The 252,927-nt window shown below is 38.0% G+C and overlaps 25 protein-coding genes, 1 long non-coding RNA gene and 2 pseudogenes across 27 annotated transcripts; 20 read left to right on the top strand and 8 right to left on the bottom strand.

Moving 5' to 3' along the window:
• Nucleotides 1-6,130: 6,130 nt before the first annotated feature.
• On the bottom strand, nt 6,131-17,411 carry LOC131778194 (cytosolic endo-beta-N-acetylglucosaminidase-like). The gene is made up of 12 exons (XM_059094579.2): nt 16,819-17,411; nt 15,765-16,068; nt 15,117-15,265; nt 14,568-14,736; nt 13,658-13,761; nt 12,713-12,824; nt 12,232-12,437; nt 11,248-11,402; nt 10,358-10,577; nt 9,985-10,061; nt 8,781-8,827; nt 6,131-7,098 (listed from the first exon to the last, which is right to left on the bottom strand). Exons 1-12 carry the CDS (start codon nt 17,391-17,393, stop codon nt 6,751-6,753), a joined length of 2,466 nt encoding a protein of 821 aa, XP_058950562.2. The 5' UTR covers nt 17,394-17,411; the 3' UTR covers nt 6,131-6,750.
• A 7,647-nt stretch (nt 17,412-25,058) lies between these two features.
• On the top strand, nt 25,059-31,479 carry LOC131778205 (uncharacterized). Its single transcript, XM_059094590.2, has 3 exons — nt 25,059-25,459; nt 28,523-28,631; nt 29,421-31,479. The coding sequence occupies exons 1-3, from the start codon at nt 25,266-25,268 to the stop codon at nt 30,678-30,680; spliced, it is 1,563 nt and encodes a 520-aa protein (XP_058950573.2). The 5' UTR covers nt 25,059-25,265; the 3' UTR covers nt 30,681-31,479.
• Nucleotides 31,480-32,407: 928 nt separating this feature from the next.
• Nucleotides 32,408-33,169, bottom strand: LOC131778096 (uncharacterized). Its single transcript, XM_059094481.2, has one exon. The coding sequence runs from the start codon at nt 33,167-33,169 to the stop codon at nt 32,408-32,410; it is 762 nt and encodes a 253-aa protein (XP_058950464.2).
• A 1,657-nt stretch (nt 33,170-34,826) lies between these two features.
• LOC131778143 (BTB/POZ domain-containing protein KCTD5-like) lies at nt 34,827-41,776 on the bottom strand. The gene is made up of 6 exons (XM_059094528.2): nt 41,434-41,776; nt 41,250-41,358; nt 39,424-39,518; nt 38,620-38,718; nt 37,282-37,413; nt 34,827-36,956 (listed from the first exon to the last, which is right to left on the bottom strand). The coding sequence occupies exons 1-6, from the start codon at nt 41,572-41,574 to the stop codon at nt 36,927-36,929; spliced, it is 606 nt and encodes a 201-aa protein (XP_058950511.1). The 5' UTR covers nt 41,575-41,776; the 3' UTR covers nt 34,827-36,926.
• Nucleotides 41,777-43,656: 1,880 nt separating this feature from the next.
• On the top strand, nt 43,657-50,144 carry LOC131778105 (SUN domain-containing protein 2-like). The gene is made up of 12 exons (XM_066171427.1): nt 43,657-43,797; nt 44,241-44,501; nt 45,184-45,260; nt 45,480-45,575; nt 46,051-46,141; nt 46,720-46,763; nt 47,060-47,165; nt 47,253-47,371; nt 47,879-47,941; nt 48,538-48,648; nt 49,315-49,407; nt 49,505-50,144. Exons 1-12 carry the CDS (start codon nt 43,743-43,745, stop codon nt 49,625-49,627), a joined length of 1,239 nt encoding a protein of 412 aa, XP_066027524.1. The 5' UTR covers nt 43,657-43,742; the 3' UTR covers nt 49,628-50,144.
• Nucleotides 50,145-51,343: 1,199 nt separating this feature from the next.
• Nucleotides 51,344-52,442, top strand: LOC131778222 (melatonin receptor type 1A-like). Its single transcript, XM_059094615.2, has one exon. It carries the CDS (start codon nt 51,344-51,346, stop codon nt 52,397-52,399), a length of 1,056 nt encoding a protein of 351 aa, XP_058950598.2. The 3' UTR covers nt 52,400-52,442.
• A 1,638-nt stretch (nt 52,443-54,080) lies between these two features.
• LOC131777918 (uncharacterized) lies at nt 54,081-55,989 on the top strand. The gene has a single exon (XM_059094291.2). It carries the CDS (start codon nt 54,390-54,392, stop codon nt 55,254-55,256), a length of 867 nt encoding a protein of 288 aa, XP_058950274.2. The 5' UTR covers nt 54,081-54,389; the 3' UTR covers nt 55,257-55,989.
• A 3,188-nt stretch (nt 55,990-59,177) lies between these two features.
• LOC131777721 (cholesterol transporter ABCA5) lies at nt 59,178-79,723 on the top strand. The gene is made up of 28 exons (XM_059094047.2): nt 59,178-59,779; nt 60,416-60,531; nt 61,118-61,672; nt 61,874-62,190; nt 62,315-62,370; nt 63,107-63,286; nt 63,627-63,733; nt 64,192-64,311; nt 65,115-65,253; nt 65,518-65,608; nt 66,027-66,166; nt 66,920-67,089; nt 67,332-67,520; nt 67,625-68,005; nt 68,537-68,809; nt 69,335-69,619; nt 70,810-70,947; nt 71,459-71,584; nt 72,251-72,342; nt 72,801-72,963; nt 73,816-73,983; nt 74,373-74,545; nt 75,074-75,149; nt 75,448-75,542; nt 76,564-76,680; nt 76,996-77,240; nt 78,121-78,176; nt 78,921-79,723. The coding sequence occupies exons 1-28, from the start codon at nt 59,299-59,301 to the stop codon at nt 79,026-79,028; spliced, it is 5,157 nt and encodes a 1,718-aa protein (XP_058950030.2). The 5' UTR covers nt 59,178-59,298; the 3' UTR covers nt 79,029-79,723.
• Nucleotides 79,724-83,632: 3,909 nt separating this feature from the next.
• Nucleotides 83,633-86,153, bottom strand: LOC131778114 (uncharacterized; annotated as a pseudogene).
• Nucleotides 86,154-86,436: 283 nt separating this feature from the next.
• Nucleotides 86,437-114,604, top strand: LOC131777741 (cholesterol transporter ABCA5). Of its 2 annotated transcripts, XM_066170938.1 has the most exons (28): nt 86,437-87,762; nt 91,906-92,021; nt 92,591-93,142; nt 93,344-93,660; nt 93,785-93,840; nt 94,343-94,522; nt 95,012-95,118; nt 95,578-95,697; nt 96,227-96,365; nt 96,638-96,728; nt 97,150-97,289; nt 98,124-98,293; nt 98,540-98,728; nt 98,859-99,230; nt 103,112-103,384; nt 103,909-104,193; nt 105,601-105,738; nt 106,271-106,396; nt 107,115-107,206; nt 107,456-107,618; nt 108,234-108,401; nt 108,647-108,819; nt 109,982-110,057; nt 110,344-110,438; nt 111,156-111,272; nt 111,588-111,832; nt 112,927-112,982; nt 113,747-114,604. In XM_066170938.1, exons 1-28 carry the CDS (start codon nt 87,279-87,281, stop codon nt 113,846-113,848), a joined length of 5,142 nt encoding a protein of 1,713 aa, XP_066027035.1. In that variant the 5' UTR covers nt 86,437-87,278; the 3' UTR covers nt 113,849-114,604. The 2 variants fall into 2 exon arrangements, with proteins under 2 accessions (XP_066027035.1, XP_066027036.1); XM_066170939.1 differs by lacking the exons at nt 109,982-110,057; nt 110,344-110,438; nt 111,156-111,272; ... (1 more) ...; nt 112,927-112,982; nt 113,747-114,604 and having other exon boundaries at nt 108,234-108,406; nt 108,647-108,791.
• On the bottom strand, nt 98,556-100,944 carry LOC136282911 (uncharacterized). The gene is made up of 4 exons (XR_010718501.1): nt 100,683-100,944; nt 100,077-100,195; nt 99,099-99,250; nt 98,556-98,691 (listed from the first exon to the last, which is right to left on the bottom strand). It is a non-coding gene; the product is annotated as an uncharacterized lncRNA (long non-coding RNA).
• Nucleotides 114,605-116,263: 1,659 nt separating the features above from the next.
• Nucleotides 116,264-117,452, top strand: LOC131782550 (uncharacterized). The gene has a single exon (XM_059099296.2). The coding sequence runs from the start codon at nt 116,265-116,267 to the stop codon at nt 117,417-117,419; it is 1,155 nt and encodes a 384-aa protein (XP_058955279.2). The 5' UTR covers nt 116,264; the 3' UTR covers nt 117,420-117,452.
• Nucleotides 117,453-118,151: 699 nt separating this feature from the next.
• Nucleotides 118,152-121,067, top strand: LOC131782863 (decapping and exoribonuclease protein). Its single transcript, XM_059099604.2, has 3 exons — nt 118,152-118,611; nt 119,323-119,695; nt 120,609-121,067. Exons 1-3 carry the CDS (start codon nt 118,220-118,222, stop codon nt 121,050-121,052), a joined length of 1,209 nt encoding a protein of 402 aa, XP_058955587.2. The 5' UTR covers nt 118,152-118,219; the 3' UTR covers nt 121,053-121,067.
• On the bottom strand, nt 121,054-123,685 carry LOC131782871 (G patch domain and ankyrin repeat-containing protein 1 homolog). The gene is made up of 2 exons (XM_059099616.2): nt 122,732-123,685; nt 121,054-121,948 (listed from the first exon to the last, which is right to left on the bottom strand). The coding sequence occupies exons 1-2, from the start codon at nt 123,594-123,596 to the stop codon at nt 121,677-121,679; spliced, it is 1,137 nt and encodes a 378-aa protein (XP_058955599.2). The 5' UTR covers nt 123,597-123,685; the 3' UTR covers nt 121,054-121,676.
• A 63-nt stretch (nt 123,686-123,748) lies between these two features.
• Nucleotides 123,749-128,791, top strand: LOC131782882 (uncharacterized protein C16orf52 homolog A). The gene is made up of 3 exons (XM_059099626.2): nt 123,749-124,154; nt 125,657-125,869; nt 126,341-128,791. The coding sequence occupies exons 1-3, from the start codon at nt 124,052-124,054 to the stop codon at nt 126,529-126,531; spliced, it is 507 nt and encodes a 168-aa protein (XP_058955609.1). The 5' UTR covers nt 123,749-124,051; the 3' UTR covers nt 126,532-128,791.
• Nucleotides 128,792-131,966: 3,175 nt separating this feature from the next.
• On the top strand, nt 131,967-135,090 carry LOC131782678 (ribonuclease P protein subunit p20-like). Its single transcript, XM_059099423.2, has 5 exons — nt 131,967-132,098; nt 132,184-132,301; nt 133,394-133,490; nt 134,037-134,093; nt 134,469-135,090. The coding sequence occupies exons 1-5, from the start codon at nt 132,080-132,082 to the stop codon at nt 134,571-134,573; spliced, it is 396 nt and encodes a 131-aa protein (XP_058955406.1). The 5' UTR covers nt 131,967-132,079; the 3' UTR covers nt 134,574-135,090.
• Nucleotides 134,888-137,252, bottom strand: LOC131782667 (histone-arginine methyltransferase METTL23-like). The gene is made up of 5 exons (XM_059099412.2): nt 137,142-137,252; nt 136,924-137,028; nt 135,874-136,111; nt 135,688-135,772; nt 134,888-135,090 (listed from the first exon to the last, which is right to left on the bottom strand). The coding sequence occupies exons 1-5, from the start codon at nt 137,211-137,213 to the stop codon at nt 134,937-134,939; spliced, it is 654 nt and encodes a 217-aa protein (XP_058955395.2). The 5' UTR covers nt 137,214-137,252; the 3' UTR covers nt 134,888-134,936.
• Nucleotides 137,253-139,133: 1,881 nt separating this feature from the next.
• Nucleotides 139,134-140,063, top strand: LOC131782912 (allatostatin-A receptor-like; annotated as a pseudogene).
• A 3,588-nt stretch (nt 140,064-143,651) lies between these two features.
• On the bottom strand, nt 143,652-156,765 carry LOC131782637 (F-box and WD repeat domain containing protein 10B). The gene is made up of 13 exons (XM_059099384.2): nt 156,689-156,765; nt 153,148-153,714; nt 151,795-152,465; nt 151,446-151,684; nt 150,916-151,116; nt 150,108-150,152; nt 149,107-149,183; nt 148,742-148,809; nt 148,007-148,087; nt 147,161-147,303; nt 146,203-146,263; nt 145,995-146,092; nt 143,652-145,248 (listed from the first exon to the last, which is right to left on the bottom strand). The coding sequence occupies exons 1-13, from the start codon at nt 156,714-156,716 to the stop codon at nt 144,336-144,338; spliced, it is 3,192 nt and encodes a 1,063-aa protein (XP_058955367.2). The 5' UTR covers nt 156,717-156,765; the 3' UTR covers nt 143,652-144,335.
• Nucleotides 156,766-157,634: 869 nt separating this feature from the next.
• On the top strand, nt 157,635-208,289 carry LOC131782627 (dynein axonemal heavy chain 3). Its single transcript, XM_059099372.2, has 87 exons — nt 157,635-157,881; nt 157,979-158,077; nt 159,561-159,771; nt 160,035-160,113; nt 160,301-160,409; nt 160,646-160,838; nt 160,994-161,069; nt 161,644-161,763; nt 161,888-162,013; nt 162,828-163,023; nt 163,544-163,597; nt 163,729-163,854; nt 164,251-164,387; nt 165,197-165,302; nt 165,942-166,120; nt 166,760-166,944; nt 167,189-167,312; nt 168,310-168,376; nt 168,563-168,649; nt 169,203-169,347; nt 169,974-170,185; nt 170,716-170,807; nt 171,940-172,054; nt 172,859-172,975; nt 173,570-173,623; nt 174,335-174,460; nt 174,930-175,066; nt 175,206-175,407; nt 176,181-176,312; nt 176,624-176,698; nt 176,897-177,011; nt 177,490-177,688; nt 177,859-177,967; nt 178,058-178,177; nt 178,719-178,889; nt 179,335-179,426; nt 180,187-180,388; nt 180,524-180,676; nt 180,807-180,884; nt 181,026-181,079; nt 181,248-181,466; nt 182,048-182,179; nt 182,857-182,971; nt 183,334-183,479; nt 183,953-184,114; nt 184,500-184,625; nt 185,550-185,707; nt 186,080-186,160; nt 186,420-186,540; nt 187,158-187,220; nt 187,391-187,576; nt 188,039-188,382; nt 188,759-188,854; nt 189,031-189,158; nt 189,672-189,796; nt 190,020-190,205; nt 191,036-191,203; nt 192,015-192,148; nt 192,446-192,731; nt 193,435-193,602; nt 194,215-194,432; nt 194,821-194,932; nt 195,231-195,326; nt 195,796-196,056; nt 196,393-196,594; nt 196,723-196,826; nt 197,411-197,509; nt 197,872-198,114; nt 198,438-198,485; nt 198,777-198,857; nt 199,341-199,502; nt 199,650-199,810; nt 200,341-200,498; nt 200,805-200,901; nt 201,212-201,263; nt 201,792-201,998; nt 202,176-202,383; nt 202,791-202,897; nt 203,340-203,483; nt 204,038-204,201; nt 204,786-204,939; nt 205,258-205,515; nt 205,623-205,759; nt 206,160-206,248; nt 206,481-206,602; nt 206,989-207,078; nt 207,536-208,289. Exons 1-87 carry the CDS (start codon nt 157,867-157,869, stop codon nt 207,740-207,742), a joined length of 12,114 nt encoding a protein of 4,037 aa, XP_058955355.2. The 5' UTR covers nt 157,635-157,866; the 3' UTR covers nt 207,743-208,289.
• A 949-nt stretch (nt 208,290-209,238) lies between these two features.
• Nucleotides 209,239-218,255, top strand: LOC136282909 (melanocyte-stimulating hormone receptor-like). Its single transcript, XM_066170950.1, has 3 exons — nt 209,239-209,377; nt 213,644-213,855; nt 216,824-218,255. Exon 3 carries the CDS (start codon nt 216,965-216,967, stop codon nt 217,940-217,942), a length of 978 nt encoding a protein of 325 aa, XP_066027047.1. The 5' UTR covers nt 209,239-209,377; nt 213,644-213,855; nt 216,824-216,964; the 3' UTR covers nt 217,943-218,255.
• LOC131782922 (adenosine receptor A2b-like) lies at nt 211,172-212,092 on the top strand. The gene has a single exon (XM_059099659.2). The coding sequence runs from the start codon at nt 211,172-211,174 to the stop codon at nt 212,090-212,092; it is 921 nt and encodes a 306-aa protein (XP_058955642.2).
• A 3,373-nt stretch (nt 218,256-221,628) lies between the features above and the next one.
• On the top strand, nt 221,629-222,582 carry LOC131782930 (histamine H2 receptor-like). The gene has a single exon (XM_059099666.2). The coding sequence runs from the start codon at nt 221,629-221,631 to the stop codon at nt 222,580-222,582; it is 954 nt and encodes a 317-aa protein (XP_058955649.2).
• Nucleotides 222,583-225,735: 3,153 nt separating this feature from the next.
• LOC131782942 (adenosine receptor A2b-like) lies at nt 225,736-226,665 on the top strand. The gene has a single exon (XM_059099674.2). The coding sequence runs from the start codon at nt 225,736-225,738 to the stop codon at nt 226,663-226,665; it is 930 nt and encodes a 309-aa protein (XP_058955657.2).
• Nucleotides 226,666-230,563: 3,898 nt separating this feature from the next.
• Nucleotides 230,564-231,493, top strand: LOC131782954 (adenosine receptor A2b-like). The gene has a single exon (XM_059099682.2). It carries the CDS (start codon nt 230,564-230,566, stop codon nt 231,491-231,493), a length of 930 nt encoding a protein of 309 aa, XP_058955665.2.
• Nucleotides 231,494-238,231: 6,738 nt separating this feature from the next.
• LOC131782963 (melanocortin receptor 5-like) lies at nt 238,232-239,281 on the top strand. The gene has a single exon (XM_059099695.2). The coding sequence runs from the start codon at nt 238,352-238,354 to the stop codon at nt 239,279-239,281; it is 930 nt and encodes a 309-aa protein (XP_058955678.1). The 5' UTR covers nt 238,232-238,351.
• A 2,825-nt stretch (nt 239,282-242,106) lies between these two features.
• Nucleotides 242,107-243,024, top strand: LOC131782968 (adenosine receptor A3-like). Its single transcript, XM_059099704.2, has one exon. The coding sequence runs from the start codon at nt 242,107-242,109 to the stop codon at nt 243,022-243,024; it is 918 nt and encodes a 305-aa protein (XP_058955687.2).
• Nucleotides 243,025-246,688: 3,664 nt separating this feature from the next.
• Nucleotides 246,689-247,621, top strand: LOC131782978 (histamine H2 receptor-like). Its single transcript, XM_059099716.2, has one exon. The coding sequence runs from the start codon at nt 246,689-246,691 to the stop codon at nt 247,619-247,621; it is 933 nt and encodes a 310-aa protein (XP_058955699.2).
• Nucleotides 247,622-252,927: the final 5,306 nt, after the last annotated feature.

Raw genomic sequence — 252,927 nt, 5'->3', positions numbered from 1 at the left:
TTAACAATGGTAGTACACCAAAGAAATCTAATTTTAAAATATGTTCACTGGGAAAGAGATTATGATAGCTTCTTTTTATAGCTTTTGCTAAAGCTTTTTTTTCAGAGAGTAATTTTAAAATTACATTTTTGTCGAAGGAAAATTTGCAGCTTTCCATTCTTGAAAGAACGCCGCTCAGCCCTTTCTATTTGTTATCGTTATTCGCACATTCACCGCCCCTCACGAAGTTTCACGCAGTCTCACGCAGTCTCACGCACCAGCGTTTACATTCAGTAATGTCCCTAATTCCATTCGTGGTTATTTCAGGATTTGGTGCGAGCAGGAGCTTGTAATAAAATTATATATGATTTTACTCTTTTGACTTTCTCGTCTAAAATTTGAACAAGAGAACCGTATTTCATTTCAAATGGCACTCTGCAAGTAATCAAAGATATACTTTAGACAAGCCAAAACTAAATTCAGTTGGTACATGTGAATACTTTCGTGATCTCAGTGCAGTTTCTTGCGAGCATTTAGATCACCTGCTCGTTGTTGTTTGACTGAAATTATACACTCTCCACCGGCTTAAAATCAATTGGTTTAATTCCTGAAATTAAGCAGGTGAAAAGCTAAAATTTAACTTGAAGCAAGAGATTGTAATTCCTTTCTTGAAGTCATTGTTTACGTGAACAGCTTCAACCAAATTCTTCGAATTTATCAGAATATTCACCAATGATGCAAATTCTTGTTACATCCAGGTTACGCTCACGTTGATTTGTGTAGTCACAAACCAACTTCAGATTATTATCGCCTGAAAAAATAAACTCAATAATATTTTTTCCCAGATGTCAATTTATGGTTTATAATTTTTCATTTACATTAATTTTTTTTTTGCAGACTGACAGGTGAATATCTCTGATGTCTCAAGCACGATTCAGACAGGAAATACTACGATCCTAGTAAAGTACACGATTCATTAAGAGGTATAAAACGGATGTACCGCTTTTCGAATCAGAGCTACAAACGGCTAAATCGCGATCGAGGAGTGGGAAGTTATTATTTCAAGGACTTTTTCGAGTCAAAATTTTTCACGCCAAAAAACTTAGACAAATATGAGCAGTTAAAGGACGTATGCGTCATTCTGTAAGTAACATCTGTTCAAATGTGGTGAATTTTCCCGCCAAAAAACTTAGAAAAAATACGGTGCTCAAAATACGCATGCGCCGATTTTTTTTTTTTTTAAAGTATATATATTGTCAATAAACAGAAAATTTAGTTATTCGTTTACTTCTTGTATTATCATCTACTATTAGTAAACAAGTCAATAAAGTTAAGTATTCAGTTTCTGTCTCAACTTTTATTGTCCTTCAATATACACTCAATAAGTCACATACTCAACAAATCATTTTATTTGTCTTAAGGTGTTAAGAAAAATGTTTCGTATATATACTAAGACTTTTGGCGGGAAAATTTGGAGCAGTTTGCACAGAGTTTTCCCTGGCAACATTTTCGGCCAGAATTTAAAAAAGGCTACCTTTTAAAATAACCGCCAAAAATAATGAAACAGCATCTCCTGCAAAAAAGTGTACTCGTAAACGCCAATTTCTGCTTCGTTTCTTTCAAAAGATGGTCTGACTCGACAATGTTTATCTCTTAGCCAAGGTTTTTTTAGACTACAATTATTTGCACGAGATGTGTGGAAGTTTCTAACGCAAAAGTATCGTGGCATGCTTATTTTTTTTTTCGGAGTGAAAGATCTTTTAAGCTACCAGATTTCGAATGTAACACAGGACGCAGCTTTGAAAAGCACCGAAAATAATCATCACAGAACTGAAGCAAATTCCCCATTCAAAAATTCCTATTTTTTATTCTTTGAGTTTTATTGTAGCTACAAGAGCTAGGACATTTTACAATGAGGCTCTAAATTTTCTTATGCCAACTACTTAGCGGAGCATTTTTTGATTGTATCAATTGTTGGAACAAAACTTAGCTGATTCATGCTGCAATAGTCAATTAGGCTCCAAATTTCTTAAATAAAATTTGTGATCAAAATTTAGCAAAATAATAAAAAGTTTTCCAAGTCTGTGCGAACTCTTTGAATTTGGTTTTAGCCTCTAAGGCTAAGACATTCAACAATTAGGCTTCAAGGTTCTGAAATGAGGTTCGTAAAGTTATTTGAGAAATGAAATAGTATCAATTGTTGAAACAGACTCTTTGAGTTCTATTTTCGCCAGAAAGAAGCTATGACATTTAAAAGTTAGACTCCAAGTTATTCACGATAAATCCCTGCAGCGAGTTGTTCTAGGAGATTTTGTCGTTATTTAATCCGTTCTATTTTTATTGTGAACAAAATTTCATAGTTAAGTTGATGATTTTTCTTTTATGTATTCCTGTGTTACACAGAGCGACTGCAAAAAAGATCTTCCTTCCACTAACAATAAGAAGTAAATAAACTAACTATGATATATTTTAAAACTAAATGCCTGGTCCAAAGGGTAACAAGTGTTCCTTTTATCGAATGCGACCTAATTTAAAAATTTTGTGGCCTGCTAGAAAGTTTGTATCACAGAAGCAATTTTATATAAACCTGCAAAATGACAACCATCGCGGTAAAGGAATAAAAAGCACCAGCGTTTCAAGGCGAGAGCACAAAACTCTTTTATTTTCCACAAATTGAATACCACTAATTTGTATTCTTGGTTCGCACTTTGGTTTCGTAAAATCAACGTGCTCTGATTACAGATTTTAATTCTGAAATCGGTGGATATGTTCATAATTCCTTAACCCATAGAACTCGTCATCAATATGTGAAAGCATGACAGTTGTTTTTATTTCGTAAACTATCAAATAATTCCTAAATTTGTTTGTTTACTTTTCTGATCTCAACGTTCGTCTGAAAAATCAACGTTTTTTATCAAAAATTTGTAAATCATGTTCGTGCGAGACAAGATGATGATCTTTTATTTCAACAATATTTTATTAGTCAAAAGATTGACTGGCTTATTCACGTTGATCTTCGTCCAGTCTATATACTATTTTCCAACGATTTTCAAAACAATACAACATCTCAATTCTATCGAATGAAATCTTCTCTTAATATGAAAACCTACATTTCTTTGTTGTAAAAGATGTACATTTAGACTGGTTTATATAATGGTAAATGTCAACTTGATCATTTTCTCGAAAGGGCTCGTGACCAGGCATCAGAGTTTTAAAACATATATTACTTCTAAACGGAAACCGAACTCAGTTGACACAAAAATAACGGAGATAATCTAAGATGGCACTTTACTAAATTCTTAATTCTTGTATGAATAACAAAAACTTCCTTTCTGGAATTAAAGTTTCTGATGAATTTTCAATTTAATCAATATACTTTTAGCCAACTTTTTGTCTTGGTCTCTCTCAGCTGTCAATCGTGAAGTAAGATCGTCCAGGTGAGAATAGTCCTGAAGATGTTTGTTGTCGAAACTACAGACTGGCCTAAGTAGAAGTCATCAGATTCGAGTAAACAATTTTTTATAAGTGGAACGTTACAACTTTGGCCTTTAAAACTGTTGGTCAGTTTTCCACTAAAGTGGCTGTCAGACTTAAATGGCGTTCGTCCGGTGATTAGTCAGTTTCCGATCAGTTGGTAAGGTTTGTTTGTTCTGTATGGTCCGATGGTGACCGCGTTGGCTTTTTTCTAAGTAGTTCGTAAGGCGCCGATAGTTAGTGTATCTAATACACAACTTTCATAATGGCGGACGTAGCGCGCGGCCTAGTGAGAACAGCATGATAGCGAGGTCACAAAGGCTTCTAGGGTCCATTTCGCAGCTGATAAACTAGCTTTTCAAGGTCAGTCTTTGAAAGTAGCGTAAGTCGACAGCGTTCATCAATGTGAGTTTTAACGTATAGAAAATATTCAAAATCGATCAAACTCATCGAAAGATCTCAATTTGGAATTTCATTTGACCGAAGTATTTTGGTAAAGTGCCACCTTAATATTACCTTTGTGTCACATCAACTGCAATAGAACTGGTATACCGACTGTTAAACAAACCAAAACAATGAACGATCAAACGGCTCTAAAGTTAGTAATTTAAGTGTCAGTATTCCGTAGTCAGGATTTTGACAGTTTCAAGTTGTTCTATCTTTAACTCGATGCAATAAAATTATCTGAGATAAATTATTCCAAATTATAGCTAGCAATTCACATAAATCAAATGATCGCTCAGGGTTTGCATAACAATCTGTAACACAACAAACTACTCCAAAAATGGTGGCTAATTGAGAACTATTCACTTACCATGTGAATCAGTTTTATCCATTCCAAGACAATTGGTTCCGAAAAGAACGAAAACTTTGTATAGTTATATGATATTTAATTAAAAGGCCACCATTTTTGCTAGTATTACTGGAAAAAAAAACTTCTTAGCTTTGTAGTATCCACTAAAAATTCAGTTATTCCAGTGTCTTCTCATGACCAAATTCTTTGTTTTTCCATCCTTCTGACAACATTGCTCTTCCTGATAGTAAAAAAATATATATTATCAGGGAATGCTTATTTTCCACGAGGACAAAAACTAAGAATTAAAATTCTGGATAATTTTTTTGCTCTTTGACACTATTATAAAAAAAAGGGAGAGCATCACACACTTTTAAAATGTTATTTACAATGAAGCAAAGGCACTGAGTAGACGAGTCATCAGACCTCCACGTGGCTGCATTAATTCATATACAAAATGAATTTCCCAACAGGTTTTACGATTGAAACATTTCCTTATAGTTTTTCACCTAAAATATTCCATCTACAATCATAGCTTTCCTTATCTCGAAGCCAACACCCTAATTTAGTCTAATTTCGAGTTGACGTGCCGCTCAGACCGAGAAACTGATTCGTACTACATCGTTGATCCGAGATAATACTACTTGTTTAGACCTCTCAGGAAACTTAAGGCGATATTCTTCCAAGGCAATGCTCACCTGCTGTTATAATGACATAAGAATGCTATCTTTGCCCTTCTTCATAGGTCCAGTGTCTTCTTCCATCTAGAACACAACGTTATGTTAGCACAACAGATCGACAGCACGTCTTCACTCGAAGACGGACAGCGTGGTTTGCTGAATGTTCTGCAACTCCTGATGAATATGGATTAACGACTGCAGCCAATAATCGGCTGCCACGTCGCAAATTTGGCGCAGAGTTCCGTTTGCACGCTCAGCCAGCTAATTAAGAACAAAGCTAAATGAAAGGTATTGCATTGTGAGTGACGGATTGGCACGCGAGATTAGGGAAAAATTTACATCAACTGAAATTTAAGAACTGCTATGCGGCCAGGAAATTAATCGGAGAGAGCTAATTTTAAAGACTGATTTTATCAAAATAGTAGATCTCAGTAAGGAATGAGGAACTATTCAAGGCCTCCTTTTGATTGTGCGTGAATAAGTGGATAATTGTTCGTTATCCTCTTACGAAGGGAACGCACGCATTGTAATTTACCACTGAAAGTAAAAATGACATGAAGAAATTAGAATTAACGCATTGTTACTCTCTCAGGAATGAAAAACAAGATAAAAAGTACGTAAATGAACTAAAATCGCTGTCATGCTATCACACAAAGAGAGAGTAACATGAGCACTGAGTTACATTCCTTATTGACAAAATGACAAGCCGTACAGCGCATCGAGCGACAGTAAACCTATCAGTTAGGACTGATACAAAGTTATACGTAAACAAATTAAAAAATAAAAGGTGAAATGAATTTGAAAGGAGGGAGATGTGGAGGAAGATGTTCACTCGTCTTGTCTAGAGCGTTGGACAAAGAAAAGAAATATCACTTCCCCTAAAGAATCATCCGCTCATCTAAACAGCTGAAAAAACTTAATTGATGCTGTTCCACTGGATAGTGCTACGTCGAACTCAGGGAGCCACGTCCAGTATTGAGACATTACGTTACAAATAGAAAATTCTCGAGTGTGCTCTGTTCTGTTGTAAAGTACGTAGGAGGCGGTTAGAACAGGAAAGAAGTGTAGGGGGGAAAAAAGAGACGTGGTGTTTTACCTTCTTCGTAAGTGCTCTAGCCGCTTCCTGAGAGGTTTACAAAAAAAGGGCACAGTCGAGGCTTCGTTATTTGTTTCATAATAAATAATAAATTAATTTCCACACGTATTTATAATTTTCAAAACAAACTTTATTTTCCACTTGGGATGTTGGGAGAACACTTGGAAAATGAGTAAATAATTCGCCTTCGACTCCTGATTTAAATGAAATATTACGGCAGTAAACCGATAGAAAGTGCGGTCTATCTCTTAAATTTATGCGTCTGTCCTCCAAAAGCTAAGATAATAAGCGAGAGCCAATCAAAATACGTGGATAATTGACCTTATAATAGAATGCATGATAGAGCCAGGAGTTTCCATTTGGCCGCATAAGCCACAAAATACAGTAAGTGAAACGCTCCTACCACTTTTTCTTCAGCCATATCTTCAATCAGCTTAGTTTTGGCAACCGCCATTACAGATTAATTCATGTATCAACTTAAAGATTAATGACTAGTAAAAGCTATATTTTTTCCTTTTAAATTTAAGCTTGGTAATAGCAGCTTTTTTCATAACTTATGACCATCTTGTGGCTTTATATCATTCGTTCTGATATTTTTTCTTGCTCCTTGGCAAATTGGCTAATTTTATTAGCCAAGGGTATGACAGTTCCAAGTATATATATTACATTTAAACGTAATACGAATTTATTTCACACAGGGCGATTTTCAAAGGAGTGTAGAAATCGCTTTACCATTTCAACCTAAAGTAGCTACAATCGCTAACAGGCCTCTTTCGTCCAGATCTGGTCACAACCTGAACAGCAAATTCTATAGAGGAACACGTTTTCGACACAGCTATCTGACCAATTCGATACGCTTCCACAAAAGCTCGACCCAAAAAAATATTGGATCCTTCCGCCACTCTAAAGATGTTGTAGTGCGCAGGCTCGTCGACCTGGCCATCGTTGATTGGACAATGCCACATGAGAGTGAGGCTCAAGTGGTACCCCTTCTCTGTGGACTTCCACTCGATGTCCTGGCACCTTAGATCCTTTGCTAACGCAATCGGTTGATTGATAACTCTTGGATCAATAATCTGGAGCAAAGTAGAGCAGTAGAGTAAAAAGTCAAACGCGGATTCTTTACCTTCGCCCGCATAGAGATTTATACACGTAGGTTTGAAGAATTTGAATATCAAAGCCATTTTCAATTGAGTGTCGAAAGTAATCCAAGATTTCCCTGGATTTTGCCTTAATTTGCTCTATAATTGGTCCAAAAAACTCGCGTCACTCTCCGGCTAAACCAATCAGATGCAAAAGAAAAACCAATCACGACTTGGTCACCCGCGTTTTCCCGCGTTTTCCCGCGCTTCAAAAGTTTGCTTTTTGGTAAAAAATCACATTGGTTCTTCAGGGAATTTTCTCTTCCTCTGATAGGCCGTTATGACAACTTTGGTTTTGGTTTTGGTTTTACAACACTCAATCGAAAAGTGCTCCATTGGAGATCAGTTCGCCATAATCACAACCTACACGCTTGACGTCAGACCCATAATTAAACGAGAAATTAGATGCAGACTATCTTAACCCTTTCCACCCTAACATCAGTATGCATATTCTCCACACTGTTCTATATACATTTCCTAAGGTGCTGACAAGGAGAATTTGTTTAACAATCAAAAGCTTCTCAAGTTGGTGATCATTTCTTGTATTCTTGTGACCTTAATGTTTGAACCAGGGGTGATATTGTAAGGAGAAATTAGATGCTGGTCAGTCTTAGGGGTCAAAGGGTTAGTGGAGCAAAACTAAATAACGTCTCAAACTTACGAAAACTATCGACCTCTTCGTTAAAAGCGATTATATTAACCCTTTACACTCTAACATCAGTATGCATATTCTCCATACTGTTCTCTATACATTTCCTAGGGTTCTGACAAGGAGAATTAGCTTAACGATCCAGAGCTTCTGCTGTTGTTGATCATTTCCATTATTCTCCCGACCTTAGTGTATGATTCAGGGGTGATATTGTAAGGAGAAATTAGATGCTAGTCACTGTTAGGGGGTTAAAGAGTTAACAACACATTCTGAGCCTTGACTTAAAAAGATATCAAAACTCGTCCATTCTTTGAGATTTTTAAGAACGAAAACCTATGGAATGATTCATAACAATCTTAAAAAAGCCACGAGGCGTTTCTACGTTATATAATGACAATGAACAAGCATTTGAAGCAACTACTCGTCAAAACATTGCCAACAGGAGTGATTAGCAAATTATTGATACAGACAAGAGGGCCTATTCCCACATACATCCTCCTCAATCCTGTTAGCTTACTATGGTCATGGCATTTCAAACATGGTGTATATGCCACAAGTTTTCCATTTCCCTGACTAATTACTTTGTAATAGTGTTTATTTGTTGAGGAAATGGTTGGGTTGAAAAGACTTGCCAGTTGATAGTTTTATTACAGAGACTTGCCAGTAGATAGACAGTTTTTATTCAGTAGGGCTGGAAAATAAACTAATAGGAGCTCCGCTTTTAGGCTTGGCTAAATCTATATATTATTTCGATAATATCTTTAAAAAAATCCTCTTGAACAAAGAATGACAGCAAAAAAGGTTAATATGTGCTTTCTAATAGAACAGATGGTTAAAACGACAAAAACTTGAGATACGCGTAGAACGAACGCCTCCAAATTTCCCTCCAAAACACATTTTTGTGCTCTCCCTTGCGTTAAAACTTTTTAAAAAGATAATCTGCTACAGAAAAATGGAAATCAGTCACCTTAATTTCTCCAACGTGAAGTTTGAAGGCTCCTGTAGTTTGTGCACCTAAAATAAATGATATTACAAATGTTCAGATTGCTGTCTGGCAAATTACAGTACTAACTCTCTTGTCTTTTTTTTTTGTGTTGTTTTGTATCATTGTTGTTATTGTTTCTCAACATGAAAAAAAACAAGGATGATGCACTGTGATACCACCACCCACTTTTTTACTAACACTTTTATTCATTTTCTTACATATATATACAAGATATTCCTTTGATAGCAGATGCTAATCAAGGCGGGTAAATTTTTTTCTTAACCAAATTAAATTTAACTTTGTTAAATTACACTGGAACTAATACAAAAATGAAGAAATAACACGTAAAAAGACAATTAAGATACTCAAGAAAAGAAAAAGGGGAAAATGAAAGACGTTCACTGTAACGGAGAAAAAGTCCTTGAATCTCTAAGTGTACGAAAAAATATTGTAGAACTGGGTCAATTTGTTTTAATTTTGCCGTGTTTGAATTTTTAGCATTATTTTTTGAGCATTAGAATTATTTGGCAACATTTTAAAGAAGTTGCATCTTATCGCTATGCTCCCTAACATCGATGTGCATATTCTCCATACTGTTCTCTATACATAACATAGACAACTGAAAAGGAAAATCGTTGAACGATCAAGAGATTCTGGATCAATATCAGTATCTGGGCAACTGCCCACCTACCCCTCCCCTAACCCAACAACAGTCTATTGATAACAAGTTAGGGTTAATGTTGGGTTAGGGGAGGGGTAGGTGGGCAGTTGCCCAGATACTGATATTGATCAGAGATTCTTTAGTTGGTGATTATTTCCTTAATTCTCGTGACCCTTAGTGTTTGATTCAGGGGTGATATTGTAAGGAGAATTTAGACGCACCCCAAGGCTTCAAAGGGTTGAACTCTCATGAGTGATCTACGGTTCAGTATAAAATTTCTCCTCATAATATGCGCACATTATTGCTGGTAAAGGTGAAGGAACCAGTTAGCAAAGAAAAATGGTACTAATCTTTAAAAACTTCCAGTTGCTATTATATGATAATGCCTGCCAATCAAGGGGGGAATCTACTCGTTGAATTTGCGTCAAGGGAATGTTTATCATTAATGTTAATTTGAATAAACATGAATATGAAACAGAGCTTTCAGTCAACAAGCGCAGCTCGGATGAAATTTCGTCATCTTACCAGGACATACAGCACAAATCACTCGGATTTCCTGAACTTTGAGACCCACTAACTCTTTTTCAGCAAGCAGGTAGTACCTACAGGGACACGGGTTGTAAAATACTTTATTAACATAGCGCATATTGATGAACAGTCGACTAGGAGAGGCGTGTGAATGTTTGTGACCTCAAAATACAGTTTTAAATATAACTTGAATGGATGGTTTGCAAATTAAATTAAATTTTAAAAAAAGGGGCAGATAGCGGTGAATTAGTCAAATAACAGGAACGTCCATCAATAGGATATGCAACTTTTCCGAACCGTTCACAATTGACTTTCAAGATTCGGGCCCCAGGTTTCCATCATAAACCCCTCCGTCACTCTCAGTACAAACCTTGTGTGCCAATCTGAACCGCAGTCATCTCTGCTTTCTTTTAATCCGTGAGCCTGCTGCACTGAGTCATGGAAAGAACCGGTCAGAGGTTGAAACAATCGATAATGCTCCTGACTTATAGGAGACATGAACACTGATGACGTTAACGGCCGGGACTTTGGCACTCCATATCGACGAATCAGCTTGTTATTTTGTTCAGTCTCCTCTGAGTTACCAGGATCTGAAAGAAAGAAAAAAGAGTATACTCTTTAAAACGAAAATCAAATGTGCTCTAGATATTTTTAAACCTTTCTGATTACATTAACTCCTCCCCGCAGCTTTCGTCTGGCTTCTTAAAGCGAACAATGACTGTAAAACCCAACAAAATATATTTTGATGAAATTGTTTGGTATATCTTCTTAAAAAATGGAATAAAACACCACTTTCGATTGAGTGTCGTAAAAAAAAAATACCAGACTAAAAGACATCTCAACGACCAATCGAAAAACAAGGTACACAACATGACAAACTGGTGAGAATTCAAATTCGATAAAATCATAGCCTGCGAGCACGCGCGAGCAGGGCAGAGAAAGGTTGGGAACCTCTCTCCGTCATGGGCACGAGCGTTTCCTCACCAGCAGGAAAGTGAGAGGAATGCAAGACCTGGGGAAAGAACCAGACCCCCCTTGTTTCAAATCTTCCCTCGTTCGAAGACACACACGTCCTACAGCGCTAATAAGGGGGCCTACTTACGGGGTAATGCAACGATCTAACGAGTCTTAGGCGCGGGAAAACGTGTGTGACCAACTCGCGATTGCTTGATACAGTGACACAAGTTTTTTAAGACCAATCACACATCAACACTTATTTGAAAATTACTATAATGTGAAGATGACTATTTGTCACAACACCTTGGTCATCTGATGAGGCAGGACAGAGAAGAATGTAAGTAGGCATTGTGTCGAGATGAAGCTGAAGCGCCACTAACACGGGAACACTTGGACACGACTTGAAAGAGAATGACACCAGAAAAGGACCTGTCATGAGCATGTCCGTTTTAAACAGCCTAACGAACAAACACAAAAAAAGACATTAAACAAGTTGTATGGAAAGAAACCACAACTGGCCTGACAACTAAACTTCACACTCAAAATTCTCTCATGGCTCTTGTGGCACAAGTTCCCTCCCCCCCTCGCATATCCGAGGCAGTGCAACGTCCAGATAAGGAATTGTGCAACTGGATTTTGGACGGGGTTGGGGGCCATGGCCACTGTCCAGGGGGGCACGTCAAGTTCATTAGAGAAACCTGGACACCATAGCAAGCTTGACAAAGTTGTAAACTGTGATTACCTTGCATTCCTTCCTTGGGGTGGGGGGGGGGGGGGGGGAGAGGAGATAATTACCCCTAACACCAGTTGTGCAAAGGGCATATGACCCTATCCAAAAGAGTAGTCACTATCGAGAAGATAAGTTTTAAAAAAACATGCTGTGCTATTCACTGATTACAGATTTATCCAGTGGATAGCGATATCCACCATTCAAACCACTGAAGCAAGATAACTAAGTGTAATAGGGACCCAACCCAAGAGAGCTGCTCAAATTGAGTCTATAAGCTCTATACCAGGAATACCTAACTGGGATGATAAACTAACAAGATATGAGACTCACACTCAGGTAAATTAAAGCTATGATAGCATCTATAAGAGCATCTGACATCCACAGTAACAAAAAAATTTAAAGTTTGATTTGGAGGACCAAAATTCAAGTGTAGGAAGCTCTTTATATGTTCAATAACAGGCCCCATTTCAACCAGCTGTAAAGCTGAACCGTGCCAGCCTGTCTAAACATCACAAATAAATAAATGAATTAAAGACAATAACTCATAAAAGCCTCACCTCACCACACCCCTGGATATGGCTTGTGAGGAGTTGACACAACCACTGATCACCTGACAACCTCCACCATTGTATGCCTCATCAGTGGTGAACTCTACAGAGCTGATTATCAAGCCATCCTTGTCACCCAGACTGAAGAATGTATCGTTGAATGAGGGCTGGTATTGCTGTGCACTAAGGTTTGTCCAAGGTGTTGATAGGACAGCCTTAATCAAATACAGACATCAACAGTGAAACCAATAAGCAAATTACTATTCAAATGAATGTTATGATGCACTATGCATATAATGCTGCCATACATTACTAAGATTTTTCATCTCACTTCCGAGGTGCACAGGTAACTATTGTACAACCTCAGGGTGACAGAAAATTTGTCATTTCACCAGACACGCCATGTAACTTGTTCAGAACACCCTTGGCTAATTGCATGGCAACAGCATAGGTTCAGCTTTCTGACTAATAAACAACTTGTAATCATCACCTTTCCATCAATGCTAGCAGTCTTTCCATAGCCACGGCACATGGATGTCACAAAGGGCATCTTTTTTATAGAGGTGTGTACAGTACAAAAGGGATCCAAAAGATTCCAAAACCTGCCATTTAATGGTACAAACAATGAACACATGCTACTGATCAGTAGGAGACTTTGAACTGCAAACAGATCCAAAGTTATGAGGGATTAAAATGAGAAACAACTTCAGTCTTTAAGGCCCATAAAATTGCTGCTGAGGGGTTATTTTATTTAAAAGTTTTAAACAGCCTGCAGTAAGCTTGCTCATGTAAATCATCAGATGTAGTTAACAGGTGTTGGTAAATTAAGTTGAATTCACCTGCTCAACAAAGATTTCCTTCAAATCTCAAGATGCTTTCCTTCGATAAAGGAAAGTACTATTCAAGTGTTGCAATTTAGCTCTACTGCAGTAGGATTATCAACCACATGCTAACAAGGTACATTATCTTAAACACAAAAAAATGCTCAAATATGTGCAAAAAATAGTTTTTGTCGCAGAGAAGAGACTTATCAGTGATCTTTAACTTTTGGAACTTTCCAGCAGAGGAATTGAGCATCTCACCTATGCTTTCATTATTTTGACCATCTTTTGTAGTTAAAACTTCTGGAGAATATAATATACTTCTGGAGAACTTGATTGGGGACAATTACCAAGTAAAGTAAAGCAAGTTTAACCCTTTAATCCCTAAGAGTGACAAGCATCTAATTTCTCCTTAAAGTATCTCCCCAAAATCACAGGTTAAGGTCACAAGAATAAAGGAAATGATCACCAACTAGAGAAGCTCTTGATTGTGAAACAAATTCTCCTTTTCAGAACATTAGGAAATATCTAGAGGACAGTAAGGAGAATATGCATACTGATGTTAGGGTGTAAAGGGTTTATTTGAACTCACTCTTAAAGTGTCAAACCCTTACTTGTCATTATTGACAGTGAAATGTTCACTTCCATGTTCCTCCATAACCCATCCTGGAGCAAACAGTGCTGCAGATAGCTTCTCATCTCTAATCACCTTAAATGCCTAAAACAAATTAAAAAATAGTTTATTTATTTCAAAGAATTTGGCTATATCCTCGTATCTGTCTTGATATGAGAGAGTCAGTTAAGGGTTTTAGCACTTATATATTTAGCACTTAGTCAAGGGTTTTAGCACTTATCCAATCACTTTTTTCAGACCTTATTGTCTGGGCCTGCTTATTACCTTCAAAATCTTTTCAGCTATGCCCAACATTTGTACCACAGAAGTTATATAAATGTTTATACAAACCTAAATCTGCCTCAAAATGCAAGCAAAAGCCTTATCTGGTGAACATGACTTTTCAAATTTGTATTAAATTGTTCACAACATTTCCAAAAACATAAGGTATATAAAACTTTGGTTGAATGTTAGCGGGGATTAAACAAGCATTAATACATTTTTTTTTAACTTGGCATGTACACATTCTTGGCTTGTGGAGAAGAGTTACATACACCTGACAGTTATAGCGTTGAACGGTGTGATTGTTGCACTGGACTCTGAATCACAAGTTCAGATTCAACCCCAGGCCAGGTACCTGTATCACATTATTTGGCAATTTAAGATAATTATATTTCACAGTGCCTCTTGTCACCCAAGAGTACAAATGGGTCCAAGCAAAGTGAGAGGAAACCTGATAAAATGCTGGGAGGTTAATTGTGATGGACAAGAATGAAAGCCAGGAGAATAGCAAAACTAGAAACACGGTGTATGCACTGACATGTATTAGACATTCAAGCCCAAGACTTAAGTTTTACAGTACCAAGGCAAGTACATATTAGGAGTCTTTTTTAGTCCAATACTGAACATACCACTTTTGAGTTATAACCACCACCTCCATAGCAGCCACGCCCAAAAACATCCACCCCAACATAGACATCAGTTTGACGTTGCCGTCCTGCAGCAGCAGCTGATCTCATCAGATGAGCCTCCTTCCAACCATAGTTCAAAAATATACCATCAGAGACATCAAAAAAAATTCTGCAGGGAGAGTAAAACAACAGAAAATTGATCACCTAATTCAAACTAATAAATTGACTTAAAAAAATTAAAACAAATCAGTAATTAATATGAAATCTCTCTGATATCTTTAACCCTTTAACTCCCATAAGTGACCAAGACAGAATTTCTCCTTTTGATATCAATACAATATCAAGCAGACAAGTGATGAGAATAAAGAAAAATATCAATTAGGGGATTATTAGTTGATCAACAATACCAAATTCTTAAAACTAGCATCACAAGAACTGTATGGCAGACAGTAAGGAGAATTACTAATGAAATCTTGAGAGTTAAAGGGTTAATATAGTAAATAACAAGCTATTTTTATCCAAAACAAAGTGAACAATAGTATTTGTTACCGGTTGTTTGCATTCAGCTCATTCTGCCAAGCAAGGTCTCCTTTGTAAGTTACACTGTCATACCAGATAACAAGTGAATTAGGGATGCGTTCATGCATCTCAGTCGTCAAGCTCTTCACAAATTCCTCAAGATTGTTGATCTGAACTGGCTGCAAAAAAAAGGAACACAGTTACACATTTCTATGATCATTATCTCAATAGAACTCCAAATCAATTTAAAATTTTGAGTCATCTTGATTAGTTAGCTGAGACAATTCAGAACAACAATTACTGTAAACAATAGAGTATACACCACGCATTTTTTCCCACAGTTTTCGTAGAGAACATTGCCAGAACATCTAGAAAATGTGCCACAAATTTGTATAAATCAACACTATTCATCTGAATTTTATAGGTGGGTAGAGCAAATGAACATGAACTTCATAAAAAGGGATAGAAATTGATAGAAATTGATCATTGCTTTTGCAAGTTTGGTGGCTCCTAAAAGAATAGTTTTCCACATTTCTTGCTGTTGATTGGCATACAATACCAATATGAAACAACAAAACAAGAGTAACTGTCTTAAGACTCTACTTTCTTTCAATTTGTTTTCTAAAACTTTTTTCCACAATTTGAGTCAGTGGCAGCTTGGAGCACTGAGTTAATTACCTGAATAGGATTTTCAATGTTTAAAAGCCATCCATCGAATCCATAATACTCAGCTATATTGACAAGCTGATTCACAAGAGCCTCTACTGATGATGTATCCTTTAAAAAGTTACTGCACCTAACTATGCCATCTTCGTTTTCTGTGATTAAAGTTCCTAACACTGGTACCCCATGGGTGTGGGCAGCATTGGTCCAACACGGGGGTGGTATTGTAACAAAGTGATGACTGAAGTACACAAATAAGTCAATAAGCTGCCAGTGGTATATCCGATAACAATCACATGAGCTGTAGCCTTGTACAAACCTATGAGAATGAATTTGCATGAATTTTGTGAAACAACATTCATCATATCCTCTTCAAGGTTTGTTGCTGTGGAGAACAACCCAAAGATTGAAAACCCCCCTTTAAACCTTGGTAATATCTATATTTTCCATTATTTATTCACACAATCCAAAAACAGTATTATGAAGAAAAAATTTTTTCCCAGGATGGGATGCTAGTCCATCACAAGGCTATCCCCCCCCCCCCCCCCCCCCCCCCCCCAGCATTGCATCAGGCTTCCCTGACAATTTGCCACTACCCATGTAAACTGCTGGATGTAGAAAGGTACTGCCAAAGAACACAACACAATATCACTGCTAGATCTCAGACCTGGACCTCTCTACCCAGAGTCCAGTGCACCAAACATTAGGCCACCATGTCTCCCACAGATATATTATAACTGCTTAGTAAATTATCCACCATTTGATCATTTCCAATATTTTGTAGACTATCACTGCTTTTTAAAGTGACAACTGCTAATACTTTGATTTGATTGACAGGTCAGTCATGAACTAACCAATTACGATGAAGTCCAGCACACAAGTGTAAACCTCAAACCCACAAACTATGAACCTCTACTGTTTGCTGTACAATCTTCTGATACTTAATTGGCTTTTCTTTGAGACTCAAAGACCTCCAGAAATATTTTTGGTATCCAGGGTTTCCCGAGTCTCACAGCAATATCTCCAGGTCATATTTACGCTGGAGAACTGGTGCAAAATATCCACAAACCTGTCAAAAATATACCCTCCCATCATGTCATGACACACTAAAGTCCGAGGTCTCTTCTCCATCTTCCTGCCCTGTTCACTCAATGGAACTGAGGCTACGTTAAAAAAGTCAAATCCCTGTCTCCAAGACAAGGCCTCATCTAATGTTTTAAGTGGTCGAGTAATCGGCATACCCGTTTCTGGATCGAAACTGTTGTCTGCGACTTTGCCGACTCCGTTCATCTTACTAGGTCCGTCAATGAACTTGGTGTACTGCAAAGAAGGCTGGCGAGCTACAGAATCTAGTTTAGCGTCAGTTATGTCTGGTTCTCTTTCCTCTTCTCTCGTTTCTTCCGAGGAAATAATCTCATATTTTGCACCAGAATTAGTGGACATGTCACGAGTTTCGCTTGTGACTACTTCCTGGTTACCAATAAAATATTTCAAACGCGCCTCTTTTACAGTTTCAGGGGCTTGAACAGTTAAATTTTTCTGTGATTTGGTATTCCCAGATCTAAGATACTTCCAGAGCGCATATATTCCAAATACAACTGCTAAAACTGTCCAAAACAGAATCAACAATGAATCGCCCGCCATGTTTCGTTTCGTTAGACTCCAGGCTTAACCGGTGCCACGTATTTGCAGCATTATGCGAAGCTCGTCCCCAGGAGTTTATCGGTCAATTTTTAAGATGACGCCTGATCGAGAAAGTTGATGCAAGTTGATGCTTGTTTGCGCGTCACAAGCGGGTGCTATTGCCGTGTATTTCCCTGAGTTGTTTTCCATAAGAAAACTTATAACCGATGACTCGTTTATTTCTCAATTTTTCACTGTTTTGATGAATTGGTAACAAGACATCTTGTCGTCCAATTATGTCTGTAATCAAACTCTAAGTAACAAAATGGACTCACGCTTCGCGGTCGTCCAATTTTGTTAATCACTCGTGTGATTACAAAATGAACTGGACTCCATTCATTCCTGTTATCAGTTCCAAAATTCAAAGATTGCCAATGACGCACATAAGACAAAATGACTACACAATAAGGGTTTTTGTGTTCAAACAAAGACGAACATACTTTGGTTCACAGGGGAGATTTTTTCGTTATTTTTAGCAGCGTGAAAATACCGTTTCTTATTATAGCCATATTCTTTACGGAACAAAGTAGGCATAAGACTTGAATATTCCACAGTTGAACCTCTGAACGTTGTCTTGACAGGTCACACACACTTAAAGGTTCGTGGTTTAAACGTTGTCAGTAACCAATAAGAGATATTCATTTAATTCCGCGATGCAAAGGAGAAATAGTTATTCTAGGAGTATATATGCTCCAACAACAGCATCTCGAATCGCTGATGCAAAAAACAAGCGTGAAACTCGGCTGCTTGTGCAAACCAGCAGAGGATTGTCGTGCGAAAAAGACTGGACACTGAAAAACTTTTTCAGAGAGAAGGCCAAAACTAATGCCTTTTTGAAAAAGATCCACCGAAGTAGCCCTGGAATGCTGCATTTTCAGCGTAGGGAAAACGGAAGGCTTGCTCTAGACTGGAGGAATGGTTTCGTAGCTGGAAATGACACAAAAATTCCAGTGAAAACTCATGGTGGAAGACAACTTAGTCGGGTCCTTAATCACAGAGAAGAAGCGCAAGAACCAATACAAGAGTCTTTAGTACGAGATTTCCCAAGCAGGGCGTCCAAAAATTTAGAAGATAGCTCTGAGTTGAATGGACAGAATTTCGAAGATGGATTTGAAAAAGAAAATTTAAGTTCCGACGTACAACCATTTCAAGCAACCACTTTAAGACACTCTGAAGACGAAAGTGCTAAAGATGTGGAGAAAACGAATGTTTCTGTTAAAAATCCTTTTAAAGTTCGCTCAAGAACATCAGGGATATGCTTTTGTCATTCTCAGGAACTAAATTTACCCCCCATAAACCTGCCTGAAATTGGAAGAAGATTTTCAGAAACTGGATTTGGTATGAAGTTTCCATGCAACTTTGAAAAAAGCTCTAACCGAAAGCTCAGCATGCCTCTTATTGCAAGGCATGGTAGGCTGTTGTGATAAATGAGGCGTGAAAGACTATTGACGTCAATTCTCATCATCCCGCTGCGAGGAATGACGTAAAACATTAATGCCATCGTGGTGAGAACTACTGAGTCTGTGAGTCCAAAAAGTTGTTCAAAGTGTCGATCAATCCTTTCGCCCTTTTTTAACCAATCACTGAATTTTCTTATAAGTTTTGGTAGTTCATATATCATCTGGTCGTAATTTTGAACGGCCTAGGAAAAAGAGTGCATTTAAGGACAAAAAAGCATTGATGAACGCACTGTACTTTGTTTTGTTAAAGAAAATTCTGGATGAATTGCTATTTTAAGATTTGCAGTTTTTAGTCAGTTATAAACACTATTTTAAATAGAAACTACTCAATCAAACTGTGGGACAGTAGTTATTAGACCATATCGTATTTCGTGATACTTATCTAATTTGTGGGTGATAAAAAAGTTTTAAAAAGTTGATTTAGCACGGTGTGATTACTCTACATGCGTTTTTAACAAATTAGATTTTTGCTAACCACAACTGGGTGTAATTCCGGCTTAACAAATTAAACTCAGCTACCTTAAGTTAAATTGCAAATTTCAAGTTCAGACATGTTGTGACCCTTGACCTTTTCCCTTATTAATGACGTCAATTCCAGCTGTTAATTTTATTGTAAAATGATTAAGAATCGATTGAACCATGAGAGCAGTTTACATCATATATCGGATAGGCCCGCTATGAAATGCCACGACGTGATGAAGCAACTCCGAAATGTTTGAATTCGGAAACTCCAGAAGAGGTATTTAGAATAAATTGAAACAGCAGGCTTTTCAGAAGTATTCAAAGAGCTGGCGAGGCGCCAATACGATTACACCAGTAATTAAAGACCACTGACAGCCAAAGAATGACAAATGAAGCTGCAGGAAGATTCTCGAAGATCACAGATGCTAATACCATTTGGTTACTAAACGCTGAAAAAAATTAAAGTGCATGTTAAATTTTAACTTAAACTTTGTCAAACGCGAAAGCATCACTGACGAAAATGAAACAATGATCTATTTTATTCATAATTGAGAGATGACAGGCTAAAACATTCTTCAATTTAGATTTGTGCTCGCTGGGAATCTTCGAGTTTAAACTCAAGACAAATTCACAACTCTAACAATGATACAAGAACAGCCATGTGGTCACATGAAATATTTAACTGTTCTAGTCTTTTAATAATGAAAAAATTGCCGCAGAAACAGATTTCGAGGAGAATTTCCAAGTAGGAGCCATCAGTTGATTTAAAAAACTCTCACCATCCGTTTAGCTAATAAAATGCAAAGACACGATCAATCTCAACCCGGTCACTCGCGTTTTCCCGCGCTTGATGCAATTTCTGTTTATTTGTATTATGTTCTCGTCGCCTGTTTTTGTCGCTACTGCCACCTACAGGTGTTGGCGAAGCCAATTACGCCGTTGAGATGAGTGAGCCGTAAGTGATAGTGACTTTAGAATTCCGTTCTTGACCCAATTGAAGTTTCCCGGTGCTACTTATTGTTTGTTTCGGAGTACTGCAAAAGACGATAAACACCCCACAATAATTTCAGGGTGGCGCGCAAAAAAACCAAAGCTTTTCCTTGCAGAAATATCATAAAAGGTGTGATTGGCGCATAATGAAAACTTAAACGAAATTTTTTTTCTTCGAAGAGACGACACGGAATGCCTTGTTGTATAAAACAAAAGTCTCACAAAAATTTAATTGCAACGAAATAAGAAAATAATTTATAAATAACAAGCAAAATTAAAAGGATAGTTTAATTATTATTGGAGACTAGAGTATAGAGGAACAGTGAGTGGCCACATACAGTTTTAAACTGCCTATTCGTTATATTGATTTATGTAAGACTGGCTCTCGAGATTTGAAACTCAGTTGAAAAAGGTCGAAAAACGCTCTGATGGTTGTAATGAAATATTTGATGCCAAAATTGTCATTGAAAACATTACTGCCAATTTATGCAGTGGCCTTAACTTGCGCTTTCAAAGTGGAAACGGAGCGATAGTCTCAAGCTTTTGTTTATGACTCGAGTGTATTGGCCATGAGACAGTTTAATAGCTGGCCATATTTGTGCCTCTCTCAAAAGTCTTTCCACAACTGCTTCGACCATCGAGAAAGAATATAATATTGCGCTTTTTTTGCTTCAGAGGTCCGTAAATGACTTATTCTCTTCCCCAGTCCCTAGAGACCACGAAGTTAAGCCAGAAAACTTAAAACCAGCCTAGAAAAGATATACGACGACCGCTGTCTGAGTCTCTCCACAGGAAGCCCAAATACTTATTTTCCGTACAAAACATGTCCAAGTATGCCTGACAGAATTTTCTAGTACCAGAGTCAAATCAAAAACTATGCTTTTCTGTCGGCATTGGAGTAAGGCACCTTCTCTTCACCACAATTTTGTCTGTGGATGTTTTTTCTCTCGCCGTTAAGGGTCGATGAGAGTTCGTGACATTATCAAGTTTGGTAAGTCTCTGTGATATCTGACTAACTACAAGCGGAGAGCTAAGATTTCGATGCGGGCTCTCCCTAAGGATACAAGGAGATCTCACTGGAAATAAAGGTTCTGAAAATTTCCTTTGCATTTTTGCCATGTTGTTTGCAGAAGGCAAATGAGAGTGACAATGTGAGAGGCATATACCAGAGACTCGCGAACGAACCCGGAAAGGAGCTTTAGAAGTAACTTTCTCTTTTCCGTGACTTTCAGAGCCTTTCGTATCAAAAAGAGCGTCTAAATTAAATCCTTCCTCTCCAAAGACATTTCCGGCGTTTTCTACTTTCGATTTTTCTCTTTGGGTGTCTTTAGACTGTCCACTTTGTCCCGGTAATTCTCGTGTTAAAAATTCTTGAATTCTTTTCTTCGTTTCGTCTGTCTTATTGACATCCAGGCTTACTCGTCGTACTCTTGGAGCTTTCACCTCACCTTTCTCTTCGCTCCTCGACTGAAAACTGTTCGTTTCCGCGTTACTTTGGATTTTAAAGCCATCGCTCTTCGCGTTCAACAAACCATACCTTCGTTCGTAAAGTTGTTGCAGATACGCGATAGCCTTGGCTCTCTCTCTGAAAATATTTTTAAGCGTTATGTCCGTTTCAGTGGCAAACCCTTGGCTGGCTTTTGCCAGTAGCAGACTTTCCCGCATGTTTCTTACTTCAGCTACACGGGAAGCTGTTGTAGGTCTAAGAAAAGGCCTGGAATAGCTATTTCTTCTTTCCATTCTGGATCTACAGTAAAATAATTCTTCTCAGTTAAAATAGAGAAGATTCGAATCGGGTCGCGTCCGGATAACCGGTCTATAAGATTCAATCTGACCGAACGATAACTGGTAATACTTAGTAAAAGTCAGGGCGGCTCTCTAAGATAATAAAACGCGTTCACACGTCACCCATGTTTCTTGATAAAAAGTCTCAAAGCAGTAAAATAAGCCAAAATTACGACTAATCATATTTCATGCTGAGTGAGGCTATAGATTTTAAAACAAATACCCGCACTTAGTGGATATATTTGTACTAATAAACAAAGAAACATTTTCCTTCTTTGTTACTGAGGTCCTGACCTACTGATATGTTTTATGTTTTAGTCGCCTAGCTGTAGCTTTGCCATTGTAGTTATTACATTGGGAGGTTCAATTTTTTTACCGAAGGCATTCAAGCAGACGTTCAAAGCAGGGGAAATTAGGAAGAATCTGGAGCAAGACGTGGCAATTCCAAGCAACAGATGTAGATAAAACACATCTGAATGAATTAAACAATAAAGGCGCTGTATTTTAAAAGTACCACCATATACTTATGAACACGGTCATATGTACAAAAAAATGCATAAGCCTTAATCCCCAAAAGCGAGACTAGTTGGAAATTATTACAAAATGTAAAAAACATTAAGAGATCAAAATTCTGTCGTCTCTGATAACCAGAGAAGAAAGAAAGAGCCGTATTTGACGCTTTGAATTGATGCAGGCTGGTTTGATAGAATAAAATGAGTTATGTAAAGCAGTTCCAATCTCCAAGCTCCCCAGGTGTTTAATGAATACAATGCCAAAGGAGCGTTAAATCTAAGTTGCCAGTAACTTCTATGATACAGTTATCGAAACAATTCGTTCTATAGAATCGGGAATATGTATTTTAGACATAGTCATAGAGTTTTCTCGAAATTTATGTCTTGCTTCGAAAACTTTTAAACAGATGTTCTTTCCCATAGTTTTGCAGACTTGCACAACCAATTTTTTTTTTTTTTCTCACGGGTCTATTCATAGCTTTTAATTTAAATCAATAATTAAATGGTATTTCAAGTTCCGACACCTATTGTTAAGGTTGTGGTAAGCAAAATTTCTACTGACCACAAACAACGAGAAAAATTTTGTTAAAAAATTTCCACATTTGAATAACAAGAAGCAATACTGTCAGGAAACAGTAAACATCCCTGCTCCTAATTAAAATGCATCCAGCAAATTAACTTCGCAATTTATGACGCAATTTTTCATGCTTCGCTAAATTTCTTTTTAGGTCTTTAGTTTGAATACCAGACACAAATTAAAGTAAACTGTTTCACCATTGTTTATAAGTGTTTATGTGGAGGGAGAGCTGTCCGTTCATGTAAGTTCAACTCTATTACGCCTTCAGCTGAGAGATCAACCAGTAAAGAACGGTTTGGCTTTTCCTTGCAAATCTGCGCACGAGTAGCTCGTCCCCAAGTTTTTTAGTGGAAGAAAAGAGGAGAGACCCTGGGACCGATCGTAGGCTCTCTAGAAGTGGTTCCTTTTTTTAATTTCTCTACAGGAGCTCTTTGATTATTTCTCCAGAAAAAAGGGGAAGAACAGACGCAAACAGACACTTCAATATACATATATTTTATATCATAAATTTCATGACATTTTATTATTTTATGTTGTCCGTTACATATGTCATTTATATAACAGACTTCCTAAGTTTTTCCAGATCCGGAAAACGGGTGTGGTAATTAAAAAATGAAATTATTTCAGTAAATCTGATTTGTATGCGCTAAGATACTACCCATTGTACACAGCAAAATTTTTTTAAGATCCGGAAAAATATCTTTTTTGTATCTGCTCATAATCTTTTTCGGCCACTTTAAATAAGGAGTAATATTCTGTGCTAGACTCATAAATTACTATCAATTAATTTTACATACAAACCCCTGGTGGGCACGATTTATGAAACTCTCTTGTGCCATATGCATAAGTGTAAGCGCGAGCAAGTTTTCATGCAGGATCTTGCGCCTAAATTCAACAACTAATTCCCGTTGTCAAGGAACGGAAAATGTGATAAAAGATCCAATTTTTCCAAGAGAATTCAGGTGAAAAGTTCGAGAATATATTGATTACCGGTAGATTTCTAAAAGCGATAGGCACAAGCTGTATAAATATTCAAGAAAGATCTACGACAAGTAGCGTATCCGAAGTAAGAATTTATTTACACTTCATCAGCGGAAGTGGAGCCGATTGTTTGCTTTTTCGCTCAAGTCTCGACAAAAAATCTTGAATTGATTGCTCTTGCCTCTTTGATTTCTCGAGGACTGTACACAAAAACAGCCTTGAGTCTCTGACAGCCAATCGGGGCGCGCTTCTCCTATGTTCAAGACAATCTTTTACAATGAGCTTCTCTATAGATCTTTGTCAAAAACGCCAGTACATTTGCAAATAACATTTATCTTTTACTGCACACCTCGGCAACAAACGTAATAAATTAAAATGAGAGATAATGACCCGGTTATCGGGCAGGATCTTTCAGGTTCTGTCTAAATGCATTCTAAATATCGCAAATCTACATTCGTTACAATAATTAAAAAAATGAATTAAAGATTTCCATGCCACAGAGATGATCTCTAGCTGTCATGGATCGGACCGCGCATCTGACGTTTGACCGTTTCGTTTAATGTAACAATGGAAACATCGTAGTCATTTACTTTATTAAAATCCCAAATGCGTTATATCTTTCCGAAAGACGACCCTGATCAGACACTTCGTCCAGTGATAATGCCAAGGCTTTATCAATCTGACACTGTGAAGGATAATGACCCATTCTATTCTTTGACTTACAACCAATTCTGATTTGAAGTGGAAATGTCACATAACGAAGTTTACATACGTCTTCGAGGACAGTGTCACTTAGAATGAGAGACGTACGCGGGTGAGTCACAATACACAACTTTCCTCAAGGCCGAAAACACCTCTTTAAAACTAAGCTGGCTTTCAAACACGGCGTTTTTTTTCTCCACGTTTTGGTGACTTTCAGATCGAACCGACCAAAAATGTGCTTTGAGGACGAACCTGAAAACTAGAAGAAGCAATATTTGCAGTTTCAATAGCGGAAAGCGAGCGTTTACTTTGGTTTGAAACGTTTAAAACTCAACCAAGAATTTATAAACATCAAGCAAATTCGATGTCGTCTGCCTCCTTCATCGTGAAAGCTCTGCTCACTCGATCTATTTTTGCCGGCCATATTATCGTGTCTGTTTGGTGGGTCGTGCAACTGACACGCAATACAAAATTATGGAATCTGGCATTTTTCGAAGGATTGCTATTTCTGGAAACGCTGTTCTCTGTGTTCTACCGAGGGGGACAAGAATTCAAATGGTAAGAAGAACATTGATTTGTCTTTATCATTATCATTATTTGGTCGCTAGTGGTCGCTAATAACGGACTCGGGACTTTAACTAAAGCTCTGGTTTATAACTGAAACGTTACCTTGGGAAAAAGTTGTTTTGGTCAGGAAAAACTTAAACAAGTCGATGTATTTGGCGCACGAGAGACTAGTAATAATTTAGAACGAACTTGAATTTGAACACTGCTCGGCATAGGAAGAAAAATTGTTGGAGAATTTAGGCCAGCGAACCTCTTCAGTCCCTTAACTTCATAACATGGTGAATCCTCAGGCGCCATATGTTTTGTTTATTTCAAATTACGTTCTTCTTGGTTTGTTTTGACAAAATGATATAAGATTCTGCAGCATATGTTCACAAATCTAACGTAAGATGGCAAGAGAAACGAAAACAATTAGAAATACCACGTTATTTCATATGGCAAACTTCCCAGCTATACACCTTTCTCACAATTTTCCATTCGACAGAAGGAACAATTTTGAATGCTTAGGAAAACTTCATGATTACTAGCATAATTTATGCAATATTCACAGATATATTTATTTTCAATTTGATTTCTTGAAACAGTTTTATCCAAATTCAAGACAGATGTGGCATTTCCAGCCAACAGTCTTCGAAATCTTTTGTCTTTAAATTAGCTATGTACGTTGCGTTAATTGCCGGCTGAAGAATTCTGTACCATAAAAGTTAAATTACGCTATTGTCTTTCAAATTCTAGCGCACTGATAATTAACAACCTTCAGAACAAAGTAGGCGTGAAATCGTTGTTATGAAATATTACAAATAAGGGTTCTTGCGCCAAAGCGATAACAATTTACGATACAAAAAACTGCTCAATTTTGAAAAAACGAAGAGAGTCATTTCAAGTCTGGATATTTTGCAATGACAACCTTATCATTATTATGCTATAGCGGACAGATTTTTCACAATTTCAGTTTCATTTGGAATCTTACCTTTATCCTAACTAGGATATAGAACGTTTTCGTCCACAAATCCGGCCATTGCAGGTGTTTTAAATCGAAGTGCAGTGTACAGGAAATCCCAGAATATCATTTAATTTTCAGTAAGCTTTCACTCAGGCTTAAGTGAGTCTTTTGTGTGTTGTTTGAGGGCAACTAAATTAAAAAGGTCCTATACTGGAAAGCACTCGATAACGTGTTAAAAAGAAAGTTTCTCAGCTAAAAAATGGCTCTTTTTCAACTCCTTGACAGCTGATATTTGCGCTTAATTGTGATCCAGCTTCGAAAAGAAAAAAACCCCTATTTAAGAACTTTCCATTGACAACGATTCACTCGTTTTTCAAAAAGGAAAAACGGAGAATTAAGAAATATCCCATTTTATTTTATTAGCAGCCGACAAACTGTTGCAAGCTGAGGCGTAATTAAAGAAACTCGTTGAAAATGGTTGTCTTCACCTTCCTTAATTAACATGACATAGCTCGTTCTCAAAAAATCTCTTAAAATGAAGGTATGATTTTTTGTTTACCTGGAAAGAAATTATGTAAGGAACGCATGATCCAGCAAATATCAAAACGGGGCTGAAATCAACTCTTTTTCAGTATTTTAATTAAGGCAATATTCTGGATACTTTCATCATTTTTTTTTAAATATTCAAAACTGTTTGTAACAATCACATATTTAGGTTTAGCATGAAAAATATGAAGGTTCCAAAAATTTTGCAAGTTAATTAAGATCAGGTTTTAAATATTTCTCATTAAAATCACTTGTAAAAAGTGCAATTTGTTTTACTACTTAGACGCTTAACTCCAATTTGAAACTTCGAAAAAAGCTGCATGAACATTAACACGTATGTATGATGCTGGCCTTGACAAGAAGAAAATGAAAAAATCGTCTCCGCCTCTTCATCTTCCCCGCATTTTATAACGGATTATTGATGTTTACTATACCGAAATAATGAGAAAATCTGCAGACAAAAGAAATTACTCTTGAGAAGCCGAGAATCTCTGATTCATCTTGCCTATCTATCTAGGGTCTACCCGACTGCAATAAAACCTTTCAGTATCAATTATGAGAGAAAACAAACAATGAAAATATACAAGAAATGACTTCCTAAATTTGACTATCAACACTTTCACAGGTTCCCAGCGGGAGGTTGCTTTCGGAATCTTTTCCATTTCCAGCTTTGAAATCACTTATCTAAATTTCCGCGCGCATCAACATTTTTTTTCACCTTTCATTTCTTTCAGAGTAAATATTACTGTAAGCAAGAGCAAGTGTGGAAAATGGCGATTGGCAGCGTGTGACTTGGCCTTAATTCAATTCATCGATTTTAAGCAGATTCGGGGATTTTATAAATCCCGCTTATCGGCAAATTGTAGTGTAGAATTCCGAAATTTCTCGGTTTAATTTATAGAGGACTGATTTCAATATATCGGGGATCCGCGGTAAATGCACTTTGGATAAACCAAGAAAAAGTTCACATGACTTGCTTTTACTAAGAAAAACTACACAGTTTCACGTATTTTTTCCTGATCATCCACAAGATGTTGCCTCGGGTTAAACATAAAGTCTTACTTCCTTTGATAATCGAAATCAATCTAAACTTTACTCGATAACTTAATTATTTTTACTTGAAAAGAAAAATATTTATTTTTGTAGCGACTGATTTCCTATCCATGATTCACTCGAACAGTGGATTCGGCGACAATGTTAAGTAGTATGCTAGACATGTTTTAGTGTTTTCCTCCCAATTTGTATTATCATACAAGTGAATTTCCACTTGAAAAAAGATCAGATTACAACAACTAAAATTTGACTCGATTTTCTCATGCTGGATATAAGAGATAATGAAAGAATTGAGAGAGATAATTATCGATTGACTTCTGGTATTAATTTGCATTTGTCATTTCTCGTTGTTCTCATTTTTACTAATTTGATAAACGCAAAATGAGTTCGAGGTCGAAGAATCTTATACCCATGTTGGCTAAATGAGATAATCCCTCTTCTGGGCTTTTCATTATTTGAAATCGTACCGTACCATTTACTAAATGTCGCTTATATTGTGTATCATCTCTTAGGTTTTCTCCTTCAATTTTTTGTCACCTGATTGGAATCATCCCCTGTGCATGGATCTTGGAATTTCATCTTCTGGAGGCGAGAAAAAATGGCAATTTGACCAGTGACAAGGTAGAAGATTCTATGATATCACTCCCGGTTGTAGAACGAATGAGAATAATAATGATAATAATAATAACAATAATAATAATAATAATAATAATGATAATAATCATTATTATCATAACCTTTGTTCAGTGAGGGTAGCACAAAATATCACTACACGTGGCCCTCGTAAAAAAAAGCAAAACAAAAAAAAACAAAAAAACAAAAAACAAAAAAAAAAAAGAAACCAAAAAAATTAGAAACTAACAAAATTGCCATGTAAATAATAATAGAATTGCAGTGGATACAAAGCTAATGTAGCACAGTAAGATCGTTTTCCTAGTTTTGTCGATGAATGACCTCAGGGAGGAGCAGTCCTTTATTTCATCAGGAAGAGACTGAAAAACATAAGGAAATCCTGGGGGGACCAGCCATTTTTTCTCGCCTAAGGAGGAGGGGGGGGGTGTGGAATTCCGGGGAGGATCACTTGGTTTTTGAGAAGGAACCGAGAGGGGATCACTCGTCGCCGATAGAGTATAAAGGGAGGAGTATACAAAATGTACTGCCAATTGACTGCCCATGAGTAGGAGGGGGGGAGGGGGGGTCAGAAATATTACAGAACCTTATGGAGGGATCTTGTAAATTTTTTGGTGATAAAACCGAAACCCTCCAACCCACTCCTCCCCCCAGTTGATAAATGATGACCGGCTCGTAAAGAGGCGGTTTGGTTCAAGTGACCCACTAGAACAAAGACAGAAACTGACCACACCACACCCAACTGCTAATCAACAAATGATTATTTCTGTTCTTTTGCAGCTTGATTCGAACGTGCTGATAGTTTCAGCAGAGAGGTGGACAGATCTTATAGAACAGACAACCATGTTGATGATGATTCTAGGCCGCTGGCTGCTCCCTACAGCACGAGGCATGACAAAGGACTCCCTCTCACAGCTCCTCCTTGTCAACCTAGCCATGTGCGCAGATATCATCGAGTTCTTCGACATTCTTAAACTGAGCTTCGTGAAATCTTCTCAGACGCTCATAGTGACAATTCTTTGCCTATGGACTTGGAGTTTGATGCAGTTTCCATTCAACACCATGTTAAAACTTGACATCGAAGATGAAGGGTCGGACGAGAAAAAGACAGCAAAAAATATCGGTAAAACTTTGCGGGGGAAAAGAGCAATTGCGCCGTATGAAGAGGAGATGGATATGCCAAACAGAGCTTCAATGACGTCAATAGACTTTAGGCAAGCCATTGCTGCCAAGAGAATGTCACGTGACATTCTACTGATGTCACATAACTATTCACGTGGATTACCAGCTGGTTATCTGCCAGATTTTCGGCGAAATTCATATCAGCCTCATGTAAGGGGCAATGATTATCCCGGGCCTAACACGAACCACGCCCAAGAAGGCATTTTAAATGGGCAATCGAGAGGACCCGGGCGCTTTTCCTTAGATGTGGGACAAATGAGACCGAAAGGCCCGACGGGAAATATGACGACATCAATTACGTCACCGAATCTCAGGCTTGACTTGAAAGGGCTCCAGGAGGACACGATTCGCTCCAAGGAAAAATCTGCACGAGCCAGTTCAGATGCACTGGAGACAAATGTCGATATAGAGGCTGATTCCTCAGAGGAGGAAGAAACAAAAAAGTCACGCATTACAATAGAACTGTTAGGGATTCTTATGTCTCTATTCATGCAAGACGGACCATTCCTTACCTTTCGTTTATTCATAATCGCCCAATATGACGCATACGAGTACATGGTGATTTTCTTGACCGCAAAAAATGCGCTAGTCCTGGCGTTACAAGTATACCGGCTTTGTGTTCTTCATTGCGCGTGTTATGACCATAAGGAGAACGATTTCTCGCCCGAGAACGAGATCGATGCTAATTCTCGGCTCAAAAACGTCCAGGTAGCCATAACACACGGGGGTAATGAAGAATCCGAGGACGAGTCTATTCATGCAATGGGCTGGAATTTCTCGAGGAAATGGCGGAGGAGCTTTAAAAATCCATTTTCTTCCTCGCACTTATCCGATTCGCAAGCACATTTAGCGCCATAATACGCTAAACATGCTTAGCCATTACGGTGGAAAGAAGGGGCGGGGAAGAGACACTGTGCTCTCTGATGAGACAATTCACCCCTCCCCACCCCCCTGACGAGCTCCGGCCTTCTTGATTTCACTCCGAAAATTTGGTTTGTGTTCTAAGTTACTGAGTACTCCCTAATTTACTTGGTAAATAAAGATAAGAGCCACATATTTATACTATCATGATTGAGACTTACAGATCATGAATTCGAAATTTTTCTCTCTCTTGTTCACTGAGTTGATCAAGCTGATAAATCAAGTGACTTTTATCAACATTTTAAAATTTTATTAAGGTATTCACTGGCACTTTTACACAACTAAAGACGGCGGGCTTTTGTGACAGAAGTTTTACATGAAAATATCGAGATAGCTAATTACTTTACGAAATGGTTTCTGCATCGAATATTTGAGACTTTATTAAGAGATTACTGTAATTAAGAGCTTTAACGTAAGTTTGCTGACCGTAGTTCACTTGAAAATACAAATGGGCCATAACGCTCTGGGGAATGAAAATACGAAAAACCAAGTTTTGTGGAATTGCTTCATATTTTGGAGTTAGCCAAAGATAAGATTATACCGTGAAATTAAAAGCTTTATGATAACAGAATTCTGTCTAAATATTTTAAGAACAAGTGATAATCGATGAGGACAATATTGAAATTAAGCCAGTTTCCATTACCGGATTAAGATTTTTTCAGAAGCAAATTTAACGCGTTATTATTAACTAATTGGTGTCTTATAGAAGCATCACATCAAGCGCTGATAAACGAATTGAAAAATAAAATCTTCATTTTTCACAACTACTTCTACCATATCTTTATAGAAAACAAAATCTGCAGTCTAAAACTTGTACTAAAACCGCGACCTACAAACAAAGGTTTGAAAATTTTTCACATTTGTACAATTTTGTACAGTCATGCAGTCAAACAATTAAGAAGAACGTATGCAAGTCATGCAGTTTTACTTAACTTGGGCAGAGGGTAAATGATATGGTTGCCGTCATTACGGAAGATTCAAAATACTACTTTCTTTACGCCAAAAATAACACCTTTGTTATCTTACTTACTAGCTTTTGGTGTTTCTAGCCGTACCGTACATTTTCGACGCTAAGACTTTTCGCTTTCCAACGTGGCTTTTTATATTCTAGTGAAAAATTGACTTGTAGTTCCTGAGTTTCTGGAGCAAAACTTTTAAAAATACCTTTCATGAACTGGACGTTATATTCTTCTCTTTACAGACGGACAAAGTTTTTTCTTTTGTGTTTTTCTTGCTTGCTGCGAAATTTTCTTTTTCTCTCAACCTTATCATGCATGCAACAACATTCTCCTCCTCGCTTATGAAAAGGATTCGTAATATTTCAAGTCCTCTATCAGGAGGTTTTACATAAAAAAAAACAGTTGTAGGAGGTTTAGCACTGCCTATAAGTCCTTTAACCATCGTCTATTTAGCCAGCTGCGAGCTTGTTCTTGTGCACTTGTCTGGGTTTAGCTTTACGGTCCCTTCTCGGGCACAACCGCCTGTTACATCTTAGGTAGCCGCGTATGAAAAAAAAGTTATTAAAACCGCTTCCTCCACCCTCTCAATACCCTGAGGTTGACAAAATACTTTATAAACGGCACTTTCTTATCTCTTTTTCTAAGAGGCGGTTAAGGTTTATTGCTTATCACTTTCAGCGAAATCTCATTGCTCACTTAGTCTTGTTATGCAATACTCTTCCTTCTGGTGTTTCTAAGATATCGACAGTATTTCAAGTCTTCTAAGCCATCTGAACCGGATCTTGTCCCTCTCTCGTATTCAAAATCCTTTTCAAAATTTCTAGTAGATAGTTTCGTTGGTCGTATCTGGTAAATCGGGGGTAAGCGAACCGTCGGCGGGAGTCGGATGGGTTCGTCGTCGCCCTCGTTGTTTTCGAAAACCGACCCTCGCCTCCTTGCAGGCTCTTCCTCCAAAGGGTTTAGAAAAGGCTTTGATTTATCTTCCAAACGAGATTTTCCTGCCAAACCTTCGTTCAGCTTCCGAAGATCTAACAGTGATAAACTTGCTCGTCTTCGAAAAACTCGCTTTTGCTCAGAACTAACAGTGCTAGTTTGAGCTGACGATTCGCTTGCAATGGATGAACGCCGTTGGCGTGTTCTTACCAGATTTTCTTGTTTCATGGCTTCCCCTTGACCCATAGTGAAACTCGTTGCTCGGATTCTTGGTGTTGTTATTACCTTGGATGCTTCCTCGTAAAATTGGTACGTTCCACTGCTTCCCCTGAGTTTCTCTTGATATTTCAGCATTTCGTTTTTGTCCTTTTCCATTTTACTCTCGGAAAAGAGTCGAATCTTCTCCAGTGACTTTTTCACTCTTTCCCAGTTACTGTTCAGCTGGTTGTTTTGTACTGAAACTCTTCGGCCCAGATTTTTCGCTCGCAAAAGTGGCTCCTGTTGCAGCTGACTTCCTATCGGCGATAGATTCATGTCGGCGTGACAAAGTAACCAAGAAAGTACGAATTCAAGAGTTTAATATTCCAGTCCTTTAATTTTTACCACACACGAGCCTTTTACTCGCGACGCCGGTTTGTAAACTGAAAGACCCGCTCAATAACAGACGTATTTACATTGGAATGGCCTTCTTCTGGTTTATTTCCCATAGAAAGTCATTATGAAAGCGATATTTTCATGCAAATTCACCCTAACAATTGCTTTATTTCAAGTAATAAGGTATTTAAGTCCAATGTGTTAATGAAATAAAGGAAGGTGGGATGGAATCGAATGCTATTCATATCAAGAGAAAAACCCTGGTTGATAAACAAAGGCAGGTGCATACTTTAAGAGCTATTTTTGTCTTTTACACATGGTACAATAACTAAAGTGTTAAGCTCTTTTTCCTGTTGTCACTTTAGCCAGAACTTAGTATGCTTAGCACAACGTTTGCAGAAAAATTCATAACAGACATCACTCTGCTCCGAAACCCTGTTGTAAGGTAATACTGATCGAATGTGCGCCGGCGTTTTTCGCCTAATTACACATTTTCAGTTAAGTTTTTGTTCCCGTCACCAAGTCTCTTGATTTAATTCACAAAAGGTTGTTGAGAATTACTGTAATTTGAATTTCATTGGCTTCTTGCTGATTAGAACTAAACTTACAAAAGTTTAATGCCACTTGTTTCCCTAACAGGTCTAAATAACCGTTATACCTTTTACCATTATAATTGTTGATATCACCCGAACCAGATGTGTTTGTTAACCTGGTGCATTCATACATGTCGTGGGTCCAAAATCACAATTAATACTATCATTGTTGCAATTACAGAACCGCTCAATAAAGTTGACAGTCTCGACTCTAAACTCGAGGATCGAGGCTTGGGTGTAGAGTCGATACTTTCTACTTACTATTTAGCGGTTCTCTTTAAAACTTCCTTTATTATTTCGATCTGATGTTAAATTATTCTTTTTTTCCCTTCTCAAGCCCAGTTTTAAAGTGGTATTTGTTATTGCTATAGGGATCGTGGTGATGGTTGTGGTTAAGCTGTCACGTGACGAGCATGAATCATGAAGCAATCAATTCTTCCCTGCGTCACCTGATCAAGGCCCAGGTTCCGACTCGCTAAGATGAGAAATGGTAAGAGTGAAAAAAGCCCATATAAACTAACTGGCGATCTACAAACGTGAGTTCAGAATGAATCTCTGATACTTCTGTTTGAAAGCGAAATATAAGCTTTTAAAAGTTAATATCCACAATAAATATGTTAAATAAAAACTGATGATCACTTTATAATCTACTCACTGCGATGCTAACCGCAACTAGTGTTGACATAGTCTAGAAGTGTTTCTGTCACCGTCCGCTTTGAGTCAACAAAACAGTTAAGAAAAGGCGCCGCCTAGCTGATCAAGGGAAATATGGTTGGCAGTTTTTGAATGATGTCAAAAAAACATTGATGAGAGAGAAACAAGATCCGTAAAAGTAGGATTATTATGGACGGAAGCCGGTAATTTGTCAAGGGGCCAATAGGTATAGGAAGGAAATTAGCTAGGCCAAACCACGTATGTCACAGGACACCCACTTTCCACTGTCCATCGCAGCAAAAAGGGGACCAAAAACGCAGCTGAAAAGAACGAATTTTTCAATAGCAGCTAAAATCGAATTTATTGCCAATCAATTACAAGGGCAATTTATACAGCTTTACAAGGGAAATATACAAATATACAAAAAGATCACTATAAGGCTAGTTCAATATTTTCATTTCAGAATTGCTGGCTTGTATAAACATAAATCTATTTCATCTATCATCTGTCAACTCTAATCAATCAATCAATCAATTAATCATTTAAAGTTAGACAAGCGTTTTGACTTCTGCAACAGAAAGGCAGGGCAAATAAGAATGTATTCATAATTCAAAGCAATAATATGAAATTAACTCTTAAAAAGTCTTTAAAAAAACAAAAATTTTGTGTTGACTGCATTTTAGTTGAAGTTAAACTTACTTGATTATCTTCTTGTCTTCTTGACTGATAATCTACACTCCTAAACATAATCATACCCATCACAAATTCCTCAAATGTTATTGGTGGATTACTACTTTATTTTTAACTCCTTTTTCTGTCAATTGTAATCAAAGTATAATTGGATGGTTGGCTGTACTCAGACACCTGTGATCGGACAGTAAAGGCAGCCAATTATATCAAGTCCACTTTGCTAAATCCACCAATCACAGGATTGATTGCAATAACAATAGCAACAACCACTTGCCCAACAAAACTAGGTAATTCACATAATGGAGAAATAAACGGTTAAGAATATATGAAAGTCATATATCTGGAGAAATGTTTTGCAATGTCTCTACCAGACATATTTTCTCAAATAAATGTACATTTTTTTGGAAATTGTAATGGTTATGAATTATTGGTAACATGGATTCTTTTTGTCCAGTTCGGTCTGCAATCATACTTATGATTTACAAATCAGACTTCCACCTAATGCTCTTCCAAGTTTGTAATCACTTGTATGATGACAGACAGAATTAGACTCCATTCTGTCCTATTACCATTATTTATTTGTTGGGACACTTCTCTGTAATAATATCTATGATAGTCACCCCTCCCCCTGCCCAATGTTGTTAATTGCAAATTGATGTTTCTACACCATTCACTACCTATGTTTCCATGCCACAGCCTTCCAATGCTTCTATACCATTAACTGCCAATGTTTCAATTACATCTTGTGGACCAACACTGAGGGTGGCTGGGGGAAGCAGTAGGTGTGCCAACAATTGTGTTTGGGAGTATAGTTCCCAAGGAATAAGATTAAATAACAAGAGGAATTTAAAACTTGATTACATCAATACCATGCCAATAGCTGGAGAGACACTGAGCATTGCCCACTGAAGACTATCAATTTGAAGCTCCATAAGCTAAAAGTTGGTAAAATGCTTGTACCAAATTTCAGTTAAACTTCCTAGTGGGGAGAATTAACAATCAAGTCTTAGGAGTTGAAGGGTTAAGTTAAGTAGGGTAAGCAACCTTTTCACTTTCAGAAGAGATCAGCAGTGAATTTCTCCTTACCTAAGCGTGCTCTCAAGCAGAAACACAATGAGAAGCAAGAAATCGTCATCAAGGGATATTACTTGACTCAATAATTAATTTGAAGAGCCTAGCTTGTAGATAATGCATGAAAGACACTGGGGAGAACTGATAATGATATCTAAGGAGTAAAGTGACATGAAACCGAAAAGAGAAACAAGAATGGAGAAATATTGGGAAAGATAGAGATGAGGAAAGATGAAAAGATCGGATGAAACCAAACCCTGACAATCCCAAGCCTTTCAGTTAATACAGGGGGCTTTTTGATTAATTTACTTCAAATGTCTACTTGATGTCCTCATGTGTTATGCACTTCACAAGAAATGGTGCAATCTTATAGAATTATCAAAACACAATTTTTTTTGCTGTCAAAAACAAAAAGCAATATTACAATTTTAAGAAATAGTCCTATTTTCTGTAAAACAACAAAGTCTTAGAATTACTTTAAAATTCTATTTGTCACAAGCACAGACAATGAATGTTGCTAATAAATTTTGATATCCCCCCTCCCACTCCACCAAATAATATATGACTCATGGCCTCTTTTTACTCACCCCTCTACTCACTGTCCTTGATTAGGTAACTGTTAGTAGGGTGGGAGCAATAATTATACTTTGGGAAGGGGGGGTAAGTAAACTATCCTATTAAACTTGATGCTACATTCTTAGTCCTTGCAGTCGTAAAGTCTGAAAGAAAGTTCAAAACAGCAGTTTAGTAAAACCCATGAAACAAATTTCTTCTAAAAATCAATCAACCAAGAGTTTATGATTATAATCTTTTTTTATAATAGTTTTTCTGATAAGAGTTTGGATGATAAAATGAAGGTTATTAAAAGTTCATTCAATCTGTAATGAATTTGTGGAAATGCATTCACACATGACACACAAAAATTGTACATCATATATCAATGACCTCCTCCAATCAACCATTGAAAATCAGTTATTTCATGCAGCACAAAAAATTTTGAATGATATTTAATTTCATTCAGAGTATCATTACTTCTCTCATTACCTTTGCCTTATCACTTTGTTCAGTCCCTCCTGCCCCTTGTTCTTGTGAATCAGACACATCTCTTGACACAACACATAAAAATTCTGCTTGATCTTCACTACCATAGTTGTAATTACTGCCAACACTTATTAGCTGGAAATGAAGATATATATCACAAATTTGATGAATTAAGGAAAAAAAATCTATACTGTTTTCCTTCTATAGGTATGCGCTTAACTTTAAAATCCCACCTTGTGTTAGAACCAGTTTAAATTTTTCTTTTACACCAACAAAAAAATTCACTTATTCTTGTTTCTTATAGTCACTGTGAAGATATCCCTCATGGCTGGTTTTTAATAAGTGAGAGATTTGGAACTAGAATCAAAGCTGGAGTGGTAAGAATGCTTGTGACCTTGTGAACACCTTAAAACCAGAGATAATGTATAACTGATGGCTAAATAACAACAGCGCGTGGACATGATGGTTACTGTTCGATTACACCATCCAATTACAAGCATCACGCATACACTGTCCTATTAGTGCTCAAATTGGGTTGATGATAACCAATCATATTCAAGAGTTTTGCAGTAATTTTTATTAAGATACTTGTATCCATGCAGGTAACTGTTTGTTTCTCTTCTTTGTCATAGTTTTGATTAATTATGGGATTTGAACCCATGACCACTGCAATACCAGTGCAGTGCTCTACCTACTGAGCTGGTCATTCTGCTGGTTCTTAATAAACCCGTGAAGTGATGAACCAACAAATGAAAATCATAGATGTTAACTGCGGTTTTTAACCCTTTAAGTCCCATTAGTGACTTAGACAGAATTTCTCCTCACACAATCAGTACAATATCAAGCAGACAAGTAATAAGAATAAAGAAAAATATCAATTAGGGGATTATTGGTTGTTCCAATTCCAAATTCCCCAAACTAACATCATATGAATTGTTTGGTAGACAGTAAGGAGAATTACTTATGAGATCTTGGGAGTTAAAGGGTTAAGAAATGAAAATGAAAGTGATCTTTGCAGTAATGAACACCAGTTAAGCAGTGATGGGAGGTCATGGGTTCAAATCCTGGACAGGACACAATTTTTTTGGGCCTTGTTTTCACTACTGCTAAAATATTGTTCACATCAAAGATGGACTTCACCCATTCCTATTTCCATGCATCACAAATCTCTGTGGTAAGCACATGTATTTTCTTACACATGCTAGAAATACTCTTGTACATCAAGTAACCAACAAGCAGTAATTAATATTGCCTAGCTTTTATCAAAACCAAAACTATTCCTTATTTTACAACTAAAATCAGCTCAGCCAGGGAAAGATTTATTTAGCAAACTAAACAAACCTGTTCAAATCTCCAACCATCTGACATTGTAGAAACCATTTGAGTGAGTTCGTCTTCATGGCACTGCAGTACTCTGTATACATGTTTCTTTGATTGAAGCTGATGAGGAAACGACACCAAATTATTCATGAGGGTAAAATATCATGTAACCTTGTATCAATAAAATATTCATAGTTGAGTGTTTGTCTCACAATGTGATCACTTCCAAGTCATGTCCTTTAAGAACAGTTTCCCATTCAGTGTTGGAAAAAGCAAAACCAAAGGAATTCTGCTGGCCAATCAGAACAATGGTTTAAATTATATTTAGCCAAAAAGAGCTCAAAGTGAGAACAAGGAAACTTCTTAACCCTTTAACTCCCATGAGTGACCAAGACCGAATTTCTCCTTACAATATCAATACAATATCAGCCAGATAAGTGATGAGAATAAAGAAAATATCCATTTGGAGATAATTAGTTGATCCAACCCTAAATTCTTTGAACTTACATTATGAGAATTGTAGGGTTGACAATAAGGAGAATTACAATTTTTATCTGGGAGTTAAAGGGTTAAAGCACAGGAAATGCGAGTGAACAGAATTGTTTTTAGTTTGGCATCTGATTGGTTGCGAAAATGGTGAGAATTTTCTGGACCAATAACAGACTATATGAAGCCTTGTATGTTGCTTTGATTAGTCACCCTCAAAACCACAAAAGGAGCAGTAGAATGGAAAATTTGGAAAATCCCAGAAGTATAATGCCCATAACAAGAAGCACAACTTGTTTCAATGATTCACCATAAAAGAGGAAAAAGGTCAGTACTTACTGGGATCTTTTGACGTGCCTCTCTTGACTGTATTCTTTCCTTTATTATTTTAACAAGAGGGTCAATATTATAAAATTCTGCTTCTTCTAATACACCTAAGAAGAATGAATAACATTTAAATATATTGGAACCCTTCTCTAAGTAATAGACTAATGATTACAAAACTAGTTTAACTTTTTAAGGGGAACAGGTTTTTATTAAATTTCTCATTACAAAACTACCCTTAAAGCATTAATGTAAAGATCATGAGAATTATGGAAATGATTGGCAATTCAAGAAGTTACTAGATGGTCAAACAAATTCTCCTTGTCGTTACCACTAGAAATGTAGAAGTCACAGGTTTCCCTTTTCCATACATATCTGTATGTTGCTGTTAACAGATTTACAAGAATATCTTTGTATTTCATTGCAAAGCCTGAATTAAAGTAGTTGTTCTTATGTTTTCCTACAAAGTTAAGAGTGGGAAATGGTGTGTAGCTGGCTTAACTTGATGGACACACGCAAATAACCCAAAAACTCCCATGAGAGACCAAGAAATAATTCTCCTTACAATAACAATACAATATCAAACAGACAAGTGATGAAAATAAAAAGAACTACTAACTAGGTGATTAATATTTGTTCAAATACCAAATTCTCTACACTAACATCAAATGAATTCAATGAAAGACCGTAAAGAGGATTACTGATGAGATCTTGGGAATGAAATGGTTACTTTTGTTGTGAGGCTTCCTAAGCAACTCCTGTCAGCATGAAGGTAAGCTGCTGTTCACATAGCACTACAGGCTCACTAAATTAATTTCCCAACTTTTTTTTTTTTGGGTATTTTTGACTCTTTTTCTTATTGTTCATGTCACAAATCAGTTTTGGAAGCAAAACACTTCTAATGAATAAAACAGTACTGTCTATGTATGTCACAATCAGAGAGAGCAGCCATCATTCACAACTCATGTAAATTAGTTGAGTGTCATGTAGCCATCTGTTTGGATTGAAATTATGTGTGTTAAAATGGATTGCTCTTTTTATTTGTGAAACCTAAACAGAATATTCATTTAATTTCTTTACTTCGCAGAAAATTACTAGTTAGAAAGTTGAGGGTTCCTTTCTGTGAATAAATCCTTGTAACAGACAACAGAGCTGTACATAACGTGTTCAGAGCTCACCGACTATTATAAAATGTTCCAGCAGTGCTTGCCAGAATTTCATGCTTAAAATTACCCAAGATGCAACGAAACTTTTTACTTTGGCAGATTTCCCCATTTCAAAAATGCCTAGTACGTTAAAAAAGCGATCACTTTTCGAGTTTTCTTCTAAATCCGCCGAGATCTCGTAAATACAAGTTGAAGTTTCTGCGAGTACAGAAACAGAATTGACATGGCGGAATCATACATGAATTCGTAGTTCTGCCACGACAATTGGTATAAGCATGTTTACTCTAAGAAATATTTAGTATGTATTTTGGCGTAAATTTTTACTAACCAGTGAGCCGACACTTGAGCCCCCCAATGCGTCAAGAGAGATTTTGAGAAAGGATAAAACAGCCGAAATCAACAATACTCGTTCTCCGCTGCATATAAGACTTGAATGAGTTCTGCATACGTTAAATAGACTGAATTCTTTCGAACGAAAATTAATTTAGAAGTAGCATGTTCTTTCCACGGCTCAAATGAAGACTTTTTGAAACCAGAGCACACATTAATAAGGCATTTACCAAGAGAACGTCCAAGCCCATACGCTTCAAGCCAAATGTTTACTTAGCAAAATGCCAAAAGCGAAGTGAACTTCGAACCAAGAATCTAAAATACGTTAACTTTCAATGCTCTCACCTTCTTCAAGGAGGTCTTTATCGATTATAAGTTTGCCATGTCGTAGATAGTTTAAAACAGGTCCAAAATAGCGAGGATCTCGATCTATCATATAAGCACCGCTGTCGTCCTGAAATGTCAAAATGCCTACTTGTTTAGCTGGGTAGAACATTTCACAAATTTTGACTGAAATGCGTATTCTTACCTTGTCCGAGGGTAAATCAGGATCTTCTGCACAAAGTCTATGTAAAAAGGAGTTAGGGTGTCTACAAAGCGTTTGTTTTGTCGTTAAGAAGTACGTTCCACCGACATTTAACTTCACCCAGTTGTTACTTGGAGTAGCCATCTTGTACTCATCATGTTATGAAGATGAATTCGCCGAAAGATAATAATTCGGTAAATCGTATTGATTGGTCGGCAGCTGTGCTAAAAATAGCTTGCTAAATTTAGCTTCTGTTAATTTGGACAAATTCACCTGGCTTCCTTGATCTAAATCTGTAAATTCCCAGCACAGAAAAAGCGTTTTGAAAAGAAAACTTTGCTTACGAGGGCTTCCGATGATTTCCGAAGGGTTCCGACAAAGAAGCACAATTTTCAGAACGCCCACGCAAAAAATGTAAAGCATGGTCTTTGAATTGGTGTACAGCTGCAATGGAAAATAAGTTTAAATACTCGGTGATTTCTTCGTCGGGTCCAATTTTCTCCTACACTGTCAAAACGAAGCGTCCAAAGTTATTAAAACTATCCATTAATTGACAGTGCTAGGCCATTTTGATCGGTTTTTGGTCAAAAAAGTTTGTTCTACTAAAAACTTGGTCTTCCTCTAAATGCTAATAGCCAGTTGGCTGAAAGAAAGAAAAAAAAAATTAATTAACCGAGCTTTCTCTCAAAAGTTTCTCTCACTGGTGAAGGAAAAAAGTTATAACTTTCTTTGTTTAAGACTTGTTTGATCATCGATTATTTATTTGTGGAATCTATAAAAGATAATTTTGTATTCATAAAGCAGTAAAAAGAATTTTAAAATTTTGTGAATCGTGGAGTCATGCTAAAGTTCCTTCCACAGACCAAAAGATGAATTTAAAAGTTCCAATTTAAAAATGATGGCTATATTTCCTCTCACTATAAACAAAAAGGAGATGATGCTTTATTGAACTGCCTGAAATGGCTTTTTAAAAAGGGGGGAGGGGAGGGGGGGTTCCTGGTTCCTGCACACGTTTCACGCACATTAAAAAGTAACAATAAGGCATCACGAAAAATCGGATAAACGGCTTTGAGGTTCACATATCGCAAAAGGCAACACAAAAGTACAGCTCATGGGGTTTTAATTTCGTATTTCCGCTGTTCACGAAAATTAAGAACTCTCAATCCCTTATCGCGCGATATTCCTCTCCCCCCCTTTAAAAAGTATACCAGCTCAGATGAGGTTGCAGGTGAACGTCAAATGTGTGGGCATCTCTTACAGACATATTCTAATAAAAGTTTTCTCCTTCGTGCTCTGATCTATTTTTTCTCCTTCAATTCCCTCCCACTCATCCTCTCACTTAGATTGAATGTCTCTATTTTTAAGCACGTGGGAGTTTAAATCATATTTCAATTTCCCTCTTGTGTAGGTGATATTTTAACTAATATTAAACTAACGCAGCTGCTCTCATGCGACAAACAATTTTTCTAATTGAAACCCGTCGTTCGACTGTAAAATTACACGTGTGATTTCAGACGAAATAGAAACCTCCCACTTCAAATACCATTATGGAAACAATGAGAATTTTCAAGAAGATAATGAGCGAAGGGTACAATTTCTTATACCTTAAGATCTCTTCCAGCTTTTCATTAGGAATATATAGTATGCATATTTTTTTTACGTCAAGAAATAAAGGGGTTAAGTCTAAAGAAACCTTGTGCTGCGTCGGTGGGAGAGCATAACAAGGTAATTTAGTATTATCAACGGAGTTGATGATGTAAATTGGCCGCCGTAAAGAGTTCAAAAGCTGACGTTTCGAGCTTTAGCCCTTCGTCAGAGCGATTGGGAATTACCCTGAATGATCTGGAGTTTTTCTCCTTCATACAACTTCACAAAAGACTGAAAAATTCTGGATTAGATACTGCATCCTTGGAATCCAAAACTAACAGAGTGACCTGAGGTAATCATTTACGCTGCATTCAAATCGTCCTTAGAAATCTGATACTTACATACTGCAGATTTTATGAGATAAATTTGCATGATATTTAAAATTATGTGGGAATGACGTAAGAAAATGCGACTAATTACGTGAAATTGCATTTACTTCAGCACGTATAACCTGGACTTCCACGTGCCCCACCTTCAGCGTGCATACCTGCCCCACCCGTGGGAAAACTTTTTAACTTGGAAACGAGGTTTACGTTTGGCGCGTTAAATAAACTCACGAAGTGTATCTGTCGTTACTTTCAAAAAGGGAAAATACATATAGATTTGAATAGCATTTGATTTTGAAAGGAATTCACTTTTAAAACAGTCTTCAAACTTCGACAGATATGACTGCACGTCAAAAATCGCGTTCAGATCGCAGTTTCAATCTTTTATCGTTAGGTAAGATTTACCCGAGGATTTCACACTTGACTGTTACTTTTGAGTTTCATATCACTGCGAAATTGAAAGCAATGTACACTTTACAAGTTGTACCAATATGTATTAAGCTTCCTGACATGCTTTGTATAGCGATTTTTCGTTGCAATTTTTTGATTAAGACTTAAGTTATCGCGATCATTATCAGTCGATGAAAATCCTAGGCGTTACTTCAAAACGAATTGTTAAGCTTTACCTAACAGAAATAACGTTTGTTAGTTTGTCAATTTTGCTTCTCTGTATTTCTGTCCAATCCTGTTCAGCTTGTTTGTTTCGGTAGTTCAAACTTTGAACTATTTTTGTGTTTCAGTTTAGTTAAAAAGTAGCTTTGAATTTTTGCACTCTGCGAAATTAAAATTTGTGATGATGCATTCTTGAAAACCTGTGACTTTCTTTTCTATTAACAGATGATACTCCTAAGAGACGCAGCACAAGAAGTCGAATTTTGACAAGCACACCTAGTGCAGTTGACAAAAGGGTTTCGGAAGTAAAAGAGAAACAATCAGGTTCTACTCGGGTAGTCAAGCGGCCAAGTACAAGTCAACAGAAAGATACATTGTTCAGCGATGATGAGGTGGATCACAGTGAGCCGTTAGTCCATTCTGATAAAAATCATAATATCGCCAACAACACCTCAAAGTTTGACGATAGACCAGAACACTTGTACGGTAAGAACAGCTACAGCTGCTTTTATTATTAATTGCATTAATTACCAATAGGTGGAGTTGTCTAAGAGGAAGGGTTGTACCGGTACTCGATAAAGTTGTCTGCAAGTATACAGGGGTTCTACGCTAATATGGAAGACTTTTCCTTTTCTGGAGAATGCCCCTTTGTAAAACCGGGAGTCTACTACTTTCATCGAATGACAGTGTCCACAAAAAATTTTGCAGAGTAAAGACAAAAGGGGGGTTTGGTTTGAGTAATTTGCCTCTCACCCAATTTTCTTTAGAACAAACCATCCCAGTTTATGATTATGTAAATCTATACCTCAACATGTGCCACCCCATCCCTTTTAAAGACCACGATCTTATAAAAGGAATCTCTTTTGGACAGGGTATCTCTTTGAGGTTTCAATCCCCCCACCCCAATGTGTGGTAGATGCTGTGACCCAGCCATCAGTGGACTGGAAGGATCAGGCCCATGATTTGGGCCCATCCCTTAATCAGGTCCTGATTATTCCATTGGGTGGCAGAACATCAGTGCCTCTCTTCACCAAGGAGTGTAATGTTATAGTGGGGAATTGTCTAGGGAGCCTAACAAAATGCTGACTGAGCACAAAATTAATGAGTTTTATATTATTAAATGTCCACCATTGCTACATGAGGAAATCACATGAATTTTACTTTTCAGGTTTAGACAATCCAACAAAAATTTTGTCAGGGGGCAAAGATGAAAGTGAGAGTGTTCAAGCTAAACCAAGATCTAAGGTAAAAAAAATTATTTTATAAGTTCTCTCAGACTTAACCCAGGAAAAATTTTGTTTCTCTAACCATTTGGCCGTGCTGCCCCACTTGTTGCAAGAAATTATGTTGAGTAGGGATTGATCCTCCTGGACTGAGGATAGATCTTAAGTTAAGTAGTACTTCAGTTGCCTTAAAAAATTTTCAGATGATCATAATTGATTATTTATTTATTCAAATACACAGCATCTCATGAAATGTTTGGTAGTTGTTATTGCTTGCCTCTGCTTCATTTTTCTGATGGCTTTGATGGGATTACTCTCAGACCATCTTAAGCAAAAGGTAACTTAAGACTCTTCTTGTTTTACCCTACCAACAGCAACTTAAGAACAACTCACAGTATGTTGCAAAGAAAATGTAAAAAACTCCTTTCAACATTCTGCATTCTTACTTCATAATGCATATTCTCCATATATTTTCTAAGGTGTTGACAGGGAGAATTGTTTAACAATGAAGGGCTTCCTTGGTTGGTGATCATTTATTTTATCCTTTTGACCTTAAGGATGTGATTTAGGGGTGAAATTATGGGAAGAAACTAAATTCTATCTTATAGTCATGCGGGTTGAAGGGTTGGGTGAAATTAATTTGGGCAATGAAAAAGAAACTTGTCCTCCAAGCTATTTATAGCTAAATGAAATTATAACCTTTTGAAATTCTCATAGAGATACGATAGATTAGGACAATGAAAAGGAACTTTTTATTAAACAATTCATATTGCTTTTAACATGCTACCTTATGATCATTAATTACTGAACAGCAACACCACGGAGATGATACAGCAGAAATCAAACTGTTGAAAAATCGTATTAGGAAACTGGAACAAGTACAATCCCGCCAGAGCATAAAAAGTAAGTAATTACAGCACAAGAGTAATTGTGAAGAAATGCCAGCTCCACTTGTCCTGTAAAGCACTTTTCCAAGGGAGGAATGGAGAGGGGTGAAGATACAGAACCAGCTGTATCTATTTCTCATATCCCTTTGAAAGGCAGGGGGGAAGGTTGGGTTAGGATACAGACAACACCTATGAAGATTTCTGTGCTTTGAAAATAAGAGTTGAAATTGGATAATTAAATTTTAAAGTGTTAATAGACCAATATCAGTAGCAACTTATGTACCATTATAAAAATGATAAACTTACATGATCAAAGCATCAATTTGATTATAAGGAAAAGTGTAATTGTTTTTCGAGAAGGGGAGGTGGGGTGTGAAAGATATTGTGGCAGACTTCAATATAACCAGAGACATTGGAGAACTTGAGATTTCAGGCTTAGAACTTTTTGGAAACAGTACCGGTTTTGACTTCTGTGAATGTATAAATATATTACAATCAATTTCATTCAACAGAGGTTTTAGTCACTACATTTCTGAGGTCATCTCTGGCTTCCTTTGATTTTATAACTACTAAAAAATGTGGTTCCTTTAACAGCAAACAGAGAACATGCTTACCAGAAAGTCTTACTAAAAGGCCAGGTATGTAGAATATTATCACGTATGCAGATTTAGTTGAGGGAACCCTCTTCCAACTCTGGTGTGTTGTATATTATATTAATTTTTATTAAGCTTGATTAGATGGCACCATATATGTGCATAAGGTATTTTCTGGGTGGAGGGAACTTATACAGCCAAAATCTTGTGAGGAAAAAGATCTCTGAGGTTAATTCTCCTAATCCTCTCTGTCTCAGCCCAGAGTAACTTAAAAGGAATTTGTATTTTTGTTATTGTGAATTAAGCTAGGGTTAAACACTCGGTTTTATATTTGTCTCCAGTCAAAAACCTGGGAAGGAGAACCTGTGGAAAATAAAATTGAAGAAGCACTTCGTCGTTGGGATGCGGACAAGATTGGTATCCCTGATTACGCCTTGGAATCAGCAGGTTGGTACTTGATTTAGTGCTGAAATTTAACACCAACCTTTCTGTCTAATTCATCATGTTCTTTATTTGGTTGGAATCACTTGAAAGGTGGTCAGATACACGGTTCAAATCATTCTCCTACCTTTGCTAATGGAGCCATTCCTCAAGTGTTAGTGTTTGGTATCCCTGTGTGGTATGAAGTCAAGCTACCAAGGGTGATCATTCAGGTCAGTAGTGGAGCAGATAGCGAAGTACTCTATGATCTGTTCTTCGGAAGCCTTAGTGTTTCTGAGTTGGCGTGTATTTACATGGATTTCTCATGATTTTTAAGTAAAGTCACAATTTCAGGTTGCTTAGTAGAGTAATTTACAAATGAATCTTGAAAATTATTTTAAATTTTCTTGGTTAGCTTTACTTCGCCCTGTGATTGGTCCAGAAAACTCGCGTCATTCTCTCAACCAATCAGATGCAAAAGTAAAACCAATTACGCCTTGCTCACTCACAGCTAGTTCGTTTTTACTTAGCCCTCCCATTGGTTCCTTGTGCTATTTTCCCTTGCTCTGATTGGCTGTGGTGATAATTTGGTTTTGTTTCACGAAAAGCTCCAAGTTTTGGCAGTCACGCTGTGTACGTCTTAATACATCATCAGTCAGCTTGCACCGCACGAGCATACAAATATTTGTATTTCATTTCCAAGATTTGTTTTGACTTTGTTTTTCTTCGTTTAATTTTAGCCTGGAAGCACCCCTGGAGAATGTTGGGCTTTTCATGGGAGCTCTGGTTTTGTCGTGATCAAGGTTGATATCAATCGATGTTTAATTATACATTTTGACATCTCCATTTGTTATTCTTTTTTTTGCTAGTTTGTTGTGGTGAACGTCACTGTTTGCAGCTCGGTGGAACATGCAACCAATCACAAACAATGCAACAACTACAATACTACAGCTACTTACAATACTACAATGCTGCATCAACGCTACAATTACGTACAATTAATGACGGCATGATGGTCTTGCAAGTTAGCTTGCAACCAGGCCCTCTTAATTAGTACTGTAGGACGCGCTTTTTTCCGCCTGCGGGAGGAGTTGAGACGAGCTGGGGAGAGATTTGTTTGCCGGGGGTCTGAAATTTCAGTGCTAGACCTTCTTGTTTTAGGCTTCATACTTTCTCGCGGGTGAAGAAACACTCGTGCCGAAATAGGGCCCGCTCGCAGGCCATGGCCAATTCAGGCAATTAAAAATAAACATTACTTACAATTCAATCGTTTACTCACAATACGTACACAGCATTCCGACTATTTATATGAAAGTTGGAACAAATAAATAACTGATAGAGAACAAAAAAATTACTTGTAGTCGATGAAATAATACTTTATATTGTTTTTTTTTACCAGCTTTCCCGTTTGATCAAACCCACTTCTTTCACATTGGAACACATGGCCACAGCTTTGTCCCAGTTTGAAGATCACAGTATTCCAAGTGCGCCTAAAGAATTCTCCGTCTGGGTGAGTAAGGAACACAATCACTTAAGCAAAGCTCGTTTCAATTCGCGGTGTCACAGATTTTCACAGAAATTATTTATCCCACATGAAGCGAATTTTCGGTGCGACTTGTCGTGTGTAAGATGGTCTGGAAACGCGCTCTACCCTCTCAACCAATCAAATGCCATACTAAGCCCAACCACGACCTGGTCATCCGCGTTTTCCCGCGCGTTTGTCGGCTTGTTTTTACGATGAGTTTTCGTTGGCTCTTTACGGTATTTTGCTCTCTTCTGATTGGCGGTCATGATTACTTTGATATTCCTTTAAGGATACTGAGTCGAAAAGCGTGCTAACATCGACAAAACCTAATCTACGTCAATCCCTCGATTGCACTTTCCGGGTCCTTAAACTATGCTGCGGTGATGTTTACAAAGCTTTTTTGAGTATGATCAGTACAGACTGACACGAATTCTCAATTAGTTTGGTTGGTTATCAACAATAAACTGTTAAAGGCACCTTAGCCCACCGCAACAAATTTTCCACGGCTGACATTTGGAGAGTGAGCTCTTCCTCAAACAGTCAGCTCTTCGAACATTCGCTACGGCGGCAACTGTTTGTTTCACTTGTCCATCACCGCTTCCCAACGGTTTCTTCATAAACTCATAACCGCGTTCATTTGCCTTTCCACAGGGCTGGGCTGATGCCCGTGGTAGTGAAAAGGTACTATTGGGCGAGTATTTGTATAGTGATAGAGGACACGCTCTTCAAAATTTTCCTGTACAGGTGAGGATAAAATAGTGCTTCCAAGTTGATCCCACTGATGATCGTTACAGCTGTTACTAAGTACTTGAGTGACGTTTTTTTTCACTTTTGGGTTTAGGCGACCACCGTACCAGAATTTCGATATATTGAGCTCAAAGTGCTTTCCAACTATGGGAATCCTGCCTTTACCTGCCTGTACAGATTTAGAGTGCACGGACTGCCGTACAAAACAGATAACTAACACACACGATTACTCAATTTTGCAAAGTAGGAACAATTTTGTAATGTAAATATAATTCAAAGTGAAAGTAAAGACTGTAAATGGGAGCGTATATTTTTGATATTGGTTTATATGTTGTTGCGTATAGGATAACCTTGATTATACTTTGTTTCTGCCAAGTTCATTAAGCTCTGTGATTGGTCTTAAATACTCACACCGCTCCCTCGACCAATCAGGTACGAAATTAAACCATGCAGATAAGGTCACGTCACGTGCCTTTCTAGATCTCATAAGCTCCTAGTAATATATTTCTCTGTTGAAGTTCGACATCGTGCGCAGATTGATTTTGCAACACTCAATCGAAAAGCGCTTTATCGAAGTAAGGTAACCAGCTTCGTACGAAAAAAAAGTATGTTATCATATTGGTATTAAAGTCTAATTAATGAGAATTTTCCTAGAATATCAACAGGAAAGCATAAAAAAAGATTGACTTGCACTTTTTGATGTAACAAAGCTAAGGCATCAGTTTTAACTGATGTTTGGCGACGTTTAGTCACTCCTTAACTGAATTTGCCTGTGAGTAAAATGTTCGAGTCAGCTTTGCATTTCCATCTACATTCACAGGCCATTTGGCTGACCGGATTAAAATGACAATTTTTTCTTCCTTTTCCAGCGATTTCAACTATCATTTGAACTGAAAATGATAACACTTAGTTGTTGTGCCGTCAATCAAGACTTAAATAACTAATTTTTATCTTGAAATGCTTTTTGAATACTTTGTGTCAATTGTTCTCTACTAACATTATCAGTTATACCGAACGAAATTAGTAGTTGCGTGGTTGGCTCCAAATTAAGTGGGCCCAGTTTGTAAACCAGTAGATATCATGATGACTTTTCAATATTTTTTGTTTTATTCTCGTTGCTAATAATCAAGTGATAGCGACATAAAAATCTGCCAAAACCCCGCGTCTCACTGTATGTAGAGTTTTAATTTAAAGCGTCCACTAAGCTTAGGTTGAATTCCTGTTTCCAGTATGGCACCTTTACTTTATAGGCTATGAGTGAAAAATCGTTAAAAGAAAAGTTGACCGCGATCCTTGAAAAGAAGCGAAACACCCATGTAGAAAGAGCTAAATACTTGTTTTATTACTGGGTTAAGGCTATACATTTCCTATAATCAAAGAGCTCTTGTTATTTGGGGTAAACAAAATCTCCTGCTGGACCCAGTTGTATGAAATGCGGATAACGCTATCCAACAGATAAATCGCTATCCGGATAGCAAAACGTATAGCGTTATCGACCGGATAGAGTTTTATCCAGTGGATAGCGTTATCCAACCTTCGAACAATCGGGGCCTGATGTTTGAGGATCGCAGTATTCCAAGTGCTCTCATAGAATTCTCGGTCTGGGTTAGTAAGGGACTTGGTCATTCATTTCAACAAGTTTTTATTCGTCAAATTTGTCGTAGCATCAAATTTGGGGTTTAACAAAATCTCCTGCTGATGTTTTCATCCTTCTGCCCTCAACATTGCAAGCAGAAATTACTTATTGGTCACCCCTGATAATAAAAGAGTTAAGCAGGTGCTCGTTATAATGCGGAGTTGACAGTTTAATGGATGGCAATTTTTATGGCTTTACAATTCATCCCCAAATGTAATTTCTCGCTGGATTTGGATTATTTGACTTCATGCTCTCATACGCACACTACCACAGAGAAAAGAAAGTTGAAAGGACGCAATGAATGCGACGCTTACAACTACAGAATTGTTCTCCCGACAATTACAAAATCGAACATCGGCAATCCGATTCGTAGAATCTTTTATGATGCTTCTTATCAATCTAACGTCTTTTGCCGGCAATCTTCTGCTTGGAATCGCCGCCATAAAAAATCCATCTCTTGGGAGATCTGTTACCAATTTGTACATCATAACTCTGGCGATCTCCGACTTTCTTATCTCTTTGTTGGGAATTCCATTTTCAGTAGCCACTCTCATTGTTGGGCGATGGCCGTTCAATAATTTTCTTTGTCAGCTTCAGGGTTTTTGGATTCTCCTTATGTGTGCAATTTCCCTCGAAACTCTCGCCGTTACTGCTGTAAACAGGTATTTTCGAGTTGTGCATTCTCGTGCGCTCTATCAAAAAATTTTCAACGCAAAGAAAATCAGAGCAACAATTGCGATTCTGTGGATCATCGCTTTCCTCGCGCCCCTTCCTTACGTCGTTGCCGGACACGAATTTTCTTTCCATCCTGCAAAGGCTATGTGCGCACACAACTCAGAAAGCCTGCTTAAAGGCTACGGAGCCTTCTTGGTCCTCGTGTACGTAGCCGTTCCATTAATTTTAATCATAGCGTGCTATACCAGGGTGTTCATGAAGGTGCGGAAACACAATTTGAATTTCATCTTTCGGCTTCAAAGTAGTTGCAGATCTGAGCCATCGACAAACCGGTGCCTATCAGTGGACGAAGTTAACGTGACTTACACTCTTCTAGTCGTCGTGACAGGTTTTCTAGTTTGCTGGACGCCTGTTGTAGTAATCGACTTGATCGACTTTCTTAATTCAGATTGGAAACTTAAACGACAAGTGTACGTGAGTTACACTTGTTTCGCCTTCACGAGCGCTTCTCTCAACCCAATCATTTATGGCGTCATGAATCGTTCCTTTCGAGTAGAGTACTTGCGCATCTTGGCGGCCTTCAAGTTCTGGTCTTACCGCCGCAGAGGTATTCAAGTTGAAAATCGTATCATAAAAGTAAAAGAGGATGTAACTCTTGAGATGAGACAGATAAAGTAAAGGAAAAAAGAGGAGAGAAAGCAACAACACAGACACTTTCAAAACTTGCAGTTTTAATCATTATAAATGAGGAGTTTGGTTAGTCAACGAAACACTCTCTTGGGTAGATTTACATTTTAGAATTTGTCTTTGAGCTGGCTGTTGAATACTATACAATGTTTAGAATTTTTCCGTGGAGTTTCTGTCATTGTGGCTTTTTTTAGTTTATTTGGGATCATCGCTGTTAAATTATTAATAGTCTATGTTAGTAAGATAGGTTTTTTGGCTGTTGTGACATCTGGCGCCTATCCTCAATCTTTTTAGCACCGTTGGCGTCAATGTTTTTCTGACTGTGTGATGCTGGGAATCGATTAAAATGAAATATCACATAAACGTTATAAAGTATGCCTAATAGTTTTTTTTAAGTATTTTAACATTTTAAAATGCAGGATAAGGCGCACAGAATACAGGAAAGAAGCTTCAGTTTGCGTCATTGAGGCCCTCGTACTTATGGACGTGGTAATTTCGGCGTTTTTGTGGGGTCTTTTAGCGTGATCAATTTTAATTCAGGTGACATTTTAATTTAACCCAGGTAGAATAAATTAAGCCATCTGACACTCAGTAACTATGAAATACGCATATTACAATTGTTTTTTCTTTCGGCATCAAACGTCACCAGAAAAAAAGTTTAGTTTAAGATCGGTTCGAGTTGAAGTAAAGATATCTTACTGGCAAGCTTTTATTTCAATTTTCTTTCTTATTGACACAATGTCTTCGTTCTCTTTCTCTGATATATTATCTTAATACTAAGATCAGCTCTTTTTTAGGATAAATGTATAAATGGCATACTCTTAAAAACATCACAAGGAAATAGTTAGCTCTTTTTTGGGATACGAAGTCTGAAGATCGATGGCTATTTGTGTTTCGTGATATGATTTGGGATGAAGATAAATTGAGTGCAAGCTTTAACGTCAAATTTAAAATTTTAGGGAGCATGGCAATATGAAAAGGAATGGAAAAATTACCAAGAGCATCACACTCTTACATTTCTGAATGCACTAGACACAAATCACAAAGTGCAGTGAAACAAACGTAATTCCCATGTAATGTCTTACAAAGCCATGAAGTGCATGGCATTTCATTTTGCTGCGAGGTTGTTTAGTTATGGACCACGGATGATGTAAAAATAAGGAAGGAACATAAAAAGGTGGCAGCTGCAACCTCACTCTTTGGGTCCTCTCTCTTCCTGACTCAATGACGTAAGAGAAAGGACTCTAAAAGACGTGGTTTGCCGGCTAGCTCCCAGGCCGTTACCTCACTCTTCGGAAGAAGGCAGCCTGGACCCGGCCAAGAACTAGGCTACGTCACAGTTCTTAGAACAGAAATATTCCGAGAAAGTTTCGCTCTCTTTAAGCTTTTTTGCCACGGACGACTTAACAGACAATCGTAAATTAACAATTTTAATCAAATTCGTCATTAAAAGGATTACAACTGACAACGAAGCTGGTAATTAACTTGTTGGAGAGGAGAAAAATTTAAAAAGTAGCGTCATGTTTCGAAACTGTCATTTGACGAAATGAAATAAAAGGAAGAGAAAGCCTTTATTGCCCTTTTGTTTTGACGAGATCAGTGGCTTTCAACAAAGCACCTTATTTACATGCACGGATAACAAAGCAACCTTTACGTAAGGTGTGAAACGATTTAACGTAATTAATTTAGCTCTATAAGGTCATTGTATAGTCGGGCTTTGTGAAAAATGCACGCAAGAAAGAAGTAGAACAAAAAGTGAGCCACTTGAGTTAACAAGTTTCTCCCCCACGAAGCTTGGCGACGTGTTTTGATAGAAACGACGGACTAACGCAACAACAATCTATCGTAGAGATCGGTGGAAAGGGTAATATAAGCAATCAACAGGTTTATTTGCACAAAGACTTATTAAGTCGATCCTGAGTGTCGAGTAGAATCCAGACGTAAATACAGACGTTTGCATTCGTTCTGTTCTTGACAAGTTATGGCTAGCGCGCCTCGAGAGAGCTTACATGTGGAGCCTGCAGTGAAAGCTAGAGGAGCAAACCATGATTTGCGGCAGAAAAACAACCGCGCCTCGCACAACTGGCAAAAAGTCAGGCTTGCGCTGGAGACGGAAAGGAAAAATTGGGTGAAAGGAGCTCAAGATGATCGCAATAAACTTTTGAAGCAACGCGACGTGCTGCGGAACACATCATTGAATCTATCAAGTTCCGATTCGGTTCAAACAGAGGAAGGAGCCTCCGCGCAACTTAAGCCACGTCCGCTGTCTTTGAAAGATGTATACGATGTGTTGTTAAAGTCTTCTAAACAACAGCCAAACAACAACGGATCCGAAGTGAAAAGCGTAAAATCCGAACCAGCGCCAGCTTTAGACAGACGCCAATCGACTGTAAGCTTTGAACAGAAGCGTGTGGGCAGAAAACCAATCACTTTCTCTTTGCACGGACTACAGAAAGCAAACAGCAATCTGCAGAGTAAAAAACAAGCTATGGAGAAAGCTCAACAGCGGGTTCTCACAGCTGAGGATTCAAATCAAATCGAGCGACCTCAATCTGGACCACCGCCAAGCCATTTCGACTTGAACGATGAGGAACTCAGCTTAGGACCGACGCTAAAACTTCCACCAACCCATCTACCACCCATAACGAAGGGCATCTCTTTTAAACCTCATGTTCGGAGTTTTAAAAAGGACGAAGAGTTTAAGAAGCGAACAAAAGGCGGCGAACATTCATTTGATGATATTCGCTACTGCCGATATCTACGAAAGAGAGGGCGTTCAAGGTCTGATACAACTGAACCAATGAAACTGCATCAACAGCGCCGATCTGCTAGATCTTTACCCTCATAAAGACGAGGTAACGACAAGAAATAAATTGTAATGGAAAAAGAACAAGTGGTTTGATATTGCGTCGATCGAAAGTACTTTTGTTACGAAAGGAGGCTGTTCATTTGCATTCAGGTCTTGCGCCTTCTCATTTCACGCTCGACACAAGCCGTTGCAGTTTTCTTTAATCGACGCCAGGTTTTTGGAAGTTCACAACACGAAATAACGAGAAAGAAACAAAAGAGATAATGCGCCGTCTGGCAAAATAAACAACGGTGAGGAAGATCAGGACAAAGGAAACAGGAAAACGATGTTATGAATTTTTATTATGTGGGTTATAAATAATAACTTTGCTTTATTGAAAAAAAGAGAGCAACTTGTTCAAAAAATTGAACTCGTAACAACTCAATGTAAATTTAAAAACAAAAAGTGAATCTAAATGAAACGAGGTAGAAATAAAATCTGAGGAAGTTGTAAATGATTGCTATTCAAGAATCAAGATAATAACACGAGGATAATGGAATAATAACATCAACTCTAGACATAGATGTTTCTGGATACTTCGTGCGATAATTTCAATACATTTTAGAATCGGCTGTCGAGAAAATTCTACCAACGTGCAAGAAATGACTGGAATGTGTTTTTCAATTCAGAATTAAATAACTCATCCAAAGTAAACGTTTATTCAAATGAATGAAATGTTTTTTTTGTAATAACTATTCATAACCTTATCAGTTTCATAAGTCAAAAGAATACGGCTAATATAAAAGGTCTGCGCGAAAATTCTGAATATCTTTTAAAAAACTCTAATCAAGAGTTGGTTAGTATCTACGGAACAAGGGAATTGCAAAAATCTGCTTGGATACGGTAATAGGCAGGGCTTTATTGCGTGTTTTGTCGACAAATACATGCTTTATTTAAATTTCAAACGAAGCACTTAAGTATATTTGCATTACAACAGTTTGTCGCGCTCACGAAATGACGTTCATTGCAGAGGTCACGGAAAGATGGTCACGTGATCATGCACTGTCAAATGTAAAGCGGAAAGTCGAATTGAAAACTAATTGTACTTTAGGTGACACTCAGAACAAGGCTAGGTCAAGGTATGACAGGTATTAGTCATCTATTCTGACTAGATCATCAAGTTTCTCTGCTTCTTAGACTACCCCAACACCAGCCATTCTTGTTCCCAGGGCCTATCTTCTTATTGCCTTTAGGAGCGACAGAACCAATGAGCTCTAACGAGTGCTTAAGGAAGAGAGATCCTGGGAACGAGTTTAGACTCGAGCTCAATTAGCTCCTCAATCAGGCCGCCCTTCAGTCTTTTTTACGAACAGATCGCTTTGAATGGACAACAATCCTTTGCAGTCGTAATCAATTTTGTCCAGTTATACTACTTTGTGCATTCTTCACTGTTTTCCATCCAATTGCCTGCCCCTTTATACTCCTGTTTCTTTACATTTCTGAAATTTAATTGTTTGAAGAAGGGTGGCTATCATTGCAGGAAAAAGATGAAAAGCATGTTTTAGGAGGGAACACATCGGGCATTGTATTCGTGGGTCTTCACTAGTTCGGATCAGATTATGCTGGCATTATTTTGCGCATAATGCTATAGTCAGAGCATCGAGCATAAATGCCGGCAAATTGATGATGGGCTTCTGATTAAACTTCTTAAAAATTCTCTTGATGTTAAAGTTCAACAAGAGATAAATTCTATACCCTGAATACTGTCAATAGTTAGCCTGCTTTTCCTGCTTGCACTTTAAGAATAAAGAATTGCTCCATGCTTAGCGTACGTATATCGAGTTATGAATTCACGCGAGAAGTTTGGAGAGCACGGGAGAAGCGTAAGAGTTGTACGGGGCTGGGCCCCGGGCAACTCTAGTTTCTTGCGTGCTCTCAAAACCTCCCCATGTGCATCCATAACTTGATATACGGACAGTTAAAGCATGAACCTATTATTTTATAACATAACATGCAGACACAAGTTGTGCTTGAAAAAAAAAAGGTTTATTACACCTTTGTCGGGTTGATCAAGTGATAGTGTTCTACCCGAAAACCATGAATAAATGACAGAGCAAAAACGACCAAGAAATATTTCGAGACCAAATCTTTATTCAAAGAATTGTAAATTTTCTGTTTAGAAGCGAAAAACGAACGAGTTTGTTGCATGTACGAAACTGCGTAGTAGTGTCATACATGTTGTATTGGGTTTATATTTTACGTTTTAAAGGGCCAAACTGAAACGCCTTACCCCCATCAGACCAAATCTCTGGTTCACGGGCTGCTCTCTAGTAGCCTTCGTGTCGTCGTACCCTCTCCCTCCACCCCTATGGTGAAACGGAGGCGAGACAACCTTCCGTTTCACTTTGGGGGGAGGGTACGGCTACACGTAGATAGCTCTCGAGCAAGACGGTGGCAAAGGTGGGGGGGGGGGGGGGTCCAATCACACATCACGCTGAATTTTTCTATTAAGTCACGGATAATTTTTTTTAACCAATCACACGTTACGAAAAAAAGGAGTAAGTAAGCTAAGCTAATAATGTAAGTTTTCAACCCAACGGATGTATTATTAAAAATTATATTGCATCCAACGTTTTTGTTATCCTGGAATGAATTGCGTTTCACTTTTTTTAAAATTTTAATTGTAATTGATGTATTTTAACAGGGAAAAGCCACCTGGTGGATCTGTTTATAAACCATTATTATTATTATTATTATTGTCATATTGCTTTTTGCCGGTCAAATAAAGTCGACTTGTCGAAACTAAACGCTCCGAGTGCGTTTACTCGGGCTTCGTATCGCAATATCAAATCGTACTTTACAAGTATCGAACTTAGAAAAAGTCAAATTAAAGAATCAGGATATTTAACACAAGAGTCAAGCTTACGTATTTACTATTCAAGTTGGTTCGTTGAGTATCCTCTTCATCCAATAGCTTGTTGTTTTCCTCACCTTCGATGTTCACGAAGATTTTTTATTTTTCCAATTCAACATCTGAGGTGTTCGTCTAGGCATCATAGTCATCATTTAACAATTGGTTCATATGTCAGCGTGCGTTCATCGAGATATGAAGCACGCGAGAAGTTTGGAGAGCACGAAAGATGCGTAAGAGTTACTCGAGGCGTAGCCGAGAGCAACTCTAGCTTCTTGAGTGCTCTCCAAACTTCCCAAGTGCTTCATATCTCGATGAACGCACAGCTGACGTATGAACCAATTGTTTTATAACATTTTCAACTCGAAGGAAAACTTTTTTCTTGAGGGATTTGTTTGCTGACGTCATGAGCGTGCACAATAGGAATATGAAGCACGCTCGCGCAATTGAATTTGATTACACAAATTTACTAGCTATGTTATAAAGGTTGTTGTGTAATAAGTCAGTAGTCGTAGTTTTGACAATGTTTTCGTAGTTTGAACTCATACATGACCCCTTAGTTATCTCGTGAGAACTGTTAAGAACTTTGCTAATTTGGCTATCTTTCAATATTTGCGGCCACTCGTGGCTCCAAGAGGCTTGCGTACGAATTGAATAGACGTCTACGTCACCTTAACTATTTTTGATACACACGCAGTATTTGTGTCACGCGCTTGTAGTTGAGTAGACGTCTACGTCATCTTAACTATTTTTTGAGATACGGGCAATATTTATGTCAAAGCTTTGCCCAATCTCCTTCTGTACGGCAACTATCTTTATGTCAGGAAAGGATATAACGTGGTTTTTGAATTCGTTTAGGTCTTTGTTTACGTCTAATTTGGCTATCTTTCAATTTGCGGCCACTCGTGGCTCCAAGAGGCTTGCGTACGAATTGAATAGACGTCTACGTCACCTTAACTATTTTTGATACACATGCAGTATTTGTGTCACGCGCTTGTAAAATAGCAAACACGTATCACGTACGTTGTGAGGACACCGATAATTTGGGTTCGATCACGCGTCACCCTGCGAGTTGTGTGGCCGTCACGCGTGTGCCATCAGTAGTTGTTGACAGTTGGTAGTTGTTCGGATAGAAGACACGCTCGATTACTGTTAGAAGCACTTGTGTGATTCCTAAATGACAAATGAATAATGGGAATTATACAACAAACTAAATACCTCGTTCTGAAAAATGTCCACATCAAAAAACGGAACAAGCGGGAAACTTTGCAAGAGATACTCATCCCAATTTGGTGGATTGTGCTGTTGGTGATCATAAGAAGAACCATCCCGACGGAGCTAAAACCAGCTGTAGGAGAAAATGAAATACCCACAGCGAACATTTCCAGCATGGGACTGGCTGGATCGCAGGGAAATGCGGGCTCCAAGCCAAATATCGGCTACGTTACCAACAATCTCGCAAGTGCCGGTCCGGTTATGGAGATAGTTAGGAACGCCTCGAAGGACGGTGCGAATTATCTTGAGTTTAACAGTACAGACAGTTTGCTAGCCTTTTACAAGGAGCACACCAACCTTCTTGTGGGGATCGAATTCGAAAAAGGTAAAGAGAAAGGACTTGCTTACACACTTCGCGTCCCGGGAGGACTTCCTTCACCAAAGAACAAACTTGTCGGTGAGTGCAGCTACATACATGTATATGCTCGAATGCATTATTTTCATTGATTAACTACGAGATCAACCGCTTATATTTGGAGCGGAATATTTTAAGAGGTGTGGTTCTAAAACCAGTATGACAGGGTGACATTTGTATTCAAATCTAAACTCCATGACCTGAAACATTGACCCACCACCTGAAATGTGAACTAGTCAGCTCAGCAGGTGGAACTATCAGGCAGAATGTTGCTTTCTTGTTCGTTCGAAATTAACCTGTATTGTTACATAAGCAATTTTACATCGATATTTTGATTTCAAATTTCCCTTTTCTCCAAACCTCTTAAATAAAGAATCAAGGACGTGAAAATTTCACATTGTATACCCTCTTTAGAGGCCATGGCCCTGAAAACGATTGGTTGTTTGGTATCTCATACCCATCCAGACTAGGAAAAGATAGTATCCTCCCCCCATGAAATGTTCCTACTTCAAGCATACATCTCATGAGATTATTTTGACATGATTGGGTGAAAAATTGTGTCAGCCTAAATTAATATGTGGGGTGGGTGGGGTAGGATATCATTCTTGTGTCGAGCGTTGTGACTTGAAAATGTATTAACACAAATATTCAATTTTTTTACTATTTTCCTTCTTTTAGGTCTAGGTGAATGTCATGATGTCGACAGTTTGTTTTCGGGCGGCTGCCCTGCCAATTCTTATATTGTAATGAAAATAGCAACCCTGCAAACAATAATTGATGCTGCTATTACAAAGGTAATTGTTGGTGATATATAATTTTTCCTTGGACGGACCCAGGAATTAGTGAGGGGAGGAGGGGTTTCCAAAAAAGGAGGCATACCTCTGCCAAGGTCAGGAGGCATGCCCCTGCCAAGAATGTTGAATGAAAGGTCTTGAAAAAAGTTATTTCCAGTGTTTTAAGGGATAATTGTAAAAAAAAAAACAAATAAACAAACAATGAATTGCACGTTTTATATGATTTTCAGTTCAGTGTCAGGGGTTCAACCAAACTACCTGGATCACCTCTGGATCTGCCTTAGTGTTTTTTTTTTATACATAGCTTGTATTTCAGTTTACTTAAAGTTGTCAATAATCTTTCAACATTGTGTGGGAAAATGGGATGGTAAGCAGACTGATTATAGAATATAAAAATCACTTGTGTTTTTTTTCACAATGCAATACTTGTCTAATTTAAGTATCAGCTATACATAGTGAGTAAAGAGAAGAGCTTCTGGAAGGTATACAAGGTTATTTTCAGACAAATTTTAATTTTAATCCTCTGACTTGTGATTTGCTTTAAGTATTGGAAGTGATTTGATTGATGATATTTTTCTTGTCAAAGGTTGAGGTGAATTTATCTCACTACAATGTCCCAGACATCCAGGCAAAGATGATGCCAAAGGGATCTTACAAGCAACCTGTAGGAGGGTTTGCTATCACTATTTTGATATACATGGTCATGGCCTTTGCACCTTACATCACTGTGCTGCTTGTCAATTTAGTGCAAGAGAAGGAACTTAAACTGAAGGAGTTGTTGAGGATCATGGGTACTTCTGATATCGCATACTGGTTGTCATGGATTATTACATATGCAATAATCATGCTAGTAGCCGTGCTCATTTTGAATGCAATCACAATACTGGGAAACATATTTTCCAATAGCAACTATATTGTTATAGTCATCATCTGCTACCTGTATGGCTTAAGCATCATCACAATGTCTTTCATGTTTACACCATTCTTCAAAAGTGCCAAGAGTGCTGGCCTTTTTGCATCTCTGGTGACAACAATTCTTTCTACCATTGCCATACCCTTGGTCCTTGTTGAAGTGTCTAATGTGGTGAAGTGGTTATTATCACTCTTTTCACCAACAGCATTTGCTCTTGCCTTGTATGAGGTAGGTTGATGTTATTTTCTTTCTCATTCATCACACCTTCATTATTTGCAAATTGAATGCATTTAAAGAACTATTAGGCTGTTAAAACTCATATGTAGAATAGACATTCACTTGTCTCAAATTGAAGAAGTAAGTATAGATGAATGAAGATATTGGTTTGTCCACAGTTCCTTGAAAAATTGTTCCATATTGAAATTTTAGGCTGTTGAAGGGGAAGGTCTGAACTTCGACAACTGGTCCACCAAAGGGAGTTTTCCATCCATGTATCCCACTCTGATGCTGCTGGTGGACACTGTTTTGTATCTTTTGTTGGCTCTGTACTTTGATGCAGTGATTCCTGGTGAGTATGGTCAGCATAGGCCCCCCTACTTCATTTTTACACCATCCTTTTGGAAAAGTATCTGTAGCAAGAAGGAGCAACAGAAAGCACCTTCCAGACAGCTTTCTGCAAGAGTGGAGGAGGCATCTGAAGATATTGAGGCCATGCCAGCAGACTTACAGGGGAGTGAGGTTATAAGGTATTACAAACAAGTGTAATTATTGTAACAGTGCTTGAATGAGATAGAGAAAAACTGTCACTTGTGTTTATGTGCCAAATGAATTTTACTTTGTGACTGTATTGTTTCTGTATTTTTCTTCCAGCATTCACAAATTGAGGAAAGTTTACCATGGGAAAGAAGAGGTTGTTGCAGTTGATGGTAAGAGCTCTTAAACTAATCATCAGTCAGTTAGTCAGTGAGTTGTCAGTCTGTCAGTCAGTGAGTCAGTCAGTCAGTCAGTGAGGCATCAGTCAGTCAGTTACCAGTCAGTCAGCAGTCAGTCAGTCAGTCAGCAGTCAGTAAGTCACCAGTCACCAGTCAGTCAGTTAGTTAATAACCAGCCAATCACCAGTCAGTCACCAGTCAGTCAGTTAGTTAATAACCAGCCAATCACCAGTCAGTCATCAGTCAGTCAGTTAGTCAGTCACCAGTCAGCCAGTCAGTCAGTCACCAGTCAGTAAGTCAGTCAGTCAGTTAGTCAGTCAGTCGATCCATCAGTCAGTCAGTCATGAGATGGTCAGTCAGCTAAGGAGGATATAGGAAGTAGTCATGTAGATAGACAGTTATCAGTCGATCATTCAAGAATCAGATTGTTATTTAACACAGTCAGTCAGTCAGTCCATCTGTCAGTAAGGCAAGTGAACATGAGATGTGCCAAATGTCAGTCATATAAATACATAAATAGACCATAAATAGACAAGCATTAGGTCAGTCACTTTTTGGTCAGCCAGTCAGCTGTTCACTCAGTTATAGTCAGTCAGTTTTGAAAGCATGTAAACTTCTAACAAATGCAGTTCTCCCTTTTAAATAGAACAGACAGAACTTTCTTCTATCTTTGAAGATTAACTCCTCAGGTTGAGACTCCTTAATGAAAACTTTTGTGTCTCACCTAAAGGGGTCAGCATGGATATATATGAAGGTCATGTGACTGCGCTGTTGGGTCACAATGGAGCAGGTAAAACAACTCTGATAGCCATGATGACAGGAATGGTTCCTGCTACTGAGGGTTATGCCACTGTCTACGGAAAGGACATCACGGACCCCAATCAGATGCAGGAAATAAGAAAAGGCATTGGTGAGAATGCAAATTATGTGTATTTTTCCCTCTCTGACAACCAGTTCTCATTGATAACCCAGATCAGTATCAATATCTGACCAACTGCCCACCTACCCCTCCCCTAACCAAACATCAATGAACTACATGATAACAACTAAGGGTTAATGTGGAATTAGGGGAAGGGTAGATGAAGAGGTTCTTAGATACCGACATCAATGCAATCACCCTACCTAGTGTGAAATTTACTACATTTTTCTTTGTCAGTAATCTTGGTTTTGACCATGTCTTATCAGTGTCGTGTTTGATGATCCTTTAGATATAACTAATTTTCATCTTGTTTGCTTTTGTTTTATGCAAGGTGTATGTCAGCAGCAGAATGTACTCTTTGACTTTGTGACAGTGAAAGAACATTTAGAGTTCTACTCTGGCCTGAAAGAAGTGCCAGTGGAGCAGAGAGGTGACATGGTAAAGTTGCTACTTGCATATAACAAATCTCTGTTGCATGTGAAAATCTTTGCCACTTGTATAAATTAGTGACAAGTCAATACATGATCTATGATGTTACCTCAGGCCTTTTCTTTAGAATGGAACCTGCAACTGCCACAGGCCAGTTTTGGAGTAATGACGCTTTTCAGATACCCTTACACATGTTATTCTTCATGATACTGCCAAAATAGTGGTTCATCTATTCTACAGAGAAATTAAATTGCTTCCTTTGAAAAGGATAAAGAGAGAAATGATAGGACTCCCTAATTTTTCATGAGAAAATGATGATTTGCCTTATTTGAATCACCTCTGGCTGTAGATGAAAAGCCACGATTTCTTTCAATCTGTGTACCTGCAAATCATGTGAAGTGATGAATTTTAAAGATGCAGAGTGCAATGCAGGGAAATGATATCAAGTAACTTGCACTTTTTTCAAGGTGAGTTCATTGTTGAAGGAAATTGACTTGGCAGACCAAAGGGACACTTTGTCAAAAGATTTGAGTGGAGGCCAGAAGAGGAAATTAAGTGTTGGCATAGCACTCATTGGAGATCCAAAGGTACATACCTGTACGTATTTGTTAACTTGTAAGTGTTATGAGAAACCCAATGTCATTTCTATAACCCAACCCCTGTTGACCTTTCTAGAAGACAAATATCAAAATTTCAATTCTCTTTACAGTCTGCCTTATATTCCTGATCATTCTAGTCCTGTGTTTTTAGTGTTAAATCAAACCATATGCCTACAGTAGCTGATATTTTTCTGTCTTCTCATCACCCTTCTGCTCGGAAATGTAGTGATGTGGTTTCAAGAAATTTTGTTTCCATCTCTCCTTGGAGTGAATTAAAGGTCAACCCTTTGATCCATGAAATATTGCCTTTCTATCAGGCAGGATGTTAGTCCAGGGGCCCATTTCTCATAGGTAATTAAAAGCTGTTCTGGTTTTCTTTAAGATGGGGGTTTCAAAAGTTTTTAAAGTTATACAATAAAACTATCAGCCAAAGAAACAAACTGGACTGGTTGGGATGCCAGAACCTGCTTCTCTAACCTTAAAATTTTGATTTCAAGTATGGCTTCTGGCCCCGTTTAGTTACAGGGACTTTTGAGAAACGGGCCTCAGAACAGAGAATCCTTCCTTTTAAGTATTCTGCCAAGTGACTGTGGGACAGTGTTTAACCCCCACATAGAGAAAGGCGATTTTAGAGTTACCAATAGTGTCATATCCAATAGGCTTCAACTCGGTGACCCTTGTGGGTCCAGGCTTGGAATCAGAATTCTTGACCAGGACTCAAGTGTACTTGTGTAATCAAGTTTGTCAACTCAAATATCATATTTGATATTTATTGTGTACACAATTGAAAGGTGGTCATCTTAGATGAACCCACAAGTGGAATGGATCCATATTCAAGACGACTCATGTGGTCCTTGTTGAAAGAGAAGTGTAAGAACCGAGTGGTTCTCCTTACAACACATTTTATGGATGAGGCTGACATTTTAGCTGGTAAATAAATTATTTAATTATTAACTGATATCTGACTGTAACAAGTAACTGTTCCTTGTGGTTTGTATCTCTGCTTTGACTGGCTCTTAATTTGTCATTTTTTTCGCAGAACACTCTTTCATAAAGCCCTCCCTCTTTTCCATATGGTTCTCTGATCAAAAATTGTTTAAAATATGGGGAAAAAAATTCAGCAGGAATTATTATATCAGGATCGAATAATTATTCAAATGCTGAATAAATGATTATGTGTTTCTATACTCCCAGATTACAAGGCTATTTTATCTAAAGGAAAACTGCGCTGTGCAGGAAGCTCGCTTTTTCTCAAGAATCGCTTTGGAATCGGATATCATTTGAAGTAAGTATTGACCAGAAGGTTAAATGTTACCATATAGTTTCTTTCGGTCTGGAGTTTCTTAACCCTTTTCCTCCCAAGATCTCATTTTTAGTACTAATTCTCCTTACTGTCGGCAATGTTTGTTTTGGAAAATTTGGTAAATCCTTCCCTTATTATTGGGGATATTTTTCTTTATTCTCATCACTTGTTTGCTTGAATTGTATTGATATTGGGAGTTAAAGGGTTGAGTCAAGTTGGACTTGGTCTTTCATATTTTCCTGCACTTAAAGTGGTTTGCAAGTTTTTGTTTTGAGTTCTCTTTGACTCCTGATATATTTTTCCAATTGGCTGTTGTGATTACTTTTACTCACTGGTTTTAATTTTTATGACAAGTGCAGAGCACTCTCTTTCTTTGAGTAACAATATTTTTTCCCTTCAGTATGGCTCTAGCTGAGAATTGTAATACTCAGCCATTAATTGAGCTTGTTCAAAGCAAAGTAGAAGGTGCAGAAGCTATCCGTCACCATGGCAAAGAAATGTCATTTGCTCTTCCTATGGAACAAGTATCATGTTTTCCAGGTAAAATTAATGAATTACTGCCTGTTACAAATGGCCGATTTCAAGTTACTTTCAATTGGTGGTATTTTTCTTGTAATATAAAAATAATGACTAAGCCTAACTCGGCTGTGAATTAATTTCTTCCCATATTTACCCTGAGATGAACCCATTGTTTTAGCCTTTTACACCCTAACATCAATATGCATATTCTCCACACTGTTTTCCATACTTTTTCTAAGGTGCTTATAAGGAGTATTTGTTTAACAGTCAAGACCTTCTTTAGTTTATGATCATTTCCTTTGTTCTCAAAACTTTCATGTGTTTTTGGTGTTGATATTACAAGGAGAAATTAGATGCTAGTCACTCTTTGCGGTGAAAGGGTTTACAGACACTTCTATTAGGCAATTATCGACATCAAAATTTATCACTGCCAGTAATTGTTATTAGAAACCTGTCTGTCTGATTGCATAATCTGGGCATCTGAGTGAAGGTAGCTTAGACAAGAATTGTTGTGGATATATTGGTGAATAACATTTTGACAACCTTAGCAGAAGTCATCATCAGAATCAAGTAAAAAAGTGTTTCAGTAGAGTGTTTTAGGTGCGGTCTGTGTAGACTGATTGGTTGGTTTAGCTGTGATGTTATTGGCTGTAATACTCAAGTGGTGTAAACTTGTCATGAACACCCTAAGGGGTGTCTGCATATGAAAGATGTTTCCCTGATGACACCTTTTCCTATTGATATGTTATTACTCAATTTTCACATGCATTCCAGATCTACTCAAGGCACTTGAGGACAACAATGACAGTTCGGAAGGCTGTGCTGCCCCTTTGTTAGGTGTGACAAGTTATGGTGTTTCCATGACAACTCTAGAAGAAGTATTTCTTCAATTAGAAGACACCTCTGAAGAGAGTGAAAAATCAACAGATGATACACAAGAAACAGTAAGAAATCCTTGCATTTAAAATTGGAAACTAATACTGTAACAGTGGGGCAGGGCATGCTTGAATGGTTGACTAGCTTTCCAGAGTCTTTATCCTTTTATGTCTTCCCCATGGTAATGTGCTTTAAAAACTGAATTTCACTGAATGTTTGACCTTTTTGCGCTACTGTGACTGAAAATTGCCTTCCTTTACCTTAGAGTAACCCATTTTAATGTCCTTTCTATTCTGTCTTTTTATGAAAGTTCGATCAAAGTAGAGCAAATCTGTTGGCGCCTTCAGATGCGGTCAACATTGAAGATGGAGGCAGTAGGATTTCTGGATCCTTCAATGCTCTACATAACACAGGAGTGGAACTGAATAATACAGAACTGATGGCTGATTCACAGAAATTAGTCTGGAAGGCAAAACAACAAGTCTTAGGATTACTGTGGGTATGTTACTTGTCAACACAAACTAGAGCAGATTTTCTTTTTTCTGGATTTGCATTTATACTATGGCTGAACTTAAAGAGCTTTACTTTTCTGTTTCTTTCCAGATTCGCTGGTTAATGTCAATCCGTACACCAGCCAAGATATTTTTCCAAATTATTATTCCACCAATTCTCATGATATCTGGTCTTTTAATTTTGCGTGGAGCCAAGAATGACAGCCAATCAGCAACTGGTTTGGAGCCTCTCAAACTGACACCTGAGATGTATCTGAAACCTGGAAGTAAAGAGAGTTACGCCTCCTTTGCTCTTCTCCAGAACTCAACCAAAGAAACTATGGATCATGTTATGAAGTACCTGAGTGATTATAATGTTGGCACCATGTTGGTGTCTTCTATAAGTAGCATATTGAGCAAGTCATCACATGATCTGTACAATTTGGGATTTAACATTCTCAAGTTTCCTGCAGACAATTTGTCACCATCCAGCGTAAGTAAATTAATTGCATTTCGGTGAGAGCATTTGACCCACATTTTCAAAATAGTAGGCCATATCCAAGTTCCAAGGGCACTATTCATTTGTAAAATTTAATTTTATCTGCATGAGAATGTAAATTGATTCCTACATCATACACTGTGCCTCATTTTGAAACAGAGGTTTGGGGCATCTCGGAAATGGCCCATTCATTAGAAAAATTAAGGCTCTGGAATTTATATCTGAATAAAAAGAACCTAATTAGTATGCATTAATTCCTATTACTTAACCTTTTCACCCTAGATTGATATTCATACTCTCCTACTTTTCTCTTTAAATTTGCTATGATACTGACAATGAGGTTTTGTTTGACAATGAGAAACTTCTTAAATTGGTGATTATTTCCTTTAGTCCCATGACCTTTGCATTTGATTCAAGGGCAATATTGTAGAGAGAAATTAGAAGCCAGTCATTCTTTGAGGTTAAAGGGTCATCAAGAAAGTTTTCGTCAGTGTGTCACTCACATTGCCTAGCACTGCCTTTCAGGATATTTCATCAAGCTTTGAGATGCGTTACAACGACACAGCTGTACATAGTGTACCTGTTGGCATCAACATTTTGGGATCTCTCCTGCACATGAATGCTCTAAAAAGTCAAAACAAAACGCCTTATCCACTGGAGTCAACCATTCTTGCCTTCCCTGACCTAGAACCTCAGTGGACTTATGACAACACAGCATTTGTGTCAATCCTTCTCATTGGGATGGCTCTCGCTATTATTCCAGGTAGCTTTGGAATTTTGGTTGTAGCAGAACGGCAGGTGAGATCGAAGGAATGGATAACTAAAATGTTTCTGTGTTTGTTTTGGTCTTCGTGATAAAACTGTTTTTGGATGATTGTTGCCACACAAAACTGAGGTTATTTCATCAGCCAATCAGAAAAAGGATAGATATCACAAGGATTCATTAGATTTTAAAGTAAATCCTTCAACACCAGTGTGAATCATAGGAAAATTGAGCAAACAGTTGGAAAGTTAGTATTACAAGTTATTTTTTTGATTTTCTCAAAAGGCAACAACAATATTCTTGACTGGTCATAGAAAATAGTAAACTGCAAAACCAATGTCATTCCAAGTTGCTTTTATTTGCTTTCTGTGGTAAATTCTGGTAATCATCTGTGGTGTAGTTAATAGTTAATACACTAAAGGTTAAACAAATTTGAGGAAAAAAGAAAATTTAACAACACAGAGAGTTTGAAAAGATTTCAATTCAATAATAGGCCTATTGTCACCTTTTAATTATGACACCTACAGTGTTTATAAATAAATGTTATTTCTGTCTTGCAGATGAAGATGCGCCATTTACTGAGGGTGTCTGGAGTATCATCCTTTGTGTATTGGCTGGAGCTTCTTATCTCTGATGGCATTGTAGTTTTAATTCCAGTGATACTGATGTTGATACTTATACCAGCCTTTCAGCTGCCTTCACTGTCTCCTCCCCCTGCTATGGGCTGCTTAGTGATTGCAGCCCTCCTGTACATACCTGCTGGGATACTGTTCTCGTATCTCATGTCATTTATGTTCAATGCATGGGATGTCTCCCAGCAAGTTTTGCCAAATGTGTTCACCTTTGTAAGTATGATGATAATCAATGGTTGTTTATTGTTAAGCCCCATTCAAAAATGGCTACAATAGTCGATCATGGTCGATCATGGTTTCAACTTTTTTTCACTATCATTGACTGTCATGTTTGCATTCCAAATGGTGCATTATAGTTGATAGTGGTTGACAAAATCATGCAATGAGATTGCAAACAAGATTAATAGCAATCAGGTCAGCAATTTTGGTGGCATTTGAAATTTGGTCCAGAGGTAGTAAGTTGAAGATACTTATAAAGCCTACCAGGTGATGAATAGAATGAGTTACGAGACACAAAATTTTGATGGCTACTTCAGTCATTTTACCATTTACCATTTTGGTTTGAACTGGCTTTTGGCAAAACTGTCAACCAAAAAACTATTATTTACTATCATCAGCAGGTTCAAACAGCTAAAACTATCAGCAACTATCATGTCGAATTTGAACATGTCCAAACTAAATGGAAGTTAATGATAGCTGATGATAGTGCATAATAGTGTATGTTCAAAAATGCACAATAGTTTATTTTAAACTATCATCAACTATCATGACTGTTTCATCGGGGCTAATAAAGGTGGCTTTGCAAGGTGGCACAATGGAACAAATCATGTGTTCAGTTTATCTACACAAGCTTATTTTGGCAATAGGGTATGTACTCCCTCATTTGCTGTTTTGTTAGCTCAGGTTGTAGAATGCCCAACTGCCATGTTCCAGCCCCAGGTTACCGAGTAGGTTACATACCTCCCACCTCCTAATGTTGTGGTCTGGCTTTGATTCTGAAATCAGGGGTTTCTGCAAAAATTTTCTTCACACATTGTAAACCAACTGATCAATGCAGTTTGGCCAAAGTACCCTGCAAAATGTGGCTATATATAGAAATCCTTCATTACTACTAAATATTATTATTCTTATTACATACACTTAATGAAAGCAGTAGCAAAAGAAGTCTAGGGAGGCTTCATTGTTTTCATGCATGTCTGAAATTGTTGCAGTTTTTAGTATGAAATACCAAAAAGTTTTGTCATATAAGAACACAGGTGTGACACATAAGAAAGTGCACACCATATTTAGAGGCACTCTATCCACTGAGTGTGGCTGCTCCTCTGAATTTGGTGGTGGCTTTTTTTTTCTCGTTGTTGTTCCATAGTAATGTTTCTTTTTATTTATTTATTTTTTCTCTCTAGACTGCAATAATTCCATTCTTGACTGTATCACTTGTGGATATGACAGCAAGCCGAGATACTGCTATTGTTCTTCATTACGTGTTTGTATTCCTGTTGCCTCCATATCCAGTATTTGGGGCTTTGTATTACATTGATAGTGTGAGTATAAATACAAATCTTTCACAAATGTACAAAGAGATTTTCAGCCACAATTTTATCTGATCTCTAGTAAGCTTGATGAAATTTGGGTATGATGTTTGCTTTTCCTGTATTCCCTCAATGAATGATGTAGAGGCCTTTGGTCAGTGCACTGGACTCCTGCTCAACAGGTCTAGGTTTGAGACCTGAATGGGTCATTGTGTTGTGTTTGTGTTTCATAGTATCTCTCTCCACCCAGAAGTATAAATGGGTATCGGCAAATTGTCAGGGAAGGGCTAATGAGATGCTGGTGGTGGGGGGTAACCTTGTGATGGACTGGCCTCTCATCCAGAGGGGAGTAGTAATACTCCTAGTAGCTTCATTATAAGGAAACCCAGATAAGCTTGGGCTGCATGAGCTGCTTGGCTCACATGCAGACTCATCATTCTCTCTGTTATTCTACCTTTGAAATGAAGACTCACTTGGTAAAATATGTCCTTTACATTTCTCTTTTAATCACTATGTTTTTCAGGTGTACAGGTTTGAGTCAATTTTAGCAGCATTTAGAGCTGGTGGTCAATCTGTTGATGTAGAAGTCACTGCAAGCAACTACTTTAAGTGGACCAAATACAATGGTATCCCGGCTGCATTGATTGCTGTACGTGTTCACTTTAGTGGTTCACCACTGAACCATGTTATTCCTACACTCTGAGTATCATAATTACCAGATATGCTTCAGTGTACTTAAGCACTGTGCTGTGGCCATTGCTCAACTGCATTACTGCTACAGTATTGTGTTTTTATGTTAGGGGGGTTCCTGTTTATGTTTAATATTAAAAAGATGCACTGAGGAGGGAAGGGTGGGGGCATATTTGTTTCCTGGGCATTCTGATCAGTTGCTGTTTTGTGTAGAAGTAGGGGGGGGGGTTATGGGGATTGTTAGAAAATCATAGAAAATAAAAATGGGATTCAATGTCTCTCTTCTAAATTCCCACCCAGCTGTAATGAATATACTGCATTTACAGAATGCATTTCTTTGGTTTAAAAAACTACAACCTTCAAAATGGAAAATGAGACAAGCCCTCAATTACAGCCTAAATGTTTGATAATAATTTACTTACAATTAAAACAATTTCCAGTCAGCTGCATGGGGGGGGGGAGATAATTTCAATTTGGAGTATTTGTGTGGAGGGACTCAAAGCTCTAAACAGGGGCCAAGTCAAAGAGGGATGGCATAATATTGGAATTCAGTTGTATGCATCTGACATGAAGTTTTGATCATCATGTCTTGCATTGATATCTCTTCTATTTTGTCATTTCTCAGCCTGTTTGTCATACTATCCTGTTTTCTGGGCTGATCTATCTCTTGGACCAACATAAAACTGGTGGTGTTGTGAGTTGCAAGTGTTCCAAAAGGTAATGAAGTGTACTAATTAATTTATGATAGTAGATAGCAGTAAAAGTGTGTAATTTTAGCCCTTTACACCCTAACATCAGTATGCATATTCTCCATACTGTCCTCCATACTTTTCTAAAGAGGCTGACAAGGAGAATTTTTTTTTGCAATCAAGAGTTGCTTTAGTTGGTGATCGTCTCCTCTATTCTCATGACTTTCATGTTTGATTCAGGGGTAACATAGTGAGGAGAAATTAGATGCTAGTCATTCTTAGGGGCTAAAGGATTAGTAAGAGGTATGCTCCTTAACAAAAGAATCCAGCTTGGACCAAAACTCAGAATCCAGTTATTGGATACCTCTAGGTTCCTTTATGAATGCATTTTATTGACCTTTGCCAAGTTAATGCTCTCTTGTCCCCTCCCTTTCCTTTTCTTGTTTGTTGTGGAGTGCTTTAGTCAGAGTCCTATTGCTTCTTTAGCATGACTGACAAGAACAATGTGCACGTAGACCAAAGTTTCAGCTTCATGCAACAGGGAAGTAAGCAATCATTGGATGAAACTGATGAGGATGTTAGGAGGGAAAAAGAAAAAGTCTCAAACATGGTTTCCATAGAAGATTCTACCTTTTCTGCAATAGTAAAGGTGAGAAAGAGGAAGTTTTTTTTAGGGAATGTTGTGTACTTTGTAAAGTTCATCCTTTTATGTATGACTGTAATAGCAAATCAGCCAGTCAGAGTTATCCTGCTTACCATAAAGCTGCATTTTTAGACTGGTGAGGTATTTTTACAGCCTATTCGGCAATTTTACCCTTTAACTCCCAGAGGTGAATAACAGTGATGTAACTTCTCCATAAATTATCCAGCCAGCAGGTAATGAGAATACTCATACTTATCAGGTAGAACTTGTTATCTTGATCTAACACCAAATTCTCATTACTAATTTATGAGGAAATGTACATGTTACAGCAAGAGAGGAGAATCAACAATCAGTTCTTGAGCGTTAGAGCATTTAACGATTGTAATCTTTCATTAATGTTATTGGCTTAATGTGAGACTCCAAGACAATCAGTCAGGTGTGATCTGTCATTTAAGATTGCTGAGAGCTTCTTTTCAAGGCCTCCCCCTTATCTGAACAATATTACACAGCTAAGAATTGATAAGAGTAATTTAGTATTATTAACTGAATTGATAACATAAATTGGCCACTGTAAAGAGTTTGAAATATGACATTTTGAGCATATAAGCCCTTTGTCAGAGCAAATGAAGAAGGCAAACACTCAAAAGGTCAGGTTTCAAAGTATTTATGGTGGCCAATTGACATTGTCAACTCAGTTGATAATACTAAATTACCCTGTTATACTCTTCCACCAAAGCACCACCACAGTTTCTTTAGAAACTTACCCCCTTCAAGAATTGATAGATTTGCACTCAGTTATTGATAGTATTACTTTTATTGACATAGTTAAAGCTTTTAGTATTATTTGCATTTGCTTAGGGACTATGGAAGAGATTTGGCTCAGGAAAGAAGGCTAAAACAGTTGTCAAAGACCTGTACTTTGGTGTTGAGCAAGGAGAGGTTTTCGGACTTCTTGGTCCAAATGGAGCTGGCAAGACAACCTCCCTTAACATGGTCACAGCAGACATTCCACCAACAAGAGGAAAGGTAAATAAATATAAGCTACTCAATCTGTGATATTCTGATGCAAATCTTAACCCTTTACTCCCTAACATCAGTTTTTGTATTCTGCATACTACTCTCTATACATTTCCTAAGGTTCTGACAAGGAGAATTTGTTCAACAATCAAGAGCTTCTTTAGTTGGTGATCATCTCCTTTATTCTCATGACCTTAGTGTTTGATTCAAGGGTGATATTGTAAGGAGAAATTAGATGCTAGGTTTTACTTTGACCTCTTCTTGACTCTTTGTACTAACCCTCACAACTTACTGTGTGATTACTGGTTTTACAATATGTTGTGGTCCCTGTAAGTGTTTAAAAATTTTGCTCCTTCATATTAAACACTCAGATTCTGTTTTGTCCTTCTTTGTCCCAGGTCTATGTAGCAGGTTATGATGTCAGAAAACAGTCCCATGAGGCATTTCAACACATGGGATTTTGCCCACAGGAAGATGCACTCTGGCCAATGATAACATTGCAAGAGCACCTTGAGGCTTTTGCCAGGATACGTGGTGTGCCTTGGGGAGAGGTCAAACGGGTCGTTGAGCAGTGAGTTTGTTTTTCTGACAGATGATAAGCTCTAGCAAACCTTAATTCATGCCTTATAAGAGTGCAACATTTCTCTTTCCTAAGCTATTGGTTAATTTTAAGGTAACCACCTTTCTTCCAATCAGGGCCATAATAGCAAGAATAATTTTTTTGCATATTCAATAGGAGTGCTTTCTCATGAATGACTGAATCATTGTGTCTGTCTCATGCCTGGCGTCTGGCATGTTTGCTTTTAGCCAGTTTGCAATTGAGTGAAAGTTGTTGCATTGTTTGGAAAGAACCAAAACCAGAGCTAGATTTTTGCAATTTTTGCATTTTTGCGGTAAACTTGGTTATAAATCTATCTGATAACTGAACTGGCCTCAGGCAAACAAGAATTTTATGTGTGTGTGTGTTGGGAGGATGGTGGATAAAGATATCTGAGTTTTTCAGGCTTATTCATTCCTTAGCTAATTCAGAAAGTGCTTTTTGTATCTTCACTAGGTTCTTTGCCTCTATTGACCTAAAAAATATTTCCTTCTATTTTAGCTATTTGTCTGCTTTAAGGATTACTGAGCATGCTAAAAAGAGGACTCAAGATCTTTCAGGAGGAACAAAACGAAAGGTCACTGTTTTTTATAAAATAATGTATGTCAGACCAATTTTTGTTCAGGTGCATCCTTAATTAAGTGGTAGTTTTTCAGTTATTCCTCTAATGTGGTGTAGTGTACTGTTGCTCTAAGGAGACTATGTATTGGGTACTTCTTCTTGTTATAATGGTGGTTGACTGCAAGTGAGAAAGATGAAGTAAATCCTCTCTTCTCTGCTCAATGGATAGCAAGAAACAAAGCCTATTAGATCACAGCATTTTTGTAGAATGGTAGTCAATTTATACCAATGCTTTATATCTCTTGTTCTCAAAGGTCAGTTTTGCCATGGCAATGCTGGGGGATCCACAGCTGTTGCTGCTTGATGAACCTTCCACAGGCATGGACCCTTCTGCCAGACGTTTCTTATGGTAAGAAGTTGACTGAACTGTATTATATCCTTCGTGTTTAATCCTTTAATCCCTAGGAGTGACCAGCATCTAATTTCTCCTGACAATATCACCCCTGAGTCAAACATTAGGGTCACGAGAAAAAAGGAAATGATCATCAACTAATATACAAATTCTCCTTGTCAACACTGTAAGAAATATGTAGAGAAAAGTGTGGAGAATATGCCTACTGATGTCAGTGGGTAAAGGGTTAATCCTTTACAACATAACATCAATATGGATATTCTTCATACAGTACAGTACATTTCTTAATGTACTGACATGAAACTTTGTTTAAAAATTATAGCAAGAACTTCTTTAGCTGGTGATCATTTCTTTTCTTCTTGTGACCTTTACCCTTTAACTCCCAGGATTTGATTGTTAATTCTTCCATCTAGCTGCTACACATTTCCTTGTAAATTAGTTGCAAGAATTTGGTGTTAGATCAAGATAACAACTCATTACCTGTTTGCTGGACAGTGGGTGGATATTGTAGGGAGAAGTTACATGTGAATCACTTCTGGGAGTTAAAGGGTTAATGTGTGATGCAGGAGTGATATTAAATGAGAAATTATTTGGTAGTCATGTGGGATCAATATCAGTATCTGGGCAACTGCCCACCTACCCCTCCCCTAACTCAACAACAGTCAATTGACAACAAGTTAAGGTTGATGTTGGGTTAGGGGAGGGGTAGGTGGGCAGTTGCCCAGATACTGATATTGATCTGTCATGTGTTTATTTTCTTACGACAAACCATTTGCTGCTCTTGCTATAACTTCTGATGTTTTAATTGTGACACACCACTTTCTGGCAACATCTAATTTTTGCCCTCATCTCACAGAAATTGTTATAACTCTTAGTGCAAGCGTTAACTTGTCTTTCACGGCTTTGGACATCTCTGTGTGACCTTATCACGACTATTAAACAAACTCACATATAAATGTTCAAAGTTAGGCAGTTTGCTGTATCAAAGTTGCTGCTTGTTTTCCTGTCCCATTATCAGGAACACCATTAGCAGGAATGTCCATGGAAACAGAGGAGCTGTTCTAACAACACATTCCATGGAGGAGGCTGATGCTTTGTGTTCACGAATTGGAATCATGGTTAAAGGCCAACTCAAGTAAGTTATATTTCAAACAAATGTCTTTTCTTTTATAAAGAAGAGTTATTGTCCCCTTAACCTTTTTCTTGAATAATAGGTCATTTACAGTTGTGTACTTAGTTGCCAAGCCTTTGATCTAGAGTGAGGCTGAAGGCAACCTTGTTGTGATAGAGACCAGTATCTAGTTAGCATAATAACAAAGTAATTTACATTTGAAAAGCAGCAAGGTTTGTATCATAACAAGGTCAACCTTAACCTCACTCCTGGTTAAAGGCTTAGGAACCAAACATGCAACTGTAGAATAGACAATAACTCAACTTCTTGTGTTTTCAGGTGTCTTGGTTCAACACAACATTTAAAGAGTATTTATGGTAGTGGTTACACCTTGGAATTAAAACTGAAGCAAAGCCACACCTCAGGTCCATGCCCAGAAGGTTCAATGGAGCAGTTACACAACTATGTCATTGAGCTGCTTCCAGGTGCAACCCAGTCTGAAGTGTTTGGTGGAAGAGTGATATACAAGGTTCCAAAGGAAGGTGTTGGGGCACTATCAGTCATCTTTACTAAGCTTGAAAAAGGTATGGTGTATATCTTTGAGGATTGATTGGGCCTGATAGCATTCATCAACTTTGCTAAAATGGAAGGTGGGTGCCTGGAATATCAAGAGCCTTCCACTGTGGCAAGACAGCCCCAGATTAAATATGGCTGCAAAATTCCCTCAACCCAGCAATAAGCCCCTTTCCCAGGCCCCTTTCAATATTAATTAGATCTGAGTGGAAGAAAAATCAAGGAAGGGGGAGATTGTGGCAGGTGGGGGAGGGGAAGACTCTCGAAAACAACCGTTACAAATGTGCTTACAACTGCTGAGGAACAAACGCTACAAAACTGCTTAACCTGTAGAGACTAAAATCTAATTTCTCCCTGAAATATTACCTCTGAATCTTACATTAAGGTCAGAGGAAACAGAAATATCACCAACTAAAGGAACTCTTGATTAGTTAACAAATTCTCTTTGTTAGCATCTTAAAAAATGAATAGAGAACAGTATTGAGAATATGTGTACTAGTGTTCAGTTGTAAAGAGCCAAGAACTCAAACACACCAGCTGTGACAGAGTTGCAACATTCCTTTTGAGCCTGCACCAAAAACACTGACTGACTACAAGTCTTTTTGTTCAGTAAAATGAGCAGTATTGTTCAAAAATCCTGAATCAAATTGGACAGGATTTGGTAGCATTCTTTTTCCATGACATTTTAAGCTGTGCTACAGAAGGGTTCCAGTCAAGAAGCTTTTGCTAGATTAGTAGAACCTCATGATTATGCCAGCACGGTTGTAACTTAATGCGTTTGTTCCAAAGCGCTTGACAGGGTTAAGGAGAACAACAATATTAAAGCAGTGTTTTAAGTACAACTTGATAGCATATTCATTCACTGATTCAGCTGTACTTTTTTTTTTTTAGGTAAGGAAGAAATTGGGATAGAGGAGTACAGTTTCAGTCAGTCTACACTGGAACAGGTATGAAATTTTTCTTGCTCCTTTGTGGTCAACAAATTGCAGCAAATTTTTGTTGATGGTTGAAAGCAATCAGGGATTGGTTTTGTTTTCCTTTACTCTGCCCTCAGCCTCTATACATGGCCTGGGAAACTTGCAGTACCTTCTCAACCAATCAGTTGCAACCACTCAGTTGCAACCAATCAGTTGCATTAATAGTGCCAGACCCCCAGCTAACCTCCTTCCAACTTCTCCCAAATCTTCCTGTGGGCAGAGAATCCCGGATGAGGGCATACTTGTAAGCCAACCACAACTGAACTGATAGACTTTTGCCAGCTACTCTTTAAATCTTAGTGAAATCAGTATTTTACTTACTTATTTTGATTTTCTGTTTGCTTTCATTTGAAAAAATGGTATCACCACTTTCCTCTTTCCTTCTTCATTCAAAATAAAAACAATGCATCACTTTTCAACCCTGCTTCATATTGTATTATACAACACTTGTTTCAAGAGGCCGTTTTACAGTGGTTTACTTATTTGCCAAGCCTTTGATTTGGAGTGAGGCTGAAGGTGACCTTGATGTGTTAGAGACCAGTATCCAGGTAGCAGGATAACAAAATAATTTGCATTTGAAAAGCAGCAAGGTTTGTATCATTTGTCACCCCTAGCCTCACTCCTGTTCAAAGACTTGACAACCAAGCACACAACTGTAAAATGGGCTTTTGATAACTGACCAATCAAACTGCTCAACTACAATGATATCCTCAGGTTTTTCTGGAGTTCGCAAAAGAACAAGATGATGACAGGACTGGAGCCAAAGATAACAAAGAAGAGATCGTATACGTACGTAATGGTGGATCTCACCCAGCAGTGTAATTAGAGTTTCATGTATAGGACCTGCATCTCAAGGAGAGCCTTTTCCAGAGCTGTCCTTGGTATTCCAAGTTTGCAACTTTTAATTTGTTTATCTTTTCAATAGTATTGTTATAAATTCAACACTCATTTTTCTAATTAAGATATTTATTGACAAATGGGAACGAAAAGAAAAGAGACTTAAATTCAATTACACTTGTCAAAAAAGAATATTTTATAGTACTACAAAACCAGTAAATCAATTAAAAATCAATGACATCTTCTACAAAAAATATATATTAACCCAAAACCAAATAATTCCCAATGTGACTGTTAGTGAAATAAGCTTAATGCACCAATCAATTCAAAGCTTCAGCGTATTGCTTATATGCGACAAAGTGGTATACTCATGACATGAAAGGATAATTTTATTGCATTCTGCCTTGCATCCTGTCATTGCATAAGTCTTGCTGTCAGATAAGTAGTAAAAATATACCCACAGCTCTTAGTGGAGGGGGATCAGAGCTCCCTGAACTGCTCCCCCTTGATCTGTCATTGATTACAAAAGGAAATTTAAATGTAATCCCATCAATAGGAAACAATTACACATATTAAAACAGGATTCTTTTAATGTATGGTCATTTATCATTGTACTTGTGTGCCATCTTATTTAAAAAAATAATCAAGTAATATTTGAATAAAATGTTTTTATCCACAGACAGACCTGTTATAATTGTGTCTTAATAAATCATATTACTGCTGACAATACAGAGTTCTAAGGTGGTTTTTCTACTACTTTGTATTATTTTTGGGCAGGTTGGCATTCCCCCCTTTCCCTCTTTGTGGGCCAGTTAAATTACTTATCCTAATTTCTGCATCTTGTTGAACACCCTATTACTTCCTTAAATATTGTGCCATATTGATTACTGCTACAAAAGTTGAGGCAAAGTTTGAATACAACATTTCACGACACACGTGTAATATTTTTTTAACAAGACCTTTTTTCAAATAATTTTGTCTGTCTTATTTAAAGTTCACAAGAGGTACTCTATCACTTCATTTCTAAGAATGATTGCCTTATACGGACATGCAAATAAGAAATTTTTCAACAATTAAACCAAATTATTGTAGATACCAATCTAGGCAACATTCAGTCTGTGGTGAGGAGTGAGAGGTCAAATTTTAAGGATGTTTTTAGAAACTGAGCTGCTTATTTCAAAAACAAGTTCTACAGCAACTTGGACAGGGATTTTCCACGTCAAGCCAAGTTAGACTCATCAAACACAACTATGATGTGATTCCAACTTCATATTGATTAATACCAACCCTGCATGCAAGTGTATCCATGAGCACCTTCACTTATCTTTTTTGCACGGACGTGGGGCATTGTTTTGAAGTTCAGTGTCCTTAGTAATTCTCAGACGGAATGTTCCGTTGTCTGTTTGTATGCCCTGCACAATATTACATCTCGGGACCTTCTCTGCACCCTCTACCATTTGAATAAGTTCTGCAATTTTTGCCTGATCTGTCTCGATTTTGTGCTTGAGGAATTCAGTTCTTATATTCTGTTTTCCAACCTCCAAAGCAAAACTGTCATCTCTAAAAACTTTAAGCCGCGTCATGTGAAGTGACCGGTAGCAAGACAACACCTGGTGTAATAGTGCCAAGAAAAACATTATACTGATGAGAGGCATTGCAAAGACATTTTGCAGCATGATTTCCCAATCCAGGAGATCCCTTGATCCAATCCGTATCTATGATGTTACTATGACCTTTAACCCTTCAAAGAGACTAATAAGATCGTTCGAAAGTTGGGTTGTTAATTATCTCGCGGTCCGTTCGCAGCAACTGCTTCGCCGTTCGGTCACCGTTCTCGTACTGAATCCACAGGCTAAACATCTTTGCTTGCAGCTGCCGGTACGTTCGTCGCGGGAGTCTGCACAGTTTATGCTTCGAAACCATTCGGATTTGGAGGGTCGTCAGGCGGCTCTCTTCGTGAAGCAGCTGGTCAGCATGTACAAGGGAAGCTAACTTTTTCCCTGAGGTGAAAAGGAGAATATATATATATATATATGTAAATAAAACACGAACTCGAAGGAGAAAATGTGCAACAAAACCGAGAAACTACTAACTCGCACTGAGGCAATAACCGAACGAAACCTTAAATTAAAACTGCTAATGCATTCCGGCGGCCATTGCGTCTGCCGAATTACAGCGGGTGGAGAATTAACGGAAGCCATTTTAGTGACACAGACTCGCTGATGAAAGGCGATACCATAGCGTAATGACAAGCAAATAACCTACCTGCGCTCGTCTGTTGAGCCCGTTGTGCCATCCTTCTACGTCCTTGTTTGTCCGGATGGCTCTTAGGTAAACACTCCAACAGGACAGCGGCCAGGTGTTGATGACGATCCAATTCTGTTCTACGTAGTTGGCGGAGGCTTTCAGCTGGTCTGTGTTGGCCTTTCTTTTCAGCTTGAAGAACGCTTCTAGAATGGCGCCGGCTGGAAGGAATGGTAGGGCCATGAACTTGCGAAGCAATTGGTAAGTACCTCGGTCGTGATGGTATGACGATTGTAGGCCAGGTTCTTGAACCTGAAACAAAACAAAAATCAGGTATTTAATAAAGAGACTTACGACTTGTAAAATTAATCGTCAGAGACGAGAATTCCTTCGTTTGTAACAAGGTTATAGTTCAGTTCTTTTTTTTTTTTTTTAGATTTTGAGCTTTAATTGTAGTAAACAGAGTTAACACTTCTATATCTAGAGCTATGTAAATGGCCAAATGTACTTTCGTCCACTTTCTGACTCCTGACAGACTTAACATTGATTACATCGAACATTTAATTTGACATACCTTTCTCCATAGGCCGGCTTGTTTCCTATGAAAACAACAGCTCTGGATCGTCACTGCCGGCATGAGTTTTCGAAGGACACTCTAAACTGCTCTTCGGTAATGAAGTGTCGTTCGCTTCACGGATGGTGTTCTTAGCAGCAACTCGAATACAGCTTTCATCAGGGCTTTGTAGTCGCTTTTCTTTCTCCATGACATGATCGTAAACAAGAGCGGCACCTGCTTCGCACAGGAATCACTTCGCACGAACGCTTTGATGGTTAGTAGCTGGCTAAAGGGGTTTCGGCAAAGTTTGAAAGTACCGTCGATATACCAAGCCTTGGCGCTACATAACACCTCTAGCTGTTGCTGCATGGGTGGCGAAGATAAGGTGACGACGGCCACATACTTGTAAAATTAAACAAAAACAACAACAAAACGTTATTCTAGCTGCTTAAGATATACTTTTCATGTTATCTTGGTAATTCAGCCTATCTATCTATCTTAAAACCTATATAAAATACAACTTAATAACTTCCCTAATAATACAATAAATAGTACAATAAACGCGTGCAACTATAACATTTGATAGTGAAAATATAAATAAAGTAGTTGCAAGAACTTTTTAACTTCGCTTGCAAGTGCCTTTCACATTGACTGTAGAATACTTACTTTAATATCTCCACGGAGAAAGTTCTCAGGGATGTTTTCGGGCTGGAATTCAAACTCGAAACCTACAGAATCTGCTAGTCTCAATCGCTGCCGAAGATGGTTAGCTGCTTTGGCGAGGTTTACCGGCTTTGGCAAACTGGGACAGGGATCATCTGTCTGCTCCTCCATTAGCACCTCGTTAACGACTGCAGATAGCGGCTTAAACAAATTCGCGACAGCCTCCTTTTTCTGTCCTTTTAGTAATCCGGGCTGCTGAGCCTGCGCCCACCTGCTTCGGGTGATTGTGCGGCGTGGGAGCCAAGACAAGTTCACCTGACGCCCTCTCAACTACAGAAACTCTACGGACATTACCCTATGGAGAACTTAAAATACAACAACCAGATTATGAGGCCAACTATAGCGAGAGGACGCATAATCTAATTTTTAGATAAAAATTTTTCAGTTACTTTACATCAACAAATATTCAATAGCATTACATCAACAATTTTTCGATTGCCTCACATCAACAGATTTCAGTTACATTAGATCAAGCGCTACGATCTTCTGCTTGAAAAACTGAAAGAAATGAATGTAAAACTGTACCTTCGGTCTAACGGTGCACTGCCAATCAGTGTTTCTGCCTTGACGTCTTTTAACGTTGTAAGTGTAACCACGTCTGTCCACCAACTTATTTCTGCCCCGCTTTGTGGAATCTTCCACTATCTCAAACTCGATCTCGAAGTTGAAGCGCATTCTCTTATTAAGTCTTAAATAATCAAAAGTGTGATCAAATCGTGGTTTCGTAAATTCTTCAGTCTTATTTTCATAAATAAAGCTAAACGAGGTAAGTATCATTAAAACTATTACACATTTATTACAAGTCTAACAACAATGCAATGCTGTCGCGACGATAGCGTGGCCGGTTTGCATCTTCTCAAGTCTGGTTGCTGTGTTCACATTTCGTGTGATCACTACAACACATTTCGTGTTTGTTAGATTAACCGAGGTTGTTTCGCATCTTTTCCATTCCGAATAATAAATAAAGCAATGTTGTTTTGATTTAAGTGTGTTTCACGGTCCCTCACAGAGTATTTAGATGATTCCGCCAACCCAGATTCCACGCAAATTTGGACAAAACTTTCAAAAACTTTACTGGTAATTTTACAGTTGCAAATAAAGTATAGACACAAGTTGCACAAGCTAGTCGTAAAATGTGTTGTAAATACAACACTTCCCAGTTAAGCGTGACACCCCGCAAGTTTTCCATACATTGTAAAATTACCTCTGTGAATTACACCCTTGTACTCACTGTCTGGGAAATCCCACGAAAAGAACCTTAAGTGTTTGAGATATTTCTTTCCATGTTTATCTCTTCTTGAATTGTGGACATATCTCATTGAAGAGTTAACGTTTCTTGTTCTAAAAATTGGTTTCCTTCTCATTTTTTGTGCAAACCTGACTCTTGTGTACTTTTCTTTCGTGTTGCATTATTTTTGATAAGATCATGGACTTCCGATGACTTTGGTTCGTTTTTACTGAAACGGCCCTGTACATAATTCTGTAGTTTTCTACTTTTCTCAGAGGGACGTTTTAACATCTTCATTGGTACTCTGCTTGGTTCACGGTCACGTTTATAGCCATGCCGGCATTCACACAAAACACGAGTACAATTATAATGTACATACTTTGCATGACGAGATCTGAATTGTTGTACTTTTATTGACACTGTAACATCATTATGTTCATGTACATTAGTCATATTAACAACTTTTTCTAGTATATCACAGTCATCAAGAATATTCATCATGTCTTCTATTACGCACATACAACTCCATGCGAAGAGCAAACCAACATCCTTGTACAATAATAATGATTATTTACAAAATGCCAAGTCGTACTTTACAAGTATTGAACCCAATAAAAACCAATAACGGAAACAGGAAGAGCTAAACTTAGATATTTAACCTTACAATTCAAGTTGCTTGTGTCACGGCATCCTTATTCAATTCGCTGTTGTTAGTGCCACTTCCGAAGTTGTGTTCGCGAACATTCTTTATTTTTTCAGCAAGTGAGGTGTTCGTCTCTGCATCATAGTTTGTTGTAAAATCGGTTGTCACAGTTTTGCCAGTATTTTCGTAGTTTGAACATAAGGCTCACTATTTGTTATCTCGTGAGAACTAGTATGAACTTTGCACATTTGGCTAGCTTTCAAGCTATAGAGTTCGTTGACCAGCCCATTCCGAAAACGCTCGACATAATTTAGTGTGGGCCCCCCACGAACGGCGTGTGTGTTTGTACGTGAGATGAGCGTATAAGTCAGGGGTCTTTGCAAGGCAGCCTTCGCGATATACAGCATTCTGCAAACTATGTTGTGTGCGAGGTGCAAACATAACATAAGTTGTCGCTCTCTCATCGCCAGTTTCCGCGGTTTACGCAAGGAACGCCTGTGACCATGACCCCTCCTTTGCACCCGATTCGCTCGTAATTTAACCGCTTACATGCGGATTTAATTAGCACCGAATTAACGTATATAATCAGTCAAAGTAGGGCCTATTTACCTATCGTGAGCCTGTGACGTATGGGATTTTAATCCCATAATATTTAAAAATATTAACGCTCTGTACAGCACCCTTGGCTAACCCTTTGCTTCCTCACTCTGTATCCCCGCATAGTGTGTATTATAAGGTTAATGTGCGTCTGACCTTTTTACTTTACAATGGAAAGGCAGTCCCGATTAGTTTATTCCGAAGAACAAAAGGAAGAGCCAACCACGTTTTTCAACGAGGGAGTGACTTCCAACAAGAAAGCGATGTGCGACAAAATTCGTGCCTGTGCCGCAAGGGTCGGCATTTGGGAAGACCAAGTGAAGGTATTTTAAGCACCCACGGCCTTAAAGTGATTAAAATTCATTTTATCCTTGGCACCAGGATAATTAATTTCCTGCACTAAATTTCATGTATGTATGTTGTTAAGAGTTTCATGCTATTTAATGTTAGTGTAATTTCATTTTCCCGATCTTTTGACCTTTTCAATAAGCGCTTAATTACGAGCGAATCGGGTGCCTTTTGGCGACCAAGAACGGCTTGCATTCTTAGGATTCGGGCTTTCCGGAAGCTCGAGTAATTAGACAAATTCCCACCAAAACACAGCAAAAGAGTAAGATAAAACCGGAGATGATTGAGGCAAGACTATAACCGTTGTTAAGACACATTTGACTTTTCCGTCTTAGTTAGAGAGGGAAAAATGTCAAGAAAGTTTCTCTTAAATACTCGACCCATTGTTGTTTTCCAACGTATTTTCTTGCATCTCTTCGTTAACGATTCCTCAGCGGGAAACCGACGCAGAAGCATACCAGTTGTTTGTCGTGTTGTTTGCCTACGGCCTCGGGCAGTATTTTCAAGACCTCGGTCACAGTTTTTCACCATACGGACCTCCCAGCCGGCAAATAACATATTTATTGTTTTTAAACTTGACGAAATTCTTTCCGAAAGAACCCGAATGATTTATGGACGTAAATACGGCAAGATCTTCCATAAACTGAACAATTTTTGAGTGGGTAAATGGTAGTTAAAATAGAGGTGATGCAAATTTAAGAGAGATGCCTCAGCGAAACATTTTCATTTCCGTAACGATAAAGGTGATTTAAAAGGCTTCCAAACAAACTTTGAAACATTATTTTTACAAGTATCTGTCACAATCTGACACCTGTCAATTAGAGAGCGCGCAAGAAAAAAAAAAGCGTGGGAACATTTGAAAACAAACAGAACTAGTTTGGCAAGGACTGTCACGACAATGTTTTCTTCAAAATCAGTTAATGATCTAACGGAAAGTATTATTCACTCTCATCGACCATTCATTCATGTACGAAGATTTACCTCTGTTCATTAAGTAAACGGCGAGGAAAGTAGTTGTGAGTAAATTCAATTTTTTTATTTTGAAGTTGTGAGAGTTTGCTCGTTTGTTTGCTGTAATGGCGTGTTTAACTCTGATCTTTCCTTCACAAAAACTAAATTCGAACGGCACACTCCAACGAGACACAAGGGAATGTAATGCGGCCTTTTCTCAAAAAATTCCTTCAATTTCTGTTGTGCAATTTAAGGTACAAATGTCCAAATTGAACGGAATTGGAAAGACTCACCAGGAGCGTATATTTGTTGTAGAACTTAAATTAAAACTTCGCTCGCTCTTTCACTACGAACAAATTGCTCGAGAAAATTCAGATATTAAATGAATGAAAGTTCCATCGTTCAGTTTAACTGTAACCAAATACCTCACGTCTCAACTTTCTGGGTACTTTTTGTGAACGATTAAAATTAATTGCAGACGGTTTTTAGGCCGCTTGTCAACCAACGTAATGACACTATTGTTTATACAAATTCATTCTGAAACCAATATTTTTCTGTCAACCAAAGTGATTTGATAGAGAGAAAAGAGAGGATTCATAAGTTATTTATCGGCTTGAGGTAGTGACCGACGTGTTTGCTTAAAAATACTGCCCAGCCGGAAAACGAGGTATATATATGAAAAATGACAACGAAAGTTGGGATGTACTCGGCAACTCACGAAAGCGTTACCTTGGCCCGTGGTTAGAGATAGGAAAATACTGACCGGGTAAAGAACCAATTAGATTGCAAGATTCGTTACCGTGCCCTCTAAAAAAACAATAAAAAAATTTACAGAATATGCGCAGACAAAGCTCAGCGATTTAAAACAACAATCCCTTTATACTTTAAGAGTATTCGATGTCGATTACTGATCGAAGTACTTATGTGATTCCTAAATGACGAATAATGGGAATTGTACAACAAACTAAATACCTCGTTCTGAAAAACTTCCACATCAAAAAGCGGAATAAGTGGGAAACTTTGCAAGAGATACTCATCCCAATTTGGTTCATTGTGACGTTAGCGATCATAAAAAGAAGGTTAATAACGGAGCTGAAACCAGCTGTAAGAGAAAATGAAATACCGACAGCGAAAATTTCCAGCATGGGACTGGCTGGATTACCGGGAATTGCGAGCTCCAAGCCAAATATCGGCTATGTCACCAACAATCTCGCAAATGCTGGTTCGGTTATGGAGATAGTTAGGAACACCTCAAAGGACAGTGCAAAATATGTTGAGTTTAACACTACAGACAGTTTGATAGCCTTTTACAAGGAGCACACCAACCTTCTTGTGGGAATCGAATTTTGGAATGGCAAAGAGAAAGGACTTGCTTACACACTTCGCGTCCCGAGAGGTCGACTCCCCTTACCAAAGAAGAGACTTGTCGGTGAGTACAGCTACACATACGTGCATTATGGAATCGCACCCATTGAAAAATGTCCCACGGGAAAATGCAAATAGGCTAGAAAAGAGAAAGAGAGCATGCGTAACTTCACGCAGGCCTGTCAATCCGACTGTCAATCATGTAATCCCCCGTGTATGCCGTATTCACAAGTACTGTTTCTTGCTCAGACAACCGAAACGTAGCGCCATTCATCAAAGAAGAATAGACATAATTAGTAGCATTATCTTGATTAGGCTATGTAGTTTAAATTACCTTTTAATGTCGGGTTTTTAATTGGAATGCAGCAGATTTACGAGGTTTGACCATCAATTTCACCATGAAAGCAAAATAACATTACATAAATATTCCTTTTTAGCCCGTTATTGTGTTCATTTTCCGGTAACACGTCGGTAAAGTCTATTTACTTTTTTCATCACTTTCAAACAATATTAATTGTTCCAATTGTATCTCCATTGTCTCTAAATGGATGCAAAGTGAAATTTTACAACTCCTGTTTGGGAATTCGTTAATTCAGATCTTAAGAGACCAAAGCTGGCAACCTCCTTCCTAGGTCACTGTGCCTGCAAAGCATCATGGGTACCCCACTTTTCCTGGGTGATGCTTTTTAATGGGCATGATTCCATAATGGTATATGATCGAATGCATTGTTTACATTGATTATTTATGACATCAACGCCTTAGATGCAGAATATTCATGAGGTGTGTTTTTGAAACCAGTATGACAGGGTGTGACAATATTCAAAGCTGAAACCCAAGACCTGGAACATTGATCCTCCTAAAATGTGAAGTGGCCAGACGGAATTATCAGACAGAATGTTGCCTTCTTTTTTTGCTCCAAATTTACCTGTATTGTAAAAAAAGCCTTCTTACATCAAATTTTCCCTGTCCCCAAACCTCTCAGGTAAAGAAGCAAGGATGTGAAAATTGTACCTTGTATATCCTCTTTAGGGTCCAAGACCCCAAAAACAGTAGGATGTTTGGTAACACATCCCCATCCAGACTAAGGAAAGAAATGCTCCTACTTTAAGCATACATCTCTTGAGATTATTTTGAAAGGTTGTTTGGTAGCACATCCCCATCCATAGTAGGGAAAGGTTGTACCCTCCTTCCCCTGAAATGTATCTAGACAAGCATACATCTCATGAGATTATTTTGACAAGATTTAAAAATGCATAGTCTAAGACTGCATATAGCTGCACATTTTGCAGTGATCTTTACATTAAGTTGGTATTCAACCCGTTTAAAATTAAGAGTTGGTTTAGGGTCAAGGATTCTATCCCTGGGGGTTTACGATTGCAAATTATATATAACTTTTCATGTGCAAGCTGTAGTGCCTGTTATGTTGGTGAAACCAACAAACACATTGCCACCGGCATCTGCAAACATTTCTCCTTTGACAAACATTCCCACATCTTTCAGCACCCAAGAGGTTCTAAAAATTGTTGCTCCCATTGTTCAGAAGATTGTTTTAAAATTCTGGACTCTGCTTCCACAAGCTTCCAATTGAAAATTGAGGAAGCCATGCACATCCTTTGGGAGCAGCCATCTTTAAATTCCCAAGTCAAACATCTTATTTATCCCTTTCATACTAATTAGTCTCCCTTCTTAGCTTAAATAGTTTCACTTTTTTTTAAAATTATTCTTGTTAACGTCTCACTTTGTTATACTGTTTATTGCATAATTTCATTTTGCTTCTCATTAAACAACTGATGATGGATGATGTTTCATCTGAAACATGTTTTGTTTTCATCGAAAAATGTAAGAAAAATGAACTTCAAAAGCATCGTGTGGTTCATGAAAGCAACATGTATTAATAATAATAATAATAATAATAATAATGAATATTTTCATATTTCATCAACATGTCATCTTTTTGCTATAGCATATTGACATGACAAACTGTTTACCTTACTTGTAGTCAAATTTACATATACATCCAAAAACAGTTGGTTAATGCGCAAACACCCCAGTGGTCAGAAAAATGTGTTTCTAAAATAAGGAAGCTGATTTGTGTTTCTGGTAGATTTGTGAATATAAGGTCAATACATGTTTTACTGTTAGTAGTAGCACTTGAAACTTTTTTGTTTATAATTATTCCTTGTAAATTTATCTTAAAGAGATACTCTTTTGAAGTCACCCATAAACAGACAAGCACTAGAGTGCGAAGATTGCTGTTCAAAAGTTCTAAAAGTTTTAGGCACAAATGCTCTTGTGGTACTATAAGGGAGCAACATAATACAACGAGTGTAATACGAGGAAGGTTCAAGAACCTCATTACAATCAACTCAATACCATTTGTATTGTAGCAATAAGGATAACTTATCAATTCATAATGTGCATTGTCAACATGGATTTTTTGTGTGTTAATAATGTATTCTGTGGTTAAGAATATATGAAAGTCATATATTTGAACTGCGGATAAAGACGTGAATGAAAGTGATCCTCGCAGTAATTTGCACTACTTAGGCAGTAGTGAAAATTAGGCCTGAAAAAAAAAAAATTCAGGCCTGTACGGGATTTGAACCCATGACCTCTGCGATACCAGTGCACCGGTATCGCAGAGGTCATGGGTTCAAATCCCGTACAGGCCTGAATTTTTTTCAGGCCTTATTTTCACTACTGCCTAAGTAGTGCAAATTACTGTGAGGATCACTTTCATTCACAATGTATTCTGTGTTTGAATTGTTCTCAAATTCATTGAAATCATTAGTGCTATTGCTAACACCATTTAAACTCCTTCCAGAAATAACCGGACATGTTAATACACTATGCGGTTGACCTTTATGTCCTATATATTCTAACCTTCAATTTGCTCTAGCATTTGCTGGTTCAACCGATGTAATTTCCATAAAATTCTCATCTGATTCTCCAATGTAAAACTTTAAATTCAAAGTATCAGCTACTACTTGTGTTATCATGTTACCAGCCCATGTACCTTGCATAGACATATAAGATAAATATTGATATTGAATAGCTCAGAATCAATTTCATCAATACATAACAATGTAATATAATTAAGTCTAGAATATTGAGTCATAATGTTACATTCAGAATCAAGCTGATCAATCACATACAAATCATCATGGCTGTTCAAATTCACACATGGAAGGATCGACAGCCATGACTGAACAAGCATTTTGGTTGCAAGGTATAAAATCACCACAAAGTGTCAAAAAACCTGAAAAACTTTTGATAAACTAACACTTTACAAACACTTAGAAAACTGTGCCTGGATACTGATAAGGAATAAGGAAAAATCATTATAAAATAGAGACAAAAAAACCCTCAAATCCACTGAGTATCTCATAGTCACATGGAGAGAACACACATGGAATGTCTCAATCGATAGGAAGCTGTGCTTGGGTCACATTTTGAAGTGTTGGTTTTACATATTAAATCCTGTTGGTATATGATTGAGTTCTTGTTGAGATCTACCAATCAGTGAGGGAGTACAGATTGTGTGCCATTATAGTATGTAAACTTATGACAAGTCATTACATAGTGACCAACAACAGGCAAGCACAATTTTAGAGTGACAGCTGCACATGTGCGATTTTCTTCCAGCCAACCACAAAGTACTCCACATTTGTCAGTGAATTGTATTTGTAACTGGTGTGCTAAACGAGTGTAATTTTGTTTGACACCAATCATACTGCTATTAATGCTATAAACATGGTATTTTAGAATGATTGCATGGTTACATAGGAATCCCAACTAGGAAACAGCAATAACCTCACAAACTTGAGGCAAGTAGTCAGCTGGGCTTCCTGTGGAAAGTTAACAACTTAGACAAGCACTTACCAGGCAATGACATGATGGCTATGCATTCCCAGAATGCAGTAGCCACAAAAATTATATAAGCCTAATTTAATTTGTAGGGTTGGGTTGGGTTGGGTTGGGTTGGGTTGGGTTGGGTTGGGTTGGGTTGGGTTGGGTTGGGTTGGGTTGGGTTGGGTTGGGTTGGGTTGGGTTGGGTTGGGTGGAGTTGGGTTGAGTTGAGTTGGGTGGAGTTGGGTTGGGTTGGGTTGGGTTGGGTTGGGAAGGATATCATTCCTGTGTAGAGCAATGTTACTTCAAAACATATTTACACAACTATTCAATTTTTAATTATTTTCCTCCTTTCAGGTCTAGGTGAATGTCATGATGTCAACAGTTTGTTTTCAGGGGGCTGCCCTGCCAATTCTTATATTACAACCAAAATAGCAACCCTGCAAACAATAATTGATGCTGCTATTACAAAGGTAATTGCTGGTGAAATGTAATTTTTCTCAGGCAGACCCAGGATTTAGTGAGGGGAGTTGGGGGGGGGGGGGTTTCAATAACTATCTACTGAAAAGAGGACAATCCTGAGGGAGGTCAGATGGTATGCTTTTGCCAAGAATGTTGAATGAAATGTCTTGAAAAAAGTTATTTCCAGTGTTTTAAGGGAAAATTGTAGAAAAAAAAAGAAATAACAAATTTGCACATGGTAGATGATTTTCATTTTGACCAAACTGCCTGAATCACCTCTGGATCTGCCCCAGTTTTTTTTAGCTGGTATTTCAGTTCCTTAACAGTCAATAATCTTTCAACATGAGTGGGAAAATGGGATGATAAGTAGATTGATTTTAGACTGTAAAAATCTCTTGGTCTTTTATTTTTCTTAATTTGTTACTTGTCTAAGTATTAGCCATGCACAGTGATTAAAGAAAATAAATTCTGGAAGGTATACAGGGTTCTTTTCAGACAAATTTTAATTTTAGTCCTCTGACTTGTAATTTGCTTTAAGTAATAGAGGTGATTTGATCTATGAAATTTTTTGTTGTTAAAGGTTGAAGGGAATTTACCTCACTACAATGTCCCAGACATCAAGGCAAAGATGATGCCAAAGGCATCTTACAGGCAACCTGAAGAAGATTTTGCCTCCCTTATTTTGATTTTTATGGTCTTTGCCTTTGTACCTTACTTCCCTGTAGTCCTTGTCAATCTGAAGGAGAAGGAACTTAAACTGAAGGAATTGTTGAGGATTGTGGGTACTTCTGATATCGCATACTTATTGTCGTGGATTATTACATATGCAGTGATCATGCTAGTAGCCGTCCTCATTTTGAATGTGATCACAATATTGGGAAACATATTTTCCAATAGCAACTACATTGTGATGGTCATCATCTGCTACCTGTATGGCTTAAGCATCATCACAATGTCTTTAATGCTGACACCATTCTTCAAAAGTGTCACGATTGCTGGCCTCTTTGCATCTCTGGTGACAGCAATTCTTGCCACAATTGCCAATCTCCTTGTCCTTTTTGAAGTGTCTAATGTGGTGAAGTGGTTATTGTCACTCTTTTCACCAACAGCATTTGTTTTTGCCTTGCATGAGGTAGGTTGATGTTATTTTCTTTCTCATTCATCACACCTTCATTATTTGCAAATTGAATGCATTTAAAGAACTATAAGGCTGTTAAAACTCACACATAGAATAGACATTCATTCGTCTGAAATTGAAGAAGTAAGTATAGATAAATGAAGACATTGGTTTGTCCACAGTTCCTTGAAAAATTGTTCCATATTAAAATTTTAGGCTGTTGAAGGGGAAGGTCTGAACTTTGACAACTGGTCCACCAAAGGGAGTTTTCCATCCATTTATCCCACTCTGATGCTGCTGGTGGACACTGTTTTGTATCTTTTGCTGGCTCTGTGCTTTGATGCAGTGATTCCTGGTAAGTGTGGTCAGTGTAGGCCCCCCTACTTCATCTTTACACCATCCTTTTGGAAAAGTATCTGTAGCAAGAAGGAACAAGGGACAGCACCTTCTGAACAGCTTTCCGCAAGAGTGGAGGAGGTATCTGAAGATATTGAGGCCATGCCAGCAGATTTACAGGGGAATGAAGTAATAAGGTATTACAAACTAGTGTAATTTTAAGAGTGCTTGAATGAGAGAGAAAAACTGTCAGTTGTGTTGATGTGCCAAATGAATTTTACTATGTGGCTGTATTTTTGTTTCTGTTTTTTTTTTCTTCAGCATTCACAAATTAAGGAAAGTTTACCATGGGAAAGAAGAGGTTGTTGCAGTTGATGGTAAGAGCTATTAAACTTATCATCAGTCAGTTAGTCAGTGGGTGGTCAGTTGGTCAGTCAGTCAGTCAGTCACCAGTCAGTTAGTCAGTTAGTCACCAGTCAGTCAGTTGGTCAGTCATTCAATTAGTCAGTCATAAGATGGTCAGTCAGCTAAGCAGCATGGGAAGCAGTCATGTAGATAGACAGTTAATCAATTAATCAGTCAAGAGTCAGCTTGTTATTCAACACAGTCAGTCAGTCAGTCAGTCTATCTGTCAGTAAGGCAAGTGAACATGAGGTAGTCAGTTCATCAGTCACATAAAGAGACAAGCATTAGGTCAGTCAGCTAGTCAGCTGTTCACTCATATAGTTATAGTCAGTCATTTTAAAGCATGTAAACTTCTGACTAATGCACCAGTTCTCTCTTTTAAATTGAGCAGACAGAACTTTCTTCTATCTTTGAAGATTAAGTCCTTGTGTAGAGATCCTGGCCTTGATGATAACTTTTGTGTCACACCTTTAGGGGTCAGCATGGATATATATGAAGGTCATGTGACAGCGCTGTTGGGTCACAATGGAGCAGGTAAAACAACTCTAATAGCCATGATGACTGGAATGGTTCCTGCTACTGAGGGTTATGCCACTGTCTATGGAAAGGACATCACCGACCCCAGTCAGATGCAGGAAATAAGAAAAGGCATTGGTGAGAATGCAAATTAAGTGTATTTTTCCCTTTCTGCCAATCAGTCCTCATTGATAACCCAGCTCAATGTGCAACTTCCCACCAACCCATCCCCTAACCTAAATTAAAGGAGGGGTAAACCCTACCTATTAGTGTGATATACTCCACAAATTTACTACAATTTCCTTTGTTAGTAATCTTGGTTATGACCATGTCTTATGGATGGATGGATGGATGCCTCTATTTAAAAATAAAAATAAACCTCAGGGTAGCCCCATCAGAAGCCCTAAAGAGCCACCTGCTATCAATGGGAGCTCTGAGTATAAACTAAATAGAATATGTTACAATTTCATGCGAAATACAAACACGAAGATATAAAACACATTTATAAGGCTTTAGATTTCTAAATTTAAAATTATGTATATAAAAATTACTATTTATCAGTGTGGTGGTTTACAATCCTTTATATATAACTAATTTTTCATGTTATTTGCTTTTGTTTTATGCAAGGTGTATGTCAGCAGCAGAATGTACTCTATGACTTTTTGACAGTGAAAGAACATTTAGAGCTCTACTCTGGCTTGAAAGAAGTGCCAGTGGAGCAGAGAGGTGTCATGGTAAACTTGCTAATTGCTTGTAACAAATCTCTATTGCATGTTAACATCTTTGCCACTTGCATAGGTTAATGACAAGCCAGTACATGGTCTACAATGTTACCTCAGGCCTTTTCTTTAGAATGGAACCTGCACCTGCTATAGGCCAATTTTGGAGTAATGACACCTTTTGAATACCCATGTGATTCTTCATGATACTGCCAAAATAGTGGTTCATCTAACTTGCAGAGAGAATGAATTAAAATTGCTTCCTTTGAAAAGGAAAAAGAAAGAAATCATAAGACACCCTAATTTTCTCTGAGAAAAAGATGATTTGCTTTATTTGAATCAGCTTTGGCTGTAGATGAAAAGCCATGATTTTTCTTATAACCTGTGTGCCTGCAAATCATGTGAAATGGTGCATTTTAAGGATGCAGAGTGGAATTCAGGGAAAAGAAATGAGGTAACACACTTTTTTTCAAGGTGAGTTCATTGTTGATGGGAATTGACTTGGCAGACCAAAGGGACACTTTGTCAAAAGATTTGAGTGGAGGCCAGAAGAGGAAATTAAGTGTTGGCATAGCACTCATTGGGGATCCAAAGGTATATACCTGTATTTGTTAACTTGTAATTGTTATGAGAAAATTAAAACCAAATATCATTTAATTTCTACAACCCAACCCCTGTTGACTTTTTCATTAGATGAAAATCACAATTTCAACTTTCTTTCCTAGCTGTCTGCCTTATATTTCTGATCATTTTAGTCCCATGTATTTAGTGTTTAACTTAAATTCAAACGACATGTTGACAGTAGCTGTTATTTTTCTTCCTTGTCCTTACCTTCTGCTTGGAAATATAGTGATGTTGTTTCAAGAAATTTTGTCTCCATCTCTCCTGAGAGTGAAAGGTGAACCCCTTTGTGCAAGAAATTTTAACCCCCAAAGGGAGAAAGGCAACTTCAGAGTTACTGGTGGTGGTAACCTGAAGAGCCTTCAACTCAGTAACCCTTGTGGGTCCAGGCTTGGAATTAGAGTTCTTGGCCAAGAGTCAAGTGCACCAGTGTTAGCAACTTGTTCAACTTAGTTTCCCAGTTAATGATCAAAAGGATTTAATAATTGTGTTCAAATTAAAGGTGATCATTTTAGATGAACCAACAAGTGGAATGGATCCATATGCACGACGACTCATATGGTCCTTGTTGAAAGAGAAGTGTAAAAACCGAGTGGTTCTCCTTACAACACATTTTATGGACGAGGCTGACATTTTAGCAGGTAAATAAATGATATGATTATCAACTGATTTCTGACTGTAACTAGTAACTAATTTGTGTTTCATATCTCTGCTCTGATTGGCTGTTAATTGGTTACTTTGGGCTTTTTTCGCTGAACACTCTTCAGCTTTCACAAAGCCCTCCCTCTTTTTCATATCATAATGGTTCCCTACAGGATCACAAATTGTTTAAAATGTGGGGAAGAAAATTTCTTGTGAATTTTTAAATCAGGATGGTATTGTCTATTGAATGGTTATGTTTCTATACTCCCAGATTACAAGGTTATTTTATCCAAAGGAAGAGTGCGCTGTTCAGGAAGCTCGCTTTTTCTCAAGAATCGCTTCGGAATTGGATATCATTTGAAGTAAGTATTGGCCAGAAGTTTATATCATAATTTCTTTCAGCCTGTAGTTTTTTAACCATTTTACTCCCAAGATCTCATTTTCAGTAATTCTCCTTACTGTCTACAGTGTTTGTTTTGGAGTATTTGGTAAATTCTTCCTTAATTTATACATCTCTTTATTCTTGTCACTTGTTTTCTTGATATTGTTAGGGGCAATTCTGTCTCAGTCACTCTTGGGAGTTATAGGTTTAAGTCAATTTGGACTTGATCTTTCATATTTTCCTGCACTTTATGTGGTTTGCTAGTTTTTACTTTGAGTTCTTTTTGACCCTTGATATATTCTTTTTTTCTGATTGACTGTCATGGTTACTTTTACTCGACTGGTTTTTTTTTTATGGCAATTGCAAGGCACTCTTCAATTAACAATATTTTTTCCCTTCAGTATGGCTCTAGCAGAGAATTGTGACACTCAGCCATTAATTGAGCTTGTTCAAAGCAAAGTGGAAGGTGCAGAAGCTATCCGTCACCATGGCAAAGAAATGGCATTTTCCCTTCCTGTGGAAAAAGTATCATGTTTTCCAGGTAAATTTAATGAACAATTAACTGCCTTGTAAAATGGCCAACTACAAGTTACCTTGGTGGTATTTTTCTTGTAATAAACATTATGACTTGGCTCAACTCAGCTGTGAATTAATTTTCCTCCCATGTTTACTTTGAGATGAACCAGTTGTTAACCCTTAACACCCTAACATCAGTATGCATAATCTCCACACTGTTTTCCATACTTTTCCTAAGGTGCTGACAAGGAGCATTTGTTTAACAATTAAGACGTTCTTTAGTTGGTGATCATTTCCTTTGTTCTCATGACCTTTATGCATTTTTGGTGTTGATATTATAAGGAGAAATTAGCTGCTAGTCACTCCAAGGGGTCAAAAGGTTAACAGACACTTCTATCAGGCAATTACCAACACCAAAATTAATCACTATCAATAATTGTAACCAGAAAGCTGTCTGTCTGATCACGTAATCTGATCATCTAGGTGATGGTAGCTCGGACCTAATTTCTCCTCCTGATATCACCCATGAATCAAACATTCAGGTCATGAGAATATAGAAAATAATAATCAAATGAAGAAGCTTTTGATTGTTAAACAAATTCTCCTTGCCAGCACATCAGGGAATGTATGGAGAACAGTATGGAGAATATGCATACTGATGTTTTGGTGTAAAGGGTTAACTGCAGTTTTTTTAAACTAATTGGTCAGTTTGCCTGCGATGTTGTTGACTGTAATACTCATTCAAGTGGTGTATATTTGTCATGATCATCCTTAGGGATGTCTGCCTATGAAAAATTTTTCTCTAAGGACATCTCCTATTAATATATAATCACTCAATTTTCAAGTACATACATTTCAGATCTACTCAAGGCACTTGAGGACAACAATGACAGTTCAGAAGGCTGTGCCGCCCCCTTATTAGGCGTGACAAGTTATGGTGTTTCCATGACAACTCTAGAAGAAGTATTTCTTCAACTAGAGGGCACCTCTGAAGAGAGTAAAATATCAACAGATGATGCACGAGAAACAGTACGAAATCCTTGAGTTTAAAATTGGAAATTAATACTCTAACAATGGGGTGGGGCATGCTGATATGATTAGCTAGTAATTTAGGATTATCAACTAAATTGATAATGGTGCCACAGCAATATGCTTTAGAAAATGGAATTTAATTGAGTGTACCACCATATTTGTGCTATTGTAACTGAAAATTATCTGCCTTTACCTTAAAGTAACCCCATTTGATGTCCTTTCTTCTCTATCTCTTTATGCAAGTTTGAACAAAGTGATGCAAATCTGTTGGCACCTTCAGATGCCATGAACATTGAAGACAGAGGCTGTAGAATTTCTGGGTTTGTTGATGCCCCAAATAACACAGGGGTGGAACTGAATAATCCAGAACTGATGGCTGATTCACAGAAACCAGTCTGGAAGGCAAAACAACAAGTCTTAGGATTAATGCGGGTATGTTACTTCTCAAGACAAACTAGAGCAGATTTCCATTGGATGTTGTAAAAGTAAAACTTTTTTTGTCTGGGTTTGCATTTATACCATGGCTGAAATTAATGAGCTTTACTTTTCTGTTTCTTTTCAGATTCACTGGTTAATGTTAATCCGTTCACCAGCCACATCACTTTTCAAAATTATTATTCTGCTATTTTTGATATTTGTTGGTCTTTCACTTTTACGTGTAGCCAAGAATGACAGCCAATCAGCAATTGGTTTGAAACTGACACCTAAGATGTATCTGAAACCTGGAAGTAAAAAGGGTTATGCCTCCTTTGCTCTTCTCCAGAACTCAACCAAAGAGGCCATGGACCATGTTATGAAATACCTGAGTGATTATAGTGTTGGCACCTTGTTGGTGTCCTCTATGAGTAGCATATTGAGCAACTCATCAAGTGATCTGTACAATCTGGGATTTGACATTCTCAAGTTTCCTACAGACAATTTGTCGTCGTCCAGCGTAAGTAATAGTATTTTTGCCTGAATTAAAATACAACAAGAGCATTAGTTGTTTATTTCCCCCACTTTTCTCTTTATGTTTGCTATCAATGGTACTGCCCTTGCGAAATGGCTTTTGGAATTCCTAGGAATTCCTAGGAATAAAGGTGTGAATTTTCATGGTAAATTTGGACTGGGAATTCCTAGGAATTCCCAACCATAACAACTCTGGTTCTAAAAACCTAGAAATTCCTAGAAATTCCCAGAAATTCCAAGTTTATAGCCAACAGGACTTGGAATTCCTAGGAATTCCAACTCAGAGAACCAATGACTTTCCTTGAAAAGCTGTAAATCTAAAAAATTCCTAGGAATTTCTGGGAATTTTTGGGAATTTTTAGGAATGTTTAAGAATTACTGGGAATTTTAAGCAAAAATATGAGGCTAATGATATAAAATAGATACTATAAATTAAAAAAACCCAGCTAAAATTCAAGTATTCAATGAAATTTATTTAGAAGCTTAATTAAGGCTTACATGTAAAATATTTTTGATTAATTATTAACATCAATGTGTAGTAATATTAGGATGGAATTTGATTTATTTTTCTTTTCTTGAAAACTTCATATGGATTAATCCTCAATTACAGCTATTCATATAAAATAGTTCTAATCAATCATTAAATTTGGTTTGACACAAATTGTGAATAAAATCTGTTGATTCTTTTCCATAAAATACAATATCTTAAGTTATATTTGAAAACCAAGCACTCTTGGGAGTGAAGGGGCTAATTACAGACAAATAAAATTGATTTTTTGATTAAAATCTTGTTGTAACTGTAACAATAAATTAGAATGAAGTTATCCTGAACTGCAAACTTAGCTGCTGTTTGTACTGTTTGTATTTTTTTTCCTGGGCTCACAATGAGTTGGCCTTGAATGAGGTTGTCAACAAGAACCTTGACCATTTTGTATCTGGATTCCTTGACATCTGAATTTGAAAAAAAAAAAAAAATTAAAATATGTATATTTAAAGCTCAGACCAGGCTTTTAAGATGGCTGTGAGGAAAAGGGCATTCATTGGATTCTCAAATTGAGAAATCTCTGTTATATTGAGTGACTTTTATATTGGAGTTAGTACATCTCTCTCATGGATTTTACTAAAAAAGGGCTGAATACATTATTTTGTTTTTACCAAGGAGGGCTTCTTTATGTACTAAGGTTTGTTTAATAACAGTTCCTATTATGAATCTTGAATGTTCCCAAACGTGACTAGAGGAATCTTGAAACCTTACTGATAGGTTTATTTCATTGTAAAGCATAAGCTTAAGAAACTGAGGCATGCAAGTGACCGATTCGATTCTCAGAATTAGTCTAGTTTCAGTTGCGCCGAGCGTTATGTAAGCTTAATTCAACCCGCTACATCTATTCTTTTATAAGATTTTGATCACGTAACGAATATCGCAATTTTTACTCACCACAAACTTTCAAAATCGTTGCAAACAGATGGCCACTCGACCCTTGTTTGTACCAGTCAATATGTCAACTGTTGTCCCTTCTTTTAACTCCACGGCGCCAACGACTTTCTTTTCTTTAACAACACTCACGCTGTTCTCGTTTTCCCATTGAACCACAATAAAAGCTATCTTTAGAAATGTTATATTAAGCAAAACAGTTGAGAAAAGCGATCAACCGATGAAAAGTACATTCAAAGATGAGCGCCAAATGGAGTCTTCTTTGTTTCCGATCACGTGGATCTTTTAGGACTTGTCATTGGCTAGCAAAGTGAATCCGCTGGCTTGCCGATTGCAGTGTTAAGAGAAGCGCCCAACTTTATTCTGACTTCTCCGACCGGTTAACTGCCCTTAGAAGATGGATAGCTTGGTGATATAAATAAAGATGTGAGCTCACTCTATGTAGAAATAATCGACAAGAACCGATCGTATTACAAATGCACGATTTGTGGCCGAAAGTTGTCGAGGAAACAAAGACTCGAAACTCACTTGAGTTGTGTTAATGGCAAAGGTGAGAAATAACACAAGCCAATCACAGTTTTGAATGCGACTACAAATCGTCTTTTACCCTCATGTTTATAAAAGAAGGATACCACATTCGGAAGTATAAGAGATACATAGATGATCCCAGTGTACCAGTACCTAAATCTACAAAGCTTGACCGTAGCAAGCGTTCAGCAACACGTTCCAACACCGCCATCTCGATTCCTCTGAGTCAGTCGTTTCCACTGAACTTAAAGCAGTATTGACAACAGAGTAGAGTGCGTCTTACAAAGGAGAAACATTTGTACAAGAGACAGAAGTAGCTATATGCGATTACAGAGGTGTGTTGGAACCCTGATCCACAAATAGTTATGCACTGCCCGAAGTACAAAACAATTTTGTTGATAGCTGACAGACAGAGAAGAACAACAAGTAAACTTAAGAGCTGTTATTATTGAAGTGTGACTAGTACTTTTCATTTTTATATAAAGAAGGACTTGTAATTTGCACCAAAAATAAAAAGATGTAATATTTTTTGGGAGATCCAGTGATTGGGACATTTAAGAAATTAAGTTATGAAAGGAAACTTGGTTGGTACTTCTCACTACTAACAAGTCTTATTGACAAATATTTTCAGATCAGAGTTTCAAATAAAGTAAATTGAAGATGTCATATAAAAGGTGTTTTCCTCAAAGGGAACATTGACTACCTCTGTCTTGTCTGCATGCCAAATGTTTGCAAAGTGTGTGGATGATCCATTGGAATCGATTGGAATTCTTACAAAAATGTTTTGTAAGAATAAAAACAGCAAAACAAATTACAGCAATTAGTCATGAAAATAGAGCAAAAAACTGAAAAAAAAAGCAGCAACAACAATCATGAAAAAAGAAAGATTAATTAGGTGTTGAATTTGTTTGTCTAAGGCATAAAATTTCTACTAAAAGTATTGTCAACAAAAAGTCTCTGACAGCGTTTGAGGCAACTGAGCTTGACTGTTCCAAGGTTTTCTAACAAAGGCAACCAGTAATGTAGGTTAGGGAAGTAAGATAACAATGTAATTATTGTTAATTATTGTGGAAGTTGGCAATTTCCATTTAACATAACTGACAGCTGGTTCATGAGAAAATCCATATTAATGTAAAGATTTACTAAAACTTAGTTTGAGTAATAAATTTCATGATCTTTAAGTTATAAACATGTACATGTATTTATATCTCTTGGTAAGTTTTGCATAGCATACCCTTTATTGAGCCCAAGTTTTAAGCCTCTGAAATTACTCTTTTTCTTAAAACCTTCACATTCAAGGTATTGAGAATTTCTTAGAATTTATGTGGACCTCAGGGTATTAAAATTGCCTCAAATTCAATTCCCAGAAATTCCCAAGAGTTCCACACTTCTTAAATTATAGGTAGTTTGTAAAGCTGAGAATTCCTAGGAATTCCTAGGGATTCCAAGTCCTCACAAAACTGGAGTCTTCCTTTCCCAGAAATTCCCAGTAATTCCAAGCTTTTTAAATCAGATTTTTATCTGTTAATTTGCATAGTTGGGAATTTTTGAGAATTCCTAGGAATTCCCAGAAATTCCCAGAAAACTGGGAGTTCAGTTTGCAAGGGTCATTTGCATAATTGGGAATTTTTGAGAATTCCTAGGAATTCCCAGAAAACTGGGAATTCAGTTTGCAAGGGTCAGACAAGGAGATTTTGTTTGACAATTGGAAACATCTTAAATTGGTGATTATTTCCTTTAGCCTCATGACCTTTGCATTTGATTCAAGGGTAATACTGTAGAGAGAAATTAGAAGCCTTTCATTCTTAAGAGGTTGAAATTAAGAGAAAGTTTCTGTCAGGCTCTTTTCAGTGTGTCACTCAACACAAATGTACACTGTGAGACAAGTTAGCATTGCCTTTTAGGATCTTTCATCAAGCTTTGAGATGCGATACAACGACACAGCTGTACATAGTGTACCTGTTGGCATCAACATATTGGGATCTATCTTGCACATGAGTGCTCTAAAAAAACAAAAAAAAGCACCTTATCCACTGGAGTCAACCATTCTTGCCTTCCCTGACGTAAAACCTCAGTGGACTTTCAACATTGTAGTACTTTCGTCATTCCTTCTCATTGGAAAAGCTTTCGGCACTATTCTAGGTGACCTTGGAGTTCTGATTGTAGCAGAACGGCAGGTGAGAATAAAGAAATGGATGAAGGTTTCGGTGTGTTTGGCTCTTTGTGATAAAGCTGTTTTTGAATGATTGTCGCCAGACAAAACCAAGGCTATTTTATCAGCCAATCAAAACAAGGATAAATATCACAAGTATTCATTAGATTTTAAAGTAAAAACCTTAAATGCCAGTGTGAATCATAAGAAAATTCAGCAAACAATTGGAAAGTTAGTATTACAAGTTATTTTGGTTTTGCATTTGATTTCTGAAAAGGTGACAACAGTATTCTAGACCAGTCATAGAAGATAGTAAACTAAAAAACCAATGTCATTCCAAGTTGCTTTTGTTTGCTCTCTGTGGAAAATTCTGGTACTCATCTGTGGTGTGATTAATAGTTATTCTAAAGGTTGAATAAATTTGAGGAAAAAGAAAATTTCACCACACAGAGAGTTTGAAAAGATTCCAATTTAAAGATAGGCCTATTGTCACCTTTTTAATCACAACACTTACAGTGTGGTAAAAACTCAATGTTACTTCTATCACAGATGAAGATGCGCCATTTACTGAGGGTGTCTGGAGTATCATCCTTTGTGTATTGGCTGGAGCGTCTTATCTCTGATGGCATTGTAGCATCGATTCCAGTGATACTGTTGTTGACACTTATACCAGTCTTACAGCCGCCCTCACTGTCTCCTCTCCCTGCTATGGGCTGTGTAATGATTGCAACCCTTCTGTACATACCTGCTGGGATATTGTTTTCGTATCTCATGTCCTTTATGTGCAATTCAAGGGATTCCTCCAAGCAAGTTTTGCCAAGTGTGTTCGACCTTGTAAGTATGATGATAATTAATGGTCATTCATTGTAAAGCCCCATTCAAATATGGCCATGATAGTTAATGATAGTTGATGATGGTTTCAACATTTGTTCACTATCATTGTCTGTCATGTTTGTATTTCAAATGGTTCATTGTTAAAGTTGATAATGGTTAAAAAATCATGTAATGAGATTGCACAATTGTAAATAAGTATAGCATGCACTTAAAGGTCAGCAATTTTGGCAGCATATGAAAATTTAGTCAAGAAGTAGCAAGTTGAAGATACTAATTAAAGCCTATCAGGAGATGAATAGAATGAGTAGCAAGATATTCTGCAAAATTTTGATGGCACTTTAGTCATTTTACCATTTGCCATTTTGGTTTGAGCTGGCTTTTGGCAAAACTATGGACCAAAAAGCTATCGTTCACTATCATCTGCTGGTTCAAACAGCTAAAACTATCATCAGTTATCATGTTGAATTTGAAAATTTCCAAACTAAATAATAGTTGATGATAGCTGATAATAGTGCATGATAGTTGAAACTATCATCAACTATCAGGACTGTTTCATTTGGGCTTATAAGGGTGGCTTTGCAAGCAGGCACAATGGAGCAAATCATATGTGCAGGTTATCTACACAAGCTTATTTTGGAAATGGGGGTATGTGCTCCCTTGCTTGCTGTCTTGTTGGTTCAGGTTGTAGAGTGCCCAACTGCCATGCTGGAGGTTGAAGGTTCAAGCCTCAGGTTTCAGAGTAGGCTTCTTACCTTGATCCTGACTTCCAATGTTGTGGTCTGGCTTTGATTCTGAAATCAGGGGTTTCTGCAAAAATATTCTTCACACATTAATTGTTGACCAGCTCAATGCAGTTTGGCCAAAGTACCCTGCAAAATATGGCTATAGAAATCCCTCGTTACTCTTAACCCTTTAACCCCCAAGATCTGATTGTTAATTCTTCCCTCAAGCTGCTATACATTTCCTTGTAAATAAGTCAAAAGAATTTGGTGTTAGATCAAGACTACTAGCTCCTACCTGATAAGTTTGAGTATTCTCATTAAATGTTGGCTGGATAATGTGTGGATGTTATAGGGAGAAGTTACATGTTAATCACTTATGGAGTTAATGGGTTAAACATTATTATTCTTTAATTACCTACACCTTATGAAAGCAGTAGCAAAAGAAGTCCAGGGAGGCTTAGTTCTTTTCATGCATGTCTGTGAAATTGTTGCACTTTTTAGTATGAAATACAAGTAGGTTAGTTTTGTCATATAAGAACATGGGTGTGACACATAAGAAAGTGCACACCATATCAAGAGGCATCTATCCACTGAGTGTAATTGCCCCTCTGAATTTGGCAGTGGCTTTTTTGTTGTTGTTGTTCCATAGTAATGTTTCTCTTTATTTATTTAATTTTTTCTTTAGACCGGAATAATTCCATACTTGACTGTATCTTTGGTGGATACGCTTGTAAGCCGAGATACTGCCATTGTTCTTCATTACGTGTTTGTATTCCTGTTGCCTCCATATCAAGTATTTGGAGCTTTGTATTACATTGACAGTGTGAGTATAAATACAAATCTTCCTCAAATGTACTAAGAGATTTTCAGCCACAATTTTATCTGATCTCTGGTAAGCTTGATGAAATTTTCGGTATGAAGTTCAGTTCTTTACCTCTATTCTCTCAGTGGATGATGCAAAGGCCTTATTATTGGTCATTGCACTGGACTCCTGCTCAACAGGTCTGGGTTTGAGACCTAAATGGGTCATTGTGTTGTATTCTTATGAAAAACACTTTAGTTAGTCACTAACTTTCATAGGGCCTCTCCACCCAGGAGTACAAATGGGAACCAGCAAATTGTCTGGGAAGCGTGATGAAATGCTGGCGGGTAACCTAGTGATGGACTGGCATCTCATCTAGAGGGGAGTAGTAATACTCCTAGTTGTTTCATGATAAGGAAACCCAGATAAGCTTGGGCTGCATGGGCTACTTGGCTCACTTGCTAACTTTTCACTCTCTCTGTTATATGCTACCTTTGAAGTAAAGACTTACTTGGTAAAGGGCTTCCTTTATATGTCTCACTATGTTTTACAGGTGTACAGGTATGAGTCCATTATAGCAGCATTTAGAGCTGGTGGTCAATCTGTTGATGTAGAAGTCACTGCAAGCGACTACTTCAAGTGGACCAAATACAATGGCATCCCAGCCACATTGATTGCTGTATGTTCTTGCTCAATTCATTCATTACTCAGCCATGTTATTCAAGACATGCACTCTGAGAATCATAATTACCAGACATGCTTTAGAAGGGCCTATTAGCACTGTGCTGTGGCCATTGCTCAACTGCATTACCACTACAGCATTGTGCTTTATGTTGAATACTAAAAAGATGCCTTGAGGAGGGATGGGTGTGGTCATATTTATTTCCTGGGCATTCAGATCAGTTGCTGATTTGTGAGGAGGGAGGGGGGTTGAGGGAATTGTTTAAAAAATCATAGAAAATCAAAATATGACTCAATGTCTTTCTTCTGATTTCCAGCCCAGCTGTAATGAATACTTCATAATTTATACAGAATGCATTTTATTACCATCTTAAAAATGGAAACTGAGACTAGCGCTAAGGTGGTACATGTTAAGTACGATTTGAACTGAAACACAACTCAGCCTAAATGTTGATAATACTTAATTTATTTACAATAAGAAAATTTCCACAGCTGCATTTTTATTCTCCCCCCCCCTTTTTTTTTGGCCAGGCAGGCCTCTCATTTTCAATTTGGAGCTTTTGGCTGAGGGACTCAAAGTTTTACATAGGGGCCAGGTGAAAGAAAGAGGGATGGCTTAACATTTGAATTTCGGTTACATGCATTTGACATGAAGTTTTGATCATTATGTCTTGCATTGTAATAACTGATGTCTCTTCTATTTTGTCATTTCTCAGCCTGTTTTTCATACCATTCTGTTTTCTGTGCTGATCTATTTCTTGGAACAACATAAAACTGGTGGTGCTGTGAGTTGCAAGTGTTCCAAAAGGTAATGAAGTGTAACAATTAATATGATAGTTGTTGGCTGTAAAAATGTGTACTTTTGGTAAGAGGTAATATACTCCTTGACAAAAGAGCCCAGCTTGGAGCAAAACTCAGAATTCAATTATTGGATACCTCTAGGTTCATTAAGAATGCATTTTATTGACCTTTTCCAAGTTGATGCTCTCTTGCCCCCCCCTTTCCTTTTCTTGTTTGTTGTGGAGTGCTTTAGTCAGAGTTCTGCTTGCCTCTTTAGCATGAATGACAAGAACAACGCACATGTAGACAGAAGTTTCAGTTACATGCGACTGGAAAGTGAGGAATCAATGGATCCAACCGATGAGGATGTTAGGAGGGAAAAAGAAAAAGTCTCAAACATGGTTTCCATAGAAGACTCCACCTTTTCTGCAATAGTAAAGGTGAGAAAGAGGAAGTTTTCTTTGGAAATTGTAGTGTACCTTATACTCTGATCTTTTCAAAAAGTCCATCCTTTTAAATTTGACCATAAGAGCAAAACAACCAGTCAGAGTTATCCTGCTTTAACCATAAAGCTGCATTTAGACTGGCGAGGTTTTTATACAGCCTATTTGGCAATTTTACTCTGTAACTCCCAGGGGTAAATAACAATGATGCAACTTCTCCATAAAGTATCCGGCCAACAGGTAACGAGAATTTTCACACTTATCAAGTAGAACTTGTTATCTTGATCTAACACCAAATTCTCATAACTATAGTTTACAAGGAAATGCACATGTTACAGCTAAAGAGGAGAATTAACAATCAGATCTTGGAGTGAAAATGTTAACTGATTATAATATTTTGTCAATGTTTTTGGATTAATGTAAGACTCAAGACACTCAGTCAGTTTTGATCTATTATAAAAGTCAGCCGAGAGGTTCTTTTTGAGGCTTCCCCTTATCAGAACAATTACACTACAGAACTAAGAATTGATAGACTTATACTCATTATTATTGATAGTATAATTACTTTTACTGAAAAAGTTAAACCTTTTGGTATTATTTATGTTTGCTTAGGGACTATGGAAGAGATTTGGCTCAGGAAAGAAGGCTAAAACAGTTGTCAAAGATCTGTACTTTGGTGTTGAGCAAGGAGAAGTTTTTGGACTTCTTGGTCCAAATGGAGCCGGCAAGACAACCTCCCTTAACATGGTCACAGGAGACATTCCACCAACAAGAGGAAAGGTGATGTAAGCTACTTGATCTGTGATGTTCTGATGCAAATCTTAAAAGCAAATGTGGTTTGTTTGTTTTACTTTGACCTTTTTTTGGCTCTTTGTTCCAACCCTCTTGACTAACTGCTTTGATTACTTTTGCTCTGGTTTTACAACACATTGTGGTCCCTGTAAGTGTTTGTAAAGTTTGCTTTCAAATCAGCCCCTTCATATATATTAAACACTCAGATCCTGTTTTGTCCTTCTTTGTCCCAGGTCTATGTAGCAGGTTATGATGTCAGAAAACAGTCCCATGAGGCATTTCAACACATGGGATTTTGCCCTCAGGAAGATGTACTCTGGCCAAAAATAACATTGCAAGAGCACCTTGAGGCTTTTGCCAGGATGCGTGGCAAGCCAAGGGGGGAGGTCAAACGGGTAGTTAAGCAGTGAGTTCATCTTTCTGAGAGACTAAAAGCTCAGGAAAACCTTCATGCCTTATAAGAGTACAACATTTCCCTTCCCTAAGCTATTGGCAAATTTAAGTTAGCCCCCTTTCTTTGAATCAGGGCCAGAAGAGCAAGAATAAATTGTTTGCATCAGTAGGAGTGCTTTCTCATGAATGGGTATCCAGTTACCTTGCCACCAAGCAGACTCGCCACCAGTTACCTCGCCACCAAGCAGACTCACCACCAGTGAACTCGCCACCAAGGAACGATCTCGCCACCAACGTACTCGCCACCAAGCGAAGTCTTCTCGCCACCAACCACCAATAAAGAGATTAGTCGAGGAGAGTAGGATGTTCGGCTGATATGTTTGTTCGCTTGTCTGTACTCAAACTTTATAAACGTATGTGGTCGAAAGCACGTTCGAAACCGATAAGTTTGTTCGCTTGTCTGTACTCAAACTTTATAAATGTATGTTGTCGATAGCACGTTCGAAAACCGAAGTAAGTTTTTATTCCTCGCATAGAGTTTTGCAATTTCTCCTCGCTTACGTGCAAAAGACAAACGCGATACATTTTGATGTCAATGAGTTAGGAACGGAACACATCTAACACGTTGCTGAAGGTCATAATTTAAATACAGACAAGCGCACAAACGTATCGGCCGATTTTAATTGTGCTCGTTCGAACATCCTACTCTCCTCGACTACTTTATTCTAGTTTATCTCTTTATTGGTGGTTGGTGGCGAGAAGACTTCGCTTGGTGGCGAGTATGTTGGTGGTGAGATCGTTCCTTGGTGGCAAGTCTCCCTGGTGGTGAGGTAACCGGTAACCCATGAATGACTGGCTCATTGTGTCTGTCTCATGCCCAGTACCTGGCATGTCTGCTTTTAGCCATTTTGCAATTGAGTAACAGTTGTTGTATTGTTTAGAAAGAACCAAAACCAGAGCTAGATTTTTGCTATTTGTGCATTCTTGCAGTAAGCATGGTTTTAAATCTATCTGATAACTGAACTGGCCTCAGGCAAACAGGAAATTGAATGGGGGAAGGATGGTGGATAAAAATATTTGAGTCTAAAATCAAAAGTTTGTCAGGCTTATTCATTCCTTAGCTAATTCAGGTTCTTTTCCTCTAATGACCTAATAAATATTTCCATCTATTTTAGCTATTTGTCTGCTTTAGGGATTACTGAACATGCTAAGAAGAGAACTCAATATCTTTCAGGAGCAACAAAACGAAAGGTCATTGTTTTTTATAAATGTATGTTAGACTAATTTTTGTTCAGGTATATCCTTAATTAAGTGATAGTTTTTTAGTTATTCTAATTTCTGGTAATATAATGTACTGTTGCTCAAAGGAGAAAATGTGTTTGGTACTTCTTGTTGTTATAATGCTGGTTCTGCAAGTGAGAAAGATGAAGCAAATCCCTTCTTCTCTGCTCAATGGATATCAAGAAACAAAGATCGCAGCATTTTTATAGAATGGTAGTAAATTTATACTAATTCTCTCTATCCCTTTTTCTCAAAGGCCAGTTTTGCCATGGCAATGCTGGGGGATCCACAGCTGTTGCTGCTTGATGAGCCTTCCAAAGGCGTGGACCCTTCTGCCAGACGTTGCTTATGGTGAGAAGTTGACTGAACTCTACTAGATCCTTCATGTTTAATCCTTTAACCCCTAAGAGTGACCAGCATCTAATTTCTCCTGACAATATCACCCCTGAGTCAGAAAAAAGAAAATGATCATTAACTTAATAAGTTCTGGAATGATATACAAATTCTCCTTGTCAACACCTTAAGAAATATGTAGAGAAAAGTATGGAGAATATGCCTACTGATGTCAGTGGGTAAAGGGTTAATCCTTTACAACCTAACATTAATATGGATATTCTCCATATTGTACATTTCTTAATATACTGACAAGAAAAATTTGTTTAAAAATTATATCAAGAGCTTCTTTAGCTGGTAATCATGTCTTTTCTTCTTGTGACCTTAACATGTATTTTTTCAGGGGTGGTGTTGAAAGGAAAAATTTAGATAGAAGTCATTCTTAGAGGTCAGAGGGTTGATTGCATGTGTTTAGTTTCTTAAGACAAACCATTTGCTGCACCTGCTTTAGCTACTGATGTTTTGTAATGTACAACTTTCTGGCAACAACTAGTTTTAGCCCTCAATTCTCACAAAAAATTGTTATATCTAAGTCCAAGTGTTAGTGTCTTTCACTGCTTTGGACGTTTCTGTGAGGCCATATCACCATTGTTAAATACACTCACATAAATGTACAAAGTTATGCAGATGTTTGCTACATCAAAGTTACTGCTTGTATTCCTGTCCCATTATCAGGAACACCATCAGCAGTAATGTCCACGGAAAGAGAGGGGCTGTTCTAACAACACATTCCATGGAGGAGGCTGATGCTTTGTGTTCACGAGTTGGAATCATGGTGAAAGGCCAACTCAAGTAAGTTATATTTCAAACAAATGCCTTTTCTTTTATAAGGAAGAGTTGTTGTCTCCTTAACCTTTTTCTTGAATAATAGGTCATTTACAGTTGTGTACGTAGTTGCTAAGCCTTTGATCTGGAGTGAGGCTGAAAGTAACCTTGTTATGATTGAGACCAGTATCTAGTTAGCATAATAACAAAGTAATTTACATTTGAAATGCAGCAAGGTTTGTATCATAACAAGGTCAACCTTAGCCTCACTCCTGCTCAAAGGCTTAGGAACCAAACATGCAACTGTAGAATAGACAATAACTCAACTTCTTGTGTTTTCAGGTGTCTTGGTTCAACACAACATTTAAAGAGTACTTATGGCAGTGGTTACACCTTAGAATTAAAACTGAAGAAAACCCACACCTCAGGTCCATGCCCAGAAGGTTCAATGGAGCAGTTACACAACTATGTCATTGAGCTGCTTCCAAGTGCAACCCAGTCTGAAGTGTTTGGTGGAAGACTGATATACAAGGTCCCAAAGGAAGGTGTTGGGGCACTATCAGTCATCTTTACTAAGCTTGAAAAAGGTATGGTGTCTATCTTTTAGGATTGATTGGGCCTGATAGCATTCATTAACTTTGTGAAATGGAAGGTGGGTGCCTGGAGTATCAAGAGCCTTCCACTGTGGCAAGACAGTCCCAGATAAAATATGGCTGCAAAATTTCCCTCAACCTAGCAATAAGTGGCTTTTCCAAGAACTTGCCAATATTAATTGTATCTGAGTGGAGTGAAAAATCAAGGAAGGGGCAGATTGGGGTGGGGGGACATTTGGAAACAACCATTACAAATGTGCTTACAACTGCCAAGGACCAAATGCTATGAAACTGCTTAACCTGTAGAGACTAACATCTAATTTCTCCTTACAATCTTACACAAAGGTCACAAGAAAACAGAAATATCAACAACTAAAACATTTCTTGATTGGTTTAAAAATTATCTTTGTTTGCATCTTACAAAATGAGTAGAGAACAGTATGGAGAATATATGTACTGATGTTAGGGTGTAAAGGGTTGAGAACTCAAACAGGCCGGCTGTGATAGAGTTGCAACATTCCTTTTGAGCCTGCACCAAAACCATTGACTGACTACAGTTCGTTTTGTTCAGTACAATGAACAGTGTTGTGCAAAAACCCTGAATCAAATTGGACAGGATTAGTTAATCTGCTTTTTTCTTAACATTTTGAGCTGTGCTACAGAAGGGGTTCCAGTCATGTAGCTCTTGGTAGATAGGTTGAACCTCATTATTATGCCACTATAGCTGTGACTTAATGTGTTTGTTCTAAAGCATTTGACAGGGTTAAGGAGAATAACAACAATCTCTCTTATTTCCATCTACAAACATTACACTATCGATATTGCTGATCCCAGCAGTATGCAGGATGCATGTTGTAGGAACTTTGTAATAGACCTCGCTCACTGTGGAGTCTCTATGGCTCAGTGGTAGAGCATTGGTGTGTGGAGTCTGAAGGTCTGAGGTTCGATTCCTCATGGGGACTCTGAATTTTTCTGTGTCCCACACTCGTGACAAGACAAAAAATATCTTTCTCAACATTATAGCAGTGTTTTAAGTGCAATTTGATGGCATATTCATTCACTAAATTCAGCTGTGTTTATTTTTTTAGCTAAGGAAGAAATTGGGATAGAGGAGTACAGTTTCAGTCAGTCTACACTGGAACAGGTATAAAATGTTTTTTACTCTTTTATGGTCAGCAAATTGCAGCAAATCTTTGTGGAGAGTTGAATACAACCAGGGATTGGTTTTATTTTCCTTTACTCTGCCCTCAGCCTCTATGCATGGTGTGGGAAACTTGCAGTACCTTCTCAACCAATCAGTTGCAAGCAATCAGTTGCAATCAATCAGTTGCAATCAATCAGTTGCGCTAATAGTGCCAGACCCCCAGCTAACCTCTCCCCAACTTATCTCAAATCTTCCTATGGGCAGAGAACCCTGAACAAGGGCCTATTTGTAGGCCAACCACAACTGTACTGACAGACCTTTACAAGCTGCGCTGTAAATCTCATTGAAATCAGTATTTTACTCATTTATTTTGATTTCTATTTGCTTTAATTTGAAACAATGGTATCACCACTTGCCTCTGAAATTCATTCAAAATAAAAACAATGCATCACTTTTCACCCCTACTTCATATTGTATTATATGACACTTGTTTCAAGAGGCCATTTTACAGTTGTGTACTTAGTTGCCAAGCCTTTTATTTGGAGTGAGGCTGAAGGTGACCTTGATGTGATAGAGACCAGTATCCAGTTAGCATGATAACAAAGTAATTACCATTTGAAAAGCAGCAAGCTTTGTATCATAACAAGGTTACCCTTAGCCTCACTCCTGTTCAAAGGCTTGGCAACCAAGCACACTATTGTGAAATGGTCTATTTATAACTGACCAATCAAACTGCTCACTTTTAACTACAATGATATCCTCAGGTTTTTCTGGAGTTCACAAAAGAACAAGATGATGACAGGACTGGAGCTGAACATAACAGAGAAGAGAATGTACAAAATGGTGGATCTCACCCAGCAGTGTAACCTGAGTGTCATGCATAGGACCTGGGTCACAAGTAGAGCCTTTTTACAGAGCTTCCCTTGGTATTCCAAGTTTGCAGTTTTTAATTCAAGTATATCTTTTCAATGGTATTGTTATAAACTCAACACTCATTTTTCCAATTAAAGACATTAATTGACTGATGGAAACCAAAATAAAAGAGACCTAAACTTAATTACACTTGTCAAAAAATTATATTTTATAATAATAATCCAAAAAATTAATTTAAAATCAATGATGTCCCATACAAACAAATAATGACTTAAAATCAAATAATTTCCAATGTGACAATTTGTGAAACGACCCTAATGCACCAATTAATTCAAAGCCTCAACATAAATTGCTTAGTATATACAACAAAATGGTATACTCATGACATGAAAGGATAATTTCATTGCATTCTGCTTTGCATTCTGTCATTTTATAAGTCTTGGTATTGGACAAGAAGTAAAAGAATACCCACAGCTCTTATTGGAGGGGGGATCAGAGCTCCCTGCACTGCCCCCCTGGATCTGCCATTGATTACTAAAGGAAATTTAAATGTAATCCCATCAGAAGGAAACAATTACACATGTTAAAACAGGATTTTTTTAATGTATAGATATTTTATAGTTGTACTTGTGTGCTATCTTATTTCAAAAAACAATCAAGTAATATTTGAATAAAATGTTTTTATCCACATGTATAAAGACAGACCTGTTACGATTGTGTCTAAATAAATCATATTACTGCTGACAAGACAGAGTTCTAAGGTGGTTTTTACTATTTTTTCATTTTTTTGAGCAGGTCGGAATTCCTTCCTTTCCCTCTTTGTGGGCCAGTTAAATTACTTTTTCTAATTTCTGAGTCTCATTGAACACCCAATTACTTACAAAAGTTGAGGCAAAGTTTGAATACAACATTTCACTACACACGTGTAATATTTTTCAAATAATTTTGTCTGTCTTATTTAAAGTTCAAGAGAGGTACTCTATCACTTCATTTCTAAGAATGGTTGCCTTGTACAGACATGCAAATAAGAAGTTTTTCAACAGTTAAACCAAATTATTGTAAATACCAATCTAGGCAACATTCAGTCTGTGGTGAGGAGTGAGAGGTCAAATTTTAAGGATGTTTTAAAAAAAAATGAGTTGCTTATTTCAAAAACAAGTTCTACAACAACTTGGATAGAGATCTTCCACATCAAGCCAAGTTAGACTCATCAAACACAACTATGATGTGATTCCAACTTCATATTGATTAATACCAACCCTACATACGAGTGTATCCATGAGCACCTTCACTTATCTTTTTTGCATGGACGTGGGGCATTGTTTTCAAGTTCAGTGTCCTCAGTAATTCTCAGACGGAATGTTCCGTTGTCAGTTTGTATGCCTTGCACAATATTACACCTCAGGACCTTCTCTGCACCCTCTGCCATTTGAATAAGTTCAGCAATTTTTGCTGGATCTGTCTCATTTTTGTGCTTTAGAAATTCAGTTCTTATCCTCTGTTTCCCAGCCTCTAAAGCAAAACTGTCATCTCTGAAAACTTTAAGCCGAGTCCTGTGAAGTGACCGGTAGCAAGACAACACCTGTTGTAATGGTGCCAAGAAAAACATACTGATGAGAGGCATTGCAAAGACAATTTACAGCATGATTTCCCAATCCAGGAGATCCCTTGATCCAATCCATATCTATGATGTTAATTTGATCCTTTGACCCATTAGAGTGACTAGCATCTAATTGTTTTTTCTCTTGACAATATCACCCTTAAATCAAACACTAAGGTCGTGAGAGTAAAGGAAATGATCACCAACTAAAGAAGCTCTTGATTGTTAAACATATTCTCCTTGTCAGCAACTTAGGAACTGTATAGAGAATAGTATGGAAAGCATGCATAATGATGTTAGGGTGTAAGGGGTTAAGAAGGGAATCTGAAGTTCAGGAAACGGTGCAAGTCTGCGTTGTTCTGGTTTAGTACAGGGTTTCAATTGCACACCTTTTGGAGATTCCAATATTCTACCATCCTCTCCCCCACCCCTCACTCCTTGTAAAAAAAATTGTCTGCAAACGATGTGGTTGCAATTCTTTGTCCCATTTTTAGTTCACTTGTCACCATCAAGTTAGAAACGTTCTTTTTTGAATTTAAACAAGAAACACCCTTATCTTTCAAAACCCAGAAAAAGACAGTTCTATTGCTCATTGGATCAAAACTGTCTTAACTATGCCAAATTTGGATTACTGTTCCTACCTTTGATCTTAAACTGCTCATGAGGTTTTCTCAAGTGTTCTCTTTTCGAGTTTTCTCAGAATTTCCTTCCCTCGACCTCACAACATGTTCAAATCGGCCATTTTGAAAAAAATGCGAAAGAGGTCTGGTACGAGATTCAGTCCCAGTCCTTTCCCGGATGGAATCAAGATGGCGGCGGCCGCAAATTCACAAGCAAGTGGGCGAAATGCAAGGAGGCAAATTTCTCAGCCGGTTGGTCCTCAGAGATCTGAAAATTTTCCCGGAAAGACATACAACATTTGGTATAATAAGAATGTAGGAGAAAGAGGTCATTTTCGCGAGAAGATTCCAGCTACCACTCGATGCAGTATCACAGAGGACAGTGGAACCACAAAAGGCAGTTCAAGACAGTGGGATGGGACGTATATTTGCTTGAAATTTTCGAGAGGATGTTGTCCGTTAGGATATGAGTGTTCCTGGATCCATAATTTACCGTCGGATGAGTTTGAATCAACTTTGGACACCACAAAAGACTGCTTCGGTAGAGAAAGACACGAACATGTACGAGACGACCAGAGTGGTGTTGGTTCGTTTTCTGCGGATGAACAAACTGCTAAAACCCTTTATGTCGGTGGAATATCGGTAACTTCCGACCTCCAATCGATTGTTTATAGACACTTCAAAGAGTGGGGAGAGATCGATAACGTTAGGGTGTTACAGTCAAAAGGTGTCGCGTTTGTTCGCTACAAAAACCGCTCCAACGCTGAATTTGCCAAAGAGGCCATGCAAAGTCAAGCTCTCGATAATAAAGAGATTCTGAATATACGGTGGGCCACAGAAGACCCAAACCCGTGGGTTAAGAAGCGTAAAATAGAGAACAGCAAAGAGAGACTTGCTTCGGCGATATTGCAAGACTATGATGGACCGCTCAGACTTCCACATCATGATAATGTTAAGGATAACTCTTTCCCACAGAAACGCCGTAACATTGATCATGACCTTAAAGAGAGTGGAGAGGCAATTGGTTACTATCCAGATACAGATTATCAGTACTATGAGCCAAACACTGGCACAGATATGAAGTATGATGTACATGCAGCTCAGTTGACTGAGACTAATCAAGGATCAGGATACAATACAGTGAGTAAATCACCACCAAAGACACTTTCAGATCTTATTCAGTGGTCAAAACAGCAGGTGTCACTTAACAGAGCAAATGAACTGTCACATTCAAAACATCCAGGGAATGAGACAATTATGGAAAAGAAGGATGAACTGGGAAGCATCTCACTTATTTCTGCATACGATTCTTCTTCAGATGATGACATTGAAGGGAACAGTTAAAAAATTTGAAAAAAAAATTACTGTTATATTCTACACAATAAAAAATTCCCTATTAAGGTCAACTACCAAAGTTCTTGTCCTTTGATTTTTAAAAGTGCTACTTAAAAATGAAAAATAGGACCTTTCAATCCTTTAACCCCTAAGAGTGACTGACATCTAGTTCTCCTTACAATGTCACCCCTGAATCAAACATTAAGATCGTGTGGATGAAGAAACTGATCACCAACTAGAGAAGTAAACAAATTCTCCTTTCCATCCGGCCCCACAAAATGAAGAGAGAACAGTATGGAGTCAGTGCTTTCATGATCCAATGATCACTTACTTGAGGTCAGTACCATCACCATTCCCAACCTAATTTTGATGAGTCTTTTAAGTTCTGAAATTTTTCCTGAATGTGCATGTCAGTAGAACTTGAATTGAGGGAGCTGTTTCTTGCCACAGCCAGGAGCCTGTTAATAGGCTCCTTTCGAAGTGCAGTACAGCCTTTGCTAAATCTGCCGGCTGGGGCCTGGGTGGGCCTTTGCACAATCAAACTGCTTTTTTTCTTTTAATGCTATGTTATTTGAAGGAATATTTGAGCTAAAGTCGTGAACCATTCCATACGAACTATTGGAATATAATCTGAGAAGTATCAGTTACGGACAGAAATCGGGGACATTCAATAAAGGCTTACACAACGGAACAGTCAAACTATCTTGATAGACCAGAATTCTATTCACACCGTGTTCCAACATGGTGGACGAATGAAACCGAAAGACGCTTTAAAGGCGCTTTCAATTTACTCTAAATAACAGTCCAACATGAAACGTCGTTCGGATGTATCTGAGGCTGCAGCATCAAAGAAAACTCGAAAAGATAGCTCTGTAACACAGAAAAGCTTTGCAGTCCAACCTGTGGAAGCTTTTCGAGGAAGACTTCCTTTTTATCGACAACCAATCGAAGTGGGGCATTTCTCTTTAGACGATCATAGAAGGTTTCACGATGATAAGAGACAATTGAGGTATTTTAGTCCTCCGCGTGATATAAACTTCGACCTCAGGGCTGGGTATAAAGACTTTGTGAAACGGAACGAAGATGTAAAAGAAGGGTTGGAAAACTTGTTGCAGTGGGTACAATGTCACCACGAGAAGTTTGAAATCGTTCAAAGTCCCACGAGCGAGACTCCTCCAGAAGGTAAAACTCAACTCTCCAGGTGAGATTATTTATATTTTAAAAAACAAGTGTCTTCCTAGGAAATCTGCAAAGAAGATGTTTTTCTTTCCCGTCTGAACCTCCAAGTAGGCTAAGATTCCTACACAGCCTTGTGCTATTGTAAACCGAATAGGTATTCCCAGAGGTAACTTATTGTTTTCGCCATTTGTCCAAGAACTTTATGTGTAATGAAATTTGGAGATATGCGGAAATCGCACCACTCCAAGTAGATAGGTGCGACGGTTTTTTTTTTTTTTTTTGCAAGGGGGTCTACACTTTTTCCACAAGAGGATTTTATTTTCTTACTGGTGCCAAAAGAAAACTGACCTTTAGGATTCCTCAGGGGGGTGGGTGTAGATAAAAAGCGGAGTATTTAATGTCACCAAGAAGCCAAACGTTACTACTGACTTGGCTTTGGGTGTTAATTTACCAAATATTGTAATTACAAAGAATTTGTCAAAAGCAAATTGACCTAGCTTGCTTCATTAACCCTCAAATTATATGATAAATTATCATAGTGTAAGGCAATTTTTTTCTGATCACTGGATGATTTGTGAATCAAATTTCTTTTGGAACACAACAATTTTGCATTTTCAGACCTCAGACTTTCATTCAAGGAACTTGTTTTGGTCGTAATTCAAAATATATTTTTTCCAGTGAAAAGTTTGGTATCTAGGGCATCAGATAAAAACACATCTTCCTATTTTTTCAGCTTACACACAGATTTCATAACATGGAGGGGGCTCTTGACAAAGATAATGTGCACACCCTATGAAACAAGAGAATCTTGGCAAATGGCAGCTGTGCTACACAATGGAACAATCTACATTATGGAGATAGAAACTGAGGAAAACAAGGACAAGAGGGAGAATATGGAAGAAAGACATAAAGAGATGTGCTACTGGGGTCATAACTTTGAAAGCTATGTTACATCCCTGGTAGACAAAAGTCATCATAATAAAAATGAGGAAAAAGCCAAGGAAAGCCATGCTATTAATGATAGTGAGGAATTTGTCACTGTAATCAGGGCTAGGCTTAATAAACACTCATTGGTTTTTGGTGCTGAAGTGGACTGCTGCACCAAGGTATATTTTATTTTAGTGCAGGGTTTTTGTGAAAATGTTAGTACTAAATGCATGATCTGAACTCAGTGTGCTTTCTCAGTAAGCATGTTTGTAACACACCCTCCTGGAGGGGTTGGGGAGGCTTACTCTGCTGGAAAAAATTGAAACCCTCTAAAACATGAATTTCAGCATTCTGGGGCATATTTGAGTGATTCTGTTTAGCCAGACTTTTATGTTGAAATCAGTTCAAAAAAACTTAATTTCTGTCTTTGCTCACAATTCACCAAGTAGCTCAGGGACCAAATGGTCTGACAGCCAGCAGGTTTCCACTGCCTACTGGATTCTAATAACAACCTTGTCGATGATATCTTAGTTGTGTAACATACAACCAAGTAAAGAAATAGAGAAAGATGTTTTTTCTGTCTTTTTACAAGCATGGGACAAAGAAAAAAATCTGAGTACCCATGAGGAACCGAACCTCAGACTTTCAGATTCTGTAAAGAAATGATCTTTGCGAGTAAGCTCCAATTTGAAAAATTACAGAGAGGAAGCCTGAAAAAAAATTAAGGCTTTGACAGAAAGGGAATCTGTGCCTCCCAGATACCCGTTGGGTGCCATTACTAACTTAACTATGAAGCCACATGTTAGGAGGGAGGCAAATTTTAGTGGGTTCTTCATTCTTGCAAAGGAATCTGATCAACCCTTTACACCCTAACATAGCTATTCATATTCTCCATACTGCTCTCTACACATTTCCCAAGGTGCTGACAAGGAGAATTTGTTTAACAATCGAGAGCTTCTTTAGTTGGTGATCATTTCCTTTATTCCTCGGGGATGATATTGTAAGGAGAAATTAGCTACTAATCATTCTTAGAGGTTAAAGGGTTAATAATTACATCACAGCTTAAAATTTAAATTCCATGTTTTCTCGTAGGATAATGGAGAAGCCCCAGCAAATTATATTGAATTGAAAACCTCCTTGAAACCTCACAACCACCACCACCATTACACCTTCAAACGCTTCAAACTGCTGAAGTGGTGGGCACAGTCTTATTTGGCTGGTGTGCCAAAAATCATTTGCGGCTACAGGGATCACAGTGGCCATGTGAAAGAATTGCAAACATACAACACTCTGGCCATACCTAGACTTGCACGAGATGAGGAGGATCTCTGGGATTCTTCCATTTGTTTGAACTTTCTTGACAGATTTCTTGACTGGGTGAAGACAGTGGTTATAAAAAGTGGACCAAGGGTGATGTACATGTTCTCCTGGAGAGAGCCATTTGAAGAAGTGACAGTTACAGAGAAGTCTGATGAACTGCACTGTGTCCTCCCAGGCTGGTATTTGAAAACTTTCACAAATACTGCCTCTCCATAGCTACAGTTGAAATTTTCCCATTTTATTACAGAGCTTCTTTATTCTTCTTTTTAGATCATTATCATGTGCAGCATACATTTTGTAGTCGCTGATACACTGGATAGAGATTTATTTGTTGGATAGCATTATCTGCCCTTTATGCAACTGGGCCCTAAATTTCAAAACAGGGGGAGGGGAAGGGGCCTTATCAAAAACTTGAACTTCAAAACAGGGGAGGGGGGGCTTATGAGAAACCTGAATTTCAAAACAGGGGGAGAGGTAGACTTATTAAAAACCTGAATTTCTTAAAGGGAGATTGGGCTTTACAATAAAAGGGGGGGCATACAAGGTGTTTGTAGTTCACAAAGTAAAAAAAAGTTATCAATCACAAACAAAGGAGTGTACTCAGAACAAATGAAATTGTTTTTAACCATCCAGTTATTCTGTTTAGTTTTAAATAAGGTAACCATTATTTAAATATGAAAAAACTAGTCATTGTAACATAGTAAAGTTGAGTTAGATTATTTATATTCTTATCGTAGTTATATGGTATTGATCTTCTCAGTATTTTATATAAAGAATAGCTGTTAACATTGCCAATTTGTTCCATATCATTACCACAATAAAAGCTTTAGATGATAAATTTTATTCAGTGTTCATGTATATCCTCATATTTCTTTCCCAATTCTTTTCCTTCTTCTCTTTAGCCACCCTTTCCCTCCTACAAGTCTTTTTCATTGTTCCTCTGTTCTTTTCCTTCTCGGTGATTGATTTTCTCCTCTTCACAGAACTGAGATCATGTGGACCAAAGTGTGTCACTCTTGCTGGTTGACATCCCTTATTACCAAATCCTAATCGATCTCTCTTGAGAACTGTTTTCACTGGGTATTTTCTTCCAACACCAGCTGGGCCTAAACCTGTGATAAACAGAATTTTAAAAAAAATTGGGATCAATATCAGTATCTGGGCAACTGCCCACCTACCCCTCCCCTAACCCAACAACAGTCTATTGATAACAAGGTAGGGTTAATATTGGGTTAGGTGAGGGGTAGGTGGGAAGTTGCCTAGATACTGATATTGATCCAAAAATTGACTATAAGATTAAATCTTTTTGAGCTGTAACTATTGTTGCTTATCACTGATTTCTGTAGCATGAAGTGACTAGACCTGTGTCTATTTCTCGTGGACAGTTCTCCATGCTACAGCTCTTTTTATTGTCAGAGAGTAAAGAAAATCTTCATAATTTTAATCCTTTAATCCCTGAGAATGATTAGCTTCTAATTTCTCCTGACAAGATCACCCTGGAATCAAACATCAAGGGTCACAAGAACAAAGGAAATGATCACCAATCTTAAAATTTGTGTGCAGCAGTGAAGCTGCTACCATTGGCATGCAATAATATAAATTGTTCATCATTTTCCTTTAATAAGCAATTGTGACAAAATTTGAATTTCCGGTGGTGGTGTGCCAAATGGCAACTTTCAAAAACGTCTTGCTTGGAGCAATGCTGCTTGTCAAGTTGCCACGGTAACACAGGTATGTGTTCTAAGTTGTGTTTATGTTAGCATAACTTCCTTGATGAGTTTTGCCTTAAACAAATTTCCTGGCAGTTTAGAAGGGGAAATGACAGTACTTCCTGCCCTTAATTCAGTATGAAACTAGTACTGTGGATTTAAAGAAAACGTGAGAATTAAGTTTACCTCGATCTTCATTCCAGCCAGACTTTAGCATCAATTGATACCCTACATTGCCTTCTGGAATATAATAGAATGTTTTTTGAGGCTTGCGTTGTATATTGAACAAATGCACAGTTGAACCTTCATGTGTACCCTTCAGATCTGTAAACTCTTGCTCGCATACAGAGCACCAAAATTTGGTTTGTGCTGTGATAGCAGAATGCTCTTCATAAGAGGATTTTATGCGTTGGCATTTACGCTGACCACTGTAAGATCTGAGAAGTTCTGCTATGTCATGGTGTCCTGCAAGTTTTGCAAGGTCGAAAGCTGTTCTTCCTTGTGAGTCTTCATAAGATCTCCACAAAGCTCCGCTCTCGAGTAAATATTTGACAATGTGAATCTGCCCATTGTGAGATGCACACATCAATCCTGTCCATGAAAATTGGTCACATACATTTATGTCTACGCTATTATTGGAAAGCAGTTCTTGAACTCGTCTTAAATTTCCCTCTTGAGCATTTTTTAAGAAATCGTTTACTAGTCTGTGATCAGAAGTAGAACGAAATTTAGTAGGTATGGATCTGGAGTGACCACTATTCTTTTTGGATTTCAAATCCTTTTCAGTTGGTTTTGAGTTCGTTGATTTCGCCAATGACCCATTTCCCTTTTGACCTGAATTATTCTTTTCCGTTTTGTCATCCTCTGACGCTAAAACACTTCCTGCATCAGAATTGGATGAAGAAAGAACAACTTCATAAAACGTTCTCGCTTCCTTTCCAGACATCCTGCCATGTTCGTGAATTGTTTTTCCCTTCGAGTAGGATGTGAATTCTTCAGTTTCTTTCGCTGAAACAAACCTCTGTAAAATATATGGCGAATTAATCATCATTTACGCTAATTTATCTTCACTACAAGGGCGAAAAACAAAAGTTTTGTTACTATTCAAACAAGTAGCGTTTCCTTGTAAGCGTCCGCCATCTTATCTGACGTCACACGAACGTCAAATTACTGGTTCCCATGTCGCACTCAGGTCTCCAAACATCTTTGGGGTTTTGCGTGAGCAAGTTGATTGCATTCAAATGCTGTAACTTCGAACAAAGTTAGACAACTATAGGACATTTCTCCAAAGCTGAAAGATAGAGGAACAGTCATAAATACCGTAGATGGCCTTTGGAGTGAAAATGCGCCGAAATCCAACCGAATCATTTAATATTCCAGAAGATTGATTCGACCATTTCGATTGACTGTAGTAGAACGTCACTGTTTACGCCGTTCTTCGGCCGCGATTAGATCTTTCTTGGAGTGTATTCGAGGAAATATTCGCGCTTATAGTACGCCTAGATCATGGATAAATTTGTAATTGTTGGAGGATTTTTATGTTTTGCGGCCGATGTCTTCGCCATAGCGTCATTGGCAACTCCTGAGTGGGTAGTGATGGAGTTTGCGGGTAAGTCGCAATACATTAGATTAAAACCTGAATTTATTGTAAAGCGGTGATTATGGGGTTGGAGATCTATTTGCGGAGAGATTTCGTTAAATTTATGTACAAAGTTACAACGTTGATTTCCGAATTGATACCTTTGCGAAAAAAGGAAAATCTGCCTAGTAACCGTATATTGAGGAAAGAAACCTTTGCAAGTGGGTTGATATGTATTGTGAGCGTAGAGGAGTACAACAGGAAACGTGTCGACAGCGTGTGAAACTAGATATAGTGTGTGGAAAGAGAAATCAACGGACAAAACAATTTAGAAAATACGTAGCTGTAGTTTTTATGCTCAAGACCTGGAGATTCTTTTCTCGCAAATAATTGTATGTGACCATTTGAATCAAATTCACTTCAACTGTCATGTTTAATATGAAGCCATTCTTGGGAGTTTACCATTAAAATGCCAATAGGATTAAAATTGCCTTGTACAGACAAGGCTGGCATAATTTGATACTGAATTGTAGAAAATTAATGTTTGTGTTAATTTAATTAAATATTTGAAATTAAAACAATGCAGATTGAAGGGAAAAAAAAACTGAAGTTTGAATATGAGACATTGAGGACCAGTCATTTACACAAGGTCTTACCTAAACCATGGTTTTACGCAATCAGTGGGTCTCAAGCTTTCTCTCTAAGAGGCGTTTATTTAATTAAATAAATGTCCTTCTGCTATTAGCTTTCAGCCCACTTAACACTATTCAGTTATTTTAGATGAATAAATGTTCAGATAAAAGCTTCCGCTAAGTTTAGGATTGTGTAGGATGCAGTTTTGTGAAACAATGGCTAAACTTTCTTCAAATGACCAACCCTTACTATGTTCTTTTTTAGCAATAGACTTTCTGTTGGTTTACTGGCCTAATTACCCATGTGGGATGTTGGGAGAATACTAGAAAACTTTGTTATCACAAGCCAAAGGCGGTCGATATATACAAAGTTTTGGAGTGTTTTCCCAACTTTCCAAGTGGTTATTATACAAGCCAAATTGATTGAAAGAAAACGCGGCACATTTTAATATTGTATATGTTTACCTGTGCAATTATGGCGCTTATTAATATATATTAGCATTTTTCTTTATCACTTTTAACCCTTTAACTCCCAAGATCTTATTGTTAATTCTCCCCTCTAGCTGCTACACATTTCCTTGTAAATTAGTTATGAGAATTTGGTGTTAGATCGAGGTAACAACTTCTAACCAAGACATTTGCGTATTCTCATTGCCTGTTTGCTGGGTAGTGCATGGATATTGTAAGGGGGAAAGTTACTTGTTAATCACTTAATGGGAGGTAAAGGGTTAGGATCTTCCAACATAAAAATACTTTTGCAAACTCTTGTTTAAAAGAGTTAGTGTTTGCTTTGGTTCATCGCTGGGTTTAAAAAAAAACAAACAAACAACAGTATAGAATTGATTGTTCTATTTTCAGAATATGTTCTAACTCTTCAATCTTCTCTTTTGTTCCAATAAGGTTCTGTTAGACTGGGGTTGACTGTCATGTGTCAGAAATCAGAGGGGCAACCAGAGGTGTGTGTTACCCCTGATTTACCCCAAGAGTGGCTGGCTACTCTATTGTTTATGATTTTGGGTGTGGTAGCTCTGACACTCACTTGCTTTTTGCTACTGGTGTCTCCCTGGAAACCTTCCATTGTGGATGCAGCCAAGTGGATTGTTTTTCTTGGAAGTAAGTATTAAAGATTTGAAGATTACAACATGAATTTCTGAACATTGTAGGTGTATGCCAGAAGTTGAAGAATAATCTTTGATTTGACAAGTTAAGTTTCATTTTGCTTGTATGTATGCCAAAGTACAAATGACTGGAAGAGTTTTTTTTTTTAATTAGTTGATCTTTTTACCACTGTGAACATATTTTCTTCAAATGATTATAACAAACTTCTTCATTTGCTCTTGTTAATTTACCCTACTGCTACACATCATTCATAGTAAAAGGTACCAGTCTGTTATAGTTTATTTGCCACTTGTGCAGTAGAAATATTACAGACTGTCATGATGTGTATTTACCCTTTACACTCTAACATCAGTATGTAAGTTCTCCATACTGTTTGTTGTTTGATTCAAGGGGAATACTGTGGGGAGAAATTAGATGCTTAATGTTAGAAATTTCTTCATTAACATGTTCCTTTTCATTTTGTAGTGATAGTGTTCTGTCTGGCAGCCCTCACATTCCCAATGGGATTTCAAATGCCAGAGATTGGTGGAAAACCATACAAGTTACCGCAAGGAACACACGTTGGACCTTCATTTTTTCTTTATATATTTTGTATAGTTTTCACAATTGCTTCTGAACTTTTTATATTCAAAGTTTGTCCACTCTTGCTTAGGTAATGAAGAAAAAATATTACATTTTGGGTGAGAAAAATGCCAACAAATTGCTCAACAATACACAATGTTGGAGTAAGAGAGGCCATACAGTTAAAGAGATTAAGGGTAACTGCACATGGCCATCTGTTGTTATTCTGCACTTTTGCCTTTAAAAGTAATTTTTTTTTAAAATAAATTTACTTTAACAATTTAGATAAGACAGGCTTTCTTAATCCTTTAATTCCCAGAATCTGATTGTTAATTCTCCCCTCTAGCTGCTGCAATTTTCTTTGTAAATTATTTATATGAATTTGATGTAAGATCAAGATGACAATATCTACCTGCTAAGCTTGAGTATTCTCAGTATCTGTTTGCTGGATAATTTATGGACATTATCGAGAGAAGTTACTGGTACATGTTTATGACCTCTGGGAGTTAAAGGGTTCACTTATAAAACTCTTGAGTAGTGCTGATAAGTTTGAGTATTCTCGTTACCTGTTTGCTGGATAGTGTGTGGATATTATAGGGAGAAGTTACATGTGAATCACCTCTGGGAGTTAAAGTGTGAAAACTTTTCAGTAGTGCTGAAGTATAAGGCCATCTCAGGAAAATGTTGGTGTTGTTTCTGATGAATTTTCAAAACAAAAGTTGAACCTTATAGGGCAACACAGATAGTCACCCAGTATGTCTGAACATGCAAAAAACATTCTTCAATTTTATTTTTAGAGTATTATTTATTTAATTTTGCCAAATTCACTGTTGACTTACTTTTACTTAACAGCTGGAAAGTAATACAGTAGCAACAAGTAAATGAACCTCATGCTCTGTTTAGTGATAGTAAATGAAACAAAAGTTTCACTATTACTAGTTCAAGAACATATACATGTACATTGAACTCAACTATGAATGTAAAGTTTTCACAGCTGGTACTGTCTTGAGAGGTCAGCATACATAGTTCTAATTTTAGATTTTCAGGGAAACTCCTATTAAGGAATCAACCATGGAAACCTTGTTACACTAAACTGAGTTATAGTAAGAGTGAGAATGTTTCAGTTTGGTTTGGCATCAACCATACTTATCAACAGCTCAATGTGTTTGCTGGATGCAGCCTTGTTTAGACAAAATGGCCAGTGTGTCCTTTTTATTACATCCATCTTGAAATCATTGCAATTCCTTGCAATCTGATTGGCTCTCATCAGATTTATTCACAAATAGCACCATTTTTTGCTCTTAATGACATCTTTTCCTCAGCCAATGAGAAAGCTTCACTAAAACTCAAGAACCAAACACATTTCAATGCTTTTTCAAGGTACCACTCAAATTGCAGGAAAATGAAATACAACTTTAACAACATTTTACAAACCAATTCAGTACTGGATCAGTAGCATTTGTAAGGAGTAAAAAGTTCTATATTTTAGCCACTGAATTTTCCTATTTCAAATTGGATGTAATAAAGAAGTAATTGAACTTTGTATTGTGCAAGTTTGGTCTGAAATTGTACTTGTGATTTCAAATCAAACTTGTGCTGCTTGCTCGTTTGATATTGAATTTGCCCTCCACTCAGTTTAATTACCATTATATACAGGGTGTTTCCTTAATTTGAGGTTCCCTTTATACAAGTTTCATTGTGTTGTACATGCATGTGATCCTATGAAGGGAAGCTATTATTTACATTGAAAAGTATTTATCTTATGCATGGGCTTTTGAATCTAGGTATTGTAACTTTGTAAATAGTGTTACTAATTTTAATGAGATAGGTTGATTTGTAACATTATTGTGTCACATGCGAAACATTTTCTTACTTTTACAACACTTCAGTTCAAACTTCAGATGAAGTGCATCTGCAATGTGATATAACCTTGCAGGGAAGGGTTGTTGTCAGTTTAATTCTTCTACCTAAGAATTGAAAGATTTCTGATAAAGTGAAATTGTATTAATGTCACCCATGCAGTTAATGTCATCCATTAATGGAAAAAAGTCAGTTTTCCTTTCTAGCCACATTTAAGCCAACCAAGAGGATATTGAAAATTGGTAGGCGATTAGGTATATCAGCTTGTCCAAGTTATCTCTGTGTATATTTTTTCTTTATTTATAGGGATGCTTTTAACTGCAGATTTCAATTAAATTGTATTTTTAATAGAAAGTTGTGTTGCATTGTATACCTGGTTATACTTTCAATGAAAGGAAATGAAACACAGGCTAGTAAAAGCAAATATGGTAAAAATATTAGAACTGGTGGTAAACCAGAAATCTTGAGATGAGTTTAAAATAAAGCTGTCACCAATCTCCCATACCTGTGTCCAAATGTGTGCTTTTTCCTGCTCTCAAAGAAACTTATTTTCTGCTATTAAATCTGCAGTTGGTTTTTAACATATGGATAAGGCCAAACATCCTGTTAACCTATCTTAAACACATAATTTACAATTGTCTTAACACTCAAGATCTGATTGTCAATTCTCCTTTCTAGCTGCAATACATTTCCTGGTAAACTAGTAATGTGAATTTGGTGTGAGATCACGATAACAACTACCTGGCAAGTTTGAGTATTCTCATTACTTGTTTGCTGGATAATGTATGGATAATATGATGAGAAGTTGCAAGTCAATCACCTCAGGGAGTTAAGGGTTAAAACTACAAGTTTGCCCTCATTACCAGTGCTTGGGCACAAGTATTTATTTCATGATGTGGGAAAGTATGAGCCTTGAATAACATGAATCAGCAAGAGGTCTGCAAGGTGTCTAACACTGACTTGACTCAAATCTTTCCAGGAATGAAGAAAGGAGTATCTTAAGCAGTCACTTCATTTCAAAGGCTGCTTTCCTTTGTACCATTTTGCAGCCAATTACAGGGGTTTCAATAATAATTTGCACAGGTAGTTGCTGATGGTGATGGGGTGGGAGCCTGTAAAATTAACTGACTGGTATGGCAGAACAATCTAAAAAATTTAACTCAAAACAGACAGCAGTAGGGGGCTTTATATTGCCATAAAAACTGTGGTAAATCATCGGTAACCCCTCCACCTATCACCGATATAAGCTGAAAGCACTCTCAATCAAATTTCCATCCTTACTTTTCCACTGTATCTAAATCCCAATTTACTGTCATCAGCTACTTTTCAAAATGGATTCTTTTCCCTATCACAAGTACTGATTAGCTGCTACCGTTTTTTCGCTGCTAATTTTCAAGTGCTTTGATCACCTGTTCAGGAATGTTTTGCTGGTATCACACGTAGAGAGTTATTAAGCAGAATTTAAAGTTTAAGCAATTGACCTGCAAAGCTGCTCTCCAACACCGTCTTTAATTAACCAAATGTCTCACCTAACACTGGAAAACATTTAATAACAACAAATAAACTTACTTAAGAATAAAATCTCCTGAGAGGTGCTCTGATTGTTCAAAACTGTAGCCTGAGTAGGGTTTTGTTTTGAAAACCTAACCAAGGTGAAGGGTCACATTTATAACATCAAACACAAACAAGCTGTTTATTTACATTTTATTTCACTTCATGATGTAACAAAATTTCTACTTCAACTCCTTGACAGCCAAACCTGTAATTAAAAAGAGACATGGTCAATTACAGAAGAAAATCAACCACACAAAACATACAGGACCCACTTGCCCAGAAAGCAGAGAAAAGATGGCTGACTGATAATTAACCTTTTAAATCCCACGAGTGACCAAGATAGAATTTCTCCTTGTAATATCAATACAATATAAACCAAATAAGTGATAAGAATAGAGAAAAGTATCAATTTGGGGATAATTAGTAGATCGAATACTAAATTCTCTGTACTAACATAATAAGAATTGTATGGTAGACAGTAAGGAGAATTACAAATCTGATCTGCGAGTTAAAGGGTTCATAAGTGCAGTAAAAGATTATGTTGTAAAAAGCATCTAATCAGTGTACAACTGTCAAAAGATCAATATCTGTAAACTTAATCACTGCAATCTAGTGAATGCAAAATCTCTCCTCTAATAGAAAGTTGTAGATTTGGTTAGAAGGAGACCTCCTGAAATGACACACATGAACAGGGAAGACCTACCTGGAGGAAGTGACTGCTTCAGTTTATCAGCCTTCTCTTTGTCCTGGATAACAAGGGTGTAGAGATAGCGGCTGCATCGCACCTTAAACTTAACTGTATCCTTAATCTTCTTTATCTTTACAGCTGTAAAAAGTGATAGCATTACAATTTATCTTCTCGAAAAAATGGCATTACATCTTTGTTAAGAGGAGGTTACTTTGTATATTAACAAGGTTTGGGAAGGCAGTTTCAGACTTGCACAGACAGCATTGAAAAACCAAGGTTGCAATTTAATTAAGCATTTAACAAAATCCTTTGAAATTCATTTTGAAATACTTTAGGAAAATGTAAAAATATTTCAACATTGCAAAAGACCACAACATTAAAAACATACATACTTACATGTTATCATATAAACTGAAAATATAAAAATCTTCCAATTTGCATGCAGTAACTGTAATATTTAAGGGAAAATTTTTAAAAAGATATGATTTTCCTCTGATCTTCAGGTATTAGTCTGTCCATATGATGAAGTAATTTGATTTAGTCAGTTGAATTGAAAACATAAATTGACTACTGCAAAGAGTTTCAAAGCCAATGTTTCAAGCATTAGCCCTTCCTTTTGCTCTGACAGCAGGGCTAACGCTTGAAACGTCAGTTTTGAAACTCTATACAATGGCCAATTTACACAATCAACTCGGTTGATAATATCAAACTAACTCATTATATCAATAACCTCTTTTAAGAGACCTCGTTATACTCTCCCACTGACGCTGCACCACAGTTTCTTAAGAAACTTACCCCCTTTATTAATTTGACCGATATGATGGTTATATCTTGCTCAATATGCATTTCTCTTTTAATAGTATACATGGAAAATTTCCGCATGCTAATTGGCAAAGAGAACGTCAATCGATCTCTAATGATTTCGAGTGCAGTTTTCAGTACAAATACAAATCATATTTGTACAAGCACTTACATTCCTACGACGAAGGATGATTCGAATACATTATGGTGCAAAGAAATATTGAAAGGAACGATTGATTACTCACATTTGGCGTCCTTTCTCCGTGCCGTAAGGAGAAAATCCTTAATTTCATGGATCTGTTTAGGCTGCAAAAAGAAATAAGAAAAAAAAAAGGGATCACCGAGACGTTACTAAGCTGCCAAAGCTACCGGTTCGGGCTTCATACATGGAGTATGCTTGATAACTTAACTTAAGAGTTAAAGCTTGAGTAGAATTTTGGAACTTACCATTGTGAAATGGACGTGACAGAAAGATGCCTACAACACAACAAGATAAAAGTTCTCGTTACCAATTTAACCGAGAATAAAAACCAAAATTTTTCAATTATGAAAGATGTAATGAGAAAATGCACGGTAAGATATGATTTATTTAAGAAATATTGGTATGATGTCTAAGATATAACAGGATTTCTTTCCCTCATTTCACTACCTTTCAAGCCAAGTCAAGATGGATTCCCAGAGATCGGATTTGGTACGTGCGCCTGCTTTTCAATCGTGCAGCGGATGCTACATGAATCAAAATGGCGGAAAAGGGTGCAAGTACGTGGTAGTAACTTTTCAAGGTTTTATTTGATTTTGATTGAAGTGGATGCATAATTTCTCTTTTTTATTGTAACTTACTCAGATCTGGTTAGAAGGAGACCTCCTCAAAAAGAGCAAAAACGTCGAAATGACATATACGTAAACAGGAAAACCGACTTTGCTGGACAACTAGAGCGATGTCAAAAGATCCTTGATTCAAGGTTTGCTGTAAATAGGCTTGATTAGACCACTTTTCGAATACTTTGATTCAATTTTGTTTTCACAAGTATAAAAATTTGAAAATAATTTAAAATCAGGCTGTGTCAGAGGCCTCCAAGGAATTGAGGAAAAAATGAAAAGTTTACTTAATTAAATTATTAACATAAATATCAGCTGTAAAAAACTTAAATCTAAGATATAGAAATGCCTGTAGTTTTTTGTATTGCCGTTTTTAAAACTCTAAGTTATTCTTGCTTCGTGAAGATTTTTACGTTACTGCAAGTTCGCAAGGTTCCCTTTGCGTTGAAATTTCAGATTCTAACTGTTCTTTTCTATTTGAATTCCAAAGATTGCGCGACATATGCATCTCTTTCGTGCTTTTTATTCGCTGGATTTCCATTTCTCCAGAACCACTCCGGTCAAAAAATTAAACATGTTTCAAGTTTTACATTTCTCCTTGCATACAAATTAATTCTACTCACATTAAATATGATTAAAGTATAATGCAATGGAACTACACATTATAAACCCAATAAACATTCCTCTACTTGCAAGTTTATCTGTATGTTTATCTGCTGCATGTGTAACATAAACATAAAAGGTTATACATGGATTACTGGCAGAGTTTTAGGATCAAGATCTCACACCAGGATACATACACCAGAAATCATTCAATTTGGAGGCACCAGACAAATTTAATGTGTACAATAAAGATATTTAAGGTGTTTTGGGTTAGTCTTACAGAAAGTGTAATTATTGATACACCTAAGCTTATTTTCATTTCACTGCTGTAATTTTTTTGTTAACAATGAGTGCTTTACAGTGCTATATGCTCTAAGCAATGACTATTTTTTAAAATATATAATGCCAGTCTTGGTCAGTGCATGGGTCCCTGTTTTAAGAGTAACTTGTGTTTTAAATTTGACTGACCAGAAACGATATGTGACCAAGCTAAATAAATTTGGCTGGTCACTATGTCTGGAGACTCTCCAGAAATGATTTCAAGCCCTGATATACACAAAGCCATACAACTACTTGTCTAAAATTTTCAAACAAACCTCTCTATTTCAGTTCTGTTTTGTTTTGTTATTTAGTGAGCAAGAGGTGACTATTCATGGCTTGGGTTCTGCTATCAATCGTGCAATAAATCTAGCTCTCCAGCTTGAACAAAGAGGACAAGGAACTGTTGAGGTGACTTGAAAGAACAGTTTCTTCAAATTGTTGATAGGTAGCCTCCTAGAAAGGGAACATTTTTTAACACAGGGGGAATGACACCTATGAAAGGGCAAGAATAAAACACAGGTTACAGGTCACAGATGATGGATTGCAGGTCATGAGGCACAGGTGAGGGGTCAAGGGTCATGGCTCATCATTACCTGTCAAGAGAGAATTGCAGAAGCAGTTGCCTTTAAGTCTTCTGTGTTACAACAATGGAATAGGTGACAGTGACCATTGACATTTGACTGGTGATGCAGGACCTGTGTTTAAGACTTGAAAAAAGGATCTAGCCTGCATGGCTAGCAACCCGGGGTGTAAGAGGGGGGGGGGGGTAAAGTTAGATTCATACACATGGAACAAAGAGAGCATATTCAATTGGTATGATTCCTGCTTTTTTTCTTAAGTAAGGTCTTCTTTCCTCCCAAGGAGGGTAGGCTTGTCTCATAGTTATCAAGGGTTATAGACATTCATTCAAGTGCTTGACAGTTAACTTACACATAGCAATTTTTTCTTTTTCAGTTATCAACAACAACTTCCAGTGTCAAACTAGTGGATGACTTTGAGCCTGAAGATGATGTAAGTATATGAAAAATAAGATTTATCATTCCTAAGTACTCAAAATTGGTTGTGATCAAGTCAAAAATATCCTATCTGATTTTCCTCATTTGTATAACATGGCAACATCAAAATCCCAATGAGGTCATAAGTCATTGTGAAAATCCCTCCATCATGCCACTTTTGTCACCACTGGAAATTGTTTTCCTTTGTTACTTTTTCTTTCTCTTTAAAGACTTACGGAGTTTTTGCTGAGTGCCATTGTCATAAATTCAAATCTGGTAATACTTCACCCACAAATGTTACAGATTGCAGTTCAGTAATGTTGAAACATGTCTTTTTCAAATACACATTGAAAGTAGTCATTTTTTTTAACATTTTGTTGTTGATTTCCAGGACCAGGAAGGATATTCTAAAGTACGAACCAACTCAGCAGTGCACATAAGAGTTTACAAGAAACCTATTTCCAAGGTTGATTCAGAAAGAACTTGTCCAACTTGAATCCCTACTTTTGGTAACCAAGAGGTCACTCTTTTTCACCAATGGGTCCTTTTCCCACCAAATTACTGTTGAGAAAAAGCCTGACAGATTGAAAGTTTTATTTATTGTTCAACACCTTTGAACAAGTGTTCAGAAAGATTGAGTACTAGTTCCTGATCTGTGCCATTTCAAAGATGCATTCAAAGCAAACAGTAGATATGATAGTATGGTTCATGTCTGTAAACCAAAAAAATTGTTATTGATAGCTAATGGGAATGGCAGCACCTATTTGCAATTGTTAAATCCTGTGGCTCCAATATTTTTTGCCCTCTGGAGGTTGATATGAGAGACAACTACAGGTTCAAAGACAAAGTAGTCCAAGACTTATTGACGTTTTATCTCCAACATCTGAATGGTGTGTAAATCAGACAGATTGGATCCACCAATGTTCCCATCATTTGCATTAAATCCTTCCAGTGGTATTTGGATACCTTTTAGTCCCCATTTTTTCAACAAATCTTCAATGGAATGACTGGAACTACAAATTAATAGACAAATTAAAGTATGAATTTTAAAGTAAAAAGGTGACATTAATCTGATATCCAAAGTTATGAAAAAATGGTATTTAATTAAGACATCTTTTAGCAGAGACACATTGAAGTAGTTTTAATTAGCTTTTTTTGGTTGAAAGACAATAAACATTTCTTAGTTCATGGTATTCTGAGTTTCACAGTAATTTTAACCCTTTTAACTCCCAAGAGTGATCAAGACAGAATTTCTCTTTACAATATCACTACTATATCAAGCAGACAAGTGATGAGATTAAAAAAATATACTAACTAGGGAATTATTAGTTGATCCAATACCAAATTCTCAAAACTAACACCACAAGAACTATATGGCAGACAGTAAGGAGAATTACTAATGGGATCTTGGAAGTTAAAGGGTCAAGAAGACATGTGATGAGAATAAAGAGAAATATCAGTTGGCCAATTGTTAGTTGATTCAATACTGCATTCTCTGAACTAACATTCATGAGAACTGTATGGCAGACAGTAAGGAGAATTACTTATGAGATCAGGGAGTGAAAGGGTTAAACAATGTTGTAAATAGCATACTGTATGAAAGAATTCACCTTCTCTCTTGATATGTTGACCAAAACTTGGCCTGATAATTTTTCACCATTAGAAAGGAGACAGTTGCCAAAATGTCATCAAAATCTGTACCACAAAATTACAGAAAACAAAGATTACATAACTGTAGTCAGAGAGCAACTCAGAGTTTTGATTCAGTGGTGGGGAAAGTAATGGTGCCAAGTTACCTTTTGTGTCATAGAAACAGTCTGAACCAAGAATTATATCAGCCTTGGGAAGTTTTAAAAGGTTTGGTGTAAACTGTCCCCAGGTAATGCCAACAACTTGTATTACCGTCTGACCATTAGCATGGCAGCTCTGTCTACAGTTTTCTAAGCATCGAGGATACTCTTCCTTGTCTGTCAGAGTAACATTTGCACCACACAATGAGGCAACTAAACCAGGTAAGGCTGTTCCTGCACCAATCTGTTGATCAAGTAAAGAAAAGGTAATCACTAACAGTGGATGCAGACTTGTCCAGCTTCCAAAACAGTCATTTTTCAGAAGAGTATGATTTTCTCATAAAGGACATGCCTACAGGGCAAGTAGCATGTAGCTCTGCTTGCCTTAAATACGCTCCACAGAAATTGCACATGTTCTACATTTTACATGTGTCTGGACTAATTTAACCCTCTTATGCCTATATACTCATTAATTCTTTTTACTGTTGATCAGAATTCTGATGATGTTGGTTTGGAAAATTTGGTATTGTAAGATCAACTGATAATATCTGAATTAATATTTTTTTTATTTAAAACCTTTTACCCTTTTTCCAATATTGTAAGGAGAAATTCTGTCTCAGTCACTTCTGGGAGTTAAAGGGTTATGTCATACTTTTTTTGAGGTCTTTGCATAGCTTAAGTTTTAATAAAGGGACAGTAATCTTCCATTATTTCACTTTCACATCCAGTCTGGAGTATTATCAAAATTCTCATTCTAATACTGTCCTGTGAGCTTTGTTTGTGTTCAGAAATTCGATACTGATCTTCAGGACCATACTTGAATTTCTGAAGTTGCACTGAAAATTGACATATAACTTCATTATAACTCACTATTGTGTTGCTCTTGCCAACATCAACAAATTATCTTATCAAAAATTTTTTATCAAGTATAGATCCTTACTGACCATGAATATGTAACCCTTTCACCTCTGAGATCTTGTTAGTAATTCTCCCTTACCCTGTCCGCTGTACAATTCTTATGATGTTAGTTCAGTGAATTTGGTAGTTAAAATTTACCTCCACAACGTGTTTTCCTTCTACTTGATCTCTATTATACCAAATATATTGTGCAAGAACTGGAGCTGCTGGCCACGTAAACATTCCATACTGAGGGTCCACAATCTAAATGTGTTGAAAGGAATTTCATCTAAATTAGGCTGACATCGACTACAGCTTTGTTGGAAAAGCATAAACTATATAATAAAAATATAAACAAGAACTTCACTGATCTTTACCTCAGGTATCCGCACTTCTATTTTATCGCTATTGAATTCGTCTTTAAATGAAAAAACCCGCTCAACTTGCATTAAGAAAGATGATGAAAAATGTCCACCGAAGAGGAAAAAATCAACTAGGCGTTCTCAGGAGGTATTCAAGACGACTGGATACGAGTGTAGTTTACTGATTACCAGTGTTACGCATAATTCAAATCCAATATGGCGTTGTTGTCGTGCGTATGTGTCCGTGTGAGTGTTGTTCAGCTTGTGTTGTGTCAGAATACTGTTTTGTTGAAATTTTTGGATAATTTTGTGTTTTTTCATATTGTGTTGTAAGCATATAGGTGTTTTGTTGTGTATTTAAGTGTGTGTGTTTTTTTATAATATCAAACACTCATTGGTTTATCTGACGCAAATATTGCGAATGATCTTTCATTGCTTTTAAATTGACAACGACCTCTCGATGTTGGTGGTCTTTACTCATATGACACCAATAGTTTGGTGCATGATTTGAACAAGTCTTTACAAAGAGGGCTTAGTCGTTGTCATCCTTACATTAGATATGTTGGTTTATGATGACATACAGATCTGAAACCAACCAAAACATATTAGTCGGGCAAGCCATTGTTCTTGGACTGATTTCTCTACTCTATGTAAGCAATCAGAGTAGATCATTAACATAATGATCCTTTCATTATTCCTGTATTCCAAATGGACGCTGTAATTATTCTGGTTTTGGTTTCACAACATTCAAATACGCTTCTGTAGAGTAGGAGACTTCACTTAATTATTTTGTCCACTACGTTGTGATCGCTCTAAATGGTAACAGAGTGGACTTGACTTAACTCGACATTTTTCACTTTGCACCCAGCCAGCCATCTCGAGTTTTGCTTTTTCTTGATCTAATGTTCACGATTTCAAACTTTTCGCGTCGAATAAAAAAGTCTTTTAGGAGCTCAGGATGGTCAAGGTGGTTTACAGCTTGTATAGGCAAGTGGTCATTTTCTTTGCATTAATTTTCCTAAACTGTAACAAAAGCAATCTTTTCCGCTAAAAAGACCGTCAAATAAAAAGTGACAGTGGGTGACTTTTCAATCGTCAAGTAAGATATATAACATCATCATAACATTTAAAACTAAAGTGATGGGTTGACGGAGACTACTACATCCAAGATTGTAACCTTCCGTAAGTTTCCTTTATCCATGACTTCCTTTCTTAAAACGTATAAATAACCTTTCTTCAGTTAGATATTAGTTCTGGGATGACTTATAAAATGCAAAAAAAAACTTACGTTTAATTCAAAGATGTTTACGATCTATTGCAGTTTCTTAGGGGCATCAATTTGCTTTTCTAGGGCAAATCAGACTTGCTTTGTAAAAGCTTCCCGAAAAGATAAGGAAAGTTATCGCGATACGAGTTGAACGGCACCGTATTTTCTACCTCTTATACCATAAGTTTTAGTGCTGGAAAAGATGGCACGCAGAAAAAAAGCTTAAATTGTTTTGACGTTGTACTGATGGAATCTCCTGTAAAGCTCACTCGCTACTTGTTTTTCTTTACATCATTTTGTTACACTTTTTTTCATTTTTTCGACCTAGCAGCCAACAGAAATTGATTTAAACCAAAAGCTTTGAGATGTGACTCTGGAAACAGCTGAGAATTTTGTAGCTCTTTCCTTAAAAACACACGGTTTAGGAAACTTTTTTCCAGATCCGTAGTATCAACCGTGCCCTTGTCGGCTAAGAGAAGCAAAATCTTGAAAGCCTAATGTCTATCTCAGCATTAATCAAAACAGAAGCCCATCACTCCCTCAGGAGTTTATGACAAATTCCTAACTTAGGCCGCATTTCAGGTACGTTGATATTTTTGAGAGAAAGTGCGAAGCGTCTTAGAGCGAACACGGCAGTGATAAAAGAGGCATACCATCGTTTTGCCTAAGTTTATTATTCTAACATTTTTTAAACAGAAAACTGCTGCTCCACGGATAAAATTTGATTTTGGTATTGAAAGATGTCAACGTCTATGAGCTCTGTGGTGTATGCCATCTTTCTTGGGGCCATGATACTATTCAACATGGTAGGTAATTCAATGGTCTGCATTGTCGTATTAAAGAATAAAGCCATGAGAACCTCGATCAACTGGCTTCTGTTTTACCTGGCCATTGCTGACGTACTTGTTGCAGTTTTTTTCACACCTTGCATTCTGAGCCATTTTATCAAGTTGCCAAGTGGTATCGTTGGAGATATGCTGTGCAAGTTCCTGATGGGTGGGGCCTTTGGTTGGGCTTCGGCTTCAGCCTCGAGCTTTTTGCTGGTGTTGATAGCATTTGAGCGCTATCACGCCACGTTACATCCTCTAAAAATGCTTTCTCGTGGTCGTTCCTTAAGGCTTGTTCCAGTGCTCTGGATCGTGGCAATCCTTCTGGCCGCGCCAATGGTATTTTTGTTTATTTACCGGGAAGAAATTCAAGCGTGCGAGATAGTCTTCCCAAATTACTTGACGTCCCGATTTTATCACCTTATTTGGTCATGTTGCAACGAGTTTCTGCCGATATGTATCATGGGATACCTATACACAAGAATTGTTCTGTGTCTCCGCGATCGCGCGAACGTTCCCTGGTCTCAGTCTCCTCTCAAACTAAGGTCTTACACTCCAGGCATAAGGTAACTAGGATGCTTATTTTGGTGTCTGTTATCTTCGTCCTCTGCTGGACGCCTTCTGCAGTCCTCTGTGCGCTGACCCCGTTGGTTCCTGGTCATCGTGTCACAGTGGATAAAGTGGCGAAAGCGAGTGTGCTGTTGAATTCCTGTCTCAATCCACTGTTATACACCTTGCATAGTCAACAGTTCAGGAGGAATCTCGCTTCGCTGTTTTCTTGCTCGAAAAGAGAGAAAAAAACCAAATAGGTTTTTCTGGTCCTCAGGGAACAGTCATCATTTATCTCCGGAGGGGGGGGGAGGCGGCGGAGGATTTTTGTTATTTCCCGATAAAATTTACCTGATCCCCCCTTAAAGCTTTGTAATATTCTTGTGATCCCCCACTCACTGGCAGTTAGTCAGCAATCAAGTTTCCATTTCCCCCCTTTTTACTCTGTTGGCGACGACTGATCCCCTTCCGTCCCCCCTGAAAACCATGTGATCCCAACATCCCCTCCCTACTTCCTTCCAGGCGATAAAATGATCACGACTGGTCTCTTATGTAAACTGATACATTTTGTAACTCTTTTTCAACACCTTTAACGCGTGGAATCACAGACGCGATGGACTTGTACGAAAATAGCTAGAAACTAGGTGACGAGGAAAAAAACGACATTATCATCAAGAGTGTTTTCTTGATTTAAGACGAAAAGCTTGTCACTAATTATCGACCACGAAATATGTAACGGTTAGCTTAAAGGATTGGTTATCATATCAAGAGAGTTAGAGTTGCCATTTACTAAGGGTAACGAAAAGAAAGGTGATAGGAGATAAGTTAAAAACAGTAAGTATTTTCAAAATAACTGGTAGAAATTGGGCAGTGCAATCAGCTTTAAACTCACAGTGAATGGGAAATTAATAGGAAAGCAGAAAACCATATGCTGTAGATATTTTAACTCAAATAAAATGCAAAGTATAAGACTAATGAGGTGAATTGGTAAACCCAGTTGTACATGAAGATTGTTAATGAATCTTTCTCGGTCAGTATGATGCATTGTAACTAAGGTAATTATTGTTCTGATTGATTTGTTTTCCAAACGCAGCACACCAACCGATGTAAAATGGTTCTGTGCCCATGGCAGGAACAATTTCCAGCTTCGACTAAATTTCAGTGTTTTCGGTAATTTTGAGCTTACGAAAGTCAAAGAAAGAGAAAACCAAATGAAAAAGTTACCCAGCATCTTAAAATCCTCACCTTATCATGGAGGGGAAATAAACACAGCAAATATCAAACAGAAACGCTTAAGGACATTTTTTACCACGCATGAATATGTATGTAGGAATAGTATCTATGAATATGTTAAATAGAGGTGTCAAAGATGAATTTTGGTCCGCTCCCGGCCTTAACACAGGTAGTGTGGGTTTCCATAGCAATTGGTTGAGACATCTGGAGACTTCTGGAATTCCCTATCACTGTTCAGGAAAATTTAAGTGCGTGAATTTTAAACGTCTCAAGTTTAAATTGCGATCATGGCTAAGATCCCATAACGTATAAAATTTCGAGACGTTGAATTTTCAACAATCGACGAACGATGCTCGCGTTTACGAATGAAGGATGCCCGTGAACCCCGCCAGCTGCCTATTGATATAAATTAAAAGCCATTCATTTTCAAAGCGAAAAAATAAGTATGCATTTCAACAGAAGCTAAAAATAAAAAGTAGCCGTATCGAATCAGTGGGGTACCATAGGCGGACAACTGTTATTAATTCTTCCGTTTCACCATACGCATTCGCGTGACTTCCGCCTAGCCTACGCTTCTCTCCATCCGCTGAAAGGAAATGGAAAAGACTGCCATGCAAGCCTATGAAAGAGGCTCAGAGAAATATACTGTGGTTTGTCGACATTTATTCCGAATAAATGATCGCTGATCATGTTCGTCTTTTTACTATTCAGTTAAAGTGAGAGCAATAAAGTGTATAACTTCATTTTGGCCTCCGCAGGACGGCATCCAACTCAGGCATCAGTTGCAGTTCGAAAGTTGCCAATCACAAAAGCGGCACGTTTCATATGTCCTGTGTAAATTGTTTCCATATCCTTCTATTTTGTTTTACATACCAAATTGTTATTGTTATAGCTTCACAGAGTATAAAAAAAAATATCAATCAGTATATTAAACAGCATATTTATACGTATGTTTAGACAAGGAGAATGAATTTAAAAGCTTGTTATGCCGAATTTCCTCCAAAATTCTGAGAAGTAACTGCGCTTACTCTTTTAGGTATATACAAATTTATTCATAGAATTTTCGTCATCTGTTCTAACGAACTCATTTTTCAGACAACTACATGACCTTAGATAACCATACATAACTTGAGCTGAGGCTTTTAAGAATTTTGTATTTCGTTCTCACCAAAGCTAAAACACATTCTAAAGCTGTTGGGTTAAACACGGCTCAAAATGAAAAAAAACAAACAAACAAACTTGTAAAATACACCGACTGTTAACTTAATCAAGCTTGCAAAATTTGCCCTGTTATAACTCTGATTTTTCGATGTTCTCGCGAAGCCCACATTTCTCTTTTGTGACGTCTGGCAGTTAAGAGGATACTGCTATAAATTACTATAACTCGAGGCAAATTCCTGTTGCGATGTTGGTAATTAACGTTTGCATATCATGGAGAATCAACAGTGCTAATGCAAACACAAATGCACATGATACCCACGCTGAGATCACAGAAGCAAAATTACGTTTGTAAGTCACAATTTGCTGGTATCTGATATGAAGTGAACAGCTAAGAACCTGTCTACACTTACAGCTACCACACTCGGGAACGGAGCTGAAGCAAATGATAACCGAGTAAAGACGAGGAACATAGTTTCGGTGAGAGAGATAATGTTGTTCTCTCGTAAGAAGCTGACCAGAAGTAAAGTGTAAATTGGGTGAGCAAACCAACCAACCCCAACATCTGAAACAGCGAGACTTATCAACAATGTTTCCAAAGTCTTTGGTAACGAAGATGTCTTTCGTATGGCAAAGACTGTAACAATGTTCAACATAATGGAGGTATAGAAAATTGTTGAAGACACAGTTAGCAATGAAAGTCGAACGAAGATCTTTAACTTCGTAGGCAGGTCCAATAAAATTTAGAAACAGTCCACAAGAAAAGTTGTTCATGATATCAGCCGATGGGAGTTCGCTTGTCTGAACTCCGCTTAGGACCCGTGCCAACTAATATCAAAAGTGCTACTTTTGCGATTGGCAACTTTTCGAATTGCAACCGATGCTTGAGGAGTTTATTGTCATGAACCAAGAAGCAAAATACCAATTATGATGGGTACAATCTTGCAGAGGCCAAAATGAATTTAAACAGCTTATTGTTCTCGCAAGAACTGAATGACATTAGAAGAAAATGATCGGATAAACCATATTGAGTCTAAAGATCTATAAAACTGCAGTAATTCTATGTGCCTTTGTAAGCTCGCATCGAAGTCTTTTCCATTTCCTTTTAGCATACGGAGAGAGACGTAGGCTAGGCGCGAATCACGCGAATGTACAGAGTAAAGGAAGAAAAATTAAATACATTGTTGATATCAGTGTCTGCCGATGGTTCTCAACTGATCTGTACCTCTGCTAACAAATATAAACGAGGAAAGCGCGCGAAAGTACGCTCGTATAAGGTGGGAAATCTCTTCTCTCTTCATCTTCTTCCTTCCCATCGTTCCTTTTGTTGTGGTAGTGCTAGTCCCTCGCGACCTCGTAGCCGCGTCTTAAAAATAGGAGACGCCTGAGGAAGAACTACGGAGTGAATAATTTGACGTGTCGTTCTCATTTCTTCCAAGAGTCTTTGAGCCTTAATTAACAGACATTCACTAAATTGAAATAAATCTTTATTCCTAAATAACTTCAATTTCTTCTGATCTCAACCAAATAATATTACAACTCTCTCTTTACCGTACTAAAGGCGATTTTTTAATTTGCAAATGCGTTACGTTATTGAACTCAGATATTTTTCTATTCTGTTCAGGTCTCTTAAGTTGCGCGGCCTTTCATTAAAATAATTAATTTTAAATAAATAATATAAAACTAATATTTATACATATAACTGGTCCCCTACCAGTGGGAACGATGGCAGTTCCCATTGAACCCTTTCTCTCCCAAGTGACCAAAAGGCAATTTCTCCTTACATTATTAATACCATCATCGAGTAGACAGGGGATGAGAATTAAGCTTTTCACTCTCAGGAGCGACAAAAGAGGAGTTCCTCCCTATACTGTCAAGAAATCTAAAGGGAAAAAGGTAATGAGAGGAGAGATATTGTTTGATTTAAAAACCAAATTCTCAGGGTTAATCTGGTGAGAAATGCATAGTATAGTATAGACAATTGATATTTTGATGTCAGGAGTGAACGGGTTGGAAAAATACAGGATATACTGGTCTATTAACCGGAAATCGTGGTCGGATTATTGTCACGTCCATCTCGAGCGCTCATTTCTTGCACCTCTCTTGTGTGACCAAGCGAAACTTAGGGAAGTAGATGTCATCTTTTGACCTTATCAGGTGGCTAGGTGTATTGCGTTATCTTACGCAAGGATTGCACGATTTTGGACGGTGAGCTCCGTCAAGTGTCACGCGACTTAATTTGTCACGCGATGAACCTTGTTGTAAGTTCTGCTCAAACTGCAACTGATTGCTGTATGTCTTTAAATTTAAGCAAGACAGACTCTTGACTGGATTGAGCGAAATGGATTCTTTGTTCGAATGTACTTGCGCACTGTGAGGTCGCATCTTAGCGATCTTTTCCCGCGCTTGCTGTGCGCTCACCATGATCTTATTCTCAGGCACTTTGAGGGGCTCCGCGGCAGATGTAGTCCAACCGCGTTTCCCTGGAGGTAAAACTTGAGTTCGATACGCGGGTGCTGAGCGACTGCGCGTAATGACCTGAGAATGTCTACTTTCTGAGAATGATGAAGGTTTGGAGGGTGACCGCGTGAATTTGGTGATAATCATGCTAGATCTAAGATCACCTTCGATGTCTGTTGGTGGCACGTCATAATCTGCCCGCCTTCGTGTTCTTTGAGAGGTTATGACCGGCGAAGATTGGGGACGAGACGTTTGGTCTTTGTGAGCGTTTAAAATTCTGTGCACATGCGCATTCATGCTATTGATGGTGCTCTCTTGACGTTTAATTCGTGGAGGGGCGCTTGAGATCCGCAACGGTGAGCTTTTTGGTGGAAATAAGGTCGTGACATGATCGGACACTAAAGGTGACTTTGTCCGTGAGGGAGGTCGGGATGCCAGACTGTCTTTGGTGTCAGCGCGCAAGAGTTTATGCGCGCGCACGTGTGAACGTGCCAGCCGGCGAGGCGGTGTCTTGGCATAGATGTTTAGATTACCAAGCCCCTCGGGTCGCTCGGGATCTAAGTTGTAATCCCACTCGACCGCCTCGAAGTTGAATATCAAAAGATTGCTCAACGTGTTGACTATCATCCTAGAGCAAGAAAGAAATCGAGAGAAAGTAGTAAGAATTATGAAAGATTGTCAAGAAATAAGACGATATGGAAATAGAGTAAAGCGCAAGAGGTCAAAATACTATGGTGAAAATTTGCGTTGGAAAATACCTCATTCAAATTATCTTTGGTTAGCAAAATGACAGGCGTTGGGCACATTTTACGTCCCCAGCTAGTTGAAGTCTAGCCGTGTTTTTCGGCAAAGACTCAAACAACAGCCACGGTGATAATCAGTAAAAGAAAAATTTCATTTGCATTATGCACAAACACTATACTTCAAACACTTTAGAAATGAAAAACAGACCGGTCAAACATTTTCGCATGGGCGAACCTTATAATGACTTGGTGGCGTGCTTTCAAGTCAAGTTGTCTCACACGAGTTACAAACAACCCCCCAAGCCAGTAAATCACGACGTTTCAATAGCATATAACGTTTTTGATGAAACGCAAAACATTGTGGTAAATCGACAAGAAACCCGTACTTGAGTGAGCTTTGTATTTGAAGCCTCGAGTTTTCCTTTTCCCAACTTGCGTTTCCTTTGAAATTTTGCGCGGGAAAATGGCGCGCGGCCGGCCACAATAGATCCCCTCACGCATGTCTGAAGTTTGACCGACGAGTTGACGCGCCCTAGATACATTTTAGCGCGCAAGGTAATCCACGTGACATTCTTGCTAAATATAACGACAAAACAAAAATGACGTGCCGAGGTTGACATCGTAAACTTACCTATCTCCTGAAGCTCTGATGGTGCTGATAGCATCATTCTTACTATTTCCACGTATAATTCTCAAACAGTCGCCATTCAAGAGATTCCAGATGCGTAGCTGAAAAGACAAAAACTTTAATCGAACTCATCTTCACAAATACCCAACAAGTGATGTATCAAAATATATCTTTAACATAATAATTTAAACCAAACAATCTAAAACCTTACCTTTCCGTCAGCAGAGCCAGTTACAACTCGACAGTAAAGGAACTCCAGACATAAAACTTCCCTGAAAATGGCAGATGGTAAACTTATGAAACAATTCTATAAATAATTAACTTTTCAAGTTGTTAAAATGACTTTTCTTAAGGGGGCACAGCTCACTAAGCTAAGTTGCGAGTAAAGTCGCAGACCATTGGCGGTAGATATACAACAGGTACATGTCTCCGCGCAAAACACAATATTGTAAGAAAGTTTTTTAAAAGGGTTATTTTTGGGCTGGAAAAAAAAAACCGAACGGACAAGGCAGACCAAAGTGATCATTTACTGGGAAAATGGGCAAGAAATGTTACCATATTACCTATCTGCGGCGAGACGTTTCAAGTGGTCTCTTTCTCTCCTAAAAACAAAGAACCCCACTGACGTTTCTTTTACCTTCCATCTTGCAAGGCACCACTAAGGCCTTCATCCCAAAGGTTCAAAATAGATGACAAAGAAGGGAATTGAATCACGAACCTACCACTTGAATAGTAGTCACGTAATAGTGACACGCGGTTTACCCATTCGACACGCGCGGGTGACAACTAATTGTCAGGTTAACAACTGGGTTGAAAACGTAAATTAGCCACCGTAAAGGGTAAAAAAGCTGACGTTTCGAGCGTTAGCCCTTCGTCAGAGCGATAGACGAAGGGCTAACGCTCGAAACGTCAGCTTTTTTACCCTTTACGGTGGCTAATTTACGTTTTCAACCCAGTTGTTAACTCTAAATTACCTGCTATACTCTCCCACCGACGCAGCACCACAGTTTCTTTAGAAACTTACCCCTTTATTCATTTGACAACTAATTGGACTGGTTTTCTGTTGGTGTAGCCGTCCATCAAATCATGTTGTTTCTCACCCACGAATGACTAATGAGTTTTAAACCGCACGCTAAAGTTAGTTAACAACGTGGATAAACTATACGTACTTTGGGTGTCTAAATGCTTGTAGACATTTTTTGTGTTTTCCAACAGCGCTCCAAGCCATGGCGTAACAATCTAGACTGCCAGTTAGGATGTGATAGTCGTCGAACTTCACGCACGTGATTGCTCCGTGATGACCGTCGAGGGACTGGTGACAAAATCCGAACATCAGTAAAAAAAAAACAAAAAACAACGTGTATAACCGACAAAGACTTTAGCGAGTGAGTTTCCTTTGAGCGACTGAGGAAAGTGATTCGTTTGTTTTGGTTTAACAATAATAAATTATTGAATAGTTGTTCGAAGTTAAAAAAGTCTAACAATTAAGCCGTCTTCTCTCAAAAACAAACTAAGGGCCTGTTTACACGGGGGTGGGGGACCCCATGTAACTGAGGTAACCCGCCTGGCCGTGGGGGTAAAAATAGCCCGCGTGAGGGTGAGGGTGTTGGCGCTCTTGGAAATATAACATGAACGCGACCCTGGCTAAGCGAGTTACCCCACCTTGAGACTTTTACATGGCAAATTGAGACCACCTTTCATGTAAACGTGATCGAAACAAAATAAACAATTTTATGGACAGGCGGGTCTCCCTACCAACCTGGCGTCCCCCGCCTCCGTGAGAACAGGCCCTTAGATTAACCGTTAGGAGGAGTCTACAGTACGTCAGCAAACAAAGCACAAATGAAAAAACAAAAACAAAAAAAATCACACACTACATATACAGGGGTAGTTAGGACGGAGTAAAACTCTTATTGCAAATAAATAACTTGAAAAACTCACGGCAAAAAGACTTAACAAACGAAACACATGCGAGGTGTGAAACGAAAGAGTTGATATCTTATCCCAGCGGTTACCTTTAGAAGTGTTGTCTGCTCTATGTCCCATACTTTTACTTTCCCTCCTTCACAGCCGCTTACAACAAGAGTGTCAGATACCTACAAACGAGAAAAATAACTCTGAATAAAGATTTTGAAGGAAAGCTTGAAACTACTGATTAAGTCTTGGATTCTCGTTGCTGCATATAGGGCGCATTTCGATTGACTGTCGTAAAACCAAAAAACAACGTAAACGAACGGCTGATCAGAGCAAAGAAATTTTACAAGGAGCCAATGAGGACCCGAAGTTAAACCAAGCAAACTAGCTGAGGCGGGGGAAAACGCGAGTGACAGTGATGCTTGTTTACTAGAAAATCCACACAGCGGTGTGAATAAAATGCATTGCATTCCTGGAGTATTTTAAAAACTAAACGGAAAATTGCTTTACAGTGGGAAATTAAAATAAAGACACCATCGTGGACAAAAATCTTTACGCAGAGAGACAATCTAAAATTCTGTTGCTTGTAGCTCATCAAAATTAGTTAATAATTCTTCAATGCACTTAGTAAAAAACACACCGCTCCGCCATTCCCACAAAACCGTTTTTTTTCGTTTTTTGATACGGGTGCAATATAGCGTTTGGCAGGAATAGAGCCGAGTTTACACTTGGCAAGTTTCCCCACTGAAAGTTTTCCTTATCTGCCTTATTTCCTCCCCTAGCCACAACAGCCGATCAGAACTAAGGAAATGCAAACCACATGAAAATTTACTTACATGAACCGTTTGTACCACGTGACGATGTCGAAAGGTCCTCCGACACTTCCCAGTAGCGAAGTTCCAAACTGTTAATACAAACAAAACAGTTTTATTGAAAGAAGACAACCTATAGTCTGCGAGCACACCCCCACTATCAGCGCTTCATCACGAGCGTTCCTTCGCCCGCGGTAAAGGTTTGAAAGGTGTTAGGCATTGATAGTTCCACACCCCCGGGAAACATCTTCCCGACTCGACTCTAATCTTCCCGCGGGTGGAGAAAGGCGCGTCTAGCTGTGCGTATAAAAAAGGCCTGCTCACGAGCTAGACAACCTCATTTATTTATGTTAAAGGAACAAATAAGTGACAGGACTTTCATAACCAACCTTTCACGCTCTTGTCTCTTGATCCTGAGGCCAGATGGTTACCATGGAGAGCAATGCAAAGAACTGTGGCTCGATGTCTACAAAAAATTAAAAAAATTGGTCATACATGTTGGTCAGCAGATGTATCTGTTTCCGTTTTCATAGGGGCGCTTTTCATTTGAGTGTCCTAAAACCAAAACCAAAGTGATAACGATGGCCAAACTGAAAGAAGGAAAACATTATAAAGAACCAATGAGGACCCAAAGCAAAATGAACTGCTCGAAGCGTGGGAAGACGCGAGTGACCAAGTTGAGATTTCTTTTTGGTCCTGCATTCGATTGGTTGAAAGAGTGGGCCTCTTTTTGCCTCAATAGCAAACTGTAGTGAAGCAAACTAATGATATCTCAGATTACATTTAAGTGTCGAAAGTAATTCGGATGTCTTTTTTGCTCTACTTTACTCTGTGATTGGTCCTGAAAACTTGCGCCATTCTCTTAACCAGTTAGATGCAAAACTAAAATTAATCACAACTTAGTCGACTGAAATAAAATAACAAAGTCTTGCCCCCTTCCATTTCCCTGTTGCACCGGGGGCAAATTAATCTGCGTTTTCCCGCGCTTAGGCGTTTGAGTTGTTTTTATTTTGAGTTCTCATTGGCTCCTTGCGCTATTTCCTTTCTTTTGATTGGCTGTTGTGATTAGTGTTGTTTTGGTTTTATGACACTCAGTCAACAAGCGCTCTATACTCAGTAACATATTGTAGCGTGCACTCGAGTGGAGTGGGCGTGTCTTTCTTTCCTCCGTTTGTAACTCATCTAAGAAAAACCAAACAAGATGACTTTGTAATTAAATTACGTTAGTTAAAAAAAATTGGCCCTCAATTAGCCTTTGCTATCTGCGGATCAAAGGCTGAGATTCACACATTTGGGTTCAAGCCTATTCGGATCACCTAATATCTTTTTTACTTTTAATTACATTGAAGGAAATATTGTGCTTTACTGACATATCACAACTCAGACTTACCCTCTGAAAATACACTTGCAGTTTCCCCTGCCTATATCCCAGCATCTATAACGAGCAAAAAAAGAGATTGCTAAGAATGTTTTTATTAATCCACCTCACTTGTGAATCAGACTGTTAAAAGTTTCTTTGTCAGCAAGAGTTTCATTTGGTCTGTCATAATTTTTTTTCCGTTTTGTCTGCCTATCCGACTGACTGAATGTTTTTATCTGTTCAACAAATGGTTTTAATGGTCTATCAGTGGTACTCCTGATTGTTGATAAAATATAGTGGAACCTTGGAGGGAGGGGTAGGTGGCTGTTTTTCAAGGGGCTGACATCGTAAAAAGGTTGAGGTATGAAACCTCTTTTCTTGGGGGTAGAGTGAGTACAACTGTTTGTGAAGGTTCAAACATAGTCACCTTGTGGGCTGGTCAGTAAATCAGTGAGTCAGTGAGTCAGTTAATCAGTGAGTCAGTGAGTGAGTGAGTGAGTCAGTCATTGAGTCAGTCTGTCAGTCAGAAAGTCAGCCAATGAGTCGGTGAGTCAGTCACTGAGTCAGTCACTGAGTCAGTCACTGAGTCAGTCACTGAGTCAGTGAGTCAGGGAATCAGTGAGTCAGTAACTGAGACTGTCAGTCAATGCGTCATTCAGTCAATCAGTCCATTTTTGAGTGGGTCACTCATTCATTCACTCTGTCAAGTATGGCCATATGCTTCAAAAGTCACCCAAAACACCTGAACCCCCTGGAAAGCAAAAAGACAGAAATCAAAACACTCCTTAACCAATTACATTTGTATCACTTGTTTAGTGTATTTATATTTTTTATTAACCTTATTGATGTATCATAACCACCACTCAGAACAATTCCCCTCTCCTCAGACACATAAACACAGCGGATGGACCCTGCATGGCCTTGAATGGTCCTCTCAATCTTGCCTGTGGCTGCATCTATGAGTCGAACACGTCTGTCATATGATCCAGACACAACCAGTCTCCCACCATTGAAGTTTGCACATCGGTTAGGGTCCTCCCTACATAGCAAAGCACTTGGTTAGAATGAATTTCAGAGCCATGGAATTAGGTATTCTATGAACTCTGCTTAACTAATATAACCTCCTATTTGAGACAAAATCAATTTATTTTGCTGACCTGTTCAGGAATGAAATAGTAAAATTTGACTCCCTTTATAGGAGTAGTGACCCTGGTAACCCAACCCTGTTTGATGGCAAATACACAAGGGTGCTAAATATGCTGGCAGCCAAATAATTAATGTGATCAGATTCTAGTGTCCTGCCCTGATTTTGCCTCACCCCAACCTCTAGAGGCCAAATTGGCTTCAAATAAACCTATATGTACTCACATGTCTTGAAGGACCAGCACATTATATGCACCACAGTAAATGTTTCTCTCTTCCATCCTGACTTCTTTGGTTGGAATCCCATCGTAACATTCTTGCAGGTTGTGATGTCCAACCTCTTTCTGTCTGCCTGACTTGTAACCAAGACTAAGCACTTCTTTGGCATTTTCATTGAGGTCTAAAGGTACATGAACAGGAACACACTTAGCATATCTTGGGTTCATACCCTTTGCTGACGCTCCCTACAAAGAAATAAATGAATATAATTTAGTTAAGAGGGCTAAACTAAACCCCTAAAATTCTGTTAGATCCACCTCAGGGTAATAAAAGAAGCACCAATTTTTTAGTTTACCTGCATCAACATTATTTCCTCAGTCATTAGCTGATGCACCATGTAGTCTTGTTTGACTTCTTCAGCAAGACTTCTCCAATGTTTACTCAGACACAAACAATTTGTTAAACTGTTCTTGTCTAACATACCCAGAATCCTCTTGGACAAATGAACAGGTAAACATCTTAAAAAGTCTTTGTACTTTTCAAAGCCTATACAATCAGACTCCACAGATTCCTTCTGCATCAAAGAGTTAATAAAACTTTCATCATCCCCTTCATCGCCTGACATGTAATCTTCAGAAAAAAATTCCCTTTCAAAATCTGTCATGTCATTTGCAAGCCTTCGTGAGGACTGTCTAGAAGGTGGAATGGACCTTGAGCGACTGTGTGACAAAGGACTTCCTCCATATCCTGTGGAGGCTTGCGATTGGGTACCCAATATTATATCTTCTGAGTTTGTTCCTTTGTGAGATTGAGATTTTGCTGCACTTGATTCTCGTGAGGATTTAGATTTGCTAAATTCAATTTCTTCACTAATTAATGAGTTAATTTCTATGGAATGAGCATCATTTATGTCTGAATGACTTGCTAAAGATTTTGTAGCCAGGGATTTGTCACTCTCAGTTTCTCTCTCAAGTGGAGCTTCACTGTCAGACAAATAACTGTGCAAGGACATGTACTCGTCATCATCTACAAAAAAACAAAGTGTTTTTAAAAAACATATACACCCTTAGGTGCAGTTGTTAACATGTTAGACAGAGTTTGGTTTTTTAAGCTCTTTACTTGTATAAAACTGACAAGTATTTATTTTTCCACTGAAGAAGCATGGTTAAAGGGGGCAATGAAAAACTAATTCACTTCATAAAGACCTCATCAGTGAACTAGGCCAGTATTTGGCAATCTGCTGCACATATAACACCATTCAGTGAGCAGAGTAACATTCTGCTCTCAGCTAAAAAAGCAACGGATTTGTGGCATAATGTAAAACACCAATCACAGCTACAATCATCATGTTTTGGTTAAAACCATTGTAAATATATATTTCTGACTAAAGGTTTGTGTTGTGGTAAGGTCAAACAAATCTGACCGTCATTTATGATTGACTGGTTTTGCTCACCACATAGTGAAACAGACCACATAGTTAAGATTAATGTTCGTTAAAAAAATGTACGCTTCAGAGAAATTTGTGAGTTAATTGGTTCACAATTCTCGTGAAGCCAACATATCAAATGACGTCATAGCAATGTCATGTCACGCAACGTTGATCAATTTCAGATTCCAAAAAATTCCTCGGAAAACATTTAAAAGACCTTCTATTTAGATGGTATACTACCTTTGTTTTGTTAATGATCTACAAAGAAAAAACGCATACCTCTATCAATCACTCCATCCTCAAAAGCTCTCTGTTTTCTACGTTCCCGTTCGCATAGAGCTCTGGTCTTGGTAGCTAAAATATGTAGAAGATGGGTACCACACAACTGCATTAAACCCAACATATAATTTGCTTTAGTCCAGTAGGTACTCCCTGAAAACCACTCCATGTAATCCTCTACTGTCTGTGATAATTCTTCTTCGTTCAAAGCGTGATTTGTCGGTGCGCTGGAACCATCAATGACCAAACTCGGTTTACTCCTTGATCGCATGTAGGTGAAGTCCTTGTACTGAAACGATTGTAGCAAAGAAGTGATATACTCGAACAAATCCATAGAATCAAATCGTTGGACGAGACCCAGTAGGTATTTTCTTTTGACGGGTTCCCCACAACGACAAAACCATTCCTTCGTGTGATTCAGTTTCACGCCTAAACAACAGTTCTCGCAAACTCCACACGATTTTACGGGGCTGTTAATGCAGCGTAGTTCAGGTGCTCTGCTAATACTAAGCTGATATAAACTGGATCCTCGACCTGGTTGACGCATTCTTGGTTTAGAGAAGATCTCTATGGCAAAAATAATGGGAAATTAATAATGTATCTTTCTAAAGATTAATCAATTAGCTTTTGCTTCCATTTTAACAGCAGTCATCAACTGTCCTTTTGTGTGATACAACAATCACGAGTCCGTAACCTAGCAACGCATGGCGCGGCGGCATCAGATAACAAAGATACGTCAGGTCACGGAGTCCGCTTCTAAGAAATATTGTAGATTATATCAAGGCCTTTTATCGAATTTATCTTCACAATGCAGTTCTTATCATTAATTTCGTTTTCTTGTCATCATTATTTTTTAGAGGGAAAAGAATGGAAATGTTGTCGAGACAGACCTAATTTGCGTTAACAGTTCACCAGACGTTTCTTTCTGATGACAATTCATCCTCCTCACTAATAACTGTTTAGGCTTTTTTCCGATTTTCTATTTTTTTACGATACCTTTTTTAACACCTTTCGCATAATTCATGGTTGGTTCTCAATATGATGTCTCAGTACGAACATTTCAGACATCTAAAAAATCTTTCACAGGAAAAAGTCTGTGGAAATCCATTGCAAATTTAACAACTATATTCTTTGTTGTTGTGTTCAGTAATGCAGATCACAGATGGAACAAACAAGTGGCTTTTGAGGATCAGCCGTCGTCTATGCATCCGTCTTGCAATAGATTATAAGTAAGAACCATTCAAAGTGTGGGTAAAATTATGCTTATTATTTCAAGATAAATCTTCACTCCAATTTGTCCTTGCATCACTCTGATTCTCGGCGCGAAAATCGAGGAGAGGGGTCCTACCATATAAAAGGAAAGCTTTGCCTGAAACTCTTTGGAACTAACACTGTTTGTCTGGATCTGGTGAAAGGCAAATCTTCAGAATCCCAACTCTCTTGATCAAATTTCGTTTTGTCCAACTAACATAGGTATGATATTCGTAATACCTTTTATTTCAATTAACTAATTCCCGATTTAACGTAAGAATAATGATTTAAAATACTTTTTAGTTCATCTAATGAACATATTTCTTGTTTTTGGTTTTTTTACTCATTCAACTAGATTTTTTTCTGTAGTTAAAGCAGGTCAAGAAAAGGCATACATCAACACTTTTTGATGTTGTGTTAAACTTTCTTGCCAAATGAAGTACGCATGTATGTCAAGGAACACTCCCGTCTCTAAAGACTCCTTGTCAAGCACCTAAAAGCTTAAAGCCGGAACACGAAGATCTCGAACCAACCCATGATGCGGCGCTCAGTTTGATAAACAAGCTAACTTCTGTTTGGATGTTGCTAAAACATGTTGTAGTAATTCATATTCCTAGCAAAACCGGAGTAAAATGGATAAACGTTTGCTTGCCTGCAAAACAGTCGTACATTTTTGCGTTTTTCAGGCAAGCAGAGGCAAGCGCAAAGTGAGCGTGAGGCGTGAGTCATGCGCAAGGGGACCAGGAGCCTTGCGCATGACTAACGCTTCGCGTTATTAGGCTCGCACTTGCCTCTGTACGCCTGAGACACACACATACACAAATTACGCCTGTTCTACAGGCTAACGGTTTATTTAAAGCTAGTCCTATATTTGTTCGCTTTAAGATAGCTTTTATCTCACTACGCTACATTTTGCACAATTTTTGTTTTATTTATTGTGTCTCATTCTTCATTTATTTGAAATCCAGTTTCCTGTAGTTCGTTTTAGCGGTGCCGTTTGTATGAAATATACTATTTAACATATCTTCAAATCCGTTTTAAAAGGATTAGCTAAATATTCATCACAATAAAGGATGCATAAAACAGAGATATTTGAAAGAAAATAACAAATTCTACCTCTTGCCAAGCGTTTCTTTGTAATGGCCGTTTTAAAAGGATTAGCTAAATATTCATCACAATAAAGGATGCATAAAACAGAGATATTTGAAAGAAAATAACAAATTCTACCTCTTGCCAAGCGTTTCTTTGTAATGGCCGTAGATAATAAATAAGATAAGATTATCTAATTGTACTTTCACTTTCCTTATACCATTCCTGATTCCAAATGTTATATAAACGGTAAAGGAAGTTACTTTCAGTGGTGACTTTTAGACAATTAATCATTGTCGGAGTTCTTCGATGAAAACCTTTCCGTAGAACTGCTTTTGTTTCAATCAATTTTTCATTTAGAGATCGAAGTAAATTCATGTTTGCCATTAGCAACTAGTGGTGTTAATATAAAAATGAACAGTATTGAAAATTAATTTTATCTCGTAGAATGACCTCTGGTCTGAGTGATTAAAGGAAAGTCCTAGTAAATGATTAAAATAATTCGTTACATTTTTATAGCTGATATTTGTATACCCGTATATCCCCAAAGCTCCTGTCGTTTTAGTGTTCTGAATCAGTCAAAGTATTCAAAAGAAAAGAGAAACGGATCAAAGCTGGATTAAGGGCAAAATCGACCAGTTAGACATTGGAATATTCAATTTATCTAAACTGGCTTCAAGGGAAACTGCCTTAGAAGGATTAACTCCTGCATACACCGGATTCGGCAAAGAAACTAATTACCACTGAATTTATCATTAAAACAAAAAAAGGAACATCTTTTTATTTTACGTTTCACAATTATGGAGTTACTCGTGACTTTGGCCAACCTCGTCGCTGACCGATTGTCGGATAGGGATGGGTCAGACTTCAAACGTACACTTGAGCGTTTTTGCAGCCCAGTGTTCTGTTAAATTATTTGTTAGTGTTTATCCGTTAATAAGCAGAAGCCGAGTTAACTGGGTTGCTGTAAAAACTAGAAGCATGAATGATATCTAACGAATCGAATATCAGAAGTTTCCAAGCAAACATGTCTACACAGTGGGTCTAAAAAACTGAAGGGGAAAAGAGTCAGAGCCGAGAATCGAGGTATTTTCCTGTCCTACGGCCCGCTATGGTTATTAACATTAATGAGCTTGAGTGTTTTATGACTAGTGTTGTCAATAAATGGTCATCAGGCTGCCAAAAAAAGAAATGGTGTTACCTTCTGGAATGACTTCAAGTGTTGTCATTTTGGAAGAGTCTCGAGATAGACACAGTTTGGTGGTCTCAGCGGCCGAACTGTTTCTGAACTGTTTCCTATTTTCGCTTTGAATCAGTTGTCGTTCGTTTTGGAATTATTAGCATAAAAGTGTCTTTGTTGATTCTAGTTGTTATGGCGTCCTTATCGTTATTCCAAATCCTATGGGACTATTTATCTTGATGACGAGTGCATAAGTGCCGTGGTTTGTATCCCGGTTAAGTTATTTGTACACATCGGCTTTCAGAATGGCCAATAACAAAGAGCACTTCTGGATCAATTGTTAATTTCGCACTCACATCCTTAAGTCACTTTAGTATTGTCTCGAAGTTGATTAGTTTGAACAGCTGAAAGCTAGAACACTTGTTATTGAATATGCTTTTCAGAATATTAAAACATGGGTCTTAGTGCGACGAATATTGGGTCAATAGAGCAGGCTTAGATTGGCTTGAGAAGGCATAAAAACTGACTCCGTCCTTTTTTTCCATTTATTTTTATTTCAGTAAATTAATATTTAGAAATAATTCTAGCAAGTTTTCTTTTATTTTGAACATGTGACAATTTTGTGCTCTATCTCATTAAAAATTGAATATTTACCTAAAAAAGCGACAAAATAATCGTCACATCACCGCCTTACTAAGCTTAATGGTGATATTTTCAGTCTCATCTTTATACATTTCGCGCACCAAAATTTTACCTCATTCAAGATTAACCTGATCGCTTTATCTTAGATTTGACACAATATTTCCACTCCCTTTGTGAATATTAATGAGGCGGAAGAGTGCGTTATGTTATTCGTGAAATTTTGAGTTACGCGCGTTTCCGCGGGAGCGTAGCAACGTGACGAGACAATGGGTAAACATGACAACCTGCAGTCCCGGATGAAAATTAAGAAAGTGCTAAGGAAGAAAGTCAGAGTCAAGCGTAGAAACTTTTGCCTTACGTGCAAATACGTTTTGAACTAGACATCCTGGCTTTAACACAGGATGTAAATACTCTCTAAATTATTTTGATAAGGAGGTGATTGCGCAGTTGGCTAAATTGCGGATTAACGAACTAGGGTAAATCGAAATTGATATACACTTCGAGGACTTCTGTTATTAGCCTCTTCGATTCCTCGAGATAATTGAGCATCCTTCAAAATGCAACGCGTGAAGGCAAGTATAACTAACAGACTGCAGAGTGAAGTGGCCGTTTCATGCATCCTAGTTATTTTCAAGCTGTGTCTAAATGTTTTTATAACTTTAATCTCAGTATGCCGACAGTGGCGTCTTCAGTTGCTCACAGACTCGCGGCTTACCGGGGTTGCCTCCTTTACCGCCATCTCACGAAACGCCTTCAGAATTATATCAGGTTGGTTTTATTTTATACAGCTGCTGCAAATTGATGGAGAGATTACCGATGTTTTTAAGAAGTCAACGTTGGTAAATTAATTAAGCCAGGCCAGCTGCTTCGATCATCAAAACATATTGTTTTGTTTCCCAGATCTCACTGGTAATGAATCATCATAACATTGTAGTTGCGTGGTAAAAGATATACTTAATTAGTCTCTTCATTCATAATTTATCTGATTCGGAAAGTCGCGATTTTTTCTCCATCCGTTACCATGCAAGCCATAAATTATATTAGAGAGAAGAGAAACGAACAGATAAAGAAAGATCTGTGGTTGACGAATCAACGGATCCGAAAACAGGTAACTGTGTGGTGTAAATTTCGGATTATTTGCAAATTATCGGACGATGTATGATTACCAACTTTGTTTATTTTAAATCTCCGTTTGTTTACTTGACTAACTTTCACAACATAGCACATTTATAAAATGATTTTGTGATATAAGGCGATCGAAAATCATTTGCATAACTGCACAATTTCTTTAATTTTCTGCGTGCAAAATGTAAATAAAAACCAATGGAAAGATCACTAGGAACATTTAACATAAATGTCGCTTGAACTCGGGATCAATTGAAACAATATCATACAAGTGATTTTTTTTTGTTTCATATTATCTAAAGTGATTCAAATCAATAAATGCATAAATAGATTAACAAATATACAAACAAAAATTATCCAGGAATGTAATAATAAATATGTGATATTAACCATTTAACTCCTAGAGGTGATTAAAATGTAACTGCTCCCTGTAATATTCATAGACCATGGAGCAAATAGGTAATGAGAATAATCAAAATTGTTATCTTGATCTAACACCAAATTCTCAGCACTTATTTACAAGGATATATCTAGAAGCTAGAGGGGAGAATTAATAATCAGATCTTGAAAGTTAATGGGTTGAAAAATAGTCACATTATGGCATACAAATAGGATGGTAAGTGATAAAAATTGCTATTTACAAGTAAACTGCAATTGAGGTCAGACTTTCATCTGATTAAAACTGTGCCTAGTTCCCATTTCCTTGTTGGACGTTCACACCTGCTAAGCTCTGATGGCACATGTTGCATGAGACTGGGCAAATTTCATTTCTCTTTGTAAATTTTAAGATAGAGGAAATAGTCACTATTGTTACATCATTTTTATTGGTTACATGTAATCCTCCAATTGATATATTAACCTTTTAATCTTCTAGAGTGATAAACATCCAATAGACAGCCCTGAATCAAACACAAAGGTCTCCAAAATAGATTAAATGATCATCAGCTCCAGAAGCTCTTGATTATTAAACAGATTCTCTTTGTCAGCACCTTAGGAAATGTATAGAGAACAGTATGGAGAATTTGCATGGTGATATCAAGGTGTAGAGGGTTTCATGGCATGAATGATACCCAGATTTTGAAATTTTTTTTTTTTTTGAAAGTCAGTACTTATCTGTTGGTTGTAGATTGTGTTACGTCACAGCGAGCATCCCCCTATAATGAAGGATCCCTCCTGGACCAGAGCGGCACCCTTCAAAGAGACAGCCCATGCTAGGACACCTAGTGAATCAATTGGTAATAACTACACACCAACAGCAAGCAGCCTGAAGATTAGAAATTTAGCCAAAGTACAGCCTCCAGTCAGACCACCTTTAAGAATTCCAGCACAGCAAGGTTGTATCCTTCAGAAAAAAATATGATTTTCAATTTTCTTAAATATGGAACTATTTTAATTAAGCTATAAGAGACTCAGTGGCAGAGAGCTGCTAGTAAGAGATGATAACAAGCTAAAAGAAGTTCTCTATCTTTGTCACTCAATGGGAGGTTAAAACCAAGAGTGTTAGTACCAAGAAGTAAGTTACTTTATGGACCAGTCATTGACTTAAAGCTACGAATAAAATTTATGTACATGATTTGTATGGTCCTTGATGTGTTAACAGCTAAAGAACCAACATCACCTAGGAAAAGACCTGTTGTGGGTCCCCATGCCAGAAGTAAATCAGAAGGAGAAAAACCTCTGTAAGTTCGTAGAAAAGTTTTTCTTTTTGTATAAATGATCTGCTCTATTTTGTGGAAGGCTCATAACAGATTCTCTCTTGTCCCTTTGCCTAGCAAATGAAGCATTTTCTTTATTGGACAATGGAGCTGATAATTTGTGATATTATTTAATTTAAACACAAGAAGTTTTCTTTTTTGATTCATACAGATTACCACCCAGCCGAGCCATGACTCCAGCAGAGCAGTTGGATATCATAAGATCCTGTGAAGTTGTAGAAAGCGTGGATGAAGGGGAAGTATCTAAGCGTGACTTAGAGGTAACTCACAGGTTTTTGATTGGCTACTATTAACAAAACAAATAAATGTCTAAAGCCTGCCCTTGAAGCTTACAACAGTGTCCTCACAGTTAGACATGATGTTTGGAAGGAAGAATTTGGCAAAATGTTCCAGGATAGTTTACATAGTGAACAGGCTGCTTGGTTATATAGCTAACCCTTCCATCCATTTTATAAGTTACTGATAAACCATTATTAATGACTGTTCATTTGTACAGCGTTACCAGTACTACATTTCCCGTGGAGTACCTGATCACTCCCTCGCAGCACAGGATCAAGAAATAATGGAGAGAATAGTGCAAAAAAGAATCCCTGATAAACTGGCAAGAAATGCTGAACTTGATCCGCTTATAACAAAACTCAAGCAAGAAGTTGGCGGAGACTATGACTTCAGTGTACGCAAGTCTATTGGTGAGTTCAAGGGAGATTAGAGTTATACAGTCAAATTTGTACCCAAATAGTCTTAGTGCACTACACAATCAACAGTTTTTCTCAGTATAACACTATAACTGGTAAAATGCCTTTTTTTTTATGAACAATAATTTTTAATTTTTTTGGTCTTGCAGTTGACTATATTCTCATGGATCCTAGTGAAAGACAAAGACTACACATCAAAGAAATACCAAAACCTTTTCCTCAGAGGTACTTATTCCACTGAATTGACTTTGTGTCTACAAAATAATGAATATTAAATCATAGTTAGGATTAAAATTGAGAGGAATAAAGTAACTTCATCCTGAAAAGATGCTGTTCATCCCAGTTACTTAATACAAATTGTTGGTAATTGTGAAGAAATTTAGGGAACAAACTCAGTTTTACAGCATAGATTTAGGCAGGCTGGGGAGTTGAGTATGACTTGCTGAAGTGACCAGTTCATTATATTGTAACTGAAAATACTATGCTGAGTATTTATTCCACCTCAAAATAGCTGTATAAATATTAATGCATAATCAAAAGCATAACATATAATTGCTTCTGGCATAATGCAATGTGTTAAGCAACACAGCTCCTATGAATATCCTTGGGTTCCATACCTCACAAGTGTGAAGAACTCCTTCATTCATCATTCTTTTAGTCATTCTTACAATCTGAATGTGAAACTACATGTGCACACTTGTCTGATGGTTTGACACAGGCTATATATGGGTCAGGCTATTAGAAGAATGACACCAAATTTTGATGATTAAATTTTATTTTGAACAATATATACTTGTAGGACTGTTAGAGCTCCTGTTCCATGGCACAATTCATATCGATCGGCGAAAGAGGCCTGTACAAAGAACTTGTTTATCACCAACCCAGTGATGATGAAGATTCAGAACCTCTGGTATGACAGGTATGTGAGTTAAATTGTCATCATTTATATAATTATCTTCCTTTTACTGATGATAGATATGGGATCTATATACACATGTCTTTCCAATTGTGTCACAATCCTTTCTTTTACTTTTTTCCTTCAGTTTCTCCGAGGTGCGTTTTGTGGATGGAGACCAGCTACTTGCATCGGGGCTTCCTGTTACACCGGCAGAGTTTGAATTGCTTGTTAAACAGCAGTGTGCAAAGACAAGAGAATTCCTTAAAAGAACGTAAGTAATGGCAGCATCAGCAATAGTTTCTCCTCCAACATATTATATTTTAAGTTGTTGTTTTGTATTCAATATTAAACCACAGACCAAGTTTTAAAGGCTAATTTATCCCAAGGACTTATCCATCCCAAAAGGGACTCATCCACAAGACCCAATTCCCTGGGACTTATTCCCTGGGACTAACTTCTGCTATCTTTGGCATGAAGCAAATTCAAGTCTGTATATGTATTCTCCTCATGGATGATATCTGAGGTCATCATAGGTAATAACTCCATGGTGTTTTTTTTGGATTTCCCATTTCTTCACAGTTGAATTAATTAACATTATAATCATATTTTTGACCTTCTAATGATGTAAAAGAAACAAAATAAACCCTGTAAGTGACCTGCAGTTTAAAAAATTAAAGAAAAAAACCTGAAAAAATTTACTAGGCTTTGATGAGATTAGAACCTGTGCCACCTAGATACTGGTACTAAATGAGAGTTCTTAACTGAGCAAAGCAGCCTTGCAGTGAGAGTGGGTCAAAATAAAATAAGTTGGCCTCACTCCCAACTTCAAGGATCATTTTGTTTTTTTTTTCCTTTACCATTTGGTGTAACTTATTTATATTCCAGGGTGGAGACGTGCATGGTACAAGAGTGAACACTGAAATCCAGACCTCTCAAACTGGAATCCAGTACAGTTAAACCTCTGACCCATTGCATGTTCCACCAATTTTAATCAATACTTGTACAGTCTGGTGGTTTTTATGTTGACTGCATGTTCTGTGAGATTGGATAATTCAAAGAAGTTCTTTCTTTATACTTGAAATTAGGTGGATTCCTGCTTGTGCCAAAATCCTTATTGAACAACGCCAGGAGTGGATGCACTTAGTGCCAAGTTCTGAGGGTGAATCTGCTACTCTTGTGCAGCAGTTCTTTGCTTGTCTTGCGGCTCTCATGTCAACACAACTTCGAAGTTTAGTCATCAATTCCCTTGCAGACTTTGTCAGGTTTCTAAGCATGTACAAGGTAAATGACATTCAGAGTAAATGAAAAATTTACAGATAAAAAAGAAAATCCGACGACCTCTTACATAACTTCCCAGCTTAGTTGTCAATGCTTACATGTATCTGAATTAGTGTTCATGGCCATGTTAATGTGCAAGAATGGTAAAATTTCAACTTACGATTGAGGATAAAGAAGCTTTGAAGGCTTGTAATAAAGCCTGCCAAGAGGCTTATAAAATCTATAGCATCTGCCACTGATTTTCCTTAATAAAGGCAATGACCAATCACAGGGTGTACAGTTTTTAGTTCATTGTATGAATATTACTGGAAATTCTCTTCAAAGGCTGTTCCTAATCTCCTCTGGTTTTTATTTTTTTCACTAAAAATAAGTTTTTTATGTTTTAAAAAATCACTTCCTTTCAAGGCTCATGTTACTTATTTCATGAACTGGTAAATATATTTTTACCAATGTACCTCAGAAGAGCGTTGCATGAAATTATATAATTTGTTTATAATTATTTAACAACATACTCCTTATTTAGGATGGGAATGACTTTGGAGAAAATTACTCAGACCTTCGATATGTCATGACTGAGGTGAGCTGAGATTTTTTTCCCTTTTAAATTCTATTGATGGTTATGAAAATTTTTCATGATCTGTTTTATGAAAGGTGTAATTCAACAACCCAGAGCTTAGACTATAAAATTCTGGTTTTTTTTTTGACTAGATTATGATTGTTCAGCTGAAAATTGACAGTGGAAAGTTGACATTTGATCCTCCGTTCAGAGAGTTACGGGATATCTTGCTCAGACTGCTGACAGACATTGTTCAAAATGCTGAAGACCTACCTAGGGTAAGTAGAACATGTTGTGCAGGGATAGTGGGTAGTAACTTCTTAGTGGCACTTTCCAGTCACAGGGGCTATCTGTGTGACTATGAAATTTCATAATATATTTTCCTTTGCTGCAATCACTTCACTTAATGCCTCCCTTGCAAATTATTTTTTTTTTACTCTCCCACTTTGAAATTCAAGAACTTTTTGCTCATCTTCTCTACCACAGCACTTTATTCTTTATACTGACAAAAGCGGCTTTCCACTTAGCCTCATCCTCACGCCGTAATTTTGTTACCAGATCATTGAACTGCAAGTACTCAAAAGAGGCAAATTGTATTAAGAAAACATGGGTGTTTTGTTGAAATACACTGTTTATGCACCTTATCGATAATAACATGTTCCCTCTCCTCCCAGGTTGAAATTGAACTGTTTCCTGACATGAAAGACAAAAAGCTTTTTCTGCGCTCTGTACATGTTGATGAAGCTCTTGTTCAGGACTACATGGATCAGGCTGTTGATATCTTTAAACTCAACACTGTTGGACCTCAAAAGTATGTGCAAATGTTATTCATAGTGTGTAATTGAAATGAGTCAGGTCAGTGTTGAAGATTGAAAATATCAAATAAAAAATGATTGCATTGTAAATTACACATTTGTCTAAACCTTCAAACTTGAAATATTTATATTGCTTGATAACTTTGGCAATAACTCTTTATGTAATTAAAAGAAATACATGTATGCATAGAATTGTGATTATAATTTTTTGAAGGAAGTGAAGGTGAGTTTTATTTCATTTTGTGAGGTGATCTCATAAAGAGCGTAAAGGGGCTTGATATGCCCTTTACACCCTTTATGAAATCATTTCACAAAAAATTTATAGAAGAGAGGAAACATTATCAGTATTATGTTATTTGATATGCTTTTTGACTTTGACTATAACCTTAATGTGGTGTGGTGTAAAATTGTTCAACTCTTACAATCAATATGAAGTATGACAGTAGAGTAAATACATATGCATGTTTAAACTTGTGATGTTAATCATTTAAAGGAAGTAGAAGTAAATTTTATCGATCTCTATCATTTGCTATGGGGTGATTTTGTGAAGCCCATGGAATTAATTTTATGTTCTATAATAAACAAAGTCATGTCAGGGTAGTAATCAAAGTCATGTCAGGGTAATAAACAAAGTCATGTCAGGTTTATTACCCTGACATGATGTTATCTATTACCTTACTATGAGGGTATGGTCACTTTCATATTTTCTTCCCCGAAAGAAGGCTGATACTTGCAGTCTGTTACCAGCACAAATGTCTACTGGAAGATCTGTTAATGAATTGATTACATGCATTCTGTATTCCAGGTATCTAAACACATACAAGAAATATCAGGACTTGCTTAACAACAAAGCTGACACAGAGATTAACACTTTCATTCAAGATGAGCCAGTTTTGTTGGCTTTATCCAAGGTACTAAGTTTGTAGTTGTTTGTAGTTAACAACAAGATGTATATGTACATGAGCACATTTATACTCATGGTCAATGAATAATAAGTCTTGTGCTTACCACTGCTAAGTTAATCACTTTCTTTTCTGTATCCAAGAGAAGTTGCTACTACAATTAAATGAGTGGCATAATTTTAGGTTTTGGCACATTGTGGCTAGGGGAAACATTTCATATGAAAAATTGAAGAACACATTACAGTATGGGATTCTGTGCAGGGAAATTTAGCATTTTGGGAGCTCTTATTGGTACATTAAAGAAAAATTGTTGTGAATGCTGATTGTAACAGGTAGAGGAAGTTTAACATTTTGTGAGATCTTATCGACACAATAAAGAAAAAATGGTGTGAATGCTGATCATAATAGGTAGAGGAAATCTAGCATTATGTGAGCTCAGAAATGACACATTCAAATAAAAATTTTGTGAATGCTGATTGCAACGAAACAGGCTGAGTTTAAAATTACTGACGTTGCTAAAATTGTCACCACGTCCTCTTTCCTGATCCACATCAGTGGCGACTACATCTACACATGAACAAAAATGTTTTGTCATTTTTGTATGTCACCACAATGAACAACAAAAATCCTTTTTTTTTTTTTTTGCAGAATATTGATTCCTACCTGAACCTGTCCAAGGAGATCGCCTCCTTACATATTACTGTTCCTCTAAATATGCTCTGTTTGAATTGTGATGATGTCAACCAGGAACTATCTGCCCGTGCTGCACGACTGGCTGACAGAATGATACAGTATGTTGTGGATCAGAACAGGGACAAAAATAGAGGGTATGAACTTAATTCAGTTCCTTTTACCCTTCCTATTCAAATTAGGGCTGCGTTCCAAGCTGGAACTTGTGTGTTCGCACGAGTTGCCAGTTTAGCGGCTTGTGTAGGGCTGTTAAGTTACAGGATGTATTATTTTTACGGTTTACTTTTTTATAGTCTGGAGTCAAAAAGAGATTAACATTTTCATAAAATATCACTCGTGCTTAATTGTATTATTGCACGAAGCGTTTTTTTCTGCGATACAAATTTTACTTCTGGTGACTACTTTATGATCATTTAGATCACCGAAAAAAATTGAGCGTGGAGCGATAAAGAGTACGTCAAAGAGTCGCTAATGTGTTGATGATTTGGTCTTTGAACATGCTAGCTACGTGTATTGCTCAAATAGAATTGCGAAATGCGGATCATTGTACACGGGAAGAGCCATTAGATTTTTAAGATGAAATTTTACATTTTCGTAGTTTATTGTAATCGGGTTTTGAAAGTAGCAGAGAGTTTTTCATCCTCTCTTGCAAGTAGTACATGTACAGTATTGCATTGTAAGTAGCCATGACTAAAGTGATGTTGATATTTGCCGTAGCTGGCCAAGTATTGTAGGCCTTCGGACTTGATGATTGACGTAGGCCTCTTTATGTACAGGTTGTGTAAATCGTATGATGAGATATCAGACAAGGTGCAGGAGATGCCAGATAACACAAGTGACTTGGTAGCACTGACCCAGTTCTTGGAGAATGCCAGTTCTGTTACTGTCGTCAACTTACAGACTGCTGTTGATGAGGCTGGAGAGAGGCTGCTGTTTTTACTTGATTATGCTACACTTCCATGTATGTTCAAATTCTTTTTAGTTTTTTTTTTAAACACTTCCAAAAAGGGTGGGTGCTGGTCAGAGTAATACTAAAGAAGCTTGTCGGTGATTGTGTTTTGACCGTGGTGAAGTGCAATGCTTAGTTTGGGCAATTTCATGAAGATCAGATGAGGTTGTAAAGTTTTATTTGAGGCGTACGATGGTTGGACTATTATTTTTTTCATTGTTATGTCGTGATGATTGTACTCTGTTTTCAACTACAGACGAAGACCTAAAACTGAACAGCACTGTATTTCACTGGCCCGAACATATTCAGAAAATCTTTGAGCTCAGCAAAAACCGAATAGGACACAGGAAGGATCTGGCTATGGATGAAGTCAAAAGAAAGTGAGTTTTGTCTCTCTCTTTGGTTAGTTGTTTTGAAAATTGTTCGACGCGTAATGTTGTTTAAGACCATATCCCGCAGTGTGGGTACAATTTTTTTGAGAAACACTCAACAATATTTCTCTATGTTTGGCTACCATATCTGACGAAGGTCTATCACTCGAAACATCAGCTTTGGAAAATCTTTACAGTGGCCAATTTACGTTACTAACTCAGTTAATAACACCAAATTACCTTGTAGTACCCTCACTGACGCAGCACCACAGTTTCTTTAGAAACTCGTCCCCTTTTTCATCTCAGGTGTCTGGAGTAAAAGACATGTTACTCAGATAATGAACTCTACAATATTAGGTGATTTCTAAGCGGCTAATTGATGAAACTCAGCAATGACCAAAAGTTTACTTATTGGATGTTATGCAAACTGTACATTAAATATCGAAAGACAGTTGAAATAATATATTTTTCATTATGAAACTTTACCCGTAAGCATTGTGAAAGTCTTTTCACTTACGATGTTCGTGAAATAATCTGTTATTGCATATGCGTGTTACATGTGAACCGTAAGTATAAGGTGATATAAAGTGTCATTCTTATCACTGTGGCTGTACAACACGATTAACGTTGGCAAAAGATATCATCTTTCTCTATTTCTTTACCGAGCTCAAAACTTGCCATCTCTCTTATTCTATTTGCAAACATGAAATTTTACATTCGACATCGACATTGCTAATCCTAGCAGTATGCAGGACGCGTGTCATATGAACTTCGTAATAGACCTCGCTCACCGTAGAGTCTCTGAGGCTCAATTGTAGAGCATCGGAGCGCGGAATCCGAAGGTTTGAGGTTCTATTCCTCTTGGGAACTCAGAATTTTCACTTTGTCCCACGTTCGTAACAAGAAGGAAAACATCTTTCTCGATATCGCAAATTGTTCACGCAAAAAAAATTGTAAAGCATGTTCAAGCGCATATTAAAAAATCCCTGATATGTTCTCTATGCAGAGTCAAGGCGTTTGAGGAGAAACTCAATGGATACAACAAAGAAGTCGAAGCCTTTAGGAAGAAAGAGGCAAGCTTTAACTTTTTAACATCAAACTCATTATAAATATATTAAACTATTACGAGTTTCTTTTTTAATTGTACTCATATGATGGGCACACACCTGAGAGTGGTCAGGAGAAATAATTTTTCAGTGACTTTTCTCTGTGTTTAGACCTTTGAAAAATGATAATGAATTTATTTTTTCCCTTTCTAGATCATGGCAGCTGATGAGATGAAAAAGAACGTCGAGAAGCTCGATGAACTTGAGGAGTCACTGAAAAAAACGCAGGAGGAATTGATTGTACGTTTTGTTCCCTTGTTTACATCTGTGTACGAAACGAATGACCATAATCTGTTTTGTTTAATTGGGTAGAAAGGTCAACCCTTGTATACATGTATCCCGAAAGTACATCCCGATTTAACCCCTTTACACCCTTGTGTCAGTGTGCATATTTTCCATACTGTTTTCTCCACATTTCCTTACATGCTGACAAGGAAAATTTGTTTAACAATCAAGAGCTTCTCTAATTGGAAATCATTTCCTTTATTTTCATGACCTTAATATTTGATTTAGGGCGATAAAAGGGAGAAATTAGATACCAGTCACTCTTTGGGGACTGAAAGGACTCATGCGGTTGGTTACATTTCAGGGCGATTGGAGAAATGTGTCAAAAAAAAGTCAGTAGTGGGACTTCAGAAATCTCTCAAAGGATAGGGTTTATCATTAGTTGGAGGAATGACTGTGTGCTTCCTTGAATTACACGTTTTTACAGAGAGTCAGTAACAGTAAATATACCAAATCTACTCATGTTAGATGTCTAGAACTAACATGCCTATTATTTGATTTTTGAAAGCAATTAAATACTGAAGAAGAATTACTGGAATTTGAGGCCACACAGTTCCCAATACTTCAAGCTATGATTGCATACAAAGAACCGTACGACAAATTGTGGAGGACAACGCTGTCTTTCCACAACAAGAACGAGGCTTGGCTCAATGGTAACCGTGTGTTTTTATATTATTTGATGGATACTAGATCGTTAAAACAAGTGGCAGAAACCGAGGTGCTTCTTTGTTTAGAATCAGTTTAAGGCCAGTAGACGTTTAAGTTGCAGTTTGAATGTCGGAAGTTATCCAGGATTGTATCTTTTCGCTTTTCGATGCTCTCTGATTGGCTAACGAAACTTGCGCCACCTTCGCAACCAATCAGATTCAAAGCTCACGCGCGTGCTACGACTTTTCACCCGCCTATTCCTTTGTTCTGATTGGCTGGTTTGATCAGTTTGGTATTTTGTATGACAACCATTAAATTGAAAAGTGCAAGCAGTTTCGCGCTCTTTTAGCGTACGCTTGTACTTCATGGTCCCATTGGCTCCTTTGGGTGTCAAGCTTCGCTCTAATTGGTTGTTTTATTACGCCAGGTTTGGTTGTTGAACACGAACAGCGCTAGCATTTTGCCGCGCTTTTCAGCTTGTACTTACTTCGTGTCCTCATTGGCTCCTTGTGGTATAAAGGTGTTCTCTGATTGGCTGTTAGAATTCTTCCAGGCTTTGTTTCAGGATACACGAAAAGCACTTTGTACAAGGCAATGACATTGATGTTTTTGTTTTGTTTTTGCTTTAAAGGTCCATTTACGGACATAAATGCAGAGGAGGTTGAGGAGGAAATTGGTGGCATGTACAGAACAGTATTGAAACTGACCAAGACATTTAGTGATGCCCCAGGCCCCAGACGAGTGGCTGATAGTGTCAAAAGTAAGGTGGACAAGTTTAAAGTTCACATTCCACTGTTGCAGATCATTTGTAATCCTGGATTGAGAGAACGACACTGGGAACAGGTACCTGAGTTTTTTCTTAAATTCGTGGCAATAACGTTGCAAGATAAGTTTGGGTAATAAGTTTGCCTCTCCGCTTGTAGCTTCCTTTCGTGTCAGCGGGAAAGGAAGGGAACGCACCGTGTAATTCTTGTTTGTTACTTGAGCTTATAAAAATTGTGAGCAGTGTTAGGTGGACCTGTAAACTCACGGCTTATGCGCCATCAATTTAAGCTGATGAGAAATCAATTTCAGACAAGAAGCATCAAGTTTGCACAAACATTTTATCTGCTACCTTCTCTGAATTGAGCGTAAGTTTAAAAGGCATTTAAAACAGTAGGACGCCGGTACAGAAACTGGAGTAAACTTGCATCTTCACGGTTTGTCCCAACGTGGGATTTTGTACCAGTTTTAAGTGTACGAACATAAAACAAAATAAGTGAATTGGAGTCACCTTGTAGTAATATGAAGGTCTCTTATTCGCATAAGTGCCCTTTCAACAGCCTCTTAGATTTCTGTATAGCTCCTAATGAGATATAACGTTGTTTTTTCAGATGAGTGAAGTTGTCGGGTTTGACATCAAACCTGAGCCAACGACCTCCCTCTGTAATATGCTGGAATACAATCTTCACAAGTTCACTGAAAAGTAAGGATGTCTGTATTAGTGGTCTATTTGCCTGCCTAGTTGTGAGAGTCGTTTAAGAATGGCACTTCACTAGCTTACATTGTACCTACTTATGTTGAACTTTGTTAGTATTAACTTGTCTCGTACATAAATTTCATGTATATTCATACACGGTATTCTTGTTACTTGATGGTTCAAGCTTTATAGCAATTTTAAATCGAGTTTTAACAGTAATTCGGTAATTAGTCCAACGATACGCGTAGCCTTTCAAAGGCAAAACTAAAATCAATCGAAACTCGTCCCAGGCCGCCAACGTATTTCTCATAGGCTCTTTAAAATATTTTCTTTGTTTTGATTGGCCTTTGTGATGCTTTTATTTTACTTTTACGACATCATCGGAAAGCACTCTATCATGAGTTCCGACAATGTTTTAACCTTTTGACCCCCCTAGAGTGACTATCATCTAATTTCTCCTTACAGTAACTGCAGGGCGTGAAATTGCGCCTAATACAGGCGCCAATGCGACTAAATTTTTCACTTTGGCGACCAAATTCTGAAAATTAGTTGCCAAATTGGCGACTTGAATGTTTCATCATAACCTTACTAAGAGATATAGTGAATTAAAAAAGTTTTGCAAAGATAAATCCGCGGCAAACTTCCCCGTTAAGTTTGCTCCCAAAACGCCGCACTTGAAACTCGATCAATAACTAGACGCCATCTTGGATTTAGGTGAGCTTGAGCGTTGCATATCATCCATCCTAAAGTCCACTTTCTAGTACGTTAAAGATCTCTTCCCCAACCTAATTTTGGAGGGTCTATCTAGAACGCTAACAGCGTAAAAAAGGGTTTTGTCTGTCTTTGAAAATGGCGACCAACTTTTTTTTAAATTGGCTACCACTTTGAAGAATTTAGGAGCCAAGTGGCTATCAGAGAAAAAAAAGTTAATTTCACGCCCTGCAGTAACCCCCCCCCTGAATCACTCAGTAAGGTCCCGAGAATAAAGGAAATAATCAGCAACTAAAGAAGCTCTTGATTGTTTGACAAATTCTCCTTGTTACCACCTCAGGGAATGTACAGAGAACAGTATGGAGAATATGCATCTTGTAAAAGGTTAAACTGTGATACTTAATCGTGTTGACTTGTTCTTCTACAGACTTGATGAGATAAGTGGTGCGGCCAGCAAGGAGTTTGGTCTGGAGAAGGCCATGGAGAAAATGAAGGTTGAATGGAAAGATATGTACTTTGAACTCATTCCCTACAGAGACACGGTGAGTTATTTTTAGCATTGATATTATTCACATTTTCACTATCATCCTCCTCCTCCACCTCATCACCATCGTTAACATCCTTCTTATTATCGAGATCATCATCGTCACCAGCAGCATCCTCATCATCCTTTTATTTCTCTACTTCCTCCTTACTTCTTACTTTTGACGACATTCTCTGATTGTTAATGTATGAAAATCATATACGTGAATTGCGGATAAAGAAGTGAACTTTGCAGTCATGAACACTACTTGAGCAGTAGTGAAAATAAGGCCTGAAAAAATTTCAGGCCTGTACGGTATCGTAGAGGTCATGGGTTCAAATCCTGTACAGGCCTGATTGACTACTGCTTACGTAGTGTTCATTACTACAAAGATCGCTTTCATATTCACGACGTTTTCTGTTGGTCTGTTGTTATCTCTTTCTTCATCCACATCGTTCTTGTCTTTGTTCGTAATACTATTATACAGACTTGAGGCTACGTTCAAGTGCAAACTTGAACGGTAAGATGTACGTCTTGGTTGTTTAATTTTGTTCAAAACAAGAAGTGTATCCTACAGAATATTTTGAAAAATATGTCCTCTTCACAACGCCATTGCGTGAGCTATTGTATTGTTGCATGCACAACTGATAGCCGTTTGAGTTAAGGTAGTTTTAATCTCTAAATTTCCTTATCATTTACAGCTGCTCGTGCATTCTTCATAGTTCGTCTCATTCTTGTATTGAACAAATTGTTGATGTTTCATTAATGACTTGAAGTCAGGCAGTGATATTTCAAATAACCATTTTGATATTTTTCTCCACAGGGTGTGTCAATCCTGTCCGCTGTGGATGATATTCAGCTGTTGCTTGATGATCATATTGTCAAAGCACAGACCATGAGTGGTTCTCCGTTTATTAAACCTTTTGAGGCAGACATTAAGGTTTGTTAATTTATAGGCAACTTTATAGACACATCTATTCCTTTAATATTGTGAACATACTTACTGGACATTGAAATGATATTGGAGGAGTCTGCTGAGTTGATAAAAGACTAGATCGTGTTGATCGCGAGTGCAATTTTGTAGTCTTTACAGGTGCTTATTTACACCAAATTGCACTCGAAATCATGTAATTACTTGTTAATAATTTTCATGAAAAACAAATCACAGAATATCAAGAGAGATGAAATTTTGACAGCGCGCGCGCTTTTTGTAATTTACACTTGCGTTACAACTTTGCATTCGTGTACATGAAAAATGCACTCGTTTTCAGCCAATTAGACGCTTGTAATTTTTCCATATACATTATAAGAATCTAAAGGTGTACCAAGTTTGACAAATGCTGTAAAGGGGAGGAGAGAGGGAACAGGAAGACTGAAATTGGTGGGAGTCAAGATGACCGAGGGTGTATGTCACATGTACTTCGATGCTTGTCGAAATTATACGATCTCTCATTTTACACGAGATTTTTGATGCCCGAAAGAATCTGTTCTATGAAGTCAGTCCTGAGCGTAATTGTTGCTCGTTGGCTTTTAGGAATGGTGCGAAAGGCTCATTGAAATGCAAGATATCATTGATGCATGGCTCAAGGTTTGTTATTTTATTGATTGGGACTGTGCTTTATCAAAACATGGGTACCACAGACGACTACCTTTATCTTTTGACGACTTAGAGAACTTTTCTGTATTAGGGCTTTTTTGAACTGATCTCTCTAAATTTCTGAGACCAAAGTTGTCTGGTAGCCGGTTCTTTTTCTTAGAGCCTAGCTTGGATGGATGTCACATAAATTTTAGTATGGTAGTTCTAGAGACTCTTGTACAAATGGCCAGACTTTAAGAACCAGTGTATAATGGAATGTATTGTAAACTGTGCAGGAGTTACTTACAAGCCTATGGCGACACCTTTACGGTTATTTGGTACTGTGATCACGAACGCGAAATGATTATTAAAAGTGATTTTTACAAGAAGTTTTTATTCGAAATTGTTCATGTGAGATTTTTATAACGAAAGATCTTTCAACTTTTGTTAAAGCTTTGTCCAACGTTTTCTTCAGTTGTTGTCACCATTTTTATAAGATTTTACAGGGAATATTTTCAGATGCAATAGGTGCGTTTTGGAGGGGTTTAACCCTATCGATAAATATGAAACAACACTTACGAGTTTAAGAGAAAGTTACAATGCGGAAAGTCCACTAAAAAAGCATTGAACTGAATTGTGATTTACAAAGGTACTTGTCAGGCTGACCCTTTTGTGTCGTTTGAATAAACATCCTTGATATCCATGTGGATATGTTTATTCTAGTGTCAGGCCACATGGTTGTACCTGGAACCGATTTTTAGCTCAGAGGATATCATGGCACAGATGCCCGAGGAGGGAAGAAAGTTTGGAATTGTAGACAGCTACTGGAAAGACATCATGAGTGAAGCGGTGAGTTAGTGTGTTTTAACTATTAAAACTGATATATTGTCTAAGAAACATTCTTTCCTAGATATGGTTTGAAGCTTCCCCTTTGTAGCTTTTCTCAGTTTCGGAGAGCAGTTGTCGGTTAAGTGTGAAAATTAATCCTGGATTGCATTCATTTTGCTTGCTTCGCTCTGTTCTTGGCCTGGAGAACTCGGGTTACCTCTGCTAATCAGATGCAAAATTTAAACTAATCGCGACTTGGTCACTCGCCAGCTTTTCGCGCGCATCAAGCAATTTGCATATTTTCAGTTTCGTTGTTCATTGTTACTTGCTTGTGTTGTGACTGACTGCTTATATTTCATTGGTCAGTGCTTTGGGACTCCTAATCAAAGTGTGCTTTCTTATAAAGTTTTGTTCAGGTATTAAGAGAGTAAAGTATCATTGGTATAACTGGGTTTCATAGTGGCACTGATATGGAGCGTTTTTTTATCAGGGAAAAGACACACAAGTGCTTGTGGCTACGGCTCAGCCTAACATGTTGGGAAGACTGAACGAGGCTAATCAACTGCTTGAGGAGATTCAGAAGGGTCTTAATGCCTATCTGGAGAAGAAACAGCTCTTCTTTCCGAGGTAAAATAACGATTAAACGATCAGCTAATTCATTTTGCTAGCAGCGTGGAACAGAAAAATAATCTAAGTCGTCTTGAGAAATCGAACCACTGAACATCGGATACTGGTTAATTTTAAATTTGTTTTAATTGTTTGCTAGGTTTTTCTTCTTATCAAATGACGAGTTGTTGGAGATCTTGTCAGAAACCAAAGATCCTCTACGAGTACAGCCGCATCTGAAGAAATGTTTCGAGGGAATAGCAAGACTTGAGTTCACAGAGGATCAGGAAGTGGTGGGAATGATTAGCGCCGAGAATGAAACTGTTCCCTTCTCCACTAAAATCATCCCAGCCAAGGCTAAGGTATATGGTTACGGATCAATATCAGTATTTCAGCAACTGCCCACCTACCCCTCCCTTAACCCGAGATAATCCTAACTTGTTATCGGTTGACTGTTTTTTGAATTAGGGGAGGGGTAGGTGCGCAAATGCTCAGATACCGACTTTGATCCATTGGCTACTTCTTTACATCCAAAAATTTCCAGTGTCATCGTAGTTATCTCGGTCATGGGTGGTTGAGTTGTAATTTCCTTTACACTAGCTGGAAAAGTGAATAAGACGTCGAACAGTTCAGAAATAAATTCTAAAATACATTTTTAAAAATATGCAAATTTGGAAAAGTTTATCGAAGAATAATTTGAAATAGCTTTCACTTCGTAGGTGCTACATCTAAAAACTCAATACTTAGTACCAACTATTTCAAGGGAATGATTCTTGATACTACTTAAACTTTTCACTCAAATTTCACGCCTTCATTCCATCTGTCAGTGTTTCATCTACGAATGCCTTGTCGAGTTTAATTAGGAGAATCACTGAGAAGTGCTAATCAATAGATTTCTTACGGATAGTCACGCACTAGAAGCTTTTCTTAAATGTATGATTCGGCTAGAATCTCAATGATAATTTAATATTTAGAAGTCCCATAGATCGGATCTTTTTAAGGGCTAGTTTGTAGAAAGCAGAATTATGTATGACGTTTTGCACATACCTTACCAACTTCTCGCTGCTTTGTAACTGTAAATGCATATTTGGGTGTTATCAAGATGATTCAAAGTGCTGTTGTTATCTTTTTATAGGGAATGGTAGAGAAGTGGCTGATTCAAGTTGAAGAAGTCATGATCAACAGTCTCAAGAAAGTCACAGAAGATGCAGTAAATGCCTATAACCAGACTCCCCGGGGCAAGTGGGTCCAAGAGTGGCCTGGGCAGGTAAGACAGCGTAGACTTAATTTCACCCACCGGCCTTTTTTCTTTTCTAAGTTAACTAAGTTTGTTGTTAACAAATTTTCCCCTCTGTTTGGAATTTGAGATATTTAAGATTTAACTGAAACAAATAGCAGTGCATTTTCGTTTGATTCAACTAACTTTGTCGTACAATGAAAATTACATATTGTTTAATTTGTCTTGATCGCATTGACCGTAAATCTAAGAGGTTAAGTGGTTTGGGTTACTTTCGAGAAGATGTGTACAAATGAAAAGTGTAACAATTTATGGATGTACTTGAATTTTGATTTCCTTAGATCATTTTGGCTTGTAGCGGTATATTTTGGACTTCCGAAGTTTCACAAGCCCTACTGGAGAAAGATGGCTTAAAGGTAATGCGCGATTTTGAACTGCGCACTAAGAAGCACCGCTTTCTAGTGGTACACCTACCCTTTTGTGGATTAATATCAATTATACTCCTCAGCTTTAACCCGAACTTCAGCTGAAACTGCTTTCTATTTTTATAATCCCCGCAGCAGATACCATGACCTTCTACCGTCGTTGATTCAGTTGTATGTGTATCTTTTCAGAATTACCTTGCCAAGTCTAATTCTCAGATCGAGACCATTGTTGCCCTTGTCCGAGGGAAACTGGATTCTGGTATCAGGATCACGCTTGGCGCACTCACTGTAATTGACGTGCATGGTAAGAAATTCAGTTATCTGTTTCTGCTGGTGGGAAATTTAAGACTAAACGGATCCTTATTCCATTTTACCTCATCGTCAAGCATTCTTGTTTTGTATGGATTATGCCAACTTACCAAACTTTTTCATGAGGTTTCCTTCTTTCGAAAAAGGTAATATGAGTAGTACAAGGGGACACCATGGCACACAACCAATCAGAGAAGTGTAGTTTTTACCACGAGATGTATAATCCTCTTCTTTGATTGGTTGTGTACCACAGTGCCCCCTTTTTCTACTTATCTGAATTTTACCGTCCCAAAAATGACAATAACTTGGTAATAGTAACGTCATTGGTCAACGAACTAGTAAAGATGACATCGCTCTTTACTAAGCTTATCTCCGATTGGTTTACATTGCGGGCGGAGGGGGGGGGGCGGTTCTAGAGATGATCTGTGCTGTAACTTGCCATCCAATTATTAATTACTGATTCACATTATCAGCTCGTGATGTGGTGGCAAAGATGTATAAAGACGGAGTCAACAGTATAAATGATTTCCAATGGCTGTCACAGCTCAGATATTACTTTGAGGAAAAGAAGACCATAGTGCGAATGATAACAACCAGTATTGACTATGGATATGAATACCTTGGTAACAGTGGTCGTTTGGTGATCACACCTCTCACCGACAGATGTTACAGGTACGTTATGACCTAAGTTTGTTTTTTGATGTTGTCTCTAGTGGTAAAATCCTGAAATTTCTGGAAAAAAAAAAAACATATTCTGTCGAGTAGTTTCGAAGAGGGGACCCAGATTTCCTTCTGTCTTCTCTTGATTCGGTGCTAAACAAATTATGTGCTTTGGTTCACAGAACTCTGATGGGCGCCATTAAACTCAATCTTGGTGGCGCTCCCGAGGGGCCTGCCGGGACAGGTAAAACAGAAACCTGTAAAGATCTGGCTAAGGCTGTTGCCAAACAGGTTTGTTAGTTTGTTTGTTTTTCTGCATAGCATACATTTTCAAATGTCAATGGTTTATCATTACGTTGCAATTTTTTTTCTTATTTTAAGTGTGTGGTTTTCAATTGTTCCGACGGCCTCGACTACAAAGCCATGGGTAAATTCTTCAAAGGATTAGCGCAGGCGGGGTGCTGGGCCTGTTTTGACGAATTCAATAGAATCGAACTTGAGGTGAGCTTATCTCTTTTATCGTTTATAGCCTGAAAATACTTCTAGTCTTGAAAAATCTTCCCAAGCCGACCTGCCTTATCCTTTTTGTTTGTTTATTTGTTTGTTTGTTAGTATTTTGTGGCATTGTAATAGTTTGCGATGTTGCACGTCCTAATTTGTTATTTCCAAGTAACGACCTTGGGGAGCAGTCGCAGGACAATCTAAGTTTAATTTACGTAGGATCAGCCACCTCTTCTAAATGTTACTTGAATCTGCTTGTAGATGAAAAGCTCAGTTCTTCTTAATTTTATAGCTTGTCACATAGCTCTCTCAACCCTGTGACCTCTAAGAGTGACTGGCATGTAATTTCTCCTTACAGTATCAGCCTTGAACCAAAAATTAAGGTCACGATAGTAAAGGAAATGGTTATCAACTAAAGAAGCTTTTGATTGTGAAACAAATTCTTCTTTTCAGCACCTTAGGATATGCATAGAGAACAGTATGGAGAATAAACATATTGATCATAGGGTGTAAAGGGTTAATGCGACGTGTTTTTCGACAGGTGTTGTCTGTAGTAGCGCAACAGATTCACACGATTCAGAAAGCCATTGCAGACAGAAAGGCGAAGTTTATCTTTGAGGGAACCGAACTTGTGCTCAACCCAACTTGCACAATGTTTATCACGATGAACCCTGGCTATGCAGGGCGACAGGAGCTGCCCGATAACCTCAAGGTACCTTGTCTTCGAGCTCGTGAGCTTTTTGATTGTTAAAGTGACTTTTACTCTCCTTCTCAGCCACGATTTGTGACGTTGTGCAACGCTCAAGCTGGGACAGCGTTGCACGACATTCTGAAGAACAGTACCGGTCACGGATACTTTCTCCGTTATTGTGACTGACGTTAGTGGTATATGTAGGACTGCGCATGTACAATACCCTATTGTTTTCGCCCTTAGGTGGTGATTTACAAAATGTTCTGGTGTTCTCTCAACAGCCCATGTGGGCGGTTGAGCCCATGTGACTTACACCCGTCCGATAAAATGATAGTGTGTTCTCTTGATTTTCTAGAATAGCTATGGGTTTGCTGTTACAATAATCGATAGGTTTTGAACCAATGGGAGTGACTGCACTATTTCTATTATTTTTATGGGTTATCAATCAACATCATCTTTTCCTCAGGTTCTTTTCCGCACCGTGGCGATGATGGTTCCTGATTATGCATTAATCAGTGAAATCTCTCTCTATTCCATGGGATTCTTGGACGCACGAAGGTAAAGCATTCTCTTCTGCTCATGTACACTCCGTAACATATTATATGATTCCTTATCATTATTATAATACGTGGGGTGATGTACCATTGCTTCAAGTGAGGCCCAAAATTCTCAATTTGATTGATTAATCTTCCAACCATTCGTCGATCCACTGCATCAGTCTGCAATGTGCCGAGGAGGGCATTGAAGATAAGTTGATCAAACACAGTTGTAAATGCCCTTCTTAAAATAAAAGTATCTCGCCCAACATTATTATAATTATTGCAAGTATATGACCTTAGTCCAATCTCAAGAAATACTGGAAATTGCTAGTCCTTTGTAGCTTGTCTTTAGGGGGTCTATTTAACGAAACAAATGCAAATATAGGAAGATGTCAAGGTGACTGGTTTTGAAAGCCGCTAATGATTGATTATGGTCAGGGAAACACAGTTTCGCTGCAGTTTATGTCGAGAGTTCTCTTTGAATTAGCTTTTGTGCTCATTTATGGTGACAAACTAAATCAGTAGGATCTTTCTATTGGTCAGATAGTTCGACTTGAGTGGAACGTAAGCAAAAAAAAAAAAAAAAACAAAAATAAGATTATTATCTCAGGTAGGATAAACAAAATTGTTCAACAAGTGAGGAGTTGATATTTTTCGCGAAGATCACTTATTACTTGCCTTCTATTCCGCCAGTCAAAATACGATTGAAGTCAGAGACGCCATTTGTTAATTTATCGTTTGGCTGTGTATGAAGTAGATTGTGTTTTGCTGTTTCTTAGTTTGGCACAGAAGATTGTAGCTACGTATCAGTTGTGTTCAGAGCAGCTCTCGTCGCAGTCTCATTACGACTACGGCATGAGGGCTGTCAAGTCTGTCCTTACTGCTGCTGGGAATCTCAAGCTTCGTTATCCAGACGATGATGAAGCGGAGCTTATGTTAAGAGCTGTATTGGAGGTCAATCTTGCCAAGTTCTTGGCACAGGTATACTTTCTTGTTGTTTGACTATCATTGCTTTTACTTGGCAATTTGGTAAGCCATGTTCTTCAGTATTGGTCTTGGTTTGGGAGTCAGTCGTTGGAGACTCCATATTCGAGAGCTTCGCCTTTTGTATTGCAGGATGTGCCTTTGTTCGAAGGAATCATCTCGGACTTGTTTCCCGGCACCAGTTGGCCCAACCCTGACTATGGAGTGCTGATGGACGCTCTCAGAGAAAACTGCAAGATTCGTAATTTACAGGCGACAAAGTGGTTCCTTAAGAAAATCATTCAAGTATGTTTTAGATAGTGAGCTGATTGTTGTACACTCAGCTATTTTCAGTTAATTGTCAACTTTCCAATAATTAATTGCACTCTAAAGGGTGATCATTTTGATATAAGCTGTACATACCTTTTATTTATAGGTTTACGAGATGATGATTGTCAGACATGGTTTTATGATAGTTGGAGATCCGCTCGGAGGGAAGACAATGGCGTTCAAGGTAAGTAGTAAGCGTGACTCCAGGTTTCGTAGTTCTGGAAACACTTTAAGCCCGAACCACCTCTTCGATTTCAGTGCCAACTTGTCACAGTGTAGTGATGGTTGATAATGTAAGAGGTGATCATATATGATCTTTCTCTAGGTGCTGTCTGATGCAATGTCAGATCTCAAAAAAGCAGGATATCCGTATCAAAAGGTAAGCCCCAATAACATTAAGATAGCTTCGTCCAGCTTTTTCGTTAAGCCTGAGAATGTTTATGATAGAAATGTTAAGATGGCCAGATTGTTTATGGCTTTAATTTGTTTCCGTTTAAATGGGAACGTTTGTCACCAAAGTTTTCTTTTCCCGTATCATTACCTACAGGTGATTTACAAGATCATAAATCCCAAGTCCATTAGCATGGGTGAGTTGTATGGCTGCTTTGACCCAGTCTCCCACGAGTGGTCAGATGGTGTCCTAGCGAACTCTTTTAGAGAGCATGCGTCGTCCACCACAGAGGACAGGAAATGGTTGATCTTTGATGGGCCTGTAGATGCTGTTTGGATCGAGAACATGAACACTGTGTTGGACGACAACAAGAAAGTACGTATCCAGATAAAGTTTACTCAATTTAAGGACGTTTTCAATTTAAATCACTCATGGTCTTCACTTTTCTCTGAAACATATAGCATGACACATAACTGGTAAAACTGTGTAGTGCTTTTCTGAAGGTTTTTGTTTAACGTCCACGTGAACAGAAAGTTGCGGTTTCTTCCTTAAGAGACGTTCGGTAAATCGATTCTGATATTCCATCATCTTGAGTACCCTTACTGAATGCCACTATGTACAATTGCATTATGCATGCGATTGCGCTTGAAGGAGTGGTGTCATATGGGTTGAAAGCTCCACTTTTCCTTCAATTTTACCCTTTGCCAATAGAATATCGACTAGTAAATTAAATCGTACGTAGACTTGATCGCCCTTTTTTTATTTCAAAAAAAGCAAGGCCACCATTCTTATTCATGTATTTTGAAAAGTGGTTTCAAAATGGAACTTACGTTCTTCTCTCTCTTTTTGTCTCCAATAAAACTGTCCTAATAATAAAAATTGCTTGACCTAAAGGTGAACATTTATATGGTTTTGTCATGCAAGCTCATACAGTCATGGCGGCGTTTTGTTTTCAGCTGTGTTTGATGAGTGGTGAAATAATTCAAATGAACAACAAACAGAGTTTGATATTTGAGCCTGCAGACCTGGAGCAAGCTTCTCCTGCTACAGTCAGTCGTTGTGGTATGATCTACCTTGAACCACACCAGGTAAGAATCGTGCAATTATAACTCTCATACAACTGATCTAGTGCTGAACTAATCGCAACGGCCAATCAAAGTGAAGGAAAATACCGCAAACAGCCAATGAGAGCTCAGAGATGAAGCTAACAAACTACCCGTAGCGCGGGAAAACGCAAGCAACTAAGTCGCGATTGGATTTAGTTTAGCATATCATTAGCTGAGAGGGGGGCAAAAGTTTTCTTGACTATTACAGCGAAACAAATGCTAACTTGGTTACTAAAGACACCCTGAAAAAGACTCAAAACTAGCAAGATTTGGACGAAAGTTTAACCTAGAAAAGTTGTCGTCCGTGCTGCGCAGTAGGACTATACGCCAATTCGTTCGAGACGAGTATATTGTTCAATTGATCACATTCTAGGATTTGAACAAGGAGACAAATTGTTCTCAATACATGGACCGCAAAAGTGCAAATTAATAAGGACACATAATTCGCGCTTATGAGGTCCATCCATTTGGAAAAATTGAAATGATTAAAATAAAAAGTCTTTTTCTACGATCATTTAAACAAGCTATCAAAAAAAAAATGGTTGTTGTTTTCAAGGAAAAAACTTGTCGAGGCCAACCCATGGTTATCTTAACCACTGCGGTCTTCCCTGTTTGTTTTTGTGGTTAATTAATTTTGTTAATTCCTTTATTTTATTAAGCTTGGTTGGGAACCACTGATGGATTCCTATATGAACACGCTTCCTAAGAGCTTGAACGCGGAGCATTTGGAAACCATCAGAGCCTTGTTCATGTGGCTTGTACAGCCATGTTTGTGTAAGTAGTGATGGCAACATTTAAAGCCGAATGCCCGAAACTTTTACACATAGCCATTCATTTCTGTGTTGGCCTTACCAAAGAATTTGGTGTGGCATGCAAACAGGAACACCCTAGTTGGTGATATTACTCATTCTTGTTGTTTGTCAGCACGATAGTGTATTAGGATTGCAACGAGAATTTTTTACCGCTTCTATCCGAGATTTTCAAACTTATTTCAGACAGCAGTTTGACTTATCTCCTTCAAAGTTCACTTGTAACATCAAAAACCTTCATTCCTGTCTAACTTAAAAAAAAAAACGCCCCTATGCAAAAGAATCAAAATCATGTGCGTCCTTCGAGCAACCTGTTTTTATTTTCAGCCTTTCTCCGCCGTGAGTGTAAGTTTTTCATCAATACGTCCAACATGCATCTCGTGAATTCCTTTATGAATCTGTACACGTGTTTGTTGGATGAAATCGCCATGCAAGATCAAGCTGAAGGCGCTGACAGAATGTCAAGCTCACAGGTATGTACAATATGAACCGACACGATTCGAAAGTGTTGTTATCCTAGTGACATGATGTAAGTTAACTTGATTCGAGTCACGTTAAGTGACATTACACGCACAGACGTTTTGTCACGCGTACGGCAACCGTATGGAAACTACATATGCTTCTGGCGTGGCGCACTGTGACAACTGGAAAGCCTTTGTTTCAGTACTTTATAGTAAGTGCAAGACCGGCGCTACCGCTGGCATTTTATACATAGCAATACGACATGACAGTACACGACATCGCACGAGGGATATCCGTCTGGCGCTGGTTTGATCGTTAAACTTTGTTTGGCTTAAAGAGTTTGATGCGAAAATTTATTTTCGTGCGGCTTGAAGCGGCTTTTTTTTTTTGGCTACTCTTTGAAGAACCCTTTATCCAGGATCATGCAGTTTATAATATATATTTTTTACTTAACCATTTCACGTTCTGTTTCATTTTTGTATAGATCACCAACTGGCTTCAGTGTCTGTTTATCTTTGCCCTGGTTTGGTCCATTGGTGGCACGATAAACGGCGACAGTCGCAAGAAATTTGACGCATTTTTCAGATTGCTGATCAGCGGAACAGATAAAGATCACCCCAAACCCAACAACATCAAGATGACCAAGGTAACAGGGCGGTTTTATTCTCGAGTATTGTATAAAACCAGGCCAGTGAAGTTATAATAATCCAACGAGGAAAGTGTGCTGTTTATATGGCGTTTTGTACTCAGGATCGAGAGGTCATTGTTCTACGTTCCTGTTCATGATACTCTCTTCATTTCACAGTGCATTTGCATTTTTCCGCCCAGGAGTATAAATGGGCACCAAAAAACTGTCTAGAAGACCTGAAGAAATTCTTCACTAAAGAAGGGGGGGGGGGGGGGGAGAAGAGAGGGCGGGCGGTGTAAACTTGTGATGGAACAGTTTCTTATAGAGGGGGAATGGCAGTATTCAGGTCTGAACTTACTTATGAAGTAAAACGAAATGAGTATTCTTCTTTTAAATCTTTAAGCAAAATGTGTTTCCTGATCGTGGAACTGTATACGACTTTTATTTCGTGAAACAAGCCAGTGGCTCGTGGAACAACTGGATTGAAAGAGTAGACAAAGCAAAGACTGCCATTCCAAAGGATGCAAAGGTGTGTTGTCGTCTGCCTCTTTCCCAAGCCTTCCTTCCCGCGGGTTGTAACTTGCCCTCTTTACAGTGGCACAGGCCTCTGTTGATATGTTGTTCCTTTACTTTACTTCTTAAGCCCGGCAATACATGGCCCTTGAAAATTGTTTTTTTTCTTCTTTTTGCTCAAAAGGAAGCTTAGAAGGTCTCAGTTTTTTATCTGACTGGTTGTCATTTCTATACTCGGGTCAGAGGATATTTAGAAACTTGTTTTCAAATACGAAGATTAGCTCAATTTACTCAAGTACTTGTCTCAGTCTAACATATCCAATTATTACGACAACATAACTACAGTCGAACCTGTACTAAGCGGCACTGTATTAAACGGGTCGGTTTTCAAAGGCCTTAGTTTTTTCATCCTAGTCACCGTAGTTTTCACCTCTGTTAAGCGGTCACCTCTATTAAGAGGACGTGGCCACCAATGAGCGAGTCCTTATGGCCTGTTTATATTGTCCTTGACCTGTACTGAACTGTCGCTTATTGCAGAACCACTCAAACAAAACTAAGAATAATCTTTCAAATAAAATATAATCCATATTTATCTTCCGAAGTCAAAATTATTTGATTTGCGAGTGAGTTTCTGTACATTGAGAGGTGGTGCGGTTTTTTCTCTTTTTGTTACCGTTTTCTTTAACAGCCCTATTATGTGGAACCTGTATTAAGCCACCATTCCCTGTGGGTGACCTCTAAACACAGGTTTGACTGTATTAAAACATTTTCAACTTGAATTTTCACTCAAATGAAAATTTGTCCCATGAGAGTTAGACCTTGGAATAATAGTCTGCTAGGATAGAAAAGCACCAGACAGGCAAGAGATAGCTAAAAAGGGGCCAGGCTGGGTAAGGATGGAGAAGAAAACAAGGATTTTAACACTTTGTCGGGTTGACAGGTCAGCGAGCTGATGATTCCTACAGATGAAACTGCTAGGCAGATGTTTTTCTTGGAAGCTTTCCTCACTCATGGGAAACCATTGCTGTTTATTGGTCCCACGGGAACAGGAAAGTCCGCCATTACTAACAACTACATCGTGAGGATGCCGAAAGAAAAGTAAGCTGTTCACGATTGTGTTGGTTATTTTTGTATATGAAAGAAGTATTGATTGAAGAATTTGAGAGGTGAATTAAGAACGATATCCATTTACATACCTTCTGGTTATTGTGAACACTAAATAAATGATTAATAGAATACATAAATATATAACACTGGCTTGGAGACCTTTTGAAGATTACACGTTTGTAAGCAAAAGACAGCTTATACATTTAATTTCAATCGTTTGATTAGTTTGACTGATGCAAGATTTTCGTCAAAGACACAATTGAGTTGGCCAGCCGCTTCACATTTTGAAAGTCAAGACGAAATCTGAATTCAATAAGGATAAAGCTGTGATAAATTTATGACGAATTATTGCATATGTTTCAGGTATCTTCCGATCAACATAAATTTCTCAGCGCGAACCAGCGCAGGCCAGTCCCAAGACATCATTATGGCCAAGCTGGACAGGTGAGACTGATCAACTTGAAAATTCTCTTACTTGGCCATGAACGTTCATATACTTCTTAGGAGAATATCAGTGTTTATCACTATGGTTAACTTGACCTAATTTCTCGTATTTTTTATATCCTTTAACCCTTTTTTCGTAGTATTAAGTGATTATAAGCGTATTTCTTGAATCAAATTTTCAAATTGAAAGCAAAACAGCAATGATAGTGTCATTTGACAGGCTAATTGTAAAAATTCTGGCCATGTTGATCTATTGCAGGCGTCGTAAGGGAGTGTACGGTCCTCCTCCCGGTAAGAAATGTGTTGTGTTTGTCGATGATCTCAACATGCCGTCTAAGGAGAAGTATGGTGCCCAGCCCCCTATTGAGTTGTTGAGACAGGTGAGGTTGCGAAATAGTTGGAAAATCGCGCATGTCAGAAACTGGCTTTTGAATCCATGGCAATAGTTAACCCAATTAAAATGACGGTAATGAAGGGAAAAAAATTATAAGAAAGCGAAGGTAAGCAGACAAGTCTTGCTGAAAAGCGCTAAACACAAGTAACGAGGCTACTATAGGGTAAATTTCACAAAATACATTTTTGCTTGGCCATAGAACGACGTCATTTTCCACCTGAATGCTGGTACGTGTCCTCAAATAAAACTTTGTTGTTCTAAACGTCTATTTTCTCCTGTTGCAGCGTTGTTTGTCGGGAGTTTTCTAACCTTAACCTCTGCGGTTAAGTCATAACCTGAGCAGTTATCCCCGTCATTTTTCATTTAAAACGACATGCACTTCCCTCAGTTTTCTGTGTTGCTATGGTTTCGCGCGTAGGCCTGCAGAAGTTCGTGACATGCGAAGACTTATCAGGCCTGTCTTTGACTTTGTTAAAAATTCTGAAAGTCTTGCTTTTACACCACGTTTTGAAACCAGAACAACTGCAAACTATGGTAATTTTTTGTCATACGTTTTATGCTTTTATTTTGTTTTCAAATTAATTGTGTTCATTTGTCCTACAGTGGTTGGATCATTCTCACTGGTATGACCGCAAGGATACATCCAAATTGGAACTCATGGATATGGTGGGTAGTCTTTGTAGTTTACAAACAATGTTATTGGCAAAATAAACAATAGTTTTTATGGAAAGAGTTTGTGGGAAATAAGATTTTCTCATGTTAAGTACTTTTAAAAAAGTTTTTTGTCCGACATGTCATCTACCTTCATCGTCATTTCATCTATTTCTTTATTTCAGCTGTTCGTGTCAGCCATGGGACCCCCAGGTGGCGGCCGTAATGACATCTCTGATCGGTTTACTCGCCATATGAATATCATATCCATTGACTCATTTGATGATAACACCATGACCAAAATATTCACCTCCATTGTGGACTGGCACTTCGCCAAAGGATTTGACTCTTCCTTTGGAAGACTGGGAAAGGTAAGGCCGATGTTACCTAGGGGTGCGTATCCGTACATGCACTTTGGTGAAAATTATGAAATGAAATGAGTAGATTTGGTAGCAGTGCTGACTTCACAAGGTGGGTCTTCGGCTACTTTTATTCGGTGGAATTGGTCTTAGGGGTGTTGAGCTTTTGGAGGGAGGAAACGCGTAGGTTTTATTGCCACCGATTTCTCGAGTCCGTTCTTTGATCCACTTTCTCTTCGGGTAGAAGCGCGGGTTCGTTTCCCGAACAGCAATTAGTAAACGAGCCTTAGAAAGCAGAGAGCCTGGAGAAAACCTCTGGAGCAGGGACGAGAACAAAAACAAAACAACTCGGTTCAAACTCGATTCAAACTGCGCGAGAATGGTAATGAAGGGTCAAAGGGTAGTGCAATTGCTTTACGAGTTTTTAAAATCCTGATTATCATTTTCGAATAACATACTTTGGGATTCTTACAGATCCTTGTTCAAGCAACAATGCACGTGTACAAATCTGTCGTGGAGAAATTCCTTCCCACCCCTAGTAAGTCACACTACGTCTTTAACCTGCGTGACTTCGCGCGTGTCGTGTTTGGAGTGCTCCTTGTTCCCTCCACGCACCTCCAAGAGGGAGACAAGTTGATTCGACTGTGGATCCACGAAGTGTACCGAGTGTTTTACGATCGGCTAATCGACAACAACGATCGAGTGATGTTCTTTGAGATGATGAAAGAGACAACTAAACAACAGTTTAAGAAAGATATGGATGGCTTACTGGACCACATTGTGCCAACAGGACAGAAACTCAAGGATGATCATATCAGGTTATTTTCTTGTGTTTTTAGAGCATTTTGTGGACAATAAACCAAGATGATCACAGAAACCAATCAGAACAAAATAAATCTCACAGGAAGCGAATGACAACTCGAAGAAGAAACTCGCAAACTACTTGAAGTGCGGGAAAACGCTGGTAACCAAGTCGTGACAGGTTTTGGCAATGCAAAGTGAGGTCAAACTAGTGCAATGCTGCATTGCTTTCGCAAAAATAAGTTCTTAGCAGAAATGATCTTGATCCTGAAAGTCTGCTCCATCCCCTGAAGAAAAGACTCTCGCTGATGCGCGAATGAAATTCTCGCAAAATGTTCACTGATGCCACAAGGTGTCATATGTTGATTGTGTCATGCTGTTGGTGTTTTTCAGGAGTTTATTTTTTGGTGACTACATGGTCCCAGATAGCGCTGAACGAATCTATGATGAAGTTACTGATATAACACTGTTGACCCAACAGATGGAGGGGTATGTGAACATCTATTACTCACTTTGTTGCTTTATTGCCAAGAATCGGTTTTGATCATCATGGATTATGTGAAGAAGCCTTCGTAAGCTAATGTTTCAGTTTGTAGTCGTGTTATACTTTTTAAAGGTCTGTTTCTCTAGAGCCTCCGTGACGCGCGCTTCTTGTGTGATTTCAGGTATCTAGATGAGTTTAATCAGATGAGCAAGACGCCCATGTCTCTTGTTATGTTCAAGTTCGCCATTGAACACATCTCGCGAGTAGCTCGCGTGTTGAAACAAGACAATGGACACGCTCTTCTTGTTGGTAAGCACGTGGACTGTTGTGACGCAGATTTCCGTGAAACCGATATTTTTTTTCGATTGAATGTTATAAAAGTAAACCTATGTAATTACGATGGCATATCTGTACAAGGGTAGAAAACAGGAAAAAAAAGTTCTACGCGAAAACAAACAAACTGCCTGACGCGCAGATAATTCTAAGATATCTCGGCGCGGGATTGGTGATAGTTTTTTTGTCTGATCGTTTGGGAAGGTGCTGTGGTGCGCGTTTTCAAGGCCAGGTACGTGGCGAATTGAAGCAAACTCATTGCAATGCTGTTAGTATGAGAGTAGTTATTGTACCAATCAACCAAAGCGCAGTTCCTAATGACCAATCGCTTAAGCAGAGAGCAGCATAACCAAGAAATAGGAAATCTTGGAAAACAACGGAAAAGTAACGAAAACCAGCACGTTCTCTCTCGCTTGATAATTCGTAAATAAAGCAGAAAGTGCTTTATTGTCATGTATTTGTAGTAATCTTGTAAGTATTGTTTTTCAGGTATCGGAGGTAGTGGTCGTCAAAGCGCAACCCGTTTGGCTACATTCATGGCGGATTATGATCTTTTCCAAATTGAGATCACTAGAAACTACACCAAGAATGAATGGAGAGAGGACGTCAAAAAGGTAGCAGAAATGATTTTTCGGTGTTACTCAAGCATTATTCACTTTACAACAATTCTTACCACTGTGAAGAAGTTTCAACCTGGAGCTTCCAAATTAGTATAATCTCTTCAGTCCAACAGTGTCATCCTTCAGTAGTAGTCTCTTTGTTTTTCGTTTTCCGTAGAGGGAATCGATTGAATGACACTTGTTTTTGACAATTGAATAACTTTCTACTTTCTTGTAGATGCTGATCAAAGCCGGAGTGGACGGAAAGCAAACAGTGTTCCTGTTCAGTGACAATCAAATCAAGGAAGAGTCATTTGTGGAGGACATCAACATGATTCTGAATACTGGTGATGTTCCAAACATCTTTCCCGCAGATGAGAAGGCGGATGTTATTGAAAAGATGCAAACTGTGGCCAGAGTAGAGGTAAGGAAAAACAAAGCAGTGAACTAGAGCTTTAATATAAACTCAAAAGAGCCCCAGAGATCATTTGTGAGGGACATTTAGTCCAAGTCCACACAGTCTTTTTCCTTGATACTTAAGAAAAAACCCTTGACCAGTAAGATATGAAGCCAAAAAGGCCCCAGTTATAGCTTGTTGCCTTAAACAGTCAAGATATTTACTAATTAAAGCGTGAATAATTTAATTATTGTTAGTAAATGATCCTACATATGGTAGCCGGTAGAGGAAATGGTCTTTCATGACATCCAAAGTAAAAATTATGTTTGATTTTCTGCAAAATCAAAACCTTTGTAAATCATGAATACGAGGTCTGTGAAAAAACGCACAAAAAACCACAAGTGAAACGCATGCGCGCGCAATGAAATCTGCACTCGAGTTGACGTGTGCAGACGTCATCGCATTTGATGATTGTGACGTCAGGTAAATCCGTTTTTCTTCCCTAGGAACAAGGCTGCTTAAAATCACAACCGATCAAAAGCTAACTTTTTCACGTCTGAGCTAACGTGTCTCCAGAGGAAATCAGCGCTACGTTGGTGACCGCCTTATTGAAACTACCGAGCTAGTCTGTAAACCGCATTCTTCATTTTAACAGTGTTTTGCAAAGAAGAAGAGAGACAAGAAAGAACAAAGCTTTGAATACAAAGAAACTGCTTGAACAATTTTCTTTCAATTGTTTCAGCGCGCCTCGGAAGCAAACGAGTTTTCCTTACAATACAGCGGACAACCGTTTAAAAGTAAGAATCGCCTCATTTACAAATGTTTTGAACTCATACGATGCTTTTTTTTTCTTGCAGGGCCGTAAAATCGACGCCACCCCGCTGGCGATGTACAACTTCTTTATCGAGCGAGTTCGTGCAAACCTTCATGTGGTGTTGGCTATGAGTCCTATTGGCGACGCTTTCAGAAGCCGAATGCGAATGTTTCCTTCGCTCATCAACTGCTGTACCATCGACTGGTTCCAGGTAAAAACATCAGAAACCTTCAGTGAATAGACACATCAAGGGTTCGTCAGAGCACAAACAACTAAAGGAATGAATACTCCGTAATACTGGCACCAACATTTCAAATAAGTGATATTATCTCCTTACTATTTCTTATCTACACGTAGGAAAATTATGAAAATCCAAAATATCTATCTAGCGTGCTTCGTACACCGTCATGCGGTTTCACCACGAGACCCAACGCCGGAAATTACACTCCAAATACGAGTTCACTTCTTTGGCTGTGCTTTGCATTTAGCCAACTGGTTTATCTGCTGCTTTTGAAGTTTTTAAAACATTGCATTTATGTTAATTAACATTGTTTATTTTCCAGTTTATTCGAATTTGAGGGCCATAGGTTTATTAGTTCGTGAATGTCTAGTGTTACCGTCTTTAAATCAAGTCTTCTTATTCAGTAGTATTATTATTATTTCCGCTTTGCTTTATTCGCTTTCCCGCTTTTTTCTTTTGAATATTTCGCGTCCCTTTGCCGATATTATTTAAACGTTGTTTATCAACTGAACGGTAGGAAAAGGCTACTTCACAGTTTGCTAATGCCTTTCTTGGAAAGATCCAAAACTTAGCTGAGCTGAAAACACAGCGACGTTTACCAGAATTAACTTAAACTATATTTTAACTTTAGCAAGGATCTCGCAGGGTTCACTGTCGCTGTAATCAGGTTCACATGATTATCGAACACAAATTTTTATGCGCGCCATATCCGTCATTAGTTGACAGAGTGAACGATCGAAGTGTGTAGATTCCTGTAACAAATGATGTCTTTGTGTCCCAGGCGTGGCCGGAAGACGCACTGGAGATGGTGGCCAACAAATTTCTTGAAGAAGTGGACATGGCTCACGAAGTTCGTAAGGAATGTGTGTACATGTGCAAGTATTTCCATGAGAGTGTCAGAGAATTATCAGACAGGTGAGTACAAATTATTTATGATAGGTAATAATAAGGGTTTTAGAGCGCTTTTCGGTTGAGTTTCAGCCTATGTGAACTCAAAATAAAACAAACCAAACTGTCTATAGTCTAGGGAAACGCGGGCGACCAAGTCGTGATTGGTTTTAGTTTTGCAACTTATTGGTTAAGGGAGTGGCGCGAGTTTTCTAAACCAATCACAGAGCGAAGTGAAGCAAAACCAATGCAATCTCGGATTACTTTCCACACTCAACTGCAAAAGGATCCATCTACAGCTTATCATCTTTCGTCTTTCCACAGCTTTTACGATTCTCTTAGACGCCGAAATTACGTCACGCCAACGTCATATCTTGAACTCATCATGACGTTCAAGAAACTCTTGGACATCAAAAGACAAGAAATAATGACACTCAAACAGCGTTACGTCACAGGTCTGGAGAAGTTGGACTTCGCTTCCTCCCAAGTATCTGTCATGCAACAGGAGCTCAGTGATCTGCAACCAGAGCTCATCAAGACTTCGGCAGAGACGGAAAAGCTGATGATAAAAATTGAACAGGACACTGTTGAAGTTGAAGCTAAGAAAGAGGTGAGGTTGTGATGGGTTTCTTTCAAACGATCTGATTTTCGAGAAAGTCTCACTGAGATTTTTCTTAATTGCCATATATTTCTATAGTACTTACTTTCAAGGAATAATATTTCTTTCCTTTTTGTTGTTGTTTTTTTATCATTTATTGTGTAAATGGTTTTTTTAAATTTTGTTTTTCGATGTGAGTTGTGAACTTGTTACTTATTAACCCTTATATTCCCTGGAGTGATTAACATGTAACTTCTCCTTATAATAACCATATGTTATCCAGCAAACAGGTGGTGAGAATACTCAAACGTATCATTTAGAAGTTGTTATCTTGATCGAATACCAAATTTTCCCAACTAATTTACGAAAAATTGCCTAGAAGCTACAGAGGAGAATTGACAATCAGATCTTGGGAGTTAAAGAGTGGAATAGTTCGAGTCAAATAACTTCAAGTGTTTATGTGTAGACATTGTGCTTGTTGTTGTAGCTGTAGTTTAAGAAGAAATTTATTGGCTTCCTGAAACTTAAAATGCACACAAAAAAACTGAAATAGGTTTAAGCTTTTTGGCAAACTTCATAATGTTTTACGTTATAAGGTTGGATACCTCGTAGTCGTGTGTCTTTGAAATTCTTTCATCCAGAGTACCAACTTAGGTTTGTCGATAAAAGTGTTATTAGTATGGCATTTCCTGATTGATTCACTCTGTACTGTTAGGTTGTGGCAGCTGATGAGGCGGTAGCAAGTGAAGCAGCAGCTGTAGCCAAAGGAATAAAAGAGGAATGCGAGAGTGACTTGGCAGAAGCCATGCCGGCGCTAGAGGCCGCCATGCAGGCCCTGAACACACTCAAACCAAGTGACATTAGTATGGTTAAAACAATGAAGGTAATGGTTTTTTTTTTACTCCGTGAAAATACTACCACTGCTAATTGCGTTTGCAGTAAATGCAGTAAATGCAGTTTTTCATCTATCTTTGAAACGGAGGCTGTATGCTTTTTAACCAGTCAAAATTGAAAGTAATGAAAATTTGCATTACCTGCGATTTCTGCTGCTCCCTACCAGGGGCCGCTTGTTGTAAAGGTGGTTAGCGATTTTTCAGGATTAGAAATAAATGATTGTCTCTGCTTCTAACAGCGCTTAGAGTGACTGTTGTCTTTTGAGGTATCCTTAAAAAGCAGCCTTAGGACATGACTGATTTTATCTTATTTGATTGGTTAGATCAGCTTGGCAGAATTGGATGTTTTACTTTTAAATTATGTTGAAAAAAAATTTTAATTTTTTTCCCGAGTATAAATAAAGTTACCAATCAATCGATCAATACTATCTTAGTTGAAGGCAGAAACTGGAATACGTTGCAACAGTGAAATTGGTTCAAACGTAGCAGTATCAAATGAAATTGAAAACGTACCCAAAACCTGGGTTAGCCTAATTGTATGTTGAATTTTCCCTTGACACCCCTTGCCTTGCACTAACGCATTGCTTGCCTACATTTTGTAGAACCCACCTGCTGCAGTGAAGCTGGTCATGGAAGCTGTATGTATTATGAAAGGCCTCAAACCCGAAAGAAAGCCTGATCCCTCGGGCTCGGGACGAATGGTGGAAGACTACTGGGGTCCTTCTCAGAAGATGCTGGGAGACATGAAATTTTTGGAGTCTTTGAAAGTTTATGACAAGGACAACATTCCAGCCGCCATTATTAAAAAGATCAGAGAGAAGTAAGTTGTTCGTTTTGAGGTTTGCTTCCTTTGAATTGACTTCGTTGGTCAGGAAGCATTTCCCTTCTCCTCTTTTTATTAAATGATATTTAGTTTTTACATGGTGCTAAAGGTAATTTCTACGAGCTCTAAATTGCATTGTGGTAGATCTTGTTATCATATATTGGCGGAATCACTTCTTCATGACGAAATTAGTTTTCAAGCGTCATACTTAATAATGAAAATGTTTTGGTTTTAAATGCTCATACTCTCGACTTGTTAGAATTTCTGTGTTTCTTTGAGTTTTCTCTTGCTCTTAGCAGAAATTCAGTTGGGTAGAGCCGAAATTTATGTACATTTTTTGTCGCATTCCTTCCAACATGTCTTTTTGCTTTCATTTTTTTTCCAGATATGTAACCAATCCTGATTTTGACCCCAACAACATTCGTTCAGTCTCTTCAGCCTGCGAAGGACTATGTAGATGGGTGCGCGCTATGGAAGTGTACGAAAGGGTGGCGAAGGTACGTTTGTATTATGTTTCCCTTAAGCCATTATAACAACGCGATGCTTTGTTGGTGCTGTGAGTCTTTAGTTTCAACAGTTCACTAAGGGAGAGTACGAATTTACCTAACAGAGGGTAACAATCTGTGAATGGCACTCGTGTAATGTTACCAAGTACTGTATAAAAATAGTAGTTTTACTTTGTGACCATAATTTTGCTATTCTTTATGGAGTGGACGACGTGTACCGTAGTAACGGACTCTGTTCTTACTTCTATTGACTTCCATGACACGAAAGGTTCTTTTTCTTTCCGTTCAGGTTGTCGCCCCTAAGAAGATAAAGCTTGCTGAAGCAGAGGCCGAACTTTCCGTGCAAATGGAGAAATTAAACGCCAAGCGAGCTCAACTGAAAGAGGTTAGTTAGTGCCTAGTTCTTAATAACAGATAAAATGGATACGTTGTCGCCGAATGAAAAAAGAAGTCTCGAGAACACCGTCGTCACTTTGGGTGGTCCGCGCTGCATCATCATACACTTGCACGATCTTCTTTTAGTATACCCTATAAGAGTGGATCGGTTTGAAGGTTCGCTCCGATTGTCTACTTAAACTCCGAATGTCCTTGGCATTTCACCTCCGAGCAACTCGTGGGATTTGCGCTCGAAAATACAATTGTAATCGTTGCAGGAATAATCAACTGGCAATTGTATTCTTTTGAAAACATAACATGACGCCATGTACGTTTTTTAGATCAAATTACTCCGTAGGGCAATCTATAGTGAGAACTCTATTAATTTGCATTGTTCCTATTGGCTCTCGGAAGCACTGTCTGATAATCTTTCACCTTTATTCATTTATAACCTTTTGGACCTTCTTTTTCTTGCGAAGGTTGTTGATAAACTTCAAGCACTGAATGACGAATTTGACGCAATGACCAACAAGAAAAAAGAATTAGAGGCCAACATTCTGATCTGCGAACAAAAGCTGGACCGAGCCGAAAAACTGATTGGAGGACTGGGCGGCGAGAAAGACCGCTGGACTGAAGCGGCACGGGTGCTGGGTGAGAGATATGACAGGATCACCGGTGATGTGCTTCTGTCCTCTGGGGTGGTAGCGTATTTGGGCCCTTTCACTGTGGACTTTAGAAACGTAAGTTAAAACATGTTGCATAAAGCAATGTTAAAAAAAAACAGCTCACAAAAATTGTGTAATGATCTTTTCTTACATCATCTTATCACAATATTGCATCCCTGAGGTTGATATTAAGCTTAATTGTTAGTTACATCGTGCAGTTCTTAGCCACACAAAGGTGCCTTATGAAAGTGTCGCCATGTCCACGGTTTGTTTAGAAAGTTGCGTTTCGGTTCATTCGAAACAATGTTAACTTATCTTTTGCTTGCGTTTTTTTGACATAAGTTTCCACCTGAGTTGGAGTCACTCCCAAAAAAAGAGTATCTTATTTCTGTTTTCGTTCTCTGTTCTCAGGACTGTATATCCAGTTGGGTAGAACAATGCAATGTCAAAAAGATCCCTTGTTCGGAATCGTTCTCTCTGAACGCGACTCTTGGTAGCCCGGTTAAGATTCGCGCATGGAACATTGCTGGTCTTCCTGTGGATTCGTTCTCAGTTGACAATGGTATTGTTGTGGACAACGCACGAAGGTGGCCGCTTATGATAGACCCTCAAGGTACGTTTGAAGTTCAAGATCAACAACTCAATTCTTTACACGGTTGCATTATTTTTACACAGCTTGCATTATTTCCGTAGAGAGAATTCGTTGCTAGATCCATCTGTTTTTTCTGATGTCATATTCAGGTCAAGCCAACAAATGGATCAAGAACATGGAGAAAGAAAACAAACTGTCCGTTATCAAGCTTTCTGACTCAAACTATATCCGTACCCTGGAAAACAGTATTACGGTAAGAGAAGAGTGAAAAAAAAAATCGTAAAAAAGGACGAGTTTTGTTTGTTTGTGTCATGAGGGGTCCGGTGGCAGGGCGAAAACTCAAGGGCAAAAATCTAAATTTTATGATAAGGAAAGTTTTCTAAAGGTGGTTCGCACTGAATAAGAGCAGCGGAGTGGGTGTGAGAGTTCACGGTCCACCAAGAGTTGCAACTTGAAGTGGTTAGTTGTTGTTTACTTACAGCGCATGCTGAATTAGCCCCTCAGTTGTGATCTGAGCAACACGTTTTTCTCTGGTAAACGTTCCTTTCCAGCTGGCATGACTCCGAATTAGTGAAAACTCCTCTTTTTGTTTTGTTCTTTATTTAGTCCTTAGCTTCAGCGTAAACGGTTTACCATGGACTTTTTAGTAGAATCATAAAACTTCTCTTTGTGCCAGTAACAAAAACAATGAACGGATTTATGATCACCGCATTTCTATGGTAGATCGCCCCAGTTTTAAGCAAAAAGACACCCAGGAGAAAACCCAAACCCTCGAAGTGGTCGAAACTTTCAGGAGTATAATGAATGTTTTCTTAATGTGTTGTTCGGTGTATTTAGTTTGGTACGCCAGTGTTGATGGAAAATGTTGGAGAAGAATTGGATCCTATACTTGAACCGCTGCTCCTAAAACAGACTTTCAAACAAGGCGGTGTAGAGGTATGTTGTTCCTTAGGACCCGAAAAGTTTTGGGGATTAAATAAAAATTAAGCTGATATCATCATAGAATGAAGGGGGTAGTTTTCTAAAGATACTGTGTTGCTGAATCGGTGGAGGATATAAAAAGGTGATTAGGTTTTATCAACCGAGTTGATAATTAAAATTGTAAGAGTTTCTAAGGCTGAAGTTTCGAGCGTTAGCCCTTCGTGTGATTGAATGTTGATAAAACCAAATCATCATCTGTGAATGGGTTAGGGTTAGCCATTCTGTTTTTCGTGAAGTGGCGACTGGTTGTGCCTCAACTAGTAATAACTAGAAGTCTTGTTAGTCAGTATCCTTATTTGTCGTTTTCTCTTGCTTAGTACCTCAAACTCGGCGAAAACAGCATTGAGTATTCACGTGACTTCCGATTTTACATCACCACGCGCCTGCGCAATCCGCATTACCTGCCGGAAATCTCTGTCAAGGTGACACTTGTGAACTTCATGATCACTCCCCTGGGTCTGGAGGATCAATTGCTGGGGATTGTGGCCGCTAAAGAGAAACCTGAACTTGAGGAAAAGAAGAATCAGCTTATTTTGGAAAGTGCTGCAAATAAAAAACAGGTGCGTTATGAATAGTGTACTTGAGGTAATTGGGATGCTAAGGTCCTGAGGTAATAGCTACCCCTGGGATTTTTATGATGATGAGACAACATGACATACCTCCAGAAATCTGTAACACATTAGTACAGTACCCCTCCCCCCCACATTCCCTGTCCCTTGATATGAACACTCATATCAAGGGGCAGGGAAAAAAAACAAAGAATACTCATGACCACAAACGAGGCTAGTTGAAAAAAATTTAGAGGAGAATTTGTTTGACTTCTTGTCTATTTATTTATTTCATATACATGTATTTATCCATTTATTTGTTTGTTTACTTTTAGCTCAAAGAAATTGAAGATAAGATTCTAGAGGTCTTGTCGTCGTCTGAGGTGACTTTTATATTCTTTTAATGATATGATTTACTTTAAAAAGGCGATATATTCTTTGAACATTACCTAATAACAAACGGTATGACTTCATTCACATCAGCGTACTCATTTTTTTGAAAGGAAAACTTAAGGGTTTGTAGCTAGAGCTTAACTAGGTTCAAGATTATTTGAACTTGGCAGCTTTAGAAGTCAGTTGAAGTCCAACTCCCTTGAAACGTTTCTCAAAATAGTTCCCTTTCATTTTATGTATCACTTATTTGTTTTTATTTGTGCTTGTTTTTTTTTACAAAGGGAAATATCCTTGAGGATGAAACTGCAATCAAGATCCTTTCGTCGTCTAAAGTTCTCTCCGAAGAAATCTCTGCTAAGCAGGTTAGAAAATTCAGTCCATACACACAATGACGCCCCACTAACTCTGAATTTTAGAAGAAAACATATTCTTACCTGCAGTGTGCAAATGTTAGTGCAGGTTAGCCAGTCTCACGTTCATAGTTTCCCAGACTCTTTGTTGAACGACTTATTTATCTCACTCAGTTTGATCTAGTTTTTTCAGATTACGAAAGATTGTCTGACATGTCATAGCCAAAACAATTCATATAATACTATACTAAATGCAACTTCGTTTATACTCTTTTGGCTACAGTCCCTCTTCTATCGCTTTCAAAAAGAACGAGGTCCAAAGATTGCTGTAAAATGTTGATGTTTAACAGTGAATGTCAACACACTGTCTTGTGGACGCTTTACCTGACATTTTCCATTCTACGTTTTTCGACGTTAGAGCAGCAACTTTGGATAAATGTAGCAAGTATGAACCTTGAGGCATTAACTATTTCCCTTGATCCGCATTAATTTTAGGAAATCGCCACGGCAACGGAGAAAGAAATAGACGAGACACGTAACGGCTACAAGCCTGTCGCAGTACACTCGTCCATATTGTTCTTCTGTATCTCGGACCTGGCCAATATTGAGCCTATGTACCAGTATTCACTCGCTTGGTTTATTAACCTGTACCTCCAGGTATGGAGTAATGGAGTGCGCATGTCACTTTTCTTTATAGCCAAATAATGGTGTAAAGTGCACCTTGATTTCTCGGTTGTTCGCCTGTTACTCCGTTTCGTTTACTTTACATTATAACTTTTTTCTTTGAATTTTGTTCTGTAACAGTCTATCAGCAACAGCAGGCCTTCAGCTGACTTGGAAGAAAGAATCGGAAATTTGAACGATCACTTCACGCAAAGCGTTTACTCTAACGTGTGCCGCTCATTGTTTGAGAAAGACAAGCTGTTGTTTTCAATTACTCTTACCATTGGCATCTTGAAGGGAAGGTAAGTTAGAGTATTTCTACACGAGTATAACAGATTAAAAATAGAGTGCGTGTTTTTGTTAGTTACAAGAGAATAGAGTGTAGAGGTTACATTATTGGCATAATCGCGAAATGATAAAAGCTTGGTTGAGTCTAAAAACTCCCGGGCGTCTGCCTATCCTCTGGAGGGAGGGGGGGGGACCCGGTACCATACAGGTAGGCACGTTCGACTTCCGACCGAAACCTCCAGAATCAATCCCGAGCGTTATTATCATGTTTTGCTCTCGGGAAAGACACTAAACTTTTGCAATGCTCCACTATACCACTATACCCATTTATAAAGGGATATAAATGGTAGCAGCAAATTGTCAAACAAACGTGGAGGAATGGCCGGGAATTATCTGCCGTTAGGGATCAAATCACCTGGGAGACGTAGCTATGCTCGTGACCGCTTTGTGCTGTTGAAACTGGGATAAGCTCCGGCTGCCCTGTGAGTCAGTATCGTATGCAGGCGTTGCCTGCAGTGCTGACACTCTTCACAATTTTTTTAAGGGGTAAAGTTGATGATCAAGTTTGGAGGTTCCTACTAACTGGAGGTGTTGCTTTGGAAAACCCATTTCCAAACCCGTGCTCAGAGTGGTTGAGCGAGAAAGCCTGGTCCGAGATCGTGAGGGCCTCGGATCTACCCAACCTAAATGGACTCAAAGACAGTAAGTGATTGGAGTCTTATCACAAAAACTGCTGCATTACCTTTTATATGGTTTGGCGAAACGTGCATTATGTCAAACAAGCAGGAATGTTGATGGTTCTTGATTTTCCCTTCGGAAATATTTGAATGATATATAGAAAATTCCCAATATCTTATATACCTGTAAGGAATTTAGTAGGATTTAACTAAGCTTCTAAATATTAGTCTAAAAGTCTTACTTGCAACTATAGTTTTACAGGAATTTGTAGCAACAAAGAAGTACTATACGTGGCCAACTAACTGTACATGGTGTGATTTTCGTTCTTAGGTTTCCCAGATCCAGGTTGGAAAGCATTCTACGACTCAGCAACTCCACATTCAGAAAAAATGCCCGATCCTTGGGATGCGGTGTCGGGTCTCGACAGGCGAGTTTTGTCTCATTTCATTTTAATTTCTCAAGCAAAGTACCTTTTTTGTATTCTTTTTACGGGTGGATTACGTGTCGCGCCACGCTCGTCGTGCGTCTGCACCCCACTCTAAGTTGACACACAACAAGCTATGAAAAGTCTCAAATAAATAAGGAATTTTCTTTGCGAATGGACACATCAGGTTATCAAGTTCACTTCTGGGTTGTTGTAAGCGCCTGATTATTCTCTGAGAACGAATCACTAAAATCGCCTTAGTCACACGGGGTTCATTTAACTGTATGTGACAAGCATCTCTGTGTTATTTCAGGCTGGTGATTCTGCGTTGTCTCAGGCCTGATAAGATCGTTCCCGCAGTTCAGGTATGTATTATATTGTGTCTGTGTTCATGTATGATTTTAACTGATTGCTTACGCGTTGGCCTAATACTGAAGGGAAAAAGTAGTGTCCCCGGTGTGATGAACCCTATGAGTCCTCTTTGTTATTATTACAAGGAATAGGAGTTTCCGTTTTCGGAGAGAAAAACGCACCCCAGAGGAATATATTTTTTTGTCATATTGATAATTATTTACCAACTTGAAAAAAGTACAAGGCAGTTTTGGTACAGCGGATAAACTTTATTTAAATACATTATACGCGAAATAAGCTTAACGTTAACGCACAGCTAAATAAGTGGTCTCCTTTGCCGCCAAGCCTGGTAGGTATTCGGTGAAACCGCGAGCGTTTACGATATACTGAAACGCGTAACGACGGATAGGAGTTCTTTCGTACGTCTGCTGTTTCTTGAGGTTCTTTCTTTCGATTTTGTTGAGCGCTTGCTAAGTAGGGTACCAAAGAAGAATCAGATTAATTAAACATAAGACATCCTCACTTTATTTTGTTATTTACAGGATTATATTGTGGAGAACATGGGTCGTTCGTACATTGAGCCGCCAACATTCAATCTTCAACTGAGTTATAATGATTCCCATTGTTGCGCACCTCTGATCTTTGTGTTGTCGCCTGGGGCCGATCCAATGGCTGGTCTGCTGAAGTTCGCCAGTGATAAAGGCTTTGGAGGAAACAGAATTCAGACTATATCTCTTGGACAAGGACAGGTAATTCCAGGGTTTATAAAGCAGTATTTGTAAGTAAGTGTATATATATCTTATACCTTACGGCAGAAATGAGGTGGCCAAGAGAATCATGCGGCATACATGTAAATTTCGAATTTGCTTCCTACTGACACAATCCTTTTCCTCTTGACTTGAGTACAATTGTTTTTCTCATCTCAGGGTCCTATAGCAGCTCGGATGATAGAACAGGCCCTAAAGAAAGGCACATGGGTGGTGCTGCAGAACTGTCACTTGGCAACCAGCTGGATGTCAAAACTGGAGAAGATCTGTGAAGACGTCCTTGTCCCTGACAACACACACAAAGATTTCAGGCTATGGCTCACCAGTTACCCGTCACCAGACTTTCCCGTCTCTATTCTGCAAAATGGTTAGTGTCGTGTTATGTATCTCTCCATTTTAGCGTGCGCCGGAATTGCATATCGGATCTTGGGAAGGAAATTTTAAAGGGTGAACGACGCAGTGAGATCATCTTGATGGATTAAGCATGAAGTTTTTAGTTCGTCTTTTGCTATTCTATTTAACTCATCCATTCTTAGCTGTCTTAGTTCCTTCTTGTTTCATAATTAACTGTCATCTTTTTTTAGAAAACGATACAAAATGATTTCTAGATTTCTTACTGAGGAATTGTGGAGACAACTGTTGTTTCTAGCTGTTTTGTCCAATGTAGTCCAACTGATACTAATGTATACCTGAAGAGAACAATGTAAATACCAGTTAACGTGACCTATACTTGGTCAACGTGCAGTAGTCGTTTACTACGTGTCAATTTTTTAGGAGTGAAGATGACCAACGAACCCCCGAAAGGTCTGCGCTCGAACTTGTTGCGCTCCTACCTAAACGATCCCATTTCAGACAGGGAGTTCTTTACTGCCTGTAATAAGGTGAGCCACGTCCTTTCTTACTGGTCGTTTAAATTCTCATCTATCAGATCATGAAAGAAACCATGACGACACTGAAGTGTAGTCAGGAAAAATTTTCGAGATATTGAAAAAGTGGATAGGGTTTCTGCTCAGGTAACGACGTAGGTTGAAGAAGTTAACTACTACTACTCGAACACATCTTTGAGCACTAACACAAAATTTGGCCACGAAGAAAAAAAAAGCAGAAAAAAAAGACCTTTTACAAGCTTTTCCAGACAGTTTTTACGACTTGCCTAGACTTTTCACCACCAATCCTTTTCAGCACTTCTCCTTCAAAGCAAAATAGCAAAGAGATTAGGCTCTTGTCTCTTTCGGCTTGATTTTTGTAGTGGAATGTTTGATAGTTACTAACATTACAACCACGACTTAAAAGTTCTTTTTTTCTGTTGTCTTTCTACTTTAGCCAGCACCTTGGGAGAAGCTGCTGTTTGGTCTTTGTTTCTTCCACGCCTTGGTGCAGGAGAGAAGGAAGTTTGGTCCTCTAGGGTGGAACATTCCGTACGAGTTCAACGAGTCAGACTTGAGGATCAGCATGAGACAGTTGCAGGTAATATCCCAAGAAAACAACTAGGTTTAAAAGTGCCTTTTTGTAGAGAGTCGAAAGTCCGACGCCAAAGTCATCATTTAGATCGATTACGGTATCTAAGCGACTGTACACCCACCCCTCCCCTAACCCAAAATAAATCCTAACTTATCATAAGTTGACTGTAGTTGGGTTAGGGGAGGGGTAGGTGCACAGTTGTTCAAAGTGAAGTAATGCAAAATTAGTTCATTTAATGTGTTTAAGTTTTAGATTCCTTACTCTTTGTGAATGTTTATGAGTTTGTATTGTATTTCGCCACCGGTCATTAATGGAATATGGCTTTTTAGGGATGCGATTTGATTTAATCTGTGGTATCCTTGAATTTGAATTTACTAGTCATCGCGAAAAACACAGTTGTCATTTTACACCGCCACACCCCCCCCCTCCCCTACTCCCTCCCTACTCTGCCTACTCCGCTCTCTCCACTAGGTGGCCTTTGCGAAAAAATTACATTGCCATACTCCAATTGGAGTTGGCAGACCCAGGGTCTAAATTGAAAGGTTTTTTACTCCTTTTAGATGTTTTTAAACGACTATAGTGAAGTTCCCATGGATGCCCTGACCTATCTGATTGGCCAGTGTAATTATGGCGGTCGGGTGACTGATGACAAAGATCGTCGACTGTTGGTTTGCCTCCTGTCGATTTTTGTGTGTGACGAGATCATACAAAGTGATGATCACAGGTGAGTCCTGAAAGATGTGGCTCTGAAGATAGCTCTCTAGACTATGTATGAATAATTACTCTACTATGTAAACTGTGTTTTGAATTTGATTGTAAATCAGGTGTTTCACATGTCACGTTTGACTCGTTCCAGGGCGGCTATCGCTAATCCAAGATTGAATTTGAAACTTGTATTAAAGCGTTTGTCAAGCTTAACACTGTGTGGGTTTTTATCTCGTTGAAAGGCAAAACTTAAAAGAAAAAAAAAAAGAATTTACACGATGAAACGTTCTACAAAGCCACTAATTTTAATAACTATTTTCCAATGACCTTGGGTTGGCTTAACCTTTTGTCCCCCAAGAGTGACTGGCTGCTAATTTTACTTACAGTATCACCCTTGAATCTAATGTAAAGGTCATGAGAATAAAGGAAATGATCACTAATTCTGGAAGCTCCTTTGAAGCAAACTGAACGGAGAATATAGATAGTAATGTAAGTTATAAAGGGTTAATTGTGTTACGAAGTATCCGGCCTGGTAGACATTACTGTCCACAATGTACTTACATTTTCTTACCTTCTGACAGTCGTTTGGCTCTTTTTTATCAGGTTTTCAGACAGCGGTACATATTACGCGCCTACTAAGGGAGATTACGAATCATACGTGGACTACATCCGGGACTTACCTCTCATTCCTCATCCAGAAGTGTTTGGTCTCCATGAAAATGCAGACATTACTAAGGACCAGAAGGAAACTCAGGAGGTAAGTGGATGACATCTGTCAGTCACAGTGGGTCAATTGAGGACCTGTGTCATTTAGGGTATCCTGCAATCATTTTTAGTAATGTGTTTTTTTCTTTCAAGTCCTGAACTTTTTTGTCATGTCCTTAATGTTAGTTTCGAATCTTACATGAATGATAAAGCCCACCTGAAGCGTCCAATCTTCCAGAAGGACAATCTGAATTACTCTACTAGTTCTCAGAATCAGTAGTTGAAAAGCGTAGAGTTTATTTCACTGTAAACTCATCACCATTTGAGTTCCTGAGCATAAATCTCTTTGTCTTTTTCTCAATCCCTTCAGTTGTTTGACAGCATCTTGTTGACCCTGCCCCGTCAGACAGGAGGCGGTGGGAAGTCGTCAGCTGAGGTGATAGAGGAACTTGCCGCAGACATCCTGTCGAAGTTTCCTCCCCCGTTTGACATAGAGATGGTGATGAACAAGTACCCTGTGGTTTATGAGGAGTCCATGAACACTGTGCTGAGACAGGAACTCATCCGGTTTAACCGGCTCACAGAGGTGGTGCGAGGCACGCTGTTTAATCTGCAAAAGGCTATCAAGGTAATTGAACCACGATGGAGTGAGCCACGATCCAAGCAATTTTATTTAAACCTACATACTTAGAAATTAAACTTAATGAATTTTTTTCTGCTTTGTTTGTACTTCAGGGTCTAGTTGTTATGTCTGGTGATCTTGAAGATGTGTTTAACAATATGTTGGTCGGCAAAGTCCCGGCTGTATGGTCTGCTAAATCCTATCCGTCTCTGAAACCTCTCGGAAGCTATGTAACTGATCTGTTGGAAAGGTGAGGAATGACGATGAGTTGGTTGACTGACTGACTCACTGACTCACTGACTCACTGATTGATCGTTTGACTGAGTGACCGACTTACTGTCTGACTGACTTACTCACTCACTGGCTCATCGACTCATTGACAGATTGTGTGTCTGACTGACTGACTGTATGTCTGACCTACTGACTGACTAACTCCGACTCACTCACTGACTCACTGATCATGACTAATTGAGTGACTGACTCACTTACTAATTGACTGACTGACTGACTGACTAACTCATTGTTCGACCGACTGACCGACAGCTCACCATCTGGCTCACTCACCCACTCGATAGTGTATGATAGTCATAAATGTCGAGAAAAGACAAAACCCAGAAAAATTTAATTTGACAAATATTTTTGGTCCGTAGATTAACATTCTTCCAAGACTGGATCGACCACGGCGTGCCTAATGTGTTCTGGGTCTCTGGATTTTACTTCACTCAATCGTTCTTGACAGGTGAAGATCTTAGTGAATTAATTTGTCTCTCTTGTCGTGTCAGTTACATTGGCCCAGGGTGTGGTGCACTGGACTCCGAGTCAAGACACAACACTTTTTGTCTATCATACCTTATAAGTGGAAGAGTAAATCAAAATTGATAAATTTATGTCCCAATTAGCCAAGTCACTCATTTATCGTATGCTATGTTTATGTTTTAATTGCTGATCAGCGGTTCATTTTGTTTTCACAGGCGCCCGCCAAAACTTTGCTCGTAAGTACACCATTCCTATTGATCACGTAGGTTTCCAGTTTGAAGTAACGAAGAGCGAAAGAGAAATGGAAAAAAAGCCAGAAGATGGAGTCTATGTATACGTAAGTATCGTGCTATGCACTTGTGGCTGAAACTATTTTATGTTAAATGAAACAAATTTCAGGAAAACCAAAACCAGTGGGATTTGATCGCATGTTTTTCTTCAGGATTGATCTTTTCAAGGGTATTTATAGAACCTTTCCTTGATTTCGGTTTAGCTCTTTACACCCCAGCATCAGTATGCATAATTATTCTCCATACTGTCCTACAAACATTCCCTAAGGTGCTGACAAGGAGAGTTGTTCAACAATCAAGAGGGTGACCATTTTCTTTATTACTAGAGTGAACTGTTTTATCAAAAAAATTAAATAGTATTTTATTTTTTTCCTTTCTCGTTCTTGTTTATTGGTTTGCTTTATTTCGTGCATTTTCTTTTTGTTGTTTTCAGGGCCTGTTTTTGGAAGGAGCCCGCTGGGATAGAGACGAAATGGTTGTGTCTGAATCTCAGCCAAAAATCTTATTTGATACTTTACCTGTGGTATCCTTTAACAAATCATGTGTAATTGTTGCGAGTGTCTTAGAAAGGATCATAAAAGAGACCTATCAACCGACTGACTTACTATCTAATGAACATATAGTCAATCGACCAAAGAAAAACCCGAAGAAAAAGACTGGCTGACTGACCGACCTATTTACTGACTTAGTGACAGCCTGTCTGTCTGTCTGTTCGGTAGTCTGCCTGTCTGCCTGCCACTTACTGACCGACTGAGTGGCAGAATTTCTTATTGACTGACGGTTTGTCTGTCTGTTTCTCTGAATGACCGACTGAATGGCAGACTTACAAGCTGACTGACTGTCTGTTTGACATATTTATTGTCTGTCACACCGACTAACTGAGTGACTTACTGACTGGTGGTCACTATTTATGACTATATTCACCCGATGTTTAAGGAATCCTTTCCCTTTCCTATTTTTCTTAACCACTCTTCGTGTAGATGTGGATTATCCCTGGTGAAAAATCTACTTTCAAACCTAAAGCAACCTACTCCAGCCCAGTGTACAAGACAAGCGCTCGCCGGGGTACTTTGTCCACCACTGGTCACTCGACAAACTTTGTTATGTACGTGGACTTGCCGTCAAACAAACCCGAGAGGCACTGGGTCAACAGGGGCGTGGCACTGCTTTGCCAATTAGATGACTAGTGATGAGTGACGGATCATTTATATCGCTTTAAATGGCTTCTCTTTGTTTTGCTTTTTTGGAAGAATTTAAGTTTGGAGTGTGTGGGATTGAATTATTGCTTATTTATAAAATAAATAACTTATTGCCTTTAAACGAATCTTAATGTGGAATAGTTTGAACTTCAGGCGCAGTGTGAACTTTTTCGGATTTATTTTCCTTTGTCTTTTCTAGTTTAAAGTTGCTTCAGTGTTTTGAAGTTTTTTTTTTACATTAGAAATCATACGTTCATACGTCCTTTCCAGTTTCAAACAAAGTTTTACATACATGTACGTAGTTTGATATCCTTGCTTAAAGAGTGAAAACGTATTTATTTACAAAAACTGTTGTAGAGCAACAGGGTTAAGGTCTTCTCAGTTGTACATAGCCAGAGATATTTTGAAAAATGCAAGGTAACTTAAATTAAAAGAGTGGTTTGTAACCAGGCTTAAAACTTTATCCTAGTTTTGTATGCAAAAAAGAGTGAGGTAAACCTGAATATGTCAATAAACACGGTAGTGTTTTGCTATACTAATTGTTGGCGTTTTATCTGTTAGATCATCACGATAATGACTGAATACAAACGAGCGACGATGGTTTTGTTAGTAGCAAGATAAGTGCTGCAAGACGCGCGTTTCTCCGCCCCTGGGAAGATTGAGACGAGTCAGTGAGAGGTTTGCTGTGGGTCTGGCATCAGTAATGCCTCTATCATTATCTGTGCTAGACCCATGGTAGACCCCTCGGCAACAAAGGAGACTTTTGTCTGACTGGCTGAGAATAACTCGGAAAACCTGGGATTCTATTGGCTAATCCAAAAAGCCATTCGAAGCGCGGGAAACCGAGAGATGGCAGTTCCTCTCGCCGGCCGGCGTTACTCAAGGCGTCATACTTTCCCGCGGTCGAAAAAACCCTCGTGCAGCTATCTTGTCAGCTACGCTATTGTTTTGTATTCTGCTTAATGTTTTAAATTCAGCACGAACGGCTGTTAAGCTTGTTTACAAACCAAGAACAATAACTACCAGTCCCTAATAAATGACTTATTCATGACATTGACAACGAAACGATCAGAACCGAATCGATCATTTTTTTACTCACCAGATTTATCAGCTGCCTAACAAGCAACGTTTTACTTGACTTTAACGATGAATTTGAATTCAACTTTCCAAAGAAATACCAAGAAGATATATTTTCGTTAAGCCTCTATTCTTCATGGCCAACAACGTTTGCAAAGTAACAGCTTTTTGCCACCATAATTTAGCCCATTATTGAGTGAAAAATTGAAAAACTGCTGACTTTCCCATTTCCCTTTTTCTTTGCCCTCGTTTTAATTCTATTGTGTTAACGGCTAGCGCAGTTTTCCCGCCAAAAACAGTCTGTATGCATTTTGGACCTACATGGAGAGCTTTAGTTTAGTTACACCACCAACTTTATTAGAAATGGGGATAAAACTGACTTTGGAAATCACTGTTAAACAATATGGCCGCCTTATGGCGGTCTTAAATGCGAACGACGATTCGAACAGAAACGAGACGGTTTTGGTGAAAAGCAGTCTTCGCTTCATCTGGAAAACGAAGGATTTAAATGGAAACATTTTTGGAGGGAAACATCAATCTATGAAGGTATTTTCCCCTATGAAACAACAAATTCATCAAAATAAGTTTGGATTATACTCATCACTATTAAGTTTTAAATATTAACTGATAAAAACTCTTGAGCTACCCTGACTTCTTGAATGATCGAATGCTTGATATAATGGGTAAACTACTTGTTGCTGCAGTTTGTAAACATGTTTTTGAATGCAAATGAGGGTGAATGTGTGAAAAATAAAATGATGCAATTGCTTGTGTTAATTCGAAGTTGCAATGAACCTCTGTGGTCCGAAAATCAATTCAAATGAAACAGTATGTGAGTTTCAGGGCTTCAGTTGTACTAGAGTCTTCATCACTGTATATAAATCATTATAAATTAATTACTCGGTTCCTTGGCTTGATTCTTAAAAAGAGAAAATTTTATTCTTAAAAATGAGATTAAAATTATTTTAGTTAGACTGCATTTGATGTCCTAAAGATAAAATGTAAACATCAGCTACAAGAACGCTTTAAGAAAATTAAGTGCAAGGATTTTTTTTTTTTGAAAAAAAAAAACAAAAAAAAAAGAGGAAAAAAACAGAAAAAACAACCTAAGCAAAACAGGCAAGGAAACCAGCCTTCTTTGACACTCACTGGAAGTGTAAGATGATAAAATGTGTTTCAACAGCAATTCATGTGTATTTTTGGATGCAAATTGTACTGGTTGTGGTCATGATTTGAGTACAATTAAAGAAATAATGTGGCAAGCGGTTTCAAACTTTCCAAGGGCACAGGATGAGACTCCACTCACACAAGCAAATTTCTAAGTGGGTCACTCCAACAAAATTTAATTAAAAATTCTCATTATCAATAGAAACATTACAATCAGGAAATAACAAAAGTAGTAAATAAAACTGAAACACTGGAAAAAGGAAAGCAGACTTAATTCTTTTCAGTAGAAGAGTTTTTAGATTTTTTTTGCCAACTGATGTTGAACCTTCAAAATCATCTTAAAAGAGGAGCTGACAAAGGAATCTTAGGTCATATATATAGTTATCTTTTTAAGCCCAGTAGAAAGTAAGAGCTCAGTTCCTCTTGAGAAACACAGTGCAGTTAATTTCCAGGTAACAACATTAATAGTAAGGTGGTAGGAACTCACTTACAGAGTATTTGATGCATGTGCAAAATTCTTGAGACATCTGTTTCTTGTGCTAATTGCTGTATTGTTGATTAGCAGCTGTTTTAGCTTTCTTTGCCTTCTAAATCAATCGTATTAAAATGGTGTTCAATGGTTAAGAAAGACCAGTTAATTTCAAGCAATTTTGTTTTCAAGCTGAAAAGGGGCAACCTCACCACTCAAGATTTTTCCTGTATTTTGATTGAATAGCATAGATGAAACTGTTAATTCGGTATAATTGGACTGGTCTTATGCAAGCAGCTTCATCAGTCTAGTCAAGCAATAAAAATGACCTGTAAGAACCAGTCACATTCAAACATTCTGTATCTAAGAAGATCAATTAAGTATGATAATTCTCATTAATCAAGGAAGATTCACGATAGAATCCTTTGAGAAACGCTCGACTTAGTTTAACCGTGAGCGACAGTTTTGTGTGCTAGGTCTCTTGGTAGTTAGGTGATAAGCTTATACGGTTGTTGAGAGATTGCAAGGATGTGAGCCAAGTCAGACAATCACGCAACGTTTCTTATGTCCTCCTTTTGAGAAACTGAATTTGTGTGAGCAGCAAGTGTTGAATGCTCTTAATGCTAAGATTTCATTAGAAACACGAACTTCAGTTCTAGCATCGAACGGAAATTCGTCGCGTCATGTTGTTTCTGTATTGAATCATGTTTTGTGACACATTGCTGCAGTATTTCCCTTTTATCTCCGAACATAAAGAACTTCGTTCAAGTTACATTGCCATCTGTGTCTTCAATAATCTCCTAACTTATACCGCTGTCATGTTGAACATTGTTACGATGCACGCCATACGAAAATCTTCGTCGTGGCCAAAGACGACAAAGACTTTGCTTTTGAGTCTGGCTGTTTCTGATGTCGGTGTTGGTTTATTTGTTCAGCCTTTCTACACATCACTTCTGGTCAGCTGGCTGCAGAAAAACAGTCCAACTTGTTTCTCTTATCGTATGTTTAGTAACGTTGGTCTTGTATTTTCCCAAGCTTCATTCCTAGGTGTTGTGGCCGTAAGTGTAGACAGGTTCTTAGCTGTTCATCTTCATCTCAGATACCAGGAACTTGTGACACACAAGCGCGTTGTTGCCGTGATGACTTCAATCTGGGTCTTGAGTGCATTTGTTTCTTTTATAATATTAAGTGGTCTGCGTGTTATACAGATCGCAATGCAGTCCATTGCAGTACTAACTGGTCTTGCTGTGACCACAGTGGTTTATATTAAGCTTTGTTTAGTTGTGAGGCGCCATAAAACTCAGATCCATTCCTTGCAAGTAGAAGGAGTTCCGTCTGGTGAAATGACACAATTAGCTGGCCTTATAAAATCTCCAGTTAGTACATTTCACGTGTACGTAGCGTTTTTGGTTTGTTATTTGCCTTACTGGATCTGCTTGACTGCCGTGAGATTCAACGGTCCGACCACAACATTGAAAAGATTTCATCTTTTCTCATTGATTCTTATTTTCGTGAATTCATCTCTGAACCCTGTAATTTACTGCTGGAAGATGAGACACATCCGACGCGCTATCATGGATATACTACGGAATATGGCTTGGAAAATCAGCCTACACCGAGTGTAGCAAAGGGAAGTCCTGAGCCAGTTTTACGCATGGATTTAAGAAAAATGTAAGCTTCACGTGTGCTTTAAACAGCATTTCACGCCTCATGAATTTAAAAGGGAAAACTTCTGATCTCTCTTCTGGTGTGCGAGCTTTTAGGAAAAGATTGACTGGTCACGTATATTTCAAGAAGCAAATAACGGCTCGAGCTGGTTTATGAACTCACGGATTACGCTCGCCTTGCTTCGCATTCCATATTCATTTTGGCTGTAATCACGCGTCGCGCACAAAGCCTTCGCCATTCTCATGACTGTTGCCTTCCTTGTTATTGAACAATCGTTCAGCAGTGCTATGTTACTGGCTGAACCCTTCCGTGAATGTAACGAACACGAATTGCATGCCATCTGCAGTTGGCGTATTCCTGGACAAGCGCAAGACATAAAAGTCGAAGTGCAGAAGCAAATCATAAATCTACAGTTTTTTTTCAGTGTAAATTTTTTTTTTAATAATCAGACTAGCTATTGCAGTACAGCACAGATTTTTGTGTTCAGAAAGAGGAACAAAGAGGAAATGACTTCTGAAGCAAAAAATCTTTAATTTTTAATTTTTTAATGTGTGAGATAAATTTTGGTTGTATGCTCGCATTCAGGTACACTTTCACTTTCCTTTATGATGTTGTCCTATTTGTCTGATTTCTTGATGAAAAGGATCCAGCTTTCTATCGCCTTTTGTCACATGGCTCACTTAAAGATGCGAAGTATTGCTGCTGTAATGTTTTGAAAATTTCACATCAGGAACTATTTGCTGTTGTTTGAGACTGTCATTCTTTGAAAACATTCCTTGTAACGCAACAAAATGCTCCCGAACCGTAGAACACTTTAGAATTATATCATTATGTAGAAGGAAACATCTTAGAGTTTGTATTACACCAAAATGTATCACAAATTGTTTATCCTTTAAATCCCAGAATTGATTAACATGTAACCTCTCCCTATAAAGTCGATAATTTTTATGTGAATAAGTCATGAGAATAACCAAAGTTATCAGGTAGAGGTTGTTATCTTGATCTAACAGCAAATTCTTGTAACTAATTTAGGAAGAAATATGTTGCCGCTTGAGGGGAGAATTAACATTCAGATCCTGGGAGTTGAAGAGTAAAAGAACTAAGAGGATAAACGCAACATATACATAACGATCTTCTAAAAGTGAAGCAAAGCTTTCACGACTCAATGATCAAGGCACATCTCCTCAATAAGATTTTTAGGTTGGAACTGGTGGAGGTGTTAGTGCAAAGTAGTTCTCGTTACTTGAAAAAAGTACATTTTAAAGCTCGTATTTATCCAAATAGCTTTCCTTTGTTTTACTTACGTGAAAAAATAACAAAAGAACCCTTCCACCCCGTCCCTGGTGGAGAGGGGAAAGACAACGTAACCTTTTTCCCAGTCTCCCCCTTTCCGCTCTCTCAATTAGTGTTCGTCAGTATCAAACAAGAATTTTGGGCTTCATATCGACCAAGAAGCTTCCATCAGTATATATTATTTTAATATCAGCAATATGTTCCTCTGATTGCAGGAAATCGCCTTGGTAATAGAGAAGGAAACAAGATAATTTGGTTTTTTAGCAGCTGAGTTGATAATGTGAACTGGGCATCGTAAAGAGTTTAAGAGCTGACGTTTCCAGCGTTAGCCCTTCGTCAGAGCAAGAAGAAGGAAACACTCATGCATCTTTCCCTTTTGCATCTAAAACTTGGCCGATGTTTAGTAAACGGACCAGTACTGCTCTGAGTAAGTAAATACATACTGAAGTTTAAGTATATTCAAATATATATTTTCATTTATCTAGTCAAACTCTTTACAACACGTGACAGAACTAGAAAATATAGAGTACAAGCAGTCCCTCCCTTTGGGCGTAGTCCGTCGCGCAGGTAAAAAAAAAAAAAGAAAATCAGTGAAAAAAAAAATGTCAGCGCGCCGTGCTGAACTATGGGTCCGAGTGAAGCGCATAAAAATAGTGGAGTAGTGGCTTGTTGCGCAGTTGGCCAATCATGGCGTCTCTCGATGATGCTGTTTGAAACATGTTGCAGTATACTTTCAATAATTTAAAGCCTGCACGAAAACACAATGAAACCAAAATTCTCATGACTGTGTTTCGCACATTTACTTTTATTTCGATGTCGATAATTCAAACTTGTTGCTGTGACTTTAGTTTCCTTCTGAGCCAATCTTTTTTCCACCCACGAAACTCAAATAACAAATTACCGGACGGAAGTTGACCGAAGACGACAATACCTTTAAAGATGATGGGTAAGGAGAAAGATTTAAAACGTTATGTGCGCCTTTTCAGTTTTGACGGACCTACCGTGTCCTTTAAAGCAGGCTGCATGCGCAAACTTTATCAGTGCGATAGTTACTGATTAGTCAGTAGTTTCCCGCAGATTATTCCGCCTTGTATCCAAAAGCGCCTTTTTTGTGTAAGTTTTTCTAGATTACTTCAGTTGGCGGAGACGCGAAGAGAAGTTAGCTTTCCGCGCTTGTCTATCTTTCTCTGAATCTTAAAAGAGCTAACTAATGACAATTTGAATATAAATATTCCAAAAAGGTAAATTAATTTGAATATTTCTAAAACCGCATTATGACAGATGTTGTTCCATTTATCTTTCTGGCATATTAAGTGCTTGGCATATTTAATCAGCGATGGTGCCATCTCCTCGACACTTTTGTAGCATCCCCTCTTCCTTATTATCTGACCTCCTTGGTGACTGCTCTCAAATGAGATTCTATGCCTTTAAATGTAGCTACGCGTTGTTTTAGTCTTAGTAATATGAAACAATACCGCTGTCGTTTGGTTAATTACCGTCTATTCAATGCAACTGTAGATGGATATCGATTAGGTGTCCACCATGAAGTCTCCTTTTTAAATACTTTTTGTCAGTACTTTAGCAAATATATACCTCTCTACCAAAATTGGTTGGTGACAACCTACCTCATTTTAATTCATTTTCATTCAACCAGATGGGGTGTCGTAAAGTGTCTAAAGAAAGAATTTTTTTTCGGTTGCGAACCTAGCAGCTTTCTTTGCTGAGGATTAACACGTTTGAGAGTCCTGTCACTCAAAACTTTGACTTTCGCGACGTTTCTCGATTCAAGGCATTACTCCACCAAACAAATGCCCACCCATTAACTGTTTTGTGTGACAACCACTTCCTAAAATGTAGAAATAGCATTAGGTTGAGATAAAGCCCAAATGAGAAGAAATTTTTATGCTATCATCGTAAAACATGTAATTTCCCCAAAGTTGCCTTGGAGAATTTGCGGAGATTCTTGCCGTCAATAATAATAAACGATTTGCAGTGTAAGAAGTTTCAGCAGTATTATCCCTCTCATCCCGACTCAAAAGATCTTTGTTTCACCTTCATTGCAAAATATCATTTCAAATGGGATGGTAAGTTTTGAAATGTGGATACGCAGAACTTTGGTCTCAGTGCTATGAAGCAATACTGCCGTCATATGGTTAATATTGATCCTAATTATTCTCTATACAACTGTTGATGGCTTTCCATCAAGCCTCCATCATACAGTCTCGATGATCTCTCCAATTTACATACTTTTGTGAGTAAAATTGACTCCTTTAAACCCTTGGAGTGACCAGCATCTAATTTCCCCATACAGTTATACTGCTGAATCATTCTTAAAGATCATGAGAATAAAGGAAATGATCGCCAAACGAAGAAGCTTTGTTTGTTAAACAAATTCTCTGTGTCGGTTCCAGAGGTGAGAGAAGAGTTTAGAGAATATAGATACTGATGCAAGGGCGTAAAGTGTTGAGCGAATATCAACTTCTATACCCAAAAAGTCTAATAAAAGCATATATTCATGCTTAGATCTGTCATGCAAATTGGTCAATTTACAAATCAAAATAAGCAGAAATTATTTTGTGGAGAAATTTGTTTCCCTAAAAATCCCCTCTATGAAATACGAGAGTAAGTATCGTGCGCAACTTGTATTTAAAGTTATCCAGTTGTGTTAGTCCTCCTACTTCGATTTTATAGATCTTCGTTGGATTTTCAGCGTCAACTGAATTGTCAACAATTTTCAAACTTATACCGCCATGATGTTGAAAATTTTGAAGAAAAAAAATGGCTGTGTTTTATAATTCAAACGGGGTGTGCGCCTTTCAATTTCGCTTTAAACGGACAACTTCTCCTAAACAGCGGGGGTTCGTATACGAATACGAAAATAGAGAGGGCTTTTATTTGATTTTGTAATGAGTGGTCAGCAGACCTTCGCAGCTGGCTCCGGCTTGTACCGAGAAGGGAAGTTTTAAGAACTTAATTTTAATAATGACTATTTTTTCATTTCGTCAGTTTTCTTAGGAGCAAGTCAGGTTAGTCCAGGCTTTTTAATTAAGTTAACTTTGTTCGATTTCTAAAGAGGGAAGTACTAACCTCGAAATTTTTCTAAAAAAATTACTTTAAAATATCTCATGACATGAAATTGACGGACACGACAACTTTGCTTCCTCTTTTATTGAGGATTTTGAATTTGAAATTCTGTTCAACTGCTGTTAAACAGATGTTGATTCTGTTCTATTCCCAGAAAGTCGTAGCTTAAGGGGCTCTTCAGGCGTTTAGAAAAACACTCCCTATTTTCAGAGACCTGTCTCTCATTACTCAGATGGTCTCGACGTTTTTTCGATTCAAGGCATTACTTCGACAAGCAAATAATCTGCCGTTAATTTTTTTGCTTTATTGAGGACCGCTACTTCTGGAAATACAGAAATCGCCTCAGGTAGAAATGAAGATCAAATGAGAAGAAATTTTGATGTTAACATCATAAGACAAGTAATTCACCGAAAGTTTCCTTGGAGAATTCAGCTGAGACTCGTGGCCCCATCATGATGGACGAGTTGCAGTGTGAGGACCTTTTTAAGTATTTCCCGTCTCTTCTCCAATTAAAAGAACTTCGATTAACTTTCATTGCCAACTGCAGCATTAATAATTTTCTGACGTATACTGCTGTCATGTTGAACATTACAACAATTTATGCGATACAGAAAACTACATTGTTGCCAAAGACTTTGAGAACATTACTGCTGAGTCTCGCTGTTTCTGATATTGGCGTTGGTTTATTTGTTCAACCATTTCACTCATATTTTTTGGTCATTTGGATGCAACTCCAAAGTCCCAGCTGTATAACTTACCAAATAAACAATTTTGTTGCCACGCTATTTGCGGTTGCTTCTTTCTTGGGTGTTGTGGCTCTAAGTGTAGACAGGTTCTTTGCCGTCCATTTTCATCTCAGATACAAAGAGATTGTGACTCACAAGCGCGTTGTTGCTGCAGTGAGCTCAGTTTGGATCTTCAGTGTTTTTGTTTCTTCAACGAAACTGTGGTGTCCTGTTGATACTGGGAAGATTGTTCTTTTGGTTATTATAGCTACAGGTCTCGCTGTCACCGCTGTTGTGTATACCAGGGTAAATGTAACTGTTCAACGGCACAAGAATCAGATTCAGTCCTTGCAAGTACAGGAAGTAGCTCAAGCCAGTGATACCAACAATTATCTCGGCCAAATCAAATGTACGGTTTGTGTATTTTACGTATATATCGTGTTGTTAGCGTGTTGTTTTCCATACACTATTTGTATCGTTGCTATTCAAATCAATGGCCCGACTATCTCTTTAAAAGGATTTCATATTTTTTCCGTGACTCTGGTACTCCTCAATTCATCTCTAAACCCAGTAATTTATTGCTGGAAGATGAGACACATTCGACGCACAATCGTGAACACACTGCGGAACATATCTTGGGCCAGAAATTTCCCTTTACGATTACACAACAATCGATCGTCGAATGTCGTATATGTTGAGAACTGAACGGCAAAGCAAATCGAGGGAGGACGAACGAGAATGTTATTGAGACAGACTGATACGAAGGTGCTGGAACAATTTTGCAACTGCAATTTTTAATTAAGTATTTTATTGTCAAATTACATGCCAAACGGTGAAAGAACTAATCAGACAATAGTCACAGAGTGGAGTCGGAGTGAAACAGGATTGCTCGCGTCATTTTCGATAGACATTGAAGTTGCGGCCATTTTTTAAATAAAAATTAAAGTAACTTGTTTGACGTGTTAAATAGCGTTTTTTTTTTATCTGAATATCAAAGAACAGATGGTTTTCTTCTTCCATGGAAAAGAAACTTCTCTGTGGCATAAAAAGGAAATCAAAATTGTCTTTTCCGACTTCGAACTTTGTCTAAATTTTTAGCTATACAATAGTTGTTCGTGTCATACCTTGACGGAATAAAAAGTTGTTTGTTATGGATACAACAAGCATTTATTCAGTGAGGCTTGCGTGGAGAATTTGAATAACAAGCTTCCGCTTTTGGATTACTTCGAGCTGTATTGGCTTTTTTTTTCAAGTATGATGACTCGTATTTAAAGTTGCCCACCGTTTGTAAAGGCGTTAAATTTTGGAAAGAGAAACTAAATAGAAATCGAGTTCTGTTGTCTTAAACCTTTACTCCGACAGTAAGATTCGATGCTTGAATTCCTGTACCCTATCTTTCAGAAGTTGACTGAGAAACTTATTTTTTCAATGGGGAAAAACCAAGTAATTATGAATGGTAGAAAATTGTTAAGGACAGAAACGATGAACTGGACTTAAAAACGATTCTGTATTGATAAGATATTAAGCTATTAACATTTTTTACACCAATGAGCTTTCCAAGGACTAGTCCTCTCAAAAAACACATTATTTATGAAAACAAGAGCAGTAGTTGGCATCATTCGAAGCCGTGTCACCATGAAGGCTCTTTGTGCCCTCCACCCCTCCCCCGTCGTCTGAAACTTCAAATTCCTAAAAAGGACTATTTCTCCTTTCTCACCCTCCATCCTGTACGGAAACTCTAGAATAGTGTTCTTGTTCTTATTCCTTTAAGTTAGGTTGTGTTGTTGTACAAAGTATTCACATCTTTGAAAGCCTGTATTTGTTTTGGCTCTTAGTATCGTAGGTTTTTGATAAGGCGTGCTGTAGACAGTAATCAGTTAATCTGGTCGACTATTCAGAAAGACAATGAATCGCCTTGTGATAAGCCTTTAATCTCTAACAAATTCCTCTCTCAAAGAAGCCCTCTTCCCCCCCCTCCCCCGCCCTGAAACCGGGGGCTAATGAGAGTGTCTATGGTAATAAGACCACAGGTCTACCAATGTGGATGCGCTTAATTCTGTTTTTTTACAGCTTAATTTAAAAAAAGGATTGACAACGCTACTTTTATTATTGGCGATATTCGATATTTTCCTACGAAATTTCTATCCTCCATGAGCACTTTTGGATTATGTAGACCTGAAACGCCTTTCTATGATCCTCCGCGAGTCATTTACGTTCAGAGAAGCTGGCTTCGACCTCTATCGAAAACGAAAGTTTTGAAAACCTAACTTTGATCGGAGTAAGTATTCCTTTACAACATCTGTTTCCTTACACGCGAATTACCGTCTACCTTTCTTGTTCGATTAACTTTGTTCGAATTCTAATACTGTGAGGTAAATTCAATTTAAGAACTCACTTTGACTTGCCAAGCATGATGCTAATTTTGTGGCCTAATTTACGAGGATTTTGACATTTTTTAAAATAATATTTGACATCACAATGAATTTTTGTAACAATGTGAACATCCGCTTATTGCCCAAAGTAAATTATCTTTACCCATCGACGAAGTACATGAAGTGATCTATCACTCAAAATTCCGAAGTAAACGACGTTTTACTATTAAGAGTAAAAGGTTATCGCCATCAAACAAAGTATTTCGTTTTACTTAAGACCTTTTCCTTATGAGGTAGAGAAAAGCTTTAGACTTAAATGTTTGATCATGAAGAAGAATTTTTGAAGCGTTGTCTTGAAAGTTTCAGTTCCCTTAAAATTCCGGATCTCCCCTTAGATTTGATACAGGTGACTTAATCATGATTAATGAACTGAAGTGTAAAGAGTTTCTGCAGTATTTCCCCTTTTCTTACGACTTAAAAAAACCTTCATTCTTCTTTCGTTGCCAGCTGCGTCTTCAATAATTTCCTAACCTATACTGCGGTCATGCTGAACATTGCGACAACGTACGCGATACGAAAAACTACATCATTGCCAAAAACGCTTAGAACACTGATGCTGAGTCTTTCTGTTTCTGATATTGACGTTGGTTTATTTTTTCAACCACTTTACTCATCACTTTTGGTCAGTTGGTTGAATCACAACAATCCTAGCTGTAAAATTTACCGGATATTCAGTGTTGCTGGAAATTTATTTTCTTAGGTGTTGTGGCTCCAATGAATTCGTCAGTGAAGTGAGAAAAAAAATTTCAGTGAGCGAGGCGTGAAAAAATGGCGGAAAAATTGTTTTACCCCAGAGCTTACAACTAAAGAAATAATAGAATATGCGACTCCATATCCACTAAAAAAGCCACTTAATTGGGTATAAAAATATTTCAAGTAACGTAATACAAAATCACGCAGTTTTTATTTGCTAAATGCGTAACAGGATTTGTTAACATTTTCGACCAGCGAAAGTCTTCCGGTCGTTGTGTGCGAATTTACTTGAACAGTTATTCTGCCCAGGCTCGCCGAATATGAGATTATTATAACCAACTCATATTCGGAGCGCCCTTTTAGAGTAATTGTTATCATAAGTAAAGTGAAAAAGTTTGCGGTCTGTCATCGTGATGAGTACACTTGTGTAATTTGTATAATCGTTTGTCCCGTTAGGCTCAAGCAAAAGACTGTAATCATTCCACAAATATCCGCAGGTGTTTCAGGAGTGTTTTTTTTTCATTTCGGTTCCTTTTGAATTTTGAAGAAATTGGGTAAATATAACTTTTAGTCGAATTCTAGAATTTTGAAGTGGTGAATAATATTTAAAGGTCGAAGAAAATAATCATATAACACTTTTTTTGACATACATGAAATCTGAGTTTTATTCATGGTAATTTTGCGCCTTTCACTGGCCATTTTTCAATTTTAGATCAATGAGTGCCTTTATTCTCTTAATTGCTCTATGAAAGTTTTTTTTCTGTGACAGAACATAACTGGGAACTTTTACTAGTCTGAACTCTGGATGCGCTAAATCCTGGGATCTAAAGCTTGAACCATTAGCAGTACTGCCATCAAATATCAATTTTTTGGGGTGATACCAGATATCTTTGCTTGTAATTTCTTTAATCCACAATCAGCTTTTGGTTATCCGAATCTGTTTTTTTGCCACCTTGCGAAGCATGTGGCTGCGTTAACTTACCTGTCAATTTTGAATATAGCAATCACACTTTTTAAAAAGCAGATGTTTTAGTGTCATTACAAACTACACATGCGTGAGATTTTCAGAAACACGCTTGAGTTTCATTTGAAAGTTTCTTAATTTCGTTTCGCTTAAGATTATCACGTTCGGTAGGGAAAAAGTTGTCTAAAGATGAAACGAGAGTGACCACTGACACTGGAACAGAAATTAACTTGGGGCAGGATCGGTAAAAATTTATTTTCCCTTGCTTCCATTCCTCTATTCATGATAATAAATTTGATATCATGGACGAATCGGTTTGCAACCAGGCAGAGTACTTTCCTTCGTACGCCGACTTTGCAGTTCTTCGCTCGACCCTTATTGCCAATAGTATCTTCAACGTTTTTTTAATTCATACCACTATCATGCTGAATATTGTCACAATCTTCGCAATACGGAGGGCTTCGACCTTGCCAAATAATTTGAAAACGCTACTGATGAGCCTTGCCATTTCTGATGTTAGTGGAGGTTTGCTGGGCCAACCCGTTTTCACCGCATTTCTGATCAGCTGGCAACGACTAAATGATCCTAACTGCAACGCTTACCGAATGCTGAATATTTCTGGGTATATGTTTGCTTCTGCTTCGTTCCTGGGTGTAGTGGCCGTAAGTGTGGACAGGTTCTTAGCCATTCATTCGCATTTAAGATATCTAGAACTTGTGACTCCAGTTCGTGTCTTTGCTTTAGTGATCTCAATATGGGTATTTAGTGCATTTCTCTCTGGTACGGTATTTTGGGCTTCGGTCAGCACTCGTGATATTATTATTATAGTTACCATAGCCTTTGGTTCAATTCTCACCATTATGTTGTACCTCAGGATATATTTAACTGTCCGACGGCACAAGAATCAGATCCAGTCCCTACAAGTGCATGACATAAGTCAGTCTAGTGAAATGACAAATTTGGCTGGTCTTATTAAATCTGCAGTTGGCGCATTTTACATATATCTGTTTTTTTTACTTTGCTATTTGCCTTATTCTCTTTTGATCGTTGCCATCAAAATTCATGGGCCGAGCATCGCTTTGAAAAGAGTTTATCTTTTCTCAGTAACTCTTGTGTATCTTAATTCATCACTGAACCCTGTAATTTACTGCTGGAAGATGAGACACATTCGGCATGCTATCAGGGACATACTGAGGAACATATCTTGGAATAGAAACGGTCCATCGTATTCATTTGACAGACAGTCGTCTGGGTGACCAAAAAGGTGCATTACAAAACACTTCTTGGCCTCTGAGAACAGAGGCAGCAGGGAAAGGCGCGAGTGTAAGTGAAACAATGAATATGAATTTGTCGCTAAGCTCCTTTGTTCATTGTTGACAGGTAAGACAGGTTCGACAACTATGATAGACTGAAATGAGGACAAGCGTAAACTGAAACTGAATCTGAAACGTAAGAATGTGATGGTGCTGAATCTTTTGCATGTGGAATTTTTCAAATAATTTATAATAGTAACAGGACAGGGTGGAGTCCAGTTTGGTCTGTAATTAAACGAGTGATTACAACTTGAATCGGACGACTGCAAACTGGGAAGTCCAACTTGTCAATCACGAGTATGATTACATACCGAATTGGATGACGCGTAATCCTGTTACCAATTAATCATAACCATTACAATTGCCGAAAAAACAAATTAAATTTATTTGAGAAAATATCTCTAGAAAGGACTTTGTCTAGAGCAAAAAAACCCGCCACTTTGGAAATTCCCAGTTTTGTGGGGTAAGTGGTTGTTGTGGTAAGTGGTCATTGTAATCAATTCTGTGATTGGTGTATTCAGCCGAGTGGACTTAGTATGATTGGCTGCTCTAACTGTCCGATTACGGCCAAGAGTCCGATTGAACTGTCCGATTACAACTCTACAGAATAATTAAGGAAAAACAAAGCAGCTAATGAACCAAATTACAGTCGAGGAAGTTGTAATGGTTATGGTTAACTATAACATAGTGCGCGCGCAAGTCTTACCAAATTCTTAAGGAGCTACTATGGCAAAAATCCTTATGCACGCACGGCTGTGTACCCATAACATGACATGTGCAGTTTCACTTCAGCTGAAAGTTCCCGTCGAGTTTAGCCGCACAGTTTCAAAACTTTCAAGATTGTTTTTCCGTTCTATCCCGATTGTGATAAATCTTTTAGAGCCCGAAATGAAAAGAAATATGCTAAATAACACTCATTTGGAAAAACAATGAGCACGTAGCTCTTTCAAGCGACGAAATTAGTTTTGGAGTTTACGATACTTAATTCCTAAAAACACAATGCGAATTATGGCTGGAAACAACACTGAATTTAATTTTCTGACTTCAACTGAGGCTTTTCAACGGTGGGGACTCTTTTTTAGAACGGTAAATATTATTCTGAATTGTTGATATGCCCCAAAGGTACTGTTCGATAGAAGATTTTGTTTTGAATTTTCAACACAAAGCTGCGCAATTTTCTGGCCGTAAATTCTGGCAAACAACAATTCAAGCAGGGTAAATGTACTACACGGGTCACGAAGAACTGTTTTACCTTTGCTCCCTAACGTTAGTATGCTTTTTCTCCATACTTCTCTCCGTACGTTTCCTCAAGTGCTGACAAGGAGAACAGATTCATTTAACCATCAAAATATTCTTTTCAGTTGGTGATCATTTCCTTTATTCTCAAGACCTTAATGTTTGATTCAGGACTAATAATGTAAGGAGAAATTAGATGCTAGTCACTCTAAGGGATCAAAGGGTTAAAGGAGGCATTGTACATAGCCATACAGAGCAAAACGAGTAGAAAATGTGAGCTTTTTTTTTTCATTATCTCTGAACGTTTTCTTGTGGCCACAATATTAGTACTCATGAAATGTACTATATAATTTAACATTATTAATTATCCAAGACTATCAAACGACATGTGTATTGGTTTCCGTCTCTCTAAATTTTTAAATAGTAAAAATTGAAACTCTAAATTGTTCCATTTCCTTTTGAAACTGACCTGAATGGTAATCTTTTGAATTTAAGCTGTAGTTCCGTCGGTTATAAAATACTTGAAAAAAGGAAAGATTTACCTTTTACATGGTAAATGCGAATAACAATCGTTTCTGCAGTTAATTGACTTCAACGTATAATGGCTTGTTTTTTCTAAGTCGACTTTGTTAATTTGGAGGCGTTTTATTCTGAAAAGAGGAACTGATTACAAGCGGTGGTCGTAGGTCTTAACTCGTGAATTCATATCATTGGAAGCTTGGATGCCGTAGAGATAACCTCCTGAACCGCTCAGTGTTCTATGTGGTGTCTTATTAAGTCGCATAATATCAACGTCAACACTTAGTGCTCGGGAAACAAACACTGGCAGTTGTGTGGGTGACTAGTAACTTCCGTTAACCAACGGTTCTTGTCCTCTCAGAACAGAGGCACTAGGGACAAGTACGAGTGAATTAGTCGCTGTCTAATGTTTTATACTGCTGAAAGGTGAGGGATATTCAACACACTATCACGGAAATGTGAACAGAGGAAAGTATAACTGAAACTGGCGCATTTCGCTGTGTTAACTGTTGTTTCTTTTATCATGAAAATGTGTAGCCGATGGCTAGTTTCTCGGGTGATTATAGACTATTACCATTACAAAGCTGGTGATAACCAATTTCGTCCGAGAAATTTATCATAGTTTTGATTAGGTATGGTAATGGGACTGAGTGAAGTCCAATTCTGTCTGCAATCATGTACAATTTATACGACATCTGACTTTCTGGCCGTCGGCAATTTTGCGGCATTCATCGTCCATTGGCGCTTTCTCCTCTTTAAAATTCCCGTGAATATCAGAAAGTACAAAGCGCTTGTTCTCCTGACTGCTTGGTGTAAGTCCTTTCTTTGTGACTATTTGACTGGAAGCCTTTACTTAGAAGTGTGGATGCACTTTATTTTTATCGTTTGAAAGGAATGTCAGCATCACTTATTTTTTTTTATGGTATCTTTCCGTGAAAGTTCTAACATCCACAACGTGTTTGGATAATCCAAAACCGTAACGACTTTTGTTCGTAGCCTTGCAAACGTCTCATGAAGGTCTTCAGATACACCTTATTGTCCACCTAAACAAGTTATTCACAAAAATTCAAGTTTCAGAAAAAGCAGGTGTACTAGCATCACCATAAACTGTGCGCACAAAATTCAGTAACATGATTTTGGAGTTTGGCTAGAGAATTTAGCTGCTGTGTTTCGGCGAAAGTAACCGAGTATCTAAGTGAAAGAATTATCCTAAACGGATACTTAGGAAGGCGAGTGACCATAGACACTGTACAAAGAAGACTTAATCTAAGCGTACATTCGAGAAAAAAGCTTGTCTTTCCGAAGCTTCCTTGCTTTATTCAAGATACTTAAGGTTATATCATGAGCGATCTATATTGTTATCAGTCATTGTATTTCCCTTCCTTCGCCGAACTTAATGTTCTTCGTGGGACATTCATCGCCAACTGTATCCTCAACGGGTTTTTAACCCATACTGCCATCATGTTGAATATTGTGACTATCTACGCGATTTGGAAAACTTCAACGATACCAAAACCTGTAAAAACTTTACTGCTAAGTCTTGCTTTCTCTGATTTTGGTGTTGGTTTGTTGGCTCAACCCATTTACACTGCATTTCTGGTCAGCTGGCTACAACTGAACGATCCCAGCTGTTACGTTTACCGACTGTTCTCTATTTGCGGTTACTTGTTCTCGATGGCTTCGTTCTCAGCTGTTGTGGCTGTAAGTGTAGACCGGTTCTTAGCTGTTCACCTTCATCTCAGATACCATGAATTTGTGACTCACAAGCGTGTTGTTGCTGTGGTGACTTCCATATGGGTGTTTAGTGCATTTGTTTCTTCGATGGTATTATGGGCTCCGGTCAGTACTTTAAATAATATGATTTCATTTACTGGTGCTTTTTGTTTTATTGTAAATGCTGTGATGTACATCAGGATTTATTTAATTGTCCGACAGCACAAGAATCAGATTCAATCCTTGCAAGTAAATGAAAGATCTCAATCTGGTGAGATGACAAATTTTGCAAGCCTCATTAAATCTACCGTTGGTGTATTCTATGTGTATCTCGTGTTTCTGATTTGCTATCTGCCTTATGTTATTTCTGTGGTTGCCATCAGAATCAACGGTCCGAGTATCGCTTTCAAGAAAGTTTTTCTCTTCTCAATGATTTTCGTGAATCTTAATTCATCTCTGAACCCTGTACTTTACTGCTGGAAGATGAGAAACATTCGAAACGCTATCCTGCACATATTGCGGAACATGTCGTGGAACAGAAACAATCCTTCACACTAGATTTACAGTCTTAAGGGGTCTTTCTGCTAATAGTTGTCAATAACATTCGGACTGAGTGGCAGGTCTCACTGTCAAACAATTCTCAGCACCGTAATGGAACATCGACATTCGTGGAAGACGCAGTTTAATTGAAACTTTAAAACTGAGTGCTTAAAGACTGAGACGGAAAAAATAGAACAACTGGAGCTTTCACAAGCGATTGTTTTTATTGATTCTCCAAATCTAACGCTGTGTGCGTTTCAGTGTAAACAGAATTGGCTTTTTGTTTAATGCTATGATACAATAAGTTTAAGACGTTGTGTAAAGGCAAAATGGTCGTCAAGGAATATGACACGGACATTTTAACACTAAAACATGTAAAATTAGCATGGTTGGTTGAGTGAATATATCTGGGTTGCATTGAAATGCACCTGTTTTTCCTTTTATTAAAACCCGTTATCGTGGTATGTATCAAAATGTTCAACGGGTGGTAGGTCAGATTCAGTCCTTGGAAGTTGATAAAGTTACACAGTGTTGGGAAATGACAAGTTTTACATGAGTTATTCTTACCTCAATTTTTATAATTTAGGGATCTCTCAAGGTTTTCTAAATAAATTGGTTTTATCATATAAACTACGGTGTTAAACAAAGATTTTCAGCTCTGAAAAAAGCCGTAACAACACACGTGAGAAAATATCGCATTTTTTTTGCGTGTGTTTGATATTGCCAATCAGCTGCTTACACGTCACTCGCCTTTTGCGCCAGTAGGTCAGGTTGATGAATGAGCGGCGAAGCCTTCACCATTCTCAATCCAAGGTCGTTTGTCGGAAACTCTTCGGATTATGGCTGCTAAAACATTAAAACATCAGTATCGCTTATAGATAGTGACGTTCAAACTTTCCTAGAAGGAGAAGAAAACCAAAACACGGATAGAAAAACCGAAAGCTACGTATTCAATGGCATTTCTCTCGGCTGAGAATAAAAATCGACAACTGAAAGACTTGCCATCGGCGGATTTTGGCCGTTTACCTGAAATATTGATATTAATCAATAGAAGATTTTGTTTTGAATTTTCAACACAAAGCAGCGCAATTTTCTGGCCATAAATTCTAGCTAGCAACAATTCAAGCAGGCTAAATGTACAACACGGGTGTCGTAGAACTGTTTAACCTTTGCACTCTAACATTAGCATGCTTATTCTCCATACTGTTCTCTATAAATTTCCTCAAGTGCTGAACAGATTCGTTGAGCCATCAAGACATTTTTCAGTTGGTGATCATTTCCTTTGTTCTCAAGACCCGAATGTCAGCGATTCAGGCCTAATAATGTAGGTTATGCTAATAAAGGGTTAGAGAAGGTATAGTACATAGCCCTACTGAGCAAAGCGACTTAAAAAACGTGAGCTTCTTTTTTTCGTTATTACTGAACTTTTTCTTGTGGCCACAATATTAATACTCATGAAATGTATCTGAAGAGAATATAGATTAACGTTATTAATTATTTAAGACTATCAAACGACATGTGTATTGGTTTTCGTCTCTAAATTTTTAAATAGTAAAAATTGAAACTCTAAATTGTTCCATTTCGTTTTGGACCTGACCTGAATTGCAATCTTTTGAATTTTAGTTGTAGTTCAGTCGGTTACTTAATACTTTGAAAAAAGGAAAAATTTACCTTTTGACAATAAAAAAGGAAAGGTAAAACACGACGTTTCGACCAAACTTCGGTCATTTTCAGGTGAATAAAGAGAAGTCAGATGAATCAGGGCGTGAAATTAATTTTTTTTCTCTGATAGCCACTTGGCTCCTAAATTTTTCAAAGTGGTAACCAATTCGAAAAAAGTTGGTCGCAATTTTTAAAGACAAACAAACCTATTTTTGTCGCTGTCAGCGTTCCAGATAGACCCTCAAAAATAATGTTAGGAAAAAGATCTTCTACGTGCCACAAAGTGGACACTAGGATGGATGATATACAACCTTCAAGCTCACCTAAATCCAAGATGGCGTGTAGTCATCGATCGAGATGCACGTGCTGCGTTTTGAAAACAAACTGAACGAGGAAGTTTGCCGCGGATTTATGTTTGCAAATCTTTTTAACTCACCCGCCAATTTGGCGACTAATTTTCAGGATTTGGTCACCAAAGTGAAAAATTTAGTCGCATTGGCGCCTCTATTAGGCGCAATTTCACGCCCTGGTCAGAATATACATATACACACACACACATATATATATGCGTGTAAGAAGTTTAAATTTTTTAGAGGTGTAAACAGACAATAAGAACATAAATAGAGCAAGTATAGATATATATATGCGTGTAAGAAGTACAAAAATTTTTTGGAAATGTAAACAGACAATAAGAACATACAAAGAGAAGAAATAATTAAAAAGCCAATTGAAAACAAAAGCTAAAAACCTAATTAAAAACCTTTGCACGAATTGAGTCCTACTGCTGATTGAGAGCAGGTCTCAGTTCATGAATAAAAAACGTTTCATAAAGTAAGCAGTCAAATTTGTTCTTATGCTCCTTTAAACACCAAAATTCTTTGTAAGACCCCGCGGGGCAAAAGAATGCTTGTCAGGCAAATGCTTACCAATCGATGAAGTCGAGTTTGGCAGCCTAAGCCGCCATCTGCAGTTGGTGCAGATGGCGGCGTGTAAAACCAACATAACGTGCATCGCTCAGGTCACATTTAAATTTATTGAAGGTACTTTTGGTTCCCAACCGGTCCCTTCGCTTTTCGTTACTTGAGATCTTGTTCGATCCTCTGGCTCACAAATACAGGCTGTACGGTCGTGTGGATCTTTTGACTCAAATCTTTAAGTTCGCCACTCAGAACAGAGGCACTAGGGACACGTGCGAGAGTAAGTCAAGAATTAAGAGTGAATTAATCGCTGTTTATTGTTGTTTCTTGCTGAGAGGTGAGAGATATTCGACACGTTATCACGGAAATGTGGACAAACGAAAGTACAACTGAAACTGGCGCATCCCGCTGTGTTAACTGTCGTTTCTTTTGTCATGAAAATGTGTACCTGATGTTTAGTTTGGTTCTCAAGTTCTTTTGTAGTTTTGATTAATTGGTAACAGGAGTTCATGACGTCCAACTCTATCTGTAGTCAGCTCTCCGATCTTGTAAATCACTCAGATGTTTACACACTATTACCATTACAAAGCTGGTGATAACCAATTTCCTTCAAGAAATTTATTATAGTTTTGATAAGTTATGGTAGTAGGACTGAGTGAAGTCTAATTCTGTCTACAATCATGTACGAATTATACGACATCTGACTTCTAGGCAGTCTTATTTTGCGACATCGTCCACGTCTCTTCTTGAAAATTAAGGCGAATATCAGTAAGTACAAAGCGCTTGTTCTCCTGACCGCTTGCTGTAAGTCCTTTCTTTGTGACTATTTTGACTGGAAGCCTTTACTTAGAAGCGTGGATGCACTTTAATTCTACCGTTTGAACGAATGTCAGTACCTCTTATTTTTTGACGGTACTTTCTTCTTTCCGTGAAAGTTCTATCATCCACAACGTGTTTGGATTATCCTGAACCGTAACGACTTTTTTTTGAAGCCTTGCAAACGTCTCATGAAAGTCTTCAGATGCACCCGATTGTCCACCATAAAGAGTTATTTACAAAAATTCAAGTTTAAGAAAAAGCAGGTGTACTAGCATCACCATAAACTGTGCGCACAAAATTCAGTAACATGATTTTGGAGTTTTGTTAGAGAATTAAGCTGCTGTGTTTCGGCGAAAGTAACCGCGTTTCTAAGTGAAAGAATTATCCTTAACGGATACGAAGGAAGGCGAGTGACCATAGACACTGTACAAAGAAGACTTAATCTAAGCGTACACTCGAGAAAAAAGCTTGTCTTTCCAAAGCTTCCTTGCTCTATTCAAGATACTTAAGGTTATATCATGAGCGATCTATATTGTTATCAGACATTGTATTTCCCTTCCTTCGCCGAACTTAATGTTCTTCGTGGGACTTTCATCGCCAACTGTATCCTCAACGGGTTTTTAACCCATACTGCCATCATGTTGAATATTGTGACTATCTACGCGATTTGGAAAACTTCAACAATACCGAAACCTGTAAAAACTTTACTGCTAAGTCTTGCTTTCTCTGATTTTGGTGTTGGTTTGTTGGCTCAACCCATTTACACTGCATTTCTGGTCAGCTGGCTACAACTGAACGATCCCAGCTGTAACGTTTACCGTCTGTTCTCTATTTGCGGTTATTTGTTCTCGATGGCTTCGTTCTCGGCTGTTGTGGCTGTAAGTGTAGACAGGTTCTTAGCTGTTCACCTTCATCTCAGATACCATGAATTTGTGACTCACAAGCGTGTTGTCGCTGTGGTGATCTCCATATGGGTGTTTAGTGCATTAGTTTCTTCGATGGTATTATGGGCTTCGGTCAGTACTTTAAATAATATGATTTCATTTACTGGTGCTTTTTGTTTTATTGTAAATGCTGTGATGTACATCAGGATTTATATAATTGTCCGACAGCACAAGAATCAGATTCAATCCTTGCAAGTAAATGAAAGATCTCAATCTGGTGAGATGACAAATTTTGCGAGCCTCATTAAATCTACCGTTGGTGTATTCTATGTGTATCTCGTGTTTCTAATTTGCTATCTGCCTTATGGTATTTCTGTGGTTGCCATCAAAATCAACGGTCCGAGTATCGCTCTCAAGAAAGTTTTTCTCTTCTCAATGATTTTCGTGAATCTTAATTCATCTCTGAACCCTGTACTTTACTGCTGGAAGATGAGAAACATTCGACACGCTATCCTGCACATATTGCGGAACATGTCGTGGAACAGAAACAATCCTTCACACTAGATTTACAGTCTTAAGGGGTCTTTCTGCTAATAGTTGTCAATAACATTCGGACTGAGTGGCAGGTCTCACTGTCAAACAATTCTCAGTACCGTAATGGAACATCGACATTCGTGGAAGACGCAGTTTAATCGAAACTTTAAAACTGAGTGCTTAAAGACTATGGGAGGGAAAAATATATCAATTGGAGCTTTCACAAGCAATTGTTTTTATTGATTCTCCAAATCTAACGCTGTGTGCGTTTCAGTGTAAACAGATTTGGCTTTTTGTTTAATGCTATGATACAGTAAGTTTAAGACATTGTGTAAAGGCAAAATGGTTATTAAGGAATATGACACGGACATTTTAACACTAAAACATGTAAAATTAGCATGGTTGGTTGAGTGAATATATCTGGGTTGCATTGAAATGCACCTGTTTTTCTTTTTGTTAAAACCCGTTATCGTGGTATGTATCAAAACGTTCAACGGGTGGTAGGTCAGATTCAGTCCTTGGAAGTTGATGAAGTTACACAGTGTTGTGAAATGACAAGTTTTACATGAGTTATTCTTACCTAAATTTTTATAATTTAGGGATCTCTCAAGTTTTTGGAAGTAAATTGGTTTTACCATATTAACTACGGTGTCAAACAAGGATTTCCAGCCCTAAAAAAAGCCGTAACAACACACGTGAATGTGAATTTTCACATATCTAAATCTTCATTCACACGTGAAATTATATCGTATTTTTTCACGTGTGTTTGATATCGCCAATCAGCTTCTGACATTTTACTCGCCTTTCGCGCCAGTAGGTCAGGTTGATGAGTGAACGGCGAAGCCTTCACCATTCTCAATCCAAGGTCGTTTGTAGGAAACTCTTCGGATTATGGCTGCTAAAACACTGAAAAATCAGTATCGCTTACAGATGGTGACGTTCAAACTTTCCCGGAAGGGGAAGAAAACCCAAACACGGAAAGAAAAACCGAAAGCTACGTATTCAATGGCATTTCTCTTGGCTGAGAACAAAAATCGACAACTGGAAGACTTGCCACAGGCCGATTTTTTACTTAAAATATTTCGTCCATTGTTTGTTTTTGTAGTGTTTCAGCGCAGTTTTTCATCTTGAGCCTTACCGCCGACGCACTTTACGATTTTTAATCGGGAATTGTCGATCCTTTTATTTTCGTTCATTAATCAAGTTGACTTTTTGGTCAGTAAAGGGCTATTGAGTATATATATATATGATAAACAAAATAATACACGGTTGCTTGTTGATATGAAATAACTTTTTGGTCAGTAAAGGGCTATTGAGTATATATATATATATGATAAACAAAATAATACACGGTTGCTTGTTGATATGAAATAACTGTTCTCGTGTTCAACTCGACATCTCACTCGCGAGCTATCGAGTTCAACACTCGAAGGGAAATTCCATATCTACGCGCGCCCATTTGTTATTCTCTAGTTATCAACTCATTGATGATGTGAACTGGCCACTGTAAAGAGATATATTGTAAAGCTAACGTTTCAAGCGTTAGCCCTTGTCAGGGCCCCGTTTCGCTTTTGATTTTGGGATGAAACAATATATCGAGGAATCCCACGTAGAATTCTGAAAGAACTCATCAGATATAGGCAGAAAGGAGAAAGCTAGTAGAACACCTCAGTTTTTCCTCTTTGTTAATTCTGATACAGTTTTGGTGCTGTAAACTTACGGTTTGAATTACACCTGAATACCAAACAAAAGGTTTTATAGATTTCGTTTCGATTACTATTAAACTCCATTAACATACCATTATAAAAAAAGAAAATTAAAACTAATATTAATGGCGATCCTCGCAGTTATGAACACTAGGCCTGAAAAAAGTTCAGGCCCGCACGGGATTTGAACCCATGACCTCTGCGATACTGGTGCAGTACGGGATTTGAATCCATGACCTCTGCAATACTGAGACCCCTGCAGCGGTATCGCAGAGGTCATAGGTTCAAATCCCGTACGGGTCAGTACTGTTTATAACTGCGAGGATCGCTATATTCGTTTCTTCAACCGCAGTGCTCATGTATGATTTTCATGTATTTACAGTCATTATTCACTATTTGGAAGGTTTATTTGGATCCAGCATAACGACCAGCTCCCGGTTGGCTTGTTAGCTCAGTTGGTAGAGCTCTGCATCAAAATCACAACTGTTTTCATTACGTTTTGAGCTTCTTCTAAAATTTTCTGAATTTCATCCATAGATCAGCTATTGTATTTAACAACTTGAAGAAAGAACAAATTAGCGGTTTTGGATGCAACAACTACTTTTTTGATTAGGCTCGCATAACACCTGTAGCGCTTTTCCTTAACTTCACGGTGCATAGCCTGTATGTTAAGTCGCCCATGTTTCATTATGATAGACACTAAGTGTAACATCTTCGAATAGAATTTAATCAGAAGAACTGTGTCGAGCACACGATACTACAAAAGCATGTGTTCGCACAAGGTCACGTGATATATAAAAATGATTACGTCATTACATCCCTTTCTTCCTTAGAAATATAAACAAAGAGTACAACTCTAAACGGCTACAAAGAAAATCGTTCATAGAGTCCTTGGTACAAAATAAGCAAACACTATGTCCATGTGAATAGTTCTTGAAGTGTTCAATGTCTCTATAAGTTCAATCCGTCAGGTGGTTTGCGAATCCTCTGCGGATAACGCCTTGGTGAACCTTCCTGGAAATCAGTACTTCCTGATTTGACTGCTGTGTCTATCTCAACTGAAGCGGGAGTGGTGTTTTTCTCCTGATTAGCCTTCGTATCACTGAGCTGATCATCAGTAGGGTGGTACTGCTTGACTTCAGTTGTGTTTCGGTGCAAAACCCTCACGGGGTGGTCGCTATCAGACACAAAAACCTGATTTCCTTTCTCCTCTTTCACTTTGTACAGCTGAGGTTCAAATGTGGTGGACAGTTTGTTCTTCTTATCCTGTTTCATGAGTACAAGGTCACCTTGTTTCACCTCGCTCATCTTAGCATTTCTGGAAGCATCTGTATACTGTTTGCTCTTGAATTTCATCAGTTGATCTCTGTCTCTGGTTTCCTCATCACCGTGGGTTGGTTGTGATATTCAGGTAACTTTGTTCTTGGATGTCGGCCCATCAGAAGAAATGCTGGTGTCTGTCCAGTTGTCTGGTGAGGAGTTGTTCTGTAAACAGCCATATACCTGACCAGTTCTCTTCTCCAGTCCTTTCCTTCTGCATGTGCCAACTGTAATCTTTTGAGTATGGATCTATTCTGTCTCTCTACCTCGCCATTTGCTTGAGCCCACCGAGTTGTTACACGTTGATGCTTAATACCATTCTCCTTTAGGAACGCTTCGAATTTCTCTGAGACAAGGTTTGGCCCATTGTCACTTACAAGCACTTCAGGCAGTCCATGTCTGGCAAATATGGTTTCTAAACACTATATGGTCTTCTCTGATGTAATTGTCCTTACAACAGCCACCTCCTAATATCTGCTATAGTAGTTAATAACTACAAGTATGTGTTCACCTGAGGGTAACCGTCCCAGGTAATCAATTGCGACAGTACACCAGGGTCCTTGAGGTAGTTCTGTACTTGCCACAGGCTCTAGAGGGTCAGGTCTGCCCACTAACTGACATCGTGTAAAAAGAGAAAAGTAGAAAGACTGAATACATTTATTCGTAGTTCCGATCCCCTCAAGGTTTTACCAAGCTTTGCCTTGCGCAAGGAAGAAAGGTATCAGAAATAAACTCGTTCTAGGCCCTTATGGCGCGTAGTTAAAAAAATATATGTGTGGGGAAGAAGAAGAAGAAGAAAGACTTTATTTATTGAGGATAGCACGTGATAGTGCACAAACACTAATAAACTTGTGGTCCTCCTAATTACAATAAATATATAAATACAATAGAATCATTAATAGAATGAAATATAAATAGAAAATTAGCTAAAACAAGTAAGAATATATAAAACTACTATCAATAAAATTTACGGATTAAAATGAGCTAAGCATGATTGGTCCTTATAGTAATATTTAAATACGTTGTCTTTAAAGGCCTTAAGTGTATTAGACTTTTTTAATTCAGGCTTTAACTGATTCCATAATTTTATGGCAGAAACTAGAAAAGTTTTCCCTCCTTCTCTAGCCCTTTTAAACTTAGGTAATAAAAAATTGTATTTACAAAATCTAGTGTTGCGTGAATGTACTGAACTTAATAATCTTAAGCTATCATTAAGATAATTAGGTACACAATAATTAATCCTTTTAAATAGTATTGAACATTTAGCCATCTTAGTAGAGTCATAAAATGGTATCCACTTTAAACGATTGAATAGCATAACTGATGAACTACGTGGTTCAGCATCTAATAAAACCCTAGCAGCTCTCTTTTGTAGCCTAAGTATTCTTAAAAGAGATTCATTAGAGCAAAGTGACTGCCATGCAACATTGGCATAATCAAATAATGGCTTAATTAAACTATTATAAAATAAAAGTCTTTGGTTAAATGGTAAACAAAGTTTGATCTTATTCAAAATTCCAATTCTTTGTGAAATTTTTTTACACAGTCTGTCAACATAAGTGTTCATTGATAAATCGTGGTAATCGTGGGGAAGGGTGGAAAGACGATAATTCGACTTACCGGCACCAAAACTAGAAAAAACCTTAAATAGATTCGAACACTTGAAAACGTCGCACACATTAAACTTTGGGAAGACAAGTTTTCTTAAAACAACCGTAAGGGGAATAATTAAAGTTAAGTTTATTATTTAGTCGTTCAACTTCTGGCTTTACTAACTTAAAGGACTTATTGCCAAGAATCATTTATTATATCTGAATATCAAATGATAGGCGTGATGGTTTTCTGTCTACGATCACACCAAAGTAATTATAAGAGGCTGAAGGAAAATTTATTACAGAAGCAATTGAGAAAAATAGATTAAAAGGAGGTCAAGATGAAAGGATTTAAAACGACTAGACGTTGTGTCCGCCATCGAGCTTTTGTAGTACGTGCTCTCTCCTCCGGTGAAAAAAGCTTTATCATAGCAACACGCACTTTGAAAACAAGAAACAGTGGTTGTCACGTCAATAATCTTTTACCTGAAATGCTTATGCAAGCCCCCGCGCCGTTTAGAGCCTTAAGTTTCTGATAACCCCCCCCCCCCCCACCCCACCGCCCCTCCTTTACTCAGTCTTTCTCACTCTCCATCAATAAAATACCTCAATGAGGCTAGATGGTGTTGCGATGAGGCTAGATGGTGTTTTATACATCCAAGGTTTTCAGTTATGCGTACTAACTACCACTTGAAAAAACGTTATTCTTAAAAATGAGTCACAATTGCGTGAATTGCATTGGTGCTTAGTTTTGTTAAGTCCCCGTCTCTAATGATCTCTTCTCCGTCCTGAAAACTCTGTAAATCGATTAACCTCCCGAAGGCTTATCGGAGCATTTACGATAGTTAGAACACAGCTCTCCGCAGATAGTTACATAGTTTAGGCCTGAGCCAAAACAGGAATTTTTCAGGAGCATTTTGGTCATTAGTCAGTTTATTCCACAGATTAAATGACATTTGACTTTGCCTTTGACTTTGCCTTTTGCCTTTTATTCCACAGATTTATTCCACAGTTTTTTCCACAGATTAAACGACATTTGACTTTGCCTTTGACTTTGCCTTTTGCCTTTTATTCCACAGATTTATTCCACAGTTTATTCCACAGATTAAATGACATTTGCCTTTGCCTTTGCCTTTTGCCATTTGACTTTGATTCTGCAGCATTTTTCCTTGACAATTTCTCCACACGAACATTTATTTTACCATCAGTAATTCGAGAGCACTTTTTCTTCCGACTGCCTGATGTAAATTACCTCTTTGTGGCTGATAAAAACTGGCAACCGATGTTATGAAATTCTGGAGGTGCTTGTTCCTGGTTTCTACGATTAGAAACAGATAACAGCGTTGCTATCTCACTCTCAGCTCCGAGCAATTGCCATCGCGCATGATCAGTTTCGATTAAAGGCTTTGGTTTGCACTCTTGCAGACGTTTTACTAGTTTAGAGGCAAATACGTTTGCTATTTAACCTATCATGTACGGGTTTGATGCAACGAAAGATCAAAGATGAAAGCGTCTCTTTCCAAACAGACTGAATACATCATTCTTAATTCCGATCCGTTTAGGCTTTTACCGTGCACTTCCCCACGCAAGGGAGAAAGGCATCTGAAAGAAAAGCGATCTAGTAAATGGAATTTTAATTGATAAGTCGCACACTTCAAATGAGTAATTATTGGCCGGATGTAAAATACATTTTATTGGAGTGGGATTGGCCTGGAGGATTTGAATAATACCTGATTACTTTCTTGATCAGTTGTGCCATTGTATAGCGCTGGATACAATTATCTTTTGAACAATGATTCATGAAACAATAATTTCATCAAATTAAGCTCGAAAAACTTTAATGGAGTTCCCAAACCTTTCTTTTTTTCCGTGATATGTCGTTTTTTTACGCTCATCCTTGACCATGTTTTGCGAAAAAACTTCTAGGGAGAGAATGTAAATTTGACCTATCGTTTTGAATCCGACATTTTCCTTTCCTTATTTTATTTTTTTTTTCGTGCAGTGATCCGCCCGGTAAAATCAATTTTGGTCATTTGAAAATATAGTTTTCACATTGACAATAAAAGCAGATGTTTCAGGATCCTCATAAATTATGCGAATGAATATCAGTCCGGAATTAATTTTAAGTTTTGGCGTAGAACTTCACAGCTTTGTGTTAAGTGAAAGAATTATTCAAGCAAGAAAGGAGAGTAATCCACAGAACTGAAAAAAGAAGAAATTTTGTTTTACCAAGGCTCTCTTCTCTTAATCAAGATACGCGAGTTAATATCATGAACGTGTATTGCGACGAGCCTTTTCAATTTTTCCCCACCAACGCCGACTACAAGGAGCTTCGAGGGACTTTTATCACTAACTGTATCTGCAACGGTTTTTTAACTTATACCGCCATAATGTTAAATATTGTGACAATCTGCGCAATACGGAAGACTTCAACGTTACCAAAAAATTTAAAAACTTTACTGGTGAGCCTTGCTATTTCTGACGTTGGTGTTGGTTTGGTTGGTCAACCAACTTACCTATCACTTCATGTTAGCTGGTTAAAACTGAACGATCCAAGTTGTAACGCTAACCGATTGCTAACCATCTCTGGCAACTTATTTTCACTTGCCTCGTTCCTGGGTGTCGTGGCTGTAAGTGTAGAAAGGTTCTTAGCTCTTCGTCTTCATCTCAGATATCAGGAACTTGTGAGTCAAAAACGTGTCGGTACTTTGGTAATATCAATATGGGCATTTAGTTTATTTGTTTCTTTGATGGTATTTTGGAGTTCGGTCCATATTATATCAATAATTATTTCAGTTACGGCATCTTTCAGTTTCATTGTGAGTGTTGTGTTATACCTCAGGATTTATTTAACTGTCAGGCGGCACAAGCATCAGATCCAGTCTTTGCAAGTACAAGACATAAGTCAGTCTGGCGAAATAACAAATTTTTCACGTCTCGTTAAATCTACAGTTGATATATTCTACGTTTATCTCGTTTTTCTATTTTGCTATTCGCCTTGTTTTATTTCCGTGGTTCTCATTAAAATATTTGGATCGAGTGTCGCCTTGAAGAGATTTTTTCTTTTCTCAATCACTCTTGTATATCTCAATTCATCCCTTAACCCTTTAATCTATTGCTGGAAGATGAGACACATTCGGCGCGCTATCGTGGACATGCTGCGGAATACGAATTGGAACACAAACCGTTCTTCGCAGTAATTTTACTGTTTGTTTGGTAATATTCCTCTGGATGACTATATATTGTCATTGACAAACGATTCGTAGTCTCAAAGAGCACAGACACAAGGGAAAGGTGCGAGTTTAATGGAGACTTTTTTACTGAATACCTAAAGATTGTTGAAGGAAAATAAGCCTGTGAAGGTATTAGCAGCTACTATGTTTATTTATTTATTCTCTAATCGGTCAGGCTGTATGTATATTTCTGTCATACCTACAATACAAATAAATATTTTATGTTATGATACATTAAATAAAGAACTTGTGAACTTGCTTCTTGATTAAATATTAGTTAAGGAACACAATAGTGGCAACTGAAAAGTGAAATATGTGATACTAGCTGAATTTTTAATGAACAAGTATCTCAATACCAAAAGATAAGTTTGAAATGCTTCTCTCGCTCTTCTGATTAGATTCTCACAGTTTTGATAAATCTAAAGATTCAGTCCTTGAGAGTACAGGAAGTTGCACAATCTGGTGAAAAGACAAATTTTACCTGTTCCGCTAAATTGGCAGTTGGTATAGTCTATATAGTATTGTATTTTTACTATTTATTTGCTTTGAATTTTTGCTGCCATCTGAATCAAAAGCGAGCACTATTTCGAGAGAGGTTTCATAATTTCTCAAGAGCTCCCGCATTTCTCAATTCACCTCTAAACCTCGTTGTTTACTGTTTTCACTGCTTGAGGGTGCGATAAAGTAATATTATTAATTGAAAAAGACTATAAAACGACATGTTTCACAGTTTTATTTTCTCGACGTGCGGAAACGTTTTAAAATATATACCCACAATGGAAACCAAGATTGTCTCCATTTCGTCATGAACTTCAGCTGAATTTAAGCCATGGATTAGTTGGTCATTATTTAATCCCTTAAAATTACCTTTTAGGGGTAGAGAAAAAAAAGCATTTATTCGAGTGAGGCTCGCAAGGAGAACTCAAATAACTTCCGTTGCTAATTGTTGTTAACTTCAAAGTAAGATCACTAGTTTTTCAAAGTTGGCATTTACTTGGAGGCGTTTAATTCTGAAAAGGAAACGTAACATATTAATCATTCGCTCTGGTGAAGGGCTAATGCTCGAAACGTCAGCTTCAGAAATTATTTACCCTGGCCAATTTACATTATCAACTCAGTTAGTAAAACGAAATTATTTTGTTATACTCCCCTGCTGATGCAGCATCACAATTTTTATAGAAACTTACCCAATTTAACACATTAGTCACTTTTCTTAAATCGTGAATTATTGAATTATTATGATTGGATACAGTACCTAGCAAGGTAGCTTTCATAACCGCTACGTTGGTAAACCACTTTTGAGATATATTTGACTATCACAGAAGTGCGTCAATGACATGTCAGTGGTAGCTAATTAAGTTGCTTCATTTCAACGCCAGCACTTAGTGCGCAGGAGACAAACAGCTTCCGCTTGAATGACGGGTTACTCTTTCACCCGTCAATGGCGATTGTATTTCAGATACTTGACCAACAGACAAGTAATGAGTTTGAATCATGAACATGATCTACTAGCTCGTTCGGCCTCGACATAACTCTAAATTCGTATAACTGGCCGGGCAAGAAAGAGATGCCTGTTGTTATTTGGGAGAACAACGTCGGATTTAAAAGGGTTAATGTTTGTAAGACTTTTCTATCACCATATTTTTGGTTTAGAGAGTTGCTTCGTACATCGTTGATTCACTGGTATATGGTATATAGGGCTTCGAATTAAATAATGAGATAGGCGTGAACGGAGGAAAAAGGTGGTAATGGTAGAAACGACTAACCTTTTTCAACGGTATCAAAGCTATAACGGATTCAAAACGATCGAAAAACTCGCATGTGTCGCTAACTCTTGGAGAAAAGCTTTGTGAAAACAACTTCTCTATATGTAAACAAGGACATCAACTGGTCTAACTCGGTATAGTCAAAAAGTCTGGGGTTGGTTTTGGATTGGGTTAATGTAACTTGCTTAGTCAAATTTCAGAAGGATGAAAAGATCCGGATTTAAAACTGTTAGAAGTAAAAATTTGGTGTCAAAACTAAACATTAAAAGCTTATTTTGACACATGAAATGACATCTGATCTACGAACTTTAAGGCAAGCTAATTTTTCAATATCTTTTATCAAAAAATTTTTATTTGAATACTTAATTAGTCATCCCTAAGAAGAAAGTTCTCGTTCCCGGCACTGGGTGCCTGATTTAAGTTCTACATCTTTTAGGTTATAACTGGTAACTTGTATCATGAAAATTGGACGCACACAATTTTCATTTTTTACAACTGTTAAATGCTAACCAGCTGTTATCTTGTCATTTATTCTTCTGATAATATCGAGTACCTGTCCATAAAATTTCCATCATTCACGATCAATTTCGATTATCTCGACCTGGAAAGGTTCGATTTGATTGCAGCCATTTTAGTTGTATACTTTTGTGTGTCCGATGCACTAAAAGTAAAACAGAATTTACATGTCACAGTAGGTATTAGTTAACACTAAAAGGCAGCCGACTGTCGGAGTATATGAAACTGTCATTTACAATTACAACGCTGCTAGAAAAAGAGAATATTTCAGTATCATCACATGCAAATGAACCCCGGAAACTTTTCGGTTTCGGTGGAGAACTTCAAATGTTTTTTTGATGATCATCACACTCAAGTTTTCTATTTTAATTGCAAATTTGAACGAAAGAAAGATCCACGTCAGAAAGGAGATTGGCCACAGACATTGACTCAAGAAGAGATCACCTTAAACAAAGAATCGAAGATCTTTTTGGTAAAATCGTTTCAAGGTACAGTACGCAGGACAACATAATGAACGGATTATTTTGTAAAGATTCACAGTTTTTTCCCACCAGCGCCGAGTTAAAAGATCTTAGTTCGACTTTCATCACAAACTCTATCTTCAACGGTTTTTTAACTTATACCGCCATTATGTTGAATGTTGTCACAATCTGCGCAATACAGAAAACTTCGACCCTACCAAAGACTTTAAAAACGCTACTGACAAGTCTTGCCTTTTCTGATGTTGGTGTTGGTTTGGTTGTTCAACCGACTTACTCTTCATTTCTTGTCAGCTGGTCAAAATTGAACGATCCAAGCTGTAACGCTTACCGATGGCTAACGATCTGTGGGTACTTATTTTCGCTCGCTTCGTTCTTGGGTGTAGTGGCTGTAAGTGTAGACAGGTTCTTAGCTGTTCACCTCCATCTCAGGTACCAGGAACTTGTGACTCACCAGCGTATTGTTGCAGTGATGATCTCAATATGGGTGTTTAGTGCATTTGTTTCTTTGATGGTATTTTGGGCTTCTGTCAGTATTCATAATATTGTTATCTCAATCTCTGGCGGTTTTGGTTTCATTATCACTATTGTGGTGTATATCAGGATTTATTTAACTGTTAGACGGCACAAGAATCAGATCCACTCCTTTCAAGTACAACAAGTAAATCGGTCTGAAGAAACAACAAGTTATGCTGGCCTCATTAAATCTACAGTTGGTGTATTTTACATATATCTAGTGTTTTTAGCCTGCTATTTACCGTACGTTATTTGTGTCGTTAGTGTTAGAATAAACAGCGAAAATATCGCTCTAAAAAATTTCACTCTGTTTTCCTTGACTCTCATATTTCTGAATTCATCTCTGAACCCTGTGATTTACTGTTGGAAGATGAGACACATTCGACACGCCGTAATAGGAATACTATTGAGTAGAAATCGTGCTTCACACTAACTCTTTGGTGAATTCATCATCATTGCTGATAAGTAAAGCATTGTGTTTAACTTTACGTGACAAGGCTCGTTAATACACTTCTCTCCCGCTCAAAGGGCTTTGGATGGCGACAGAGCTAAACCAGACTGTCATGGTACCACGCTGGTATCAGCGTCGCCAATAGAAAACATCGCAAATTGGAACGCCGCTGGCGAGCGTCGAGATTGTGCGTCGACATGTTTGTCGATCAATGCCAGGTTGTAAACCAAATACTCAGGGACGCGAAGTCTTCCTATTATTTATCTATTACCTCAGAGCATGCATCAGATCCAAAAATACTTTTCAACACGGTTGACAAGCTGTTACATTGCAAAGAAGGGAGACGCTATCCGACCGCGCCCTCAAAGATGGAGCTTGCGTACAATTTTGCCGCCTTTTTATTGCAACTATAATAACGAAATTATCGACATGCAGCACTCACTCCAGCGAAGCAAATAGAGAGCCGGACCATGTCGGTTTTGCAGAGTTCAGAGTTATGACAGAAAAAGAAATCGCAACTTTTGTGGACACATTCGGTAAAAAATTGTTGTGATCTTGATCCTATACCGGCGTCCATTCTAAATAAATGCAAATCAGTTCTCCTATCTTTCCCAATTAACATGGTAAATATGTCGCTCCAATCATCTTGCACTGAAGCAAGTAACGATCAAACCGAAGCTCAAGAAGGACAACTTGGACTTCGAAGATTATTCTAATTTCAGACCCAAAGATAATCGAAAAGGTAGTATCTTGTCAATTGAATGATTACTTACGTGATAATGACTCAGAGGAATCTCCCCAGTCGGCGTACAAACGCTCTCACAGCACGGAGACCGCACTTTTGAAAGTGCAAAATGACATTCTCTGTTAAATGGATTATCAGAAATGCGTTGCCCTATTGCTGTTGGACATGTCTACGGCGTTTGACACTGTCGATCATGAGTTGCTACCGGAGAGACAGTCAAGACGCTGCGGTGTGGAAGGAAATGTGCTGAAATGGTTCCGATCCTACCTCCAGCAGCAAGATAAGAGAGTGTTTATCTCTAGCAGACACCGAAAAGTTAGTTCACGCTTTAGATAATGCAAATTCGTTAATGTATGGAATACCCACAATTTCTGATAGATCGCCTACAAAATGTTAAGAATACTGCGGCCCGCGTTGTTACTCTTACTAAGAAGCATGATCACATCGAGACTGTCCTAAAGCAGCCACATTGGCATCTAGTTAACCAGCGAATTAATTACAAGATATTACTACAAACTTAAAAAGTGCTCAACGGCCAGGCTCCGAACTGCATTACTGAACTGCTCGAGCCCCGTGTACCAACCAGGAATTTGAGATCCTCTTCCAAGAACTTACTTAAAATACCATCTGTCAAGCTTGTAAGTTATGACGATAAGTGCTTCATTTTCGCGGCACCCAGCGTATGGAACTCTCTTCCCAACAATATCGAACTGAGCAGCTCATCAAATTTTAAGACCCTTCTAAGGACAAACCTTTTTAATCAATTTTGCAATTAGTTCAGCATTCGTTTTTTAAAGTTAAACTCTCCTACTGCTGTTATTGTGTTTTTATTTCTCTTCTCTCTGTGGAGACATTTGTGCCAAAAATATCAATCTCTAGTGATAAAACTCAATCGTTAATGCTAAAACATCAATCTCTAGTGATAAACCCAATCGTTGGTGCTAAAATATCAATCGCCAGCGATAAAACTCAATTGTTAGTGCGAAGATATAAATCGCTAGTGATAAAACTCAGTCGTTAGTGCTAAAAAATCAATCGCTCGTGATAAATTTCAATCGTAAGTGTTAAACTATCAATCGCTTCCGATAAAACTCAATCGTTAGTGCTAGTATCGATTTGTTATCGATTCTAACTTGAACCAGTCTCCCGCCTATTAAGCAGAGATGAACCAATCAAATCTTGCTTACTTTCTTGAAGTCTGATTAGGGACATTAAAATGAGAATAAAGGTGAAGACAGACCGGCACGGACTCCCCTTGTGGCTTTTGTGGTCACATCGCATTATCGCCTTCAAATTATATTTTTGCTCTCACAAGTGTGTCATGGATTTCCCTTTTTGTCTTTACCTTTATTCTCGAAAAAAAGTGATCCACTGTTTTTTGTCTGAACTGCCTAAAAGCCTTTGGTTTGTTATTAACGGGCTCTTCTTCATCAAGTAAATTTCATTTCTGTAATGAGCCCATGTCTTAAGTAAGCCCTCGGCCCCCTCGTGAGGCCCTTCAAATTGATAAGCCTCGGAAGGGCTTACATGTATTAAAGGTTGTAATCTAACAAAGCACAACTCCCTGCTGATAGTTATGCCGTAAACCAAAACAGGAAGTTTTTGAATGTTTTTTTTAAAATAATTTTTATCATTACATGTGGAGGCGAGAAATGCTTAGGTTGGTTAAACTTTTTATTCGAATTCCAAATGATTGAGAAGTAATATCAAATTATTTGAAGAAAACAAACCGCATATTAAAATTTTTTAAACCTCTTTTTAACAGAAATGAAATTTGACTTTCAAGCATGATGAATTTAGCGATTTTTCGTTTTTAAAATTCAGTTTCACTTCAACAGATGCAAAGCTCATGTTCACCTGAATGCTTGACGGAAGTTATTTTCTATGTGACTGATTGCGAATGGCACCCCTTACCTCGAAATGTTGATGCCTATAATTCTGGTTTCCGCAGCATTAAACGACTTAAAGCACTTGAACGCGAGATAACTTCCCGTCAATTTTTTATCAGTGATCAGTTTACGAACACGCATCACGTCGATAAGGTACTGAGGCGGACTAACTCAAATGATGAACTCTTCCTTTCACCTTGTACGCCCTAATAACTGTACACATATTCACCATCATGTTCTTTATACGTTTCCTGTGGTATTGAAAAGAAGAATTTATTTTAAAAAATCAGGAACTTCTTGAATAGGTGGTCATTTCCCGTATTCCGGCTATGCTCGAGTCAGTAGCGATAGGATATGGATAAATTGGATGCTAGTCGCTGTTAGGTGTTGAAGGGAAAATAAAGGTGAAGAAAAAGTAAATTTATTAAAAGAGGAAAATGTAGATAAATAACAGAACAATAAATACCAACAAAAATAAGAAGGGGAAATAAATGCAAAGATACGAGAAAAAAAAAATAACCACATGCTGCGAGAAATATTGCAAACACGAAGCATTCGAACGGAAAGAGTTATGGCACAGAACCATTTATAAAACAGACACTGCTATGGCAGGTAAGAAACATGGAAAATATAGGGTAGCGTAATTTGCAAAAAGCGCGAAAGTATTTGAACGAGTGAAAAAAAAACGCAAAGAATGCGTGTATATAAAGTGGTGCTAGGTTCATTAGAAGTGTGAAAGAAAATAAATAACTTTAAATACGACAGTTTCTATTGTTCCGAACTAGAATAACCATTGTTTCTAGTTAATTGTCAGAAAGTGCAGATGTTTTAGCTTTATAACAAACTACGGGAATCAAACTCAAACAATTTCGAGTTACGGTCGAGAACCTTACAACTCTGCTTTGCCGGACACTCGTCGCCTTGTTCGAGAGTGATTCACAGGCATGAGTTGAGAAGGAATTTTGTTAGACTGAAGTTGCCCTCTATCAATCAAGATATACGAGTTACCATCATGATCGAATTGTATTGCGACGGGCCCTTTCGGTTTCTTCCCTCCAACGCCGACTATGAGGATCTTCGTGAAACTTTCATCGCCAACTGTATTTTAAACGGTTTTTTAACTTGTACCGCCATCATGTTGAATATTGTCACAATTTGTGCGATAAGGAAAACTTTGACTTTACCAAAAACTTTGAAAACGTTACTGACAAGTCTTGCCATTTCTGACTTAAGTATTGGTTTGCTGGGTCACCCAACTTACATCTCATTTCTTGGAAGTTGGTTTGAACGGAGCGATCCGAGCTGTAACGCTTACCGATGGCTGTCGATGAGTGGGTATTTATTTTCGCTGGCTTCGTTCCTGGGCGTTTTGGCTGTGAGTCTAGACAGATTCTTAGCTCTTCATCTTCATCTCAGATACCAGGAACTTGTGACTCACAAGCGTGTTGTTACAGTGGTAATATTAATTTGGGTATTAAGTGCGTTCGTTTCCTTGATGATATTGTGGGCCTCTCTCAACACCATTAGTCTAATTATTTTAGTTACTGGAATTTGTGGTTTCATTGCCACTATTGTGGTGTATATCAGGATTTATTTGATTGTCAGACGGCACAAGAATCAGATTCAGTCCTTGCAAGGGTTTGAAATATCTCAGTCTTTCGAAAGAACAAAGTTTACCTGTGTCTTGAAATCTACAGTTGGTGTATTCTATGTGTATCTCGTGTTTTTAGCTTCTTATTTACCTTATACTGTTTGCTTGATTTTAATGGGAATTAACGGCTCGAATATTGCCCTAAAAAAAGCTGCTCTCTTTTCAATGACTCTCATATTTCTGAATTCATCTCTGAACCCTGTAATTTACTGCTGGAAGATGAGACACATTCGACACGCCATAGTAGATATGCTGAGGAACATGTCGTGGGCCAGAATCCGTGCCTCACATTAACGCTATAGTCAATCTGCAGTTTTTTAGCTTCATCGTTTTGGCTGATTGAAGCTTATAGAGTTTGAATTACAAGAGGAGTGTGTATCTGTGACTATAGGCTTTTACGGGCAGCCGCGAAGGCGACAGAGTTAAACTGGGATAAATCGCAACTTTGAGACTTAAAGATACGAAATTGTCAGTGAGAAATATTTTTTTGGCTCAATTTGTTGATATTAGGATTATAAGCACTATGTCGCTGGTTATGGACTTATGTTTAATGAAAGCAAAAGGAACAGATGAACTCTTAAAATTGTAAAATGCAGTTTATTACGGTTGTGTAATATATTTGTTGCGAAAAAAGGAAAACATGCTTCAAAAGCAGTTGTCGCTCCTTTAATTAAAAAGTTATATAAAGGGAACAAATTGCGCTTTGGAAAGAGGGAACCTCGGTTCGTGCGTCGACTACTTTTGGTCGATGTTACCACAAATTTTCTTATAGGACAGCTCAAATGCTGATCGGAAACGCGGCTGAGATCTTTCGAGTAATCTTTTCGAGGGCCAATGTGCAGCCAAGCGGGTCGTCCTTGGTTTAAGTAGCAAATTACCAAAGACAAAGGCTTCTCTCTCTCATCCTTTTCTAAAAGTAGAAACCTTTCAGGTGTGCTAAATGTGACTTGAGAGCTCAATTCCAAATTGTGAACAATCGAGTAAATAGCAGCCACTTGTCTTTAGGGCGGCAACCTGTACCACAATACTCCCATTTGTGTTCGCACTTTCATTCATTCCCTAAGATGGCAATTTATTAAATTTCTATCGATCAGTTCCATTAACAATCCGAATTAGAAGGATTTTCGTTTGTAGCCTTTAACACGTTTCAGTTTCCATTATCGGAATTTTCCGATATGAAATGTATTTTAGCTTTTGCAATGGCTACAAGTCAGGGGTGTTTGTCAGCGCGACCAGAAAGTATGCGACCGATTATGCGAAAAAGGGAAAAAAAACTTAATTGCTGTCTTTCACTTAAGATACAGTTATTCTAGGTGGGTGGAAAAGTCACCACAGGTAGCAAAATAGAAAATAAGACGACGTTGTGAGAGAATGTCATGCACAAATTGGTACGTAAAAAGCTTTTATCACCTCTGCCCTCCTATCACCACTATAAATTTAAGATCTTCGTTCCACATTCATCTCCAACTCCAAAGTATACTCATTCCTATTTTATACTGCCATAATGTTGAATATATACCGAAAGCTTCGTCGCTTGCAAAAATGCTTAAAACTTGCTGTCAAGTCTTTCTGATGTTGCTGTCGGTTTTCTAACTCAACCAATTTACGCTTCTTTTCCGGTCAGCTTGCTACAACTGAGCAATCCTAGTTGTAAAGTCTATCGAATGCTGAAAATTTCTTGTAATACATTTTGTCTGATGTTGGTGTCAGTTTTCTAACTCAACCAATTTACACTGTTTTTGCGGTCAGCTTACTACAACTGAGCAATCCTAGTTGTAAAGTCTATCGAATGCTGGAAATTTTTAGGGCTTTGTTCCTGATTGTTGTGGCTGTGAGTGTTGGCAGATTCTTAGCTGCTCACCTTCACCTCATACACCAGTCACAGGAGATTATGACTCACAACCGCGTTGTTACCGCAGTGATCGCGATCTGGGTGCCTAGTGTTGATTCTTCCACAACGACCTTGTTGGGTCCCCTCTTTTCTCAAAAAGGTGTATTTTGGTGCTATAAAAGAATTTCCATGTCACCTTTTTGGTTTATACCAAGATCTGTTTAACCTTTCAACGGCACAAGAATCACATTCAGTTCTTGCATCCACAGCCTGAAGTTAACTTTGGTGAGACGGCTAATTTTTCGATTCTTGTTAACTGAATCTGCAATAATTATATTCTACGTATATGCCATCTTCAATTTTTGGGTTTGTTATTTTCCTTTTTTTATCTCTGTGGTTGCTATTTCACTCAGTGGGTCGAGTATCGATCGAAAAAATTTTACTCTGTCCTCGTAACTGGTATTTCTTGACTCATCCTAAACCTTGTAATTTACTGCCAGAAGACGAGACAAATTCGACGTATTATCGGGGACTTACTGTGATAGATGACTTGTGCAGTCTATTCTGCGGAGAAAAGTCGAAAAATCCAAAATGGTATTTGAAACGAAACGTTATGACGTCTCCAGAACAATTACGAAATCGGAGTTTTAAACGAAGTTTCATAATCAGGAAGAAGAGCTAGGCTTGTTTTCCGTCCCTGTATCGACGAAGGTAGCTTAAATCAGACAGGGAATTTCATTGCAGCGATGAAATATCGTATATGTTAAAGTAGAAACCAAACACAAATACGGTGTGTTGAAATAATCGCTTCTTATTGACTATTTTTTTATTATGGTACAAAACCACTCAAGTATTAATTACTTAGATAGTTAATGCTAGGAATATTAGACCCGCTTGGATCGAGAACGATAGCAGATGGGATAAAAATCTTAATGAATCGAAAAAGTTTTGAACAGCCATGTTTTCGTGCAATCACACTTAACATGGAAACTTTATTAGTGATGTCTTACATTCCACGTTTCACTTATTGTTAGTCTGCTGATCTTCGCAGATGGCTCTTGCCTGTGCGGAGGCGGGAGGCTTTGAGCATTTAATTTTAATTGTGGGCTTTCCTCAATTTCTTAGATTGCATGAAAGATAATTTTCATTATTTTTTTATCCAACTCAAAATATTCCATCAAAGTATTCCGAGAAAAACAGCCGCGAATTTTTTTCCACAATTTCGTTTGACACAATGGCAATCAGCTTTGATCGTGTCTAAAAGCACACACGAGTGACCACGAATGACCACGAGTGAAAAAAGTTAAAATCGTTTTAGTCAATGATTAACTTTTTAAAACTTTTTTCACTCGTGGTCACTCGTGGTCACTCGTGGTCACTCGTGGTCACTCGTGGTCACTCGTGGTCACTCGTAGTCATTCGTTTACTTTTAGACATGATCATCAGCTTTCGGGTATCTTTTATTCATTACGTTATCATATTGCGGGTTTCATATTCAATTCCGCACCTCGAAGAATTTTTAAAATGACTTCTATTTATCCTCATTGTCTTATGGAAGATTTTTGTTCGTAACTATTTAAAACAGGGAACCTACATCATCAACGTAGGGATGCACATAATTTTGGTGTACAGCCCGAAGCCGTTTTCGTTTTCGCAATCTCAGGCATTCTCTCGGCAATACTTAAATGCATATTAATGAATTCTCCAATATTCTTTTTCGTGTACCATTACGGTTTTTGTGATATCAACCTATCAACCTATCACTCAAATTTTGAACTTAACGTCGTTTTTATTTAGCCATATGTGCAATCGGTGATGAAGTAGCTGCTTTTAGCCGGTTTTGCCTCACGAACTGTCACTCACAATGACTATTAATGACTTTTTTACAGTTTTTTCCCTCTTGAAACACAAAATAAGTTTGTGACGTGAATTTGTGTACCTTCATCTGAAAATGATCACAGCACTAATTTGTGTAGACTGGCGTTTTGATATAAACACTGTAAGGGGTAGACTTTACATTTAAAGTCCTAATATAGTTATTAGTCCTTTTATTTTAGAGCTCGTTTTAACAGTGGTATTGAGGGTGGGGGGGGGGGGGGGAGAAGATGCGACTATTGCCCTCCATATAAAGAGGCAGATTTCGCATGGCTACATATGGATACAAATTTCATCTTCTAGTGTTGTAAACATCGACACGACTAGATAAATTCGCATCCACAAACGATCATCTAAAAGTTTTCTGTTCATCGTTGGAATATTGAAAAAGTACTCTAATCAAGGAAGGTTTTAAAGCACCCATTTCTCCCACTGAAAAGATCAGACACCACCTCTTTACATTATTAAATGTGTTAAATTTTCATTGAGCGGCCTCTTCAACTTCCCAATCAAATGAGCTCATGACCTAGCAAAGAAAAGCTAAATCGGAACCTCACCTCGGAAGTTCAGTGGATAGGCATTGAATGTTTTCAAGAGAACAACTTTGAATAAGATAGCGGTACTGTCAGTGTTACTCTAAATCAAAACCAGAATTATGTTCTGCTAAAAAAGATTGACTGACGATGAGTGGATGCTGTTACAACAATTTTCTAAGTTGATAAAGCTCCAATGAAATATGCCGTTAAATTAGTAGTCCTGAAAGTTAAGAGGCAGTGGTGCATTGCATTAGCGGTCACCGACCAATTTCAGGTACGAAATTCTACTTTCTTTAAACTTTGCCCTTCAGTCTGACTTAATCTGAAAGTAGTGCATAATTCCTTAAATTGCAATAATCGGGAAACCCTTTTGATGTGAGGACTCAAAGTCTCCCCTCTACAGATTTTATATTGGATGTATATCCATTAAATTTCCAGTTAGCACCTTCCATGAACTCTCTGATGTAGTAAGCTCATGACTTCGTTACACCAAGACACCTCTTTCATTCCACCCTATTCAGAACTTTCCATTAACTATCAAATACAGTGACTCATGACCCTGCGATGAAAAATTATCCCAAGACCAGCCTCGTTTTATTCAAAAAAGTCGTCGAGAAGATAAGCGTATCAATCGTGATGAACTTATCAAAGAGTGCGATGCAAATATTAACTGCTTTTTGTTTCACGGCAATCGAGAAAACAAGTCCTAATTGCACCCAAAAGATCCCTTTATAAAACTAGTGAGACTAGTGAGTCAATCAGTATGACTATACTGTGCTGTAATGATATTCTGCAGTTTTTCCCTCCTATTCCGAATTCAAAGAAAGTCGTTGGATACTCGTGGCCGGCTGTATTTCCAACAATTTTTTAATCTGCACCGCCATCATGTTGAACTTTGCTCATTAGTCTGACTTAATATGAAAGTAATCCACAATTCCTTAAATCGCAATCATCGGGAAACCCTCTTTGATGTGAGGATTTAGTCACCGCTTTACAGATTTTATTTTGGATGCATATCCATTAGATTTCCATTTAGCACCTTCAATTGATTCTCTGATCTAGTAAACTCACGACTTTGTTGCACCATGTTACTGCTTTCATTCCATCTCATTGAGAACTTTCAATTGACTAACTAGCCGATCAAATGAGCTCATGACCCTGTAATTAAAAGCTATCACAAGAACACCGTCGTCTTATTAGAAAAGTCGTCGAAATGATGAGCGTATCGGTGCAGACGAACTTTTCAAAGAGTGAAGGCAAAAATTAACCGCCTTTTTTTTTTATCACGGTTGATAAAAAAATTATTTTGGGTGTACGTAACACCTAACCAAGTCTTAACTGCCCACCGAAGGTCCTTT

The sequence above is a fragment of the Pocillopora verrucosa genome, chromosome 8 (assembly GCF_036669915.1).
Source record: "Pocillopora verrucosa isolate sample1 chromosome 8, ASM3666991v2, whole genome shotgun sequence".
NCBI lineage: Eukaryota > Metazoa > Cnidaria > Anthozoa > Scleractinia > Pocilloporidae > Pocillopora > Pocillopora verrucosa.
This window is presented reverse-complemented; position numbering and strand designations above follow the sequence as displayed.

What these genes read in the sequence shown, in the direction of transcription:
- LOC131778194 (XM_059094579.2), bottom strand. Translation starts at nt 17,393, where the DNA reads ATGGCGGGCGATTCATTGTTGATTCTGTTTTGGACAGTTTTAGCAGTT. An exon ending in TGCCTCATCAGATGACCAAG is followed by an intron (nt 10,578 to 11,247) that starts GTGTTGTGACAA and finishes TCTTTCTTTCAG; the next exon opens with ATCCTGGTAACTCAGAGGAG. An exon ending in GATTTGTGCTGTATGTCCTG is followed by an intron (nt 8,828 to 9,984) that starts GTAAGATGACGA and finishes CATTTATTTTAG; the next exon opens with GTGCACAAACTACAGGAGCC.
- LOC131778205 (XM_059094590.2), top strand. Translation starts at nt 25,266, where the DNA reads ATGTCGTCTGCCTCCTTCATCGTGAAAGCTCTGCTCACTCGATCTATT. An exon ending in GGGGGACAAGAATTCAAATG is followed by an intron (nt 25,460 to 28,522) that starts GTAAGAAGAACA and finishes ATCATCTCTTAG; the next exon opens with GTTTTCTCCTTCAATTTTTT. An exon ending in GCAATTTGACCAGTGACAAG is followed by an intron (nt 28,632 to 29,420) that starts GTAGAAGATTCT and finishes GTTCTTTTGCAG; the next exon opens with CTTGATTCGAACGTGCTGAT.
- LOC131778096 (XM_059094481.2), bottom strand. Translation starts at nt 33,169, where the DNA reads ATGAATCTATCGCCGATAGGAAGTCAGCTGCAACAGGAGCCACTTTTG.
- LOC131778143 (XM_059094528.2), bottom strand. Translation starts at nt 41,574, where the DNA reads ATGGCTACTCCAAGTAACAACTGGGTGAAGTTAAATGTCGGTGGAACG. An exon ending in CTGATTTACCCTCGGACAAG is followed by an intron (nt 41,359 to 41,433) that starts GTAAGAATACGC and finishes TTGACATTTCAG; the next exon opens with GACGACAGCGGTGCTTATAT. An exon ending in ATGGTTGGAGATTTGAACAG is followed by an intron (nt 37,414 to 38,619) that starts GTTTGTTTAGTT and finishes CTTCATTTCCAG; the next exon opens with CTAATAAGTGTTGGCAGTAA.
- LOC131778105 (XM_066171427.1), top strand. Translation starts at nt 43,743, where the DNA reads ATGACTGCACGTCAAAAATCGCGTTCAGATCGCAGTTTCAATCTTTTA. An exon ending in TACCAAGGGTGATCATTCAG is followed by an intron (nt 47,372 to 47,878) that starts GTCAGTAGTGGA and finishes GTTTAATTTTAG; the next exon opens with CCTGGAAGCACCCCTGGAGA. An exon ending in CTAAAGAATTCTCCGTCTGG is followed by an intron (nt 48,649 to 49,314) that starts GTGAGTAAGGAA and finishes GCCTTTCCACAG; the next exon opens with GGCTGGGCTGATGCCCGTGG.
- LOC131778222 (XM_059094615.2), top strand. Translation starts at nt 51,344, where the DNA reads ATGAATGCGACGCTTACAACTACAGAATTGTTCTCCCGACAATTACAA.
- LOC131777918 (XM_059094291.2), top strand. Translation starts at nt 54,390, where the DNA reads ATGGCTAGCGCGCCTCGAGAGAGCTTACATGTGGAGCCTGCAGTGAAA.
- LOC131777721 (XM_059094047.2), top strand. Translation starts at nt 59,299, where the DNA reads ATGGGAATTATACAACAAACTAAATACCTCGTTCTGAAAAATGTCCAC. An exon ending in TCTGCCAGACGTTTCTTATG is followed by an intron (nt 75,543 to 76,563) that starts GTAAGAAGTTGA and finishes TCCCATTATCAG; the next exon opens with GAACACCATTAGCAGGAATG. An exon ending in CTTTACTAAGCTTGAAAAAG is followed by an intron (nt 77,241 to 78,120) that starts GTATGGTGTATA and finishes TTTTTTTTTTAG; the next exon opens with GTAAGGAAGAAATTGGGATA.
- LOC131777741 (XM_066170938.1), top strand. Translation starts at nt 87,279, where the DNA reads ATGGGAATTGTACAACAAACTAAATACCTCGTTCTGAAAAACTTCCAC. An exon ending in TTCCACCAACAAGAGGAAAG is followed by an intron (nt 108,402 to 108,646) that starts GTGATGTAAGCT and finishes TCTTTGTCCCAG; the next exon opens with GTCTATGTAGCAGGTTATGA. An exon ending in GTCAGTCTACACTGGAACAG is followed by an intron (nt 112,983 to 113,746) that starts GTATAAAATGTT and finishes TGATATCCTCAG; the next exon opens with GTTTTTCTGGAGTTCACAAA.
- LOC131782550 (XM_059099296.2), top strand. Translation starts at nt 116,265, where the DNA reads ATGGCGGCGGCCGCAAATTCACAAGCAAGTGGGCGAAATGCAAGGAGG.
- LOC131782863 (XM_059099604.2), top strand. Translation starts at nt 118,220, where the DNA reads ATGAAACGTCGTTCGGATGTATCTGAGGCTGCAGCATCAAAGAAAACT. An exon ending in GGTAAAACTCAACTCTCCAG is followed by an intron (nt 118,612 to 119,322) that starts GTGAGATTATTT and finishes CTATTTTTTCAG; the next exon opens with CTTACACACAGATTTCATAA. An exon ending in AAGTGGACTGCTGCACCAAG is followed by an intron (nt 119,696 to 120,608) that starts GTATATTTTATT and finishes GTTTTCTCGTAG; the next exon opens with GATAATGGAGAAGCCCCAGC.
- LOC131782871 (XM_059099616.2), bottom strand. Translation starts at nt 123,596, where the DNA reads ATGATGATTAATTCGCCATATATTTTACAGAGGTTTGTTTCAGCGAAA. An exon ending in TGGCTGGAATGAAGATCGAG is followed by an intron (nt 121,949 to 122,731) that starts GTAAACTTAATT and finishes TGTTTATCACAG; the next exon opens with GTTTAGGCCCAGCTGGTGTT.
- LOC131782882 (XM_059099626.2), top strand. Translation starts at nt 124,052, where the DNA reads ATGGATAAATTTGTAATTGTTGGAGGATTTTTATGTTTTGCGGCCGAT. An exon ending in GGTAGTGATGGAGTTTGCGG is followed by an intron (nt 124,155 to 125,656) that starts GTAAGTCGCAAT and finishes TGTTCCAATAAG; the next exon opens with GTTCTGTTAGACTGGGGTTG. An exon ending in GTGGATTGTTTTTCTTGGAA is followed by an intron (nt 125,870 to 126,340) that starts GTAAGTATTAAA and finishes TTCATTTTGTAG; the next exon opens with TGATAGTGTTCTGTCTGGCA.
- LOC131782678 (XM_059099423.2), top strand. An exon ending in CAAAAGATCCTTGATTCAAG is followed by an intron (nt 132,302 to 133,393) that starts GTTTGCTGTAAA and finishes TTTGTTATTTAG; the next exon opens with TGAGCAAGAGGTGACTATTC. An exon ending in GAGGACAAGGAACTGTTGAG is followed by an intron (nt 133,491 to 134,036) that starts GTGACTTGAAAG and finishes TTTCTTTTTCAG; the next exon opens with TTATCAACAACAACTTCCAG.
- LOC131782667 (XM_059099412.2), bottom strand. Translation starts at nt 137,213, where the DNA reads ATGCAAGTTGAGCGGGTTTTTTCATTTAAAGACGAATTCAATAGCGAT. An exon ending in AAGGAAAACACGTTGTGGAG is followed by an intron (nt 136,112 to 136,923) that starts GTAAATTTTAAC and finishes CTTGATCAACAG; the next exon opens with ATTGGTGCAGGAACAGCCTT. An exon ending in CTGTTTCTATGACACAAAAG is followed by an intron (nt 135,773 to 135,873) that starts GTAACTTGGCAC and finishes TTTGTGGTACAG; the next exon opens with ATTTTGATGACATTTTGGCA.
- LOC131782637 (XM_059099384.2), bottom strand. Translation starts at nt 156,716, where the DNA reads ATGACAACACTTGAAGTCATTCCAGAAG. An exon ending in GGATGGAGTGATTGATAGAG is followed by an intron (nt 152,466 to 153,147) that starts GTATGCGTTTTT and finishes GTTTTTTTGTAG; the next exon opens with ATGATGACGAGTACATGTCC. An exon ending in CAAGCATTTAGACACCCAAA is followed by an intron (nt 146,264 to 147,160) that starts GTACGTATAGTT and finishes TGCCATTTTCAG; the next exon opens with GGAAGTTTTATGTCTGGAGT.
- LOC131782627 (XM_059099372.2), top strand. An exon ending in TATCTAAGCGTGACTTAGAG is followed by an intron (nt 160,410 to 160,645) that starts GTAACTCACAGG and finishes TCATTTGTACAG; the next exon opens with CGTTACCAGTACTACATTTC. An exon ending in CTCACCGACAGATGTTACAG is followed by an intron (nt 177,689 to 177,858) that starts GTACGTTATGAC and finishes TTTGGTTCACAG; the next exon opens with AACTCTGATGGGCGCCATTA.
- LOC131782922 (XM_059099659.2), top strand. Translation starts at nt 211,172, where the DNA reads ATGTTTTGTGACACATTGCTGCAGTATTTCCCTTTTATCTCCGAACAT.
- LOC136282909 (XM_066170950.1), top strand. Translation starts at nt 216,965, where the DNA reads ATGATGGACGAGTTGCAGTGTGAGGACCTTTTTAAGTATTTCCCGTCT.
- LOC131782930 (XM_059099666.2), top strand. Translation starts at nt 221,629, where the DNA reads ATGGACGAATCGGTTTGCAACCAGGCAGAGTACTTTCCTTCGTACGCC.
- LOC131782942 (XM_059099674.2), top strand. Translation starts at nt 225,736, where the DNA reads ATGAGCGATCTATATTGTTATCAGTCATTGTATTTCCCTTCCTTCGCC.
- LOC131782954 (XM_059099682.2), top strand. Translation starts at nt 230,564, where the DNA reads ATGAGCGATCTATATTGTTATCAGACATTGTATTTCCCTTCCTTCGCC.
- LOC131782963 (XM_059099695.2), top strand. Translation starts at nt 238,352, where the DNA reads ATGAACGTGTATTGCGACGAGCCTTTTCAATTTTTCCCCACCAACGCC.
- LOC131782968 (XM_059099704.2), top strand. Translation starts at nt 242,107, where the DNA reads ATGAACGGATTATTTTGTAAAGATTCACAGTTTTTTCCCACCAGCGCC.
- LOC131782978 (XM_059099716.2), top strand. Translation starts at nt 246,689, where the DNA reads ATGATCGAATTGTATTGCGACGGGCCCTTTCGGTTTCTTCCCTCCAAC.